This window comes from Diprion similis, chromosome 4, assembly GCF_021155765.1.
Source record: "Diprion similis isolate iyDipSimi1 chromosome 4, iyDipSimi1.1, whole genome shotgun sequence".
Lineage (NCBI taxonomy): Eukaryota > Metazoa > Arthropoda > Insecta > Hymenoptera > Diprionidae > Diprion > Diprion similis.
Window position 1 is genome coordinate 26,290,178 of NC_060108.1, and position 208,444 is coordinate 26,498,621.

Sequence of the window (208,444 nt, forward strand, 5' to 3'; positions counted from 1 at the left end):
CTGAACTTCTTCTTGGCATGAGATATATCATCAGCTACGTTTGGGGCAGAATAAATCTACCTAATATCTGTGAACTTTGTAAATACATATTTAAATACATTATATATATTATATATAACTATGAAATGTCAGGCCGGACTTACACAGGCTGACGAAAGTATGTATAGAATTAACAATAATTAATGTTAATAGTTGCAGAAAGAAAAGAAAAGAAAAGAAAAGAAAAGAAATATAGATTAATGAATAATAATTATGGTGCCTGTTCTTAGAACTGATATAACTGCCAAGTGCGATGTACAATATCATTTCCGTAACTTTCAAGCGCCGATCGAAACCCTTTGCCGCAATGAAGAATAAAAAAAATATCAAAATAAAAGATAAATAGACGTATAAGATTGATAATAATAATAATAATAATAATAATAATAACAACAACATCAACAATAACAATAATAATAATAAAGACATTGAAAAAATGGAAGTAAAAAGTCAAGATAATTTTTCGTGCTTTTTACTCCAGTCGAATATGTTTGATATTCGGTACATCGATATTTCTTCATTGCTCGATGAGTTTTGAACGATCTCTTGAACGCAGCGAATTTCAAGTCACGAGATGCGCACTGAAAATATGCCATATCTAAGGTAGATAATTATTATAGTACAGATGACTCCAATCTCGCCGCCGCGCATCTTTTTCCGACCAATTTCATCAATAATTAATCATAGTAATAGTATATTATTATTATTATTATTATTATTATTATTATTAGTATTATATACAGACAAGTAAAGAATAAATTTTATTAAATTGAATACTTTGTCGTTGTTTTGTTTGTGTCTTTTTTTTTCATTTTTTTTTTTTTTCCAACTATCAACACGTATACCTGCCACGCATGTGTATGTCAAATTTGATGAAAAAAGTAACAGTGCCTGTGCCCTTTTCTTGGGCCCGTATTACGTAAATTTAATTAATGAATATATAAGACTTATATCAACTAGACGTATAACTGTATTATTAAACTTTCTATATATAAAATCAGAGAAACAAAAAAACAAAAAAAACTAAAAAAAAAAAAACTAAAATTGGATCACGATTTCCCGAAGAGGTGGTGTAACGTATATATATATATATATATATATATGTATGTGTGCGTATGTATGTATATATACGTATATTCCAATACAGTTCCACCGCAAATGTCTCTCCATTGATCGATCAAAATTGAGAGCCTAGACAGGCTTCTAGGCGTCTTTAATTACAGCGATATATGTATGTATATGCGTGTATGTATGTGAATATAAATTGGTGAGAGAATATTTATAATATTTTTTTAGTATATTTGTGAAAAACGAGGGGAAAAAAAAAAGTAAGAAATGTTTCGAATCATACATCGCAACGCGATGTACCAGATTTTTTACAACGAAAGGTGTCTTTACGTCCGTCAATACAAATTCGTTGTAATTTGAATTTGCCCAAATTTCGCCGATTTTAAAGAACGAAGAAAGCAAAGAGAATACACATACGCAAATCTAAACGTCGCAATGTAACATAAATCGTCATGTGTACAAATATAATTTTCTACCAACTGCCTTTATGGCATAAGTACCATGTATGTATACATACATACCTATATGTACAAGTGTGTGCATACATCTTTGTTTGGTTGCGATTTTCCAAGTTAATTTATTCAAACTCTTTCTACTACCGATCGAGAGTAACGCTGTGAGTTTGCGCGCCATTTGCCAAGCAAATATTATCACCTTAAGAAAATTTCACGTATCGCATTGCTTTGTATATTAATGCATACGCGCACTTAGACAAATGTGTATGTATGGATAGGATCATTGGTATATCAGGCGTGTGTACATATCTTTATATCTATATCAATACCCACACACATGTTTAACATAAAATTGAATGTTATTTGTAATTTACCCTCTAGATACGTTATATTTACACGTGGTATTATTAAATTATTATCCTTTAAGCGGGTCTTCTTTATATACTTCTACACCTACATACATGCTGCTACTTTTTTTCTTTTTTTTTTTTTTTTTTTTTACGTACTTCCCTTTTTCGCAATTTTTTTTCTTTCTTCTGTTATTCGAAATCGGCCAAAATTCAAAACGGTGCAAATCAAATGGTACTTTTAATAATAATAACAATAATAATAATAATAATAACAATAATGATAATAATAATAACAATAAATTATTACTATTGTTCTAATTATGCTAGTCATATATAAATATGTATTTTGACGCGCGTCTCCCGTATGTAATAATAATTCTTACGTTATCTATACTGCGGCTCAATTATTTTCACACTTTTATACCTCCAACAGTTTTATTTAATGTACGTATATTCGAATCAAAGATTTCTTTTTTGTGTTCTAAATTTTGCAAAAAAAAAAAAAAAAAAGACATATGTTTTCAACTTTCTTTCGGTTTAAATTCTCTCGACTTTCGACACGGTCTAAACAATGAGAGCGGAGAGTGCCGCACTTTTGAAAACATTCTCGATTCACAAGAAAGGGAAATCGAAGTGAATGAAATCAAAGTACGTAACGGAGAAGTGAGGAACAGTTTGTTGTTACAATACTTGTGCAATGCCTCGTGAATCGGGGAGTCCCTTATTATTTTCCCCTGAAAAATGACCGAAATTCAGAGAAACATATTGATGAATTGTGTATAAAAACCAAATTTGTTATAAAAAAAAAAAAAAAAAAAAAATTAAAAATATTGGGGTAGGTACTTGGCAGAAAAAATCTTCGTTATTCATGCCGTAAATCACATACTTGTGGCCTTTTTACATGATTTAATGAACGCACAATCACTTTTGCCACAACAAATCTCGAGTCTTTTGTGTGAATTAAAAACAAGAAAAACTAAGTAATTTTGTAAACAAAATGATATTACTATGTGTAATTTTGATACGCCGCCGGCGGCGAGAGACGCGTTATCAATATAAAATCAAGGAGTCGAATCACGGGGTTTAGTATGTTCACTAGAATTTATTATACACAAATGTTTGATGATTATACGTATAATTATTTATTTTCTTATCGCTTTTTCTATATTATTTGATTTTCTCCTAATTGTTTCTCTGTCTTTTCTTTTTTTTCTCATCGCCATGCTACATATTATTTGTAAACGTAGAATATGATCGTCATTGCTATAACAAGTAATTATTCCGCTAACGATTAATCGTCATCACTGTAACTGTCATTAATACAATTATTGTTTATATGTTACGCTGTGTTTATAAAATGCCGATAATTATAACTATTATCAATACTGCCTGTATTACCTCGCGACATGGTCAACGATCTTTCCCGTTTTTTTTACTCTGTCTCTCTCTCTTTCTCTTTTCTTGTTCAAATTTTACGCACCCTGCTCCCCGATTTATCGACTCACTCTTATCGCTAGTGGTTATTGTTGTTATTATGTTCAATATTATTATCATACTACATTATTAGACAATACAGTCGTACTAGTACCATAAGCTTTCTCTGTAAATATTTATATATCATTATTATTATTATTGATAATATTATTTTCATTATTATTATTATTATACATTATCATTATATTACATAATTCGTATAAAGTAATGAAATAAATGATACCAATAACTCATTTGAATAAATCGCCGATCCATATTCAATTAAACTTTATCCCGTTATCCGTATTATTATATCCCGATTAAATTATCGGGTTTTAAAAAAAATATGCCGAGAAGCGAGAAGTAACGACACAAGGCTAAACCTGACCCGACGGGGTCAGAGGGCAGGCGAAATTTTCTCAGGGTACCGCTGGTTCATCCAACTCGTGCAGCGCAAGTATAGTATCGGAGGTCAGCCTCTCGAGTTGGATATTTCTCTGTAAATAATTCCTAATTGGAAGAGGTCGTCGAACGGATGGAGCGCGACACGTTCCATAAATAATGCAACGGATTCCGCGGCCGCAAAGACCGCGGTGCATCCATCTTGTGCCCGTAGCGCATGTGTCTCTCTCTCTCTGCACGCCCGTGCACCGGTGCCCTCTTCATTAAAGCGCATCCTGCAGCGGCGCACGAAGCCCGGGGGCGAGGATACTCGTAACAATGTTTCTAAAAATACAACCCTACCTACCGCGGAGCTTAAAAAACGCCGCGTTATACGGACAGCTGCTCTAAAAATACGCGTCGCGCCGATTAAAATGAGCTTTTGTCAACAAGGTACCGATATGGCGATTCGCGAAACCTTTTTTGCCGACAGGCGCAGGCCAAACGGCGCGAGTGCTCGCTTTTAACTCGCTGATATCTATAAATAGCCGCCAATTCTTATCCGGCAATGCCAAGCAGGTGACATGACGCGGTGAATCACGCCGTTAGTCTCTGCGGAATTGCCGCCCACCGCTTAGGGCTAATCCCTGACGTCTTAGGGAAATAGGGAGGAAAAAGGTAACGCGTATAACTAACCGTCTGACGATCTTTTTTACCGACACGATGCTGCTCAGCCGCTATGAGACCCCTTCCTGCGAGTTTTTCAACGCGCCGTTGTAACGGTCCCGCGAGCCGGTCTTTGCGTTTTCCTTATGCCGCCGAGCGGGGGATTGAAATTTTTAAAAGAGCCTGATCGATCCCAGGAAATTCAATTCAATTATTCATCGTCAGGTGTGGGACCCGGTTTACCCAGGCACAGAATCCACGCCAAAATCGGTAGCACTTTGGAATTTTTATTTAGAGACACGTTCTGTCATTCATGGGCTGAAAAATTATTGGTAACTCACTAAAGTAGCATATTGACAAGAGTCGAGCACGCGAGACGAGATTTGAAATTCGAAATTGTCGAGTCCCACTTAAAATTTTGTAAAATGCTTTGGCCAATCAGCTTCTCTTGTAAATGTACCGACTCCAGTTTCTCAGTCGATTTACTATCCCAACGACGACGGATTATACATTCAGTCTCACTTCTAAATTCCTGTGAAAGCTCACGAAATTCTTCTCATTCCGTACAGAACAAATCTGGCTTCCGGGAATTGCGTATCGATTGTAACAGATTGCTTAGACTCGGTTATGCCCGGCAATTCATCTCATGGTTAGTTTTTCTTATCGTGTAGGTAAACACCGTCTGTATATATGCGGGTTTACCATGGAGCACAGAAATTATACGCGCTTGAATTAGGCAGTCAGTAAGACTACAGCTTTCGTGGTGTTCAAATGGCTGCCATATTTGTGCTGCTTAATTTTTATTCAGAGTGGTTTCATTATTCCAAGCAATAAATCTATGTAAATAAACGTGAATATTTTTCTCAGTACCAAAAATTCGTGTCTAATAATTCTATTGTTCAAAACCTTGACGTATTTATTTATACACACTTGAACGGTTCAGCCGTTTGACATATCTGTAAACACTTTTATTCCTCTGTTTGTTTTTCTTTTGTTGTTCAACTTTGTAACATTACCATTTAAATAGAGTTTGGTTAAAATCGTTTCGACCGAAGCGGGTAGGAGTCTAAAACTAATTGTAAGTGTTTATAGCCCAGGGGCAGCGCCTACGCACATTTTGCATCAAGACAACATCAACGAATTAATAACGATACGCAACGGGTGTTCGGTTCAAATAATAATGCTACTATACATCCAGATTATTGCCTATTAATATTATAATTATAACAATTTTCAAGCTGCTATACATAATTTTTGTTATTCATGAGTATAATAACAACAATCATCATTCGACACACACTTCTTCCTGAGGGAATTAAAATAAAGGCATCAAATTACCCTATAAAACAATCATTATCGTACAGGTTTTTTTTTCACCCGAATGATTCGTGTAACAGTACCGAATAGTATTAATTATAATACAGAACTTTCTCCACCCCGAGAAATCGCTATTGAATTGGGCGAGAAGAATATAAAAATCCGAGCAGGCTTGTTAGCATTCAAATGATAAAGATCAAGTGTTCGCGATCTCTACGTTGTTCGGCTAATCTCCGGTACATTGAATTATTTGTTGAACCGTTTTTTCGTTATCCTTCCGTCGCCTTCTTTTCATCTGCTATTGAAATGGCTGCGCGTTCAGCAATTTATCAAACTCGTTCCAATGTAAAAAATATTTTCCCCATTAAATTGTCTTAAGGAGAGCACAAACAAAGGAATGAATTACTTGAACGTATCGTAAATTGTTTGAGTAAGATAAAAAAAAAAAAAAATTATCATTAAAATTGGCAAAAATTGCGAGACGTAAACGTGCAAGTGATAAATCCATCATATATGCACATCGATTGTTGAATTATTAGGTGTTACACAAAAATCAGTTTTATAGCTCGGAGCGAGGGCACCAACTGTTATATATATACAATATGTTACAAGTCTGCCTGCATGGTAGTCCCAAATGCACAGTGGTAATGGCGAACCTGAGAACTTGGAGTGATTGACGGACGGTGAGCTACCGTGCCTATAACGTGCGTTAAAAAAAAAAAAAAAAAAAAAAAAAGCAATGAAAAAAAAACACCAATAAATGAATAAATAAAACCGCCAGTAAAAGAAAAAGAAAAAATACAAGCATAAAAATAGAAAACCGTCTACCGAAGCAAGTCGAGGCGTATAAAGCCCGGAGCAACTGCCCTGTAATTATAATCTCAAATGCCGCGACGGCCGCGAACTTGCGTACCTGTGCATACTGCATGTGTGTAACGCGCCAGTTTGCACAATATTGCTGCTATTATATACGCCCGAAGTAAATCGCGCGCTACCGACACCTCGGGTCTGCAGGGTTACACCTTAATTAACACCAGAGGCTGCTGCTCACTTCTTACGACGCCCTTTGTAATTACGCACGTGAAGAAGGACGTAGAACGCGAGCCGTGATCGTAACCTGAGAGCGATGAAACTTTGTCATCGGGAACGAAAATCTGACGCCGCGACATCTGGCGGCAGCAAATCCAGCGCTTCAGTTTGGCCGTATTTAATTTAAAAACACCTCTTGGTCGATATTTTTTGCGGCATATGGATTCCATGGGAAGAAATTTCAATCGCACAGCCTGCACTGAGATCTCTGTAAGCCTGTATTTGTATAATTTACTTGAAAACACCGCGATGATAGTCATGTTCTTCTGTACGCCATAATTGCTTCGTCTCGCTCTCCTACGTTTGCTTGTAATACATGTAATGTGACGAAACTCGACACCTGGTCTAATTTTACAAAGATACGTAAGACAAGCGGATCATACATTCGCGGAAGTCGCATGAGATACTATATCGTGCAGTTTACTGATGCAACCGAATCGGTATTCGCGCAATTATACCAACCGTGCGAATATTTCCCGTGATGCGTGTTCACGTTTCTGTTCTTTTGCGGAAGAAAGCTGCGCCGCGTGTCTATATAAAGCGATGTGTATTATAAACTAAATTATTGTTACCCTTTATTTTTACCACCTCCTTTGTTCCGCGGAACAATTATGTACCCTGCATTCTGCGGAATTCCAGATACGTTTAATGATTCATTTCCAACAGGATGTTCGTGCAAATCTACACCAATAAGTATGCAATAAGTGCGCAATTGTGGTTAAATCGAAACGATCAAGATTAAACTCGCATTAATCATTGCGAATCTCCATGCAAATAGATGAGAAAAGTTTGGAAACAAGAAATGAGGCACGGTTCAGTTTCTGCCTAAGACTATTAGCTCAGCTGTTTAGATCCTGTGTGGCGAACGACTCGTCCAGTAAAGTCAGAGTAACTGCAGTCAATCAGTCAGTCAGGCAGCCGTTTCTATTGTATATCTATACGGCTTTAAGAGTCGTAAATTACAGAGGTTCGCTGCAGCGGCGTGTCTGCAGCGACGACTGTAAGCAATAAGTAAGTAGGTAAGTGAGTAAAAGAGTAGAGGAGTAAGTAAGCATGAGAATGTTGAGACTGGAGGCCTAGGCCTAACTGGATTCTCACGATCCGCGATCGGCGAGTCCTTTCGAAGTATCGCTGGAGGTAGGATTTTCGTAAATAGCAACGTGTTTTGCTAAAAGTTATTTAAAAAAAAAAGTCAATTTCATTCAACGTTCAGATTTTCGAATGCCGATTCTATATTGATCGAAATCAAGTGTTATTAGTGGGACAATTAGCACGTCAAAAAGAGTACATAATTATGCTCTTAATTTATCATATCTTGGAGCCAAATTAATGGTTATTAGACAGAATTTATTTGACACTGATCCGGCAGTGAAATATACAAGAGTACCTGCTCAATGTCAAACAACTGCCGGAAGGAATCCGTAGTGATTTTGAGAAGCTGTGAACCGGAGGTTATCACAGTTCACAAATTTGATGATCTAACAGAGCAGACTTAGCATTGATGAATTTCCGAAGATAGTCAATCGCTTAATGGTCCATTGCCATGTAAGTATAAATATGGGGTGAAAAATAAGCTTGTCGAAACCTGTCGATTTCATCATCAGCATAAATTATTCTCAGCTGTATAACGAGTGATGAGAACGGAGATTATAATTGGCTTGAACCTGCGGTATTTCAGTCCGCACTGAATACATTCATACGTTTTTTAGCTAGATTGTAGCATAATTTACTAGCCTGCGTTTCATTGTCACACAGGGTCGACGCCTCGAGAAGTGATTCTTAATTTGGAAAAGCGGTGTCCGGAACTCGGAGGGCTGATTGCGATTCGATTCGACGTATAATTATACCCATTAAACGTGCGTAGGTATTAGGAGCGTCAAAACACGCGTACTCGGCGCCGGAATTTAAATCACGTCGATGCAATTACCCAATGTGTCAAATTATGCGTCCGCGTGTGTATAATACGATCGCCTATTTCTTTACCCGAATCGCACAAATGACTGACTGATCCACGCGCACCTGTATCAACGAGTGGAAAAAAACCTTGAACGATTCGTAGAGTGCAGCGTTATACGTGCGAGTCCGCCGTGATACATCGATTATTTCTATACATCCGCAAACTCGACGTACACGGCTGATCAGCTCGACGGCCATTTTAATTATCCCCGCAAAATGCCCCGTAAGCTAAAACTCTGGTGAAATTTTCAACAGCGGTTTAAAAACATTCTGAAAAACTTTTTATACACTCTGCTTACTCCAAATTTATTTTCATGTAATTTGAACACTGAGACGTTTGGTGTTAAGATTTTACAGAATGTTTTTATATGTTTTTAAAGTTACCCGTACCGGGAAATCAAAATTGACGGTGAATTTTGTGGATAAATTGGTATTCAAATGTATTGTGAAGACTTCTTTTAAATCGACTGAGAAGGCCGATAATTGATACAATAATCTTGCGAAGATATTTTAGAAAACTTTTTGGTCAAACTTTGGGAAAAATTGTGAAAGAAAAGTCAAAGTTCGACAAAGGTTTCGTTATAACATTTCAGAATTTCAAAAGACTGGAGTAAAATGCACCTGAAACAAAGTAACTAGAATAATTGAAAATCAGGTGTACCTAAGTATAATTTTCGGGGAGCCTCACGTTCGAGTTCGGGAATAAAAATTCCCCAAGATAGTTTAACCGCAGGAAGGCTGAAGTCTTCTTTGGAACAATTTACGGTTTATTTACATCAGTTCACCTCCTCGATCGCGGAAAAATAAGAGACGTTAGTACGAGCCGAGAATTTCCAGGTTCGCGTCGTTCGCCCGAGGTTTCTCGGGTTCAACCACCTCGCTGGTCTTCTTCGGTGTAACACTGCGAGGTTCTTCAGCATATCGAGTTCTGATTCAGAGGGTCCTACGCGTTCGCGTCCTGGACATATTTAGGTATCCGCGCCCACTGATTGCCAGTTTCTCGTAAGTCGCGTAACCGAAGGGCGTATCTTGACGCTCCGCAGCCGGCGGCTCGCCGCGCTTCTTTTCAAACCCATATTTCATATACCCTCGGAAGACCGCGGGATGAAAAAGTAATGAAAAGTTCCCGACATGTTCACGTTTAATTTATCCCGCTTATTGGGAAACAGAATTTTCCACATGCCTGCAGCCAGTCAAGTTATCATTATCATACACATCGACACTTAACGTCAATTAAATTCGGCCCACGGTTCCTAAAACGACCTCACAGCCGAAGGCCTTGGAAGTGCCTCTTGAGGCCGGCGCCTTGAAGCGAAGATCAGCTGTTCCCTTCATCTGCGACGGTTTTTTTTTCCACTTGTTTATTTTTTATTTTTTTTCTCTCCTCTCCCCATTCGGGAGCCTGGGTCAGAGTTTGGCGGACTTCCTGCTGCGCTGCAGCGCGGAATTATTTACAACTTACATATATATATATATATACGTATAAAAGCGGAATGATTCGCCGTCGCCCCGCGCTGCAATTAAAAAGAGCCGTCAAATCTACCTCCGGAGTTCTTTTTCTGAGGAATAATCGGATAACCGGGTGTCTTTAATAGGAAAAGAGAGACACGACGGTACGACGACGACGACGACGCTGCGACATAATAGAATCCCTGAGACGTCCGCTGCGAGATCGGCGCGCACAAATAACACCGGTGCACACAGTCAAGCCGGTAAGTCGAGGGACGCAATCGCTTGCTGCGAATTTATTGCGGATTCAAACCGCTGTAAATAGAAATCATTAAAACGGTCGTAACAATTTATTATCTCCTCCGCTGCTACGCAACGCTGGACATTTTCTCGCTTTGTTCTCATTTTATTTTCGACTAAGCCCTGCGCGTGCAGGTTCGGGCAGGAAAACGCGACGACCTCGGGTCGGGATTAGGGCAGCTCTTACTTCCGGGTACAGCTTCGAACGCCTCGAAAACACGAGAGATCCTGCGAAAATTTACTGCAGCAGGGAACTCGGCTTGACCTCCGAGCAGCGAGGATACTCACGCGACATGCACGTCGGCCTGGCTGCACTTACCGCGGTAATAGTGCTTTTACACTGAGGAGAATTCCGATGTCGGAGATTATAATCAACGGGTCAATTGCGTGCAGTCTGATCCTTCAGCCTCCGCTGCTTTGCTGATTCTGCGATTTAGGCATTACCCGATTATTTATACACACTATATGTATATGTATTCCGATGAATTACGGGAAAGTATATAAATCATACGTATGATTTACTTGACGTGATCAGATTATTGTTAAGCACACGCGAGAGGCTTACTTCGACTTTAACATATCGAAAGTGAGATTTGAGCATAGGAATCGAAAGGTGTAACAACTATGAACCTCTAAAAAACTTAACGAGGTCGGTGAGTTGAAAAGCTGGTCTTCCTCGATTATTTTATAACATGGCATAGTCGCATACTACGTATTTATCTAATTAATTTATTCGTAAGGTTTAATAACTATTTAATTTTCAATAAGATTGTAAACCAAAGCTCAGGCATGAATTTTTTATTCTAGACTGCTTCATAATGACGATAAGTCACGCATATTTCTTCGATTGCGATCGGTTTCAGTCTAGGACACTTTTTTTTATTAAACTGGTACCATTGAATATTAAATTTCTTAAGACAGCACTGATATTGATTTTGACCAACAAACCATTAAATTTTCGTTATAAAAAAACAAATCCTTGCCAGTAAATTTATGAAACATAGTTTTCCAAACAAAATAAATCATGGTAGATAAAAAATGTTCTAATTTTGATACTTTTTTTTCTAGCACTTATAGAAAAATCATCGTGTACTTATACGGGTAGTTAAATTCAATTGACCAGCACAAAGAATAAAATTCATTCTTTCGAGAATTGGATAGTTTCATTTCACCGATCGTCAGTGATTGGCGATAACTTCAAAAAAAAATATATATATATATATATATATATATATATATATATATATCAACGAGTTGTAGGAAAATTCCGCAGAGCTTGATCGAGAGATCGATCATAATTTGGAAAATCCGTTTATCAAAAATGTAAGCAATGTGCAGCGTAATTGTACATCGAGGAAGTTTGCCCGGATTAAATGCATAGGTACCACAATGCAGATTAAACATTCGTTTAATCCGGCAAGCCGCATACTCAACAGCCCCAGTTATAAGGATATAATCCTTCAGTCCTGGTGACAGATTCGGGTCGCGTTCTCCGCGGTGATAAAATCATGAAGAGACTCGAAGCAGCGAACAGTGATACGCGTCGCCCTGTCTCTGCAAGTGCATTTCAGCTGCCTGCAGCGCAGGGCATGAAATGCCCGTTGAGAATTTGTTATTAATGACGCGCTGCCATATTTGTCAGTGAAAACCATGCGCGCGTTGCTCGCCCTCCGCAGAACTAAAATGCAAATTTATACGGACGTATAAGTACCTTATGTTACACGCACATATACATCTATATCTATATCTATATATATATATATATATATAGAGCCTCGCAAGAGCTCACGTTAAGATGGATCGCGCGATATGCGAGAAGCTCTTTTATTTTTCATGGCAAAAACCTATGCAGCCAGCGTATAGTGAAAAATCCGGGTGGTTCGGGGCATAACGCGCACGCCACAATTCCTACTCAGGAAATTCATTATCTCCCTTGGGAGAACTTATTATATTATAATGCGTATGTATGATACGTAGATCGGAGTAAGAAAAATTCCCCTTTGTAGTTGCTCGGATCCCCGGAGCGATCGAGATCCGGCTTATATTCTGACGAATGCTCCGCGATATTTTTCGAAATAGATGCAGCGGGAGGCAAGGCGTCGTATAATAATCTACACCGTGGACCTCGCTCCTCAAGTCCTCGGTATTAAAATGTGAATTTTGCGCCTCTACAGCTCTGCATGCATGCGATTTTCATTCGCAAACCATGCAGGGAAACAAAGTCCATTTCTTGCGGAAGGTCAGCGGATCACTGACTTTAATTCCGTGTGCGATGATTGAAAGATTTTCAAAGAGGTGCTCGCTCGACACTCGTCGCGCCTTTATTCCCGCGTCTCGCAGACGCCGAGCACGTTTAATTATGCGAAAATAAATTGCGAAAGCAAACGAGAAAACTGGGAGGATGATTTAAATTAAAGTACGCTTTTTACGCACTACAGCATCGAAGTGTAGTCAATAGTTTTTCGTAATTTGATTACGAGACAGTCGCGCGTTGAGTAATTTAGCAAACTGGGTGATTAGAAATGGCAAGTTTTTCCTAAGAGCCCGAAAAAAAGAAGAAAATACAATAGACGAGGTTGGATATCGATTCTAACCTCAAATAACTAGAAAACGATTTAAATCTCAGTCGGCAAGGAATCAACGAATACGATTTCTATTTGGCAAAACGGATTCCATGATGTTTTGAAAGCAATGGAGGGGAAGTAATCGGCGTAACAGCATATCGCTTACGCCGATCGGCCGAGCCTCTTTTTCCTTGTTTAATTAATCCCTCCTTATTTACATGGAAGAAAATAAGCTCCCACATGATGATTCGTCGGAGTTTCTTTGTGCTTTACGATTATCGGCCCATGTTGGCCGATCCGCGACGCAAAGAGTGCAACTTCCGGGATGAGAAGCCGATCCGCCTGCGTTGCAGGCTGGCAGCGACGACCTCTCGAGGATAGTAAAAGATAAAATTGTGCATCAGGCGTCAGGATCTTAAGACTCCGCTAACGAGGCTAACGTGTTTCTCGCGGGGCGCAGACTCCGGCTGACGGGACGAGTCAAAACTGTTTATTTTAATCGTTCATTGTGAAAACCCGCCAATTCTCATCACGTCGAGAATATCAATTTACAGCCTCCGCTGCAAATGCTGCAATCCGTTCCTGATTCTACGTCATCGCTCACAGCACAAACATACATACCGACATGACACCTTATTGTTGCAGAAAATGATTCCCCTTGGTGGTGAATTTTTTTCTCTTATACGGCACTGACAGACGTCAAAAATATGTATTTCTTAACTGCACTAATTCACTCTAGAACGTGACAATAAAATCAAAATATTTTCGTTTCCTTCAGTTTAGGAACTTTCAAAATATCTCGTAACTGCAAATTCGAATCGTTGAGTAAATTCTTGTCAATTTTTTTCGCAAACTCTTACGTACATATGATATTTGGCAAAAAGTTCTTAGCATTCTTTCTGGAAATATGAAGAAATTGTGATAAAATTATAGGTAGCATATTTTTTCCAGCAGCGCATATTCTGTCGCCGTACTGTCGGGCTAATTCAAGGAAAGCAAATGTTTGCAGTCCGACTCGTCGGCCGTCCGAGTTTGTATTATACGGCTGTACAAGGTGCTCTCTGATAAATTACCGCGAACTCATGCACGCGTCCAGAGAGAACGTATATAGGTAGGTAAGTGCATGTTAAATTCCGTAAACGAAGACTCACATATCTTTCATCTGATGCATGTGCGAATACATACAGAGTGCGCATAGGTATGAGGCACAATCTAAAACCACTATGGCGGAAATGGGGAGACCTTCGCTTCCATTACAGCTCGGAAACGGTGATTTACTGTTCAGGCTATCTAGATCTAGAAAAAGCAGCAACCCTTGGCGTTTATGAGACGTACGCAGCGAAGCAGCCTGGCCGCAATGAAAACTGCATAAACTTAACCTGAAGCCGCATTAGTTCCGGAATCAAAAATTCTGATCCATCGTCAGGACGAGCTTTTATTCCACCGTCGAGCAATTATTGCAATTTCATCAAGGTGAGATCGGATTTCTTTGACCTCTTTTCTTCTGTCATAAATATTGTTTCTACCTATTTTTCTTTAAACGATTTTCTCAATTATCCTCAGTTTAATTGGAATTCAGATTTGCTCAATTAGTTTTCATCCTATTTTCACCTCGGACTTAATTCCTCGATAACTACGGGAGAAAAAGAATTTCCATTTTAGGAATTTGAATGCTGCATGTGAAATTCGAAACACTGCAATATGTTTTGCCTATTTCTTTCTTCGTTCTCCCATTTATTATTTACCTTTTTGTTTTTTCCCTTGGTTTACACACGCATCGCATTCCACAAATCAAACAAATATTTTACAAGCTCGAGATTATTATTTCAGCAAAATATGTATTATTGTCTGATGTCTAGAAAAAAAACAATAATAATACTCTTGTTGTCAAGAGAATCCGAGTTTGTTTTGTGGTTTAAAATTCTTCAATTCCTTCTCTAAAATATTAAAAAAATAGCAAAAATCTGATCGTAACGCGAAACTAAGAAATAAAAAATCCTTTAAAAGCTTGCGCTCGAAGTTGAAGAGGTAAAAAAAAAATCAGCAAACCTTCTGGTTCACAGAAATATGTCGACGCTACGTGTACTCATCCCGAACACTGATCAGACTTAAGGATGCGTGGGACGTACAGTCAGGTCGAAAATGCGTCAAACAAAAGGTTCGAGAACCGAAACTGAAGGTAATCAAATTAAATTGGATAAAAAAAAGTCTGTGATCGAGAAAAATATTTTTTTAACCCTGAATTTTGAATGTCGATATCTTGTTAAATAAATGTAAGATCGTAATAAAAAATATCTCATTTCTCACACAAATGTGCGAATCTTTGTTTTGCCACGTTTATGTTCCATCAGATTTTTGCCCTGAGTGTACTGCCCATACGTCCTTAATAAAGAGGGAAATTAGCAGTGTCAACAGAGTCTGGCGACCGGCGGACAAACAACGACAACGAAAACGCGGCGTCTGGCTCCACCTACGTCAGAGTGTCCTGCACCTCGGCGTCGCGTCTCGTCGGCGTCGGCGTCTTGCAGCAGCGCGATGCAGCCTCGAGTGGGAGAGAGAGGAGATCGGAAAGACTTTGATCGGTCCAGAGCCGCGCTCCAGCAGCCGGACGATGCTGGTGCCGATCGACAGTACCGTATCCGCGCTGGACCGCGCAGGAAGTCAGCAGCGAGCGAGAGAACGGGCGCCTCTCTCGAGAGGAAGAGGAAGCGGATGAAGAGGAGGTTTCGCCGATCAGACATGTGAAGTTAATGCTCGCGCGGTTTCGTACGGAGATTGCACGAGACGTCAATTCGCCGCACGATTTCCGGTTGTGCTAATTACCGCAGTCGCGAGCAGCGGTTACGGACAGTCCTCAGAATCGGCAAAGATCGAAAGGAAGGAAAGAGAAAAACGGATTTTCACAGTGTCGCTTGGCAGTGCGTGCGGTGAAGCTCGAGCTTGCGACACCGGCGAAAGAAGTTGAAAAATCTCGTTTATCACCGATCGACTCGATTCTCCGCCGATTCTCTTTGCGCATAAACGGCAAAACTGTGAGTTTGAAAATCGGCGCTGCTCTTTTAATTCGCGCCAATCTCCGACCGCCGTCGGCTCGTGATGGGATCAGCTGTTCTGACGCCATCGGTCGACTGGTGAACGCGAAGCTTTGAGCGCGCTGCCGATTGCAAAATCGAGGCTACAAGATCGGCGCCGGCGCCCTTCTGCCGGGAACCCTTTTCGCTGATATGATATACCCCTCGAGTCATCAAGCTCCGACGATGTCCTCTGCGAGGAAAATTTCCCCCCGACCTCAGCACCGATCTGGGAAATCGGCGCCAACGCCGAACTCACCCTCACCCTCGAAGGGCCGACGGACTCTCGATCGAAACGGCGGGGCCGAACGCTGCCGCGGAAGATGCAGGGTTCAGTGGAGCGAGAAGCACGTCAAAGAGGGTCTCGTCCTTGTCCAGGAGTCGCAGCTCGCTCGAGTCGTCAAGACTGGACCGATTTCCGAACACTACGAAATCGACCCGAAGCCCTTCGCCAGGTGAGTCGTCGAATTTGTTTAAGTAAATTCTGCCGATTCTATACCGATTTTTTTCCAACAAAAATCCATCCCCGAAGTTTCAGTCGATTTCCGATCTATCATCCCACATTTCATTTCGATACAATCAAGGGATCTGATGAATTTAACTACAATAAAATGAATGCAATGGATGTTTCAAAAATTCAAATTATAAAAATAAAAAAAAAAAAAAACTATTGCATTGATCTCGGTAAATTTATTTCTATAGATCTTTCCAGTATATGTCATTCGAAGCAAACGTAATGAAATAAAATGCGTGATGAAGGACGAAGGGCTCTATAATTATAATAACAGTGACCGCGGGCTGTTTTGACGCGAGATTGGTTATAGAAAAGTCGTAGCTCGGTCAGAACCGATCCGATCGACGATTAATGCGTGGACTAGGCAGTCGTGGCCGCCTACACGTATCGGATCGGTTGGCACGATTCATTTTAGTCGGACCGCAGCAGACCGAATGTTTCAACACTCACCTGTATGTCGAGCTGTGAATACTGTCCCGTCGCCCACGTTTCGAGCCTCGAAAGCAAAACATACTGTAACTTCACAGCATCCATGTGTTTATAGGGGCCATTCCCGTACCAATCTAGCTCGCTTTTTCTGCGTTCCGAGTAATTAAAATTTTTTTTTCTCGCGCGCCGGACATTCTTCTCAACAATACGAAATCATCAGAACATACATTTTTGTCTTATAAAATTTGAACGAAAATAAATCTTTTTCTTATCGTTCGGCAGGAAAAATCTGTTGAAAAATTGGTGGACTAATTTTCTATAAATATATTGGAACGCCTCTCTCGACGAATATTTGTATTCAGGTTATATCGAAGTTTGTTGTAATGACCGTTGCAAAATATTGTCAAGTGGCAAAAAAGGAACGACGAAATGATACTGAATTTTCATAAGGTGGGTTACGCAGTCGAGAGTAGCGATATAATTTTATATTATACGTGGCGCTGCAGCAGCGGCGGCACGAGCCCGTCGTGTTCATTAATAATTGACTTCGTTTTATTTTAATTTGTCACGCAACGTACCTATAATAACTCTGACACGTGTACAGTGGAAACTTGCGTTAGGCCTATCTGACGCGAATTAATCAACTTTATTACGCCAATTAATATCGCTGCGCAAATTGAACTTTTAATAACTATATAGACGCAAGTATGTACAAAGTATATACGTATCATATGCTTAACACCGTTTCTACGTCGTACATATGCAAGACGACCGAATTCACTTACAATCAGCCGGACCTTCGTTACTTTAAATGAAAAACAAAACTTTGAATAGCGTAAGTTTCGTAGAATGATTTCCGAATCTTCTATAAAAATGAGTATAAATGGATAAGATTTGTTTTGATTGAAAATATAATAAACCCGAAATGTCAATCATTGTCAAAATTCAACATAATTCATGAAACACGTCTCTGTTTTTCGAATATTCCTTTAAATTTTTGTTGTTTTTTATATGGTGATTATACGCAGCAAACGGCCCAACCAAAAAAATATCGTGAAGTTGAGCTAATCTTGAATTTCTAACACTACGTGAAGTTGATTGAGCTGTACCGATCGGACATCCATAATCGATATCCAAGGATTTAGATAACTTAACTCTGGCGTTAAATTGGGCGTGATTTTGAGCAGGTGTGACACTCTAACAAGATTATTGACCAAGATGAAGTCACAAATCTCTTGAGCAATTGGCCGGATCATTTTGCGAGAAACCTAAATCGCCTAAACCGTGCGTGGGATTGGAAGTCGCGAATGTAATTTGCGGCGTGTAGGCGCAGTGCCAATTCGCAAAAATTTCGTTACGCCACTCGCTGACGGATTTCCATACATTCATTACACTTTTATTACCCCTCGGATATTGTAATATAAAAGCTGCCGGTTATACCTGTGCCGATAGATCGATATGTTATCGCAAGAACGTAACAACGTCGCGACGGTGAGCGATCGTCAGCGTTGAAATGGAACATGTGGCTTGGAGAGAATGGCTACTTGGCAATATGCTAATTCCTTGCTGTCCAAAGCACTTGGCGGCTATAATCTGTCTTGATAAGTATATATTGTAATCATTCAAATCGCGCGCCATTCAGCTGTATGCAGCGGAATCGCACGGGTCGCCGGACGCGTTACGCAAACCGATTAAACCCCCACGGATTTATCAACTGTGCAGATTTAGCATTTTTCGTCTAGCTTTAAACTCTCCGTAGAATCGTTGACGATTTTCTAAAAGACTGTATATATCAATAATAATCAATCTCTTTTCGAGTTCCTGCGGAATTCGAAAAATCGCAAAATCTGAATCTCGTCGACGTCGTCGCTTTGTTTACTCGAACTGCGAGTCGAGTGACATCACACACGCTGCTTGCTGCATGTTTCTTTATGCAAAGCAGGTGCTACGGCAGGCTGCAATGATCTAATCTAATGCATAGAGTCAGAGTCGACAGCTAGTTTCAAGCTGGATGCGCATCCGGCTCTTCGTAGTTCGTCGATGCTGGTATTTATTTAATTAGTTCTTGGTTCGTTTTCAACTTAGAATAGCAACAGGATCGAGACAATTACTGTCGATCGAATTTCAAAAACAGTGAGATTTTTGGGCAGCATTTATGCATTTATAAGCCATTTTGTTTCAAGGACGGAAGGAAATTTCAAGCATGGCGATGTGAGACTTCACCTCAATTATATGCTAATTGTAAGTTATTTTCATTTCGCGATGGTAATTGAACGGTATAACTGATTGTGCTAAATTGCGAACGCAACCGGCGACCGTTTATTCGCTTCGATTGCAAATTTCAATTGTAGAGGGTATCTAATTGGTAATAAATTCAACCTCAATAATATCCTACATTGCAATTGTAATTGCTAATTCCCAATCATGTATTCGCTTACAATCATACGTAATTTCGCTGTTCGCATAACTCTGATCGATACCTTACAGCAGCATCCAGACCAGGTCGTACATACATAGCTATAGCTAATAATTATCCATATGCAATAATGAAAACTGTATCAGATCAATCATTTCATAGGCTACAATTATAATTGTAACGTTGTAGCCGGAGAATAATCTAAAATTAATTCATTTCCAATAAAAATTCCAATCAAATCTCATTATCAAGAGGATTAAAAATACGCGAACGGCTAACGAAGCAGAAATTGGAAGAAATTCGCGAAAGCTGAGCGTTAAATCGCTAATGAACTCGTCGCGATTGCGTATTATTATAATAACGCGTTCGGCGATGCAGTGTAACGAGTTATATAGGCGCCGCCTTATTGTTGTCTAGAATAGCGAAACGAGTTATGGATACGGATTAAGTTCACGGCACAGACACAAAACGAGTTTCTGCGTACATGCGTGTAATAATTGCAGGTATTCTCGATATTAATCTCCGATAAGATCTATATGCTAGTTTGTTTTTCTGCTTTCAGAAATATATATATATATATATATATATATACATGCATATGTACATACATACGTAAGTGATATACACTCAGACTAAGTGTACGAAGTTTTGCGAGGTAGATCACTGTGACAATAATTGCGATAAGTGCACGAGAGCGTAATCGTAATCATAAGTTTGAAGCGTGGAAAACACACATGTAATATTCATGAATGCACGACGTCGTCACGCTAGTCGCATACCTGCAGATTACACACACACATTACATATCACGTACATATATATATCATACTAGGTAGACCAACCAACCTACCTGCAGCTCTTGTTAGCACGTCGCCATCTGTGCAACCTTTATGCACCTATATCTGCATAATATATGATCTATGTTCCAGGCCACTATGCATCATATCGTATACAACATTTTACACCGTATCACCATTGGATTTAACGTTATACGCTCGATTACAAACAACCATGGGAATAAAACGCACTTCTCCGTGTCAAATGATGCAGCTCGCCATGTTTTTCATGGCGAAGCGGTGTTATAATTTCGATTTGTCACGAGCTGCACGCTCCTCGGCTCAGTCCCTGAAGTCGTTTTGCTCAGCAGGACCGCGTCTATGTCGTAGTATAAAGTATATTATTATACGCAGAATGCGAAAGCCGCAGGGGTAGTGCGAGGGGGGGGGGGGGGGGGGGGGGGGAGTATTTTATGGCATAATTTCGCTGCTGAGGATTCTACCGCTGGATGAAAATTAGCAGGGAGTAAATAAAGGAGTGAAAAAAATAATGAGGAAATGTTACAACGATGATACAGCAACATTAAGAGTGCAGTGACACCCTCGATGCGACCTGCGCATATGCGGTGGGCGACTCTCGACGCTGCTGCACGCAAGCTAAGAACGCATAAAAGCCGCATGGTGTGCTTGTTTTAACAAGCGACAACCTTATTCGTACATTACGATTCGCAATCCTCATCGCGAAATCCTGTTCGTGAATTTTATTAATTTAAATCTAGAAGAAAGAAAAAGAAAAAAAAAGAAAAAAGTTTTTATCTTCTCAGTCAAATCGCGCGATGAAGAAGCTGCTTTGATACATTCTTTATTGTTGTTCATTGTTCTCGATTTATGATAATGACGAAATACTTCGTGAATCGACTACGTGGGTGAGAGGATACGTAGTGAACATCACTGTAGAGAAGTTTGCGAATAATGGAAATCACGGAAAGTTGTAATTTGTAGGAGCTAGCTAGCTGTTGACACGTTTTTGCTCGACGCAATTACCGTTCACCTATTCAATCTTTCATATATTCTAATCTACCTCGCAGGTGATTTCAACACCTGCAGTCAGCGAGATCAACGCTATGCTTAAGCTCACAATATAATTGGCAGCCAGTGGATAAAGTAAAATTCGCACTTCTCTTATTTCTACAACGATAACACAGATGTAACAGCTCAATACCAATCGCGAATTCTAAATGGATGCATTATTAATGAAGCACCGGACTGTGGCAGGAGGTGGTTCACCTATATATTTACCTTGTAGCGACGTCTTTTCTTTGCTTCAATCCTTCAACGTTGTTTCGAAACTAATGTTCACTTCAATTTTTCATCCCAAGCCCAAAGGTGTTTGACATTGTTTTATCGACTCTACGGCTAATAGGGAAGCGAATGAGTCAGAGTTTCGACTCTATTATATATTCCGAATAAGTTATCGCTGGTTTCAGGGCTGAAACGCGTCTGTTTAGCATAAAATTGTGCGAACAGTGAGAAATTGTGTGATTTAGACCCGATAATTTGCAAGATCCTTCGATGTTTCGTGCAGAATTTCAAAAGCCCACGCAGTTGCCATTCGGCCAAAGAAAAAGCCCAATTTTGACGTCTAATGAATCTTAAATCTTTTCGTAGGAATAAAAAGCTGCGACTGATATCTCAGTCCGCTAAACTAGGATCAACGATTCGATTCGACTGTCGTCTGTCAGAATATATGTATAATAACGAAAGTAAGAGGTGAATAAAAAAGATAATTAACACTACGTCAAGATACAAACACACCCACGTTAAACTCGGAGATAAATTTTTGTGTAAATATTAAATTAAAACTCCGGCTTATTCATCTCAGAATCCGAAGATTTATTAGATTTGATTTCGAATTTGAATCCGTAGATCTTAAAGCAATTCGCAAAATACGTCAACATTTATATTGCACGTATGAATACGTAAAACCTTTTAGTAAATGAGACATTGAATTTCTGGATTATCCAACGAACGTTGCAATCGAGTTGCAACATCACTGACAAGTGATCTTGTTTAAATGAAATCGATCGAGACTTCCAGAAGTATCGTAGTTTCTGCTCGTAGCTGCGCGTGGCGTATAAGGAACCGGCGTCAATAAATCAGTTTTGTCGCGGCTCAAAGAACATGGCGAGAAGGTTCCCAGCAGGCCGCCATTGTCACGAGGAACATGATCACTGATCCTCCGACAGTTATATATACCTACGTATTATAGACGGCATAGTCACGTGTAACCATTAAATATAATAATCTATACCGAAAGCAGCGTCCGATTCGAGTCGCGGGCTGCAGCAGAGAGAAAAATATTTCTGCTCCAGCCTTGTAACTATTTCGATAATTTATTACAGCCTGTCCGAGGCTGGGACCCCCTTTTTCAAATCCGCCTTACGCATATGGGCTTCCCTTGACTTGGAGTTTATATCGAAGGGATAAAAGTCAGGATGATATCTGCTTTGATTCGCTTTAATTTCGGTGATATCGAGTTTTTTGTTTTTCAAATGCGCAAAACTTCATTGTGCATACACTTTCATCGCAGGAGATAGAAATTTTTTTCCAGGACACATACTACCATAATCTAAATTTTGTGGGAAAGAATTTTTGGTCACATCTTTTTTAGAGGCGTTTCAAAAATCAAAAATTCGATATTATCAAAGTTCCACTGTAATCCCCCCTTAAAGAGTGCATTGGTTTGGGATCGATTGAGGCTCGAAGGCACTTCGTTATGTGTATATTACCAACTGCTTGATGATAAAAATAAAATAATGCGCAAGTAGGCCTTCAGGCACGCTAGGCGCCGCGGCGCCAGCCTTGTCCGATCCCTCCAACAACGAAATCTGCCTGCCATGGTTCTTAAATTATTGCCTCTGCTGATCACGTGGAACACGGCGCGACCACGTGAATACAATTATGTATTCAATTCGCTGAAACCTTTTCTAACGCACGTATTCGCATCGATGAATTAATCATTCCCCGCCACGCTCTGTAAGCGCGGAACTGTTGTCGTCAGATCTCTGTCAACTTTAACGACATTTACAAATTTTTATCAATATAGAGTTTCAATATTGTAGCGCGTCAGGGGAGACGATAAATTGATAGTATAACACATATAGCTTGTAACGAAAATCTCATTGGTTTGATGAAATGCACAATGTGAGAATTTCGAACTCATCAAACAAGTTTCCTCAACGAAATTAGTCTTACATAATAATTATAAAAAATCGAATTTATGATTATCGTAATTTGCAGCGGACAATGGGCCAAGGTTTACCGATGCAGATCACGATCGACGGGGATCGTCTACGCGGCAAAATACTCATCGAGAAATCGGTTCAACGCCGATTGCAGCGCTGAACTTCGACACGAAATAGCTCTCCTCTCGCTATGTTCCCAGTCGCCACGCGTCGTCCGACTTCACGACGTCTACGAAACCCCCAAGGAAATCATCCTGGTGATGGAATTGTGAGTTAGCGGAATATCGATGAAGCAATATACGAAAACAACATAAATTTGTTCAAATCGGCGCGGATCGTTCTGATTTTCACTTCGACTTTCCAGCGCTCCAGGAGGAGATCTCCAGACTCTGATAGACGGCGACCTGGTCCCCCTGGAAGGGGACGTGGTCCATTTCGTTCGACAGCTGGTGGAAGGCCTCGCCTATCTCCACGAGAGGAACATCGCTCACCTGGACATAAAGGTTAGTGCAATTGCGTGGTGGACGGAACGATCATCGAGCGCAGTGAAAGTCTGCGGGCGCATCGATATCCATGCACTCGAAAAACGCTGGGAATAAACCATCGCGCGCAGTAAAGGTTTACACTCATTAATCCGGTGATCCTGACGCAAGACTCTCGACTATTCAGCTCGGCGAGCAATCCCGTCAATCAAAGCGTATATATACAGCAACGCGGCTGATCGATGAGTAAATTTTCTTGCATATACATAGATTATACATACCTATATCGATCGATCGATCAGTCGCGCAAAGTCCGACGTCTTGTAGGCTGCCGCTAGAGGAGTGAGACATGCCGAGCAATTAATAAAGCCTTGTAAAGGCATCGCCGGATCAGAAAACGTCTCCGGACATTTCATCTCGTGCCTAACTCGCCCGATCTTTTATTGGCACATATACGTAGCGAACTGAGGTATTCGGAATGAAAAAAAAAAAAAAAAGATATAACATTGCAGGATTGCAGGATTGCAGGATCAAATATCGCTTATTCGACGCAAGCGAAAAGCTTAATAGTTTCATATTTGCTATACTGCAGTTGTAGTTATATACACATATTGATATATAAATATATCGAACACGTATCTGAGAACATCATCAACGTCATGCTGTATAATTAAATTGAAATGATGCGGTGCTAATTTGCCGGCACGAATTTACACCACATGTCCAATCGACCAATCAACGAACGTATATGAGCTGAATGGAATTCATATTCCAGCGTCTTCAGGATCTCCTGTAAAAACTGAGTATCGCTTAGTCGAGAATCTTGAATTGAAAACGCAGCGTTCATCGTCGTCGAATACCCCCAAGCGCACACAAGTGCAGCGCGTATTTGTACGGAATGTACCGGGATGCAGAGCGAGTAGAATGGCGGGTAGCTGCAGGCTGCATCTGCTGCAATTCCGTTTAATTGCGACGCCCGTTACAAGCATTGTGATTCGCGGATCGTATCGCTCGAGACACCGTTCCGCGATAAGCTCGGGGTGAAAACAAATTGGAATTCCATTTACGGCGCGTCGCTGTGAACAAAGGGTCGTATAAACCGAGAACAGGACAGGATCCTCCTTTCTCGCAAGCTAACTTATACCTTATATACCCGTTACCGAAGTGTCGGGCTTCCGTGTGTCGCGAGCATCGCACACGAACTTGCTTTTTTGCTTATTTCTTCGATGTATAGTCAGAATTGCTCGACTGTTAATGGCCACTCTCAAAGTGGAAATTTATTCACATTCATTACAATTTCATCGCCTTTCTTCGTCTAATGTTTACATAAACTGGACTTTAACTTAATTTGACAGACTTTTCACGAACTTATCGTTAGAACTCTACACACATATATATGTATACAATGCAATTTAGGATTTCAGTAGGTAAGTACTTAGAGTATAATTTAAGATGAATCGAGTGTAGGTCAGAACAATGTTCAATCAACGATTAAGAGGACGAAATACGGATTGAACAAGTACAATTGAGGTCAATCAAGTTGAATGAAAATGTCCCCTCGATATGGAGGAGTAGAGTAGAGAAGCCAAGGGATTTGCACGCTTGTCAACAATACTTTTGACCTGCAATACCTACTACTTTGCTGTTTTCGTCTAATCCAGTTTTTGCAGACCCTTAAACTCGACGTTTTGACACTTTTTGACCTTACCGCACACCTGACGCATCTTCTCGACTCGAATTGGACGTCAAGTATCTATACCGTAATTGCAAACAAGGAGAGAATATCCGACAAAAGTGCAGCACCTGGATCACAGCCGTTTGTTCCAGAAGAAGAAGAAGAAGAAGAAGAAGAAGAAGAAGAGGAAGAAGTGCAGCACCTGTCCTTGGCGATTTGCGGCAGCAGGACGGAGATCTCGGGATCTCGAGATGAGGAGAAGGAGAGGAATGAGTGCGGTCAGAAGTGCACGTCCTTTGTTCGGGGCTTGCCTATACGGCGTACAAAGAGAACCGGCTTGCGCATATAATGCGGGACCGCGAGAAAGTCGGTCCGGGTCCTCGAGGCCCTTGGCTGGCCCAGCGTCCAGCGGTCCCCGGGAAATCTCATCGATCATTTGATCAATTTGTCCAGCCTTCACGGGCCGGTCGCGAACAACGCGCGTCGCGTGGCGCGCGTCTTTTATGCCCACCTACCCTCGACACCGGCGATCCACCTGCGAAATGCGACACAATTTATTTCAAATTCGGATTCTGATCCCGCCGTCCTTCGCCATGAAATCAAATCCCAAAGTTTAAATGATTTTTATACGTTTTGTTCGAAAATGATTTATTTTTCAAATTAACTTTTTATGCGTTCAATTTTTTGGACTGAAGTAAAAATTGTTCGAACGTTAATCTATTACAGTGTATATTGTAGAAAATTTGTTCATTAGAATGAAAACCTATTTACAATTAGTGGTATGCAGGTACGAAATTGAGTTTCCTTTTTCTTTCAACTGTTTTATTTTATAGGTTTTTATTACCCTCATCATGATAATTTAAACTACAGTTTTATAAATATGTGATATAACGTGTTTCTGACAGTGAGAAACTGAATCTGGAGTGAAAAAATATACCTGACGATATACCGATTCGATCGAAGGTTTAAATTAAATACGGCGAGGGTCGTATTGACACGGAATACCCCATACAACTTGTTGTAGCAGGCCAGAAGGCTTTCCTTCCAACGACTCGATCGGTTGCAATTATTTTGGCTACATGTGAATTAATACAGCTTCACAGTCATGTTTCTCATTTTTTCTATTCATTTCCTTCTCAAGGAATGACTAGAATCTACTACAGAGAATTTAATTGTGGCGGATGAATTGCGACGCAATTGAAACGATGGTCGAGGCCGACTGCCGAGTCGTAAAACTTACTTAAGGGGGTGGATGACCTTGACCTAACGAATTACTAACAGCCACTGCGAAACAGCGGTACGGACAAAAAAGAAGAGAAAAGAAACGCGTCTGCACTTATGTCATACTTTCAGTTTCTGTATTTGGTCCGCACGAACGTGTTCAAAAGTGAGAGTAAAAGATGTCGACTTGTTTGTTTCCAAGATTGCAGCAGAACTGCAACGAGTTGAAATTCGAGGGGATAGAATATTCCGGAAAAAGTTCGGTATTAAAAAAAGGCGAAGGCGACGGAAAATAATTTCAGAGAGAATAAAATGAGAGCCCGATCATCATCATTGCGTGACAGTTGACACATAGAGGTCTGTAAAATTGGATTAATCAGCAACGTTGATTCCCATTTAGAACTAACGGAAATATTTTCTAAATTAGAAAAGCGTCACCGCGATTTACGGTATTCACCATATGGGATATCGGCGTGCCAACAAGCACGTATGCAAGAGACACGTAAACGCCGTCTGATCGAAGTGCAGAAATGAGGACCGAGTTTGGTTACCTCGGAGAGCCTCGTCCTCGATAGTCGAAATATCTTGCAATTAGGATATCTCGAGTTGAAATCCAGCTAGCAGAGGCAGCTATTTATTCATCGCCACCGTAATTGAAGATAATAAACTTCCCCCGGCTATCTTCTCTCCTCTCTTTCTCACATAATTGCCTTGAACTCGTTTCCCCTAAGGCTTTCGAACGTCTTTGAATTAAAATCAAGCTCGTTGATCGGCGACGATCGACGAATTCCTTATTCTTAAATCTATCCTAGGGCTTAAGAGTTTTGGGAAACCGATAACGTGAGGTTAAAAAAATGATCCTCTTAAACGGCCAAAGTTCAAGGCCGTGCCGATTTCTCCATCTTCTTCGAGCCGCGTTCTTTGCATCCGATGCAGATATGCAGATCAGGTTGCCCGGCTGCGTGGAAGTCGTTAAGGGCGATCGACTGGCCCCCACGCTACGCGAGGCGTTGACCACACCCTGTATTTTCTACCTGGTGAATCACACCTGGTCCACCGCCGTCAGCCTCCCGCCTCCGTTTCTCCGCACATGCTGCTCGCGTTATTCTAGACGAGATTAGCGCCCGGTCTGGTGTAGAAGCGATCGTGATCCAGAATTCTTTCGATTTTGCTGCACTGTTTGCGCAGAGAAAACCGCCGACAAACGGAGGCGTGAGAGCTCGGAGACGATCTTGGAGAGCTTTTTTCGCAACGTCTCAGAGTCGAAGTAGCCCGCAGCCTTGTATTCGCAGATTTATGAAATCTTCCGCCTACGATCTCGGCTCGAGAGGTCAGAGAAAGACGCTTGAGTTGTACGTTGGAATAAGAATATATAATCGTATATAAACAATTGGATGAGAAGCGACGATTTTGGTAACGATTATTGGCTGGCAAGTGTCGAATGGTTAGAAGTCTTTTGCGACAGAACGATTCTTCGATACAGTCAATATCGAAGTGAAAAATCGCTGAATCGTTCCCGGAATCGGTGTAAACCGATACGCAGAATCAGATAGATCGGTAATTAATGACCGCGCGAATTTACATGATCGGTAAAAACGGTATGATCGAGATGTGCCCACGTGCTTTCAGCTTCGGAGTAACCTGCACGGTTTCACGTCGCTTTATCAACGGCGAGTTTATAGTCGTTTCCGGCAACGTCCAAGTCCGAGATTTTCGCCGATACGCGTAATTAGAGGCCTGGATGAGCGGCCTACGCGAAAAGAAACGGCCTAATGTCTTTCAGAAACGATTCGAATCGATCGTAGGCAAGCATTTACGCCTTGTTCGTCGAATAACATCGCCGATTCTGACCCTCCTGATTAATGATCTACGTTATCCACATGCTTGCCAAGCGAGCTTTGAAGTCATATGAGTAATCGACGTGTACTCAAGACCCGCCTTCAAGGTGTACATTATAATTACAACGTATGTACTCATAGTCAGTGCGCGTTTGCGGTATGTAGGTAAGTGTAATTATGTCAATTTTGCGAACGATTAACAATATCTCGCCGTGATTTATTGTTGATGATGTTTCCAACTGTATTATGTCATTCACGAGCTTCACTGTGGAGTTTTAATAATAATTGCGGCATGGAACCTGCCAAATCGTCGTGAAATTTGAACAATTTTTTATCCGAAAAAATTGAGTCTCGAGAATTCTTGAAACTCTTTGAATTGGTGTAATCTCCTGGGACTTAAACCTGACATTACGTCAATGTGATTTGAAAGAAATTTTATGCTGTCATAAATTATATCGATGTGTATATATAAATCTATCCAAAGAATTTGCCAGGTCACCAGTTGTATATATATACTGTGTGCAAAAAACTTGTGACATACACATCACAAATTATTGTGAAATAATTCTCAAGCTCCTAAAACTATTGCAAAATCAATGGTATGATTGAAATAAGAGAATTCGAAAGTAATTTAATATATCGGTGTAATGTTTAACAATTACTTAAAAGTCGTTGTGGGAAAATTGGCGGGTAACCGAATAAAAATTGCGGTTTATATTCCGCGTATAATTAGCTATTGTTACTAGTAAACCTGAGGCAAATAGAGAGTTTGAATATTCATTCGCCCACACAACAAGCAGTCAAGGTTTAATATTAAAGTTCGAAGATGCAACCGGCACGTGAATTATACTCACTGATGACAGCATGCATTCTGAATTACACGCGTTATTAAGTCTACGGACTAAACAGCATCCTTTTTTCTATTTCATTTTCAGTATTTTGGTGAGTGAGGCAGTTTTTAACCCGATAAACTAAAACGAAATTCATGATTTTGAAATTCTTGTAGGGCCCACGCGACTATTATTATATGTTTTACAGTTTTGAATAAAGTCGATTTTTTCACAGAATAATCCGTTGCTTTTACCAGTCTCTAAATATGAATCTGTGTCATCGATGTTCTGCAGCCAGTTTCAAATTTACGAAATATTCCATTTCCTGTATACATATACAATTGAACATTTTTTACTTAAAAGACGTCGATGAAGTTGAGAAAATCGGTTGTAAGAGTAAGAGTAAGTAAGAGTTCACTGGAAGACGTCCAGAATAATTTGTGATCCAAAAGGTGACTTCTCCAGTTTCGGATACCCTCTCGCAATCAACGAGAAATTTCAATAGTCACACGTAGCGACTCGTGTTCACTCACTACTCGGTAGGAAAAGTGTATGTTTACGCGGGCGCAGGTCTAGACACCGAAGATTTATCGCAACAGCATGTGCCGTGTTTATGTAAATGATAGCGATGTTTTCTCAAGTAAACCAGGCAGCTGTGCGACAGTTGTACTTCGAAGCGCGTAGGTTTTATTTCCTGATCGCGGAATATCGGCCGGAGTTGGACTAGAGATTTGCTATGGGAAGCTGCTCTGCGCCTCCTCGAGTGATTGACAAACAACAATTTCCAAGATCAGTGTCTGCATCTTGGACGGAAATTATCGTTACGAGTCAATCAGCGACTAACAAGAAACATCAGTTTGGTGTCCCTCTCTAATTTCGTTGGAACTCATGTATGTTGTAGAATATTGAAAACTAAGACACATATTTTTTTTTATCTGCGGAAAAACGGTTTAAAGTGGTGATAACAACCCCCAAAGATGGGCACTCAACGGGGTGATTTCTTAAAGCGTTTCATGTATTTGAATGAAACCAACACTGAAAGGTTTTTTTAATGATAGAAAAACTTCAGCGTTAGTTTTATTCGGATCCATCAAACGCATCAAGAAATCACATCTTTGGGGGTCGTTTTTACCCCTCTAAACCGTTTTTCCGCAGACAAAAAAATTTATACATGTAATTCAGCGTTTGACATCTTTTAATCATCAGCTTCACTGTCTAAATCTATTTTCCTGTGTGTTCTTATTTCGTCTCGTGCATCCTTAATCGCACACCTTGCACGTGCCTGATCGTTATTTTCAACAACCGAAGTCCACAGTATCGGATTTTTCCGCGAATTAAACCTACCTACCAGCCTACCGCGACAGGCTGCGAATATGGCGCGCCATTAAACACGCCGGTAATTACTGAGTTAATAACGTAATTAAATATAGCGTCTACTTATGGCCGCGTATTCGGTCCGGTCGTAATCTGCGGTCCCAGCGGCAACTTGACGCGCATTATACTCGCGACGAACGACGTTGCTGAATAACTGCTGATGTATATAACAGCGATCCGCAGGTTGATCGGTCCGATGTTTGTTCCTTGGGAAAAAAAGAAGTTCAATGGCTACCCGAGGTTGAAAAAGTAATCTTTCCACTTTGGGTACTTCAATATTTTTGGAAAACCGAAAATGAGTTCCATATTACATATGATATACGATTTGCTAGAAAATTTAAGAAGATTTTTTTCCCTCCGACGAATTCAGTACCTTGGGAGTTGTCTGTGAACAGTCTTTTATCGCTTTTAAATCGAATCTGACAGCGCCCACGTCGATCGTCGATATATTCAAGTTTGCTTACTGGGCATGCAGCAGGCTTTCACCGTTTTCCTTTGGCCATTTTAATCGGCTCTGATTACCGAAGGCACGGAATATACGAGTGTGGAGAATAACTCGAGCGTAAAGATTTGCTCCAGCTGTTAATATAATTATACAGTAGCTAAGATGTAGAAGTTACGATGTCTGAAAAACTGACTGGCTTATGATCGCTTTTGAGCCAGCATTCAGTTGCTGTTTCGCTGCTTTGGTCAGCTAGAACGAAATTCCAACGCCGGTTGTAAGCCAAAGGATATGAATGGACGCATGCAAATGGTTACAATCCTTGGAGGCACGAAGACCCGGAGGAGTCTAATCCTTGAAGAGTTAACAACTACGCTTCACACCTACTAAAACGACATGTAAAGTGGGTTTATCGCCAGACTCGCGTTGCAGACGCGCAGACTGCGATAAACAAGATTATTTGTTGCTATTCTTGGACCGGCATTCCACGTATATGGACACCGTGACGTTGGGATGAAGCAGAACTCGTAACTTCGAGATATACGTATGTGGGTACATCAACTTATAGCCACGCGGCCATGCAGTGGCTGCGAGTCCAGACGCCAAAGGAACACCTTACACTCGTAGAAATTTGTATTCTGACGTTTTTGCTTTCGTTAACCTCTGCGTCAATGAACCATCGTTTCACTTCCCTTAATCGGGGGGTTATCAAATTTTTGTCCTTTCAAAGGAAAGTTGCTTTCGTATACGAATATGGTAATCTGATACAATCCATTAAATATTTGATTGCATGAAAGTTCAATATTTAACAAATGAATAATTTACTTGTTCATTTATTCATCATATTTCCAATTTCAACCAGATATTTTGGGTATTTCGAGCTGGTCATTCTTTCAATTTAAAAAGAAGTCATTTAGGTAACCATACAAACGTTCTGTTGAAAGTACGGATTTTGTTTTGCGAATGTCAAGTCTGCGTTTTTTAAACTTTATTGAACAAATTACGTTTCAGCCTCAAAATTTAGTGATGATGGGGGCTTTCCCGGAGTGCGACGTGAAGCTGTGCGATTTTGAGATTTCGCGAGTTGTGCTGGAAGGAACGGAAGTCAGAGAGATACTCGGGACGCCGGACTACGTGGGTAAGCGATAGTTTCATATAAATTTCTTTCCCCTTCGTCTTGACTAATCCTCGATCTTCTTAAGGCAGAATGCAATTAACCGAACGATAGTTAATTGATCGGTATAAAATGATCTATATTAATTGACACGTTGGCCTAGCTGTAATAATTACGGTTTATATAAGCGGTCGTTGCTGCTGCTGCTGCTGCTGCTGCTGCATCAGCTGCAGCTCTGTAAGGATAAAGAGAAGGCTATTATACCTACTCAGAGTGTTTATAATGGGCCGAAGTTGCGAAGGAAGGAGAAAAAGAATAATCGGCGTTAACGTTTCTGGTAATAGAAAATAACATTTATTACAATCGTATTTCAAGCGTTAATCTGCCAGCGCTGATAGTATCTTCACTCAGCTTTTACGACTGAATTTATCGATTGTTTGGGTTTGCGAGAATGTTATACCATAATATTATCCTCTCTCTTTCTCTCCGCATCTCTTGCTGGTAAATTATATTCTAGTTTTAAATGGCATCTGTATACCGAGCTGCTGTTTGCCCGTCAAATGACGTCATTCCACCGTTTGCCGCTTCGTGAGCCTCGTCTTTGTCCATACTAAGGTACCCACTTAGGTCCCACGAGTTTAGTGAATATATACATGGCGCTGGCATACTTCAACTACATGAATATCCACTTGCTCCAGCGATATTCCGCCGGTGTATGTCATTACGCGAAAATCAATCGAATGATGCAACGCATTCCAGCAAATTCTAGCCGATAAAGAATTAATTGATTTACTTTTACCGCGTGCAGAAACTTCAATGGAAAGTAAATACCATTTTTGTTCTTTCCAGCTCCCGAAATTCTGCACTACGAGCCCATCACCTTGGCAGCTGACATGTGGTGTGTACTCATTAACTCTCATAATTATACTGTCAAAAGTGTGTTCCAAACTCATAAGTCTCGTTTGAGTTAATCACTCGTTATACTTCCTATGGTTAAGAAAAAACAACTCCGCGAACTTAGCGATTAATTTACTTGCCCATAAACTGCATCACGTATTTATAATGCCGCACAATTAATCAAGAAATAAACTCTACAGGTCCCTTGGAGTGACGACGTACGTTTTACTGACTGGATTTTCACCCTTCGGAGGAGACACAGACCAGGAAACCTTCCAGAACATTTCACTCGGTGAAGTTGATTTTCCAGAGGAATTATTCGAGGACGTTTCATCGCAGGCGAAAGACTTTGTGGCCAGACTCCTCGTGCCAGATCCTAGGTAAGCAGACTTTTACAGGTCTGGATCGATGAGTGAGTCATTATTTGCTTCCTGCACTTCAATTCATTTTTCACAGAGCACGCATGAGCGCCAAACAATGTCTTCGTCACGACTGGCTTCGCGGTGCTCCGACCCAGGCTTCGCCGCACCTTCGAAGGTATCTGTCAAAGTCACGAGAGGTGCTGCTGGAACGAGTGGTCAGCAGGGAGAACCTGAGGAGAGCGACGCTCCTGAGCCAAGCTAAGAGCCACGCGAATTTGTCGGAGGGAAACTGCGAGGGGATCCAAGGACTCGGAGGGAATTTGAGCCAAAGCGAGATGTGCCTGCAGAGCTACGGTATGACCGGAAGTCAAATCAGCCTCCCAGGAAGCGAGGACGGCGTCATGAGTCCGTCGGACTCGCAAGTCAGCCTCGAGTCGACGTATCAAAACGCCGGGTTTGCGCTGAGTCAAAGCTGCCTGCTGAACAAAGAGCAGACTCAAGGCCTGCTGAGTCAGGCGCAGAGCAAATCTCACGCTAACTTGAGCCATGGACCAAGCAGAGGTATCCTTTCGAGGACGAGAAACTTGAGCGAGACTCAGTCCCAGTTCTGCCTGTTGAACATGGCGAAGAACATTCCTCGGCACGTGATGAATCCGCTCTTCAGCAGGTCACGGGATAAGCTTTATGGCCTGAAAAGCCTCTCCAAGTCCCAAGGAGTCCTGGATATTTACAGGAGCCTCGAGTGCCTCAAGACCAGGAAGAACCAAAGGGCACGAACCGAGGACATGCTGCCTGTGTTCAAACAACTGAGTGCTGAAATCGCGGCATCGAATGCCTCCCTCGGCTCTGCAGATTGGAGTCTGGATTCAGGACACACTTCGGATTCGCTCTACCAAGCTGATGGAGACGAGGTGAAAACAGCCCGGACACAGAACGACGGTAATGTGGACTTTGGAGCCAGTGAAGACCCAGGGAAAACCAAATCCAGTCATCTTAACGGACAAAGTTCGAATGACGCCGTGTCACTGGAAGATGACAAGCTGCGAGTTGAACATTCCGTGGGCAATGGAAGGGTTTGCTCTACCCAGAAGCCAGGAAGTGGTTACGGAAAATCCCTGACCATTGAGTCATTAGTTGGTACCACCAAAAACCCTTCGTACGATTCTGAGGGTAATCTGGACTCATTGCAGTCGGTGGAGTCTATCGAGTCAGTTGAGTCTGACACACTGACCGAAGACTCGGACGAAACCCCGAACAGATTGTCAGTCAAACAGCCCAGCAAGCGGCAGAATTCGGACATATCGAGTCACTCGAACAACTCCGGTAACTCTGATGAAAAGGACGATCACTCGGAGTCGGAGAACGACGAACCGAAGTACACGGTTGCTCAGTTGGTTTCGGCGTTCAACAAGCACCAGGAGGTCGCCTCGAAGACGAGCTTGGAGGCGATTATGACCGAGAAGAGGATAAACGAGGTCAATTTTCCCACCGGACCGAAGGCTCTCAGGCTTTTCATACCGGATATTAACATCACGGAGAGCACGATAGTCAGGAGAAAGACTAGCTATAAGCCCAGGAAGAACTGGGAGGAACTGAGGAAAATGAACGAGAGAAACGAGGGGGTGACGAAGAGAAATTTCGACGACTCCGGGAACGAAGACGAGGACGACGATGAGGACAAACCTGCAGCTTCGGATCACACGTCAACGGTGGATAACGGAAGTGTTCACGTTTCTGAAAGTTCCGTAAACGTTAGCTCCGATACACAACGATCGGATGACAGTCCGGTGAGCGTGGTAAATTGTGAGGGTTCGAATGCAGTGGATCCAGTTAAAATTGTGATAGAAATTGGTAGCATCGAAGACGCTGTGACGTCTCTGGAAGATCGTGAAAACGTGAAAATCGACGAGAAGTACAAGCAGTGCGTTGACGGTGTTGCCATGCTCGGAAAAGCAGCGGATCATCATATCTCGGGTGGAAAAGTGGCGAAAGAGAGACCGGCAAAACCTGAAACAGCGAACCAGAATCGCGTGGCAAAAAAGAGCCATAATGAAAGAGTGGCGAACTACATCTTCGCGGATGTTGCGACCTGCAAGAAGGAGGACAAGATCGAACCTCCGAACCGGGTGATGAAGACCTCGAGAAAGGAGGACGCGAGGCCGACACCGAAGGTGGACAACACCGTAAACCTTAAGGACATCCTGCAGAGAGTGGACAACTCTCAAACATCGCCGAAAGAGAATCTAGAGAATTTGCGTAAGAGAACTTCGATAGCCAAGATCATACTGAACGACAACCTGACTCTAGACGAGGACGCCAACAACAACGGGGGCGGCAGTCCGTCCATACAGAGGGCGAAGAGCGAGCCGCCGCTGATCCTGACACAGGATAACAGGAAGATGCAGCTCGATATTCCCCCGTCTTTCGTCAGGTCAGCATCCCTCTCGAGTGAGAGCAGCTGCCTGACTCCATCGAGTGTCCAGTCGGACATCGGGATGTCCTGGGAGGATGTCCGCGTTAATAAGGGCCAAATTCAAAGTCCAACTGCAGGCTGTGGATCCATGGTTCTGGAGAATAAGAACCTGCAGCGGCGAATCCCTGGGTGGGAGATATCGGGCGTAGACGGGTCCCATAAAGGGCAGCTGCTCCAGAGCTGCAACGACGCCAAGAAGGGGGGATCGACTGTCAGCTTGGAGGAGAAAAAGATCTGGGGCAAAGTGTGCACGGGTTCTTACACCCGGGCTATGGAGAAATTCAACGGTAAAAATCCCCCAGAAACGGGTAAAAAATCGTCGCCAAACTCGCTGGCAGCGTCGCACGATCAGGCGGAAAAAACTAGGAGAAAAAGCAGCCCCGCCATGCCGCAGTTCGTCAATCCCTGATGCAGATATTAGCATGTAGACACGTGATCAATGTTACCATGAAGCCATATGGCGCCGATCGTTTCGCGGAGCAGATAGATTATAGCGAGACACACCTCGCAGTTCAGGTTTCCATAGTTAAGCCTTCGGACCACATAGACTGAAAAAAAAACTCCAACACCGACTAGAGAGATGTGCGTACCTATAAGTATATGCTTAACAAGGGCACGTCCCGAGAATGTCGCTGCAGTTGCTCACGTCGATCTTCCGACGACCTCAGCACTTTATACCAATTAGCATCGGCTAAACCGAGCTTTGTGTTTACTTGTATGGCGCGATCAATCGTTACACTAGAGTTTAAATTACGCAAGGCTCGATTCTTGAGCCCGTTTCAATATACCCATTTGAAGTGAAAACGACGATTTGCGATCGAAAAGAGAGGGAAAAACATGTTACTAAACAGGTTCTTTTTTCAATCGTTCAAAGTGAATCATATCCATTTTGGCACAAATTACTCAACTACCCGCACAGTATGAGCGATTTACTTAAAGGTCGTTCTGCAACGTGGAGAGATATTTACCGAACAAGTATTTAGCGTGAAGTAGCATTGATCAGCTGCGAACTAGATTAAAAATATGTAAAAATAAATTCATCAGACATAATTGACCAAGGAAATTCAAATTTCTTTTCTTTCATTTCATTTTCATTTCTTGGGTATATATACGAAACGGAATACATAATATCATATTCTCTGCATATAGTATGTACTGTAGATCGATGAAGCAGGTATTCATTACGTTTTCGTAACGATTATACATACATTAATTTTTTTATAATATTTTGCGAGGGGTTAATCGCTGATGACCTCATTCTTATAATACATTGCCACAGGAATTCAGAAGAGATGTTTTTCACGAGATGCAGACGGCTTTGAAGATTAAAGTAAATATGGTTAGACAGTTATCGCTTTAGAATTGGAGAGTAGTTGACCCCTCGTTTGGACATTTTTTTATGATTGCAGTTTTATATTTAAAATAGATATAAATATAGTAACGACTCATTATTCTATCGGAAATAATATGATGTACCAGATAGCTATAAGTAATCTACGATTAGCACTATAAGTTGCAATACAGTCTAAATTTGATTAGCGAGAAGTACATCTTGCCTAATTCTATTGTTTCTCTGGCAAATACATAAATATTACGGATCACAGCGGAGCCCTAAATCATCTTATAGCAGATCGCATTCGTATCTTGAGTGTAAATTGATCATAGCTAGGAGTTGTGGGTGAATGCGAAACAAGCTAAAAGACCATTTACTGGATGCTGTGAACCTTTTCCTATAAATCTGATCGTTTTCGGAAATAGAAAATTATGTAACTCATGCAGAGGGAAAACTAATGTAAAAGATGTACGATCGTTGAATAAACTTTACCTCTCGTATATCAATAAAAATGATTAAACGCGAACCTAAGGAACAAATTGACGCCGGACTCGCACAAGGTTGGTAAAATCAGGATTTATTTTACTTATAATGATATAAAACAAAACAGGCTTCGCAGTCAGTGTATTTGTGATGATAGAATAATCGTAGATTTCGGTTTACTGATATAGCTTGGCAGCAATTTTACTCCGACTCACTCCCATCGACTCTTTCTGACCCTCCGCCTCTCCCCCGTTGCCGCAGAGTTGGAATTCTGATATTCCTGGGTCTCCGATTGTTCGCTGAGACCTGCTGCTGCCGTCGGAGGTGGAGAAGAAGGTAACATTGGCGGAGGCGGAGGCATCGCGACGGATGCTGGCTGAATTGTTTGCTCCCACGTATGATCCGAAGATGCACGGAACTATGATAAAGGAGCAAACCAGAAATCAAATAGTTTTCTAACGGTTCGACAAGTGGCATTGCCTATAATATAAAATTATACCTGAGTGTTGTACTGGCTTTTGAAGGCGGCTTTCATCGCCGATAGTCGATCGCTTCCCGGTCCATGTCTCTCCAATTTTTTTACTACTTCGCTGATGTCTTTCGATGACGGATTCGAGGATCCGCCACTCTGTAGAATCAAAAGTGAATTAACGGCGTACAAACGTATGCTTACAATTATGAGAGTGCAACAAACCTGTCCACTGTTTGTTCCATCGGTCACTCGACCTCTGAACCCGAGTCCTGCACCGCCAACGTTCAAACTTTTGCCTTTTCCACCTTTGAATCTCGATTTCCTGAACCAGGCACTTTGCAAGGCCAGATCGAGCAGACCTTTCGGTACTTCTTGATTCGCTCCCTCTAGATTTCTCACTAAATGACCGGCGAATTCTTTATCTTTGTCGGTGACCAGAGTGAACGCTGTTCCCTTTTCTCCTGCTCGACCTGTCCTCCCTATCCTGTGTGTATGCGTGTCTATGTCGCGCGCCACATCGTAATTCAGTACCGTTTTTATGTGAGGGATATCCAAACCGCGAGCTGGAGTTAACAGTATTACGATAAATATGGCGTGTAAGAAAGGTTTAGACAAAATATTTTCCTTATTTTGATCAAAGGTATCTCGACGTAAAAAATCAAGGGGATTTCTTTATATGATAAAGTTCGATATGGTTATTTCTATCACAGATGTAGCTTACCTGCGACATCGGTAGCGACAAGTATACTTATTTCTTGTCTCTTGAAAGCAGTGATAACTTTGTTTCGTTCAATTTGGTCCATATCACCGTGCAGCAAGAGAACGTCGAATTCCTTCAATTTCAGATTGTTGGAGACCTCCTCAGCGTTTAGCTAAGATTAAAAATTGAAGAACGCTTAAAGCTGGTAGCCGGTGTTTATTCGCCGTAGCTAATTCGAGGTGGTTTATTATAACATTCCGCACCTTTTTAGTCACAAATATGAGTAAACTACCAGCGCTGAGAAATTCAACGATGTTATGCAATAACCAAGACCATTTGGCAGCAGGATTGCTGTTGAACATGACAACGTGTTGCGTCACGTCTGTATTAGCTTCTCCTACATCTCCTTGGACAATCCTTATAGGATCCGTGAGCACGTCACGTGCCAGTTTTTCAACCCTCTTCTTAAAAGTCGCACTGAAAAGTAGCGTTTGTCTGTCTGGCCTGACATGGTTGCAAATCGACCTTACCTGTGGTTCTGAACATTGTATGTAATAAAAATGAGTTTATTTAGAGAGAACAGTAAGGGCTTTTGATTTTCCAATGTAAAGAATATCACTTGGCTTTTCACTCACCAAAACCCATGTCAAACATTCTGTCAGCTTCGTCAAGCACGAGAAACGAGACTCTAGCCAAATTGGTAGCCTTCATCTTGACCAAATCGATCATTCGACCAGGAGTAGCAACGACTATTTCCGCGCCGCCTTCCAAGGCTTTGCTTTGCTCCCATTTACTGCCACCCCCATAGCAACAGCATACCTGTATGTTATACACCTTGCCAAACTTTTTAGCCTCTTGGTATATCTGTAAGAAGATAATTTGCGAGGTAATTATTAAAGTTTATAATTTATCATTTTCTATAACTGACGTGAAATTATCATTGCTAAACATCTTACCTGCTGTGATAATTCTCTGGTTGGCGCTAATATCAGACCGACCGGTCCATCGCCTGGCTTTAGTTCCTGCTGGTCCATAATATGCACCAACATTGGCCAAATAAATGCCGCTGTTTTTCCGCTACCAGTCTTAGCAATTCCGATCAAATCCCGGCCACTCAGAGCAGCAGGTATCGCCTGTGCCTGAATAGGAGTCGGCTGAGTGTACTCGTTTTTTCTAATCGACTTTATCAAAGCATCGTCGAATCCAAAATGAGCAAAGCTGGTGACTGGATTAGGAGCGGAAGGACCGGTCACTTTGATTCCTAAGGTCTGCCGCAAGTCCTCGACTTGCTGCTTGTTTAAATTCGCAATCTCCTCATGTACGTTATAGAAATTCTTTTCAAATGGTTCGTAAATTATTTCACTGTGATCGAGTGGAGGCAAGGGATCAATGTCCTTCTTTTTTGGCGGTGGTATTGGGTTCCCATCTTCGTCATACTCGATCTCCTGATCCGAGTCCTCTTGCTGAAGCCCTGCTGTGGGGTGTTCTTCCATATATCTGAAATACAAAATAGTCATTTTTATCTGATAATTTTAGATTTTCTAGTGATTGTTTGCAGTACAGAATTTTTAGTGAATGGAAGACATCGCATGCTTTTTGATAAGTAAAATATTACTTGTAGTAACTCTCCTCGTCGTCTTCACCATCGATGTCGGTTCTGATTCCCTTGGATTTGTCTTCCTTTCTCATCTCTTCAGCAAGCTCAGCTTCGAAGGTATTCTTCTTAACTTCAGCATCGATTCCAGCCATGAATGCGTCGAGTGGATCCTCATCACTGTCACTTTCCTGTTTTCGATTATCTTTCTTCATAAGTTCATAGGTCGGAGAACCAGGCGCAGGGATATATTCCAATGAGGAAGTCGGCGCGTCGTCATCATCCTCAAAATATCTGATTATGTAAATTAATTTTATAATCTACTTACTTCTTAAATTAACACCTATTTCAAAACTTCAATAATAGTAGTAGCTACTGACTGCGCAACACTTATCCATTAGTTTTGAGTCTTGTAATGAATGAACTCTAGACGAACTTACTCTTCCTCAGTTTTGCTTCGCTTTTTAGGTATCCCCCAGTTTGCAGATAGAGCGTTCTCGGTGATAGAATTCATCGTGTGATAACCCTGTTTGCTTAAAGTCGAGTTGTTCGGAGGTGGCGGAATGTTGACCCCGCTTCTCTTGGTACCAGCTACTTGAAATCCAGCGAAGCCAAAGCCCTTTGGCTTGTTACCACCTCCCCGGTGGTAACTCATTTTTCAGTGCTAACAAGAAATTGTTGTAAATACAAAGTCAACTTCAACTTGGTGCATGGTAAGTGCTCCAGGAAAGGATATCGAATATCAAAATTGTATACTTTGCTCGTTTAGGTTAAGTACAAAATTTACTCTATGAATGAAGCAAGATTTTAATTTGTCACTACTTGATTAAGGGTGCCCGAATAATCAATTGAAATTCTATAGTACGTAACTCACATGGATTTGGCGATATTCGACTGAAATTACGATCACTGTTACATTTAACAATGGTAAGGTGGTTGATGGCACCGGACACTGGACGACCGAATTAACCTCTTTGTAAATCCTGATGACTCTACCGACCGCCTGCAGCAGCACTGGTATTGGTTTATTTCTTTAAAAATGTCTAAAATCACGTTGTCTCTCTCTCTCTCTTTCTCTCTCTCTCTCTTTCTCTCATTAATAACTAGTTAATAACGCATGCGCAGTACGCCATCGCAGCTAACTAGATTACACCTGGGGGTAGTAGTAGATTTACCTATTATCAACCGAGTAACTAACCACGTCGGTAAAACAAACCAATAACTATCTATTTTACAAGAGCGAGAGAATTCATAGACGACGGTACTCACAGAGGATATTGAGACGATCAAGTACGCGGGATAGATTTTTTTTATTGTTAAGTGTGGTATAAGTGAAAAGTGTGTCGACCCAAGAAGTATAGACACGCGGCTTTGGAATTTGATACCGATGTATAAAAATAAAGTAAATGATTAGTTGTAAAATCTTCCGAAAGCTTGGAGACTTCTGTGTTCAATGATATTGCTCATCTTTGAGAAAAATTATCAACGTTAGCCACTGAATCTATTCTTGCGGAGAGAATTAGAGACTGAAAATTTTTTGCTCAACAAAGTAAGGCTAACCCCTTTAGATTTTCACTATCATGATTTTAAAAAATGCTTGATCAATTCTTTAATGCACTATATCGATGTAATTTTGCAAGGAAAGTCGATTGCGCGCGATACGAATACGCTACGAGTAACGGATCAAGAGTTACGACCAAAAACCGAAAGACTCTCTTTCGTCATTTCTCTGCTGCTGATCTTTCTTTCGCGATTTCTCTGCCGTTGGTCTTACGTTCTGATTGGTGCGTTTTCTACGTTCCCGGAGGTCCGAGAAGAAGATATGGTCGTAGAATTATATTCTAAGACAAATGATTTTTTTTCCAAAAAAAAATAAAAATAAATAAGGCACGTAGTTTTCGGAGAACATCTGAGCCGCGGAGGTCGATCGGAAACAGCGGCTGACTGATGGATTGCATGTGATGTTGATGCTGTATCCCTGAATGCATGCCTACTTGAGTGGGCATAAGATCACTTGCTTATATGCTACTTCTATTGAGAATTAAGCAAATCAAAGAAATTTGAGCGTAAAACTACTCCTGGTTTCAGGGGAAGATTTAAGCCGAGGAGGTCGCTCGCAAACAGGGATTGATCGAACGAATCATTGTGCCGTTTATGCTGTGTGCCTAAATGCATGCCTGCCTGTTTGAGAGTGCTCATAGATCGCTTGCTGAGTGAGCCATGGATCAGAAGTGATAGCCAATAAGAATATAGAATTTGCACCCACATAGACGTGGAGGAGAAAAAGATTAATAACAAACTCATAAGTTCACAGTTCAGTTTCAGTTTATTCAATATGCCTTAATCGTAGTACAAGTGTTCTAGTGTCAGTGTACAGTACTTTAACAAGTTGTCGAATGGTAATGTGATGGAAGACAAAGAGAAATGCAAAAGAATGATGGAAATGACATGTGTAAACTCCAGCTACTATATGATGAATAAGAAGTGCAATATACAATTCCTCAGGTGGAATATGTGAAATGTTACATAAGATCGTTACAAATATAGTTTGTAAATGCATCAGTTTAAGCTCCGGCCTGTATGCGAGTGAAATGGCTCTCTGCAGAAAACGATGTATATGATATTGGGTCGTCAGTATTTGATGTAATCAGGATTGAAATAGATAAATAAATGAATTGGGTCGTTTCTATTGTATTCGTATTTTCTGATCTGTTGATGTTACAATCTTTGAAATCCCTTCTTTGCTGTGCGGGAGTTCAATTCGTATGAAAAGAGGCATGTGAATTGATTTCACGGCAACTAGTTTTTCGCCCCAAGATGTTAGAAGAAGCAAGGAGAATGCTTGGGGTTATGAAAAAGATTCATACAACTTTGGAAGATAATAGAACTGAATCATTAATGCATTGAGTCGACGCTTTTTTTGAAAGGCATTGATTGCGCACCATATGAATACGTTATGAAATACGTATCAAGAGTGACAGCAAAAATACAAAAGGTTTGCTTCGACATTTCTCTGCTGTTGGTACCATGTTCTTTTTTATGTGTTTTCTAAGTTCCTAGAAGTCCAATTAGTTGTAAAAGGGTTATACGAATCGATTCCGGAACGAAAAATTTTCGGCTCCGGAAATGAGGAGAAAACTAAGGCTAACCCCTTTGGATTTTTGGCCAAAATTTCGACGAGTTTGAAAAGTGCTGCGATCAATTCTTTGAGGCACTATTCCGACGTAATTTTGCGAGAGGAATCCATTAAGCGCAGTCCCAATATGCTGCGAGCAACGCCTGAGAAGTTACAGGCGAAAAACTGCTCATTTTCGTCCTCATTTTTCTGCTGTTGGTCCTACGCTCTTTTTCATGTGTTTTTTGAGTTCCTGGGGGTCGATTTACTCCGGGAAAGGGTCATACAAATCGATTCGAGAACGAAAAATTTTCGGCTCCGGAAATGAGGAAAAAACTAAGGCTAACCCCTTTGGATTTTTGGCCGAAATTTCGACGAGTTTGGAAAGTGCTGCGATCAATTCTTTAAGGCACTATTCCGACGTAATTTTGCGAGAGGAATCGATTGAGCGCAGTCCCAATACGCTGCGAGCAACGCCTGAGAAGTTACAGGCGAAAAACTGCTCATTTTCGTCCTCATTTTTCTGCTGTTGGTCCTACGCTCTTTTTCATGTGTTTTTTGAGTTCCTGGGGGTCGATTTACTCCGGAAAGGGTCATACAAATCGATTCGAGAACGAAAAATTTCCGGCTCCGGAAATGAAGAAAAAACTAAGGCTAACCCCTTTGGATTTTTGGCCAAAATTTCGACGAGTTTGAAAAGTGCTGCAATCAATTCTTTAGGGCACTATTCCGACGTAATTTTGCGAGAGGAATCGATTAAGCGCAGTCCCAATACGCTGCGAGCAACGCCTGAGAAGTTACAGGCGAAAAACTGCTTATTTTCGTCCTCATTTTTCTGCTGTTGGTCCTACGCTCTTTTTCATGTGTTTTTTGAGTTCCTGGGGGTCGATTTACTCCAGAAAGGGTCATACAAATCGATTCGAGAACGAAAAATTTTCGGCTCCGGAAATGAGGAAAAAACTAAGGCTAACCCCTTTGGATTTTTGGCCAAAATTTCGACGAGTTTGAAAAGTGCTGCAATCAATTCTTTAAGGCACTATTCCGACGTAATTTTGAGAGAGGAATCGATTGAGCGCAGTCCCAATACGCTGCGAGCAACGCCTGAGAAGTTACAGGCGAAAAACTGCTCATTTTCGTCCTCATTTTTCTGCTGTTGGTCCTACGCTCTTTTTCATGTGTTTTTTGAGTTCCTGGGGGTCGATTTACTCCGGAAAGGGTCATACAAATCGATTCGAGAACGAAAAATTTCCGGCTCCGGAAATGAAGAAAAAACTAAGGCTAACCCCTTTGGATTTTTGGCCAAAATTTCGACGAGTTTGAAAAGTGCTGCAATCAATTCTTTAGGGCACTATTCCGACGTAATTTTGCGAGAGGAATCGATTAAGCGCAGTCCCAATACGCTGCGAGCAACGCCTGAGAAGTTACAGGCGAAAAACTGCTTATTTTCGTCCTCATTTTTCTGCTGTTGGTCCTACGCTCTTTTTCATGTGTTTTTTGAGTTCCTGGGGGTCGATTTACTCCAGAAAGGGTCATACAAATCGATTCGAGAACGAAAAATTTTCGGCTCCGGAAATGAGGAAAAAACTAAGGCTAACCCCTTTGGATTTTTGGCCAAAATTTCGACGAGTTTGAAAAGTGCTGCGATCAATTCTTTGAGGCACTATTCCGACGTAATTTTGCGAGAGGAATCCATTAAGCGCAGTCCCAATATGCTGCGAGCAACGCCTGAGAAGTTACAGGCGAAAAACTGCTCATTTTCGTCCTCATTTTTCTGCTGTTGGTCCTACGCTCTTTTTCATGTGTTTTTTGAGTTCCTGGGGGTCGATTTACTCCGGGAAAGGGTCATACAAATCGATTCGAGAACGAAAAATTTTCGGCTCCGGAAATGAGGAAAAAACTAAGGCTAACCCCTTTGGATTTTTGGCCGAAATTTCGACGAGTTTGGAAAGTGCTGCGATCAATTCTTTAAGGCACTATTCCGACGTAATTTTGCGAGAGGAATCGATTGAGCGCAGTCCCAATACGCTGCGAGCAACGCCTGAGAAGTTACAGGCGAAAAACTGCTCATTTTCGTCCTCATTTTTCTGCTGTTGGTCCTACGCTCTTTTTCATGTGTTTTTTGAGTTCCTGGGGGTCGATTTACTCCGGAAAGGGTCATACAAATCGATTCGAGAACGAAAAATTTCCGGCTCCGGAAATGAAGAAAAAACTAAGGCTAACCCCTTTGGATTTTTGGCCAAAATTTCGACGAGTTTGAAAAGTGCTGCAATCAATTCTTTAGGGCACTATTCCGACGTAATTTTGCGAGAGGAATCGATTAAGCGCAGTCCCAATACGCTGCGAGCAACGCCTGAGAAGTTACAGGCGAAAAACTGCTTATTTTCGTCCTCATTTTTCTGCTGTTGGTCCTACGCTCTTTTTCATGTGTTTTTTGAGTTCCTGGGGGTCGATTTACTCCAGAAAGGGTCATACAAATCGATTCGAGAACGAAAAATTTTCGGCTCCGGAAATGAGGAAAAAACTAAGGCTAACCCCTTTGGATTTTTGGCCAAAATTTCGACGAGTTTGAAAAGTGCTGCAATCAATTCTTTAAGGCACTATTCCGACGTAATTTTGAGAGAGGAATCGATTGAGCGCAGTCCCAATACGCTGCGAGCAACGCCTGAGAAGTTACAGGCGAAAAACTGCTCATTTTCGTCCTCATTTTTCTGCTGTTGGTCCTACGCTCTTTTTCATGTGTTTTTTGAGTTCCTGGGGGTCGATTTACTCCGGAAAGGGTCATACAAATCGATTCGAGAACGAAAAATTTCCGGCTCCGGAAATGAAGAAAAAACTAAGGCTAACCCCTTTGGATTTTTGGCCAAAATTTCGACGAGTTTGAAAAGTGCTGCAATCAATTCTTTAGGGCACTATTCCGACGTAATTTTGCGAGAGGAATCGATTAAGCGCAGTCCCAATACGCTGCGAGCAACGCCTGAGAAGTTACAGGCGAAAAACTGCTTATTTTCGTCCTCATTTTTCTGCTGTTGGTCCTACGCTCTTTTTCATGTGTTTTTTGAGTTCCTGGGGGTCGATTTACTCCAGAAAGGGTCATACAAATCGATTCGAGAACGAAAAATTTTCGGCTCCGGAAATGAGGAAAAAACTAAGGCTAACCCCTTTGGATTTTTGGCCAAAATTTCGACGAGTTTGAAAAGTGCTGCAATCAATTCGTTAAGGCACTATTCCGACGTAATTTTGAGAGAGGAATCGATTGAGCGCAGTCCCAATACGCTGCGAGCAACGCCTGAGAAGTTACAGGCGAAAAACTGCTCATTTTCGTCCTCATTTTTCTGCTGTTGGTCCTACGCTCTTTTTCATGTGTTTTTTGAGTTCCTGGGGGTCGATTTACTCCGGAAAGGGTCATACAAATCGATTCGAGAACGAAAAATTTCCGGCTCCGGAAATGAAGAAGAAACTAAGGCTAACCCCTTTGGATTTTTGGCCAAAATTTCGTGGAGTTTGAAAAGTGCTGCAATCAATTCTTTAAGGCACTATTCCGACGTAATTTTGCGAGAGGAATCCATTAAGCGCAGTCCCAATACGCTGCGAGCAACGCCTGAGAAGTTACAGGCGAAAAACTGCTTATTTTCGTCCTCATTTTTCTGCTGTAGGTCCTACGCTCTTTTTCATGTGTTTTTTGAGTTCCTGGGGGTCGATTTACTCCGGAAAGGGTCATACAAATCGATTCGAGAACGAAAAATTTTCAGCTCCGGAAATGAGGAAAAAACTAAGGCTAACCCCTTTGGATTTTTGGCCAAAATTTCGACGAGTTTGAAAAGTGCTGCGATCAATTCTTTAAGGCACTATTCCGACGTAATTTTGCGAGAGGAATCGATTGAGCGCAGTCCCAGTACGCTGCGAGCAACGCCTGAGAAGTTACAGGCGAAAAACTGCTCATTTTCGTCGTCATTTTTCTGCTGTTGGTCCTACGCTCTTTTTCATGTGTTTTTTGAGTTCCTGGGGGTCGATTTACTCCGGGAAAGGGTCATACAAATCGATTCGAGAACGAAAAATTTTCGGCTCCGGAAATGAGGAAAAAACTAAGGCTAACCCCTTTGGATTTTTGGCCGAAATTTCGACGAGTTTGGAAAGTGCTGCGATCAATTCTTTAAGGCACTATTCCGACGTAATTTTGCGAGAGGAATCGATTGAGCGCAGTCCCAATACGCTGCGAGCAACGCCTGAGAAGTTACAGGCGAAAAACTGCTCATTTTCGTCCTCATTTTTCTGCTGTTGGTCCTACGCTCTTTTTCATGTGTTTTTTGAGTTCCTGGGGGTCGATTTACTCCGGAAAGGGTCATACAAATCGATTCGAGAACGAAAAATTTCCGGCTCCGGAAATGAAGAAAAAACTAAGGCTAACCCCTTTGGATTTTTGGCCAAAATTTCGACGAGTTTGAAAAGTGCTGCAATCAATTCTTTAGGGCACTATTCCGACGTAATTTTGCGAGAGGAATCGATTAAGCGCAGTCCCAATACGCTGCGAGCAACGCCTGAGAAGTTACAGGCGAAAAACTGCTTATTTTCGTCCTCATTTTTCTGCTGTTGGTCCTACGCTCTTTTTCATGTGTTTTTTGAGTTCCTGGGGGTCGATTTACTCCAGAAAGGGTCATACAAATCGATTCGAGAACGAAAAATTTTCGGCTCCGGAAATGAGGAAAAAACTAAGGCTAACCCCTTTGGATTTTTGGCCAAAATTTCGACGAGTTTGAAAAGTGCTGCAATCAATTCTTTAAGGCACTATTCCGACGTAATTTTGAGAGAGGAATCGATTGAGCGCAGTCCCAATACGCTGCGAGCAACGCCTGAGAAGTTACAGGCGAAAAACTGCTCATTTTCGTCCTCATTTTTCTGCTGTTGGTCCTACGCTCTTTTTCATGTGTTTTTTGAGTTCCTGGGGGTCGATTTACTCCGGAAAGGGTCATACAAATCGATTCGAGAACGAAAAATTTCCGGCTCCGGAAATGAAGAAAAAACTAAGGCTAACCCCTTTGGATTTTTGGCCAAAATTTCGACGAGTTTGAAAAGTGCTGCAATCAATTCTTTAGGGCACTATTCCGACGTAATTTTGCGAGAGGAATCGATTAAGCGCAGTCCCAATACGCTGCGAGCAACGCCTGAGAAGTTACAGGCGAAAAACTGCTTATTTTCGTCCTCATTTTTCTGCTGTTGGTCCTACGCTCTTTTTCATGTGTTTTTTGAGTTCCTGGGGGTCGATTTACTCCAGAAAGGGTCATACAAATCGATTCGAGAACGAAAAATTTTCGGCTCCGGAAATGAGGAAAAAACTAAGGCTAACCCCTTTGGATTTTTGGCCAAAATTTCGACGAGTTTGAAAAGTGCTGCAATCAATTCGTTAAGGCACTATTCCGACGTAATTTTGAGAGAGGAATCGATTGAGCGCAGTCCCAATACGCTGCGAGCAACGCCTGAGAAGTTACAGGCGAAAAACTGCTCATTTTCGTCCTCATTTTTCTGCTGTTGGTCCTACGCTCTTTTTCATGTGTTTTTTGAGTTCCTGGGGGTCGATTTACTCCGGAAAGGGTCATACAAATCGATTCGAGAACGAAAAATTTCCGGCTCCGGAAATGAAGAAGAAACTAAGGCTAACCCCTTTGGATTTTTGGCCAAAATTTCGTGGAGTTTGAAAAGTGCTGCAATCAATTCTTTAAGGCACTATTCCGACGTAATTTTGCGAGAGGAATCCATTAAGCGCAGTCCCAATACGCTGCGAGCAACGCCTGAGAAGTTACAGGCGAAAAACTGCTTATTTTCGTCCTCATTTTTCTGCTGTAGGTCCTACGCTCTTTTTCATGTGTTTTTTGAGTTCCTGGGGGTCGATTTACTCCGGAAAGGGTCATACAAATCGATTCGAGAACGAAAAATTTTCAGCTCCGGAAATGAGGAAAAAACTAAGGCTAACCCCTTTGGATTTTTGGCCAAAATTTCGACGAGTTTGAAAAGTGCTGCGATCAATTCTTTAAGGCACTATTCCGACGTAATTTTGCGAGAGGAATCGATTGAGCGCAGTCCCAGTACGCTGCGAGCAACGCCTGAGAAGTTACAGGCGAAAAACTGCTCATTTTCGTCGTCATTTTTCTGCTGTTGGTCCTACGCTCTTTTTCATGTGTTTTTTGAGTTCCTGGGGGTCGATTTACTCCGGGAAAGGGTCATACAAATCGATTCGAGAACGAAAAATTTTCGGCTCCGGAAATGAGGAAAAAACTAAGGCTAACCCCTTTGGATTTTTGGCCGAAATTTCGACGAGTTTGGAAAGTGCTGCGATCAATTCTTTAAGGCACTATTCCGACGTAATTTTGCGAGAGGAATCGATTGAGCGCAGTCCCAATACGCTGCGAGCAACGCCTGAGAAGTTACAGGCGAAAAACTGCTTATTTTCGTCCTCATTTTTCTGCTGTTGGTCCTACGCTCTTTTTCATGTGTTTTTTGAGTTCCTGGGGGTCGATTTACTCCGGAAAGGGTCATACAAATCGATTCGAGAACGAAAAATTTTCAGCTCCGGAAATGAGGAAAAAACTAAGGCTAACCCCTTTGGATTTTTGGCCAAAATTTCGTGGAGTTTGAAAAGTGCTGCACTCAATTCTTTAAGGCACTATTCCGACGTAATTTTGCGAGAGGAATCCATTAAGCGCAGTCCCAATACGCTGCGAGCAACGCCTGAGAAGTTACAGGCGAAAAACTGCTTATTTTCGTCCTCATTTTTCTGCTGTAGGTCCTACGCTCTTTTTCATGTGTTTTTTGAGTTCCTGGGGGTCGATTTACTCCGGAAAGGGTCATACAAATCGATTCGAGAACGAAAAATTTTCAGCTCCGGAAATGAGGAAAAAACTAAGGCTAACCCCTTTGGATTTTTGGCCAAAATTTCGACGAGTTTGAAAAGTGCTGCGATCAATTCTTTAAGGCACTATTCCGACGTAATTTTGCGAGAGGAATCGATTGAGCGCAGTCCCAGTACGCTGCGAGCAACGCCTGAGAAGTTACAGGCGAAAAACTGCTCATTTTCGTCCTCATTTTTCTGCTGTTGGTCCTACGCTTTTTTCATGTGTTTTTTGAGTTCCTGGGGGTCGATTTACTCCGGGAAAGGGTCATACAAATCGATTCGAGAACGAAAAATTTTCGGCTCCGGAAATGAGGAAAAAACTAAGGCTAACCCCTTTGGATTTTTGGCCGAAATTTCGACGAGTTTGGAAAGTGCTGCGATCAATTCTTTAAGGCACTATTCCGACGTAATTTTGCGAGAGGAATCGATTGAGCGCAGTCCCAATACGCTGCGAGCAACGCCTGAGAAGTTACAGGCGAAAAACTGCTTATTTTCGTCCTCATTTTTCTGCTGTTGGTCCTACGCTCTTTTTCATGTGTTTTTTGAGTTCCTGGGGGTCGATTTACTCCGGAAAGGGTCATACAAATCGATTCGAGAACGAAAAATTTTCGGCTCCGGAAATGAGGAAAAAACTAAGGCTAACCCCTTTGGATTTTTGGCCAAAATTTCGACGAGTTTGAAAAGTGCTGCAATCAATTCTTTCAGGCACTATTCCGACGTAATTTTGCGAGAGGAATCCATTAAGCGCAGTCCCAATACGCTGCGAGCAACGCCTGAGAAGTTACAGGCGAAAAACTGCTTATTTTCGTCCTCATTTTTCTGCTGTAGGTCCTACGCTCTTTTTCATGTGTTTTTTGAGTTCCTGGGGGTCGATTTACTCCGGAAAGGGTCATACAAATCGATTCGAGAACGAAAAATTTTCAGCTCCGGAAATGAGGAAAAAACTAAGGCTAACCCCTTTGGATTTTTGGCCAAAATTTCGACGAGTTTGAAAAGTGCTGCAATCAATTCTTCAAGGCACTATTCCGACGTAATTTTGCGAGAGGAATCGATTAAGCGCAGTCCCAATACGCTGCGAGCAACGCCTGAGAAGTTACAGGCGAAAAACTGCTCATTTTCGTCCTCATTTTTCTGCTGTTGGTCCTACGCTCTTTTTCATGTGTTTTTTGAGTTCCTGGGGGTCGATTTACTCCGGAAAGGGTCATACAAATCGATTCGAGAACGAAAAATTTTCGGCTCCGGAAATGAGGAAAAAACTAAGGCTAACCCCTTTGGATTTTTGGCCAAAATTTCGACGAGTTTGAAAAGTGCTGCAATCAATTCTTCAAGGCACTATTCCGACGTAATTTTGCGAGAGGAATCGATTAAGCGCAGTCCCAATACGCTGCGAGCAACGCCTGAGAAGTTACAGGCGAAAAACTGCTCATTTTCGTCCTCATTTTTCTGCTGTTGGTCCTACGCTCTTTTTCATGTGTTTTTTGAGTTCCTGGGGGTCGATTTACTCCGGAAAGGGTCATACAAATCGATTCGAGAACGAAAAATTTTCGGCTCCGGAAATGAGGAAAAAACTAAGGCTAACCCCTTTGGATTTTTGGCCAAAATTTCGACGAGTTTGAAAAGTGCTGCAATCAATTCTTTAAGGCACTATTCCGACGTAATTTTGCGAGAGGAATCGATTAAGCGCAGTCCCAATACGCTGCGAGCAACGCCTGAGAAGTTACAGGCGAAAAACTGCTCATTTTCGTCCTCATTTTTCTGCTGTTGGTCCTACGCTCTTTTTCATGTGTTTTTTGAGTTCCTGGGGGTCGATTTACTCCGGAAAGGGTCATACAAATCGATTCGAGAACGAAAAATTTTCGGCTCCGGAAATGAGGAAAAAACTAAGGCTAACCCCTTTGGATTTTTGGCCAAAATTTCGACGAGTTTGAAAAGTGCTGCAATCAATTCTTTGAGGCACTATTCCGACGTAATTTTGCGAGAGGAATCCATTAAGCGCAGTCCCAATACGCTGCGAGCAACGCCTGAGAAGTTACAGGCGAAAAACTGCTTATTTTCGTCCTCATTTTTCTGCTGTTGGTCCTACGCTCTTTTCCATGTGTTTTTTGAGTTCCTGGGGGTCGATTTACTCCGGAAAGGGTCATACAAATCGATTCGAGAACGAAAAATTTCCGGCTCCGGAAATGAAGAAAAAACTAAGGCTAACCCCTTTGGATTTTTGGCCAAAATTTCGACGAGTTTGAAAAGTGCTGCAATCAATTCTTTAAGGCACTATTCCGACGTAATTTTGCGAGAGGAATCGATTAAGCGCAGTCCCAATACGCTGCGAGCAACGCCTGAGAAGTTACAGGCAAAAAACTGCTTATTTTCGTCCTCATTTTTCTGCTGTTGGTCCTACGCTCTTTTTCATGTGTTTTTTGAGTTCCTGGGGGTCGATTTACTCCGGAAAGGGTCATACAAATCGATTCGAGAACGAAAAATTTTCGGCTCCGGAAATGAGGAAAAAACTAAGGCTAACCCCTTTGGATTTTTGGCCAAAATTTCGACGAGTTTGAAAAGTGCTGCAATCAATTCTTTGAGGCACTATTCCGACGTAATTTTGCGAGAGGAATCCATTAAGCGCAGTCCCAATACGCTGCGAGCAACGCCTGAGAAGTTACAGGCGAAAAACTGCTTATTTTCGTCCTCATTTTTCTGCTGTTGGTCCTACGCTCTTTTTCATGTGTTTTTTGAGTTCCTGGGGGTCGATTTACTCCGGAAAGGGTCATACAAATCGATTCGAGAACGAAAAATTTTCAGCTCCGGAAATGAGGAAAAAACTAAGGCTAACCCCTTTGGATTTTTGGCCAAAATTTCGACGAGTTTGAAAAGTGCTGCAATCAATTCTTTAAGGCACTATTCCGACGTAATTTTGCGGGAGGAATCGATTGAGCGCAGTCCCAGTACGCTGCGAGCAACGCCTGAGAAGTTACAGGCGAAAAACTGCTCATTTTCGTCCTCATTTTTCTGCTGTTGGTCCTACGCTCTTTTTCATGTGTTTTTTGAGTTCCTGGGGGTCGATTTACTCCGGAAAGGGTCATACAAATCGATTCGAGAACGAAAAATTTTCGGCTCCGGAAATGAGGAAAAAACTAAGGCTAACCCCTTTGGATTTTTGGCCAAAATTTCGACGAGTTTGAAAAGTGCTGCAATCAATTCTTTGAGGCACTATTCCGACGTAATTTTGCGAGAGGAATCCATTAAGCGCAGTCCCAATACGCTGCGAGCAACGCCTGAGAAGTTACAGGCGAAAAACTGCTTATTTTCGTCCTCATTTTTCTGCTGTTGGTCCTACGCTCTTTTCCATGTGTTTTTTGAGTTCCTGGGGGTCGATTTACTCCGGAAAGGGTCATACAAATCGATTCGAGAACGAAAAATTTTCGGCTCCGGAAATGAGGAAAAAACTAAGGCTAACCCCTTTGGATTTTTGGCCAAAATTTCGACGAGTTTGAAAAGTGCTGCGATCAATTCTTTAGGGCACTATTCCGACGTAATTTTGCGAGAGGAATCGATTAAGCGCAGTCCCAATACGCTGCGAGCAACGCCTGAGAAGTTACAGGCGAAAAACTGCTTATTTTCGTCCTCATTTTTCTGCTGTTGGTCCTACGCTCTTTTTCATGTGTTTTTTGAGTTCCTGGGGGTCGATTTACTCCGGAAAGGGTCATACAAATCGATTCGAGAACGAAAAATTTTCGGCTCCGGAAATGAGGACAAAACTAAGGCTAACCCCTTTGGATTTTTGGCCAAAATTTCGACGAGTTTGAAAAGTGCTGCAATCAATTCTTTAAGGCACTATTCCGACGTAATTTTGCGAGAGGAATCGATTAAGCGCAGTCCCGATACGCTGCGAGCAACGCCTGAGAAGTTACAGGCGAAAAACTGCTCATTTTCGTCCTCATTTTTCTGCTGTTGGTCCTACGCTCTTTTTCATGTGTTTTTTGAGTTCCTGGGGGTCGATTTACTCCGGAAAGGGTCATACAAATCGATTCGAGAACGAAAAATTTTCGGCTCCGGAAATGAGGAAAAAACTAAGGCTAACCCCTTTGGATTTTTGGCCAAAATTTCGACGAGTTTGAAAAGTGCTGCAATCAATTCTTTGAGGCACTATTTCGACGTAATTTTGCGAGAGGAATCCATTAAGCGCAGTCCCAATACGCTGCGAGCAACGCCTGAGAAGTTACAGGCGAAAAACTGCTCATTTTCGTCCTCATTTTTCTGCTGTTGGTCCTACGCTCTTTTTCATGTGTTTTTTGAGTTCCTGGGGGTCGATTTACTCCGGAAAGGGTCATACAAATCGATTCGAGAACGAAAAATTTTCGGCTCCGGAAATGAGGAAAAAACTAAGGCTAACCCCTTTGGATTTTTGGCCAAAATTTCGACGAGTTTGAAAAGTGCTGCAATCAATTCTTCGAGGCACTATTCCGACGTAATTTTGCGAGAGGAATCCATTAAGCGCAGTCCCAATACGCTGCGAGCAACGCCTGAGAAGTTACAGGCGAAAAACTGCTTATTTTCGTCCTCATTTTTCTGCTGTTGGTCCTACGCTCTTTTCCATGTGTTTTTTGAGTTCCTGGGGGTCGATTTACTCCGGAAAGGGTCATACAAATCGATTCGAGAACGAAAAATTTTCGGCTCCGGAAATGAGGAAAAAACTAAGGCTAACCCCTTTGGATTTTTGGCCAAAATTTCGACGAGTTTGAAAAGTGCTGCGATCAATTCTTTAGGGCACTATTCCGACGTAATTTTGCGAGAGGAATCGATTAAGCGCAGTCCCGATACGCTGCGAGCAACGCCTGAGAAGTTACAGGCGAAAAACTGCTTATTTTCGTCCTCATTTTTCTGCTGTTGGTCCTACGCTCTTTTTCATGTGTTTTTTGAGTTCCTGGGGGTCGATTTACTCCGGAAAGGGTCATACAAATCGATTCGAGAACGAAAAATTTTCGGCTCCGGAAATGAGGACAAAACTAAGGCTAACCCCTTTGGATTTTTGGCCAAAATTTCGACGAGTTTGAAAAGTGCTGCAATCAATTCTTTGAGGCACTATTCCGACGTAATTTTGCGAGAGGAATCCATTAAGCGCAGTCCCAATACGCTGCGAGCAACGCCTGAGAAGTTACAGGCGAAAAACTGCTTATTTTCGTCCTCATTTTTCTGCTGTTGGTCCTACGCTCTTTTCCATGTGTTTTTTGAGTTCCTGGGGGTCGATGTACTCCGGAAAGGGTCATACAAATCGATTCGAGAACGAAAAATTTCCGGCTCCGGAAATGAAGAAAAAACTAAGGCTAACCCCTTTGGATTTTTGGCCAAAATTTCGACGAGTTTGAAAAGTGCTGCAATCAATTCTTTGAGGCACTATTCCGACGTAATTTTGCGAGAGGAATCCATTAAGCGTAGTCCCAATACGCTGCGAGCAACGCCTGAGAAGTTACAGGCGAAAAACTGCTTATTTTCGTCCTCATTTTTCTGCTGTTGGTCCTACGCTCTTTTCCATGTGTTTTTTGAGTTCCTGGGGGTCGATTTACTCCGGAAAGGGTCATACAAATCGATTCGAGAACGAAAAATTTCCGGCTCCGGCAATGAAGAAAAAACTAAGGCTAACCCCTTTGGATTTTTGGCCAAAATTTCGACGAGTTTGAAAAGTGCTGCAATCAATTCTTTAAGGCACTATTCCGACGTAATTTTGCGAGAGGAATCGATTAAGCGCAGTCCCAATACGCTGCGAGCAACGCCTGAGAAGTTACAGGCGAAAAACTGCTCATTTTCGTCCTCATTTTTCTGCTGTTGGTCCTACGCTCTTTTTCATGTGTTTTTTGAGTTCCTGGGGGTCGATTTACTCCGGAAAGGGTCATACAAATCGATTCGAGAACGAAAAATTTTCGGCTCCGGAAATGAGGAAAAAACTAAGGCTAACCCCTTTGGATTTTTGGCCAAAATTTCGACGAGTTTGAAAAGTGCTGCAATCAATTCTTTGAGGCACTATTCCGACGTAATTTTGCGAGAGGAATCCATTAAGCGCAGTCCCAATACGCTGCGAGCAACGCCTGAGAAGTTACAGGCGAAAAACTGCTTATTTTCGTCCTCATTTTTCTGCTGTTGGTCCTACGCTCTTTTCCATGTGTTTTTTGAGTTCCTGGGGGTCGATTTACTCCGGAAAGGGTCATACAAATCGATTCGAGAACGAAAAATTTCCGGCTCCGGAAATGAAGAAAAAACTAAGGCTAACCCCTTTGGATTTTTGGCCAAAATTTCGACGAGTTTGAAAAGTGCTGCAATCAATTCTTTAAGGCACTATTCCGACGTAATTTTGCGAGAGGAATCGATTAAGCGCAGTCCCAATACGCTGCGAGCAACGCCTGAGAAGTTACAGGCAAAAAACTGCTTATTTTCGTCCTCATTTTTCTGCTGTTGGTCCTACGCTCTTTTTCATGTGTTTTTTGAGTTCCTGGGGGTCGATTTACTCCGGAAAGGGTCATACAAATCGATTCGAGAACGAAAAATTTTCGGCTCCGGAAATGAAGAAAAAACTAAGGCTAACCCCTTTGGATTTTTGGCCAAAATTTCGACGAGTTTGAAAAGTGCTGCAATCAATTCTTTGAGGCACTATTCCGACGTAATTTTGCGAGAGGAATCGATTAAGCGCAGTCCCAATACGCTGCGAGCAACGCCTGAGAAGTTACAGGCGAAAAACTGCTTATTTTCGTCCTCATTTTTCTGCTGTTGGTCCTACGCTCTTTTTCATGTGTTTTTTGAGTTCCTGGGGGTCGATTTACTCCGGAAAGGGTCATACAAATCGATTCGAGAACGAAAAATTTTCGGCTCCGGAAATGAGGAAAAAACTAAGGCTAACCCCTTTGGATTTTTGGCCAAAATTTCGACGAGTTTGAAAAGTGCTGCAATCAATTCTTTGAGGCACTATTCCGACGTAATTTTGCGAGAGGAATCCATTAAGCGCAGTCCCAATACGCTGCGAGCAACGCCTGAGAAGTTACAGGCGAAAAACTGCTTATTTTCGTCCTCATTTTTCTGCTGTTGGTCCTACGCTCTTTTCCATGTGTTTTTTGAGTTCCTGGGGGTCGATTTACTCCGGAAAGGGTCATACAAATCGATTCGAGAACGAAAAATTTCCGGCTCCGGAAATGAAGAAAAAACTAAGGCTAACCCCTTTGGATTTTTGGCCAAAATTTCGACGAGTTTGAAAAGTGCTGCAATCAATTCTTTAAGGCACTATTCCGACGTAATTTTGCGAGAGGAATCGATTAAGCGCAGTCCCAATACGCTGCGAGCAACGCCTGAGAAGTTACAGTCGAAAAACTGCTCATTTTCGTCCTCATTTTTCTGCTGTTGGTCCTACGCTCTTTTTCATGTGTTTTTTGAGTTCCTGGGGGTCGATTTACTCCGGAAAGGGTCATACAAATCGATTCGAGAACGAAAAATTTTCGGCTCCGGAAATGAAGAAAAAACTAAGGCTAACCCCTTTGGATTTTTGGCCAAAATTTCGACGAGTTTGAAAAGTGCTGCAATCAATTCTTTGAGGCACTATTCCGACGTAATTTTGCGAGAGGAATCCATTAAGCGCAGTCCCAATACGCTGCGAGCAACGCCTGAGAAGTTACAGGCGAAAAACTGCTTATTTTCGTCCTCATTTTTCTGCTGTTGGTCCTACGCTCTTTTCCATGTGTTTTTCGAGTTCCTGGGGGTCGATTTACTCCGGAAAGGGTCATACAAATCGATTCGAGAACGAAAAATTTTCGGCTCCGGAAATGAGGAAAAAACTAAGGCTAACCCCTTTGGATTTTTGGCCAAAATTTCGACGAGTTTGAAAAGTGCTGCAATCAATTCTTTGAGGCACTATTCCGACGTAATTTTGCGAGAGGAATCCATTAAGCGCAGTCCCAATACGCTGCGAGCAACGCCTGAGAAGTTACAGGCGAAAAACTGCTTATTTTCGTCCTCATTTTTCTGCTGTTGGTCCTACGCTCTTTTCCATGTGTTTTTCGAGTTCCTGGGGGTCGATTTACTCCGGAAAGGGTCATACAAATCGATTCGAGAACGAAAAATTTCCGGCTCCGGAAATGAAGAAAAAACTAAGGCTAACCCCTTTGGATTTTTGGCCAAAATTTCGACGAGTTTGAAAAGTGCTGCAATCAATTCTTTGAGGCACTATTCCGACGTAATTTTGCGAGAGGAATCCATTAAGCGCAGTCCCAATACGCTGCGAGCAACGCCTGAGAAGTTACAGGCGAAAAACTGCTTATTTTCGTCCTCATTTTTCTGCTGTTGGTCCTACGCTCTTTTCCATGTGTTTTTCGAGTTCCTGGGGGTCGATTTACTCCGGAAAGGGTCATACAAATCGATTCGAGAACGAAAAATTTTCGGCTCCGGAAATGAGGAAAAAACTAAGGCTAACCCCTTTGGATTTTTGGCCAAAATTTCGACGAGTTTGAAAAGTGCTGCAATCAATTCTTTGAGGCACTATTCCGACGTAATTTTGCGAGAGGAATCCATTAAGCGCAGTCCCAATACGCTGCGAGCAACGCCTGAGAAGTTACAGGCGAAAAACTGCTTATTTTCGTCCTCATTTTTCTGCTGTTGGTCCTACGCTCTTTTCCATGTGTTTTTCGAGTTCCTGGGGGTCGATTTACTCCGGAAAGGGTCATACAAATCGATTCGAGAACGAAAAATTTCCGGCTCCGGAAATGAAGAAAAAACTAAGGCTAACCCCTTTGGATTTTTGGCCAAAATTTCGACGAGTTTGAAAAGTGCTGCAATCAATTCTTTGAGGCACTATTCCGACGTAATTTTGCGAGAGGAATCCATTAAGCGCAGTCCCAATACGCTGCGAGCAACGCCTGAGAAGTTACAGGCGAAAAACTGCTTATTTTCGTCCTCATTTTTCTGCTGTTGGTCCTACGCTCTTTTCCATGTGTTTTTCGAGTTCCTGGGGGTCGATTTACTCCGGAAAGGGTCATACAAATCGATTCGAGAACGAAAAATTTCCGGCTCCGGAAATGAAGAAAAAACTAAGGCTAACCCCTTTGGATTTTTGGCCAAAATTTCGACGAGTTTGAAAAGTGCTGCAATCAATTCTTTGAGGCACTATTCCGACGTAATTTTGCGAGAGGAATCGATTAAGCGCAGTCCCAATACGCTGCGAGCAACGCCTGAGAAGTTACAGGCGAAAAACTGCTTATTTTCGTCCTCATTTTTCTGCTGTTGGTCCTACGCTCTTTTTCATGTGTTTTCTGAGTTCCTGGGGGTCGATTTACTCCGGAAAGGGTCATACAAATCGATTCGAGAACGAAAAATTTTCGGCTCCGGAAATGAGGAAAAAACTAAGGCTAACCCCTTTGGATTTTTGGCCAAAATTTCGACAAGTTTGAAAAGTGCTGCAATCAATTCTTCAAGGCACTATTCCGACGTAATTTTTTAAGAGAAATCGACTAATCGCAGTCTCAATACGCTGCAGGCAACGCTAAAGTCAAGTCATACTATTATACATTGGACGCAGATAAAACAAAAAAATTTGTATACAATGACGTAGTAATTCGTATTTTATTTCTCTGCTTACAGTACTTGTGTATCATTACAATAGTAGGAATAAAGTTTGAATTATCGCACTTAAGAGACAATAATAATGATAATAATAAACAAAAACCGCTTGATTGTAAATGGATCAAATAATGAATTACTCTTACGTTCAATATTGTATTTTTCTTCACACATAAAAAAGTGTTACAAATACTAATCTTGTTACGCTCGGATAGCCTCTATGTTTATTCCTAAGTATATACCTCTTGTTGAGAAATAAAAAAAGGGAAAAAAATTGCATAAATTGTAATCGATTTTCAATGTCATTCCAGAGAATCAAAACAGTCGACAGTATTATGTACATACAAGTCAGGTATGTAGTTACACATCTTTAATTTCACCTGTGTTTGATACTTTGTATTTCCTAATGTCGATATATGTAATGCGTGTCGAAGGTTCAGTATGACACGTTTGCTACAAGTAGGCCAAATTGCAACAGTACGCTTTTAATAAATGCAGGAACTACAGAATAATTATTTCTATAAATTATATTATTTATTACAATTTTTTAAATATATATTATATGCAAATATATTTTCATATCTAAAATAATTCGTCAAAGAAAACCGGTATCGTAGATCTCAAATGGAATTGTACTTGTTTCAAAAAATTGATAATGTGTGTATAACATTCCTCGGATTGCCGAAATTCGGATCGTTCGATACTTTGATTAAATATTTCGGTGTGAATTGACGAACAGTTACAACAAATTTTATCAACAAACGCTATATAATAGGCTACGATGTATTTAGATTTTAGAATTCAACAATCTTAAATTTAATTATTATTTTTATCTTTATTCGAATTACAATTATATCAATAATCTCGCTCAAGTTGACAGTAATAATTGAGAAAAAAAATTGAGATGAATAAAAATCATTCGGGATTCTAAAGTGAGTGCAATCGTTAATTCATTTATTCAAGAGAATATTGAATTGATCCCATTTACTATTACGACAGTCTTAGCAAGGTTCAAATCATTTTCATAATTCTAATATTATGCCTGTTATTACTCTTACTTTCTAAAATCCAAACTTAATGTTACTTTTCATTACTCTCTTTTTATTAATTCTCATCTTCTTTTCAATACGTAGTTCCATTGAATCACGTTCGCCTGATCTAATATACCTTCAAAATTGAGCCGCTTTACAGAGTTTGGCAAGAAATACATATACCTATATATAGTTATGTACAGGTATACATATAGGTAATTTGTGTGTATTTTTACGCATCTTTCTTCCTTCGTTTATTAGAGATACAACATTACTGACTAGGACTATTTTCTTATCACACTAAAAAATAATGTACCTTTTTTTTTCTCCCTCTCATCAAATCAATTTATGTACCAGTATTTCCAATTAAACTAATTAATTACTATTCTACTTTGAATTGTCCTATACGCTACTTTCAATAAATATTACAAATATTTACATTATGGCCGACGTTCACTCGATCCTCTTATCGCTTACATCTTCGTATCAACGAATTTGCACACACACGTGATGTAAATCTTTTAGCGTTTCCAGGAATGATAACAGAAAACTGTTTTTTTTCCCCCAAGTGATATAAATTTCAATTGTAAATCGTAATTAACAGGTGTGCAATTAAATTGTGAATATTTCAGTACTAATTGTGTGACGTATTACCACGCGAATGATAAACTGTTACAAAGTTATTGTAAACGGGGTATGGAAATAAAAAGTTATTCCAGCATATTATCCTTAGATTACACATTAAGATTCAAAATTCCACATTGTAGAAGTTTCATTCAGCTACAGCATTATATATACAATGGTTTTATTCAAATTGTTTATAAACTAAACCGAAATCTTTTTCATCTAACTTGGCAGTTTCGTTGCAATTTTTTATTTTCTTCTCCTTTTTTGTCTATATTCAATTAGTTACGTGATAGGAAAAAATCACCATCGTTATTACAGGTAATTTTACGCCCAAAAAATCTTAGAAATCCGTTTAAAGTAAACGTTTTTATGTACCTTTTTCGGGATCTTGTGTGAATATAACAATTCTACATTATTATATCCGTGCCTGCGCAAGTATTTCTTAAGATTACAGTAGATACGATATTATATCGTAGTATTGGAAAATAATCCGTGTTGTTGTGGTTGTGATCGATAAATTGATGAAATTCAATGGAATTTTTCCATAGTTTCATCAATCGATACAGTAGTTTTGACGTAATGTGTTTGTACTTAAAAAACGTGGCCTGAGTTTTGGGCAGCATTTCATACAATATGCGTTAAGTTATGAATATTAATATTACTATTACTTGTTTATCGGTTTTTTCCAGTTTTTTTTTTTGCTTTTTTTTTTCAAGAGGAAGAAAAATCAATGGGGTTAGTGATAACAAATATACTTACACATATATACACATTCGTATATAGCTATATATTAAAATTCATACTAATCAATTGCCAACGGCTCGATATACCGATGAAATTGAACAGATTTGTGTGCTTTCTTCCCGTCTCTTCTCTCTCATGTTAGAATGAATTGAAACGTTTGTCTGCAATTTATATCAAAATTATCTTTCAGTATACCTACACATTAGAATTTTTTCTTGATTCGTCTTTCTCTCGGAAGATATTTAAATGCATTAAAACAATGACGTCTCGTCATCAATAATAATTATGTCTTTTGTAGATCATAAATATACCTACATTTTCTTAGCAGCAGTTCATTAGAAAATGAGCATTCTTACTTTTCTTCTATATATATATATGTTCAGTGATCTACGTTATTAGTAATTTGAAATATATAAATATGTAGGTTTTGCGTAAAATCTTTCGTGAAAATAACTCATATATAAATGTAAACCCGAACTGATAGAACGCCAAAAACCAACGCACGCGAATTCCAACGTCCATTTCGATAACTCCTGTATAACATAATACACCGTATAATTTACTACAACCAAATTTTTCTATACGGCAACAATGAGTATTATTACCATTTTTCGTCAACCGACGGTTAAACGGTTTCTTCTCAACATTAATATTCGATAAAGTTTTCACCGACGAATCAACCAACCTATTTTCACATAATTAGATCTAAGAGTTTTTCGCCCCCTCATTATCGTTACCGCTATCGTCGTGGCGACAATTTCAGAACTCGAAATAAACCCCCGTCGCTCAATAAATCGCATATCCTTTGCCTAGCTTACATAATCCGAACTCTCCAGAGATATCAACGAATAGTATTTCAAGCGATCAAAGAAACGTTAAAATCATTCCCATATCAGTCCGCCAATTAAATAGTGTTTATTTGTTTACCATGAAAAGTAGGTAACATGTGTATTATTTTATCTGCTTTTCCTTTCTGATTTCATCGACCCATTTATATGTACGTATTTTGTATTGAGTATATGATAAACCGTTTATTAAACTTTAACCGGTATGTGCGTTTAAAATCGTTTCCATTTAATGGTATTACGGATGATTCACTATTTAATGAGATACAAGAAGATTGTTTTGATTATGTTTCTTGATATTTCCACACACACACACATACATGCATACACATACACATACAGTATTTGTCGATCGTGAGCTGTATTCAATTTCTTATTCTCTGTATAGAGAAATTTTGTTTCAGTTTCTTCGAAAGTTTTACTCTACAATCTAATGAACTATCGTCAAATCGATCGTCACACCCACAAAACTCTCCCAATTACAACTCGGTGACGGCATATAAATTGGGATCACTGCCTTGTACCTGACTCAAGGTGGGAACAGGTTTTTCCTGCCTAGCTTGAGCCCTGTTGTACGTACCATACATGTTCGGTACAGCATTGTTTTGTCCACCATTATTAAACTGACCTCTTGAAAAATTACGGTCCAAGGTACGAACCTGATCCTGCATCTGATCTTGTATTCTGATATTAGGAGCTTTGTTTCTAACTAGGGATCTGAACTGATTCATGTTCGACTGAGAACGCGACTCAAACTCCCAGGAAGGCTGGGATGGATTAGGCGGCAACGGTCGGTTCTGATTCCATGCCGGAGTTGGACCGCGTTTCAGATTAGCCAGGTTCTTCGGATCAAGTGTCTGAGTTTTTCTAGAGTCTTGGAAAGTGGCTAGATGAGCTGGGCCGTGCGAATTATTGTGCGACAGAGTCCCGGTGAAAGACGCGACAGTTGGCGTCCAGGGCGGTTCTCTTCCTGAAAGGTGGAAACGAAGAATCAGTTATTAAAAGAACGAGTGGATATCGGTAGTGAAAAAGCAGAGAAGTATGACTCGAGCCAGGTCTTACCAGGTCCCGAGGGGGCGTGCCCTCAGTAGAAATCACTAGATTCAAGGGTCTTGCACTGTTTGCTTAAAGTCGCGTACTGGCCAGGTTGGTCTCCGAGTCCAGCCCTGTGGTGCTCAGTCCGTCCACTTGCCGATTGCTGATTATGCTGAGCCGATTTAATGTCCCCGGCTCCTCCCCCGTTGACACCCCCACCTCTGTAACATACAATGAAAAAAAAAAAATTAAAAAAAATAAAACAAAATAAAGTTGCTGCTTTCGCTATCATTCGAACGCGTCATTATGATCTTTATCATTTATATACATATATACTATTTATATATATATATATATATATATATATAGTTAGAAATGTAAAGTTGCGCTCAAGTTTAATAAGGAAGTCGATTTGAATCTATGTTATTCTGTATATAAGAATCAATCAGAATGCAACATTTTTTACTTATAAGCCCATTGTTCGCAGGATGTGAAAAAAAAATCAAGGAAAACATTCAAAGCAACATTCGGGATTACGTAATTATATGTATATCATATGCTAATATATTAATAGCGCGCAATTCTACATACAGCAGCCAATAATTACGTCAAATTAAACGGTGTTATTTATAAATGTAGGTAATTTACATTTTCATAGTTATCTTTGTTATTGTCGTTTTCTTTTTTTTTTTTTTAATGAAAAATCAAAACAATTGTTACTACATGCCGTTCCGAATTTATTATCAGATTGATTAAAACAATTATTGTAAGAGGGCTGGGAAAAGTTAATTAAAATGATCAATTTCTGACTTTAGATGGTGCCAAAATCTTGGCAATTAACAACACTGAATCGTTTCTACTTGGTGATAAGTTAATCATTTCGAGCAAAAGTTCCTAGTCCCCTTGACATGATAACTGAGGCGACACAGTTAGAAATTTAATAAAGAAAGGATAAAATTTCGATCGTAAATATTAAGAAGAAAAAGAACAGTCGAGAGAGGAAAAAACAAAGTTACAACAAAATATTTATGAAAAAATAAGGAAAAAAAAAAACGAAAATCAAATAAAAATTACACAACAAAGATCGAGCAAAACCGGCGTAATTTTGAAAAATTGTTAAACTCGTTTTATTTTTGAATCATTGACTGTAAAGTAAAATGTAAAAATATAAATATTAATCATGCACAAACTTGAGCATGCTCTCGTGCAGTTGACGTGCTCGAGCAGTAGCTGTTGCGTAGGACGGCGGGGGAGGCGTGAGCAACAAGGGCTGCTTAATAGCATTTTTGTTGCCAATTTGAATACTAGGAGGGGCTGTAGGCGGGTACGACCCTTGGCCACGAAGAGTGCGTGCTGCGATAGCCTGCGAAGCCGCCGACGGAGGGAGGAACGGATCCTGCTCGTCCACTTGATGATAGTCACGTCTGCGGGAGCAAGAGATCAATGATTATAAAGAAACGAGTATACGACAAGATGTTTGACGAAATTGCCGAACGGTGCTTACCGTTTCCGTATGTAAATCCACGTGTGCGAATCGACCCAAACGAGTACAGTGAAAAACAATCCGGCAGCAAGACTCGCAAGAAGCATGAACGTCAGCCCGTATCTGTATAGTAAAGGGAAAAGAATTAAAGATCAGATACGAAGAAACGACTAATTGATTTAAAAAAATTTATAGATCATTGTAGTAATTATTCGAAGAACAAGAACGAACAAATTATTCATACTCACAATCCTAAATGGCAAAGACTTTTCGCAGCGTTAACATATTGCTTCTGCAGAGGTCTGCAGTCGAGAAGAGTGGCGAGATTCGACATGAGACGATCGACGGATTTTACGTCGGTCATGAGGCTGCTAAGCCTGGGTTGAAGCTGTTGATTCTTGAACAAGTCATCGGCTAATTGTGTAACGATATTCAAGTTCTGCCGCATGTTAACAGCAGCTCGTTGACCGTCCCGCAGTCTCTGGGTGAAGGGATTACTCCGAGTACTTTCGCAGTGGGTGTAGTAAGACAGGACTTCGGAAGCCAGGGTCGAAGGTACAGCCCTTGTCAAGTAATCATCCGGAGCCACGCAGAGGTCTCCTAGAGCTACCGAAGTCGCCAGATAAAGGGAGGCCATTAGCCACGAGACTATCACGGCGAACAAACCAAACACGGAAAAGCTGTAACGCAGAGAAGATTTTTGGTAAAATTGTGCGACCTCTTCGCGTTGGAAGAGAGAGGAAAAAAAACGAGAAACTCACGTGATCAGAGCGCATCGAGAGTGACGAGCTACGCCGACGAGTAAAACAACGCAGAGAACAAGAAGGGCGCTGAGAACAGCCATGGTAACTGGCCACCTTAACTGCTCGATTTTCTCCCCCATTCCAATGGCACCAGCCAAGCCAATTCCACTCAGTGGTCTTCTCATCTCGATGCTACGGTTCGCGGCGATGCTTGTATTCTGTTTCATGCTAGCCAAGGCGGCGAGCAGCGCTGCCAGCATGGTTTTGTTACTCGTCGGCGCGTCGAAGGCGTCTTCGAGAGTTGTTAACTGCACTTGAATTTTCTGCTTAAGCGTTGCCTCTATCGTACCAGTCTGCGTGCAAGAAATAGGAAAATCAAATCAAGGTCGACTCTGTCTTTAGACCGTAATTGAGGAGGGGGGGGGGGGGGGGGGGGGGGGACTGAGATAAACGTAGAAGAAAAGCTCACCTGATTTCTTATTGCCATAATAATACCGTCGACGTGTTTGGCCGCCGAAATAAGCTGTACCAATCCATTGTGGAGGTCATCGTTGCCGTAGAGACCAACAGCAACAGCACCGCAGCACAACAGAGCCAGTATGGCAAGCGAACACTTCAACAGAGCGATGGATCTCCTTGGTCTTGGTTTCCGATCGCAGCATCTCGTCACGAGATAAACCAGCAGGACCAGAAGGGTGAGAATAAGCCAAGCTGCCGGGATACTGCCAAGTATACCCAAGCTCTGTAGAAAAAAAAAAAGAAGAAAAGATAATAATGAAAGCCGTGAGAAAGGGTGCAGCTCACGGAAAGAAAATACCTGCTTCTTTCAATCGGTGGCCTGTAAGCCGGCTCGTTGAAGCTCATTCCGCGCACTCGCTAAGCAATTGAATAATGAATGCGGAAAATCTAACCACTAATGATTTGTTAGATTGTAAAATTGATCTGGACGAGCCTCGGAATAATTGAATCGTCAAACTGTTAAACTGCAGAACAGTGAACTTGATTCGAAATGCAGAGAGCTCCGAGTGTGCAATCTGCAGATTCGTTTTGATTGATAATTCTGCTAGACGTACTACTATAGCTAGGCAACTTATACTTGTACTCTGTGTTCCTGTGCTTGAAACAGAACGGATTTTAAGATTATGAGAGATTCGTCGAGTGTTGATTTAGTAGCGTTAAAGTATAACGAACAAAGCATTGATCGAAAAAAAACCAAATTCATCATATATTACGATTTTGAAATGACCGAGAGGATAATGTTTCCGAAAAAATTGAACACCTTGCGCAACAGCCAAGCTAAACGTCGTTGGTTCCGACGTTGAAAAAACAGGCAGCGGTTGTTTGTTTAGCTGTTTCGAATAAATACACTCGTTGTATTAACAACCGACGGATGTGGGGCAACTTTTCAATTCTCATTATCTATAGCATTACGTTACACGACGTAACGTCGTAAGCAGTAAGACCGCGGACATAAACGAACACTTCCCATGACTTTCCGTTAGATCTTAACCCAAGATTATAAAATAATTATCATAAATACAGAGAAGAATATGAACTTGGTTTTGCTCGGACTTGGTACATGATACACCACGATGATTCGTTTCGAATGGTCATCGACTTCGACGAAAGGAAATCCTCGCTTCCGGTGATTCATTTGAAAACGCGTAAGCTTCTATTTAATGATAATTCTTCTATCGCGGTTTTATTGCAGGATAATAATGCTTTGTGTAATATGAACCACATAAAGAAAAACACGTGGTGGAAATCTGCGAAAGAAATGTATATATATATACACATAATCGATAAGAAATTTTTTCACCCATATTATACATAAAATTACATCGAATATATAATCGGAATATCTTCACCGTAAAAACTGATTGCTTGTAATTTCAAATCCTCGTATGGAAGTCGTTCTTTCGTGAACGTGAGGGAAAAAACTTGCCTGGTAACAATTGAAATCGAACCAGGAACTATCGAACCGAAACCTTAGAGGACTTCCATCGAGTCATATTACACAAAAATTGCGCAACAACTATGCGTGTAATATAACAAAATTCATTTCATTCCGAGGCTAGAATATATATACTATACAATATATATACTATACAATATATATAATACTTGAAAAAACTGTACCGACTGTTTGAAACTTGACCTGAGAAGGACTTGAAAATTTTAATAATAATAATAATAATAATAAAATAGAATAGTAATAAAAAGAATTTACGCAACGCACAACGTATATATATATATATATATATATATAGTATAATATAGTATTCGCATAGTTTCAACGACTCGCGTTACCTGCCTTCGGGGGATTCTGAAAATTCCACGCGTGGCACATAGGATTCCTTACATATTCCACCAACGAGACGAATTATACATGTATATATATCAGGGTGGCGCAAAAAAACCGAGTGTTTTTTTTTTTTTGAGTCTCGTACGACAAAATGTTAGTTTTTAATGTTTTAAGAGTCCACTCCAAAGGAGAGTTCAAAAAAAAATTTTTAAGAGGTCACTCCACATTTTTTAAAACGTCAGAAATTGTCAAAAATCGATTTTTTTTTGTTTAATTTTTTTTTTCTCGTTACGGTATAATTTTGTAGACAAAAAAAAATAAGTTTCCGAAAGTTTCAGCAAATTTTGAAAGATCGCTCATAATTTTTTTTTCAATTTTTCGGTGCATTTCTTTAGATATTTTCGAGCGACCTTTTGATATTCATATTAAAATTTCATACATTTTTTTTCTTTAATTTAGTAAGAAAGAATCAATAACCATACACCAAGGCATGAATTAAAAATCAAACAAAATACTGAAAATATAATATTTTTAATTTAATTTTTTGACGATTTTTGACATTTTTTAAAATTTGGAGCGACATCTTAAATTTTTTTTTCTGAGCTGTCCTCTGGAGTGGGCTCTTAAAACATCAAAAATTAACATTTTGTCACACGAGACTCGAAAAAAAAAAAAAAAATAATCGGTTTTTTTTTTTGCGCCGCCCTAATATATATGTATATACACACATATGTTCATATACAAGATGCATGATACACGAAAATATGTACATATTTGCAGCGACTTCTGGTGCTGCAGTCATCTTCTTATAATACATGCTCACCTTGTAATTTTATTATGCGCGTCTAAATATATATGTATATTGTATACGATACGTGCATGGGAATCGGATGTATAATACGAAACAGTACGTGTAGAGATTTGATCGAAAAAGCTTACCTCGAGATAAATCTCCGAGTGTGGATTGAAAGTGTTGTTCACGGAATGAAGAGATACGTTTAGGTGAGGGAGGTTGTGAAATATTCTTGCCAACTGCGGTACCGTGTACTGTTCTTGTTGCTGTTGACCCCCCGCCATTTTGGAGAAGAATCCTTATCTATCCGACAATCCCCTTGGATCTTTCCCCGCAACCTGCTAGCAGCTTCCTCCACTTGTCAGGACATGCTCTGGCTGCAAATGAGGAATAAGAAGAAGAAAACGATGAGTTTTTAAAATTGGCTGCTGAATACATGTCCTTTTCTATACGGTAGCAATTAAATCACATCACGTATACAATTTTATTACGCATGCGAATTGGTATCTACAGCAAACGGAAATCATGAACCTGTAATTTGATGCACGTGCAGCAGTACTTTACGAACGCACCTTAAATGTGTTGAACCATTATACACGCGTATCAGGCTGCAGTTTGTCTTTATTATACTATAGCATTGCGTAATTGTCGCGTGCAGCACGTCGCATCGTTTCGTTATATATATATATATATATATACACATATTATTACGTAGGTATACGCCATCGAGATTTTTCTTAAATGAGTTAAGTGCCGCGCAAGCGATGCCATCCAAGCTTACATACACGAGGAGTAAAATTCAATTAGTCGAGGCGTTGTTATACCGGCTAAAATGATTTTAATTAATGAAATCAGTGTGTTTAACGTTGTTTTCTCTAAGCCTTATATATATATATTTATTATAGCCTTCTCGACAAAAATAAAACGACTCACTAACCCGTTTGACGCATACAGGAATAGGTCACTTGTGTGCAGAAGTCGACAGGAAAAATAAAACGGAACCGTACGGATTATAAAAAAAGTTTAATAAGATATAAAAAAAAAAAAAGTAAAAGAAAAAGCGATCAAGTGCAGAATTCCTGTCCCACTTTTATTTTATCCTTTGTTCTTGATTATTGTATATATGTATATAATACTAGAGATCTGCAGGAAATGATATGTACACAGAGGAAAACCGCGACGACATTTAGAATTTGGCGGAAGTTGAGAATAGATAATACATGTGCTTACGGATGATGAATACATGTAGTTTTTTTCTTTGTTAGAAAAGAAATGTATTTAGATCGTTATAGATAAAGGAACAATAGAGACTCTGATTGCGTACGATACTTGGAAAAGCACAGCATGTGCTACTAACTTTTTTTTCTTTTTCTTCTTCTTCTTTTCTTTGTGCTGGCTTTAATTTTTTTTTATACATGTATACATATTAATTTATATGTTGAGCTCTTTGTGTCGATACGAATCAGAGATTACCTCGAATTATTGAAAAGAAAATCGCGACGATTGCGAAACAACGTCAGGGCTTTCCGTCAACTGTAATATCATACAGGTATGGTATTTTTTCGTGAAGAAGACACGATCATCGCCATGGAATTCCGGGAGTATCGCCTTCCGGTTTTTGTCCATCATCGGAAGACGATAACGGCGGGCCGTTAAAGAGAAAGTTCGAGTGTATATTCTTAGGCCCTCTTCTCCTATGTAGGCAATATAAGAGTGGTCGGGGGTTCAAGGACCGAATTCAAAAATCACGATTAGCTCGACGAAGAGGGTTCGTCGTCGCCGTCTTCTTCTTCTTAAGATGAACTGTACGAAATAAAGCTGACGCTGAACGAACGAGATAATGGGGAAATAATGATATCAGGGAACATCGACATTTTGAATATTTAATCAAAATTCCGTAGAGTTTTTAAATACTTAATTTAGCAAAGAAAATTCCCCTCCATCATCAATTAAAATTAATAAATTAAATGCACCCGGATTATAACATATTATGGATGAATGAAATTCTAATGACATTTTTTAATTACTCGTTTCTTTATCATTTCTTTTTTATAAAAATGTAATTTCTTCTCGTTTCTCACAGTGTAGACTCGCGGTCATTAACTTGTGTAAAAATTACTATGATATATTCTATTGCGGAAAACGGGTCAGAGACTTCCATATAAAACCACATGACGTCAACTTCCTCTATTATCTCATTCTGTAAAAATATGAATAACGAGTGTCGTTCCTGAGCGCAAGAATTTAAATGAAATCCGGCACCGAATTGACATTGGATTTAATTTATTAAACTGGAAATAAACCGAATTATTAACTAATAATTGCAGCATTTGGTCAGCAGTAAATAACGCGGCGAAAAATGTCCCCCCCCCCCCCCTCCCGTGTCTTCTGGAGCAGTTATCACTGCAGGGCGTAAGAGAGTGGAGGCTTGCGAGCTGCATTAGTGAGTCATGGAGGGCAGAAAATACTCTGCATACATGCATACGTGAAACGTGTATGTAAATATTCTAAAGCGGCGATGTAAGAGTGTATGTTGTAGCCACGATGGTGCAAAGATAGAAAGGTCTATGATACATTTACACGCTTACATACAGAGTGTTCGAAAAATTTTTTCAACGTTATACAGTAGTAATCATAATTCTCAAATTTGAATTCTCGTTAAAATTTTGATGAAATAATATATATATATATATATATATATATATATATATTTGACGAGTAGATTGAAACGTTTGTTCGTAAGATAGAGAAATAAATAAAAAAAAATTTGATTTGAATTAAAGTGTATACATATATAGATGAATTGAATTAATATATAATAAGTACGGAGTTTTCTCTTCCTGGCAGAGACGATAATAAAATCCTCAAAACTGGATCTCTTGAGATGACATTTTTCACGCAGCTGTAATCACACCGTCAACAAAATAATGCGACTACCGGGCTACCGTTTAAGACATAACACGCTACATATAAGTTTTGGTTTTTTAATATATATATATCCCGTCTTTATTTTTCTCACAACTCAAGGCTCCCGTTACAAGTTACGACTGTTTAAGTGCGTTCCTGGTTTCGTGGGTTCCCAGAAGCTGCAACCGCGCGCGAAGAAGGATGAGGAAGAAGGCGAGACTTGAGAGACTTGAGAGACTCGAGAGAGTTGAAGAGATCAACATATCGCAACCAGTAGCTGCAGCAGCAGCAGCAGCCTCGTCATGGAGCATATATACTACACATGCGGTACAAGCATCACACATACGTATATATATGTATACATATAAGTACGCATAAAAGTACGTAACGAAAGCGAAGCTAGGCAATGGAAGGCAAGGCGAAGGGATACAATATAGGTGATATCTTTCTACCGAATGCGCACGCATAGATGCGTAAGCTACACAACTTAGAGCGGGTGTTTCTACGGTTCCGAAATGGTTCCGAAGCACCACGTTGCCACCCTCCCTCCCTCCCTCCCACCCTCATGGTACTCGAGACATCTGCGTCATGCAGCGAACTCTGACGGTCTATATCCATCAACCGGTGTGAGCAGAAAGGTGTATGTACATAGTTTATGACGAGAGAAAGATGCGTTACGCAGTTATCGGGGGGGGGGGGGGGGGGGGGCATCGCGATTTTTCACTTCTCGCATTCCCTACCATCCAAGCATTCCGATTGGTTGACTAAACTTTGCAAACCGATCAGATTTCTGGGATGGTGAAAAAGTGTAATAAGGGTGGAGGTAAAAACTTGGAATGATCCATATTGCGAATGGACGATATATCGAAATTTAAAACATGTGAAAATAAAATAACGAAAGATGAATTGTTCGAAATGTTGAATCACAGATTATCTTTACCCAGTTTCACCTGGATATCTGGGAAGCAAAAACGTGACGTGTGAAAAGTTCGCGAAACATACCGGAATAAAAAATCCAATATAAAAAAAAAGGTTGAGACTGGAGTTTTCTTTTATGCACGAAATAATTGTGATTATTTTCTTTTTTTCCCTTCATCAGCGGAGAAAAAAGATTTTTTTTTAACCGAACCGTCGTGTGCAGGTGCTTTTTTTTTTGGGGATTTAAAAGTTCTCTTTTTTGGGAAGCGGTTTCGAACGATCGGTAGGCGATAGCGGCGGCTTATATATATATACGCAACGTTGTCCGTGAATATTACGATTCATATCTCAGGTCGTCTACCAACCACGGCTGCATCCGTGAACAGCTGCTGCTCTGGACTTGTAAGCGGCTTCGCCTATATCCCGTTCATCTAATGATCACAGGTCGCAGGAAATCGAGTGTTTAAAGACCGACGAATAAACTTCCGGCGTACCTTATACGATGCATATACAACACACATACACATTATATATAAATCCTATATATTGTGTAAATGCATGCATATATATGTATCTATAGCTGGAAGTATCTACCGGAAGAAAAAGAAATTCGTTCAAGTTACGTACAAAAAAATATCGTAATATATTCGATGCGTTTTCTACTTACGCCGCAAATTGATATACGTAATTATCATGCAAGCCGGGAAAATTTTCATCGTGTAAAGCGAAGAAAATCATTTAATTATTGACTACATTGTTTGTTTGTTGGATTGGATAGTGTTTTGAATAAGAAGAAGAAAAAAGCAACCGCAACTGGAATATATTAATAACATTGTAAAAAATTGATTGATTCCGGTCGAGAAGAAGACAATTCATCCACCACTAAATGTTCGTTAAAGTTTACTTTCTTTTAAATGACTTGCATTTGAAATAAATTAAATAAATTCACATGTTTTTCTTCATCGCCTTCCGTTAGACTTTATTTTCAAATTTCACAGTTAATATTAAGACAGCTGGTGCATGTGGTAAAACAATTTTTAAAAGCGATTAAAAAACGCAGCAAAAAGTCTATCTTCGAATATTTAAATCGTCCTCTCTGTATTCAAACTCGTGAAATAGAATTCTTGCGTTATTCGTTATTCGTTATTCTCTTCTTCTCTCTCCGGCACCGTGACGGTTTAGCGCGGCCCATATAGACCCGGGGCACGAAACGTATGTACATACATACGTATAACAGTTTGTACCCTCATCCAACCATGGAGCTGGATAATATAGCGGGTAAGACATACCGCCTTTATTGATTTTAGAAAACCATGACACGCAGCACGTATTTCATTAGGTATAGATCTTTCCCCAGGCGCAGGTGTAACAATAGGACACTTTATTCCTACAATAGTAACAAGTTTTTTAATACACCTAAAAAAAATGGAAGTTAATTTTTCACACTCGTAGTTACAAATGAATTAATAATAAAAAGTGTAAACTACCCAGTCACCTGAAGAAATTTTGAAAACCGAGTAAATGAGATGAACGAAGATAATTCTTCACTTACGAAATCGGTACATACATATAAGTACGAGTACGAAAATTGTAGGTAAAACAAAAATTAAAAAAAAAACGTTAAAATAATACGATCCCGAAATTTATATTCTAGTTGATTTGTGTAATAATAAAAAAAATTTCGTAATACGAGTCAACTGACTAGAGTGTTACAGTGACGACAGGGGAGAGGAAATTGTATGAAATAAAAAAAGAAGTAAGTAAGTAAATAAATAAATAAATAAATAAATAAATTCAAGGAAATAGACGCCCGGTGGTAGGAAAATACAATCATGTATACGCAATGCGATCTCCCCAAAAAGTCGTTCCTCGTGTCGTAGAGTCGTGGCCCTGCTTATTGTTACCCTCTATATCTTCTCGCAGGGGTGGCCCTTGCGTGACGTGTGTAAGCACGTAACCACCACCTACGTGGCACAAGCATACATGCATTATACGCGTATATATATATATATATACATACACGCGTGAGTTAAGTATTATTTACACACGTCTCTCCCTCTCTCTCTCTTGCTCTCTCTCTCTCCACAGTTGGTTGCATAACACAGGGGAAAAATATTCACATATGGGTATATACACGTATATATAGGTATGTAGGCAAACATGCAACACACATAAGTATTATATATATATATATCTAATCCATAATGGTGGACTGTGTACTAATCGTCAGAAAACTTGCTCTCTTACTCTCTCTTTCTCTAAATTGTATTTACGAGGAGTAATTCTGCACGAAATATGAAGGGCAGAAAAGTGTGTTGGAGAGAGAGAAAAAGCAAGAGAGAAGAGAGAAGGGGAGGGTAGGGAGAGAAAAAAGCACATGGCCATAAAGCGTTTATTGTTCAAACCATAGAGATCTAAATCTTTGTATATTTCACGCCATCATGCATGCTGTACAGTGGACATGTTTCTATAAGGTCATGTAGCAGTCCTACCTTTACCGACCGAGCAAACTCACCCTTTTTGTTGCTATATTAAATGAGCCAAAACATGTATAGCTGAAATAATTTCCGCCATTCTGGAAAGAATGAGGATTAAGGTGATCCATTGTGAGATTGTTTTCGTGCAATATTGAGCTAGCTAAACGAAAATTAAGAATTACGATAGTTTCGTAAATAAAAGATACTTTTACGATCAGCTAGACGCACGATCTAGCGTTTCTTGGTTTTCACGTGGTCGCCGCATGACGACGTGAGAACATCTTTTATTCACGAAATTATTGTTATAAGTCCTATTTATCGTTTAGCGACCGCAATATTGCATGAAATCAATCTCACGATGGCTCATTTTGTTCCTCATTCTTTCCAGAATGGCGGAAAGTATCTTAGCAAAACACTTTTTGGCCCCTGGAATGCGGGAAATGTGAAAATAGTAACAGGCGTACAAAAAACGACACATTTTTTTTACCATTTTTGGGATATGAGTAACTTTTCTGAATTCTTGCCATTCATTTGTTTATTTTATACAGGAAGAAAAAGGGCGAGTTTCCTCGGTCGGTAAGGGTAGAACTGCTACATGGCCTTAACAATTCTAAACGGATTTTTTTCGGGTGTGAAAAGAAAACAAGAGATCATTATAGAAATGAAATTCAATCTCTTTCCGGTACAATAAAATTACTATCACAAACAAAACATGATTTTTCATGATTTATAACTTTCTATAACAGAAATTTTGCAAAATTATGACTAAACAACATTCTTCGAGTAATACATATACATCAACTAGGCATCTGACCCCTGCAGGAATTCTCATACATACATCCATCCATTCAATATTTATCGATTATTAATTATTGCAATTATATTAAATTATAAAACGAACAAAACCGGAATGATATTCCCAGTCATATTTCATATCCCTCGAAACGTGAATGTATGAAAAAAAAAAAGGAACAAAAAACGATATCGCGTGCAATAGGAAACAAGTGCAATGCCGTGACACAAGAAGTCGATATACGGATTCTATTCCGCTTAAATGATGAGGAAAAGTGCGTGCAAAAATTGGGGTAAAAATATGCACACATATGGATAAAAGTTTCTTCGGGGATCGACATACCTACGTCTACATACCAACACACTAAAAGGCGTGGCGATCTCCCGAGGGATGGACGGACGGGAGTGAGTGAGTGAGCGAGGGAGAGAGGAAAGGAGAGAGGGAGAGAGACGGGTTCACTCACACCCGGGAATCGATCGGGGACCAAGTCGACGGAGCCGGCGCCGCGCCGAGTTCCGCGACCCTTTTCCCTCCCCCTCCCCCTCACCCTCTCTCCCTCCCTCTCTCCCTCTCTCGCTCTCGGCTATAAAGTACCTAGTCCCAGTCCCTACGTACGGAAGTACAAGAAGAGAGGCTCTTCTCGGGCGACCCGCGCCTCCGTGTCTATCGCCCCAACTTCCGGTTTCACCCGACGCAACTTCGCGATCACGGAAACAGAGCGGTACCAAAATCAGCAGCCTCTGCATGCATGCGTGGATAGACGAGGCACATCTAATTCCGGGACTCCTCGAGTCAATTTTTTATCGATCTTGCTCGAAGCTTCGGATTTAATCTATATATATATGATTTTTTAATTTATTTATTTATTTGTTTGTTTATTTTTCAAAATTTTTGGATAAAAAAAATAGGTAATTTCAGATGTTTGGTAAAGGTTCTGAAATGTGTCAATTTTTTTTTTTATCACGAGAGAAGATAATCTTCTGATAAAACCTGTGAGAACGTAATTCTGCATGAATGATTATACTGATCAAAGACTTCTGCGTGTTTCAATTTTTAATGCAGTGTTCGAATGTAGATCAATGAATAATTTTACATCAAAGTATAATTAAGAAAATTTTCTTTTCGTACGTAATAAAACGTTGAATAGTCAGGCGAGTATTAAGCGAGTTTGCAAAATTTTTTTGTCAATATGAATCACCCTAGAAAATTTAATTTAAGTTATTAGATATATTGTGTATATTATCTTATCGATAGCGCGTCGAGTCGTAATTTTGCAGGCTTTATCTCCTTCCGTAAGGGTATAAAATAACAAAAAACGAAACGGATTTATTACCGAGAACAGGTAAGTATAATAATATATATATAAGGTACAACAACACAGTTATAGTGCAGAAGCACGATATGAAATATTGCCGCCGGGTTCGCGGTCTCCCGATATTGCACACCGTTTGCTTTTCGTATATCAATTAGAGTGGAATATATTTCACCTGAATTGAGAAATTGTTTTTTTATACAAGTACAATACAATAAACGACAGCCGCAGCTGCGTCTTGTATAATTTATAGCCCCAAAGCCGAAGGCTTTGTGTGTTAAGAGTGGCGCGGTCAAACTTATAAGTTTATCAATTTTATTAGCGACTGTATCATTGTAAACATTTGACTCTTTTTGAATTTGTTTTAGTTTCATTACTCGAGAATTAAATTATGAATGAAAAATTTATCAACAAATCACGTGCATTGTTAAATTTTCTTGAAATTATTTGTAACTCAGTTCAGTATTATTTATTTATTTCTTGTTTTAAAATTTTATCACGACGTATATATATTGTTTAATCCGTTTGACACAAACGAATTAATTTAAATATATCCAGCATTTTAAAAGAATAATATATAATACAGTCATTACAATTATACTGTATTATATATATATTGGTCATCTGTAATAACAAGACGTCATAAAAAATTCTGCATACTCTTTGTTTGATCGCGAATTTCTTCATTTTTGCAACTCTGATCGTCGACTATCGCGCAAATCTATTGAGTCAAGCGATGAGCAGCTGCCAGTGTTAATCGAATTAGTCGAGGGTTGAGTGACGAAGGGCGCGATTGAATGAAGGAATACCATGAACGAACGAATGAAAGCTCTGAAGTGCAATAAAGTGCTCGTGTATACGTCGGAGGTAATTGCATTCTTGCTCAACCTTATTTTCCCCAAATTTCCATAATATTCAATGCGACGCGACATGAATTTATGATCAAAGTCAGCCATGTTGAATCTTCGTTAAAAAATTACCATTGCATATCCGTGACGTATAAAAAAACAAAAAATACTTGAAATCTGCAGGGATTTCTAATATCAAGAATTATTTTAATTATACCCGCGTAAAAAATCTTTTCAATCCCAAACTTCACTTGAACTTTCTTGAACCCTGATTTCATAGTTCCTTTGATTTTGTGTCAATCTGCAGTTCTATAACCGGATACTGATAAATCTTTAATCTTACAGCAAGTGTCATTTCCAGAAGCTTTTTACTTCACTGCAGGTTCACTGCAAGTGCATGAAGGTATTTAGGTAACGTGCATCTATGCGTTATACCGATCAGAATCGGAAACCGATAGGCGATTGAGTAGCTGTATGAAATAGTCTGGAGCAGCCAGCGAGGATCTCTGGTCGAAACGCTCTGTAAACAGTAAGTAATTAGATCGATCGATCCCCCCTGGTTTTCCGATTGCGGGACACGATTTGCCGTCATCAATATAGCCGTCATTCGGTTCCGCTCCTTTATTCAGAGAACTAATCGTTAAATTTCACTGCAATTACCGATCTAATCTACCGGCAAAAACGTGGCAGCATTAATTCCTCTATTTCATTTTTATTTTTAAGCTTTTCTTCTCTTTCATAATTTGAAAATTTCCATTAAAGAAATTTCGTAAACCTTGACACTGTATTGACAATAGAAATAGTGAAATTGAGAAAAAAAGAAAAAGAAAAAACAGGTTATTGAAAGATTTCATTAACATTATGAATATACACAAACTGTTACATTTTATATCTGATTTACGTAAAATTCTTGTGTACATGAATATATATATATTTTACTCTGGGTTTTACGACGAGTCAACTAACGATGCCCTGTAATATAATAACGACCGGAAGTACGCAGTGTTTAGGTCATTAGCTGAGCGGTCAATACCACAGACACACACACACACACACACACACACGCATTATACAATGCACGACGATACGACGTCGTATGATTTTGTATGTAAGACTATCTAATGAGAATATCTTATTACATGCTTACTTATGATATTATAGTTTTTCCGAAATTTTTCCAAAAAATTATGATATTATAGTTTTTCTCCAATTTTTCCAAAAATTTCTAAAAAAAAATAAAATAAATATATATATATACCCTAAATCCTGAAACGTGGCAGCGGGATTACGGCGACCACGTGTCAGATTCATCGAACAAATGTGGCGAGCAGATGGGTCGACGAACGTGAACTGCAGCGAGAATTAGGGTCTCTCTCTCTCTATATAATTACAGCCTACTATACGAAAGCTTTATGAATATGAATGTGTACGTATATATATATATAAATAACGTGAACTGCACTGATATGTAGAGCTTGAAGTGATGAAAAAAAAAAAATCAAAATTTTGAATAAAAGAAGATTCTTCTCTGGATTAATTATTCGCATTAATAATGACGAGACGAAGTACATTTCCGATTAATTTATTCCTTGATAAACACGCTTCTCGTTCTCTTTGCCAATTCTGCGCACATGCATATATATATATATATATATATATATCACAATTCCCATATTCTGTCTGTCGCTGGTATCTCTTACGTTGAATCACGTGTCGAAAATGTATACAATTTTAATCAAATTCCAAAGTCCTCTCGTACCTTCTCGCAGCGCCATTTGCAACTACATATTAAACTCTGTTCCTGGCTGTTGACACTTTGCGAGTGAAACAAAGAAGCGTCCTTGAGTGCAAGAAGCACTGTCACTGGCAGATGATAATGACAGTTATTATGGCTGGTTCAGTTTCGGTTCAGTAAAAGAAGAAGCGAAGATTGCAACTACATAATTGTTCTTCGGATCAATTAAGTATACGTTGTTTTTTTTTTACCTGACGCACCGCAGTCCATCGCGTCTGCAGATTGCAACAAGGAAAAGTGCATCGAGTTCGGCATTTTTATTTTTATACTTATACCTATCCATGGAACGTGTCGCGCACCCAGTGATGACGCAATTCCAAGCTAGAGACTCGAGTGTCGTTGTCGTTATTCGCGAAGTAGTGCAGCTCTCTTAACTTCCAATTAGTGCAACTTTTGACGAGGTTGAAGTAAGTAAAACGTTACCGTAATACCGACGAAAGATTCAGAGAAAAAAATGCCTATTTTTTAAATTTTACGATCATTTTTAAGGAACCGAGATTTCGAAATATATACGAGTGTTTTTTTTTTTTTTTTTTTTTTTTTTTTTTTTTTTTTTTTTTTTTTTTTTTTTTTTTTTCGTTACGGTTCACTGAAATACAATTCCAAAATCGCGAAATCACGCTTTTCTGCTCACAATCAGCATAAATCGTTACGATGACTTTTGCCGACTCGAGCAGAAGACTCATTGCTCGTCGTTGATTCAATTCTTACTTACAAAAGTATATTTGCAAATTTTTATCACGGGGTAGAAATATAATCATCGCGATTTCAAGTGTATATATCCCTGAATTATAACAATAATAATGACAATAAAATTTGCGCGCCGTGACAAATGGAAAAAAAAAAAAAAATTAACAACTTGTTGTACAAAATCCAATTTAATTTTTTATCTAACGCCTGATAAATTTTAAATTACCAATTTCTAATCTTTCATTTTTTCACGATACAACTCGTCAACCGTTCGATCAACATACTTACGACAGAGGCAGCTAATCTAGTTTAAAATTTCAAACGTCTTATTAAAACAAATTAAAAGTTCGTCACGATATTCTTTCATTTCTTTTTTTCCTTTTGCTTAATTTCTTTGTTTTTTTGGATTATATTATACCAGGAGCTTTCTCGTCGTGTTAAATACGTCGTTCCTGGCAGACGAGTTTTGTCGCTACTTGTATATATATATATATATATATATATACAAGTACACAATATATATATATATATATATATATATATATATATATACGTGTACGCCAGATCCGGCATCTCTCCACCTATTCGTCATATATATATATATATGTATGAATGTACTTATACACATATATATATATATATATATATATATATATGGTACATATTCACTGCATCCGGCGAGTCCTCTATTACGAGCGAGCGTTCGTTTCTTCTTTCGTCGTTGTTTGTTTTTGGTTTTTTTTTTTTATTTTATTTTAAATTTTTTTCTTCCATTTACTTTATTCTATTTGTTTCACGATTTCGTCTCTTCTCTTCCAGCTCTTCGCGCCCCATTTCCAAACTCCGCCCGCGAGTTTCCTTCCGCGTGTTGCATGAAATGTGAACGCGGTATGCATGAATGTATGCATGTACATTCATAAAACGTATTATAACCTTGGCTTGCTGCTTGATATCGTTCGAACAGCAAGACTGGCGTTAATCGAGCCACGGTTCAAACACGTCTAGTAATTAGGTGCGCCGGAATGCGTCGTCAGGTGCAAACCATCGTGCCTTAAGTCACCTGCACTGCGACGTTGCATTTCTTGACTGAAAATGCACAGGGAATATCACCGGGATAATGATTCAATCGTACATTTGTTGTTCTAGTGATTGTGCGGCAATTAAGCTTCCTGAGAAGGAAAAATACTTTTTATTTCTCTTCGTTCGAGAAACAAAATTATTTATACTTTTCATACAGACTATTAAAGGACTTTGATTATAGAACAGACTTAAATTCGCATGCACAAAAAGTATTCAGTAATAAATCGCAAAAAAGACCTTGAAATTTTTCTATCATGCGACTTGAAAATCGTCTTACAAAAATTCTTTTTTTTTCCTCGCTGTGTCGTATTAATTTTTCGAGTTGTTTTATTTTTTTCTTCTTCTTCTTCTCATTTTAAATCACCACGGACTTGGTTAGTAGTTTGTTGTTATTTTTATGTTTTTTTTTCCAGCGACAATAGGCCAAGAGTGTATCGTTCGTACGAAACAGTTACGTGAGAAATCATCCGTGATTTGAATTTATCGTCGGATTATATTAAGTATATATATATATATATATATATATATTTATATATATAGATATATATAGTATATGTTATACAGAAGCGAAGTGATAAGACGACGGAGCCTTGCGTAACGGCTTAGCGATTTGAAACGCCACTTTTGCTAATTATTGCCAGCTACACATTGCATATTCAATTTTTATCTACGACAATAGTTTCCCAACACTGTTATTATTATAACATATCCCGACTTCGATTACCATAGTAATTAAAAACTGGATGCAGGAAAAGAAGATCAAATGGCTCTTCCTCTCTTTTTTTTTTACCACTGAATATATTTATAATAAAAAAAAAAAAAAAAAAAAAAACCACAAACAAATCTGCTTGTTTGTTTTTCTTCTTTCTTGCCTTCCAAACAAATGGATTCAAATTTTACGTTTTTTTTTTTTTTTCAAGTTCTTACAATAAATATTTTACAAGATTAATGAATCAACGTTAGTCCGTACGTATAACATCTCATAATTGCAAAATTAACCTATAGAAGTATTTGAATAAAACGAGTATGCAGGTATGCAGGACATCAGTGCTGTACGTGACACTGTGTCTGAGGTATGATTTTTATTGATTCTGAAAACAAGTTGATCACTCAAAGCTGTAAAATATTCCGTTCCACTGATCAAATTCTCTCCACATGAATATTTATCCATCGTCTAAAAATCAAAGCAATCCTGCAATAAGAAAAATAAAATAAAAATAAAAAATTCATACCCAAATTGGCAAAACGGTAAGAAGAAAAAAAAAACAAAAAAAAAAAAAAACATGGCAACTAGATATCAAATCCTCATATCCCACGGCTAAATATACTAGCCTGCGTCAGTATCGAATTCGGTTTCCGTACAAGTAGTCGGCGCAAGTAAACAATAACTGCACTGTTATCAGCGACCCTCGTCTCTTATCTGCACTCGTGCGTAGTCTATGCCTACAACCGCCACCCCCCCCCCCCCCCTCTCTCCCTCTCGCTCTCTTCAAAACAGAGTCTGATGACTTTAGACAACGAACATTATAAACCTTTTCCCCCCCTAAATACTTGACAATCAAATTACCGACCAATCACTGATTCATACTTCCGTCAGTTATGCATCATCATCATCATCATCATCATCATCATCATCATCATCATCATACGGTGCAACGTAGTTGTGAATCTCCGTAGGGGTTCTTTGTCCCGGTATCGTATCGTATCGTACCGTATCGTAACGTAACGTAACGTAACCTCGTAAACGGGGCCCGCATGGCGGGTACGTAAGTATGAGACCCTGAGGGCTGGAGGGGGAGAAACGAACGGGAAACGGTGGCAGTGGGTACACAGGAAGGAAGAGAAGCAGGAGGAGGGAGAGACGCCCCCGAGAGTCTAACCGGTGAAAATCCACCCTCGCTCACAAGCGGCAGAGATGAATGTATCGATCCCGACCTACACACACATATACACACACACACACACACGCACACACACTACACGAGTGGCTTTCGGCGACGAGGACGTAGCGCCGCGTTCCCTGCACTAATATCCTCCCCGTTTAGGATCAGGGATAGGCGCTGGCCGGTCCTTGATTTTGACGAGCGCGACGAATAGAATGCAGAACGTAGCATCGTCGTCGAAATTATATTAGATCGTCGAGAATGTAACCAGTGGTTATTTGTCGTATGTATAATACAAAGAGACACTCGAAGGCCATTTTTTGTTGTCCATCGGAGGGTCCCGAAAGAATTGTCACAGCCGAGGATAATATACCTGTGACTCGGTAAATCGACTGCAGGATCGACGATTTCGTAGCTGAGATCAACGGGCCTCTGTTTACAATGAATGAATAACAACGGTTATGCCCTTACCTCAGTTTTCAGTTAGAAACGTCGGGGATTCACACCGCGCACTGGGTTACACCTCACACAACTACGCTCGTTGCGGGCTCGAGGCCGACTCGCGATTTTTACTAATCTGCTGTACGCGACGAGAGCGATGCCAGCGCCATCCGGCGGCGATTTCGCCTATCACACCGACGACGCCATGTTGAAAGCGATGGGGCGGCAAGACTTCAAAAATTCAAAAATTAACTCATCGTAGGGAGATACGGTTTCAAATATTTTTTTCTTGTCTATCTGTTTATAAATTTTTATTCGTATCTATGCGTCGTATCAATCGTTGAAATCATTCTCGAGTATGGGTATGTATTTATCAATAACCTCACGATGTATGTATGGATGAAACATGACAAATGGGGCAAAATAGCTACTAAAAAAGTTCTAATAATAATAATAATGATAATAATAATAGTAATAATTAATATAATAATCTTCAATTCTTCGTACCTGTTATTATATATTTGTACAATATAATATATATATATATATATATAATGTATGATATCATCGCGGCGGTAACGAGAGAATTATTATCAATACTATTACTATTTACATGTGTATTTATTTGTTTTTTTTATCTTCTTTTTAGTTGTGTAGAAATAGATAATATTCACATGAATGCCCAAGGTTGCAGAGAAAAATACCCCGAAGGCTCCGAGGATATAATGTCGGCAATCTCTACACCAGAGGTTTGATTTTTGTAAGGCATTGTCAATCATCAGTCGTAAATTTATATAGTTGCATCCATTATTCATGCGTGTGAGTGCATTCTCACGTTTTTTTCGTCCAATTTTGTTAGCTTCAACAATTACAATGTTAACATTTTATAAATTTTGTCGATTCAGATCGTGTATAATGTGCACTGGAAACTAATCAAACGACGCAATCTATCAACAGGAATATATGTATATATATATATACCCAGTTACAAGGGTATATGCTATAATAAAAGAAGTATTTTTCATCCCATTTTCGACGTCGCGTCAATTTGACGCAAGAAAATACAAGCCTAACCGCTTGTACGAGGTTCAACGTGCCTCGATAACCCTGTAATTTACCTAAAACGATCGACTGATTACATCTATGGGGCACTATATTGCTCAGCTCACGCACATACGTTGGATCTAATGCAGTAAAATTTCAAGATCAAAGTGACTCCTCGTTTTCTATCTCTCTGGACTTTTTCACAGACATTTCCATCTTATGAATAAGAGATTTCTATTAGTGAAATGACCATTATGAAACTTTTTACATTCTCTAATCACACGCAAGTTGTTTACACAAACACACGCACACAAACGTACACTACTAATTATCGTGAAATCCGCGTAATTTCCTTTTCTAATTTTTCCCTTCAACTGTTATAAACTTCAAATACGAATTATGTGTATTAAATTTTTTTTTCTAGAATAACGCAATTACGCAGTACTGAATAATAATTGTTATAATAACAACAACAATAACAACAAATGTCGTTATTGACGTATAATTATCATTATCATTACCTATATGTATACAAATACAACCATGTTTTGCCTAACGATCCTCAGAGCCTCCGAAAATAAAACTATGTACGTACCTATAGATACAGATCAATTTACACAGTGTATGTAAGGCTTGTATATGTATATCTATATACCATATATATATATATATATTATGAGTATCCATACGCTTGTGGATTATTTACTAAAATTGGCGTTATTACAGTTTAAAATGGACAAAGTATTCTCTGAGCAAAAAATATCGTTATTATTAATATTACTGTTTTTCTTTTAATGGAATAAGCAATTCTTCAATTGTTACAAGAATAACAATAATTGAATGATTATTAAATATATGAGAATAATTTACAAAGATCTTTTTCTATCTTGCTGGCGCAATAAGTTTCGACGATTACTTGTAGCGGGTATTTCGTTACAATAATATCGAAAACAAAATTAAATACGGCGTATGAGGATTTCATTCGTTGATAAAGATTCAATGGGCATTTTGAAGTACTTCGAATTTTGTATATTTGATGCAATACCCCATTATTTACTGATAATTTCGTTAGTAGCAAAAATTCATTGAATATAATGACTGTAATACAGCTTCCAGCTGCATCCTCGTATGATTTTCGACACTGAGTTTATAAAGATTACGGCTGATTTTCAACAATATTTTTGTTTTTTACTTTTCCATATTGTGATATCATAATATTCCTCCCGTTCGTAGCTGCTAACTCTTACCACGATGCGTGACTAGCAATGTTACCTTCAAATAATTTGATCACCTACGTACATGGAAATAAATTCAAGTTGAGTTTTTTTTCATTTTTTTTTTTTTTTTTTTTTTTTTTTTTTTTTTTTTTTTTTGTAACATAGCTTAGCTATCTGGAATGATTATAATTGATTGAAACTCGATAATCATGTAGAATTAATATGAATCTGTTCAACTTGTGCGGTGCAGGTTGTCGACTAAAATTAATCAGTCGAAACTGCCAACATGGATGACGCATACTTTTCGTATTAAAAATGCTACACATAATTCAAACGGTACATGATGATATTAAAACGTTACATAATTTAAATAGTGTATCAATATTATTAATCTATTTCCAATGTAATTATAAATATTCGATAAGGCCACTAGTGGGTGATACAAATACAATATAAATATTATATCTAAACACAGACTCGATGTACAATGCGTTGTCAATTCTACTCAATGTTCGATTGAACATAGTTAGGTGCAGTAGCCCTGGAAATCAGAAAGTCTTTCAAATTGAATAAACTTACGTCCGTGGTCATGGTTAAGAATAAAAATTTTCAAGCGCCTGTACATATGTAATAACTTGTCAAATTTGAGGACTGATTATACATATAGCGTCAAAGTTGCACACTTTCATTTTTCTCTGTACAAGATCCGACGTAGAATTGACGATGCGTTACATTGATAATCTGTGATACATAAAAATTTATGAATCAATAGGAAGAAGTATTTAATCGATCGACCTATTACCTAATTTATTTGTTACCTATAGGTAAATCTCATTGAAATATTTTACTTTGGTAAATTAGGAAATAGGTCTTTTCTCCGAAACAGTCTGCGAAATAGGGGAAATATCTATGGATTTCCTACTATATAACATTCAACTCGTACATTTTTGTATAGAAATACAGTATAAATAAGAAATTGAACCTGTGTGTGTATATGCGTGTGCATGTGCGTGTGTGTGTATGTGTTGATGTACGTGTGTTTAAATAGTAGATCGTATGCGATAATATAATAGAATAGAATATAATATATGTATATTGTATATGTAATATGTATACTTTAAATTCGTAATCAGAAATAGCTTCGAAAGAGCATAATTGTTATGAGATCTTTTGTAATTATTTCCAAAAACTGTACACAACTATGCTGTATTATTATATAACTATTATTATTAATAACCAGTTAAATGTCAATCATTAGACGAATCGATACAATTATAACATATCCGTACGATGATGATTAAAATACAAAAAACCCCAGACTTATATTCACTGTCTTTTTCTTTTTAAATATTAAATCAGTTTGTCAGACTTTTTCGTATATAATATACCTTCGCTTATATTCCTATTATTACTATAATTATTTTTGTCATTATTAAATCCGATTTTCAACGGCATTGTCCAAGCCACGCTTACACGTCGGATCAACACCCGACTTAGATCGTGTGTTACAAAGTAGATTCATGTATCACTGCAGGTTCCGGTTCGCCGTTTTCATCGTGAATCACAGCTGGAAGAAGGGGAGTCAGTGCGATGGATGACGTCTTCCTTACCGGCTTCGGCGAGGCCTGAAATGCATAACCAGTTATTGTATCATAAACAATATGAAACGCATTATACAGGAACTTTCATAGCCAGAGATGAAGACTCCGTTTAAATTAGTAATATCTTATAGAAAAATATTAAGACACGTAGACCGATTATTTTACCTACCCATTCTCTCCTTGGCGGCGCTTCGTCGTCGGAATAATGATCAGTTTCGCCAGTCTCAGTTTCAGTAGCGACGTTGCGTTTTTTGGGTTGAAGAGTTGCATAGTTGCGACAACCTCTGTTGAAATTGTTCAAATTCTTTTCCTCGACGATTTTATCCTGGCACAAAACCTCCTGAGATTTGCTCTGTTTATTGTTGCCAACACTGGCGGTATTCTTATTACTAAAATGAAAAGGTGGCATTCTCGCTACCCAATGATCAAGTCCCGACCCAGCTGAGCTCGTCGAAGCTGCGGACGAGTTGCCGGCGGAATTATTGGTGAGTCCTCGCCTCTGATAGAACAACATGTAAGCCGCATTAGTTATCAAATTTGTGTCGGTGACAGCCTCGACTCTGGTATCGTCGAAGCAGTACCACTGAGTGTCGTAAGGATTCCGACAAAACGCCGTGTAATGACCGCCCTGAAGATCCTGCCCGTGGTGATTGCATATGGCGTAGAGATCGTAGACGTTTTCGTCGTACTTCGGAAGATTCTGCCTGGGTCTGGGCTTCTTCCAGGGTGACCATCCAAGCCCTCCGAGCATCGTTAGGTTCGTATGCGTCTGCATATTGTTGTGAGCGAGATGCGGTGTCATGTCAAAACCGTAAAGCGGAAAGTCGACCAGCGTCGTGAGCTTCGAGGTCGACCTTTGCTTCGACTGCTGCTTAAACCTCTTCAAGTGTATGACCAATATATCGGGCAGGGACCAAAGTCCCAGCTTCTTGACTACTTCCTGCTTCCTGTTACAGTACGGGCAGTGCCAAGCGTCTTCCGCCCCCAGGATCTCGGCTTTGGTGTAGAGGTCGAAGCACTCCTCGAGCGTCACTACTCCACCCTGTTCCGAGTTGGTCTTTAACTGTTTAACGCTGGCGTGTTCCTCGATTTGGTCGGAATCATCCTGGATGATGTTCCCCTTGGTAGCCTCGTCCCATTCGAGGATCAGCTTTACGTGCTGAGGTCCAGAGTCGTCCGCACAGAGAGCCAGCGCCTGCTCGATTTGTTCAGTGTAAAGAGGATGCTCGACGCAGGGATCTATGCAGGGATGCTCGTCCTGAACGGGGGTTGCGGCCGGGTCAGCCACCCTGATGTTGAACAGACCCGGACTTTGGCTCGACGTGAGAACGTCTTCGGACAATGTCGTGTGCATTTCCTTGAGCAGAAGTTTCTGCAAGTCTTCGTACGAGGTTTCCCTCGACACCTGCATCGTGTACGGACTACCGAATCGTTCCCTTAAATCCCCTTTCACCAGGACGTTTATCCATACGAGTAAAATGTACGCCTGCTCCGTCGGCTCCTTGAGCTGCGGTAATTCTATGCAGTACAAAGGATCGTTCTCCGTTATCACAGAAAGTGGTTGGCAGTCGGAGAATGTTCTGAAAATGATTATTTTTGCATTAGCGAATCCCATAAGATCAGCATATAGTTAATTATATATTAACAATCATCAGAGTACAATCGCAGTCAAATTCTCGAGACTAAGGAAATAGGAGAAAAAATATTTTGCACAACTGCAATTCTCGAATTGATATATAAAGAAGGATGTCATAAAAAGAATCCTTAGATATTCTTAATGATTGAAACAAAATCGCGGCGGAAGTTTTGGCGGTTTGTGTTGTTATTCAGTTGAATTGTGTTAAAGATTCCTGCGGTCAGGCAAACCGGATGTGCGTTGCAGTGCAACGGGTTGCCAGACGTAAGGCGGCAGCGCCGATTTCTTCACTCCATGAATCACACTCTCACCTATGAAATCCTTCGTCGTGAACTTCCGTCAGCAGCATATGATCCTCACTAATTCCAGTGTCGCTGGCCAGGATTTCGCGAAGTTCCTTGACGTTAGCTGCCTGATTTACGCTCACGCCGATCTTGACTTGACGTGGTTGTTGCGACGTGTAAAGAACGTTTATGAAGAGGCTTATCTGTCGGTGATTCTGCGGCACGGGTACCGAGACGCAGAGAAACGGATCGAAGGTGTTCGACTGCCGATGACATCGCGGACACGTCAGACTCGACCGGAACTGTGCTTGAAACACGGCGTGGACGAAGGAGTTGTTGCATCTCACGTGATTCGCGAGCGTTTCCGCCGCCACAATGTCGTCCGGTCTTCCAAAAGAATTCTGAAAATTGATCAAAGGATAAACGAATTAAAATTTCTCCACATATCGTGCGTATCAACTGCCTCATAAAATAAAGTTTTTATTCATATAAAAATTGGGCGTATTATCGACTGATAAAACAGAAATGTGTCGTATGTATTTTGCATTTAAGTTAAAAAATTTAACACGTTGAAGAATATTGTATAACAATATAAATCTGTTACAGGTATAAGGCATACACAAAATCCGCATGACATATACGTATATATAGGAAATATTTCAGGTAGAATAAACTGGACATTTAACAAATTCAGCAATGTGGTTTATAATAATATCGTTATCTGGAAACACGTTTTACATAATATATAAATGTTATGTTATTGTAGTCTCATGTTTCGGCAAATGCTGCTGCGTTGCGAATTATTACGTAATTACAGGTCTGCGTATATACAAGACCTAAGCAGACCTACGTTTCTGATATGACGACGATATTTAACATTCATGAATTATACGAGTACATCCCGCATGAATATATCAACTTTAATGCTAATCTTGTGATATATACTTCATGTCTCGATTCGAATTGGAGAATATCATCTTCATTGAAAAAGAAGAAATTTGTGTTGCATGGTAAAATTCGGAAACTGTCGACTAATTTTCCTCGTTTTCAATTAACATTTTTCAACGTATGCAATTCGTATACGTTAACATTGTACAAACTTTGACGATCAATGACAGCGCACTTGATAATTGGCACACGGTTCTTGGCGCTGCACCACCACCGAAGCTCGGTCGTGCCCAGACTTGTTCATGAGGTGAAATCGTCCTGCAGACGTGGTTTTCACTCACTCTCTAGCATACCTATAACATGTAACACAAATGCCGGTGCTGTTTCTGGCGCTGACCAAGCAAGCAAGCAAGCAAGCAAGTCGTGCAGCTCTAATGGCAGAGCAGCAGCGCATGTTGTATGTAGTCCAAGGATCTCGAAAGATAAGAGGCTCGCAGCCAAGGAATAAAAAATGCATCATCAAGTAATAGACGCTGGAGCCAAGAACCAAGAATAGAGTGCACAAAAATTTGTTGCTCCTTTACTTACGATCACCACGCTATAATACAATGCGGTCTACATTTAAGGAACTAACTAAAATATATAATATTGAGATAGTATTGATTCCTTCGTGTTCCACGTATCAATCAGTCTCGTTGCGGAATGCGTGAACCGCGAGAGAATTATGATAGTTTAATTCAAGTCGCATGATATTGTGTTGTTAAAAAGAAAAAAAAAAAAAAACATCACATCAAGCATTGCTTATTCGGTTCAGTTGTGTCAATTTCACGTTCAAAAAATAATAATGTGTAAATTAGTGCAGAACCTCGTTCCAATTAATAAACGATAATTGATATTATAATTATGATTCTAAGTTTGCTGAAATTACGTCGTTTTCAGGATTATCCTTGATCCAATTATTGCCACGTCAAGCCGCGTTCGTTGCGTAGACGTGGTTGAGCCAAGTAGCAAGTAAATTTCGGCTCGATCTTCCAGAGCACAAAGTTCACCTATATAGTTTAAACAGGCGATTACAATAATAGATGCGCCCATCATCGGCCCGAGTCTGCGTCAGCTGTCTGCTGACTTTTACAAGTTAAGTTACAACGGCACGTGTTTGGCGTCACAGCGGAATGGATGTTGAAAACGTTTTGCGGTCCGCAAAGTAGTAAGTCATTCAAGTTAGTTACATACACATATGAATATATGCATATTATATATATACCGTACCTTCCTCCTTACACAGAGCGCCAATGCATGCATGCATATCATATATACATACATATACTAACTGCTTTCAACGAGTTACTCTATATATAGAACAGCGTGCAATAGCCCTGCACGATGCGTCTATATACATACATATTATCATTACACGCTGCACGATGAGAGAGATTTAGTTAATTATGAAAATTTCTATGATAACTCGTTACTTTTGCCATCGTTGTTGTTACTGTCATAATTATTATCAAATGTCGTGCGGAGGTTAAAACCCCGAGATATAGGTAATTCGTATGCATTATACCGACATAATTGATCAGATGCATCGGATCCACTGCACGTCATGTTTATCGCATCGCGAAATAATCACGACGGCGCCACGATACTATCATGCACCACGATTGAGCCGATCGACAGACCCAGTTACTTTATTATATGTATACCTGATATCTCCGCCTGAGGAATTCAGCTGTAAAACAAACGCACACGTGCAGTCTTAATCGTACATATATACGTATATTATGTAGGTATTAAGTGTATGGAATGATAAATAAGAGATACACGTACGATATGTACCGTATCATCTGATTACACGTTATAATCAACCGTCGAGTCGTCTTGATATGTGTGGTTCTGCGCCACGAAGGAAGAAAAGAGAAAGAAATGATCGTAACAGAGACGCTGTTAATCACGATTTAACGCTGTTGCAGTTCTTCAATATCGTCTTATGCAGTTTTGCTATAGGAGAACTAACCATGCTTAAAAACTTATATTATATTCGTACTCGTCATAACTCAAACTCGTTAATTTATACAATATGTTGTATGTATATATAAATTACACGCGATTTATCAACAATTAAAATACATACCGAACATATACTTTATTTTTAAAAATCTTTCATTCCACTGAAACTTAGGACTTAAAATTTGTTAAAATCAAGCGATATTTCAATTAACTTGAAATCTATTCATCACCACGTAAAGAAATGATTTTTATTTTTTCTCAAACATCGATGTATCATCGATAAATTAAAACTGATGTTATTAAATTGAGACTCGCATAAGAAAATCTTCGCTCTGTATTAAGGATCTTTGCACTCGTTGCGAAAGAATTATTTTTATTACTTCTATTATTATTATTGTTGTTGTTATTATTATTATTCTTGTTTAACGTCCGTACAACTGTACTCCAAAGAACGTTGACACTCCTCGCGAGAAAGCGCGCAGTGCTTGACACAGACAGCCTGTCTGTCTCTGAACGCATGTTATACGTATATAGCTATATATTGATCCGTCTTAAAACGTATTAAAACGGGTAGTGGTTCAATAAACTCAAAATACTGCCTGGCTAGTGGAAAGGGAAAGAGACCGGAGTTTTCTGTGGTCATTCTTGAGTGAATTATAATACCACGTGTACACCGGAAGTTTACGAATCCGTCGAATCACGGTGTTCATTTTTTTTTTTTGTCTTGTGCTTATTCTTCTTTAAGTCTACATTATTTTGCCATTTTACGCGGAGTGTTTAGTTCTAAGTTGGAATGTTAAAAAATATTCTAAATTTGCATTATAATAATTTTTTCTTCTCTTGTATTGAATAAAAAATTTGAGAGTTACGTTTGACGAAAATATTACAATGTATTATAAAATTATGATTCGAGTTAGAGAATTTATCACATCCGGTTATTATACAGTGAATTATATCGTATACAACCGTGATCCGAAAATAGTTTTCGTTTAGGTAAATATGTATATATCCAGTATATATATACATATACATACAGGGTCCCTGTGTCGCAGGGACAGGGTGCGACCCTTTATAGTTGTTCTATATACATAACGAGTACAAAAGCGAAAGCGGAAGTGCGGCGGTAGAGGCGTGGCGTAAATTGAAGAAGGAAGTAAGAAAAAAACAAATAAATAAACTAAATAAGCCTCAGCGGAGAAACCGGAAGTGCATCGGAAGTAAACTAAAATTAGCCACTGTGTGCTATTAAATCATCATAATCGTCATGAGGTATGCATCATGCGTACAATGAGACATCGAAGAATAATCTTTCTCCGATTTCTTCTAAGCTATCAGCATCGACCAACTGATGAAGTAGTTAATTATCTACGATAAAAATGATCATCCAAAACGGATTTTTCCTCAAGCGTTCAGTAACCATTGATATATAGAGATCTGTATAGAGGGACAACTCAAGTCAGGGCATAAGATGAAGAAAATAAAAGACCACGCGAAGACTATGATATGAATAAAGCTCGACAAACGGAGGAACGAACTAAGCAGTCATTCGGATGACCATAGCTAATTGTCTTCATCGAATAAAACTCGGGTTCAAAGTTCCTGACCCCGAAAAATCAACCGAGTCAGTGTACACATGACATAAGGCATTGGAATACCGTCCGGCGAATGTATGTACATACATATGATAATAGATGTATATACAATACAAGTCGTGGGAGCTGCAGGACTGCAACGTCGCCGAGTGTAACGAAGATTTTGGAATTGAATTGTCGGTTGTTAATTAAAGATGAGGTTGAAGTTAGTAACGTCATTGTAAAGATTTAATTCCTAATTTTAGAAATCTCTGAAATGCAGTAAATCATAATGAAACAAAATTAGATAATTCACGTTTTCAAAAATTAGCAGCTTTAAACTCAGTAAAAAAAAAAAAAATTGCAAATCCCCCCCCCCCCCCCCCCCCCCCCCCCGACAGTTTCTTTCGCCAGCTTCGACGATACACAATAATTGCCTTCGAGGATTGTTTCACTCTCAGAACCGCAAAGCTGATGCACGACCCCTAACCATTAAGCCGCTGTGCAGAGAGGGTAAAATTAAATTACCAGAACCCCCAGAAGACTTAAGAGTTGCGATCCCATTTTCCTTAGTTATATATATATATATATATATATATACGTTGTAGGTAAAGGTAGACGACGTATTTTTTTTCCATCAGCCGGAAACCTGCAGCACACACCGTTCACACTGTACCTAAGATCTTGACACTATTTAAAATCTCCACGACAACTCTATCTGATTCAATGATCTCTTAATTAATGTTTTATGAAACAGGTTTAAATTTCTTATCAAGGTTAAATACCGTGTAATGTATATACAATATAATAAATTATAACATATATATATATATATATATATCTACACACGAAGTGTACAATCCATTTACGGCAAGGAATGACCCATAATATTATACAAAGAAACCCATTAGTGGAAGTTCCATGTTCATAAATCGCTGCGGTACAGGTACGTCATATAATTGAACCGGAAATGCTATAACAGGCAGGTGAACCTGGACCGATGAAAAACTCGTTCAACCCGACACCAAAGGTATGTAATTGTAACATTTTATCAGTAGGCTGACCTCTCTTTACGCAGGCATATAGAGTAATATGTGCATTACACGTATCAACGTAGGATCTCTTGGGATTTTATTCTTGGTCAATGTCACTCGGATGCATCATATATGTACACGACACGAGGGGAGGCGTTGAATGACGTCACCATTACGTGGACAAAATAATGTATTATCGCATGTATGCATGCATGCATGCATGGACGATGTACCTGGAGGTCTGGACAAGCGATAAACTGCCGGTGCACGAAACGCGTCACTGATTAGCTATGTAATTCACTGCCTCAGCACCTGCAGGACGACCGGAATTCCGCGACGTATTAGCCGCGTGCTAAACTGCCACAGCTTTAAATGAAAATGCACTGCGATTAACGAGAGAATATACCTATCATCGTCATATTGTTATTATGAAACGGTGATACAATATAATATTATAATAGTACTAATTGTTGGAAATAATAATGTTTAATTATATTTTTGTTATTGTTATTCTGTAACACATTCATTCTGCATAACAAACCTAATTTCACACTAATCGTAATACGTGCAGAAATAATATTTGAAGCAACGTCTAATATTCCATTTAGCAACATATTACAAGTGTTCTCTACCGCGTTTCGCCTTGTTGTTTTAATATCACTGCACAGTTTTTTGTACTATATACAACTTCTTTACCCCGAGGGAATTTTTTCTCTCTCCACGCCTCTGACAAAACGGTTCGTTGCGAAAAATCTTTGCGCAGGCAAGCAGCACCGGTGAGACTTGAATTCCCTTTCCTACCTTTGGACTGTAGTGTGTGTATATATATATATATATATATATGTATATTAACGGTTGTTACGGTCGTTAGTACACAAATTTTCGACTAATTGAAACGACTTTCAATGTTTTTTTTTCTCTCTCTCTCTCTCTCTCTTCTCTCCGCTCCATATTTTTTCGCTGATAAAACGTTGCTGTCGCGTGACGTCGCATTGCAAAATAAATTATGTAAAACACGAGACTGTACAGCGAGTTATAACAACCGTATACAGCTGCTAGCTACAAGTACGTATGTATATATGTAACATACAATGCAAGCCCGTACAATCTCGCCTGATTCGTTTAAATGTGACAATGAAATCGATCTCTATAAGGCGTGACTTCTAGATTGTATTCGAAGCTTAATATAACCAAAGCTACGGCTTTGCTTCGATCCTTGTTGCTTATCGCACGAATGTGTACGTGTTGTGTGCCGTATATACATTGTACACACATTGTAAAGTATTAAAGCTGCCTTGGCACGGTTGATCAGTCCCGCACCGACACCCTGAGCACCTCACAGTCACGCGAGACCATAACCTCGAACGAGTTACGAACTCGACATAATATACATTATACTGTATACATCTATCTATCTATCTATCTATCTATCTATCTATCCATCTATCCATCTATCTATTTATCTATTTATCAGCGGTGTTCATTTCTTCTTTCATGGACAGTAAAACTGCGTAAAAGCCCATGGAAACCGGAGCTACTTCTGCAGAGACTCTGAATCGCATAAGGCAACGCGCATACGCGAGTTATAATCGTTATTATAATTGTAATATCCTTACGTACGAATAACCATCTCGATTATCACCGTCTAACAATAACCGAGAGGATCAAACGACAAAGCGGCATGTTTGAAGACCTGCAATTTCGAGTTCTGATTGCAATCCAGATTCGATTGCGCGATGTCTGTATATATTTGAGGTTAGGATTACGTTAGGTTATGTTGTTGTTAGCGAGCGAAGCTGCTGCCGCTGCTCCTTTTCGCCGGAATAGCTATATGTTAATAATAATATGAGCGTGGGTATGACATGGGCTTGTTTTCGTTTACTATACATCAGCACGACCTTCGCGCCGGCGGAGCAGCAGAAGCAGGCATGGTCACGGAGTCATAACACGTAACAATCCTCCGCCACCGACTACACAATTCGCCCGCCGGCTGGAACGATGATTCACTACGCCGTCGTTCCCGGAGTTTACATATTTAATTATTATCAAGACAACGGATGATGAAGAGGTGTAGAAATCAGAGACGAAGCACAAGTCAAAGAGAGAAAAACTGCTGAAGCTCTGTCAAACGTTGAGGGTGGATAGCCGACGATAATTCGTGACCAAAGTTCCTTTGCGCGAACGCCGTGCGACCGATAGTTTTCGAATTAGAGACCGCTCAAGCTTTCGACCAATCGGAAGACGGCGGGGGCGTCACCCGAGTCACGTGGCAGCCCGGCGATTGGCGGATCTTCAACGTTCCATAACTCGGAAACTATCGGTCCCTCGAAGTTTCTGTAAAGGGCAATTAGCTTTGTATTTTCATAAGGAATCTACCCTACAATTTTCGTTTATCCCTGAAGGCATAACGCGCGCCCCGTGTTGAATATATCGACTTTCTTATTTACGTATACTTAGTCACTTATTGCAACGACCGTGTGGCAAGTGGGACGCGTCACGCTAGCCAGCGAATATTTCGTCCTCCCTCCACCCGTTTTTACGTATCTACAATGTATAAGTATATGCGATATACATACCTACATATTACTATACAAATCGGCGCATTCGAGTTTCTCTTTTGCTACAAGCGTATTTCTGGAAATTTGGTTTCGATCCAGCGCATACGTGCGTATGCATAAAGAACGCGAACCAGAACATGAGACAAGAAACCGACGAAGCGGACTTTTCGGTGAATTCGAAGGCCGGATTCGGCGAGTCATTCTCGGTCTATTTACGCACCGCTTGGATATACAGTTCGCATATCGGGTGTTCATTTACAAATTATCTCTATTTACCTAAAAAAGCTCCTGCATTCGTAGAAAGTATAGTTCTCTTTTCTTATTTTTTTTGCATTTTTCTATTGCTGACAAAGTTTCAGCTAATTTATCAATCTCTGGAGTGATTAAATTTTTTTAAATACTGAAATTAAAAAAAACATATTACGAACAAAGGAAAGCACCGAGAATAGAATAACGATAAACATTATTCCGGCTTTGGTAATTGGAAAGTCCTGCCACGACGTCAATAAGCAGGTTGTAATCCTTGAGAAATTTCCCTATTATGGATATGTCATGAATATCCTCCTGTGTGTATTTATAACCTTATACCGTTTCGAAATGACACCTCCTCATTCAGAAATAACGATGTAGTGGTTAACTGACGTGCATTCCCTACGCGTACATTCAAGCCTCGTGCGTTGATACAACCTGACGAACAAATACAGGGACAAATATGATAAATATATGCGCAAACACGCAGCTAACTTCAGGCTTCAGGTATCACCGCATTCTTATCGCGAAAACTGCCACCTCAACGTGCTTATTCTTACGCATATTCCAGCACGCTCGCGTAGGTATAAAGTAAGATAGCGCGACATTGTCGCCGCTCTGAATGATTTTAAATGTTAAGAAAGAATAAGAAAGAGAGAAAAAAAAAAGTGCTTAAAAAAATTTTTGCCATACAGTTTCTAAATGAGAAAGAGCGCGAGAAGAAAACTCTTGTGGTTTGCGAGACATTGTAATAATAAGAATAGATCATACAAGAAGTGCGGTAATTCGTAAGGTGACGGTGTAGTATTTACTTATCGTGATCCTTTTCTTCGTATTTTTTTTTTCTTCCTATTCACCTTTTGTATGTTTTATGTTTCTTTGCAGATCTTTCGTCACTCAAAGAAGAAAAAGAAGAAGAAAAAGTTTACAACCGTTACCGCCGCGGCTGCTGCAGACATAACGAGCATACTTAGGCATACCACGTAGTATATTTAAATACATATATATAATGATAATATATTTAATGAATGGTTATATGATGACATCATCGTAACGATACTTTTTCCATTTCTTTTTTCTCCACAGTCTTGTGAGCAGAAATGAAACATGATTTTAATAAAGTATCGTCCGACGATTATTGCAGCAATATTGCAATGACGATTAACGGCTAATTGCGTATTTTTCCCAGCGTTATTATTCGGTCACCGTGTACCATTAGTTAATATTAGTTGACCCGTTCCCTCTCTCATTTCGAATGAAAATTACGAAACAAGGAGCGATCTGGTGAAAGTGGTCGAACGAATCTCGAACCGCGATGAATGTAATTTTAAACTTACGAGAATGATAATCTCAAGATTTTCCTTCCCGTTGTTTCAACGACACATTTCACCCGCAGTAAATTCGAACCTTCATTTTTTCTCTCTGTCTCTCTCTTCTTTCATTTGCGGCGGTGAAACAATAAGCTATGCTATGCGTATGAATTGTGATTGAAAATAAAATAAAAGGGAGTTGGACATTTTAACAATATTATACGTATCATGGTATGGATATAGATCGCGCTTGGTGACTAATCTTTTGTTTTATATTACTTATTATCACTTACATCAAATGCCATACCTTATATGTATATACGGAAAGAATTGCAACAATGTATTAAAAAATAACCATTACGTTCCAGATCGTTTCAATATCCCCGCATATAAGTAAAAAGGAATTAATAATGTTGTGTGGTTCAAGATCGAATAAGATAAACAAGTTGAAAATATTTGACCAAAGATATTCGATTTGTAATATGAGAATCAGAAAGAAAAACCCAGCGATGTAACGTACACAAGCTATGTAAAAGTAAATAAAGAAGTAACAAAACCAATAGAAGAAAAAAAAAAAAAAAAAAAAAAAAACAAATTCAGAACTTACATAACTTTCACGATAATTAGTGTAGATAGATAGTGACTGTAGTAAACAAACGAGAAAGTGTATATAACGTAAAAATAATGAGTGACGGTAGGTAGGTAGCAGTACCATAGCAGTACGAGAAGTGAATGAACTCTACACTCGCTGCTGTGTCCGAGAAGTCACAGAGTCATTCAGTCAGTCAGTCAGTCAGTAAGTCAATCATTCAGTAAGTTTGTCATGGTGATAAGTTATATATATAAAATAAACCGATGTAATCACTTCTAATTAAACGAGCTATACGTATATTACTATATATATATATATATATAATATATAACAACACACATTGCATATATTTGAATACATATATATATACATATAATACATGTATCTGCAATTTATCCAGCAGCAGAGAGACTCTCGGAGATATATATATATATATAATGAGTCGCAGTTTTCTCCTCATGCGCAGCTAATCATTAATAAATTCATTGATCGCGATAATAATAAGAAGTTGTGGACAAACTGGTCACAAGTATAACTCATTCCATCATCTTGCATAGAACCAGGAATAAAAGAAAAAAAAAAAAAAAATTTGGTATTTACATGTTACATCTAAATCCGCGTGACACTAAATCCCTCTCTGCCTCCAAATTCGTTTATGCTATTACAGGAGCAAAAAAAAAAAAAAAGCAAAAAATATGTATGCGGTCACGAAGAGATTAGATGAAACAACGGATCCGAACAAACGGTGGCTACCGCCTCCACTGATATGTACATACTCGCATTAAACTAGCTGTATATGCGTAGACTATATTTGTCCAGGAAGCTTGCACGAACTCATTGTCAGTATGCCTGCCATTCGTATTCGTCGGAAACTACGCTGACGAATCCGAGTAAACAATCGAGGGAAAACCACGACATACTCTCTCGTTTTATTGTGTGTAATATTACGGGCTTAGCACTGCCCAACAAACCAGGTGATTTTAGAAGAAATAGGGGAAAGCTTTGTGAAAATCGGCGGAGGGGGGATTAGGGTTCCAATATTTTTTCATACTACTGACCAAACAGAGCAAAATTAGATAGGCACTAGGGTGTCTATTATTTTGGTCGTTTTGAATTTTTTTTTACGATTACACCCTAAAAATGTGTTCATATTAGAGGGAAAAAAAAACATAACCTGCGAATATAATATTTTTAAGCTAATATTAACGTGCTGGGAGGTGATACAAAATTTCGAATGTAAGATATGTACTGAAAATTTTCATATTTTTAAATTATTACTTTTTTTCATCAACTAAAATGAACTAAACAAATCAATTTTGTTGTTTGAAAACAATGTTTATATTTAAATGTAGGTAAAAAATATTTTGGAAAGTGTGCAGATATTCCGTAGACAACGAGACTCACTTGAAACGTAAAACTTATGGATTTGTAAAATACAAGAGTTTCGAGATTCGATGTATTTTTTTTTTTGTTCCTATGTTAAGTTCTGAGTATGTAAATAATCTTTTAAATCCATTTTAGTTTAGGCAGTAGAAAGTAAATGACTGAAAAAATGAGTTTTTTAAGGTTAAATTGACTGCTTTATGATACATTTGGGAAAAATCTTAAGTTTTGGGGTGCTTATGGGGAACAAAAACAAGAATTTTTTTTTTTTTTTTTTTTTTTTTAAATTGGATACTTTCAGAGAAATAGGGAGCCCCAACTATTATTTTATTTGTACCACTTATCGTACGATGGTAAAAATTCTGATCGTGTTTCTTCCTAGCCTTTGACTTACGCAGGAAAATGACAATATACGCGGAGGAGGAGATGAGCTAGTGGCAGTTAATGAGTAATTAATTATAAGTCATCCCCGGAGCACTGTGCAGTGTGTAGACTGCGTTGCGGAGAAGCAGAGACGAGAAATATGTGCGGAGAGAAAGAATGCGAGTCGAGCAACGTCAGCAGCCAGAGCGGCCAGCGAGAACGATGATGAACGTTGAACCGTTCCGTTAATCGTCAAGAAATTTTAATTGGCAATTCTGTCTCTCATTCAGGAATTCCTGCTTAAGGAGACGTTTTTATTTGGCGCTTCAGGGTGTGCAGCTGCACAGTTCCAATTAAAATCCGTCTGTTAGCGGGTTCAAATTCACAACATAATAAGAGAATCGCTTTTATAACCGATAGATTTATTGGAAGTAATATTTTTTCCACCGTCATTTATATGATGTACAGATTTTATGGAAGAGTATAAAGTGTGCGAAAAAAAGCGCGTAAAAAAAAATCGGAATGAGGCTGAAGTTAGTAACGTTAGCGTAAAGATACATCCGGAGAAACAAATCATTATTAAGCAAGTTTAGGATGACTTTCAAGGAGTTGGTTTTTTATTGATAATGGTTAACTAGATTTCAAAAAATAAAGTGACAGAGATGCTGATCAGCGACTTCTCCTGAACATTCATCGTCACAATAACGTTGCCAACTTCATCCTGACAAATCGGTATTGTGCATGTTTAACCGATTTTATTGACATACAGCGAGCAAGGACCACGAACGATGTTTTATTTTCTCCGAACGCAAAATAAATTTAGGTGAAGGCCAACCCGCAGTCGAACCGACGTCTCCGTCCCGCCTATCCGTCTGCGGCCTTCCGTCTCGCATCATATTGTAACAAATATGCTGTATCCACGTACCCGCTGTGACTTACTGTCTTCCCAAGGACACCGGGTGTAAGCTACCGATTTCTGCATTCTATGTAGGAAATGCAAGAAAAAGAGCATATATTGCAATTCAGCAGCGGACATCAAAGATCCCTACGTCGTGTACTTTTTTTTTTTTGATAAGGGGGGGGGGGGGGGTCACTGGATAATTCATACAGCATCATAACCATCGTGAACAGACTTCGTTCCCTGTTAGATGCATAGAATTTTTGGTCAAGGACACGATGAGTAAGCAGTACGAGAATAGTGTAAACATGATACTAATGCTTATAGGTATGTAGTAGACATGTGCGAATGTTTTTGGGACGATCGCGTTTACTTGTTACGTCTCATTAGCATATTTGCGTTAATTGGAACTCGTAATTATACTCGAGAAGTTATCGCACACGTTAGTTTATACGTTCTATTGTGAAAATGTGGTATTTTTTTGTCAGCAGACTCTGTGCAAGCACAATATTACTCGTTATATATACGACGGTGCAAAGGTTGTGTTGAATTGTACGTAAACGTTTGAGTTTTGCAGGACGCGTTAACAATGACGATAATAAGGAGAAGAGGGAAGCGGGAAGTGCGCGAGTGACGGATGTACTTGTGTGTCTGCAATGTTCTAGAAGATGACGAGCCCGGCAGCATGCCGGGGACGGACCATATCTGACGAAAGACGGATCTATTTATAAACGGCGGAATATTAAACAGTTTACATCATACGCTCGTGAAAAAAGTATTAAGAAGAATACGATGCATTTGCCCCATCGAAGCACAATAAAGAAAAGGAAATGACTAAGCCTCGTGTATTGTTTTACGACATCAAGCACAGGGTGACAAAATTGAGATGTCTTTCTCCTATCTTCATCCAATCGCAAGATCTTTGTTACAAATTTTTTCAATACATTGGTTAAGATTCTATGAGGACTGCTTTAGTGATTCAGGTTTGTCCTAAAATATAATAAATCGAATTGCTCCATATGCCCGGAAATCGATTAATGAAAAGAGTTGAAACACAACGAGGTAACTAATTATAAGTACGTAAAGTGGTTTTTTCCGGAGCCAGGTTCGTACTTCAAGGGCGCTTCGCTCGACGAGGTTCTATACTGTGTATGAACGTAATACTCGCATAGTCGAGAGTTTTCTAAACACTAGAAAATGACGACGGATAATTCTATTCAAGAATATTTGACTGCTAACCGTTTAAAATTATGACGTAACGTGTAACCCTGATGTTCAGAGTTCGAATGATGATTCATTCATACAGAATATGTTTTTGAACATTGCACGATCGACGCTTCTTCCTTATTCCCAATACAACTTACAATTAGCACTCTCGTAATACTTACGAAGAGTCGGACACGTTTCTGCAAAAAAAAGCAAAAAAGCCTTGTAGTTTGTTTACGTACGAAAATGAATATTCGATCAAGGCGCTGCAATGTCGAGTTAATCATCAATCGCCGAATCCAACGTGTGAATTTTTGTTAACAGAAATCAGGTTTTTTTTCCATCCCTTGGAAAGGTAAGCTAGACATCGTGGTTGATAATCGTACATGATTTATGAAAAATCTCTCACCTTGATGATCTTGTACTTCTTCTTCGTCGCCTGATTGAGATCCTCGTGAACCTTGTCCAGTAGCCAAAGCAGGAACTCCTGCGCGTCGTGTTGAAGATTGCCCCTGTACTGGCTCCCGTACTTGTCGACGACACTCTTGAAGGCGGTGCTCATTTCAGGGTCGTACTGGCAGCTCCATATGGCCTTGAGTAGCAGGGCGAGTTGCTCGGTGATTTCACCCTTGGTCCCGTACTTCTTCGAGTTGAGCTTATTGCGACGAGAGAGGTCGACCTTGTACTGGTCGAGGACGAAGTACTCGGCGAGTATATCGGTGTGGGAGAGGCACTGGAGTACGGCGTTCATGAAGCAGGTGTTGCCGTGATTCCTGAGCCCGATCACCCCGGGCACGCGGTCAGGCGGAATGTGCGCCGGCCTGGGGGGCGGCACCCTGAGGTCGTGGGCCGAGAGGCTCAGCCCGTCGCAGCTCGAGGGTTTCTGTTGGACCCCGACGCTCGACATGTGCTGGACCATTTTGTTTATCAGTTTCTTCCACGAGGGCCGTCTAAAGATCTTTTTCCCGGGCTGCCGTTCGCCCGTCGCGTAAAAGCCGCCGCCAGGGTGGATTTGTCCCTGGGGAGCGTTCGCGTCCGGCTGATGCTGATGCTGCTGTCCGCTGTCCTTGTGTTTAACCCGACGCTTCGACATCTTCGCCGCGGTCTGGAACGGGTTCTTCGGCAGCGTGAAGGTCCGTCGGAACCTGGTGCTCTCCGCGCTTCGCGTCCCTCCGTCCGTCGCCCCGTCAACCCGGATTGCCGCCGTTGAGTTTGAGACGACTTTAACCTCTTCCACGCCCAGCTCGCTCTCCGACACCGGTTTCATTACTTCGATTACATGCGACTCGCTCCTGCTTTTACTGCTTTTGGATAACCCTCGCGAGGTGATCAACGCCAGTCCGAAGACATTCTCGAATCGCGACACGCACCTATGGATATTCACTCACCGCACCCTTCTTGGAGGCATCACATCTCGCGATATACCGATATTCTTATTTATTCACCTACTCACTACGCCACGACACGCACTCGACATCAGGCTGCTCACAATCAGCTCCTCCTCCTTCTAGTCTTTACTACACAAGTACACACAGTCCACGGTGCACAGCGGCCATTTGCAACCTTTTTACTAGAGCCCGATGCTGGCGCCACGCCGCGTCGCAATTTCGCCTCTCGTAGTCACGTGTCGCGCTATACGCGGTGAATTACGTACATACATACTCATCGTGGCTCAGGACTTTAGCGCGCTCTTGCGGATTTCGTAGTGAACTACCAGGTCAACTGCTTATCAAGAATCGAGACCTGTTTTACCGACACTTGTGCGCATGCAATTTTCTTCACCTACCGACAGTCGGTAAGTTCAGTGTGACGTCAAACCAGCATTCAATTTAGGATGCGTTCCGAAATTAGCTACCAGTGTTATCAGCAATCTCTTATTTCTTTTGCGCTGCCGAGTTTTTGACTAGCTCTGTCTCTGTCCTAGGGAGTTTTTAGCGCTGCTAGTTAATTTCGAAACGCACTCGTCAATGATAATCCAAGTAACTCTACGGACCTCGATGGTAAGACAATCATCTTCTATGGTTATACACAGGAGTTGACTGTTTTATCGTCGGCGTCTGTAAAGTTACTTGGACTATAATCGTCATTTTTATCGAATTTTATTAGGGATCGTCGATTTAATAATTTTCTCTTCATGTGAATTATGATGAATAAATATTTTTTTTACCTGAATATTCTCTCTGTTATAGGAAGTGACTTACCATCACAATGTGCTACCGACATAGTAGAATAACCGATTCTCTATTTAATACTGTACTTACTTTTGCAATTGTTGAATAAATGAATTTCTCATTAGAACCACTTGTAAAAAAATGTATATTTTGGTTATGACTCGATATAGCTTGGTTCCAATTTACAAAAAAGATCCCTCTAACTAACTAAACAACTAACAGCAATTGTGCTGTAACACGTGCAACTAATTACCAGCACGTGATAATTTCGGTCGGTCAATTGAATTTCTTTTTATTCGATTTTATAGAGTAATTATCGCGATAGAAGCCACGGCTAGATGATGCAGTTTCGTCGTGGCTACAACGATATGTTTCAATGTTACGTCTAATAAATATTATTTGAACTAATATTTGTTAGACTTGACGATAATTTATTAGAACGTGACTTTATTCGAGGTTTTGTTGCAATAATAACATAATCATACATGCAATAGCAAGATGTTCTGAATTATTCTTCGTGTATAAATGCGTACATTGTACCTGCATCCTATGTGCATTGCAAAAAGTAAAAATGAAATTGAACTCTCAAACATAATTTCTTGTTGGAGTAATTAATTATATGCGTCTGGATATTTTCAGTAATTTCAAGTACTTCACAGACGAGTTTTTAAACAACTTTGATGCTCATTTATAAGTATAATATTTTCACGTAATTATTCAAAATTTCTTTTATTATTTGTTAGCACTCGAAAAACACGTCGTTAGCACACGTCGAAACCAGTCTCAAATAGCGGCTGAATTATTGATACTCAAGTTTAAACTCACATAACAAAAATATGCTCGCTGGTGGCAATTCATTTCCAATGCAATTATATATTATAGCGGTATTACTGGTAAACCGAATGCAAAGTAGGATTCAAGCGGTCAGTGACTCGGTGAATATAATGTATGAATACAGATTCTCGTCTTTCCGCGGTGTACTTATTTGATACATGAATATGTATTACAACCGCAGCACAATTTATGACAGCTGAAAATGCCGCGCCTATATCAGCAAATAATAACCAGGCATGATGGAAGAGAGTCAGTCGGCTCATTAACCTAGTCTTCCTCCAACGTTACCACTGAAAATGCCAATTCTAACTGTAAGTCATTTAGTTTTGACGATTCTTCTTCCAATCCTCGACCCATACTCTGTGATCCTGGAAGCTTTCGCTTGGAATTTTTCCACCATCGGGCTTCCTCAGAATGTTCCAATATGGAGGTTCACCATATGGAGGAACAAAGCTTACTTCGCGGTACCCAGGTTCAGGATTAATTATACATTTCTCTTACCATCAGTTGTAGTAAGGCGCTGAACGAATTCACTGATAAAATTGCCGTGAACTTCGTGTCAAATCAATGATCGTATGCAGTAAAGAGTTATCTAGAACAACATAATACTATTTAATCACGTTTGTGAATGCTTGATCCGTTCGCCTGGCGAAATGAGACGCAATTAATGTATTGCTCATTGCAAACAGGTGGGACAAAACGACCAAGGTAAAATTCACGCTGCTCGAAGCTGCCTGGCCGGAGTTTGGAAACCCGTTGCAACTCGCAACGGTGACTGGTGACTTGCTTCCGTTTCCGGATTCGAAATCTCAGCAGGAAGGCGTTTGCAAGGATCTACAGTCTGTTACCGGATTAGACTCTGACGGCAGAGGAAGGCTTTGGATTCTGGATGCACCCACCCGCAGCCATCAGTGTTCCGCGAAAATTGTCGTCTTTGATTTACGAAGAAACGAAAAGGTGTGAAAACGAAAATTGTATTCACCACTATCGGAAAATTTTTATCGAGGGTTGTATTTTGCACTCATTTGAGACGCTTTTCGATTCAGGTCGCCGAAACAGAATTGCAGAACATTTCGCCTCGGGATTTGAAGTGCCTCGTTGTGGACCCAATCATTGGTCAACGCGGCTTTCAAGCCTACGTCAGTGATCCTGGAGGCCAGAGCATAATCGTTTACAGTTTAAGTGAGCACTTGTTACCTACGAACTTTTAACTGTATATGTGGTCTTGCATGAAGTGTGTAGATGCATTCTTTCCGTCCGCGATATTGGATCCAGAAATGTGACCCGCAATTAAAAAACACCTTTTCAAGTCTTAAATTATTTCGACGGTCACAAGAGCTTTCAAAATTTGTTTGATCCCGAGTCTGTCACAACGTAGCATGCATTATATGGACAATAAATCTTTTGTTTTATACATACGCCTCCCCAGCCCAGAGGACCTGGTGGAAACTGAAGCTGTCGAGTGAACCCCACATCCCTAAAATCTTTATCACTGACTTGGCGATTTCCCGGAAGAGTCCGATCATGTATTTGACCGGATACCAGTCTGACGATTTGTTCAGCATAGACCTGGACAGTATTCGAAACGAAGGAGTGCCCCCGGCTGGCCTGCTGAAAAATGTGAGTTTAAAATCGTGTAAAGAAATTTGATTATAGCTGTACATAAAATGATATGCGGTGCAGAAAAACACAAAAGTAAAACTGCTTTACAGGAATCGCTCAGCGAGATTTCCGTCGCGCGGGTGGGATCGAAGATGGGTTCGTCGTCCGGACTGATTTGCGACCTTCGAGGAGGTCTGCATTACTTCTTGGTGACGGAAATCGCAAGCGTGAGATGGGATTCGAGGCTAAAGTTAGAGGCGAGTTTATCTGTGTTAATCAACGATAAGAGTCGGTTGGAAACATGTCGAGTAATTACTCACATCGTCGATCAATCGTTCACATTACTTGGTAATGGGATAATAAATAGTTGTAGAATATCGATAAGCACAGGTGTGATTAATTGCAAGGTCGTTAGGTTTGATCGCCATAGCTGAAACAGATCCGATACTTGAGTACGTACTCGACTGATGGTCGATTAACGTCGTTTTAACGGCTCTATCTTTTCTTTTTCTTCACTGGATCTTCGATCAGGCGGAGGGCCACAGGATCCAGCTGCAGTCTGAAACTATCCCAAGCATAACTGACTACGCCTTGGATTCCCAGAAGAACGTCTGGGCTATTGTGAACGAAAGACATCCCCTGCGAGGCCCGAAGCACTCGGAGGATGCCGTCGGATGGAAAAACCGCAAATCGATTAAACAACGCACGATAAAAGTTTACAAATATAAACCGTTTGTTTTGTGAACTTCCGCATAAACCGCTACAAAAACGTTTACGATTATCACAAGCCTGCAGGGTTACTTGAGACACGATTTACTTGTTCAAAGTCCACCGATTACGCTTTTTTTTAGTATCGAAAGCCTTCCATTTGGCTAACTGCAAATGTCAAATTTGGCAGTATGTAAATTATTCTTGGGCGCATTTATTTTTGAAAGGCTATAGTCAAGGCAAAGTTTCTTTGTCGGTTGGCTTATTTGGCCTGCAACGACAATCGCGTGATATTAAAATATTGGCTTATACTCACGTAGTGCGATTTAAAGAATTAAATATCGCCTGCCACGATCGCCGTTCGATACATGGATTACGTATGTATAACGTGTCTAGATAATTATTACGCAATTTTGAACACTGCGCTATTTGTATGATATTGACACAATCGAGATCAGATTCTGTGTCTTTATATTATCTTTATGTATACATATACGTTATATTATACAATTACCGACCATGGGACTGGTACAAAATTAGGTGAAAGTTGCGCCAGGCGACTATCAGTACAGAATTTTACACTCATCAGTCATAATAACACTTGTACGCATGGTTATTGGGGTGGAACTCATAATCACATGTATACGAGACTCAGGATAGTATTGAAGAAATAAAAAAATACCAATTTTTTGGGATAAAGTTGAAAAAATATGGAAGGAAAATCATGGGAAAAACGTCTCGCTCAGTTACTGCATTAATTGTTGTATTCTTGCTATGTCATAAATCAACAGCTGTAAAACTGTTGACGTTGAATAAACTGGCCCTACTATTTCACACGATGAATGATGAAGAACCAATCTATTCAGGATGCCTGGACTCGCGGACTTTTATAAACTGTTTCATTGATAATCGGATTATTCTTTTACTCGGTAAGACAAGTTCCGGGACTGGTTTGTCCACCTGTTTTTTATCCGTCACTGAACATCATGTTACAACATTCCAATATAACTACACAAACGTATATAAACGGTATTAGCCGAAGCATGAAATTTGACTAGAATATCACGTTGAATATATATATATATATATATCAAGCTGAACTTTTCTATTTCTGTACGCACATAGGTATTACGAAACGGCAAAAAAAAGATGGCGAAAAAGCAAAACAAAACAAAAAAGAAACTTGTGTGACAGAAATTTTTTTACGATTTCACTAGGTTGAATCGTTCAATCCGATCTCGAATGTTTCATTTTATTATTTCGTCCGGGAAGCGTCGACGGTTTTGTGAAATTTAGTCATCGCAAGATTTAACGAGGGGATGAATGACCACGGATGCTCCAGCGCAGCCTATCGTGTTCTGAATGAAGTCTTGGAAGTTGCTCTCGATGACCCACATCAGCCTCTTGTATCCGGGAACAACGCCGGTGGCAAGACGACATTCGCCGCCCTTTTGTACCAGGAGGAAATTGTCGCTCTTGAAGCAGGTGTCCGTGTTCCACATGTATATGTCGGACTCGCCTGAAAATAAAACGAATTTGAATTCCTCGATGTCTGAGTTGCGCAATAACTTATACGGTACAATGTCGAAAGCAATACATTTATTTTTACCTGCAAGCGTAACGAATGCATATGGCAACACTCGTTGATAACCAATTCGTGTGTAAGTCTTTGACGAATGATTTTTTGCGAGTATCACTCGATCGAAAATTGACTAGCAATATATCGTTTGACTCTAAATCATTTGTTCGAGAAGTCGCTTACGATGAAAAATTCTACTCATTTCATTTTCATTAATGGTCTCTTGTGAACTAATGAAGTACAGACCAGTCCAAAATTGGAACTGATGACCACAACCGGACGCGATATTGACTCATGCAAATGGTAATGAAGCTAATTTTCATACATGCACCTTGAAGTCGATATTCTTGGTGCCATTAAGCGCGCAATTATTAGACAATGAATCAGAATTATCTGTTACCAATCGAAGATTCGATTGGCGACTGGTCCGATTGCAAATTGCTTTATATTCTTGAAGAAGTCTTATGGACTCACCCTTGTTCCTGAAGAAGAGGGCCGCGCCTCCGTCGGTACCAAGAAGAACAATCTTAGCGTTCTTTACGCCGACATCAACGACGGCACCGTTGGTAGATCCTTTGCGAAGATGAGCAGTCTTGATGCTGAACATCCTACTGGAGCTTAGGTAAGTGAAATAGAGAACAGTAGCACCGCAGGGTTTTCTTACAAGGGCGAGGTAGAGGACATCGCGTCTGGCGCATCCGAGGGTTACAGCCTTGGGTAAAACGACACGGAATCCACGGTTCCCAAGGACGTCGAAGACGATGATGGCGCGAGTGGCGGCGTCGGATATGTAAAGGAATATGCGCCCGTCCTCGGCGAGGTCGACGGCGAGGTACTGAAGCCTGGAGGCGGCGGAGACGAGGGTGCTAAGGTCGACTACCTTGACGACCTTTCCGGTCTTGACGTTGATGCCGACGACCTTTGGCGCGCACCTTCGCACAGGTTGTGGCTCCAGGGTGTATACGATCCCGGCGTCCAGAACCCAGAGGATGTCCTGGGCGTCCAGGAAGAGGTCGACGGCGCTTTGGATCGCCCCGCAGTTGCCCTCTTCCTGCATCGACCAGCACGGGAAGGGCGTGATCGTTGCTGCGCAGCCCTTGTTCTTCAGCGAAACGATACCGAGCGTGAAGGGAACGCCGACCTTGAACCGTGGCATCGCGACGAAGACCTCATCCTTGTATATCTGAACTCGGGTGGCTATGATGTTCTTAGGTACGTAGCGTCCGTTCGTCTCGTAGATGGTCTTCGTGCTGGCGCAGGGCCAGGCTAGGTTCTGTCCTGATAGGGTGTACGTCAGGTCAGGGAGCAGCTGCTTGTCGCAGGACATCGAGGCGGAGGCGCATCCCAGTGAGAGGACGAACGCGCAGAGCGCGCCCAGGAGGAATCGGTTCATCCTGTTTCGGATCTGCCGAGGGGAATCAAGCGAATCAGATTAAACAGCCTTGAGGAGAAAATTAAGGGGACGGAGGTCTTGAGTACTTACCGAATAACGTGTGGAACTGATGAAACGACCAAAGTACATGTGAAATTCCTTCGTCGGGGTTATATATAGTCGACGCTTGACCGCCGTTTTATTTGTTTACTGTTTTTCTTATTATACGCTTTTCAGAGTGGCTGTTATTGTTGTTTTGGATGTTGAAACCCGGCCTTGCGACAAGGAATTACGAACTCTGCACGACGTGATTGCCTCGATTTTACGACAGTGATCATTATTTTCATTCAGTCTTTCATTGCGTTATTTTACCGCGTTGCAACGTCAGACTCTTGGCGGAAGTATCCGTGCCATTCTCGTCCGTGTTTGCCAAAGCTATGAAATTCGTTGACAAATAAGATTGCAAACAGGAAGGGATGCGGAAGGGAAGTGAATCGCTCTTCTTCGTTGTTTCGCCGGTTCTTCGCCGATTGCGAAACCTTCCAACAATCCCGAATCATCGTGATATTGCTAGTCGTATCGATTATCGAATCTCATTTTATTTTAGGCGATGATCACATTTTGAAAAGCTGCTGGGAATGAAGAATATCGTAGACTTAAAAGTCACAGTATGCAATTCATGTAGTTTTGACTACAAATTACGTCAAATTTCAGCACAAAATGTATAAAATATTAATTACACAGATCGACAAAGCAAAAAGATTTTTTTCTTCTTTCTACTTTTTATTTAAATGAATGAAATTTTGAATAATAACTAAAATCTTCATTTATTACTTATTCAGTTTGCTTTCGTCTTTTTTACGTTGATAAATAAGTCTTGAAGTTTCTGGTTGATAGTATAAGCAGCTGGTAAATAAAGCAAACTTGATCTGATAAAAGTATTTTTATCTTTTATCGATTACGTGACGGAAATCAAAATTTAACATCTGAAACGCAGACTCAAAATTCGTGTTAACCGGTGTTATCGTAGCCTTTTCACTCGTGATTTGTGGCTTTTCCATTGAAGATGAAATACGATCTGTCCTATCAGGTTCGAAAATTAAATCAGTAGCGGAAGTAGTATCAAATTGCCGCTTGATATAATGGTTACACGACTTTCGATGTTTGGCGATTAAAAAAGTAAGAGAAAGTTCGGTAAAACGATACGGTTTCAAGATATCGGAGATACTCGCCGTGGGTTTTGCTAAAGTTGAGGTCATTTGTTCGCAGAAAACACGCTACTCTAATACACGAATTGCATTGCGGCTCTCTTTGCTAAAAAAAGATTTTCAAGTTAATAGAATAATTTTTTCAATTGTGCGGCAAAAAAAATGTTGACAATGCGAGTCCAGCTCAAATTTGAGCTTGCTCTATTTTCTGAATCAGTGCATTTAGCGTTCGTGTGACGTTCTTTTCCTTTTCTTTTGAGTATACATTTTATAAAACGACGATTTTTTACTCGCCCGAATGTCAAAAAATGGTGAGTGCTGAATACGGCGAGCAGCGTCAACGCGAGCGTAATGTTTTCTGTTTGTAATAATTATTTAAAAAATATTTCGCAAGAGGACGGCATCGGTGGCAGAATGTGTTTGTGTATATATATGTGGCGTAACTTTTTTTCGCTCAGTCTGTCTCTCAGTCCCGCGGCAAACTCTCGTCGGTAATAATTAATAAATTACCGAATTACTCAAAATTCGAATAAAAAATAAATAAAAATAACGCCGAGTAAAAAATGCTGCGATTATTAACGGTGGCGTGCGCCCTCGCCGCCGTGTCAACGGCCTACGATTGCAACCGCGGGGTAGAAGTGAAGAGCGTCCAATGGACCGGTGGATCCTTCGAATGGCCCTGTTCAACGACGAAAAGCATCTTCAAGAACAGCGGCCGGTACAACACAAAGAACGTGATCGCAACCCGCGGCCAAATCTACAGAGACGAGGCTTTCCTGGCATTACCAAGGTAACGAAACAGTCATATATCTGGTCACGTTTGATCTCCTGACCTTTTTCTCACCGGCCTCTTCGTCCTTAGGTACAAGTCCGGGGTTCCTGTGACCGTCGCCAAGGTCTCACTGAGAAGCAAGGGATGCTCTGCAACCCTGACGGCCTTCCCGTGCTGGTCGATGCAGGAAGAAGGAACCTGCAGCGCATTCCAAAACGCGGTAGACCTCTTCCTCGACCCCCAGGACATCCTATGGGTCCTCGACACTGGCGTGGTTCACACTCTTGAGGAGCCGGTGTACAGATGCCCGCCCAAGGTCGTCGCCATTAACGTGAAAACTGGCAAGGTGAGGAGGTGGGAGGGCCGAAAAAAGAGAGCAATCCTCGAGATTTATGTTTACGGTCTTCGCATTCTTTCAATAACAATTATCCATCTCTCTCTTCTTCTCGTCGTTGCAGATCGTCAAGACCATCGACCTCAGCGGCCTTGCCAGCGCTTCTTCTCGTCTGCAATACCTCGTCGTCGATTACTCGTCAGACGGACGGATAACTCTCTACGTTTCGGACGCAGCGATGCGAGCTATCCTTGTTTACGACGTGACGGCCGGCAGAGGCTACCGAGTCGTTCTTCCGGCGGCGGTTACGTCGGGGGCGGCGCGTCGTGACGTCTTGTACTTGGCGCTTATCCGTCGGGCTGACGGCAGCAGCTGCCTCGTCTTCACGTACCTGAGCAGCTCGAGGATGTTTACGATAAGGACGGAGTACCTGCGGAAGGGATCAGCCTCCGGGAAGGTCCATGATCTCGGACCGAAGCCTGGCACCATCGTGATCCTTGGTACCGACGGCGGCGCTGCCCTCTTCTTCAGGTACGAAGGCCGCCCTGAGATCTACAGATGGGACACCGCCAATTGCTTCAAGCAGGAGAACTTCCAGCTTGTATACCAGGGCACGAACTGCTTGCTCGCCACCCAGGTGATCGTCGACTACAAACGCGGCCGCATGCGCGTCCTCGAGTCAAACTTCCCCGACTTCATCCAGGGCACCGTTGGCTGCGGCGCTAATCAAGCTCTCACCATAATGCAAGCCTGCACCTGAGCCGACGTAGCATTTCTCGAAATGTCTCGGCTTCGCTCGTCCTGATCTTAACCTCCACCTCTGCTTGAAGTGTGCACAGCTTATCGGAAGCTCAGAAAAGCTGAAAAATTTTTGCAACTTTGCGATCGCTCGAAGAAGCTGCATGGCATTTTTGGAGGATTCCTTCTCTTCGTATGAATTTTTTCCCTGTCGAATGATTAGTTCAAGTCGTGATCAGAATTCCAGCGAGTCTTGTACATACAATAAATATACATATTCAGAATACAGTAATACGTATATATTTCTTTTCTCTCCCAAATGAAATTCCATCCACCTCACACCATTGACCCAATTTTATGTGATATGTATATAGTAGTCAACGTCATTTTTAGGCTCTTTCAAATTACTCGTCGTATTTTTTTCATCAAATTCAACCTGTCGTAGGGATTGAATAACCAATTTCAATTTTGTGGATTTATTTGTAATTTGACGTTCGATAAAATATCGCGCCAGTATGTATAACTGGAGTAAATAACTGATATCGAATTATATTTTCCAGTGTTCTTTTTTTTTCTTGCAAATATTTTGCAGAGAAATAATTTCTGAGTAAAAATCTTAACTCTCCTGACACTTTGTTTTGGCTGACTGCGAAATTTTTTTACTTTATTTTTCATCATTGTGATAATACGAAGCAGAGGAAAAAACTGTTCGGTATAAAAGTTTGGTGAAACCAAGCTTCTCAGTTCAGAGATAAAGTCGACTTTCTATATGTATACAAAACTGAATATATTGGCTAAATAATGAGGCAAATAATAACGTAATCTATTTTCACTCTGAACGCCCTATTTAACACGCGTACACAAGATTCACCCTGTCGATTATTCTTTGGCTGCAAATAAAATCAGTGAACCATACGTCGAACACACGCTATACTGTATCTACACGTTAGATTTGCTGACAAAGAATGAAAGAGAGAGTTCCGACGTTTGTGCGGCTCGTTGTTTTCAAACTCGAACACTTTTTCGATATATCAAAGTCAGAGAGAATTCCATAAAAACGAGAGTCGCCGTACAAAGTAAAATTAATCGGGGTTTCTATCATAGGTGCATAATTTATTTATCAGTATTAAAATTTACTACGTAACGCAGTAATAATATCGATACCGTATCTATAATATTACATGAATTCTACACGAGTTTATGATAATTTTCCATCGCAAGGTATTATTACTTTATCAAGATCATGACAAATTAATTGCATGTCACGGTAAAAGATTTCTAGTGTATAATCTCAAGTTTGAAATCACGCTAACTGGATCTCTCAATGCGATGTAGACGTCAGGACTTGTTTCTAAAACCCTCGCAAGTAACTCTTAGTAATTCGTACATTTTATTCGGACTAACGCTTCACGCTGTGCGAATGCGTATAAATAGGCACGTGGTCAACGAAGCTTACGATACAATGTATACGTATCCTTGCACCGTATTAACCACCGAACAGCTGCCACTATATACATATCTACATATGTATGTTGTTATTTATCATTACGGGTCGAGCATAGGTGAAATACTAATTAGTAGACAGCTACAATTTCATGAGACCAACCCGTTAGTGGTACGAGATCACTAAGATCAGGTTGCGATCGACTCGCTATTCCTGTATTTATCCGAGTATTTATCCCCTACAGGATTTGAAAAGAAAAAGAAAAAAAAAAATCAGCAAATTGCAGTCATGGGAAAACAGAGTGTATATTCGAACTCTCAACTTTTTATTTATAGAAATTTATTGCATTGCACAACGATTCAAGCATCTGATAACTAGGTCTAAAAAAAAAAAATTTTGAAAAAATTTGTTTTACAGTTTAAATATTACGAGAACTGGATCAGAACAATATTGTCGATATTAATCAGGATCCCGAGGACTGTTATTAACTGAAATCAAGGATTTTACAGGAGGTGTGGTTGTCGGTAAAAAAAAATAGGTGTAAAAATCTGAAAGCAGTTCTAGTAGCAATCGTATTTAATTTTTTCGATAAGAGAAAGTGTTCAGTGCGTGATGAACAACGTTGCGAATGCTTAAACGCTGATACTGGAAAATGTCGTTCACTACGCTCGTGACCATTTTCCCAAGGAAAATTCCCCGCCTTCCGAATTCCGATTGCGAATCCGCCCGGCCACAAGTTCTGACCTTGAAATTTGTAGGTGGTACCAATCTGCGGATAGCAGTTCGGTTCCGTTTTCACAAGAACGGCGAAAAAACTTGGCAGCAACTTTCAACGCGGCCGATGCCAAGGGCATCGCCGCTTCAATTATCTGCCTGCAAAACGTAACGATCACCGCATGCACGTAAACCCATGATTGATCGAAGTCACCGTCCCTGTCGGAAGGTTCGACTGTACGAGAGTCTAGAATGCCGACGAATTGGAATTATCTAAGAGCGGGAAGTGGGGACAAGGAATGCTTTATTGCGTTGAAAAAGAAAAGTAAACGAGGAAATTAATTGGCGTTCAGTCGACATCGGAGAGACGGAAAGAATTCAAAGTCGCAGCAGCTTGACGGACACCAGATCTTGATGGCTGTGCAGTAAGTATCTGAATCGAAATGCCATCGAAGGTTTTATTTAGGTTCAATATATCTTCGGCGTACAAACTCCACGCATAGCCTCGCTCTGTTTTATAATCGACCGCCTTTTGTTGCTTGTCAAAAACGTGATTGGGAAATTTGAAAAATATATCATGCTGATCTGTCGAAGGCGTGCGAATTGAAGGCACAGAACTTACGCGGCAAGTGAGTTGGAATTCATGCGATAATTTTGCAAGCGAGTGCAAGACACAGCGTTCGAACGTCGAATTAAACGAAACAACTCGCGTGGTTGTGAAAAGTAATTTTCTTCGCGGAACCAGCGTGTTACATATATAATACAACGGCAGTCAGTGAGAAATTGGCCCTACTTACAATTTTTTATTCTTCTCGTTTTTTCTTTTTTTTTATTCCGAGAGCCGTAAGAACGAGAATGTTACAGCCACGGACTCTACTCGTCGAGCCTCGCCTTTCATTCTTTAGTGTGACCTTTACCTCAATTGTATCGCAAGACAACGAGCTGGTCCCACGTCGGCATGCCAACGATCCTTTGGATACACGATGACCCAGCAATGATAAGTCGACGAGCGTTTTTGCAGGGTCGATTCCCAAAAGCGATCATCGCAGGTATGGACAAGAGGAAAAATTTCATTTGTATGGAAGTATCGTACCTCGCATGGATCGTTCTCTCTGACAATAGCAAGGCCGTTGATCGCAGTTCCGCAAACAAAGTCCAGGATGTGTGGTACGTAAATTTATGAGCGAAAGTACAGACCGCTTGAATCTAAGATCATGGACTCGCCTTAGAGACACGCGGCACGAAAGGTTTTCACGCGAATACTTACCGTCGAGTGATTCTTAAAGTTCGCAAGCTCGCAATTGGTGTTTCAGGTCCGTGATAACGTGTCGAATTAAAATCCTCACTTTTATAGTCACGGAAAAAAAAAATTGAAAGAAGCAAGGAGAACGCAAAAATGAAAAAAGAGGCATAATTTTTTCTGTCTGAACCAGTATTTTTGAGGGACAGGCATCGGCGGCACTTGGAACGTGACACACCCAGCCCTCGCGTAATAGCTGATAGGTGGGAGTGGGCTGCAAAGTGTGGTTTCGATTCCTGTGTGTTTGTGTGTGTGTGAACCGAAAGGTGGAGGTGTAACACCACCACCTCAACACGATTACGCAGTAGCCCTCACCTCGCGAGCAAATGTGTCTCCGTCTCAGTAGACGGGGGAGATTTGCATCGAGGTACGGTACGGGATATCAGACCAGTTCTTGGGTCTTACTGGCCCATTCGCCCCCACGAAGTCGTTCAATCAGTCAGTGGTACTTGTTCCACACTGCGGAAGAATTGCCGCGTTTAGTTGATAGACTCGCGTGATCACCGATCCGTAGTGCCTGCAGCCTCCGGTGATACCAGATCCTAAAATCTTTTGAAGAAGCCTATTCGCCTGCAGCTACGACCGTTGAGTAATCGATTATGAGGTAAGTCGGACGCTCGTTAGAATATTCAAAAGTAAAATTGTGGCTAAGGGTGAATGTATGAACAAGTTGGTTGACAAATCGAAGGTGCGTGGTTCTTGTGCATGGCAAGTGATGTCGGTTATATATACATATTACTGTGCGGTACGGATTCAGTCAAGCGATGCCAGCCTGCAACCGGGATAGTTTTTTTTTTTTGTTCCTGTGTGTCTTTTTATCGACAAAGCTTGCATTCACTTCTAGAATGCAGATATGCAACGAGCGCAAATTACATCCGTCGTGCAACTCAGCTCGAAACGAATGTGAACGTTCGATATCGATCATAGATCAAATTCGGGGACGATTTATCGAAGCATTGATATGCTTGATTGATCGCAGGCGAAATTCTGACGATCTTTTGCGTAACGTTATCGGTAATTGGTTAGCCGAGTGTGGCAAGGTATCGTTAAGGAGACGCAGCTTGATCCACGATTGTCAGCGGCTGGGAAGGAAGTATAAAAAAAAGTAACTCTTGATCTTTCATTTTTCAACCCATCACCTTATTTGTCGCCAAGAATCACACTGCACAATCACTGTGATGATCGCACCGATAGATAAACGGCAGTATTGTTCTTCAAACAACACCATTGTTAGTATTTGGCACAAACGGTAGCTGTTTAACATTCTGCAGGATATTTACAAACGGTATAATTATACCTAAGTCATTGTGATTCTAGACAATGATAAATATGAACCGTGTGTAGTTGTTGTTGTATGCTTGTGAAATTTTATCCTACAGAGTGAATGAGCTGTATCGAATAGATTAGGTTGACGTATATCATTGAACAACGATTAATTACAAATTAGACGATATAAAATATCTGAAGCATGGTGAACTTATGTAACTGAACAATAGTTTGTGATTACAGTGATACTTGAAATGAAAACAAGTGTTATTATAGTACACACGGGTGGTTTGATTCACGAATTTAATTGAAAAGAGTTTTAATACAGCTTAAAAGGATTATAATTTCTCGACATGGATTGGCGACAAGAAACTAATTTCCAGTTACGGTAATCGCGTCAATCTGCCCTCTCGTAAATAAGGAGATTTGTGTTTACGATCGAGTAAACTCGTTTACTCAAAGACACTCTGACTTGGCCTCCGTAGGTTATTGACACAGGAATTTAAACCTTCGTACGGTTATACTACGGAAATTGTAACAGCAACGACAAGGGCCACTACAAGGAGCTGGTGGACTGGTTTAACGAGCGTAAATCCCTTTCTCTCCTTGTGCAAGTAAATTGGACGTCTGACGCATTTGTATGAACCTACATACCTCAAGGCGTTGCTGCAACGCCGTGAAACCAGCTTACATCCCTTTGGGGCTTATAATGGGATGTTCATAATGATGCACAGCGTTGAATTTCGTTTTCCTAAATTCGTTATTTCTAAATTCGAGGCTACTTTAAAGTCCGGAAATCAGGGAATCATTTATAAACCATTTAAGTTCTTCATAGCCAGAGCACTTAATCGAGGGAAAATGCATTCGCACGAAAAGTCGTGAGAATTTCATCGCCTTGATCTTGACGTTGATTATACGGAGTCTTTTCGTAAACTTAATACCTGCTTACCACTAAAATGAGCAGGTTGCTTCCGGCCATCGCCTTCTTCGGCGTCCTGGCGTCGTTGAGTTCGGCGGCCGATCAGCTGGAAGTAATAGCGCAGTGGCCTCTTATGGACTTCGCATTGCCTTACGACCGAGGTTTCCTGGACAATTTCCGACCGGAGAACGTGGTTCCAACGGGAATCGAGATCGCCTGGCACCGCATCTTCATCGCCACCCCGAGACTACGAGCAGGAATCCCGGCGACGCTGAGTTTCATTCCACGGGACATTCCACCAGGCAGTAGTCCTCAGCTCCAGGTGGGAAAAGCGTGGCCCGATAAGGCGGTGAAAATTTGACAAGTGCTCAATTTCTTCTTTGAAATGCAGGCTTATCCTTCCTGGGACTGGCACACCGCTGGTCGCGGCGACGTCAACTGTTCCGGGTTGACCTCGGTCTACAGGATTCGTGCGGACAAGTGCAACAGACTCTGGGTCGTCGACAGTGGGGTGATGACCTCCATCGATGACTTCACCTCCGTCTGTCCCCCGAAAATTGTGGTCTTTGATCTGCAAACCGATCAGGTTATTCGGAGCTTCCAGTTACCTCGCGAGGTAAGCTGACCGCAACTTTCGCTTTGAGTATATCCATCCACGCAGCATCGCACGTGCTCGTAAATCTCCAGGACTCAAAAGATCGCTCACACTTGACCACCCATGGTTACTACGTCGTTTTAAAATTCACGTTGTAGAGTGGAGAGATAGAATCCTGCACACGCGTGCAGGCCTGTTTAGACCTACTTTCTAACCACTGTACAAGGTTGTGATTAATCTTACCGTCCCGATTTATTTTCAGGCACTGAGGCTGAATTCACTCCTTACCAATCTAGTGATAGACGACACTGCAGCAACAACTTGCGATGACGTCTTCGTCTACATGCCTGATACCACTGCCCCGGGTATGATTATGAATCAGACAAAAAGCGCATTTCAATTGGCGGTCACCGTCTTGACGGCCTATTTTTCAATAGATAGTGATTAGAGTAGAACGGAGAACTTGAACGAGACTAATACCCTGGTTTCAACATCTCCAGGAATTGTCGTTTACGACGCAGCTACGGACAAGAGTTGGAGAGTCTCGCACGCCTCCATGTATCCAGATCCTGATCACACCATGTATCAGGTATACAAATTATAATTTATTGACAAACACCTGTCAATAGTATGCGTAAAAAACTGTCGCACAGAAAGTGGCTTCGAGTTAAAAGTGTTCATTATAACATAACGAAACACTCTAATCAATTCGCTGATGAAAGCTGTCACTTAGACGTCAATTATTATCAAAACCACAAGCTTCTTCTCTGGTGGACTTTGATAGGTTTTCTTGCAGTAAAACTAAATAAAAATTCATGCGGTTTGAGCGCAAAGACCGCTTTTTTCGTTCGAATTTCCAAGCATTACTCTCCCGTCGTAATCACTGCGTCACTCTCCTCCAGATCGGTGGAGATACATTCGAGCTCTTCGACGGTATCGTCGGTATGACTTTCTCGCCGCGACAAGGGACCGTCTACTTCCAACCATTGGCAACGGATCGTCTCTTCAGCGTGCCGACTTCCGCTCTGCAGGCTGGAGCTCCGGCATTTGGTGAACAACTGCCGGTTACATTGGTTGGCAGAAAATCGAGCCAGGGTATGGGCTTGGGTCTTGACCCTAGAGACGATACGATCCTCTTCTCACCGCTGACCGAAACCGCAATCGCTGCTTGGCAACCGCACTCGAATAAACAACGGTGAGTTATTAGTTAAACTTTTTCAGTTGGATTGATTCAAAATTATTACTTTCTTGTGGGTGAAACTGCCAGATCACTCCTTGATATGTCTTATTTTTGAAGGTGGTTTCGTTCCCTCAAAGTGTGTAATGGCAGAAAAAAATAAAAATAAATACGTAACGCTTGGTTTTTAGCTTACTATGACATTATATTAGAAAAAAATACAATCAGAGAGATCGATCTGGGTTATCTTCTTTGTAAGTCCAAATCATTTAAATTGCATGAAATTTTTTCTTCTCTTGCAAGATTCGTTGAATTTGAAATTTCGAAATCTAAACGATTCAAGCATTGCTTTTACTTCTGACAGAATACTGGCGTACAGTCCTGAGCTGCTTCAGTTCGTTGCGGAAGTGAGGTGGATAGAGCGTGACGGAGGTAACATTTGGGCGCTTTCATCACGTTTCCAAAAGTTCTTCAAGAAAGAAGTTGATCCGCGAGATATTAATGTGCGCATAATGAGAATCCGTAGCGAAGAGGAATCGCCCGTCGTTACTTTTCCGGCCGGTGGATACAGGCAAATAAATCCCATTTTCGGACACAACGTTTACAACAATACACTCGGCTTGTAAATGTAGGTACCTACGGGTCGCATATAGATTTTTATATCATTGAAGAACTGTTTTAACTGAAGTAGAAATTTTCAAGTACAATCGTATAACGTTGTTTAGCGAAGTAGGCAATTTTTTCTTCATCCAGCTCAAGCAATTTGGTTATTGTAGAAATAATACTCGTATACGGTGATAAATAATTAAGCTTAGCCCATTAAAGGAATTATATCGATTTAACTTTGACAAAAGGAATTTCTATAAAGGAAGAAAATTTATGTCCGTATTAATTTCGAACTGTGCTAATTCGGTAGATCATAATTTCACCCAACGTGTCAAGTGTGGCATGTCGTTTCCACCTGTTTGAAAATATCTCGAAATTATCGACTGCCTCAATGCACAGTACAGCTTTGCAATATCTTGTATATATAGTTTGCCACGAGAGAGAAACAGAGGAGAAATAAAACAATAAATTGCACGTGGTGCAAGAGCCACGTAAATAATTTTTTTGCATCGCGGGCAAATTCCAGGCATCGTAAATACGCACATATATATATGATATCACTTCGTAGTTTAGAAAGACGACCAAAACGAAGCGCTGTGTCACATTTTATACTCGCGGTGTATTTTATACAGTCAAATAAATTTATACTCAGTGATATAAATTCACAGCACGTTATCTGTTCTTTTCCTTTTTTCTTCCCATATTAATTTATTAATGCCAGAATTTGCGGTCATCTTTTCCTCTTTATGTCATAATACGAATAGCATTGCTGCAAGAATTGAAGACTTCATGACTCGATCTAAATCCTTGAGAGCATAATAACAAATGTCTTTTCTTAGCCACATGAGATTCTACGGTTTTAGTTTCCGGAGCACGATAATAAGAAACATCTTTACCTTGAGATTAGTCGATTATCCCATAGTAAAAAATTATAAACGTCTAACAAGAATATATTTAGACTGCATTGCTTTCTCCAAATTTATAACGGAATTTATGACAACTTTCTTATGACGATTAATCGATGGCCAACGCCTTATTGTATGCAACTGAGCACGCGTATCATAAAGGCGTGTGTCGGAATTCGTGTAGCGCTACTTTGCATCGAAACAAAATGATGAATAGACGAATGATAAAGGAAGACTCGAGCAGCGTGCAATTTCCGTGAATGTCAATGCTTGGCCTAAATAAAACCGATATGCATCGCATCCATGAAAATCCCTAATTACACGCTTTTCCGTGTAATATACAATTCGCACAGGATTTACGGGCAAGCGAACGCGAATATACGCTATATAAATGGAACGAGGGGCACCAAAATTTCACGATCCAAAAGAAGAGTGAAAAAAAAAATTAGCAAGGCCTTGTTCTACTTAAATTGCCCAGATGTTTCACACTCCGTTTCGAAACGACGCACGGAGAAATATTTACTCTGTTGATACGAAGACTTCGATATAAATGTACACCTCATACAGCTGATTATACTATCTATGTTCAGTTTTTCTCTGAGCTAAAGGTGACCGGTATAAATCGAAATCAGAATAATGGAACGCTCGTGAATTAGTGAGATAGTTTTCTCCCAGTTACCTAGTATTTCCAAGCGTTGCGCACTAGACACCGTATTGCCTACGAGCGAATTTCGTACTTTTGTCTTATACAGCGGCTGTAGCAGCAGGTCTCTTTCTCAATAACGTCATTAACGTGACATGGCGATTGATACCGGTTTGCTAATAATTTATGCTCGTTTAGGCAAGTCGACACAGCTAGCTAATGGCACAGGCTCTACAGTATTCAGAGACTAAAGATTCAGAGCGTGACAATTGCCCATCTTATCGCTACCCATCCCACTGCAGCTTTGATCTATTTCTCTTGAACTATGATCCATTCAGAACTCCGTATCATACATGATACTGTCGTTTGTTTCCGATCGAGAATTCTTGGAAGCTATATGCCAGCTTCATAGCATCTGTAATTTATGCAACGAATGCGTAGTTGCGTTGCACTGGAATATTTTCCTTCGTGGTTTTCCAAAATTATGTGATATATTTTTGAAAGATGGCGTATCTCTGATTTTGACGATCAGATAAGCGTCGAAAAAGAGCGTCGAATAATACTGTTCGATTTCTGTTGGGTTATAGTTTGTTAGCTTAGCTAATTAGTGAGAAATCGTAGGGTCATTAATAAATATAATAAAATAGTGTATGAAGAATTTGGCAAATATTGAAATGGAAACAGTATAATTGCTGAAGAATTCTGTCGACTTTGTGAAAGATAGAGGATGAGCAATTTCTTTTTCTCCATTCAATGACCCAAATATTGAAGATCATTTCTTCTGCGTTTTTTTGCCCCGCGAAAGCGGATGAATATTGTGCTGAAATGTCGATGGATTCGTTGAAAAATTTCGACTATCAAGATTTGATGCGTTAGTATTACGCATCATCCCGGGATATTCCCAGAGGCCAATCGGCGCCGTCTGCATGCCTTAGCAGTTGTGAAACTCTGTAAATAGCGACTCCAGCAGCAATCGGAGGCCTCGGGGAATCCCATGTAAATCTGGTTATTGACTTGTTTACGTGAGATAACTGCGAATTGATTGATCAGGGAAAAAATTATGGAAAAACCATCAGCTTATGAATTTAAAATCAAATGCTTCAACAGATTTCATGACAGTAGGTACCTACGTTAAATAAAACTACGTCACTCTTAATACTAGAAAAAATATCACAAGATCAAAGGTCATCTAGCGGCACTCGCTCACTATTTCTTCCTATCACAAATCCTCCGAATTCCATGCTTTATGGTATGGACCGTACATTACAAGTAGGGGAAAGCGCGGCGAGTTGACGACCTTCTTGCACGAAAGAATTACATGCTTCGTGGAAAACATACCGAATGACACTCGTATGCTGGAAAATGGATATAACTAAGATTTATACCTCGGAGAGGAATCATGTAGGTCCATGAAAATCTTGACCCTCGACAACCTCAAGTCTATGGTTCCCATTTTTCCCTGATTAGGCTGGACTTCGGAATTTCACAAGCTTATACACGGTGTGAAAGCAATATCCTCAAGCTTTATGACCACATCGGGTCAATTCTCGGAATGTTGTTTAAACGTTAGAAGAAGTGGGTGCCGGTCTCTTATCCGGCTGACTAATTAGACGGAACGTTAATACAGCGCCGTCAGTTATTAGGAAGAGAAATTTTGAGTGATCGACCGCGGCTCGAAGTTGACGAAGACGTAGTTTGATGCTGTACGATTTTCGGTCAAGTTGTTTCGGAGATCGAGGTTTCTAGTTTTCGGAAAGCATTCCTAGTCGCGTAGAGACGGTTCTACAGAGTTTAATATTTTATCGTGATACGGTACTACGAACGCAGAAGTTGGGAGTCGGTGAGTTTCGCTCTTGGTGCAAAATCACAGTCAAGCATTGACCGCCGAAGCGTCAGCATCACGTCACAGGATCTATAAGAATAATGATCGTGGAGAATAGCGAACGCAGATTACAAACCGTGAATCGTAGCGACAACGTGAAGCCGGAGTCTCGATAAATTGCCGATAGTGAACGCTCGGCGGATTGACGTGAAAAGTAATCATTGTTACGGCGGAAAAAGAAGCAAATCGGTATATATCGCGTCCCGGTGAAAGTTTACGACTAAAGAAGTATATTATAAACCTATGCCTAGTAGTAGTGCCCAGTTTTGTTTACAACGGTTCTACGGACTTGATAAGAAGTGTTTCATTGGCACGTTGTAAAGTTCTCCGCGATTTTCGACGGCTTGAGAATTTATTCAAAGTGCGACTGTCACCATCGTTAGAGTGAAATTCGCATTTCTCAATCGTAAGTTGAATTGTTGGTGGGTATACATGTGATTTTCAACACTTCAGCTCGTACCATCCGTTCATCGATGAGTTACGCGAAAGCAATTATCACGCTCTTGTTCCTGCAGTTGCTTATTTGCAATCAGTCGCTATCCGAGTCCAGCGAATGATTAACGTGACGTATCATTCTCTGATTTCGTTACAACGCAATTTATCGTGGCATCAAGATTCGCACAGTTTTTTCTTTGTTATTTGTAAAAAATTGACGCCTGTATTTGTGCGAGTTTTTTTCGAAAAAATTAACCTGCAGCCGCGTAATATTGATTACAATTTACAGTTAAGGTAAGCATCGGTATAGACATGGAATTGTTTAACCGACCGTATAATCGACAGTCACTTAAACGGTAAACTTTTTTGATTTCATAACAATTAGATGATTTTCAATTTTATCACTGATATATCCCAACATTTTTACAAGTGTATCTAAACCGGCACTGCTAAGATGTTGGTCAGAATTCGAATTCGTTCAAGTCTCAGCGATGAATTATTCATTCAATACACTGTTTTACAATTTCCTCATACCATAGTAATATGACGTTTCGAATGTCCGAAATCAGTTCGAGACCAAAATATGTTAATTTTGTTGAAACTTTACAGAAATCTAACTCTAGCCTTGCAATATCGTCAACATTTTAATAATTACCAAAATAGCTTGCCAGACGAAATATTTAAAAATATGTCCAATTGATAACCGCATCAATTACTGCCTAGCCGTAGTTTTTCGAATCGTAAACAAGATGATTGCAGCGTCTGATATAGCAATAATTACGTAAAAGCAATGGTCTTACTGTTTGTACATGCGGTAAAAACGCGTCTTGATATGCAGCGGAAGAAAATTAATCACCAGTCCGATGGAGTTAGAGAAAATCCATGAAGCATTGCGAGTGGATGCGTTATCGATGTATGTATATTCCGAATAGTGACGTCATTCGAATTTATCATCGAGCGGTATTTTCAGATAAGGGGGAACCCCTGACAAAATCCTAATGCTCCGAAAAAAGCAGACGCAATTTTTTTAACCGCAGAAATAACTTATTATCTTCCCGACCACGAAGGGAAATTTTTACATATTACGATTGATAATGAGGTGAGATGACCTCTTTGGCAGATAGGCTTCTTAGAAAACATTCAAAAATCCAGTATCCCACGCCTCGTTGTACACAACTTGTTCGTGATCGTTTAGTGGTCTGCCGTCGGTCGCTTAGCTATTATTACTGTAAGTAATACGAACGTCCAGCCACCTGAGTTTCGGAGAAATATTTTCTTTCACGCTCGGAAATTTCATTTTTTCTTGCGTAGCCGATAAGAATCACAGAGACTGTACCGAGAATTAAGAATTTCAAAACTTGGCTGATTTTTCGTACTTGTTCAGCGCTTTTGTTCACTTGGCGACGCAAATAGCGTCATCATTGGAAAAAACGAGCTACCGAGGCCAGCGGCTCTGCAATATTTCGAGACTTTAATGTAACTTCAGTAGTAATACCACCGTTTAATACGTCCTCCTGTGATTCACAGCTTTCACAACTACGTCGCATCTAAGATTTTTGAATAACGTCCCGACACAGTGATTGCGCCCTGAATACCTAATACTTGACCGGAACTTATCTCGATAATGACTTTCTAATTAGACTACAGACAGCTTTAGCCAATTAGAAATCATTATCTTTCCCCAGAATTGTTCTGCCTCAAAACCATTGAATGTCGTGATATTTGTCGAAAAATTAAGCGCACGGATGAAATTTAAAGCCATTCTTATTCAGTTCAGATTGATGATTTTCATAAAACTGTACAATCGTACAGAGATTCTACTTTTGGAAAAGATGTCAAAGAATAAAGTGGACTTGTATCAATCATCCTCAATCATAGGATAGAAAAACAAGAAATCAATCGTCGAATCGTGTAGTCAGGTTTAAATTTTCATTACACATTGTTATACGTTATAATTGAAAGAATAAAAACTTTTCTTATTTCGTTGACGTTTCAAATCTACGACTGAGAAAATCTCAAGGTATAATCAGTAAGTAGAAACTAAATGACGACGTTCCTCATCATCCGGATATGATATGCCGTTACACGTGTATGATTATACACACACACACACAATATACTTTCAAACTCGTGCATGTTAGTTAAAGTTAAAGTTTACCTATAGAATTACGATTCTGAAGGCAAGCAAGTAATGCCGACACACTCTAGGAGGTACAGTATATACTCACCATTGATTATTATTCAATCGCGCTGTATTTTCCGTAGGTGAAGCCATGATGGACCTTCGTCGAATGACCTCAGGTGCAGTCTTTGTCATTTTTATCATCTTGGGGGTCCGGGCCCACTTTCCGAAGGACAAATTCCGGAACATTTACTCCTGGAAGGCCCTGGAGTTCGATTTTCCGACACCCGAAGCGAAAGAGGCCGCCATTGCGCTGGGCGAATTCATACCTGGCAAACCGCTGCCCATCGACGTTGACATCTATCACAGGAGTGAGTTTACCATCTACATTCTGCGATTTGAACACTAGAGGAAAAGGACATAGAAAAGGAGATAGCAATCTCTTATGGCGGACTCTGCATGACTTCCTGTCCGCGTAGCAATCCGGACGGAGCTTTTTTGGGATCGGCTATCACCGTCTGGAGAAAAATGATTCAAGCGTGTAGTTTGGGCGTAAAAAGTTTTCCAAAGTTCGCTGTCGCTGCACTACGTCCTTGAATTGATGCGCGACAAGGAAAATTGAAAGAAAAAATTAGCAGAAACAAGTAGAGGCACCAGTTACGCAATAGTTAGGATGCGAGTTGGTAACATTTGCAAGTATAATTCAGGAGGAGTAAAAACAACACACCGAGTGTGCTTAATCCGCGGTAATTACATTTGAATTTGCGGAGACGTATCAGGTACACGGTATGATGAGCCCGTTCGTGCGACTGGTGTATTCACATTTTGAAGATTGGAGGTCAGTCATTTACGACCATATAGCCTTCACCCCATCTCATCAACGATCAATGTTAGCGACCAAAATCTGGTGCTTAGTGATTCCCGTTCACCAGCCAATTGCTGATTCTTGTTTGCTGCCTACTAGATGGGATTAATACCGGCACTCATCTCAGTGTTTCACATTAATGTAATAAAACAAAAACCAGTTTTACAACTCTGGTGAAAAAAAGGTGTTCGATTGGAAGACGAATTTTGTTATTCACGTTTCATCTTTACCCAGCACAAAAATTCATAGATTTTATTGACGTAGCTCCAGACTTGGCGGTTTTAAAAATAGCTTAAACTCACGTTGACATCACATTTACAGGCGGTGCTAGACCGAGAACTTTCATATCAATACCACGATTCCAACAAGGAGTACCAGTAACATTGGGCTACGTAACGAACGTTGCTTCGAATGATGGCAATCCGATAATCGCTCCTTTCCCAAACTGGGATTGGCATCGATCTGGCGATTGCGAGGGTATGACCAGCGTTTGGAGGATGGAGGTGAGGTAGACTTTGGTTTGAAATGAAAATATTCGTGGAAACGAAGAGGCAACTCGAACCCTGTGTAGAAGTATTCAATGTCCAAGGTATTAACCTTATTTCACATCCGCAGATTGACCGTTGCGGCCGATTGTGGGTGATGGACACGGGAAAAATCGAGGATAGCCAAGTCTGCCCGCCACAGCTGCTCGCCTTCTCGCTAGAGACAAACCAGCTCCTTTCGCGTTACAAATTCCCGAAGAACCAGGTTACAGCGAACTCCCTCTTCGTGACTCCGATCGTCGACGTGCGAAGTCAGTTTTGCGACGACACATTTGTCTACGTCGCCGACGTGACCGGGTTCGCCCTGGTCGTCTACGACCACCGGAACATCCGAAGCTGGAGGATAAATAACAACCTGTTCTACCCCTACCCGAACCACGGGACGTTCTCCATCAAGGGTGACGTCTTCGATCTGATGGACGGCATCCTGGGGATGACGTTGAGCCCTCTGAGGCCAGACGAGGATAGAATCCTGTACTTCCACTCGCTGGCGAGTAAAGTTGAGTCCTACGTCGCGACCTCGGTTATAAGGTGAGAGAAGTGCCAATTTTGAACGAACACCCAGAGGCCTAACCGCAGAGCGCGTTTCTGGTTTCAGGAACTATGCTCTCTTCCACGAGAATCCCGGAGGTGCCGCTCGCTCCTTCGTCTCCTTTAAGAACGAACGGAGCTCCCAATCGGCGGCCGAAGTCATGGACCAGAACGGCGTTATGTACTTCGGACTTCTTTCCGAGCTGGCAATCGGCTGCTGGAATAGCAGGAACTACGAATACGGCGATGAGTTCATTGACAGGATCGCCGTGAACGCGGACACCCTGCAGTTCCCTTCTGGAGTCAAGGTAGTAGAAAAGCTTAGATGCCCTGGATCGGGTCAAGCAGCTCTGACGACTTGTCGGTTTTCAGGTTATCACCGGGTCCAACGGAAAACAGCAGCTGTGGGTGATGACGGTGTCTTTCCAGCGACTCATGGTTGGAACCCTGACTCCGAACGAAACGAACTTCCGGATCCAGGCTTCCGAGATCGACGAGCTGGTGCGCGGAACGAAGTGTGACGTCGCTTCCCTGAACATAAACGCGATCAAGGAGTCAGCGACCAGCCAAGGTGGAAGTTTGACATTTCCAAAATGAGTGTCAAGGTCCCGCGAAAAGTTCTCCGAATCACCCGACATGATTTCGTACTTTTCGCGGTTCGGCAAACACCGGCGCTGCAAAGTGTCCTGTGTGCATCGCAGAATGAAACCGGAGGGGTATAGTTTTTACATTGATCATGGATGATGTCAACGGTCGGATCATATTATCGGGTGAAGTCGAGAAAGCCACGCATTGACGGTGCTCTGCTTCATATTGCAGTCACTTTGGCCGTAAAGCTGGGTGCAAATTCCTCAACCGATTCTTCTTTTGGGTGTATATATCCCGTTAGTACTCGATACCGTTCCACACCCTTCCAGTTTACCTATTTGGACATTCTGAGGATTCTAGGATCAAACCTGTGAATAGAGAAAACGTAGTTGAGTGGAACTGTGGAATAAAGTTTTGTATTAATGAATTATACCATTTATGGCGCATAGAGCTGATGTGATGAAGTGAGTCGTGTAAGTTAAATGTCTCGAAAAAACCATCCTCGCTTATCAAGCGTTACGGTTCACAGTCACACAGCTTTAAAGTTTTATCGCACTTCTGCGTGTAAGCTGTCACAATACTTTGACTTTTGTTAGAATATAAACGCATGTCACGAGTTAAGACGAAGAAAAATGTCAATGAATGAATTGTATAAATTATTAAACAATTATAGTTATGAGTCCAATCGCCGCAATAAGGAAAGTTGAGTTGCTCAGTGAAAGACTTACAATCAATAGAATGCACTCAGTAATTATGTATACATTTATAATATTTTAAGTCAAGTACAATAGTAAATGTGCATTGATAGAAATATGAATTTATCTTGTGTTTGTGCTCTCACTAACTGCCCCGATCACATTGAATTCGAACTCTTGCGTTTAGCCATGATGATATTTACACTGCGCTCGACTTCCAGTCTCCAAGAGTTCGGGGGAATCAAATGTCCTAGTTACCACTCCTTCAGAGAGAAGCATCCAAGCAGAATGGAATTTTGATACTGACCTGCAAACAGAATACAGCTCGAAATTAAACACCTGTACCAACAATATCAGGGCCGCTAATGTAGGTCTCACAAGATATATACCCGCCGCATTGCTGAAGTAAATTATACGAGCTGTTGAGGTAGTTACGAATAGAAGTCGAGGTGAACACGAACACTCAGAGTAAGTCAGTAATCATGAAAACTCATTAAGTTTACCGAATGTCAATCATTTCATGCATAATATTCCGATGGAAATTACGTAGCTGTAGAAACAAAATGTACATAATCAGTTTGATTGGAGGATATTGTTGAATTATTTCTCATCTTTTGTTTTCACCCAGTCACGTACGCATTATCAAGTTTCAAATGAAGAACGTTTTCTACTGTGTTCCAGTTTCACTTCGAGTAGGAATCGAAGAATCGTAAAATGACAACCCCGTTTCAATCATTTCGTATACTGACAATTGTATTGTCATGTGTTGGCTCGTTTTTGGCAGCAGAACTCAGAACTATCTATCAATGGAAGTACATAGAATACACCTGCGAAAATCCACTTGATGAGCAGACGTTCAAAGTTTCCGAAGAATACAATTACACGAAAATCATACCAATTGATTTCCAGAAAACCTCGGGTACAATCTGCAGCGAACATATGATCACAAAATAATCACCCGATGCTCCTACAGCTTAAAACTTCCGTTTCCAGATAATAGAGTTCTGGTTACAACACCCAGATTTTCCCACAGAGCGCCAAGTTTGTCAATTGTTTCCGCTCAGATCGGGGATGGTGGTCCGTTGTTGGAACCCTATCCAAGTTGGGATTGGCATGAGACAGGAAGTTGTGGCGATGAAATAATAACAAGCGTGTCCCGTCTTTTCGTGAGTACCAAATCATCCCGTGTCGCCTCCTAAGACTGAATGAATATTTTTCCAGACTGACAGTTGCGGCAGACTATGGTTCGTCGACTCCGGGAAGATAGGAAGCGAGCAGGTTTGTTCAGCTCGGCTGTTCGCCTTCAACACGACAACCGACCAGGTGATCCATCGCGTTGATATTCCAAATGAGTTGACCCACAATTCCGTGAATCCGAGTAAGGGCCGACTTGAGATACAGATCGTCGAGACGCGGGGAGACTCGTGCGAAGAGACTTGGGTTAGTCACCGGCTGTCAACTCGAAATTGTTTCCGTTAAAAATTTGATTTTTACGAAAGAATTCTCCTTAGGCTTACATTGGGGACCCGGAGGGCTATGGTCTTGTTATTTGGGATGGTTTGGACATGTGGCGTCTGGAAAACGACGATGTTTATGCCCCGGACTCATCAGCTACGACGTTCAGCGTTGCCGGAGAGAACGTGACTCTGGAACTCGGGACTTTCAGTTTGAAAATAACGCTTCCGGGATTCATTGACGAGGATTATCTTCTACTAAGACCATTGGCCTCCTTCTCTGACTACGCGATAAGAACCGAGGATTTGCACAATTCCAAGAACAGCAGTGTGACTTACTACAAGGGCAACATTACGCTACCATCGCAAGAGCTTGTCAGCCGCTTTTCCAAGTCCGGGGTCCTCATGGGCGCCTTCACCTCGAGTTTGGCAGTGGCTTGCTGGAATCTTGCAAATCCTCTGGCGACAGAGTACGTGGTGAGTAGGAGAAGGTGGTAATAAGAACCACGATGAGAATTTAGTGGATCGTATTAGAGCCAAATTTCAACTGTCTTAGGGTACCCCGTTGGAGGACGACGAGGCTCTCCAATTTACGAGCGCTGCTAGAATTTTTGAAGGGAGTGAACCCGGATTTGAGTATGAAGAGTACTGGATGATGACCAATCGGTATCAAAAATTCGCACTGGGTACCATGGATTTTGACGATATCAATTTCAGAATCCTATCGGTCAACATCGCTGACGTCGTCAAAGGCACCGTGTGTGCGCCGAGCTCGCACAATACCACAAGCATTGAAGATAAATTTTTCTTTGAATATGAAACAGTATAAAAACTTCCCTCACGCTCGTCCATATTCTGGTGCTCGTTACTACAGTAGTCACTCAGTTTCCCCTGTAGTGTACTTCTTTATTAACTACGCGACTTATGCATGTATTATTAGCACTGAAATATATTTTTTTCCAATGTACTCACAGTCTGGAATAGAATGTGGAAATCTTTCCAGGAATTCAACACAAAGTTGGTTAAGATTGAATTCGGAAATGTTAAGTATAGTGTTTAAGGAATATCTTGCAAATTATATGGATAGAATTATGAACATGCGGGGGGAAGGGATTTTATTGAGGGGAAAACCTCAAAGTTTTATTCGCTACCGATAAGATACTAAACTTATTCTGCAAGTGATGTGATGTTTTGAATGTCTGAAATCAGTTCGAGACCAAAATACGTCAATTTTGTCCTCATTTCACACAAATCGAACTCTAGCCTGGCAGTATCGTCAACATTTTGATCATCATCAAAATAGCTCGCCAGACGAAATATTTAAAAATATGTCCAATTAATTACCGCATCAATTACTGCCTAGCCGTAGTTTTTCGAATCGTAAACAAGATGATTGCAGCGTCTGATATAGCAATAATTACGTAAAAGCAATGGTCTTGCTGTTTGTACATGCGGTAGAAACGCGTCTTGATAAGCAGCGAAACAAAATTAATCACCAGTCCGATTGGAGTTAGAGAAAATCCATGAAGCATTGCGAGTGGATGCGTTATCGATGTATGTATATTCCGAATAGTGACGTCATTCGAATTTATCATCGAGCGGTATTTTCAGATAAGGGGGAACCGCACCGCAGAAATAACTTATTATCTTCCCGACCACGAAGGGAAATTTTTACATATTACGATTGATAATGAGGTGAGATGACCTCTTTGGCAGATAGGCTTCTTAGAAAACATTCAAAAATCCAGTATCCCACGCCTCGTTGTACACAACTTGTTCGTGATCGTTTAGTGGTCTGCCGTCGGTCGCTTAGCTATTATTACTGTAAGTAATACGAACGTCCAGCCGCCTGAGTTTCGGAGAAATATTTTCTTTCACGCTCGGATATTTCATTTTTTCTTGCGTAGCCGATAAGAATCACAGAGACTGTACCGAGAATTAAGAATTTCAAAACTTGGCTGATTTTTCGTACTTGTTCAGCGCTTTTGTTCACTTGGCGACGCAAATAGCGTCATCATTGGAAAAAACGAGCTACCGAGGCCAGCGGCTCTGCAATATTTCGAGACTTTAATGTAACTTCAGTAGTAATACCACCGTTTAATACGTCCTCCTGTGATTCACAGCTTTCACAACTACGTCGCATCTAAGATTTTTGAATAACGTCCCGACACAGTGATTGCGCCCTGAATACCTAATACTTGACCGGAACTTATCTCGATAATGACTTTCTAATTAGACTACAGACAGCTTTAGCCAATTAGGAATCATTATCTTTCCCCAGAATTGTTCCGCCTCAAAACCATTGAATGTTGTGATATTTGTGGAAAAATTAAGCGTACGGATGAAATTTAAAGCCATTCTTATTCAGTTCAGATTGATGATTTTCATAAAACCGTATAATCGTACAAAGATTCTCCTTTCCGAGAAGATATCAAAGAATAAAGTGAACTTGTATCAATCATCCTTAATCATAGGATAGAAAAACAAGAAATCATTCGTCAAATTCTGCAGTCTGGTTTAAACTTTCATTACACATTGTTATACGTTATAATTAAAAAAAAAACGTCTCAAATTTCGTTGACCTTTCAAATCTACGACTGAGAAAATCTCCAGGTATAATCAGTAAGTAGAAGCTAAATTACGACGTTCCTCATCATCCGGATATGACATGCCGTTACACGTGTGTGATTACACACACGCACAATATACTTTCCTACTTCTGGATATTGGTTAAAGTAAACGTTTACGTATAGAATCACGATTATGAAGGCAAGCAAGTAATGCAGACATACTCTCGGATGTACAGTGTATACTCACCATTGATTAATTATTATTCAATCGCGCTGTATTTTCCGTAGGTGAAGCCATGATGGACCTTCGTCGAATGACCTCAGGTGCAGTCTTTGCCATGCTCATCATCTGGAAGGACCGGGCCCACTCTCCGAAGGATAAATTCTGGAACATTTACTCCTGGACGGCCCTGGAGTTTGCTTTTCCGACACCCGAAGCGAAAGAGGCCGCCATTGCGCGGGGCGAATTCATACCTGGCCAACCGCTGCCCATGGACGTTGACATCTATCACAGGAGTGAGTTTACCATCTACATTCTACGATTTGAACACTAGAGTAAAAGACTACCTATCACCATCAATAAATGGACTGAATTTTTTTTTTTTAAATAATTGTGCATCGACATAACTGGTTGATGACAGATTGTTTAATATTACTAACGTATCGGATTTGTTACTTTTTTTTGCACTTACAGTTTAATTGTATATTTTATAAAATTGAGGACTTCGTGCGATTCAGTGTATTGATCAGTTAGCTTTGAACAGTATCATTATCGTACATTTTCAATTTTGACTGCACATGTGCGTTTCATTCATTTATTTAAAAGCATTTGTTGTTGATTGCAGTCCGAAAATCGTTGCGTGCGAGTGTATAGTTATTGTAACGAAGTTATGTTCTCACTCCTTATACATCTTCACACGGATGATGTCGATGTAACGTTCAATCGTCAAATGTTTAATCATTTGTTTACAAATAAATAAGGTCGCCGCGTCATTGCGTCAGCGAATATTATTATAATAATAGTCAATCTCTAGACTCTAACAGAAGCTCTTCGATTCCAAATATATCCGCTTCTTTAACACATTCTTTGCTGTGAGATTTCTTCGACTCGACGTATACTCATTACGCACAAAAAACCCATGAATTCCTTTCGACGCAGTTCTTAGATTGCTTTTTATCATGTTATTATAAGCATCTTCAACTTTTCAACAAAAATGTGCCCGCCAAGTACGTAGCGCTTGGAACGATTTTTCAAGTTTGTCGGTGATGTAGAACATTTAGAACAGTTTTATTTCAAATACAAAAACCACCGGTAGATTCTAAATATGACAAGGTTTTATATATTTAAAACAATTCGAACGATTCTGTGAGAATCTTTATGATTTAAATCTCTCAACAGTTTATTTTATATTCGTTCAGCTACGAGATAAATCCTACTACTTGTGCCTTTGATTTGCCAGTGTATCAACTATGACGATGAAGTTAGTGACGTTACTGTAACAATGAATGTTTAAGAAAACTCGCCAGTTTACATCAGCAGAAATGTCTGAGACTAAGGGAACCAGTATGAACAAAATAAGCTTTAATTTTGAAAAGCTAACTCCACAAAAGTAGTTTTTAAATTGTCTAATAATGATGATTTTTTAGTCTGAGATTTTGCTACACTATAACTTGACTATCTTCAGCACGATTATCAAATTGTGTGTTGTACTTTTTAATACAACACTTGTATTTTATATGTATGTCACGAACACGAAGCTCACGAGTTTCATCTGGCCATTCTCCGATATATATATATATAACTTGGCGGTGATTCGCTGCCGCGAATCTAGATACCGAGTGTGCTTAATCCGCGGGAATAACATTTGAATGTGCGGAGACGTATCAGGTACACGGTATGATAAGCCCGTTCGTGCGACTGGTGTATTCACATTTTGAAGGTTGGAGGTCAGTCATTTACGACCATATAGCCTTCACCCTATCTCATCAACGATCAATGTTAGCGACCAAAATCCGGTGCTTAGTGATTCCCGTTCACCAGCCGATTGCTGATTCTTGTTTGCTGCCTACTAGATGGGATTAATACCGGCACTCATCTCAGTGTTTCACATTAATGTAATAAAAACAAAACAGTTTTACAACTCTGGTGAAAAAAAGGTTTTCGATTGAAAGACGAATTTTTGTTATTCACGTTTCATCTTTACCCAGCACAAAAATTCATAGATTTTATTGACGTAGCTCCAGACTTGGCGGTTTTAAAAATAGCTTAAACTCACGTTGACATCACATTTACAGGCGGTGCTAGACCGAGAACTTTCATATCAATACCACGATTCCAACAAGGAGTACCAGTAACATTGGGCTACGTAACGAACGTTGCTTCGAATGATGGCAATCCGATAATCGCTCCTTTCCCAAACTGGGATTGGCATCGATCTGGCGATTGCGAGGGTATGACCAGCGTTTGGAGGATGGAGGTGAGGTAGACTTTGGTTTGAAATGGAAATATTCGTGGAAACGAAGAGGCAACTCGAACCCTGTGTAGAAGTATTCAATGTCCAAGGTATTAACCTTATTTCACATCCGCAGATTGACCGTTGCGGCCGATTGTGGGTGATGGACACGGGAAAAATCGAGGATAGCCAAGTCTGCCCGCCACAGCTGCTCGCCTTCTCGCTAGAGACAAACCAGCTCCTTTCGCGTTACAAATTCCCGAAGAACCAGGTTACAGCGAACTCCCTCTTCGTGACTCCGATCGTCGACGTGCGAAGTCAGTTTTGCGACGACACATTTGTCTACGTCGCCGACGTGACCGGGTTCGCCCTGGTCGTCTACGACCACCGGAACATCCGAAGCTGGAGGATAAATAACAACCTGTTCTACCCCTACCCGAACCACGGGACGTTCTCCATCAAGGGTGACGTCTTCGATCTGATGGACGGCATCCTGGGGATGACGTTGAGCCCGTTGAGGCCAGACGAGGATAGAATCCTGTACTTCCACTCGCTAGCGAGTAAAGTTGAGTCCTACGTCGCGACCTCGGTTATAAGGTGAGAGAAGTGCCAATTTTGAACGAACACCCAGAGGCCCAACCGCAGAGCGCGTTTCTGGTTTCAGGAACTTTTCTCTCTTCCACGAGAATCCCGGAGGTGCCGCTCGCTCCTTCGTCTCCTTTAAGAACGAACGGAGCTCCCAATCCGCGGCCGAAGCCATGGACCAGAACGGCGTTATGTACTTCGGACTTCTTTCCGAGCTGGCAATCGGCTGCTGGAATAGCAGGAACTACGAATACGGCGATGAGTTCATTGACAGGATCGCCGTGAACGCGGACACCCTGCAGTTCCCTTCTGGAGTCAAGGTAGTAGAAAAGCTTAGATGCCCTGGATCGGGTCAAGCAGCTCTGACGACTTGTCGGTTTCCAGGTTATCACCGGGTCCAACGGAAAACAGCAGCTGTGGGTGATGACGGTGTCCTTCCAGCGACTCATGGTTGGAACCCTGACTCCGAACGAAACGAACTTCCGGATCCAGGCTTCCGAGATCGACGAGCTGGTGCGCGGAACGAAGTGTGACGTCGCTTCCCTGAACATAAACGCGATCAAGGAGTCAGCGACCAGCCAAGGTGGAAGTTTGACATTTCCAAAATGAGTGTCAAGGTCCCGCGAAAAGTTCTCCGAATCACCCGACATGATTTCGTACTTTTCGCGGTTCGGCAAACACCGGCGCTGCAAAGTGTCCTGTGTGCATCGCAGAATGAAACCGGAGGGGTATAGTTTTTACATTGATCATGGATGATGTCAACGGTCGGATCATATTATCGGGTGAAGTCGAGAAAGCCACGCATTGACGGTGCTCTGCTTCATATTGCAGTCACTTTGGCCGTAAAGCTGGGTGCAAATTCCTCAACCGATTCTTCTTTTGGGTGTATATAACCCGTTAGTACTCGATACCGTTCCACACCCTTCCAGTTTACCTATTTGGACATTCTGAGGATTCTAGGATCAAACCTGTGAATAGAGAAAACGTAGTTGAGTGGAACTGTGGAATAAAGTTTTGTATTAATGAATTATACCATTTATGGCGCATAGAGCTGATGTGATGAAGTGAGTCGTGTAAGTTAAATGTCTCGAAAAAACCATCCTCGCTTATCAAGCGTTACGGTTCACAGTCACACAGCTTTAAAGTTTTATCGCACTTCTGCGTGTAAGCTGTCACAATACTTCGACTTTTGTTAGAATAGAAACGCATGTCACGAGTTTAGACGAAGAAAAATATCAATAGATGAATTGTATAAATTATTAAACAATTATAGTTATGAGTCCAATCGCCGCAATAAGGAAAGTTGAGTTGCTCAGTGAAAGACTTACAATCAATAGAATGCACTCAGTAATTATGTATACATTTATAATATTTTAAGTCAAGTACAATAGTAAATGTGCATTGATAGAAATATGAATTTATCTTGTGTTTGTGCTCTCACTAACTGCCCCGATCACATTGAATTCGAACTCTTGCGTTTAGCCATGATGATATTTACACTGCGCTCGACTTCCAGTCTCCAAGAGTTCGGTGGAATCAAGTGACGTCGTCACCACTCCTTTCAAAAGAAGCATCCAAGCGGAATGGAATTTTGATACTGACCTGCAAACAGAACACAGCTCGAAATTAAACACCTGTACCAACAATATCAGGGCCGCTAGTGTAAGTCTCACAAGATATATACCCGCCGCATTGCTGAAGTAAATTATGCGAGCTGTTAAAGTAGTTACGAATAGACGTCGAGGTGATCACGAACACTCAGAGTAGGTTAGTAATCATGAAAACTCATTAAGTTTGCCTATTGTGAATTGTTTCATGCATAATATTCAGATGGAAATTACGTAGTTTTATAAACAAGTTTCACGTGATCAGATAGATTCAAGGATATATTATTGAATAATTTCTCATCTTTTCACTCAGTCACATAGGCACTAACAAGTTTTAAGGTGCTTATGAAGACGCGTTGTATACCTCGAAAACGCGGGGATGCAAAACTCCTATACCGCTTGAGCGATCAGAGTGAAACTTGGGCAGTTAATGCCTTATTTTGGCAAAAAGTGGAGCGTCTTTTTAGTTTTTAAAAAATTTGGGAAAAAAATTTACAGATTGGTTACCACCCACAGAAATTGGCCACATTTTCACAGTTGCACTAAATGGATCGAAACCGCGTGCATTACCGGCATTTGCGAAATGTCGGTAATAAATGTCGCCAAAATGAGATTTTGGTGTTCGTAATCGTAAACCAGATCAGCTGCCATTTCGTCATTTTACCATCAAATCTCATGGGAATCGGCTCAAATTGTGTGTTTCATCAGCGCCGAGTGGTATCATACGGGGGATTTCGATCCATTCAGTGTAACTGTGGAAATGTGACCAATTTCTGTGGGTGGTAACCAATCTGTAAAATTTTTTTCCACATTTTGAAAAACTAAAAAGACGCTCCACTTTTTGCCAAAATGAGGTATTAACTGCCCAAGTTTCAATCTAATCGCTCATGCGGTATGGGAGTTTTGCATCCCCGCGTTTTTGAGGTGTACAACGCATCTTTATAAATGAGCACCTTAAATAGAGAACGTTTTCTACTATGTTCCAGTTCTACTCCGAGTAGGAATCGAAGAATCGTAAAATGACAACCCCGTTTCGAACATTTCGTATACTGACAATTGTATTGTCATGTGCTGGCTCGTTGTTGACAGCAGAACTCGGAACTATCTATCAATGGAAGTACATAGAATACGCAAGCGAAGACCCACTCGTAAAGCAGACGTCTAGAGTTTCCGAAGAATACAATTACACGAAAATCATACCAATTGATTTCCAGAAAACCTCGGGTACAATCTGCAGCGAACATATGATCACAAAATAATCACCCGATGCTCCTACAGCTTAAAACTTCCGTTTCCAGATAATAGAGTTCTGGTTACAACACCCAGATTTTCCCACAGAGCGCCAAGTTTGTCAATTGTTTCCGCTCAGATCGGGGATGGTGGTCCGTTGTTGGAACCCTATCCAAGTTGGGATTGGCATGAGACAGGAAGTTGTGGCGATGAAATAATAACAAGCGTGTCCCGTCTTTTCGTGAGTACCAAATCATCCCGTGTCGCCTCCTAAGACTGAATGAATATTTTTCCAGACTGACAGTTGCGGCAGACTATGGTTCGTCGACTCCGGGAAGATAGGAAGCGAGCAGGTTTGTTCAGCTCGGCTGTTCGCCTTCAACACGACAACCGACCAGGTGATCCATCGCGTTGATATTCCAAATGAGTTGACCCACAATTCCGTGAATTCGAGTAAGGGCCGACTTGAGATACAGATCGTCGAGACGCGGGGAGACTCGTGCGAAGAGACTTGGGTTAGTCACAGGCTGTCAACTCGAAATTGTTTCCGTTAAAAATTTGATTTTTACGAAAGAATTCTCCTTAGGCTTACATTGGGGACCCGGAGGGCTATGGTCTTGTTATTTGGGATGGTTCGGACATGTGGCGTCTGGAAAACGACGATGTTTATGCCCCGGACTCGTCAGCTACGACGTTCAGCGTTGCCGGAGAAAACGTCACCTTGGAACTCGGGACTGCCATTGCGAGGATACCGCCTCCGGGATTCATTGACGAGGATTATCTTCTACTAAGACCATTGTCCTCCTTCTCTGACTACGCAATAAGAACCGAGGATTTGCACAATTCGAAGAACAGCAGTGTAACTTACTACAAGGGCAACATCACGCTGCCATCGCAAGAGCTTGTCAGAGTCTTTTCCAAGTCCGGAGTTCTCATGGGCGCCTTGGCCTCGAGTTTAGTAGTGGCTTGCTGGAATCTGGCAAATCCTCTGGCGACAGAGTACGTGGTGAGTAGGAGTAGGTGGTAAGAAGAACCACGATGAGAATTTAGTGGATCGTATTAGAGCCAAATTTCAACTGTCTTAGGGTACCCCGTTGGAGGACGACGAGGCTCTCCAATTTACGAGCGCTGCTAGAATTTTTGAAGGGAGTGAACCCGGATTTGAGTATGAAGAGTACTGGATGATGACCAATCGGTATCAAAAATTCGCACTGGGTACCATGGATTTTGACGATATCAATTTCAGAATCCTATCGGTTAACATCGCTGACGTCGTCAAAGGCACCGTGTGTGCGCCGAGCTCGCACAATACCACAAGCATTGAAGATAAATTTTTCTTTGAATATGAAACAGTATAAAAACTTCCCTCACGCTCGTCCATATTCTGGTGCTCGTTACTACAGTAGTCACTCAGTTTCCCCTGTAGTGTACTTCTTTATAAACTACGCGACTTATGCATGTATTATTAGCACTGAAATATTTTTTTTTCTAATGTATTCACAGTCTGGAATAGAATGTGGAAATCTTTCCAGGAATTCAACGCATCGTTGGTTAAGATTGAATTCGGAAATGTTAAGTATAGTGATTAAGGAATATCTTGCAAATTATATGGATAGAATTATGAACATGCGGGGGGAAGGGATTTTATTAAGGGGAAAACCTCAAAGTTTTATTCGCCACCAATAAGACACTGAACTTTTTCGGCAATAATTACATAATGTATTATATGCAATATTCGTATATAATCCACTTATTTAGGGAGGGCTTGATATTTTATTTCCGGTGAAACTTATTTGTTGTATGCCAAGGCATATGTTTTTTCATCTCAATGATTTGAATTATGAAAATTTGGAAAATGCTGAATGATGAATAAAAGAGTAGAAACTTTTCGGTCTCGTTATAAATTGTACATAGTTGATTAACTCAAGTACTTTAAGATCCAAGAAAATTGATAAAAAAAACGGCGTTGATCTTCAAAATAGTTGGTCCTCGTTGCTTCGAAACAAGATAAAGATTTGATCGAACAATGAAGCTGTCTGAAAAAACTGTACCACGAATATTGAAACCGGTTGAATATATCTGTTGATTTGGCTGACGATAATTGCTATTTTTGATACCAGCAGCGAAAGAGAATAATCGGGGAAATTGGGTATAACGAGCGTAAAGTATGGGAAATCCATCAAGGTCAGAAAACGTAATCAATAGAGAGAAATCTTAGCTGACGCAAGAACATCTATGCTGAACTATGAATTATTGAATCTACAGTTGGTCGTTCTTTAGTGCATTGTATCTCCCTTGTTGAATTAAATGTAAGTTATATTAAAATTACGATCTCACGATATCGATCGGTTGATCCGCGGTATCACACGCACAAGTTAGATTTTAGTTTAAGAAAAATTATACATCGCTGAGCCAGGACCAATTGTTCTTAGTCTCGTCATTTACATAATTTAAATATTGACAAAAGATATCTCAATAGAATTTTCACACATACTCCCGTAGTGTATACTAATTATTCTATTTGAATTTGGTACTTCTGATGTAAGCGGCTTGTTCTAATTTCTCATGGAAAATACATCTTAACGAGAGAAAAATTTTCAGGTCAAGCTAACTGGTGTTTCAGCTAAGCATAACTCAGCTCAGTTCTTCGTACAAACAGATCCGATACTTTACAAAACCTAATACTGGGGACTGTACGTGACTTTTTTCAGGAGGGGTGCAAATAATTGTTATGTGAATATGAGATTCAGCGTTATTGATCACGTTGTCTAACATCGAAAGTAATCCTCAAGCACTGTGGAGAGTGAATAAAAGGCATATTGTTCAGGTACAATTTAATTTCGAAAAGGTGTTGAAAAAAGTACGCGAGGCGATACGTCGAGGCGTAACATAATCATGGCGTCGCTCGTCGGTAGAGTAATTTACATTCCACCTGAGATTTACCGTAAATTCGGGATCCTGGACCCCGTCATCTCCTTCCCCGAATGACATTTGCTTCAACGCTTCACTTCTCATCCGCCCCCCCCCCCCCCCCCCCCCCCCTCCCATATCGCCGGATCACCAGAAGCCCGCTGTTTATATTTGTACTGCAATAATTAATTCGTACCCCCTCGAAACTCCGGGCGCAAAAATTGTTCTCCGTTATTCTATCGGTAGGAAATGAAATGTAACGAAAACTCAAACGTCCAAGTTTTCGGAACGCGTGATAAAATAAATTTACTCATATTTTTCAGAAATGCATCTTAGTTGGAAGATTCTATGCGCTAAGTGATTCTTCGTAGAAACGAAGGGGTGATTGTGACAACAATTCGTTTCGTCTGCATATTCATAACGGATTTACCCTAAGGTATTCTCCGTTGCACGCGGTGTTGATCGACATCATAGGTTTTTGAGGAAGGAAATGGAAGTGAGCTCAAATTTAATATTCAGCAGAGATAAATAGAGGGACAATTAATTTTTACTGCCTCGAATTTCGGATAGTGTGCGATGCGATTTAGGTAATTTTAGCGAGGCTTCTGTCGGTCATTACACAGCTGAACTGATCACCAAGGAAACTTGATTATGAAATACGTCAGTCATATTTCCGCAACATTTAACTCAATCAGCTTATACGAATCAGTTCCGCAATATGGCCCAATCTAGTCATAGGCGAATATCGGGGATTGTCAAGTGAATTTTTTCCGCACGTGAGCCATCTGAAATAATGAAGGATGCTACGAAGATCCAACGTAGTTCGTACCACGTACCGCTAACGAATTACGTAAGCTCAGCTGCAAAGGAAGCAGAGACATGGTACAAGAAAGTCCGATCAAAGTTCTGGGGTATATTTTATTTAAAATAGAAAATAATTCTTAGCTATCATTTACGCACTCAAGGTGGAAAGCAATCTTTCACTAGAAATTCTTTCCTGGCCAAAACGATCCTTCTGCGTATGTTTCGCCAAAGGATTGGTAAAAATGGAAAATAACTCATAAAAATCCAGGTAGAAATTTGCCTGCAATTTTATTATCCAGTCGGCATCTAGCTGAGAATCTGGCAAGAAATCTTCTCCTTTCATTCGTTCGACGTTCAATGCAAAAGATATTTGATTCAAGAAACATAACAAGTATAAAGTTTGAAGTAGTTTTAACTTAGTTTTTGAACGTCTCTGTGGATAGTGGAAAATATTCTTTACGCAGACAATGGAAATTCTGCCACGTACCATGAAATTATTCCAAAACTAGTTTTGCTTCAGTTTCTAAAAAGTCTTCTGGAAATTTTGAATTATTAGTTACGCAATTTCAAAATTTTTCACTACACACGACAGTGAGCTTTGCCGAGCATTTTTTCTCAAAAGTTTACGTAATGTTTAAACATACATGCGGTCATTATTGTAAATCCTTCGCTTGAAAAAAATGATTTCGCACGGAGAATATTCTTCCGCAATGTGGTTTGATTTGCTCAGATGATATTTTGCGTCATTGAATAGTTTCCGCAATGTGTCCTACGCTTGGTTTGATGTCGATTTATCACGAATATTTCACGTGTCTCCTAAGCATCAGCGAGAACCTGTATTTGAACACTTAAATTCTGGAAATTTGTTCAGCTTGAAAACGATACACATTTTGTTCACATTTCGTCACTCGGAAAGAATTCCAAGTTCACCTCGTGTAAAGTAGCGTTAATTCGAGTCTTCTGCGCGGTGAAATTCCCAAGTCCGGCATGTCTCAATAGAACTGAATGCGGATCCAATTATTCTACGGAACATCCGAGGTTTTCTCGAAATCAACTGGAGTAATTTCATCCAATCGTAGTCTCCGGATTGGATCCGGTTAACAATATAGGTTAAACGACGCGTCCTCTTCTCACCCTTAACTCGCTACCTTGATTTCCATGCCGGGTCAGCAGCCTGCTCCCCTGCACTGCTAGTTGCACAACCAATCTGTTCAACAACCGGTAGCCACACGATCCAGCCTACAATAAAATCTGACGAAGAATCTTTTTATCATTTTTAAAGAGCCGAGGTTCCGCATCATTCGAGACGCCCGTCTGAAATCGAGGGCAGAACATCGGAATGGCTTGGACTGTACATGCTTTCCGTATCATCCGAGATTTCACATTTCAGAGAATGAAAATTATTCAAACCAAGAAACGTCTTTGGAATGGCATCAAAATCTGGGAAACTTACTTCCGGTTCATACTATCGTTGATCATTTGTTGTTTTTTACTTTTGTATAAACTATCTTTCATGTTTACAGAGCATTTCAAAACTTGATTGGAGATAGTATTTTCCCTCAATTTCCGTAGTGACAGCGTATTACTGATATATTTTTGGAGTGGACACTGTCCAAAAGCCGTTCGACAAGCAGCCCCCCGTGCTAAATATATATTTCCGATGATTGTATCAAAAGCTAGGTACGATTGAAAAATTCAACCACCTGATAAGTACTGTTTTTGCACCAACTTCGAACCATGATCGTCAATGAATGTAATATCAATCAAAAAGATACGACACGAAAATATAATATAATATAAATGTGAAATTTTTTTATGGTGGTCATACGAGTTGTTTAGGCAATCGAATTGATTTCTAAATAATTCAGACGCCTGTTTTTAACATTCTCATCTATCTGCGCCTTTTTAAAAAGACTACTAGAATCATTATAGCGTGTGAATTATATGTATGGCTCAGTTAAGAAGTTATCCATAAGCGTCATTAAAAATGTTTGACTCGTAACAAAAACCACTCGGTATGGAGAATCAATCTTTCCAGTATGGGACTAATGAAATCGTTTAGTGGTTAATGCGTATCACAGTTTCACAGCAAACGGATTCGGCGATCACGCTAATATTAAAAATATGCTCTCACACAGGCGCATGAAATAACGTGGAAGCTTTTCCGCCATACAAATATAAGTATTGATACTTACCCTTGATTGAAGGGAAGTTTACCCGCTTCGTGGTTTTTTTCTTTAAATTATGCACGAGTATGCGTGCACAACATTCGTGTTTTCGATAAAATGGCACCAGTCATATCGGAATGGATCGGCAACTGTAAGATGCCGTGAATAAATTGGAAAGTAGAGAGAGGGTAGTTCACCCTCTGAAACACGCCAAACAATTTTGTGACTTGATGAAGCGTCAACAACGAGCTCACAGATATATTTTGAATCAACAGACACATTTCAACAGACAGGAGACAACAGCTATTACAAAGAAATTCGTGTGAGGAGTAGTTCACCCTTTTGAACTTGCGTTTTTCCGAAAATGCAAAAACGGGTAAACTTCCATTTTTCTTCTCCTTCAAAACAGCACTGGTTTCATTCAATTCGATCCACCCTTTGGAATAAATGGGGCAAGAAAGAAAAGGTGAGGGTTGGCTCACCTTTCCATATTTTCGTTGTCTTTTTTTTAATGCGTATAGTGATCTTTTCACTCATCTACGTGAGAATCATTTTCGTTTTTGATTTACTGAAATCGGTCGATAGCTTATAGGTAGAACCAAACCGCCCCTTGACATGCCTTACTTCGGGGGGTCGTTTCAACTGTTTAAATTTTTTTTCCACTGATTGCAAGAAGTCTCTTCGTTTTCGATTTGTGCAATATACATGTAAAACGATTATATTTTTAGCTACAAGTGGTTATCGGGAACTTTGAAACAATTCACGAAGCGAGCTTTCCTACGCGATAATATCTAACAAATCTACCGTCTTCGCAATATCTACGTTGTACAGGATTGCAATTGTCAAAAAAAAGGGTAGCGCGCCTTGTAGAAGAGTATGAATTATGATTGTGATTTTACACGCGTGAAAATAACGACCTCTAATTGGTCGAATGCTTTATGGCGAACCTAATGTTATGCAAATAACACGTTTTATTTTCGTTCCCCCACGGCGCAAATCGAAGATTGATTGCGAAAGACGGTCTGAAGCACTCGTATAAAAACCGCCATTGACGGACAAAATTTCAAACGACGAAGAATTCGAGTGCCACGATGTGTGCTCTGCAACTGCTCTTCTGCATCCTTGCTGCTACGGCATCGATTGATGCCATCACTTACAATGTCACCGTGCCAACAGAGTGGTGGCAAGAAAACATTGTTTACGAAGTGTGGGTCGAATCCTTCAAGGACAGTGATGGCGATGGAAAAGGAGATTTGAATGGTAAGATACTTGATTTTCTTTACGATGAAAAGAATTTTTTTTTTTGCTGTTCAACTCGTAGACAAACGTAGGGTGGTGAATACCGCCGAAGTATCAGGTTCGATATGTCTGACAATGCTCTGTAATAATTAAATAGGTATCAAGAGCAAATTGAGTCACTTTGTCGACCTGGGCGTGACGTGCATCTGGCTTCCGCCCATATACGAGAGCCCCATGGTTGACAGTGGCTACGACATTTCCAATTTCACTAACGTGAACTCAGATTATGGGACACTTGCGGATTTCGATGCACTGGTAACTGCGGCCCACGAATTGGGACTCAAGGTGATCATCGATTTTGTCCCCAATCACACGAGTGACGAACACGAATGGTTTGTCAAAGCAAAGCAGGGCATCGAACCATACTACAGTTACTACGTATGGAACAAAGGAGTTTATTACGGCGACTATCTCAGCTACCCAAATAATTGGTTGGACGTCTTCAACGACGGCACCGTTTGGGAATGGATCGACGATGTCGAAGCTTATTACTTGCACCAGTTCAGCGTGCACGAAGTCGACCTTAACTGGACCAATCCTTTGGTGATGGCGGAAATGAAGGTAAAACATACTTCCGTTTAAATAACATCTGTTGGTAAGAGGCAGCGAAAGTTCACCTGAAATTACATGACTTTTCAGGACGTTCTTACGTTCTGGATGGATCGTGATGTGGACGGCTTCCGTGTCGACGCTGTGCCATACTATGTAGAGTCTTCTACTCTGGAGAACGAAACTAGGTCCGACAATGATGTCGATTCAACCAATTATTTCTACCTGAACCACACCCAAACAAAGGATCAACCAGAAAATTATCCTATCGTACAAGAGTGGAAGGAACACATAAACAATTACACAGCCGCAAAGGGTAACGACAAGGTGCGGTTCATCTGCACAGAAGGATACTCTGACATTGAGTACGTTATGAAATGGTACGACTACGATGTTGACATCCCATTCAACTTTTGGTTCATCAAAGACGGAGATATCTCCAAGGACGCTGTTATAGATACAGCGGAGGACATCTACAACATATTCATCAATTGGCTCGACAATATGCCTTCGGGTAAAACAGCTAATTGGGTGGTAAGTCATCGTTTCATTGCTCAACCTTAGATCCGTAAAGTTTGTATGTTCAGCGAGTTTCACGATCCTTGTTTCTACGCAGTTGGGAAATCACGACATGAATCGAATCGCCACACGTGTCGGACTGTACCGAACTGATGGGCTTCACTTGTCCACACTTTTGCTGCCTGGTGTATTCACGATGTACAATGGCGATGAGCTCGGTATGACTAATACATATCTCACGTGGGAAGAAACTACCGATGTTCGAGCTTGCAGTACGACTAATACAACTTACACTCTGTACTCACGGGATCCCGTGCGCACACCTTACCTATGGGATAACACCACTTCTGCCGGTTAGTATGCCCCGTTCTTCTTGAGAAAAGTCACTAACTTCACTAACTAAATGGCAAGACTTTATGCTCAAGTCTCCTGAAAATTCCTCTGAGAAATAGTATTCGGATCGACAACTTTCAGGTTTCTCCACAAACTCTACTACCTTCCTCAAGGTCGACCCGGACTACGTGACAGTGAACCTTGCCGCTGAAAAAGAGGCCAATTTCAGCCATTATCAAAATATACAAAAAGCTATCGCTCTGCGTAACACCACCGTATGGCGAGAGGGAACAGTCGACATCGAGCTTATCGATGATCAGGTAGTAGCTATCGCTAGGCAAGCTGATGGCGAGGATTCAATAGTTGTGTTGATGAACTGGGAGAATTCCACCATGACGGTCGACTTGGATGATTACTTTGAAGATCTGCCCGATAATCTGGAACTTGTTATAGCTGATATGTACTCCGGATTGAACGACAAAGTTGGGTGTGTAGACAGTTTCTTGTTGCAGAGTGCAAGTAGCCTCGATTTTTGGTCGAAGCAATTTATGACTCTCCTTTTCTACTTCCAGAGATACGTACAGCAAGTCGAGTATTGAAATTCCCGAGCATGGCTCGATGGTACTCCTGGGTACAAGTTCGTAAGATCACCTCTGAATCAATCAGTAACATTTTGGCATAGCAAAAAATGGGCAAGAAACGTACCGAAACATCTGACAAAGTAACTGGACGAAACTCGTCGCATACCAGATTTATAATCCCTTGAGAATTACTAACCAACTAAATTTTTGGCCTGGTACCTGCGAAAAGTATTCGACGTTTACTCCGAGATGTAATACAATAACTACAAAATAAAGACTTATCGACTACTACTTTGAACCTGCGTGGCTGTTACTTGTCCAATTACAGTTTCCACAGTCATTCCTACCACGGAGGTAAAAAAGCCATCAAATAAAAAAAAAAAAATTGTTTCGATCCACTAAATCCGGCAGTCACGAGCGGCAAGGTGAATATCATGCTATTTCAACAATTTGTAAATTGTTCGAACAAAATGAAAAATACTTTTGTTGAGTAAATCATTATTCGATACATATAAGAGGATGTACAGTCGATGAAATATTAAGTTGAATGACCTGTGTTACATAGTCAATGTGAAAAACATTTCTTTAAACTGAATATCCTACTAATTGATTCAACGAATGTTTGATTAATGTAAGATCATATTCTGATGGTTTCACAAAATCTCAGTTAACGTAACTGAATATTGAGTTGGAAACATCACAGCGAGGTACAAGCAGCTGAACGTTCAGTTCAGTATAGTCATACTGAATACTGAATTTCAATCGTTAATTGAAACAACTCATTCGTCGACTGCAGTCCCGTATCGTGGGGATAAACAAATGCTCGAATTATAAAGTAAGATAATGTTTCATCGAACTTACTGTAATTTTCGATTAATGAGACTGAATGGAATGAGAGGAAATCCTACAATGATTTTAAATGCTTCTGATCACAAAGAAAATTGGAATTTTATCTTAATTACGACGCTCTCAAGGCATTGGCTCAAAAGTAACTGGAAATATTTGAAACCCATACGCAAATGTGTATAGACGATTCAACTGATTATTTTATATGAAAATTTTCGAACGCTGGCTTCGAAATTTCTGTTTCCCAAAAAACTCTGTTAAACGCATTTTCAATCGTGCGGCGCTCAGCTATTCCCCTGTACCAAGTTCACTTGCTACCTAATGAAAATGTCGCTGATAAGAATCACCGCCCTGCAAAAACAAGGTAACAGTAAAAGATACAAATTAATTTTTCTTCTCAGGTTTGACTGCATCGATTTATTTCGAAATGAATCACTTCATTCAGATAGTCAAGAGTTTTCATAAACACAAGCTCGAGCATAAAAATGTATAAACTCAAAATCTGTCCGCTACGTCTATGAAAAGTCTTGACAATTTCAATAACATATCAAATTTCCAATCAAATTGGTTAGGTCAATCCTGAAAAAGAAAATTATTTCTTTCACCAATAGGTTGAGATCTGATAGTTTTAAGGTCGTAGTATATCGATTTGGACTGTGCAGCGTTCCAAAAACTCGGTACAAATAGTTGGGGCTGGTACAGGTTTGTATGGAATCACGTTTTTTGGCGATCCTGCAATGGTCGGGAAACTGGAAATTTCGCAAAACTCAAAATCTTCGGGCAGCCAGAAATTTTGGACGAACTCGAAACTTGAGTAACTTCACTCACCTAATATTGATAATATTGGATGAATAGTAAATACTTAATACTAATAGTAAACAGATATCTTTTTTCTTTTATCAGGAAAAAGCAGAGTTTGGGAAGCGCTATCAGCGTATACGAGAAACAGCCATGCTTGCAGACTACCGTTGGTGCCTTCAGAGGGATACCGTGATCACTTGACTGCAAGCGAAAAAGCGATCGTTCAAAAAAGTACGAGTTTTTTCATGAAAAATGAAGTTTTGTGTTACGAGGTGGCTCAATGATAAGTTTTCGGAAATTAATTACTCAACGAAATCATGCAGTCGCACGGCGGCTCGCAGCACCTCAACGACCGTGGACCATGATTCACAACAATACTGGCATCACTTGATGCAACCAAAACGATAATTAAGATACGATAAGAGATATAGAAATTTGAGCAACTCCGTAACGATACTATCTAAAGGCAAAAGCCTTACCTTAGTCGGCGACGGTACTCAAAGACACTGACTTTAATTTAAAATAAACTTAACGATCGAAAAAGGTGGAAGAAAGGAAGGAGTTGAGTTTACGGGAAGGAAAGAAGCTAAGCGATAGATAAAAACGGTAGAGAGCAAAAAGATAGAACGGTAGCAATAGAATGAACGATAAAGGATAGAAGGAAAAGGAAGAAGGAATGTTAGAGAGAATCCAGGCACGAGAGAGAAGTAATACGGCAACGTGTTCACTGGCGGGTTGAGCGTAGAGTTCGGAGTCCGGATCAGCGATCTCGCCGTTGTCGTCAAGTGATTCTTCCTCCCCTTCAGTGGTCATTCGATCCCCACCATAAATGGGTCATCCCTCTGGCGAATATCGGCTAGGCGTTGTCGACGATTACCGCTGGATGATGCGTAGTTGACACCAACGCGTACTTTTCTCTGGCTGCTTCGTTATACTGCGCAGGTTGCCTGTCATTGGGGGTTCCCTTGACGAAGGCAGATACGTAGGCTAACTCCGGAAGGTTACCGGATGGAGTGCAACTCCAGTACAACAATCTAATCCAGTATAACTCCACACACACGCCAGTATAACAATGTCCGTGGACCATGACTCACACTGATTGTGGCCCTCACTGACAGGAAAGCTGCGTCGATCCTCAGAACGAGGGCTTTATCAACTCTGGACGTAGTGTTTTGGGGTCGGTCCGGCTCCTGGCCGGTAAGTCGGGGGACGACAGGCTGCGATCTGCCCTTGATAACGACCTTACCGCATCGAAAAGAATTGGCATTCGAATTTGGACGGGAGGTTCATAATTACGGAAAATTCCATTCCAATTCATTCCTAAATCCCACGTTACAGTATCATCACTTAAGTTCAGCCTCAGCTGAAGATCAATAAATGCCGAAATAGCTTGAAACTATGGATGCTAGTTCTGTGAAGAACAACCCTACAATTCACCAGTCGTGCCAAGACTATTAACGGATCTGAGGACGGATTCAATTATGAGCAATACTGGTTACCGATTAGTCGACCGCAAAAATTTGTTCTGGGCATCATAAACTTCGAAGAAGTCAAATCAAGTAAGATGCAATTGTTATCGCGACAAAAATTTCACTGTAACTTTCCAAATACGTTTAGTCAGCTAATTCGGCGGATGCAAATTGATACCGAGATTTAGCGACTGTCTATTGACTGTTGTCAACGTTAGAATAATTCATGAAAACTCAGAAGCTAGCAAGCAAGTCAACCACTGGACATCGATGTGGAGAAAAGTTTGGTGCCACTGACATCGAGTAAATTAGGGTTAGGTAACTAAATTTAATGACAGAGTGCGTAATATGGGGTCATTGGAAAATGCGCATACGGCAAAGAATGCCCTAGTCAACGTCGTTTTACCGCACTGTTCAGAAACAGGGCACATTACGCACGCTCCACAGGCTTCGCAAATCCAAGTTGCCACTCAGGTGTTGGAAAAAGAGCTTCAATACGAAAATTCAACTACAGATTGAGAAGAACATGTGAGACCAAGTTGATACAAACAAAAGAAAGCATCCAGAAATGTCTAATTCGGATGATTAATCATCCTTCTCTTCCACCTCTGTTCAGGTGTTATTGGCATAATAACCTTACATCGCAGTCCGCCAGTAAAGTCGACATTACAAAATACGTATTTCGTACGGTCAGAGAGAACGTTGAGATCACGACAACCCAGTTCTAAGAAATATGTAATGATACTCTAGAGTTCAATGTGAGAAACTTTAGAATCTTCAGCGCCACGGTAAAAGCCCTAGTCAAGGACTGTGAATTTCAGTCACCCTGATTTTGGAACTAGCTTATCAGAATTAAGTTTATAGGCTTCAAGCGGCATGATACCAAAACGTATCTTATTGTTAGTTGGTGCTGATGTATGTAATCGATTTTCACCAGTCAATGATACATAAGTAACAGAATATAAATGCCATCAGTGTTGAAAACTTTTCCTCCTTGCTTTGCGTCATTAAAGCTCTTGAGTGTTGCTCTTTATCTAAGAATAACGTTTTTTCAACGCGACAATTCTGTAGTTATAGAAAACTTACACTTACAGAAGTCTTGGAATGATCGTAGAGTTTATAAAAAATGTACATTACGACAGTCGAAATGCGCAATATCTTTCGAAAATATCACGCTAGTCGTGATTTCAGAAAAACAGATATCGCCGCAACGCAGACTTGAGGCAGCAATATTCTTCAACCATTAAACCGGTTGCATATTGAGAAACGACACGACCCCAATAAAACGGTTATCTGTATCGGCTTTGACGGGATTTGTATCTGCACTAAAGTAGCAATAAATGGTTTTTTAGTATTTCGCTTTACTGACAAGTAAGTGACAAAAGGAGAATCATTCGTGTCAGCAACTCTACTGAAAGTCTTGGTCGGAAGTCACTCGTTGAATTCGTATCAAAGAAGATTCCTCACGTAAGTTTGATAACTAGCTATATCGTTTAAATAAACATGAGCAAAGAATTTTCGATCTCAAGTTTAGCAGCCTTTCGACGAAAATCAACAATCGAAGCTGGTACAAATGCATCTCGTAACGCAATCAAATTTATCGTCACTTGATCTGAATAATAAGGCACTCATCGACGCCAGACGCGGTAGCATCAAGTATTAGATAAGTAGAAAAGAGAAGAGGAAAAGAAAAGATCAGATCCAAAAACGGTTTTGTGCAGCTGAATCAGTATAGACAAGATAATGGCAGAGGGGAGAGGTCGTATCCAATAGATAAAACACAGAAAATAGGTAAGGCGGTAACAGCATCAAGTGTATAGACAAAATGCAGTATATTATGTAAAATCGAAAAACCCGTTCAAAAGTAATTCAACATCAAAGATGAACTTATATGAAATAAGACATTTTTCTGAGAGCAAGACTATCGGACTTGACACAAAATGTCATTTTTACCATTTTCGTAGAAGGTCTTGCTGAACATTAAAAAACAAATTGATACAAACTGACGTTTTCAATTTATTTTGTATCTGCACCCGTTGGTGAGTGATTAAATTCAGAATTAAACAACAAAATTCCTCCTCGGTTGGATGCATGGGTGAAAGAAAATTCGGATAGGGCGCCTCTAAATATTCACACGAGGGTTCGTATTTTAACAGGTATATCATTCGACTTCACTGCAATTATTGACTGTGCAAATTTGGTACCTACGTAGTTTTCATGCATAAGCAAGCATTGCAATTATTGATAGCTCGTTTCCATCCCAAAAACGGCGTGAGTTCCGGAAGCAGGGGTGGTGGTGTGGAATAATGAATTGGTTCGCGAGAAGCCTAATCCAAGTTAAACTATAATCCCGCAATTATTTGAGCACACATTTTATATTTGAAACTACTGAATAAATGCAATCCGCTGACAAAGTTGAATGCGGTAAAAAAAACGATGGCACACAGCAGCATAAATAGTGCCTGTTCGAAAGGAAGCGTCATGTTCACATCTAACGCTTCAAACGAAGGATCTGGGAGATTTCGCGACGGAACTCTATCGCACCGTGGGTATTGGATTTTTGAGGAAAAATTTTCTCATCCCAGACGCGAAATATTATTTTATTTTTACCCAGAATTGCATCTCGGCACCAAACTGGTCAATATTCAAACGCGGCCACTCTGACCAAAGTTTAACTATTCAAAATGTTGTGCTAGTCATTGACATACTGTGTACATAGATAAATTCACCTAACCTGCAGCACCTTCGAGTGTTCAAATCAATAAATGAATCAATAAATAAATGTATAAGTGAATTGTCTATTTCGGATAGTATCATACTGCTTGTTTACTAAGCAAGAGAAACACGCACACGTGTGAGAAACGATTGTTTCCCACGTTACGCAAAATTGGTGAGAATATGAAAATTACATCGCGGGTGATGAATCGCATCGGGTATCGAAATTGCGCAGCGATCATTAATCTTGTTGAAACCTGACGAAATCTTACTTCAATGAACACTTCGAGTAAGTCTGTAATCGTAAAAACTCATTGAGATTGCCGGATATCAATCATTTCATGCATAATATTCAGATAGAAATCACGTAGCTGTAGAATCGACATAGTCAGTTTGCTTGGAGGATATTATTGAATCATTTCTGATCTTTTTTTTCACCCACTCACGTAGGTATTATAAAGTTTCAAATAAACAACGTTTTCGACTGTGTTCCAGTTCTACTTCGAGTAGAAATCGACGAATCGTGAAATGACAACGGCGTTTCGATCATTTCGTATACTGACAATTGTAGTGTCATGTGCTAGCTCGTTTTTGGCAGCAGAACTCAGAACTATCTATCAATGAAAGTACATAAAATACACCGGCGAAAATCCACTTGATGAGCAGACGTTCAAAGTTGCCGAAGAATACGATTACACGAAAATCATACCAATTGATTTCCAGAAAACTTCGGGTACAATCTGCAGCGAACATATAATCACAAAATCATCACCTGATGCTTCGACAGCTTGAAAATTTTGTTTCTAGATAATAGAGTTCTGGCACGAAATACACCTTCAATCAAGAAGGAGAAACACTTGTTATGCACTTAGCACTGCTAGTTGCACAACCAATCTGTTCAACAACCGGTAGCCACACGATCCAGCCTACAATAAAATCTGACGGAGAATCTTTTTATCATTTTTAAAGAGCCGAGGTTCCGCATCATCCGAGACGCCCGTCTGAAATCGAGGGCAGAACATCGGAATGGCTTGGACTGTACATGCTTTCCGTATCATCCGAGATTTCACATTTCAGAGAATGAGAATTATTCAAACCAAGAAACGTCTTTGGAATGGCATCAAAATCTGGGAAACTTACTTCCGGTTCATACTATCGTTGATCATTTGTTGTTTTTTACTTTGGTATAAAATATCTTTCATGTTTACAGAGCATTTCAAAACTTGATTGGAGATAGTATTTTCCCTCAATTTCTGTAGTGACAGCGTATTACCGATATATTTTTGGAGTGGACACTGTCCAAAAGTCGTTCGACAAGCAGCCCCCCGTGATAAATATATATTTCCGATGATTGTATCAAAAGCTAGGTACGATTGAAAAATTCAACCACCTGATAAGTACTGTTTTTGCACCAACTTCGAACCATGATCGTCAATGAATGTAATATCAATCAAAAAGATACGACACGAAAATATAATATAATATAAATGTGAAATTTTTTTATGGTGGTCATACGAGTTGTTTAGGCAATCGAATTGATTTCTAAATAATTCAGACGCCTGTTTTTAACATTCTCATCTATCTGCGCCTTTTTAAAAAGACTACTAGAATCATTATAGCGTGTGAATTATATGTATGGCTCAGTTAAGAAGTTATCCATAAGCGTCATTAAAAATGTTTGACTCGTAACAAAAACCACTTGGTATGGAGAATCAATCTTTCCAGTATGGGACTAATGAAATCGTTTAGTGGTTAATGCGTATCACAGTTTCACAGCAAACGGATTCGGCGATCACGCTAATATTAAAAATATGCTCTCACACAGGCGCATGAAATAACGTGGAAGCTTTTCCGCCATACAAATATAAGTATTGATACTTACCCTTGATTGAAGGGAAGTTTACCCGCTTCGTGGTTTTTTTCTTTAAATTATGCACGAGTATGCGTGCACAACATTCGTGTTTTCGATAAAATGGCACCAGTCATATCGGAATGGATCGGCAACTGTAAGATGCCGTGAATAAATTGGAAAGTAGAGAGAGGGTAGTTCACCCTCTGAAACACGCCAAACAATTTTGTGACTTGATGAAGCGTCAACAACGAGCTCACAGATATATTTTGAATCAACAGACACATTTCAACAGACAGGAGACAACAGCTATTACAAAGAAATTCGTGTGAGGAGTAGTTCACCCTTTTGAACTTGCGTTTTTCCGAAAATGCAAAAACGGGTAAACTTCCATTTTTCTTCTCCTTCAAAACAGCACTGGTTTCATTCAATTCGATCCACCCTTTGGAATAAATGGGGCAAGAAAGAAAAGGTGAGGGTTGGCTCACCTTTCCATATTTTCGTTGTCTTTTTTTTAATGCGTATAGTGATCTTTTCACTCATCTACGTGAGAATCATTTTCGTTTTTGATTTACTGAAATCGGTCGATAGCTTATAGGTAGAACCAAACCGCCCCTTGACATGCCTTACTTCGGGGGGTCGTTTCAACTGTTTAAATTTTTTTTCCACTGATTGCAAGAAGTCTCTTCGTTTTCGATTTGTGCAATATACATGTAAAACGATTATATTTTTAGCTACAAGTGGTTATCGGGAACTTTGAAACAATTCACGAAGCGAGCTTTCCTTCGCGATAATATCTAACAAATCTACCGTCTTCGCAATATCTACGTTGTACAGGATTGCATTTGTCAAAAAAAAGGGTAGCGCGCCTTGTAGAAAAGTATGAATTATGATTGTGATTTTACACGCGTGAAAATAACGACCTCTAATTGGTCAAATGCTTTAGGGCGGACTTAATGTCATGCAAATAACACGTTTTATTTGCGTTCCCCCACGGTGCAAATCGAAGATTGAATGCGAAAGACGGTCTAAGGCACTCGTATAAAAACCGCCAGTAACGGACAGAATTACAAACGAGGAAGAATTCGAGTGCCACGATGTGTGCTCTGCAACTGCTCTTCTGCATCCTTGCTGCTACGGCATCGATTGATGCCATCACTTACAATGTCACCGTGCCAACAGAGTGGTGGCAAGAAAACATTGTTTACGAAGTGTGGGTCGAATCCTTCAAGGACAGTGATGGCGATGGAAAAGGAGATTTGAATGGTAAGATACTTGATTTTCTTTACGATGAAAAGAATTTTTTTTTTTGCTGTTCAACTCGTAGACAAACGTAGGGTGGTGAATACCGCCGAAGTATCAGGTTCGATATGTCTGACAATGCTCTGTAATAATTAAATAGGTATCAAGAGCAAATTGAGTCACTTTGTCGACCTGGGCGTGACGTGCATCTGGCTTCCGCCCATATACGAGAGCCCCATGGTTGACAGTGGCTACGACATTTCCAATTTCACTAACGTGAACTCAGATTATGGGACACTTGCGGATTTCGATGCACTGGTAACTGCGGCCCACGAATTGGGACTCAAGGTGATCATCGATTTTGTCCCCAATCACACGAGTGACGAACACGAATGGTTTGTCAAAGCAAAGCAGGGCATCGAACCATACTACAGTTACTACGTATGGAACAAAGGAGTTTATTACGGCGACTATCTCAGCTACCCAAATAATTGGTTGGACGTCTTCAACGACGGCACCGTTTGGGAATGGATCGACGATGTCGAAGCTTATTACTTGCACCAGTTCAGCGTGCACGAAGTCGACCTTAACTGGACCAATCCTTTGGTGATGGCGGAAATGAAGGTAAAACATACTTCCGTTTAAATAACATCTGTTGGTAAGAGGCAGCGAAAGTTCACCTGAAATTACATGACTTTTCAGGACGTTCTTACGTTCTGGATGGATCGTGATGTGGACGGCTTCCGTGTCGACGCTGTGCCATACTATGTAGAGTCTTCTACTCTGGAGAACGAAACTAGGTCCGACAATGATGTCGATTCAACCAATTATTTCTACCTGAACCACACCCAAACAAAGGATCAACCAGAAAATTATCCTATCGTACAAGAGTGGAAGGAGCACATAAACAATTACACAGCCGCAAAGGGTAACGACAAAGTGCGGTTCATCTGCACAGAAGGATACTCTGACATTGAGTACGTTATGAAATGGTACGACTACGATGTTGACATCCCATTCAACTTTTGGTTCATCAAAGACGGAGATATCGCCAAGGACGCTGTTATAGATACAGCGGAGGACATCTATAACATATTCATCAATTGGCTCGACAATATGCCTTCGGGTAAAACAGCTAATTGGGTGGTAAGTCATCGTTTCATTGCTCAACCTTAGATCCGTAAAGTTTGTATGTTCAGCGAGTTTCACGATCCTTGTTTCTACGCAGTTGGGAAATCACGACATGAATCGAATCGCCACACGTGTCGGACTGTACCGAACTGATGGGCTTCACTTGTCCACACTTTTGCTGCCTGGTGTATTCACGATGTACAATGGCGATGAGCTCGGTATGACTAATACATATCTCACGTGGGAAGAAACTACCGATGTTCGAGCTTGCAGTACGACTAATACAACTTACACTCTGTACTCACGGGATCCCGTGCGCACACCTTACCTATGGGATAACACCACTTCTGCCGGTTAGTATGCCCCGTTCTTCTTGAGAAAAGTCACTAACTTCACTAACTAAATGGCAAGACTTTATGCTCAAGTCTCCTGAAAATTCCTCTGAGAAATAGTATTCGGATCGACAACTTTCAGGTTTCTCCACAAACTCTACTACCTTCCTCAAGGTCGACCCGGACTACGTGACAGTGAACCTTGCCGCTGAAAAAGAGGCCAATTTCAGCCATTATCAAAATATACAAAAAGCTATCGCTCTGCGTAACACCACCGTATGGCGAGAGGGAACAGTCGACATCGAGCTTATCGATGATCAGGTAGTAGCTATCGCTAGGCAAGCTGATGGCGAGGATTCAATAGTTGTGTTGATGAACTGGGAGAATTCCACCATGACGGTCGACTTGGATGATTACTTTGAAGATCTGCCCGATAATCTGGAACTTGTTATAGCTGATATGTACTCCGGATTGAACGACAAAGTTGGGTGTGTAGACAGTTTCTTGTTGCAGAGTGCAAGTAGCCTCGATTTTTGGTCGAAGCAATTTATGACTCTCCTTTTCTACTTCCAGAGATACGTACAGCAAGTCGAGTATTGAAATTCCCGAGCATGGCTCGATGGTACTCCTGGGTACAAGTTCGTAAGATCACCTCTGAATCAATCAGTAACATTTTGGCATAGCAAAAAATGGGCAAGAAACGTACCGAAACATCTGACAAAGTAACTGGACGAAACTCGTCGCATACCAGATTTATAATCCCTTGAGAATTACTAACCAACTAAATTTTTGGGCTGGTACCTGCGAAAAGTATTCGACGTTTACTCCGAGATGTAATACAATAACTACAAAATAAAGACTTATCGACTACTACTTTGAACCTGCGTGGCTGTTACTTGTCCAATTACAGTTTCCACAGTCATTCCTACCACGGAGGTAAAAAAGCCATCAAATAAAAAAAAAAAATTGTTTCGATCCACTAAATCCGGCAGTCACGAGCGGCAAGGTGAATATCATGCTATTTCAACAATTTGTAAGTTGCACGAACTAAATGAAAAATACTTCTGCTATATGAGATATTATTCAATAGATATACGAGGATATACGGTCCATGAAATATTATGTTGAATGACCTGTGTTACATAGTCAATGTGAAAAACAATTCCTCAAACTAAATATCCTCCTTGTTGATTCAACGAATGTTTGATCGATGCAAGATCATATTCTGACGGTTTCACAGAATCTCAGTTAACGGAACTGAATATTGAGTTGGAAACATCACAGCGAGGTACAAGCAGCTGAACGTTCAGTTCAGTATAGTCATACAGTGTTCCAATCGTAAAGAGAAACAACTCATTTGTCGACTGCAGTCCCGTAACGTAGAAATAAACAAATTCTCAGGTTATAAGATAAAATAATGTTTTATTAAACATACTGTAAATTTCGATGGCTGAGATTGAATAGAATGAGAGGAAATCCTGCAATGATTCGAAATGCTTCTGATCAAAAACAAAATTGAAATTTCATCTTAATTACGACGATCTCGAGGCATTGGCTCAAAAGTAACTGAAAATATTTAGAACCCGTAAGCAAATCTGTTTAGTCGATTAGGCTGATTATTTTACAGAAATATTTTCTAACGCTGGCTTTGAAATTTCCCTTGTTTTTCGGAAAACTCTGTTAAACGCATTTCCATTCGTGTGGTGCTCAGCTATTCCCCTGTACCAAATTCACTTGCTGCTTAATAAAAATGTCGCCACTAAGTTTCGCTGCCCCGCAAAAACAAGGTAACAATAAAAAATACAAATTGTCTCTTTCTCAGGATTGACAGCACCGATTTATTTCAAAACGACTCACTTTGTTAAGATAGTCAAGAGTTTTTATAATCACAAGCTCGAGCATGAAGATGAATCAACTAAAAATCTGTCCCTTGCGTCTATGAAAACTCTTGACAATCTCAATAACATATTGAATTTCCAATCAAATCGGTTTTGTTAATCCTGAAAAAAAATGATTTTTTTCACCGATAGGTTAAGGTCTGATACTTTTGAGATCGTAGTAATTTTATTCGGGCTGTGCAGCGTCCCAAAAACTCGGCAAAAGTAGTTGGGGCCGGTACAGGTTTGTATGGGACCACGTTTTTTGGTGAACCCGCAATGGCCGGGAAACTGGGAATCTTCGCAAAACCCGAAATCTTTGGGCGCCAGAAATTTTTGAGAAACTCGGAACGTGGGTAACTTAACTGACCTGATATTGATAATATTGGACAAATACTAAATACTAAATACTAATAGTAAACAGTATATCTTTTTCCTTTTATCATGAAAAAGCAGAGTTTGAAAAGCACTTTCAAAGTAGACGTGAAACAGCCATGCTTGCAGACTACTGTTGGTGCTTTCAGAGGGATACCCCGATCACTTGACTGCAAGTGAAAAGGCGATCGTTCAAAAAAGTACAAGTTTTTTGATGACAAATGAAGTTTTGTGTCGCTTATTTATATAATTTTTAGAAAATTATTAATTTCTCTCCGGTATGAAACCTGAAATGATGTTACACTCTCATTTATAAACCTGAATTGACTATAAGGTGAGTAATCATAATTACATAGTGTAAACCCGGTGAAAAATCGCGTGTTGTTCATGTCCGCCTTTTTGGTGACAAGTATGAAGCGAAGACTATTTTTTTGTGCGTCAAATTTTCATTACTTCAAGCACATCCCAATTTTAATTATAATCGTTTCTTTTCCCATATAAGTTTCAAATCAGTCATATAAGTAGAATAGCGTTACAGTTCGGATGCAAATAAGCACTGCTGTGTAATGAAAGAAGATTCGCCAATATTGATCGTATGACGTGATGCAAAATTTTACGCGCTGTCGTGTGGAAATGATACGTGTACCAGGTAACATGAGTTGATGATGTGGAACATTTTGGAAATTGATTCAGATTGTTCAGATTCAGATTCTAGTCGTTATTTCTGCATGACGATTCACACAGCTGTTTAAAGAAACGGAATATTCTAGTAAATTCGACAGCATTGCGTAATCCATCATTGGCCATAGACTGAGGCCATGACAATTTCAAATGAGCACGATTTAGAAATGATTTTGTGGTCTGCAAATAAAGAATATAGGGAAAGGGGGGGCACGACGGGACTCTCAGCAAAATTTTCAAAAAAATAGATAATTTATTTATATTGCAATGTTGTCAGAGGTTTTGCTGAATATGTGTTAAATCTAAGTTTGCAGCATTCTTTTGGGACGGAATTTTGTTTTTTTTCTTACAGATTTTCCGAAAACGATATTTTAGGTAAAGGCCATGTGCTCTGGAACATGAATTTTTGCTGTCATATATATCGATGGATAAATAATCAAATATTTATTCAATAAGGGTAAAAGTAATGGAAGCAGAGTGATGCGGAAAAGATTTTTTCTCGATGATGAATGTGTTCGAGATAGATCAAAGCAGCTTGTGGGTGCCCGGTGCTCAAAAGTCACCAAAAATTATTAGCGCTTTAGGGGGTCCGTCGCACCCCAAGTACTCCTAAATCTTTGTTGCAGTCTCCATGCTCACGTACCTAACGAAAGCAATATGTATCTTGATGAATTTCCGTTGAACCAATGTCTGTTCTTTTCACTTTAGTTTTAATGCCCAGAAGCGAGATGAGAACTATTCTCTTGCCTAAGTTTCAACGCATCATCTTGAGTCGTCATCAATATTCCAACGAGACGTAGACGTAAAAAATCTTCATTTCGGAACTTCATATCAATAACCTTGCCGAGACTGTCCTCTTCATACTTTTATGAAAACTTAATCGGGGGGTTGTAAATATGTTAAAGAGTTGCCTATGCAATCATTTAAACAACTGCTACAACAATAACAAGAAGAATTAAATTTTTTCACTCGATAGCCTTTCCTGGAATTTTAACCTGAGACTTTCGAGATGACATTCTTTTTTCGAATTAATTGGTGAGATTGATGTTTGACCAACAGCCACTGCCAGATACCTCTCGTAGGTAATCGTAGCGATGGAATGTTGTTAATTGCAAATCTTTATTACCTGCATCAGTGCCGTATTTGTACTCATGATTGTCGATTCATAACAAGAATATTGCAGATGTGAACATGAATTGGGTTGTCATCAATCAAACGGTTGCTACTAAATGGTTTACAACGGATCGCACTTGAAATTATAAAATTTCCAGACTACTTCGTCAAAAATGTCTAATCTTCTATTGGAAATAAATCGGTTCAGATTTATCGCAAAGTCTCTTTCACTTGTGCCTACGTATACGATGAATGGTATTCACAACTCGGAAATTCTATAATCACCCGGCGATTCGGTCGATATTTTTTATCAATTCACCAAAGCAGTACTTCTATACAACTTTTCCAAACTTTCAAAGTCTTGTGATACGCTTTATTCCTTGCGACGAAATACACCTTCATTAAAAAGGGAGAAACACTTGTTATAAAAAATCTTGCGAGCCTTCACATTTGCATAGATTCGTGTGGCGGTACAACCTTGTGAACCATTATACTAGACTGATACGGCCAATCTCCATGCTGTGCGGAAATTTGTCTTTGTAAACTATATTTCACATTTACCTTGATATCTTTTGTTAAGAAGAAAAAATTAGGAATTTTTTGACAATTAGAGACGAAAAAGTTGCGAAACGCAAGTATTTCTTGAAAGTTTTTTGGTAATGTAAAGAAGGTTTCATTTATATCATTTCCTCATTACGTAGCGGTAGATTAAGGGCGCTTATTTTTTTTACGGTACTGATCTACTTTTCTACGTTGAATTCCGAATATCAATTATGGGATAAGCACATACAGGTTTTCAAGTATCCTGAATCTTGATTATCGAAAATTTTATGCATCCACGCCAGAATGAATCAAAGCATGTTCTTAACATTTGATTGAAAAAATTTTTCCACACGATGTATGAGAAAGGCAGATAAAATTATGAAGAAGTTTCGTAAAATATTATTCACAACGAAAGAACATTCGAGCAGAACGCGGAGAGGGGCTCGATTCCTAAAACAGCGATGGCGGTGGCAAGAGTGAAATTTTTGTATCGTTTCTCCGACCATTTGTGTACATATAACGTTGATCATAATAATTCTATGTTCTGTTAATTTATGCATTCGGAGCATTATATAAATCGATACTCTAGTAGAAACAGGCATATCGACTACTCCACACCAGCAAGGAGGCAGCTGTTGGAAGTTCGATTGGAAACAAGTAAGCCGATTGACACAATATTCACGAAATTCTCACCATCAACTCACTCGAGCAACATGCTCTCATTATCGACGGTGATGTTTTAGAGAAAAGTGCGCTTGAGAAGAAGCAGCTTACGTAATCCGAAACTACTAAGAACACTGAATCGCATTGGATCAATCGCTATCGTAAACTCATCTGTTCTCTAAATTAGATCCAATACCGGAGAAAATGATGATCCTATTTCAACCGACGTGGATATTGCCGATAATATTGGCTTGCACTGGTTGCTGTTTGGCGGATCTGGACGTATTGTATACGTGGAAGTACGTAGATTACGTCTGGGAGAACGACACTCAGAAAGAAGCTGCGATCGCTTCTGGTCAATGCGATGCTACAAAAATCGCTATTAACGATGTTCAACAACTTCCAGGTATCATTCTGTCATAGTTCATCATTGAAATTCAATCTATTCCTTACAACCCGACCTGTTCAAGACATTGGTCACATGAATTTTTGTAATTTCTTAGACGGTCGGGTGCTGGTAACCACTCCGAAGTATTTCGACATCCCCGCGAGTTTGTCCGTGATTTCGAATACGTCAGGTGATGGCGGTCCGCTACTGGAGCCCTATCCCGACTGGAGTTGGCATACGACAGAACGAGGTAGCTCCGCCATTATCAGCGTCAACAGAGTGAAGGTGAGTATCGGACAACGGCAGGAAACAACATACTGCAATTGCTTCACAGCTTCATATTTTTGGCCCTCCGTAGGTAGATAAGTGCGACAGACTTTGGGTCGTTGACTCCGGGAAAATAGGAAACGAGCAAGTATCGCCAGCTCGTATTCTGAGATTCAACCCCGCTACGGACGAGTTAGTCGAAAGCATTGAGATTCCAGACGAATTGTCCCACAATCCCAATGACGCGAGCAAAGGAAAACTCGAACTACAAGCGGTCGAAACGGAGGGGGATTGTTGTGAAAAGACTTGGGTATGTGAACCACTAGTCCGCAGTACTGGGATTGGTGCGAATTTTGTAAATCTAAACTTTTCGTAAGCTTCGATTAAATACGAATCACTCGTGGGTTACAGCTGTACATTGCAGATCTGGAGGGATGGGGTCTCCTCATCTACAACGGATCTGACATATGGCGCATTAACAACGATAAACTCTTTGCCCCACAAGAGCCGTACACCACCTTCTCTCTCAATAATGAGAATGTAACGTTAACTACTGGACTATCCAGTATGCTGATCCTGCCCGATGGATTCTTAAGAGAAAAATCGACAATCTTCAAGCCCATGGCTTCGGAAGTCGGGTACGGTGGCTCCGTTGACGATCTACACAACTCTTTCACGGGGAACGACGTCAGGTACTACAAGACCAACTTCACCGCCCCTAGCCAAGAACTTGCGAGAGATATATCCTCGGATGGTATTCTGATAGCCGGTTTTCCCACCGTCTCGATCCTTGCCTGCTGGAATATACAGTGGCCCTTGTACGATGCCAACGTGGTAAGTAACCGTGATTGATGTTGCAGCAATCCTGGGGATCAAATTTACTTCGACACCACGTCAAACAGCATGATTATTGCTACCCAAATTAAATTTCTTCAGGTAACCCTACAAACGAGTGACGAGTATTTACAATTCGTCAGTGGTGTAAAAATTACCGAAGGAATTCAAAACGGGGTCGAAGGTGAGAATGTGTGGGTTGCGTCGATCCATTTACAGCAGTTCATCTCGGGCACCCTGGACATCACTGAAGATAATTATTTCATCCTCGGCGGAAATGTGAAAACCCTTGTGAACGGCACCAATTGTCAAACTCGGCCACACCCGTTGGTCGACGATCTCAACGACAAGTTCTTTTTCTCTTACAATCCATAATTCTTTCCGTCCAAGCTCCATTTTCTCTGTCATATAAGTACTTTCCGGTCTGTCTGTGCCAAACTGCCGGTATTTCGAATTAAATGGATTTGTCGATGCTCAGATTCATCGAAAGCTAACTTGTTGGACGAGTTTAAATGGAACTCTTCTAGAAAGACATCGAGTCTTTTGCCAGAAAATTAAGCCTTCACACTGGCAAATTGTATTCGCACTTTGTGCATTGCAGATATTGTCAACATTATTGTTACCCAACATTTCCATTATTAAAGAATTGAAAAAAAAATTGCGGTTATACTTTGAATAACATCAACACGAAGTCTAATAATTCCTGACCATCCATAAACCTGCTCCCATCCGTGGTATTAGCTCGGTGCTCTGCCATCTAAGTGACTTTGAGACAGTGGGGTTGGGTGGAAACCTACTCCATACGCTAACATATTCATCATGCATGAACTTGAATGCACGTCAATATTGATGACAATGAAATGTGGGTCGTGTAAACGGTTTTGCGGCTTAAGTGACGCTAGGATAAGCCTAGTGTCGCAGAAAAGGCAATAACGGAGATGCAACTGCGTCAACATCAAGTCACTCGATTGTTTCCCAACACCAGGAACTCGAGTCTCATCATTCATTTCGATTTAAGATGTGTTAGAATACAAGCTGAAGTTAAAAGATGAGCTTCTTTTCTTGCCTTAGTACAAAATTTGGCCAGCAACACGACTGTGAAACTGTATTAAAATGGATTTCTTAAAATAAATAAACACACTCGCATCCGAAGATCGTGCAAGTAAGACCTGAAACATAACATGCAAGTAACCTGTAGCGATTTCCACACTGATTCAGTTACCTGCGGGAATAGTCGAATCACCATTGTATTTTCAAAACGACGAACCGTTATGTTATAATGGTAAGAAAATGACTAATTAGGATAAAGCGGAAGCAGGTAGACAGACGCGACAGAATGTTCAGTGGCAAATTCGAGCTCCTCGTACCAACACTTGATCCGACTGTACGAGCAAGTGTTGATTGTTAGTGAAAAGTTGTGCAAATCTGCAATGAGAGGTCAAAATTTCTACTGTCTACTTGCAAAATGTCGTGCTAGTGGGTGAAAATATTTTTTTTGCATTATTTAAGAATGGCATTTGTTACTTTACAGACTAAATCGTCACTTTCACGTTGAATGTTTAAAAAGAATTCACATTCGACCAACGTCCGGGTACCGATAAAATTGAATCCTAATTACTGCAGCTACTACCATTGACAGTCCAATATGTGAACTGAGATTAGAAACGATTAGGTATTCAAGCCGTGGGAACAGGTTAAAGATGTTACGAAACACGGTGATAATATTTCCGACAATTTGATTTTCACCTGAAACCACCCAGAGCATTGTCAAAATCAGATTCGAAAACTCTATCGCTATTTCATATTTCCGACATATTTTTGGTGGAACGAGGAGTTACGAAATCGTCAATTAGCCGTTTTGAAATCGACGTGATGGTTAGTTATCAGAAGTTCTGTTAGCCAGAGACCAGCAATACGTTCGTCGGCGATCAGTTGAATTCGATTCGTGGTGCCCGTCATGCAATTGAAATCAGTTGTGCAGACCAAAGAACCGTTTTTGCCACACACCCTCCCGCAATTAAAGTCGTTGATATGTAACACAGTAGAAAATTTGTTCCATAATTGAGGTCAATTATTATCACCTGGGCATAAATTACGCTTAAAAACCTGTCTCGCCGGCCGTCATTAGAACGCTATCCAGTGTTGGTGAGTCATAATGGCCACCTTTATTAGGTATACTTGACTTTAAAAAGAACTGCATTTACTGTTCATTGCAGTAACAGGCATCGTTTTCACTACATTGTCAGTGAGGTAATGCATAGTATATCGTTTCGAGGATGATACGTATTGACTGTTTACGTTCCAGAAATTTTCTTCTGAGGATGCATCGCCTCCTACTTGTTCTAACCATCGCCAATTGTGCAGTAGCTGCCAAACTAAACGTGATTTACCAATGGAAATACATCGACTACGTCTGGAACAGCAAAGAACATCGACAATGGGCAATCGCTGAAGGGAGATACGACTACACGAAGATCTTCACGATCGACGTTCAGAAGGCTCCAGGTACGGACGTGAACCGCGAGTCTACAAGACTATTTCGAAAGTTATTTTGATCGACGCGATCGTTACCTGAAACTCTTTGTTGAACCTCAATGTTGTCCTCGTAGATCAACGAGTCTTTGTGACAACGCCAGCATTCAATGATCACGGAGTTCCGGCCACCCTTTCGACGATATCTTCACGTCAAGGTCCCGGTGGTCCGCTATTGAAGCCTTATCCAAATTGGTCCTGGCACATCCCTGGGAACTGCAACGGCATCACAAGCGTCTGGAGAGTGGCTGTGAGTTGTGACCAACGGGTTCTGGCCGATGTTATATCACGTTGATGATCACGTATTACTTTTTGTGCTCTTTTTCCGCAGGTCGACGAATGCGATAGACTCTGGGTCCTTGACAGCGGGAAAATTGGCAGTAACCAGGTCTGTCCAGCCCAACTTTTGGTATTTGATTCGAGAACCGACATACTGCAGCAACGGATCACTATTCCGAATTACCTCTCGCGTGATCCCACAAACCAGACTCTGGGGCTACTAATTACGCCTGTTGTTGAGACGGAGGACATCTACTGTCGCCGGGCATGGGTCAGTAGTCTACTGATTCTTTAGCAAAACTGAATCTATTCACGACTAAAGCCAGTGCACCGTCAAACGTGATGTTTCAAGGTTTACATAGCGGACGTAGATGGCGGGGGTCTCATAATCTGGGACGGATCGTGGATTTGGCGCTTAGACGACGAAGTATTCAAGGCGGATCCGACGGCCTCGACGTACACCATCGCTGGGGAGAATTTCACTGTTGCGGACGGAATTTTTGGACTCGCGGTGTCACCCCGGAACTCGCGGCATCCCCGCCGTTTATTTTTCAAGCCGTTGGCCTCTCTCAAGGAATACTCCTACGCTGTTGACGATCTGCACAGGCTGGGGTCCAGATTCAAGTCCGTTAAGTACGTCGCTTCCAACTATCAATTACCCAGTCAGGCTACCGCACAAGCATTTTCACGGGAAGGTATCCTGTTCTTCGGACTGACGAAAGAAATAGCAATAGCGTGCTGGAACATGAATGACCCGATGGACGACGAGCACGTGGTAAGTAGAGGATTCATGATAGAATTTTTGCTTCGCATGGAAATTTTGAATTCCAGTACTTAGTTTGAGCCATTTTTCCAGGTGATCGTGGCTCAGAACAACGACACTTTGCAATTCGCCAGTGGAATCAAGGTTACAAAACGCAGGCATGATGTGCTTAAAGAGGACCTTTGGGTCTCGACAAACCGTTTCCAAAAAATATTTACTGGCACTCTGAACTACAGTGAAATCAACTTCAGAATCCTCAGCGCTCCAATTAAAGTCCTCGTTAAGGATTCCGAATGTCAACTCCCCCGATTCCGAAGCTACTCGTAGTTCGTTCAAATTACATCCGAGATCTTCCAACAGCATTATATCTGTCAGCCTATATATCCTAGTCTATGTTTGCATGTTCATCCAATTGAAGGTGAAAATTGAAATCATTCAAAATTGCACTTGTGAAAAATTCTCATCTTTGCTCCTGTTGGATACTTTTGCTTTGAGCGCTGTAGGTTTTGAGCGCTCTCAATTGCTGCTCTGTCATCTTTGTGAAAATTTTATAACAGACAGTTACTGTTCAGTCGTTAGTGAAAGAATTTAGCACAAAAAGACACATCGATACGGCATAATAGTACTGTATAATAGTCAAGATACCAAAAATAGTCGAAAACTATATTTTCTTCACTTTCACATTCACTCAGATATATTCAAGCACTCTTATGAACACGTACCATTGTTACAAGACTCACTGTTATTATAATAACGGAGAAAAATTCACGCGTTCGGCGTTTCGCAAGGGTGAAAACTAATTATGGCAGTAGAAATATGAACAGCGTGGTAACAGAAGTTTAGCAAGGCAGGAATATAAAAATTCACACCTAGGATGAAAATCAATTTGCGAAATAACCATAATTTCTTGTGAGACCTGACGTATTCTACCAGAAAGGTGGGCTATATCCGATTATGTATCATCACCTTAGTTCAGTCTCAGCTGATGATTAATAAATGCCGAAACAGCCTGAAACTATGGATGCTAGTTCTGTGAAGAACAACCCTACAATTCACCAGTCGTGCCAAGACTATTAACGGATCTGAGGACGGATTCAATTATGAGCAATACTGGTTACCGATTAGTCGACCGCAAAAATTTGTTCTGAGCATCATAAACTTCGAAGAAGTCAAATCAAGTAAGATGCAATTGTTATCGCGACAAAAATTTCACTGTAAATTTCCAAATACATTAGTTAGTTAATTCGGCGGATGCAAATCAATACCGAGATGTGGTGACTGTCTATTGTCTGTTCTCAACGTTAGAATAATTCAAGAAAACTCTCAAGCTAACAAGCAAGTCAACCGCTGAACCACGATATGGAGAAAAGTTTCGTGCCACTGACATCGAGTAAAATTAAATGATCAAACGAACTTACTTGTAAAGTTCGATCATAATTATATTTTTCGCTCCGTCCTCTAGATCACCAGGTATTTCCCATCTCATGAGCTACGTGCCACCACTTTTAAAGTTATTATACTGCAAAAAGACAATTGCAGCCACCATGTATGCGGTAACGTTGGCTGCTAACTTCATTCCTTTTCTTGGTGCGTTGCTACACGCCACAAAGAAGGGGAGGGATCACCAGCCCGTGAAACTTTTGAAGCGTCTCGAGAAGTTGGAGAAAAGACTACGGAAGCACAAACGCCATCGGCATCATCGACACTCGAGGAATGATCGTAGGTTGAAATTTGTATTAAACCAACGCTCACACCAGATCCGCTGCAGATGAGTCCTGGGCACATTGGATGACAAGTTGTGTCTTCCCTATGGTTTCTTCCTAGACGAGTTCTTGGGAGATATTAGTCACTAGTTTATCAATAAAACCGATCTATTCTCAGACAAGTTCTGAAGATCACAAGTGCCTCGGGCTTCTCCCTAGACGAGTTCTTGAGAGATATTGATCACGAGTTGACCAATAAAGTCAATTTTTTATCAGACGAGTTTTGAAAATCACGAATGCCTTTTGGTTTCTCCATCGACGAGTTATTGGGAGATATTAGTAACGAGTTGACCAATAAAGCCGATATCTTTATCAGACAAGTTCTGTAGAATAAAAAATTTTCAGTAAAAATCTTCGTAACAGGTTACGAAGATGCGTCGTTACACTCCTCACGACGGGAACGATCCAGATCAACCTCTCATCGAGTTGGTTCCAAATCACCAACACCTCGAGAATTAGATGTTGTTCCAATTCAAAACGACCTCCCTACCGTAACACAACCTCAAATAATTCCATCGGAACAGCCGAGTGCACCCGGTATCGAGACTCAACCGCTATGTGAAAACATATTGAAAATACTGGGCAACAAGGCTAGTGAGAAAAAAATTATGAGCAAGGAGGTTCATCCAGATATTGCCTGCAGATGGGAAATGATTCTTACAAAAAGAGTTTCCCCTGATTCAAAATCAGAATTAAATACGAAGTACACAACTCCATCTAATTGCACCCTTATGGAAGCCCCGGTATTAAACCCAGAAGTAAAGGCGGCGATGTTACCTAACACAATTCAGAGAGAAGTTAGACTCGCAGTAATCCAAAACCAGATGGGTTGTTGTTTATCAGCAGCTTTTTGCAGTAAAATAACTTTAAAAGTGGTGGCACGTAGCCTATGAGATGGGAAACTACCTGGTGATCTAGAGGACGGGGCGGAAAATATAATTACTCTATTTCCATTCGGTGCTTCTGATGTAAGCGGTTTGTTTTAATTATTGATGGAAAATACATCTTAACGAAAGAAAGATTTTCAGGTTAAGCTAACTGGTGTTTCAGCTGGGCATTACTTAGCTCAGTTCTTCGTAATAACTAATTCGATACTTTACAAAACCTAATACTGGGGACTGTACGTGACTTTTTCAGGAGGGGTGCAAATGGTTGTTATGCAAATAGGAGATTCAGCGTTATTTATCACGTTGTCGAACATCGAAAGTAATCCTCAAGCACTGTGGAGTGAAATGAAAGGCATATTATTTAGTTACAATTTAATTTTGAAAAGGTTTTGAAAAAAGTGCGCCGAGGCGATACGTCGGGGCGTAACATAATCATGGCGTCGGTAAAGTGATTTATATCCCACGCTAAGATTTACCGCGAATTCGGGATCCTGGACCCTGTAATTTTTTTCCCCGAATGATATGTGCCTCTTCGCTTTACTTCTCATCCCCCCAATATCTTCGGCTCACCAAGAACCCGCTGTATATATTTGTACTGCAATAACTAATTCGTATCGTTATTCTGTCAGTGAGAAATGAAGTGTAACGAAATTTCAAACGTCCAAGTTTTCGGAACGCGTGATAGAATAAATTTACTCACATTCTTCAGAAATGCATCCCAGTTGGAAGATTCTACGCGCTAAGTGATTCTTCGCAGAAACGAAGGGATGATCTTGACAACAATTCGATTCGTCTGCATATTCATAACGAATTTACCCTAAGGTATTCTCCATTGGACGCAGTGTTAATCGAAATCGTCCGGTGTTAATCGAAATCGACCGGTGAAGAAAAAAGTGTATCATTTGTTGTGCGATGATATCATTGTCATATTCGCAAAACACATTTTTACCCTTTTTATCCACTATGGCCGTTATTTTATTGGTGCGCGATGTTTTTAGGTGATTTTGGATTAGTAAAAATATATTTGTCGCAATAACGGTTCATCAAAACGAGCCTTAACATTCGGGAACCTGATTTGTCTCAAAACCGAAGAAGAATGATAACGTAGTAACGTACATACGATCGGTGGCTTACACGACCAACGTCGAAATCGACCACGATACGCACCCCATTAATAGCATCGACGGTGTCTGCGTCTTACAATCGAAAGACTCTCTTCAACGCCTGTGAAACAACGTGCTTGAGAATACGCCACTTCGTGCAAAGACAAAACTTCCATCGCGCTCTCGCCTTTCTATACACTGAAACTACAAATAACACTCGAAGTATCGAATGAAAAAAGTCACGACAGATTGCTTTTTTTTTTTCTTCTAAAACTCGCGGTTTTTGCGAAACGACGGGCAAGATTTTAACATCTTTTACTGTTTATTCAGGTGGAGTTCACAAATTGTACCTTGTGTACCGATACAATGTCAAATTCCAAGGCGCAAAATCAGTCAATGCCCTCCTCGTACTGCTCAACGACACGTGTTGCACATTTTCTTCATGATTGAATTTGGAAAAAAACTGCGCAGAACGGAACGCCAGAATTTTGAACGGGTTCGGCCCACGATTTATGCAGCTCGGCAAGCAGGTGGACATAATTTTTTAATGATTCAAGCGTGATTTTTCAAATGAATTGAAAAGAGGAATGTCTTTTATTGCGAAATTATAATAATTAATCTACCTTGCATGAGGCTCGATATGTACATAAGACACACGTTTTGCAGTTTAAAACACAGTTTTATATCCAAGGACACGGGTTCGAGAAATGTCCAAGAGATGAGTAGCCTGTGTTTTGCTTTCCGTCGGGATGATCTTCAAATATTGATCGAGTCACATAATTTGTTATTCGTGTATTCAGACTTCAACGCAAAAACCGTCCTTCCAAAATTCGTTACATCGTTATCACGCGTTGAGGGTCCATAAGATTTCCGCCCATCTGATGATTCATAATAAAAGGTTAACAAACCTGCCAACAAGCCTGTGGTATCGGTGCGTGAGTAAGACAAGATCTTGCACTTTCCATTTTCCAACACTCAATGGTAATCGGTTCAAATTACACCAAGACGATATATAGTCTAGATCATCCTGAAGGGCCTCACAGTCAGCCGGACGCCGTGGAGTTTGAGGTCATCTCCATAAAGAAGTGCGTCGCAGCTTAAGGATGAGACAATATCATTTATAAAGATGTTACAGAGACGGGGACCCAGATTCGATCTCTGAGGAACTCCGGAGGTGGGGACAAAGAAATCAGACCGATGATCACAAATTCAGAAAGCTTAAGCGAATCTCGAAAACCAAAATGCAGACTGCAAGTGACTCCCCTACCCCCACTGATTTCCGAAGGAACCTTCTTTCAGCCAGCATCCTTAACAATGCGTAAACACCCTTGTATGATCAAAAAGTACATCAGATTTTCATGGCGGAAACTTACCATAAATGTACCAATCAATCCAGTGTTGAAATCATTATTCTGAGCAAACGGAGCATCTGGATTAAAAGAAAAAAATTATCTCTTCAGTAGAATATACTGGTTTCCAGGTATCGGATCGAACAATCCCACACACAGACACGAGTTGTGAGCACCACCCCTTCTCTCCTTTTCACATCGAATCGTGGAATTTTTATAACCGCCTGTTTTTTCAGGTGTGCAAATTTTGAAAATTGACAGTAAATATATCTAACTTATACAACTAATATCACGTGAAATTGCACATTCGTTGGATGTAATAATACAATGACGCAATCTGCAAACAGAGCTAAATGAGGTCGAAAAAAAACGGCGGCACGAAGTAGTATAAATAGTCCCTGTTCCAAAGGAAGCATCATCTTCACATCCAGCATTCTGAACGAAGAATCTGGGAGATTTTGCGACAGAACTCTATCCCACCGTGAGTATTGGATTTTTGAGGAAAAGTTCCCCCATTCCATCACGCAAAAGATTCATTCATTTTTACCTACAAATGCATCTCGGAACCAAACTCATCAAAATTTAAACGGGGCCACTCCGACCAAAGTTTAACTACTCAAAATTTTGTGCTGATCATTGATATACTACGTACGTAGATATATTCACATGAACTGCAGCAGCTTCAAGCGTTCAGAAAAATAAATAAATATATACATAAAGTCCAGAAAGATCAGGGAAAACTCGTGAACTTAGCGGTTCTAAGACGCGACGATGACTCTACCAAGTTAGCCTTTTAAAGTCCCTTTCTTTATATTTTTCACATGTTCCCATTCATTCATATTCAAAGTTAAGCCAGTGATCATAAAAACTCATTGAGTTTGCCAAATGTTAATCATTTCATGCATAATATTCGGATGGAAATTACGTAGCTGTAGAAACAACATGTCCATAATCAGTTTGATTGAAGAATGAATTATTGAATTATTTCTCATCTTTTCTTTTCACCTAGTCACCTGGATACTATCAAGTTTCAAATAAATAACGTTTTCTACTGTGTTCCAGTTCTACTTCCAGTAGAAATCGACGAATCGTAAAATGACAATCCCGTCCAGATCATTTCGTATACTGACAATCGTATTGTCATGTGTTGGCTCGTTTTTGGCAGCGGAACTCAAAACTATCCATGAATGGAAGTACATAGAATACGCAAGCGAAGACTCACTCGTGAATCAGACGTTCAAAGTTGCCGAAGAATACAATTACACGAAAATCATACCACTTGATTTCCAGAAAACCTCGGGTACAATCTGCAGCAAACATATAATCACAAAATAATCATCAGTTGCTCCCACAGCTAAAAATTTTTGTTTCCAGATAATAGAGTTCTGGTTACAACACCCAGACTTACCCACACAGCGCCAAGTTTGTCAATTGTTTCCGCTCAGAACGGGGATGGTGGTCCGTTGTTGGAACCCTATCCAAGTTGGGATTGGCATAAGACAGGAAGTTGTGGCGACGAAATAATAACAAGCGTGTCTCGTCTGCACGTGAGTGCCGAATCATCCCACGTCGCCTCCTAAAACTAATTTAATATTTTTCCAGACTGACATTTGCGACAGGCTATGGCTCGTCGATTCCGGGAAGATAGGAAACGAGCAGGTATGTTCAGCTCGGCTGTTCGCCTTCAACACGACAACCGACCAGGTGATCCATCGCGTTGATATTCCAAATGAGTTGACCCACAATTCCGTAAATTCGAGCAAGGGTCGACTTGAGATGCAGATCGTCGAGACGAAGGGAGACTCGTGCGAAGAGACTTGGGTTAGTCACAGGCTGTTAATTCGAAATCGTTCGAACTGAGAATTCGATTCTCACAAAAAAATTCTCCTTAGGTTTACATTGCGGACCCGGAGGGCTATGGGCTTATTATTTGGGACGGTTCGGACATGTGGCGTCTGGAAAACGACGACGTTTATGCCCCGGACTCGTCAGCTACGACGTTCAGCGTTGCCGGAGAGAACGTGACCCTGGAACTCGGGACTTCCATTTTGAAAATATTGCCTCCGGGATTCGTTGACGAGGATTATCTTTTTGTAAGACCATTGTCCTCCTACTCAGTCCACGCAGTGAGCATCCAGAGTTTGCACAATTCGAAGAACAGCAGTGTGACTTACTACAAGGGCAGCATTACGATGCCATCGCAAGAGCTTTTCAGCCTCTTTTCCAAGTACGGGGTCCTCATGGGCGCCTTCACCTCGAGTTTGGCAGTGTTTTGCTGGAATCTGGCAAATCCTCTGTCGACAGAGTACGTGGTGAGTAGAACCCCGATGAGAATTTAATGGTTCGTATTACAGCCAATTTACAACTGTTTTAGGCTACCGTGATAGAGAACGACGAGGCTCTTCAATTTACGAGTGCTGCTAAAATTTTTGAAGGGAATGAGCCCGGATTCGAGTCTGAAGAGTACTGGATGATGACCGATCGGTACCAAAAATTCGCACTGGGTACCATGGACTTTGACGATATCAATTTCAGAATCCTGTCACTCAATATCGCTGAAGCCATCAACGGCACTGTGTGTATGCCGAGCTCACACAATATGACTAGCATTGAGGATAAAATTTTGATTGACTAGGAAACAGTATAAAAATATCTGTACGTTGCATATTAATTTATGCATTATTTTATGTCCGATTTATAATTATATGTTTGTTTATGTAACGATCGTTCATGAATTTATACCTTTCAGTTCGAATATATGTAACTACGATATTTAATCACCCTATATATTGCAACGTGAGTATTATTTAAAAAGGAAAAACAGAGATAATTCTTGAGGGAGGGACAATCACGCTACCCTACGGCGCAGGTACTGACCTGATCACTGAATAAAACGATAATTAGAGAAAGAGATAATTGTTGGGCGCCAGACGCAGTAGCATCAGAGATGCGATAATTAGAGAATACGATATGACGAAATAGATCAGATTCTACGACGGTTTTGCACAGCTCACTCAGCAGGTAAAGATAATGGTAGAGGGGATGGGTCGTATCCAATTCGATAAAACACAATATTAAAGAAAATGGTAATAGTATCAATTGTATTGAAAAGGCAAGCAGAGAAATTCAGGTACAGCCAGAAAGAAAGTGAATTCAAAGATAACACGGTAGCGATACAATTATTCAAGTAATTTAGCGGTATGAAGCGGGTGATCGCGATACTATTACTCGGTATAACAATCAGCAAGTTTACAAAGCAAATAAGAAATAGGCTAGCATGCAATGCATAATCTAAGGTTCTTAAACTAATTGTTACAATTCAAGTCAAATAGCATAGTATGGCGAGAAAGATATGATCACATAGAAATACAGAATAATCGCAGCAATGTGTAACAATAATGAGGCACGATAATAGATAGAAGATACGAAAATACAATTGGCAAAAGAAGGCAAGAGATGTTATCGTTAGTCGAAAAGCAAAAGATATTATAGTTAATCGAGAAACAAGAGATATTACAATTAATAGAAGAGGCAAGGATTACAAGTCAGTTAGATAATTCGACACTTGAAGCGAAGTCAGAAATAATCAAGTATAGCGAAATAATATAAAACAGGTATGATAGAAATTACGATAGAAATTACAAGAGAAATTAGAGAAATACGTAGGTTCTAGCTTGCGATATATGCGATACGACGAAATATTATAATTACGATAAACAAGAAATAGATATCTTGACGTGTCAAGAACAGGTATTATAGAGAGCAAAATATTACAGTGCGATATATTACAAACTAGAGATCTACAGACAAACTACGTAACAGCGGTATTAGCAAAGAAAGCGGTGAAGAAGGTGTTATTCGGTACGGCACAATACTCCAATGTCAAAAGAGAACACGGCTATACCGCGCAGCGATATAAGATCGCGCACGCGGTACGCTTACGATATAATTCCTCCAAGATATTCGATAATAATTAAATCAGAAAGATACTCGATAATATTCAAATCAGCAAAATATTAAGAAATCAAAGAAACGATATTTGAGAAATTATAAAAGAGAGACAGAGAGAAAATAGGTATTAGATAGCGAGAAACGGAATGAGAGACAAAATTAGAGACTTTATAAGCTAATTGATTTAACAATCACTACTGAGAACAATAAATCAGAGATTTAAATAAGATACGGTATTCAGAGATATTCTACGAAAGAATAAGTAAGGCGCTGCTATTCAGCGGTATCAGGAAAATCATTCAAACAAGATAAATCAAGGAAATAGATAATAGTCACTACAAATAATAGTAAACTAACCAGTCGCGAAATTACTTGCAATATTCTATAATAAGGGAGAGAATAAGATAAGAGATAAGAAGAGAATTCGATACGAGCCCACGTGGCTCACGCAGAGCGAACTGCGAGAAAAAAGAGAGAAAATCGATAATAGGTAAGAAAAGAGAGAAAAAGGATATAAAGCAAGTAAATTCGTGGCTTCACAAAATAGATAGAAAAACCTCACTTACGAAGATAGAAGATAGAAGAAAGCGTAGATACAGGTAGTAGCGAAAAGGTAGAAGCACTGAAGTTATAGTATAAAAGTAGTATAGAGAGAGCGATATTACAATGTACGAAAGCACGTCTGACGAGATTAATAGCTGGACGTAGAGTGTGTAGAGACGAGCGGCGATCCTGACGATCCCGGTCGATTTTCGGCGAGATTTCGTCACGTGATCCTTTTCCGGTGTTCGGTGATCGATAATTGGACAAGAGGGTCACGTGGTACGGGTCAACAGGTGTAGACAGGCGATAGTCCATTCCTGGGTGTCTTCTCCTCCCACGTTGTCATGTAGAGAATTATCGATCCGTCGAGCGATATGTGGGAGGGCTATGGTCAGCTGCTTGCGGTACTCGTGAGAGGGGAAGGTCTACCCCTCACGGTATTGCGGTATCGATGTGTGCGAGAAGATCTAGGAACGACGACGAGAAGAATGATCCTACTCACACTGTTGCGATATCGATACTTTGCACCATCTCTCCGGTACTGCAACTCGGTGCGGGCCCTACGGCACTATTGCACCGAGCCTTCCTGATGGTGATGATTTTTACACGCAGGGTTCCCATCCTTAAGACCATCAGTCCGGCGTGGTCCACCACTGTTTCTCGGGCTTGTCCTCACGATGCAGTCCTTCGATAATCGTAGGTTTGTAGACAGCTACGATTCTGCGGTATAGTAGGCGAGACAGTAGGTATTATGCTGGTTCAGCTCCAGGCTGATAAGTACCGCGACGGGAGGCTTGATTGTGTTTTTGACGCACAGCCCTGTACGCCGTCTACGATGCATCCATGCGGCAGTGGCGTTGTAGCGATGGTTCGGCTCCTGGCCGATAAGTCTAAATGATCGGAGGTCTTCGTTGTGCTTCACGCACGACCCTGTACGCAATCTAGGTAGGCATCCATCTGAAGTTGACTTGGCGATATCCGATCTGTTGCAATTGACGATAGTTGGCTGTTGACCCGGTACGTGACCTCTGCTTCGCGATATTCAGTTCCCTCGAAGCGGTGTCGTTGAAGATAGTTCTCGTAGTGCGATACAAAGATACAAAAAAAAAGAAGACAGGAATTAGCTTAATAATTAAGTCTCACTTAGAAATTAATTAGTTGTTCTTTTTGGAGTATTGGCCCCAGACGTGTTTTCGTTACTTTTTACGACATTCTGAAAATAAGGAGAGCGATATTCAAACCATGTGACGGGGTATAAAATACCACGTCACAATATCTAAGTAAAATAATTCTGCTCTTTCAAGATAAAAGCATGTCATAAAAATATGAATTACTGGGTTACTCTACGAACTGTTATTATTATTGTAAAAAAACATTCTATCGTTAACCAACAAACGAGCAGTACGTACCGCTAATTTTTGAAGAAACGAATCTTTAAAAAAACACATCATATTCATTTTCTATCGAAATAATAAATATATAAACATCTATATTAAATACATGTTCTTTGAGGATTAATGTTCGAAAGAACGTACTTTAATTAGTACAATATACCCACACTCTCGTCCATATTCTGGCGTTGGTTACTGTAATAGTCACTCAGTTTCCCCTGTAGTGTACTTCTTTATAAACTACGCGACTTATGCATGTATCATTAGCCCTGAAATATATTCTTCGTCCGAAGTACTCACTCTCTGAAATCGAATCTGACAATCTTTCCAGCAATTCATCACATCGTCTGTTAAAACTGAATCCGGAAACGATAAGTATAGTGATAAAGGATTATTCTGAAAATTATACCGACAGAATTATGTACGGGCGGGGGGAAGAGTTGCTATTAAGGGGAAAACTTCAAAGTCTTATTCGCGACTGATAAGAAACTAAACTTTTTCTGCAAGAATTACGTAATGGAGTATATACAATATTCATATATAATCCATTCATTATATATGGAGGCGTCGGAAATTTATCTACGGTGAAACCTATTTGTTCTATGGCAAAGTATATTTTTTATTTTATCTCAATCATTCTAATCACATAAATTCAAACAATACTGAATGATAAATACAGAATTAAAAAAATTCGTGGCTTTCGTGATAAATTGTACATTGATTAATTGAAGTACTTTGAGAACCAAGAAAAGTTTGTTTGAAAAATCATCCTATAATATGCAAAATTGACCAACAGTGTTCATCCGTCGTCGCTGGGTGTTTGACGTTATTCAAAACTTTAGTCATTTCCTTCGACTGGTGATAAACACGCCCATGCAAACATGCATTTAACGTTATTTTATTTTATCAGTTCACACATTTCAATCGCTAATATTCACGATAAACTAAGAACGTCGTTTCACAGACTGAGCCAGGTCAGATATAGGCTTAACACTGATAGAAATACTAATTTGCAGAGCAACAAAGTCGCAACGTCCACATGCTTCTTTTGACTACGAAAATTATACACGACAGATTTCTCACAACTCAAAATCACCTACTTCATTTACACCAAATGTTTTATAACTTGGAGAAATCCAAAGTTCTGCGAAGTCGAAACGACGCTCGACCAATTTATAGAACAGCAATCACTTGCCATTTATTAATTTGCATTCTAGGAATTCACGTTTCACGGACTAATGATTACGGCCTCAGAATGAAGGTTTTTTATTGTTAACGTTTAAAAAACCACATCGAGTCGCATCGACACAAACGAATCTCTGAAATAGAATCTGAAAATCTTCCCAGGAATTCAACGCATCGTTGGTTAAAATCAAATTCGGAAATGTTAAGTATAATGATGAAGGATTATTTTGAAAATTATACTGACAGAATTATACATGGGGGAGTGGGGGAGTTGTCATCAAGGGGGAAACTTCAAAGTCTTATTCACTACTGATAAGATACTGAACTTTTTCCGCAAGAATTATGTAACGTTACTATATATATAATATTCGTATATAATGCATTTATATACGGAAGGTCCAGTATTTTAGTTACGGTGAAACTTATCTGTTGTATGGCAAAGTATATTTTTTCTCGATCTGAATTAATCAAATTACAAAAATTCTAACAATTCTGAATAACAAATGAAAAAGTAGAAAATTCCGTGGTTCTCGTGAGAAATTGTACATAGATGATTAATTGAAGTACTTTGAGAACCAAGAAAATTTAGTTCAAAAAAACGGCATCGATCTTCACATTAGTTGGTCCTCGTTCCTTCGAAACAAAATAAAAATTTGATCAAACAATAAAGCTGTATGAGAAACTGTACTGCGAATATTGAAACCGGTTAAATGTATCTGTTAATTCGGCTGACCTTAATTGCTATCCTTCAAACCAGCAGCAAAAGAGAATAATCGGTGAGGTTGGGTACAGCAACGAGCGAAAAGTACGGGAAATACATTTAGGTTAGATAACAAAATGAATACCCATAAATCTTGGCTGTAAGTTATGCGCTTGAATGCTCACCTTTTCCATATTGTGAATAAGCTTCATCATTGGTGACTTGGGTACAAACTTCTGCACCCCAGTTAGGTACAGTCTGTTAGAATCAAAAATCTATTATAAAAAAAAAGAAATCGATATGCTTCTGTATTAATTTCGCCATGCGATTTCGAATATCCCAAAGCTAGATTCGAAAATCTTGCATGTGGACTTCAAATTTCGGAGTCTCAATTCGAATTTCCCAAACCTGAGTTCTAAGGTCAGTATGTTACACGTACTGTATTAAAAAAAAACTCCATGGACAAGCAAGGATTCTACTGTTAAAGTCCGAAGTTCTTCCAATCACCCCAAAACGCCATTACCCACAAAAATACGTTTTCCGTTAAAAAATGTATGCATACCGAGTGAAGGTAAAACATACTTTAGTTTGAGTAACATCTTTCTGTAAGAAGCAGCGCAAACTCACCTGAAATTTTATTACTTTTCCTTACATTCTTACGTTCTGGATTGATCTTGATGTAGACGATTCCGTGTCGACGCTGCGCTGTACAATGTAGAGTTTTCTACTCTGGAGAACGAAACCAGGTCCGACAAAGATGTCGATTCAACCAATTATTTCTACCTGAACCACACCCAAACAAAGGATCAACCAGAAAATTATCCTCTCGTACAAGAGTGGAAGGAGCACATAAACAATTACACAGCCGCAAAGGGTAACGACAAGGTGCGGTTCATCTGCACAGAAGGATACTCTGACATTGAGTACGTTATGAAATGGTACGACTACGATGTTGACATCCCATTCAACTTTTGGTTCATCAAAGACGGAGATATCTCCAAGGACGCTGTTATAGATACAGCGGAGGACATCTACAACATATTCATCAATTGGCTCGACAATATGCTTTCGGGTAAAACAGCTAATTGGGTGGTAAGTCATCGTTTCATTGCTCAAGCTTCTTTCCCTCAAGTTTGTATGTTCAGTGAGTTTCACGATCCGCGTTTCATCGCAACTGGGAAATCACCACATGAATCGCATAAACTTTGGTTGGCTATGCATATAACAATCTTGAATTACTACCGACCGTGGTACCATCGCGTCGTGCTAGCGTGAACAAATGTAAGACGGGTCACGTCGCTTAGGCGCCAAATCGATGAATAATCAGGTTCCAAGTCAGTCTGGCTACAACTGAGAAAGATTTTCTGCAGCTTTCCTTGTCTCGTACTGTAAAAATACAGGTATTTCAACTGATCGTTACGAGACAGCTGCAGACGCGTAAGCCCAATTCTATATATAATCTTACACACTCGAATGAAGATTTAATCTTTCACAGTAACAAATTATTTCTTACAAAGTGTGGATTCTCATATTCAAAGTAAATCGATTCTCTATTTCTCCCTACTTGATGCCCAATCTTTCAGAATCACCACCGTCCTCGATATTTGTCCTCTTGATAAAAGACAGTGTACGAAAAGCAGCGGTAAGTTTCAACTAGTCAGAGTCTATCGAGTGTGAAGTTTCGACGACTGTAACGAACTTTGGGTACTGGACGACGGAAACGTTGGAAACGACCTCGTTTCCTCGGCAAAGACTTTGACTTTCAATTTGACAAACGGCGAACTAGAGCAGGAAATTCAATTCTCAAAAAATAGTAAAAAATCCAATGGAATAAATGAAAAATCCATAACAACCTCAAGGACTTCCAGGACCACTGGATAACATGATATCCAACGACCTTAGTACGCTACCGTCCATATCGTGCTTTTCAGTTAAGTTACCGCAGAAGCATTTCCTTATAAGTGGTACTAATCACAGAAATAGCATTCGGAGACTAAAACGTTTACAGTCGTACAAATAAACCAGTGAGTAAGCTGTAGTTTGTCTTCACTTTACCCGAGCCTAAACTCCTTAGATTTTATCAATGTTCTAAATCTTAGATTTAAATTGGCCGTGGTAGTCCTGTATCGGTTTTTATCCGAAAACCACAACCGCACGTTGTTACGCTGAAAAGTTTCTGGTCCGTTTACTTGTATCTTGCGGCCACGCGTCGGGCACGCTACCACAACAGGAAATCATGATACGCTATCCTCACCGAAGTTGGTTTCCATGGTGAACTTGAGATAACTATAAAAGCCACAAATGTAAATTAATACTAAATACAAATCTTTCTTTCCAAGATGCTGAGCTATACTCGATAAATTGACGCGTCTAAAATTAATTGTGTCGTTTTTTAAGGACACTGTTTATGCAAGGAAAATAATCAGATTTTTCTTTGGAGAAACGAAAGTAAACTTTGAGTAAACAATAAACACAAAAATATTGTACTGCGAGGTGAAATAATAATTGGCACTCAAACGTATAACATCTTGTTTGAAAGTGATTCAATACACCCGAAACTCAACATCAATTTAGCAATTCTTAAAATTCCTCCAAAAATCATATTTTTCGTCACTTGTACCCTTTTCCTCTACCCCCCCCTCCCCCCCTCCCCATCAATTATCTCACAGAGAGTAATTTTCTTAATTTTGTTTAACGAATCGTCCACTAGTGACGAAGACAATATAAAAATTCCATGAAACATGCTCGAATTCCATGACAATTCCCGGTTTTCCAGATTTCCTCGAAAACTAGGCACCCTGGATTACCGTTTTAGCCGTGCGAACTGCCCTTTGAAGTAATGGCAGGATTAAATTTATACAGTCCTTCGTGAGTATGATCTCATTGTAATAACCTTATGTTAGTCTATGGAATAATAATCAATTCATCATGTAATCACTTTATGCTAGTGCAAGCATGTTTCCACCTACGACCACATATATGCAGGATATTGTGAAAGTAAAAAAGAGATTTGATTTAATTTTATTTCTTCCATTCTTTTCCTTTCAGTTTCGGCCTCCCGGATTTCACTGACCAATAGTTGCTCCGTGCTCTAAATTTCGTATGGTAAACCATTCGTTGGATGGATGGCTTATAATTACGCAGGAATTGGTTTCGCAATCCTCGGCATTATTCTCGCTCAAGATCCAAGGACTCATTTACTCGGAACCAGGTTTATAACTCGAGCCATCAGCAATGAAAGTATTGGTTCAAATTAATATGAACTCTTCCTTTGTTGCAGGAAGGTCAAGATCTAGCTTACGCTTTACTGCGATAGCTCAATCAACCGGACGTGTCCATTTCTCTTTAAAAATACCTCGAGATTCAACCGCAAACTTTTTTTTTTCACGTTGTAACAATTTTGACAGCCATTCTAGCCGAAAATTATTTCAGTTCATTTATATCATCGGTATATCGACTGAATTCGATTCCATGCATTGGTAAATTTTGCGCAAGAACATCAATGCTTAAACCGTCGATTTCCCATTGGCGCCATATTTTGTCTTTCATGGCCAGTCTGAGTAAATAATTCATGAAATAAGTTAGGTAAGTAGCAGGATACAGGCTAAATAAAACAAACAAAAAGCAACAAAAAAAAAGTTCTGGATTAGATGACCATTCTAAAATTGAATGGTCTGTTGAACGAGTGGGCGGCTACTACTTATTGCTTAAAATACTTGATGGAACCTGGCAGATTATCTTAATTGGCGTTTCAAATAGCAACAGAGCCTGCAGTGTTGTGGTGCGTGCGATTGATCACAACACTAATTAATATACCGGGCAAATTGGGTTCAGGCTGCAACCGACAAAATTGGAACAGGAATGAAATTTTCGTCACGTCAAAAGTTGATCAAGGAACTAGCACAAAATAAAAAAAGTAAAAGTAAAAAGTCGTGTGTATAAAAGCTTGGGATTGATTCGTAGCAAAATTAGTATTACGGAGTGGAGTATGGAGCGATATAATTGTTGTAATTGCTGGTGAATCAGTATTACTTCAGAAAATCAGTGTAACCAAACTTCAACAAATTGGGATAGCAAAAATCCAGACATTTCGAATTGCAATTCTGTTCTTGTGAGATTTAAAGGGCCTGGATGTCGCTGATGCTTGAACACAAATCGAAATAACGAATTATTCAAAGACAATCCAGGTCGGCAAAAAAAATATTGATATTCGATTTAAAAAAAAAAAACCATGTTACGTGAAAGTTTTGCAGGGATTATGTATCGCAACTACATTTAAGTACACGGATACTTTACATAATTTGCTGAAACGACCGCTTTCAAAGGTCGTTTTCACTTTCTCTGGGTTATTAATTAAAAGCCATAAAATGAAAGCAAAATTTTAAGGTGAATTATGGCGATAGCATGCGTATCTAAATTATGCAAGGTGCGTATAAAGCTTCCCGTTTCTCGGTGCGGGTGTAAGTTTAACGAATTCTTCCGGAATTGGGCTGTTGCTTTAATTTTCTACTATAGTCTGTAGACAAGAGGAAACCGGACTACAATAACTTCAGTGCGAAGGCTTTCTCCAAGTGGGGCGGCCAGAGCTAGTCACTCAGCCTAGTCGGCTCTAGAGATTGATCTGTCGTTAAATGTTACAACGAACCGACCGTGTCGTAGTAGTAAAATAACTATAGACTGGCCTGACAGCTGCCCGGACGGTTCAGAGTATTATCCAGTGATCTTTGACGTGGTCTAGTTTAATTTTTACGGGGAGAGAAGGTAAAAGAACCGGAAGTGAATACGGAAGGAGCAATTGCATCCGCGGATGAAAGTCTCAGCGTGAAATTTATTAGGAAGCAGCAAGGCAAGCAGGGTCAGTTCACAAGTGAAAATTGCGTTGCTTAATGAGCTCTCATGAGAAGTGAATAGAGTGATGAATTTGCTCAGCACGTAAGCTTACGCGAGCTAACAACAAGGTCGATTACGATCTCGCGGCTATTCAACTACAATAAAAATTCTACCTTTAGTGTGAGGATGCCACGTGAGATTAAAAGAGAAGAAATGCCGACTGACTCAACTCTGGAAGTTTTTACACCTTACAGTCTGGACTACTGAGGTACCTGAGGACTCTGTCTCAAGATTTTCTTACGACTTTAATTTCGACAAATAATTGCACCCAAAATTATGCAGCATTTTAACTTGTTAGTTATTTTGTTTCTCATGCTAATACACTGATAATGATGACGTTATTAACAAGCTAGTTGTAAAAATTATTCTGGTCTTCGTACCTTGTAAACATCCAACATATTTTCTCACGTAATTCAAGTAACAACAGATCTTTGTAGATCGGGAATTATAAAATAGCAATTGTTTCATTCAAAGAATATGAAACATCAATTGTACGTGCGCACATCTAGAAACGATAAATTGGAATATGCAAGAACCTTGAGCAATCATCTAAATGCCTAAATAATTACCTTAAAATTTCGTTTCATTCCATTTTTAAAATGAGCTATCCGCTTCAGCTTCAGCTTTAGATAGTTCGAACTGTTTGACAAAATTCATCATCAATACAGGAAAGAAATCGATGTCATAAGAATATTTATACGACATTTGATCCGCGCATAAAATCATCATAAATATATTTTTCCAACTACATGGAAGTAAAAATAAATAAATATCCACCAGCTCACTTTCGCAAAACTCGCGTAGCTTGAATGGCGACGTAACCGATCTGAAATCTAAATAAATTGATACAATGCTCACACGATAGCATCGTTTTGCCATTCCTGATTATTGTACATTCATTTCACGATCGACGATTTCTACAAGAGCGATACACCGGTTCGTGGACTAAAGTTGAACTCGAGTTGTTGGCACGTTGACATAAATTTATTTCACGCCTGTAAGGCGAGAAGATTTGCTGAAATATTGCCAAACATGGCTATGACATAAATTACGAGAAACGAAAGCCTCGAGCAACAATGTATATCGATGCTGAGTTTAGCGACTGTTGCAAATCTCTGAACATTTTCTGTTACGTGCACTGTTTGTAAGCATTCCGTGCTCACATGCGGCAGCTACGTAAGTAGTTTGGTAGAAATCAGGTGCGAGAGAAACCAAAGCAAGGAACGTAAGTAAATTACCATTGAAAGTGTGCAAGAACTATTTGCCCGTCAAATATCGCTGTTGCGTGTCACATTTTTCATACTTCATTTGTTCTTTTTTTCACACACACTCCTTTATACGCCTCCACACTAGTGGAGTACATTGCAATGAGCTGAATAATATTTTGAATGAATTCTACATTTAAGAGATGCAACATGACGAGGATGCCCAAGAATACCAAACAAGATCTTGCCAGCACTGGCTGGATTTACAAATGGAGTCCAGGAGAGAATGCCGGATCTCCAAGCACCTATTTCCACCAACTGGACCAGGCAACATGGACCAACCCTACGATCTTTAAATACCACGAAGAATTTTTGCAGAATAATAGACCAACGGTCAGAAATACCAGCGGCAAGGGGAGTAAGTAGATTTAGATTTAGATGAATGTAGATTTTACAAAAATTTTGTTGTGAATAAATGGACAGCATTTTTTTCGATTCAAAACTACACCAATTGTTGTATATCTACCTAAGTTGCAATATTGCGACTCTTATTATCGAATTTGCAAATCTTGCCAAAATTGTTGTAAATTCAAATCGAAATAAGTGCTGCCCACATATTCACCACGTGATACGTAAAATCCATGATATTTTTTTTGGTGCGTGCGAAATCCCTGACATCTGCGACTATACAAAACGTGTTTCCTAATTTTCAAACGCAGCGAAGAATTCATTATTGAAATAAATACAACAACGTGTGATGTGTTAGGAAAAACGGCGACTGAATGGACCATTCGGTGTCCAACGTAAATAATTGGCATTACGTAAATCAAAATATTTTACTACTAGGTAACTGTAGAAGTTGGAACTCGTAGTTATGAAAGCGACTCTTTGTTGCAACGTGCCGTACTTTTTACCGCAATGGTTGTATTTACTTGTTACTCGACGTATTTGCAACGACCATCACCCAGCGATCTGGCTTTTTTCACACTCAGCTTGAGGTCGGGAGAAGAACCGATTAACGACTGACCAGAATCCGCGAAGATTTGCAAAACTTTTTCACAACGGAAGTCTCTTCTTCTTCAGCGAACACTTTTTTCAAAGCCATTGTAAAATAGCACTCGCGCGAAGCAAACATAACGGCGATTAATTTTTGCAAAAATTGATCATCAGTGATCCGCGCAAATTATTCACGCTCGCTTGTTCGCACAGCTGTATATAAAATAAAATTAATTAAAGAGTTTAACAGCGCAGTCTGCAGTTAGGGTTTTACATAATTTCTGACCCACTTGTGATATTATCTGGCACCGGCGCTTTTTCAACGTTGATCAGCCGTAGGTATAAGGTATCGATTTATTCACTTGAGCAACAATTGGCAAACAAATTGCCACTACATAACAGACACCCGTACAAAAAAGAGGATCCGCCAGCGTCTAAAAGAAATTTATAAAAAGTTCTTCAGCTCGATTCTTTGCATTAAATACTTCTATATGGGGCATTCCAGTCGAACTCGACCCACGTTTGACCTCATGTTTTCGGATTCAGCTCTCAATTTATTTCGAAATTCTATCAGCCCACAATAAGACTCTCAATATTTTCCGATTTTTTTAAATCAAACGGTTTCGAGCTGTGATTTTTTTTTTTTTTAATTTATACACCTTTTTTAAAAAATTACACTTTTCAAGAGGACGTAGCGCGAAAACGTCAGGTTTGTTTGACAGTAAAATTTGACTAAAACAAAGTACTCAGTTCAATTAAAAGCTTCATAAGAAAAATAGTGAATAAAATTTACAACCTCCCCAAAAGATGATTTTTTTCTTCTTGAAGCAAAAAAAAAAACGATTTTTCGTCAAGTGCATCATGATTAATTTTGGACGAATTTTTTTCATAAAAAGGTGCATTCATCACAAACATTGGAAGATGCGGAAAATTATACCCCGATTTTTAGTTGTTGAGTTAAAACGATTTCAAGTCAATTTGGGAGAGTCATCGGGAAACACGACAATGTTTTGTAAAAGAATGAATAACCCGGATGACGTTAGAAAGGTTTTTCCCGTTTATTTTATCTGATGATATATATGAGGAAATTAGAGTAACCTGTTTCCGTTGTCTTGTGATACATGTATAAATAAATTAAAATAATCTTTTTTCCGCCATCCGAGGCGAGTTATTCATTCTTTTACGAAACACTGTCGACTTTCGAATTCCGATGAATCTTCCGAAATGATTTGAAATCGTTATAACTCTTCAACGAATAGTCGGGGCATAATGTTCCGGATCTTGAAATGTTTTTAATGAATGCACCCTTTTATAAAAAATATTCGTGACACATTATTCATGACAATCTTGACGGAAAATCTTTTTTTTCCTTTAAGAAAAATCACCTTTGGGGAGGTTTTTTTTTGTGAAACTTTGAACTGAACTGAGTATTTTGTTTCAGTGAAATTTTACTCTCCATTTTCGAGTTTTTGCGCTACGTTCTCTCGAAAAATATCATTTTTAAAAAAGGCGATTTAAAAAAAAAATCATTACTCGAAACTGTTTGATTTAAAAAATTTGAAACAGGCGAGATTCTTATTGTGGGCTGATAGAATTTCGAAAAAATTAAGAGTTGAATCCGGAAACATGAGGTAAAAAGTGGTTCGAGTTCGGCTGGAATGCCCCATAATATAAATATTGCGAAGTCTTGAATGGAAAGAATCGAGCTAAGGAACGTTTTATCAATTTCTTTTAGACGCTGACGGATCCTCTTTTTTGTCCGAGTGTCTGTTATGTAGTTGCCATTTGCCATTTGCCATTTGCAAATGCTAGATTTCTTCCCCTACCGTCGAAAAAGTGATATACATAACTTTTTGCCAACGGCAGCAAAAAAAAAAAAAAAAAACAGGAACGTAAAAGCAACTGAGTAATAAATTCTATCAACCGATTTCTTTTAATGCAACACTACAACGTCAAAAGTTTACTCACTCCATCCCGCTCGAAAAAGCACGAACGTATCTTACAAAACGTAAAAGTGAAAAAATGATTATCGGTGATTGAATTGAATCGCGTAGCTACATGTAAAAAAAATATTGTAGATATTTAGATTACGATTAGAGACAGAACTTTTTTGGACTTAAATCCACGTCATTGTGACAAGATTTATAAACTCGATAATAAGAGTTACAAAATCAATAGTATAAAAACTTAAAATACGCTTGGATAGATCTACGACAATATTGATGTAGATTTGACATTAATTACCTCAATTGCGTTGAGTAATTGCAAAGTAAATGCTCACATGCAGAGACGTTTGCATCGTGGTCGTCCGATTCGTACAAGCTGATTAGCATTTTTTTGCTAATTCGACTTGTGCAGCCGACAATGGAATCCTTGTGCTGCACTCGTGTTCCCATTCGAAACAGAGGTTGCGTTTTGCCTTTTACAAATGAATCTAGGCCTTCGTATGAGCGTACTTGTATGCAGATGCCTCGAGGCAGTTACGTCACAGGGTTTTCACGGAGAGAAAGGTAGGGATTCTCAGGCTCTGATGGGGAGGAGCGCCTCGGATGATATGCCAATACGATCTCACACTGCAGCGTGTATCAGCAGCGACATCATCTCATACGCAAGCCTCTTGAAGCGACGAACGCCCGCTCCCTTGTGAACGTCGTCGTGCCGCTTTCCTTCTACAGTGCGTTCGTTGCACGTTGTGAGAAAAACGTGGTTGAAAACAGCAGGTTATTTATTTTCATCGTCTATACACCTTGATTAAGCGTTGAGTAACCGATCGCGATCACCCATATCATTTGCGAAAAAATTCCCCTGTATAAAGAAAAATACAATATTTACTGTAGCGTAAAAAAGAAAGAGTGAATCGAGTTAAAAAATTGAGGAAAAAGATCGCTTTTTCTCTCATCGCATCTCAGTGATATCGGTGCGGTCGAATCGAGTCGTCTTGGTGTGCCGTTCAGTCGATTTCACGCTGATCTTCGCTCGTTCTGTGTAACAATTTAACAACTTGTACTTTCTCGTACGTAAAGTGACAATAAGAACTTGCTTGAATTTTCACAGGCATGGCCAACCTGATTCCATGGCTTATGTCGATGTCCCTGATCGGGGCCCAGAACTTCGGGAACTTACCGGGGCCCGAACCAGTTTCGCAAGACCTGTTACCTCCTCTGGAAAGCTCAGGGTACTACGGTCCTCCGGTAAGGACTTTGTTAGTTACAAAATTATTATTCTGGTTTCTTTGTCTTGTATATTTTTTGAGCAAGCGTCAAAAGGTCATGCTTGAGTCATACTTTTGCTCCTTCAAGCCAGTGTGGAGTTGAATTAACGCCAGGAATTATCGTCAGCAACAAGAATATCAAATAACTTAACATAAAGGTGGACAATTAATTACAGGAGTGAAAATAATCTTGGCTTGTTTTAGAGTCAAGTTAACACGTACGCTGTGCAACAAGTGCCAATTCCCGCTCCAAGAAGCATCATCGACGTCCGGACGGAGGAGTATAGTACTGCGCACAAATTCATTCCGCCAGAAAACAACGGGTACAATGACGAGTACAGTGGACCAGCCATGGAGCAGGTGACATTTTCACTTTTTTAAAACAGAAAGAATCAGTGACGAGCAGTGTGTTGGTGGTCACGTTACTTAAGTTATACTAGTGCAAACCGGTTATGATGAACCCGGAAGTACGGTAACGTGAGAATCTGAAAAGGTTGATATATGGTTTCAGAATTCAGCATTTTGAAACTCAGCTGAATACCGAGAAACAAAGAGCTCGTAATTTATGAGCAGCACATCTCCATCTTGTTCTTACTTAGCTGCAGGCAATTTTGACAACGCAATTTAAAGAATGAAAGTCAAACTTTCGTTTTCTCCGCAATATATTTACCCTCTACTTTTTTCAAACTAACTCTTGACACTTGTTTATATATTTGGCAGATTTATTCATGGAGAACCGTTGATTTCGAATTCGACAGCGAGTCGTCGAGGCAGCGTGCTATCGATGCTGGTCATTATAACCTGGAAAACTCTCTGCCTCTAGGAATTGAGGTATGGAAGGATAAAATATTCTTGACTCTACCGAGGTGGAAGAAAGGCATCCCTGCCACCCTCGCTACCGTTCCGCGATATCCAAGAGAGAAAAGCCCAAAATTGCGCCCATATCCAAACTGGGCCTGGCACGACCCAGGTAGAGTTGTAGAAAGAAAAACGTTTAACGCCAAAACATTAGCTGGCATTCGCTTGGAAATTGTTCATAACAATACAAGGATATAAATTTGTTGCAGAAAATTGCGTTGGGTTAACGTCTGTCTTCCGGGTTCAAGTGGACCAGTGCGATCGATTGTGGGTCTTGGATTCGGGACAAACGAACATCATGTCGGATCCGCAGCAAGTCTGTCCCCCTGAATTATTCATCTTCGATTTAAAGACTGACAGACTACTGAAAAAGTACACTTTGCCGAAGAAGTATATAAAGCAAGATTCTCTATATTCGAACCTTGCGGTAGACATCCGTGCCGGAGAGTGCGATCACGCGTTCGCCTATCTCGCCGACGTCTGGCGATTCGGAATAGTCGTCTATGACCTCTTCAAGGACAAATCCTTCCGAATCGAGCACCACTTTTTCTACCCAGACCCGCTTTCATCGAGATACGAACTTCACGGTCTTCACTTTCAATGGACCGACGGGATCTTCGGGCTCTCTCTGAGTCCCGTCGACGTGAATAACGACCGCACACTCTTCTTTCATCCGATGTCAAGCTTCCGGGAATTCGCGGTCTCGACATCGGTGCTCAGGAACGAAAAAATCGCTGAAGATAATCCGGAGATGTTCATTCCGATCGGTAAGCCGAGAGCCAAGTATTGCGGACACTCTTCAGGATCCGCCATGGATAGAAACGGCGTGATGTTCTTCAACATGGTGACAAGAGACTCCATATGGTGCTGGGACTCCAGGAAGGAATACATACCACAGAATTTGGGAGTCATTGGTCAGAGCAACGTCTCCCTGGTATTCCCAAATGATATTAAAGTGGATCACGAACTGGATCAGAGCGTCTGGGTGTTGTCGAACAAGCTTCCAATGTACTTGTACGGGAAACTCGAGCCCCATGACATCAAGTACAGACTGCTTCGAGCGAACGTAAAGGAGGCTATAAAAAATACCATCTGCGATCCCAACTACGTCGTACCGCCTTCGGAGCAAAGCTACGATGAGACTTGCTGAGGAACCGGTTTCCTTTCCTGTTCTTTCAACAGGCACCATTAACAGAAGAGTTGAGGAAAAAAATTAGCAGTACACTTCTGCGAATGCTATATTACATCGATCAGTTTAGATGGTGAACCAGGTTCAACCATCGTGTGCTATATTTCAAAGGATATTCAATCCACCGATAGGAATAAAACGGTATACGTCGTTGTCTTGCACGATTGCCGTGCCCATAATGTACATACATACTATAATTTTTTGTAAGCCAGTAAATTGTTTTATACGATGCATATGTTAAATAAATAAAGTGAGATCGTTTTTGAGATAATCAAAAATTACATAATTCTTTTTTCTCATCCGGTTGTCCATTTGTTCATCAATTACTTACAGAACGAAATTTTTTCCAAAGTTTACACAATGAATTGTACGAAACTCGACGTGATACGTAGTACTTTTTTTTCATTTCTATTTGATAATTGTGAACTTGAATATGAATTTAATTACAAATCTCAGTCCCGATTTCCTTGTCCTAAGTCATGTCTCTCTGCTTCCCTTACTGTTTTTCATTGGTCTAGGTATTGCGCTTTTCTTTGGCACCGCGTCTTTCTTTGGTTCAGCATCACACTTACTGCTACTCGTTGAGGCTGAAGCTAAGTGGCTACCATTTGTGTCAGAACTAACAACACTTGTTTGTTGTTTCAAACTCGTTTCGTCTTCACCAAACTCGGATTTCATCGATTCGCTCGACCGTTTATCAGTCACTTTACTGGACTTGGGTAAAGAATTTATGTCGCTCTCAAGCTGCTCGGGAAACTCTTCAAGGAATGTGTGATTGGAGATGGAAATTTCCCGGGAAAGTAACTCGGATGCATCGGTAGTATTTCGGAACGACAAACTCGCAAAACTGTCGTAGCTATGAAAAGCTGAACCAGGAGAGTCGAGTTTCTCAAGAAAATTTGTGAACTTGACCTGCTCAATCTTAGTACTGTTCACTACATCTTCGTGAGAGTGGACTTCACTGATTCCTGCATCTGAATATTCTTCCCTGAAACTCTGCAAGTGCAAAAGCTTTACTGTACTGTCTAAATCCTTAGTTGGAGGAACATCAAGCGATAAGTCGATTCTGGAAGAATTCGATGTCCCTTTCAAATATATTTCATCTGAAGAATCAAACGGCGGGATAGCACCCGGAGATCCTCCTCCAGGCATATTTCGGTCAGATTCTGAAGCCACGTTAATCAGGGGATGAACATTTAGTTGGCTAAGAACATCTAATCGATTGTTTACATGATTAAATTCCTCACTTTCCGGAGTAGTCACTGGCTTCAGATTATTTCCTACGGTAAGGAGTTTGTTAAACAAATGCAAAAGATCTTTGTAGACTTCAACGTTGTACTCGGTTCCAATGCCCACATGTCTTAGACTAATTCTAGACCTTGGCTCTGCCGTTTCAACTGGCACATTGTCTGAAGTTTCAGATATTGATTCGACTGATTCCGTGAGGTGAGCGATGAGTTTATCAATAGGTGTGTCATCAGACCTGTCCAAAATATCCACGAACTTCTTCTGGCACTCTTCTTTCATTCGGTTTTGTTTTTGAACCTCTGCTTCCGGATCCGCAGCAATTTTCGTAGGACTAGAAACCGAAATGAAACTTCCAATCTTCGAATCAGATGGAGAAGGAATCTGAGGTTCGACTCCGCTGAATTGGTGATTCAAAATTTGCTGCATCACGTCTTTCAACTTATCTTCAATCCTCGTAGAGTAAATTGGTGACATACGATTCAGTTCACTTTTGGTGGGAAGAATTTTCGTAACTAATTCATGCGATTTTTCATCTCGCGATAAATCTTTCGCACTTTGATGAGCACCGATCACTTCAGGCAGAACTGACTCTGCAAGTGAAGGGATTTCTGGTTCAACCACAACTAACGAGCTAGGCATTTCTGAAGATTGTTGAGTTTCGATCATTTCATTTCGATATAAATGACTTTTTGATTCACTATTACAAAGCAGCAAGTTGTTCATCAAATCCAGAGCATTTTCTGGTAAAACAGTTTCTCCAATACGATTCCGAGATGAGCTACTCAGGCAAATATCTTTAGGGAGGTCAGTGACGTGCGGGTGTTGAGATGATTCGAATGAGGGAAGAATGTCAGAAGCCTTCAACGAATCAGAAAAAACATCAGGTTGTTTAATATCCCATGACAAACTCTGGCTGGTCGCCGATTCAACGGAACTGGGCGTAAGAGGGCGTGAAACCGTGAAATTTCCGTCGCTGTCAGAATCCATCAGATAACCCGAAGACAGCGCTCTACCTCTCTGAGGTACGTATCTCGCACTAAAAAAATCCAAATTCTTTTGCGCAATCAGTTTATCAACTTTGATCACTCTTCTGGAAGGCTCGGGGATAGTCACAACCTTTTTTGCCCGACTTTTCCGTTTACTTTTGGCCAGCTGGAGCCTCGTAGATGACGGAATCATCCGATCCCAACTCGAGAAACGGTTCATTTTGTGCCTTGACCCGTTCTGGGAACTTCTTAATCTTGATCCAGGGTCCTGAATAGCCTGGAGACCATCGATACCTGGTAGAGTGTTGGATTCTTCTTCAAGATTTCCAGAAATCTTAGTCGTGCAGTCTTTATTAAACTCTTTTCTTTGGACGTTAGAGTTATTCGATTGTTGTGATGTCTTAGTGGTGGACGACGTCGACTGTCCAGGCTCACTAGATGAGAAAATCCCCGAAGAACATTCAGTGATCATTGCGTAATTCACGACAAGTTGCATGAGATTATGCAACTTTTGTAGCTCTCCGTTTTCTGGAAACCGCAAATTCGTTACCGAGGTAACTTTGCCATCTATATCAACTGGCGTTTCGCACTTTTGAACTTGATCTTCATGGCTATTTCCATGAACGTGAAACTCTTCAAAAACAGTTTTTATTTTCATATTCACGCATTCTGCAGACTCAACATTTCTCAAGATTTTCTCCGACATTGCGTCATCAGGTCCGATAAAAAATTTATCTTCTGGTACGTTTCTAGATAAGCTCTGCTCATCAGTCGCTATCCACAATTCCGGAATGTTCGCTTCTACATCCACGTCTTTAGAATGAGGTGGATTAAAATCGTTTGGCTCGGTATGCCCTGAGGTTAAAAACGCGGTCTCAACTGTCATATCTTCACTGGCAGCTTCAAGTTTTTTCACCTTCGTTCCCTTTTGCAAGAAAACAAATCGGTTCATAGAGTTGTTTTGTTCTACAGCCTGATAAAACATGGAATTAATGAGATTTCGTCTAAAATTTGTTCTTCTCAGCAACTCAGAAGGCGTTGATGGAAGAATTTCTGATTCCGTTTCCAAAATATTTGCCAGAAGTTTCTTCCCCTCGTCGTTATACGATTCATCAATTTTCTCAGCGGAAGAGACTCTGCTGTCTGGATTACTCTCAGTATCAATAACCACTTGATGATTTGAACGATGGTTTATCACCTCTTGATCCTCCTTTCGACCAAAATCATTACTCTCCGTTGAAGTCTTTGCTTCCAAATGTTCATTCTTCAGCGCGTGTGATGTCCTTGGCACTGCTTGTTCTTGTGAAATTCGATTTTGATCAACGGAATTATTCTGTGTACTCTGAGTCGATGTTTTATGTGACTCTCCGCAGTCATCACTAACGTTGATAATTTTTTCAGCTGTATTTTTGGTTAGCTGAAAATTGGTAAGCATTTGTAAAGCTGTTACAAATTCCGGGCCTCGCAAATTTCCGAGTAGACCCTCATCGAGGTTAGCACGAAACTGAGAATTTGGATCCTCACTGCGAGTAAACGTTTTACAGCTAGGAAGTTGATCAAAAATTTTCACTATTAAATTCTGCATTTCTCTCCCCCCGGAATTGAAGTGGTTAAGAATACGTTGGCAGGACGTAACGTCAAACTCAAACTGTGATTCCTCATTGTCAGCAAACGGCCTCATTCTTAACGAGGTTCCCTGTATTGTGTCGGGAGATTCATGAATGACATCCTTTAGTGCCAATCGCTCTCGTTCGCAACTTCTTCTCGGTGTAGATCCTATGCGAAGAGATCGTTCCGAATTATGTCGCCTTGAAGAAGTCGGCAACTTTTTAGGTATCGATAAGCCCTTCAATACGGATTTAGAATAATCTTGCATACCCGTCATCTGAGGAATCGAAACATCTGGACTCGTGTCATTTAATTCATCTGAAGCAACTTCAAGTCTCAATGATGCTGCATTCACTTCAGCCAACTTTAGCTGCACAGAAGTAATTATTTTGTCCAACAAGGATTCTTGTTCATCGTCAACTCTGGGTATCCCAAAATCGGCAGCTCGGAATACGGTCTCCTGGTTATCTGAAACTATTGTGTTGGCAACCAAAAGTCGATCGTCATTCGGTGACCGTTTCACAAAGGCTTGCATAGTGTCGGCTGAGACATTGAACCCCAAAAATTGTCTGGATGATGATCTCCGCTGCAATGAGCAGAGGGGATCGACAAGATTATAAAGATCTGCATCAGAGATTTCCGGTATTTCGATTTCTCTTGCTGGTTGACTGAAAAATTCGTTTCTATACCCTCTCAACGCTGCTGCCTTCACAATTTCGCCTATAGTGATAGAAATGTTATTGAATATTGGATAAAATTCATTCGCTCTTTCGCCCAGATGAAATCCTCTCTCAGAGCTCTCGCTATGGGCGAAAGCACTCTGTAGCATTTTTTCTGTAGTCTCATACATGATATCTTGCTGTTCCAAGTTCCTATGATCCCTTGGCACGATTGTGTAATTCAACTCGTTTCGTTCTCGTTGAAAGATTTCGTTGCTATCCAACCACCCACATGACCAATCGATACGTTTTATGGCTTCTCTAACGTTCTCCAGTCCATTTTTCTTCTCGAACTGTACATAGTACTCGTTGTCCTCAATTCGACGAGGAATTTCTTCAGGGGTTGTTAAAACTTCGACGATTGGTGACCGGAATTCGTCGGCTATCGAAATCTCCGAAGACCCAGCAGTAGCGGTATCGACACCTCGTTTTGGGACAAACGATTTGATCGTTGTAATAGACACGTCCTTACTAGTCGTAGGTTTGTCATCGACATATCGTTCAAAAAAATAAACTTCGATTTCCTGATCCCTGAAGTTTGCTTTTGCGGTAGTTCTGTCCAAGTCCCGTCCTTTTTGTGAACCCTCGATTCTTTTGCACGATTTCGAACTGACATCAAACGCATTTCCTCCCCTGTCAGATTTACTGTACTTCGAATGTTGCTTCCTCGCTGCTTTATTGTGAATTTTAAGCGTTTTCGACTCCGTCTTCAGCCGTCCACCACCGCTGTACATTTCGACGAAGTCTTTCGCCGCGCGTTTTCCATGTAGAATGGAGGGAGCGATTGGTTTCGACCTTGTGAACCTTGCATAAGCATTATCAATCTTCCACATCAATTCCCTCTCGGGAGTTTCAATTTCAGGTACCGAAGGGACGTACAGGATTTGGTTAGCGTGACTCCGACGTGTACTAGCAGGTGAAACCGAAGGTTCTGCATCCTCTCGATCTGAGCAAGAAATCACCGTTGACTGCTTCGATAACCGTAATCTAGTCCGAGGATCGTGGGCATCATCTTGACGGTACACAATGTTGGGTCTTTCATGCTGCTTTCGAGCATCCATTTCTCTCTTATATTTGAAGATAGTTTTTTCGTTATAAGCTTTGAGTGCTTCGATCGCTTTTAATTCCCACTCTTTGGAGAATTTCCGAATTTTACCAGACCCCAATGAACTGGTCGGGGATTGCTGATCCATCCAATCTCTACAGCGGCTATCCTTTCGTGATGATTTTACACCAGCTACGGGTTCATTCTCTCGAGCAGAAAGAACTGTGCTTTTATCAATTTCTATCATTTTCCGTGATTCCGAATTTGAATGGACTGCAGCACTTGGCTGGTCGGATTTCGGCAAACGATTTATCAAACTCCGTGAGACGGAATTTTTTTTTGTCATTATAGGTGAAATTTTCGAAGATCGAGGAAATTTTTCGTTGTCTTTTGTCGGACTCATTGGACCAGAAGAGATACTTTCATCTCCGAGCAATGACAAACTGTAGATTTTTTCTTCTGAATTTTCCCATTCAATCTTGAGAGACACTCTCGAAGTAGCTGATGCTTTATGATCATGGTGACCCTGCGGCAGAATGGTCGATTTCGTGATGTCTTTTTCAAAGTCTTCTTCAAGCTCTGTTGTTGGATTATGAATCATGTGAGAATATGGCGAATAGCTTGATATTAAAAACGAGTCAGTGGGGACATCTTCTTGTGATGGAATCGATGATTTGTTTTTTGAAACGGGCGTGGAGTCAGAGTTTTCGACACCTGAGATGGACTTCTTTTCCAAAACATGACTCGCTTTTAGAGCTGAAATATCAGCGTTGATCCCAAAGCTAATTGAACTCGATGCTAAAAATGTATGGTTCCCTGCCGCAGAGGAACGAGGAAACTTGCTATCTTCACGCTCTGAGATCATTGTTTCGCAGCGATGATCACTTTGAGAATTGACTATTTCCTTTTCATGCCCACAACTCAGTCGAAGTCTCCAGTCAATTTCTTTGAAAAGACATTTCAAACTCTGCTCTGCATTGTCCCTCGATTTTTTATCTTCAAGGCAAATCCTATGCAGTTTAAATGGTTTAAATTCATCATAGAGCATCTTTTTTATTTCCGAAACAAAGTTTATCTCTTTTAGATTCTCCCAGACGATACGATCTTTGTGTACAATGGCCTGGATGCAGGATGTAGGAAGACATGAATCATGAGTGTGGTAACCAAATGCCGTTGTTACTGTGTTTGATTTCAATTGATATTTTGCAACAATTTCTTCAGCCTTTCCATTTTCCGAATTGCCTTCATCCTGGTTATTGCTGCCATCTTCTTTTTCACGCGATTTTCTTTCGTCGTGACGATCCTGACCGCAGCAATCGGACGATTTTCCCCCACTCGATCGTTCTCTCTCAATATCGACTGATTCCCCAGCAATTCCTGACGCCACAATTACGTGCGTTGATTCAGCCTCAGATGCAGAACTGCCGAAATCTTGATCATCTTCTTTAGAACACATCGTTTCTTCACAACAGATACATCTTCGCGAACTTTGAATTAGTTCGTTTTTTAACCCAGAAATTGAATGCTCAACTTGCGTTGCCGCGGTGCGTGGTTCAACGGCTTCCTTCGAAACAGACAACGTCGACGGCTTCCTTTCGGCCGCATTGAGGTCAGTTGATGGTTTTTTGTGAAGCTTTATAGTAGTGGCCTCAACTTCTTCGTGGGTGAGCCCGAGGATCTTCCTGGTTTTTTCGGCTGGAGTAAGATTCGCATCGTCGATGATATGCAAGCGCGAGTCATCATCAACGTCATCAGAGTCCTGACTTTCGATGCTCAACAAAGTGGTCAGAGACTTTGAGATCTTATGATCCGAAGGTATTTCCCAGTTCTTCTCACCAAAGAATTCATTGTACGTCAGGCAGCTGTAATTCATTCCTGATACGTCGTTAGGATCTGATGTTCTTGGTATTTTGCCGTCCAAAGATTTCGAAGCCCTGCGACGTTGGGCTAACGTCAGACTCCGACGGGGCTTGATCATTGGGAAAACAGGAACACCATCTAACTCAGCGTAGTAAAGTTCAAAGTAATAAGATCTCAGCCGACGCCATAAGTATATCGAAGGCACTGCCGATGGAAAAATATAATGTGAATAAAAGGAGGAACTGATCACAAGTTATAATCTCTGAAGTCGAAAATTCTTTAGGATCGAAATGTGTACTATTCAAGAATATAAAATAACAGGATGGATTCACTCACTCATCGATATTATTCTAACAATGAGAAACTCCACAGCCAATAACCCGCACGAGTGCAATATCCAACAAAGCAACAGGCCAGCAATTGTACAAATTACATCCGAAACGATGTTCTTCATCATTTGGAGGTACAGCCAAGGCAACATTAGACGATGTCGATCTCCAGTAAAAACTGGGTACAGCATGACGATGTAAAAGATGAGGTGAAGATGGGTTGTATAGTTTCGGAACAACACGACACACGAAACTACTGCAATGGCGAAATTACACTGATTATTATTGCGGTATGACTTGAAGACTTGAAAGAATATTACAGGAAATTCCCCTAAGGTTGAGAATAAGGTGGTATCTAGACCTCATCTAAGTCAGGCAGGCCTTTTGTTCTATTCAAAAGCGTAACGCGTATCAACTGTTATGGACAGAACCGGCGATGGTCTATTTGTACAGACATGCACTAATACAATCTTGACATAGATATGATGATTTTTTTGACTCATCGTCGGTTAAGGTTGCAAACCTGCTCTAATTAAATTAAAAAAAAAAAACTAGCTCTTAGACTTCATTGTTCTAAATTAGATAGCAAATGGACAAAAAATGAAGCGTGACACCGTGTCAAATTCAATTACAACAGGTCGTTACTACTCAATGAGAGTGATCAAATAAAATCGCGTGCCAGTGCATGACACGGGAAGAAATTGATTTATTGGTTTGACCACAGCAATGGAAACCTTTCAAGCTTGCGTAGCATCATTGGTAGCATCTGGACCTGTATTAATAATGAACGACCTTTCTTCCTGTTCATTGTGACAAGCCACACAGCCTCCAAACTATTATGATAATTGAAATAGTCCCGCACAATTGACCTCCGCAAGCTATTAAGCTTGTAGTTGATTATCATCAATTAGCTGTGCAAATAACATAGGTCAATTGGACTAACTTGTCTTCAGCCAGTAGTCAATATGATACTTTGCTGTGAAAGAGGGCTCTGGACCAGGTAAGTTCCATATTGCCTGAACGTTACCATCCCAGGTGAACGAAAACCAATTCATCGCATTTCTGACCTAGAATATAAACAGCGAAGTACTTCTCGTGATAATCAACGAATGACGAGTTAATTGAGGACTGACTTATCGTTAGCAAAGAAGTAAGTTACCGTGCCAAGTAAAGCCATGATCAGCAATTCGGTGTGCGGTGATATTCCAACGAGCTGTCTGAGTGTACGTCTAGGCATGTATATCCCGTTCCACCGCGATTGTGGAAGATCCTAAGCGACCTCCGCACGCCCAGGTTGCCTGCGGCATCCGTTCTGCTGATCATCATCAAACGGACTCGAGAAAATTTATAGCCTGGACTAGCCTCAACAAGGTTCAAGGATTCTCTATCACATGGCATGTACGCACGTCAATAATTTTGAAGCCTAAACTGACTGCAGACCCTTCCTTCGTTGCTACGAGTTACCTACACACGTCGATTTTTCAATGAAACAAGAGAAGAAGACGAATCGCTGATGCTCGATTTGATTTTTAGTCTCTCCCGTCTCTCCTATGGCATAAATAATTGCGAGCTCGTGTATCACAATCAATTCCTTTCTTCCGAGAGAAAACCCATTTCTCAGCGGTAATTAAAATCCTGATAGTTTGTTACTTCTTGTTCAGCAGGTTGTCGTAGTGTTTCGAGGAAATTAAGCCACCCGGTAAATTAGAAAACCGTCAACTGCATGTTTAATTAGCCGGTATACCGAGGGTAATTTAAAGTCACGGAACCTGTTCTCGTATTCCAACAGCTATCGATATTGTCCACGTTCTATGACGCCAACTGTGTGTAACTACGCATAAATATCGCGATTAGGTTTATGACACGGTAGGATAATGGTGCATAGCCTTGCGAGTAGACACTATTACGTAATTGTTCACATCAGGTGTACTTATTACGAAGAGAACAAAAGGAGTGAACGAGCTTGTAAGTAGAAAGTTTAATGCGCGTGTAATTAATGTCCTTATCACGTAAGATTATTAGACACGCTACGTAAACTAATAACTTCTACATTGTTTATAATAAACACACGAGTCACGTAACGAACGTTTAATC

General features: G+C 40.3%; 18 protein-coding genes across 21 annotated transcripts; 14 read left to right on the plus strand and 4 right to left on the minus strand.

Moving 5' to 3' along the window:
- The first annotated feature begins 15,184 nt into the window (after nucleotides 1-15,184).
- On the plus strand, nucleotides 15,185-15,828 carry LOC124405859. Its single transcript, XM_046881115.1, has 2 exons — nucleotides 15,185-15,265; nucleotides 15,459-15,828. Exons 1-2 carry the CDS (start codon nucleotides 15,250-15,252, stop codon nucleotides 15,821-15,823), a joined length of 381 nt encoding a protein of 126 aa, XP_046737071.1. The 5' UTR covers nucleotides 15,185-15,249; the 3' UTR covers nucleotides 15,824-15,828.
- Nucleotides 15,829-16,023: 195 nt separating this feature from the next.
- Nucleotides 16,024-38,120, plus strand: LOC124405856. Of its 2 annotated transcripts, XM_046881109.1 has the most exons (7): nucleotides 16,024-16,633; nucleotides 23,614-23,826; nucleotides 23,923-24,061; nucleotides 32,432-32,558; nucleotides 33,384-33,432; nucleotides 33,632-33,811; nucleotides 33,888-38,120. In XM_046881109.1, the coding sequence occupies exons 1-7, from the start codon at nucleotides 16,332-16,334 to the stop codon at nucleotides 36,673-36,675; spliced, it is 3,798 nt and encodes a 1,265-aa protein (XP_046737065.1). In that variant the 5' UTR covers nucleotides 16,024-16,331; the 3' UTR covers nucleotides 36,676-38,120. The 2 variants fall into 2 exon arrangements, with proteins under 2 accessions (XP_046737065.1, XP_046737067.1); XM_046881111.1 differs by lacking the exons at nucleotides 16,024-16,633; nucleotides 23,614-23,826; nucleotides 23,923-24,061; nucleotides 32,432-32,558 and adding an exon at nucleotides 32,607-32,871.
- LOC124405857 (ATP-dependent RNA helicase DDX42) lies at nucleotides 37,361-41,863 on the minus strand. Of its 2 annotated transcripts, XM_046881112.1 has the most exons (10): nucleotides 41,723-41,863; nucleotides 41,289-41,512; nucleotides 40,870-41,142; nucleotides 40,211-40,751; nucleotides 39,890-40,118; nucleotides 39,518-39,792; nucleotides 39,276-39,426; nucleotides 38,777-39,117; nucleotides 38,582-38,710; nucleotides 37,361-38,500 (listed from the first exon to the last, which is right to left on the minus strand). In XM_046881112.1, exons 2-10 carry the CDS (start codon nucleotides 41,501-41,503, stop codon nucleotides 38,294-38,296), a joined length of 2,361 nt encoding a protein of 786 aa, XP_046737068.1. In that variant the 5' UTR covers nucleotides 41,504-41,512; nucleotides 41,723-41,863; the 3' UTR covers nucleotides 37,361-38,293. The 2 variants fall into 2 exon arrangements, with proteins under 2 accessions (XP_046737068.1, XP_046737069.1); XM_046881113.1 differs by lacking the exon at nucleotides 41,723-41,863 and having other exon boundaries at nucleotides 40,870-41,132; nucleotides 41,289-41,429.
- Nucleotides 41,864-62,013: 20,150 nt separating this feature from the next.
- On the minus strand, nucleotides 62,014-85,317 carry LOC124405747 (protein tweety). Its single transcript, XM_046880914.1, has 9 exons — nucleotides 85,212-85,317; nucleotides 70,184-70,414; nucleotides 67,409-67,681; nucleotides 66,958-67,292; nucleotides 66,445-66,876; nucleotides 66,218-66,319; nucleotides 65,904-66,137; nucleotides 64,741-64,934; nucleotides 62,014-64,648 (listed from the first exon to the last, which is right to left on the minus strand). The coding sequence occupies exons 2-8, from the start codon at nucleotides 70,319-70,321 to the stop codon at nucleotides 64,763-64,765; spliced, it is 1,686 nt and encodes a 561-aa protein (XP_046736870.1). The 5' UTR covers nucleotides 70,322-70,414; nucleotides 85,212-85,317; the 3' UTR covers nucleotides 62,014-64,648; nucleotides 64,741-64,762.
- Nucleotides 85,318-88,491: 3,174 nt separating this feature from the next.
- LOC124405746 (ubiquitin carboxyl-terminal hydrolase 31) lies at nucleotides 88,492-106,577 on the minus strand. The gene is made up of 4 exons (XM_046880913.1): nucleotides 105,432-106,577; nucleotides 90,991-91,364; nucleotides 89,213-90,623; nucleotides 88,492-89,067 (listed from the first exon to the last, which is right to left on the minus strand). The coding sequence occupies exons 1-4, from the start codon at nucleotides 106,287-106,289 to the stop codon at nucleotides 88,948-88,950; spliced, it is 2,763 nt and encodes a 920-aa protein (XP_046736869.1). The 5' UTR covers nucleotides 106,290-106,577; the 3' UTR covers nucleotides 88,492-88,947.
- Nucleotides 106,578-108,195: 1,618 nt separating this feature from the next.
- On the plus strand, nucleotides 108,196-110,744 carry LOC124405750 (major royal jelly protein 1-like). The gene is made up of 6 exons (XM_046880918.1): nucleotides 108,196-108,499; nucleotides 108,717-108,984; nucleotides 109,074-109,209; nucleotides 109,457-109,647; nucleotides 109,740-109,886; nucleotides 110,161-110,744. The coding sequence occupies exons 1-6, from the start codon at nucleotides 108,324-108,326 to the stop codon at nucleotides 110,371-110,373; spliced, it is 1,131 nt and encodes a 376-aa protein (XP_046736874.1). The 5' UTR covers nucleotides 108,196-108,323; the 3' UTR covers nucleotides 110,374-110,744.
- A 732-nt stretch (nucleotides 110,745-111,476) lies between these two features.
- LOC124405749 (major royal jelly protein 1-like) lies at nucleotides 111,477-113,521 on the minus strand. Its single transcript, XM_046880917.1, has 3 exons — nucleotides 113,400-113,521; nucleotides 112,391-113,321; nucleotides 111,477-111,856 (listed from the first exon to the last, which is right to left on the minus strand). Exons 1-3 carry the CDS (start codon nucleotides 113,436-113,438, stop codon nucleotides 111,630-111,632), a joined length of 1,197 nt encoding a protein of 398 aa, XP_046736873.1. The 5' UTR covers nucleotides 113,439-113,521; the 3' UTR covers nucleotides 111,477-111,629.
- Nucleotides 113,522-115,031: 1,510 nt separating this feature from the next.
- Nucleotides 115,032-116,628, plus strand: LOC124405751 (major royal jelly protein 1-like). The gene is made up of 3 exons (XM_046880919.1): nucleotides 115,032-115,286; nucleotides 115,359-115,614; nucleotides 115,727-116,628. Exons 1-3 carry the CDS (start codon nucleotides 115,060-115,062, stop codon nucleotides 116,360-116,362), a joined length of 1,119 nt encoding a protein of 372 aa, XP_046736875.1. The 5' UTR covers nucleotides 115,032-115,059; the 3' UTR covers nucleotides 116,363-116,628.
- A 5,358-nt stretch (nucleotides 116,629-121,986) lies between these two features.
- LOC124405956 lies at nucleotides 121,987-133,113 on the plus strand. The gene is made up of 19 exons (XM_046881225.1): nucleotides 121,987-122,305; nucleotides 122,375-122,599; nucleotides 122,841-122,943; nucleotides 123,079-123,167; nucleotides 123,481-123,773; nucleotides 124,120-124,377; nucleotides 125,201-125,282; nucleotides 125,620-125,698; nucleotides 125,834-125,881; nucleotides 126,019-126,080; nucleotides 126,868-126,905; nucleotides 126,960-127,027; nucleotides 127,072-127,193; nucleotides 127,315-127,394; nucleotides 130,490-130,719; nucleotides 131,535-131,716; nucleotides 131,829-132,289; nucleotides 132,357-132,597; nucleotides 132,662-133,113. Exons 1-19 carry the CDS (start codon nucleotides 122,021-122,023, stop codon nucleotides 132,884-132,886), a joined length of 3,171 nt encoding a protein of 1,056 aa, XP_046737181.1. The 5' UTR covers nucleotides 121,987-122,020; the 3' UTR covers nucleotides 132,887-133,113.
- A 920-nt stretch (nucleotides 133,114-134,033) lies between these two features.
- LOC124405748 (major royal jelly protein 1-like) lies at nucleotides 134,034-135,904 on the plus strand. The gene is made up of 6 exons (XM_046880915.1): nucleotides 134,034-134,040; nucleotides 134,269-134,491; nucleotides 134,566-134,738; nucleotides 134,794-135,012; nucleotides 135,084-135,503; nucleotides 135,583-135,904. The coding sequence occupies exons 2-6, from the start codon at nucleotides 134,287-134,289 to the stop codon at nucleotides 135,853-135,855; spliced, it is 1,290 nt and encodes a 429-aa protein (XP_046736871.1). The 5' UTR covers nucleotides 134,034-134,040; nucleotides 134,269-134,286; the 3' UTR covers nucleotides 135,856-135,904.
- A 3,765-nt stretch (nucleotides 135,905-139,669) lies between these two features.
- LOC124405957 (protein yellow-like) lies at nucleotides 139,670-142,012 on the plus strand. Its single transcript, XM_046881226.1, has 5 exons — nucleotides 139,670-139,711; nucleotides 139,870-140,073; nucleotides 140,186-140,646; nucleotides 140,714-140,954; nucleotides 141,019-142,012. Exons 1-5 carry the CDS (start codon nucleotides 139,670-139,672, stop codon nucleotides 141,241-141,243), a joined length of 1,173 nt encoding a protein of 390 aa, XP_046737182.1. The 3' UTR covers nucleotides 141,244-142,012.
- A 1,248-nt stretch (nucleotides 142,013-143,260) lies between these two features.
- LOC124405985 (major royal jelly protein 1-like) lies at nucleotides 143,261-144,878 on the plus strand. Its single transcript, XM_046881267.1, has 5 exons — nucleotides 143,261-143,465; nucleotides 143,540-143,712; nucleotides 143,768-143,986; nucleotides 144,058-144,477; nucleotides 144,557-144,878. Exons 1-5 carry the CDS (start codon nucleotides 143,261-143,263, stop codon nucleotides 144,827-144,829), a joined length of 1,290 nt encoding a protein of 429 aa, XP_046737223.1. The 3' UTR covers nucleotides 144,830-144,878.
- Nucleotides 144,879-150,433: 5,555 nt separating this feature from the next.
- LOC124405982 (alpha-glucosidase-like) lies at nucleotides 150,434-152,711 on the plus strand. The gene is made up of 6 exons (XM_046881262.1): nucleotides 150,434-150,613; nucleotides 150,750-151,213; nucleotides 151,292-151,735; nucleotides 151,818-152,073; nucleotides 152,195-152,540; nucleotides 152,626-152,711. Exons 1-6 carry the CDS (start codon nucleotides 150,445-150,447, stop codon nucleotides 152,696-152,698), a joined length of 1,752 nt encoding a protein of 583 aa, XP_046737218.1. The 5' UTR covers nucleotides 150,434-150,444; the 3' UTR covers nucleotides 152,699-152,711.
- Nucleotides 152,712-161,402: 8,691 nt separating this feature from the next.
- On the plus strand, nucleotides 161,403-163,665 carry LOC124405983 (alpha-glucosidase-like). The gene is made up of 6 exons (XM_046881263.1): nucleotides 161,403-161,580; nucleotides 161,717-162,180; nucleotides 162,259-162,702; nucleotides 162,785-163,040; nucleotides 163,162-163,507; nucleotides 163,593-163,665. The coding sequence occupies exons 1-6, from the start codon at nucleotides 161,412-161,414 to the stop codon at nucleotides 163,663-163,665; spliced, it is 1,752 nt and encodes a 583-aa protein (XP_046737219.1). The 5' UTR covers nucleotides 161,403-161,411.
- A 4,789-nt stretch (nucleotides 163,666-168,454) lies between these two features.
- LOC124405986 (major royal jelly protein 1-like) lies at nucleotides 168,455-170,180 on the plus strand. The gene is made up of 5 exons (XM_046881268.1): nucleotides 168,455-168,677; nucleotides 168,775-168,944; nucleotides 169,018-169,239; nucleotides 169,341-169,760; nucleotides 169,863-170,180. Exons 1-5 carry the CDS (start codon nucleotides 168,476-168,478, stop codon nucleotides 170,133-170,135), a joined length of 1,287 nt encoding a protein of 428 aa, XP_046737224.1. The 5' UTR covers nucleotides 168,455-168,475; the 3' UTR covers nucleotides 170,136-170,180.
- A 1,870-nt stretch (nucleotides 170,181-172,050) lies between these two features.
- On the plus strand, nucleotides 172,051-181,216 carry LOC124405958. Its single transcript, XM_046881227.1, has 23 exons — nucleotides 172,051-172,265; nucleotides 172,370-172,542; nucleotides 172,624-172,842; nucleotides 172,924-173,346; nucleotides 173,428-173,660; nucleotides 174,394-174,568; nucleotides 174,651-174,724; nucleotides 174,797-175,053; nucleotides 175,461-175,925; nucleotides 176,016-176,072; nucleotides 176,235-176,336; nucleotides 176,707-176,845; nucleotides 177,418-177,583; nucleotides 177,888-178,068; nucleotides 178,223-178,417; nucleotides 178,548-178,604; nucleotides 178,673-178,696; nucleotides 178,846-179,042; nucleotides 179,514-179,736; nucleotides 179,811-179,983; nucleotides 180,039-180,257; nucleotides 180,329-180,748; nucleotides 180,811-181,216. Exons 1-23 carry the CDS (start codon nucleotides 172,082-172,084, stop codon nucleotides 181,069-181,071), a joined length of 4,617 nt encoding a protein of 1,538 aa, XP_046737183.1. The 5' UTR covers nucleotides 172,051-172,081; the 3' UTR covers nucleotides 181,072-181,216.
- Nucleotides 181,217-186,343: 5,127 nt separating this feature from the next.
- LOC124405959 (maltase 2-like) lies at nucleotides 186,344-188,492 on the plus strand. The gene is made up of 5 exons (XM_046881228.1): nucleotides 186,344-186,366; nucleotides 186,413-186,514; nucleotides 186,674-186,811; nucleotides 186,890-187,302; nucleotides 188,437-188,492. The coding sequence occupies exons 1-5, from the start codon at nucleotides 186,344-186,346 to the stop codon at nucleotides 188,490-188,492; spliced, it is 732 nt and encodes a 243-aa protein (XP_046737184.1).
- Nucleotides 188,493-190,933: 2,441 nt separating this feature from the next.
- LOC124405984 (protein yellow-like) lies at nucleotides 190,934-198,685 on the plus strand. Of its 2 annotated transcripts, XM_046881264.1 has the most exons (6): nucleotides 190,934-191,304; nucleotides 192,503-192,719; nucleotides 196,352-196,488; nucleotides 196,713-196,868; nucleotides 197,229-197,478; nucleotides 197,576-198,685. In XM_046881264.1, exons 2-6 carry the CDS (start codon nucleotides 192,512-192,514, stop codon nucleotides 198,514-198,516), a joined length of 1,692 nt encoding a protein of 563 aa, XP_046737220.1. In that variant the 5' UTR covers nucleotides 190,934-191,304; nucleotides 192,503-192,511; the 3' UTR covers nucleotides 198,517-198,685. The 2 variants fall into 2 exon arrangements, with proteins under 2 accessions (XP_046737220.1, XP_046737221.1); XM_046881265.1 differs by lacking the exons at nucleotides 190,934-191,304; nucleotides 192,503-192,719 and adding an exon at nucleotides 195,885-196,017 and having other exon boundaries at nucleotides 197,576-198,684.
- The last annotated feature ends 9,759 nt before the right edge of the window (nucleotides 198,686-208,444 follow it).

Bases quoted from the DNA above. Each gene is read 5' to 3' on its own strand.
- LOC124405956 (XM_046881225.1), top strand. From the start codon at position 122,021: ATGAGCAGGTTGCTTCCGGCCATCGCCTTCTTCGGCGTCCTGGCGTCG. The intron at 122,600-122,840 runs GTAAGCTGACCG...ATTTATTTTCAG, and splicing joins GCTTCCAGTTACCTCGCGAG to GCACTGAGGCTGAATTCACT. The intron at 125,283-125,619 runs GTAAAAAATTAT...CAATTCGCACAG, and splicing joins GATTAGTCGATTATCCCATA to GATTTACGGGCAAGCGAACG.
- LOC124405856 (XM_046881109.1), top strand. From the start codon at position 16,332: ATGATATACCCCTCGAGTCATCAAGCTCCGACGATGTCCTCTGCGAGG. The intron at 16,634-23,613 runs GTGAGTCGTCGA...CGTAATTTGCAG, and splicing joins GACCCGAAGCCCTTCGCCAG to CGGACAATGGGCCAAGGTTT. The intron at 33,433-33,631 runs GTGTGTACTCAT...TAAACTCTACAG, and splicing joins ACCTTGGCAGCTGACATGTG to GTCCCTTGGAGTGACGACGT.
- LOC124405749 (XM_046880917.1), bottom strand. From the start codon at position 113,438: ATGTACTTTGGTCGTTTCATCAGTTCCACACGTTATTCG. The intron at 113,322-113,399 runs GTAAGTACTCAA...TCCCCTCGGCAG, and splicing joins TCAGTTCCACACGTTATTCG to ATCCGAAACAGGATGAACCG. The intron at 111,857-112,390 runs GTGAGTCCATAA...TTTTATTTTCAG, and splicing joins CCTCTTCTTCAGGAACAAGG to GCGAGTCCGACATATACATG.
- LOC124405984 (XM_046881264.1), top strand. From the start codon at position 192,512: ATGACGAGGATGCCCAAGAATACCAAACAAGATCTTGCCAGCACTGGC. The intron at 192,720-196,351 runs GTAAGTAGATTT...GAATTTTCACAG, and splicing joins AAATACCAGCGGCAAGGGGA to GCATGGCCAACCTGATTCCA. The intron at 197,479-197,575 runs GTAGAGTTGTAG...AATTTGTTGCAG, and splicing joins CTGGGCCTGGCACGACCCAG to AAAATTGCGTTGGGTTAACG.
- LOC124405748 (XM_046880915.1), top strand. From the start codon at position 134,287: ATGACAACCCCGTTTCAATCATTTCGTATACTGACAATTGTATTGTCA. The intron at 134,739-134,793 runs GTGAGTACCAAA...ATATTTTTCCAG, and splicing joins CAAGCGTGTCCCGTCTTTTC to ACTGACAGTTGCGGCAGACT. The intron at 135,504-135,582 runs GTGAGTAGGAGA...CAACTGTCTTAG, and splicing joins CTCTGGCGACAGAGTACGTG to GGTACCCCGTTGGAGGACGA.
- LOC124405746 (XM_046880913.1), bottom strand. From the start codon at position 106,289: ATGAAACCGGTGTCGGAGAGCGAGCTGGGCGTGGAAGAGGTTAAAGTC. The intron at 90,624-90,990 runs GTGAGAGTGTGA...AATCATTTTCAG, and splicing joins CACGACGAAGGATTTCATAG to AACATTCTCCGACTGCCAAC. The intron at 89,068-89,212 runs GTAGGTAAAATA...TATGCATTTCAG, and splicing joins CGCCGCCAAGGAGAGAATGG to GCCTCGCCGAAGCCGGTAAG.
- LOC124405983 (XM_046881263.1), top strand. From the start codon at position 161,412: ATGTGTGCTCTGCAACTGCTCTTCTGCATCCTTGCTGCTACGGCATCG. The intron at 162,703-162,784 runs GTAAGTCATCGT...GTTTCTACGCAG, and splicing joins GTAAAACAGCTAATTGGGTG to TTGGGAAATCACGACATGAA. The intron at 163,041-163,161 runs GTTAGTATGCCC...GACAACTTTCAG, and splicing joins GGATAACACCACTTCTGCCG to GTTTCTCCACAAACTCTACT.
- LOC124405985 (XM_046881267.1), top strand. From the start codon at position 143,261: ATGACAACCCCGTTTCGAACATTTCGTATACTGACAATTGTATTGTCA. The intron at 143,713-143,767 runs GTGAGTACCAAA...ATATTTTTCCAG, and splicing joins CAAGCGTGTCCCGTCTTTTC to ACTGACAGTTGCGGCAGACT. The intron at 143,987-144,057 runs GTTAGTCACAGG...AATTCTCCTTAG, and splicing joins ACTCGTGCGAAGAGACTTGG to GCTTACATTGGGGACCCGGA.
- LOC124405986 (XM_046881268.1), top strand. From the start codon at position 168,476: ATGATGATCCTATTTCAACCGACGTGGATATTGCCGATAATATTGGCT. The intron at 168,678-168,774 runs GTATCATTCTGT...GTAATTTCTTAG, and splicing joins CGATGTTCAACAACTTCCAG to ACGGTCGGGTGCTGGTAACC. The intron at 169,761-169,862 runs GTAAGTAACCGT...AAATTTCTTCAG, and splicing joins CCTTGTACGATGCCAACGTG to GTAACCCTACAAACGAGTGA.
- LOC124405982 (XM_046881262.1), top strand. From the start codon at position 150,445: ATGTGTGCTCTGCAACTGCTCTTCTGCATCCTTGCTGCTACGGCATCG. The intron at 151,736-151,817 runs GTAAGTCATCGT...GTTTCTACGCAG, and splicing joins GTAAAACAGCTAATTGGGTG to TTGGGAAATCACGACATGAA. The intron at 152,074-152,194 runs GTTAGTATGCCC...GACAACTTTCAG, and splicing joins GGATAACACCACTTCTGCCG to GTTTCTCCACAAACTCTACT.
- LOC124405750 (XM_046880918.1), top strand. From the start codon at position 108,324: ATGCCAATTCTAACTGTAAGTCATTTAGTTTTGACGATTCTTCTTCCA. The intron at 109,648-109,739 runs GTGAGTTTAAAA...ACTGCTTTACAG, and splicing joins CGGCTGGCCTGCTGAAAAAT to GAATCGCTCAGCGAGATTTC. The intron at 109,887-110,160 runs GCGAGTTTATCT...ATCTTCGATCAG, and splicing joins ATTCGAGGCTAAAGTTAGAG to GCGGAGGGCCACAGGATCCA.
- LOC124405958 (XM_046881227.1), top strand. From the start codon at position 172,082: ATGCATCGCCTCCTACTTGTTCTAACCATCGCCAATTGTGCAGTAGCT. The intron at 179,043-179,513 runs GTTTAACTACTC...TACTTCCAGTAG, and splicing joins ACGGGGCCACTCCGACCAAA to AAATCGACGAATCGTAAAAT. The intron at 179,984-180,038 runs GTGAGTGCCGAA...ATATTTTTCCAG, and splicing joins CAAGCGTGTCTCGTCTGCAC to ACTGACATTTGCGACAGGCT.
- LOC124405959 (XM_046881228.1), top strand. From the start codon at position 186,344: ATGAATACCCATAAATCTTGGCT. The intron at 186,515-186,673 runs GTATTAATTTCG...TCCATGGACAAG, and splicing joins AAAGAAATCGATATGCTTCT to CAAGGATTCTACTGTTAAAG. The intron at 187,303-188,436 runs GTCATCGTTTCA...CTACCACAACAG, and splicing joins AACAGCTAATTGGGTGGTAA to GAAATCATGATACGCTATCC.
- LOC124405857 (XM_046881112.1), bottom strand. From the start codon at position 41,503: ATGAGTTACCACCGGGGAGGTGGTAACAAGCCAAAGGGCTTTGGCTTC. The intron at 39,793-39,889 runs GTGAGTGAAAAG...TACAATGTTCAG, and splicing joins AATGTTTGACATGGGTTTTG to AACCACAGGTAAGGTCGATT. The intron at 39,427-39,517 runs GTGCGGAATGTT...TTTTAATCTTAG, and splicing joins TCATATTTGTGACTAAAAAG to CTAAACGCTGAGGAGGTCTC.
- LOC124405957 (XM_046881226.1), top strand. From the start codon at position 139,670: ATGGGATTAATACCGGCACTCATCTCAGTGTTTCACATTAAT. The intron at 140,074-140,185 runs GTGAGGTAGACT...TCACATCCGCAG, and splicing joins CCAGCGTTTGGAGGATGGAG to ATTGACCGTTGCGGCCGATT. The intron at 140,647-140,713 runs GTGAGAGAAGTG...TTCTGGTTTCAG, and splicing joins GTCGCGACCTCGGTTATAAG to GAACTTTTCTCTCTTCCACG.
- LOC124405747 (XM_046880914.1), bottom strand. From the start codon at position 70,321: ATGGCGGGGGGTCAACAGCAACAAGAACAGTACACGGTACCGCAGTTG. The intron at 66,877-66,957 runs GTGAGTTTCTCG...TCTGCGTTACAG, and splicing joins TCTCGATGCGCTCTGATCAC to CTTTTCCGTGTTTGGTTTGT. The intron at 66,138-66,217 runs GTAAGCACCGTT...TTGCTCCCGCAG, and splicing joins TGGATTTACATACGGAAACG to ACGTGACTATCATCAAGTGG.
- LOC124405751 (XM_046880919.1), top strand. From the start codon at position 115,060: ATGCTGCGATTATTAACGGTGGCGTGCGCCCTCGCCGCCGTGTCAACG. The intron at 115,287-115,358 runs GTAACGAAACAG...CTTCGTCCTTAG, and splicing joins GCTTTCCTGGCATTACCAAG to GTACAAGTCCGGGGTTCCTG. The intron at 115,615-115,726 runs GTGAGGAGGTGG...TCGTCGTTGCAG, and splicing joins TTAACGTGAAAACTGGCAAG to ATCGTCAAGACCATCGACCT.